This window comes from Bos grunniens, chromosome 5 (assembly GCF_055505025.1).
Source record: "Bos grunniens cultivar Pamir isolate PY7600 chromosome 5, Bosgru_T2T1.0, whole genome shotgun sequence".
Taxonomy (NCBI): Eukaryota; Metazoa; Chordata; class Mammalia; order Artiodactyla; family Bovidae; genus Bos; species Bos grunniens.
This window is the reverse complement of record NC_141169.1, coordinates 69,890,376-70,178,733: the sequence shown is the minus strand read 5'-3', so window position 1 is coordinate 70,178,733 and position 288,358 is coordinate 69,890,376. Positions and strand designations below refer to the sequence as shown.

The window sequence follows — 288,358 nt, the reverse complement described above, 5'->3', positions numbered from 1 at the left end:
CGAGAGTGGCTGTCTAAATGCCTAGGTGCCATGGGATCAGTGAGAGCCTCCAGGACAAAGGTAATAAGCTCCAGGAAAGTCTGATACCAAAATGTTTGTTTGTTGTTTTTTTTTTTCTTTCTAAAATATACACACATTGAGTGACAAATCAAATAACTACAGATTATCAAAGGGAAGAGAATAAAGATTACCCAGAGCATCATAATCCTAATATATCTCCTGCTAACCTTTTTTCACTTCTACAGGGTTGAAATCATGCTGTTCTTGTTAAAAAAAAAAAGGTGTAAAAGCTGTTGTTTTATTCCACTCAGGCCACACTGCCATTCCTTGAGATTCTCCAAATACTCCAGGCACATTTGCACCTCATGGCCTTTACACTTACTGTTCTTTCTCCATGGAATGTTCTTCCTCTGAAACTCCAATGACTCACTCCCTCACTTTTTTCAGTTCACTGCTCAAATGTCATCTCCTCCAAGAAGGCTTCTTGATCACACAGGCTGAAATAATTGCTTCACTTTGGCATTTTTCTATTCCTGTGTTCTGCTTTATTCTCCTTCAATATACTACAGGACCTGAGGTCCTATTACAGAGTAGTTAGTTTACTATGGGTGCCTTCCATTGCAACTGAAACTCCAAGAAGACAGTTTGTGGGATCAGGAAGTCTTCTTGGAGGAGGTGACACTTGAGCAGTAAACTGAAGAAGGCAAGGGAGCTAGTCATCAGAGTATCCAAAGGAAGAACATTGTTTTATTCACTACTGAATTTCTACAACCTGGAAGAATGCCTGCCCATAAGAGGTGCTCAACACATGTTTGTTAAATAAGTGAATGTTTTCTGGTATCTTGCATTTTTCCCCCTTTAATAATATTGTACAGAGCCCTCCAGGTCACTAAATATTCTTCAGCATACCACTTTTTAAGACTATATCATATTCATATTTTTATGAATGTATCATATTCGTATTTTTTAAAATATTCACATTTTTAAGAATATATCATATTTCACAGTATGGTTCTGTTATAATGGGTTTATCCAACCCTCTATGGTTGAGCATTTAGGTTAAGTGGTCCCCCTAAACCCTCCCCTCATTTTAAACCTATGTAGGGCATTGAATGTATTTAAATGATTTATCTATACTGGGCAAAATTTGACCTTTAAAACTTAGTTGGAGGCTTGAACTGGGAGAAACAGTCATTAGTAGGCCCTTGACCAAACAAGGAATTTAAATGTCTCTGATGGAAAAGGTGGAGAAGGCGTGGACACCTGTCTTACCAGCTGGATGGGTCACATCAGACTTGGAGGTCAGTGATTTGACAGTCACCTCACAAGTACTTAGGGCTTACAGAAAGGAAGTACATAGAGTGTGGAGGTGTAATGAGTTGAACTATGTCCCCCCCAAATGCATTCATTGAAGTCCTAACCCTCGGCACCTCAGAATGTGACTATATTTGGAGATAGGGTCTTTAAAGAAGTAATTAAGATAGAAAGAGGTCATTAGGGTGGTCCCTAATCAATCCAATCTGACTGGTGTCCTTGTAGGAAGAGGAAATTTGAACACAGAAAGAAACACCAGGGATTTACACAGAGGGAAGACCACATGAGGACACGGGGCAGGAGATGGCTGTCTACAAGCCAAGGAGAGAGGCTGCAGAAGAAACCAAAGCTGCTGAAAGCTTGACCTTGAACTTCTAGGCTCTAGAACTGTGAGAAAATAAGTTTCTGTTGGTTAAGCACCCAGTCTCTAGTATTTTGTTATAGCAGCCCTAGAAATTAAACACTAGATAAGTTCAGTGATGTTACAGTGCCCTTGAAAAGGTGTTTGGGCCTCCTACACATACATTCTATTGCCTATCACAGGTTAAATTTTTCTATGTAAACCTTTCTGAAATTAAAATAGTGGAGGGGGGTTCAGGATTAGGAACACGTGCATACCCGTGGTGGACTCATGTTGATGTATGGCAAAACCAATACAATATTGTAAAGTAATTAGCCTCCAATTAAAATAAATAAATTTAAATTAAAATAAATAAATAAATAAAAATAAATTAGAAGTCGTTAGGTGCATATGAATTAATAGTCAAACATCTCCTGTACATGAAACTTTTTCTTGGGTGTTCATCTTTAAAAATTAAACAACAAAAATTAATGTATAGTTTTCAAAGAAATGATGTGAATTTCAAAGGACTGGTCATTTCTGTGCCCCTCAAGGGTATATTTCATTTCCCATATTCTGTATCCACCTATTTAGTTCTTAAGTAATTTGACTAATATTTAGCAAGTGCTTTTGTGTGTGTTGTTTCAGTTGTGTCCGACTCTTTGCAACCCCATGAACTGCAGCCTGTCCATGGGGTTCCTCTCTCCATGGGATTCTCCAGGCAAAAATACTGGAATGGGTTGCCATGCCCTTCTCCAAGGCATCTTCCTGACCCAGGGGTCAAATTCACATCTCTTACATCTCCTGCATTAGCAGGTGGGTTCTTTACCACTAGCACCACCTGGGAAGTCCTTGCTGCAAAGCTGCTAAGTTGCTTCAGTCGTGTCCGACTCCGTGCGACCCCATAGACGGCAGCCCACCAGGCTCCCCGTCCCCGGGATTCTCCAGGCAAGAACACTGGAGTGGGTTGCCATTTCCTTCTCCAATGCAGGAAACTGAAAAGTGAAAGTGAAGTCACTCAGTCATGTCCGACTCTTCATGACCCCATGGACTGCAGCCCACCAGGCTCCTCTGTCCATGGGATTTTCCAGGCAAGAGTACTGGAGTGGGGTGCCGTTAGTATGGGCCAATTCCTGGGGATCTGACAGTGAGTAAGAGAGATGCCTCCCTGTTATCATGGAAATTAATCTATGGAGGGGAAGAGTTAACAAGCAATTTAAACAGGACACCTTCTACTGACAGAGCAGGCTTCATTTTCTAAATCAGAGGTAGGCAAACTTTTTCTGTGTAAGGCCAGAATGTAGATAGTTCCAGCTTTGTACAAATACAGCTTTGTACTGGCTGCTGGCTTGATCACTTGCAAGCCAACATAGAATACCTGGGTTGGGAAGACCCTCTGGAGTAGAAAATGACAACCCGCTCCAGTATTCTTCAGTGTTCTTGCCTGGAAAATTCCATGGACAGAGGAGTCTGGCAGGCTACAGTCCGTGTGGTCACAGAAAGTCAGATACAATTGAGCTACTAAACATATTGGGGCTGGTGCCCTGGGATGACCCAGAGGGATGGGGTGGGGAGAGGGGTGGGGAGAGATGTGGGAGAGGGGTTCAGGATGGAGAACACATGTACACCCATGGCTGATTCATGTCAATGTATGGCAAAACCAATACAATAAAGTAAATAAATAAATAAACATACACACATAGAACATCTAGGTATAAATGTCCTGTCAAGTGAAGAGTGTCCAGTAAAGTGTGGGTAGATCCCTAGGCATTGTATAAAGAGAACAAACAATGCTGTGTGAACTGTCCGAGACCCTTAAATACACAAAACATGAAATGACTTACCCCAGAGGACTCTGCTGAAAATACAGCATCTTTTCACCCAAGCTTAGGGTACAGCGCCTCCATCCCCGCATGTCTTGAGAACATGGGGCACCACCCTTTCATACAATTCAAGCAGCAATGCCTGGCAGTTGCATCTAATGTCTGGAGCTGGGCTGGCAGTCTCTGAGTATAACTGTCCTCCATTAGAGCTTATGCATGCTTCCTATCCAAGTTTCCAGAGCCTTCACTCTCCAAACAGTCCTTCTTAGAAACCATGATTTGTGGCCTAAACTGCACGTACCACACCCTGAGGTAAAGCTTCCAGGCTACAGTAAAACATGGGTGTGCCCAATTTCCAGAAATTTTTTTAGAGAGTTGACCCACCTGTGTACAGATGTGGCACAAGGCCTTCAATCTGGTAATTACAGGCTCTCTGAAACCCTCACATTCTGGTATAAAAACGAACACAGTTCAGGATCACAGGGAACTGGGTTATAATCATGAGTGAACTTATGAATATCATTCCACATAAAAAAACTACCAAACTAGAAGCAAGAACAAGGTATAAAATATAGAGGACAAATGGCTCTTCATGACTGAGGAAGACATTCAACAGATAGTTTTTCCACTGCTTGCTATGAGGCAGGCACTGCTCTAAGTGCCGAATGAGAAAAAAATCAGCAAAGGGATCAGCCATACATATACATGTATTCATTTTCCCCAAAACTTCCCTCCCATACAGCCTGCCACATAATATTGAGCAGAATTCCACGTGCTATACAGTAGGTCCTTGTTGGTTATCCATTTAAAATATAGCAGTATGTACAAGTCCATCCCAAACTCCCTAACTATCCCTTCCTCCTGGCAACCATAAGTTCCTTCTCATGGAGATGACAGTCTATATCCAGAAAAACTTCTCATAGAGACATTTGAGCTGGAAGGAGGCTCTGTACTGAACATTCACACCACAGTCTATGTCAACGGCACCCCCAGAGGCATGAAGTGGACAACCTGTGGAATCTTACATGGTGACCTTGACTTGAATCTTGAAGGACTAGGATTTGAGGAGGTACAGAAGAGGAAGGAGGGCGGTTCAAGTAGAGGGAAAGGGTATGTGTAAAGGTATCAAGAGTCATTTATTTAGTGTCTACTGTGTACAGGATTCTAAGCCCTTGGCATAACTAAGAGGTAAATCCCTGTGACTTGCATAATAAAACCACATCATTCCTTCAATCACAGAATTTTAAAAAATATTTAGCACTGGAGCACTTCCCACGATCCAGGCCCTGCCTCTAAAACATGGGGATGTTGCTGTGAACAAATCAGAAATGGTGCCCAACCTCATGAAATTCACAGTCCAAACACATGTTGAATAATTACAAGAATGATGAGCAGTGCAAAAGCAAGATGATGGATCTCAGGAGTGCTTATAACTGGGAGAACAAAGTGAGTTTGGGTAGTTAAAAGAGACTTTAGTGATGGGAGAGATATGACTGTTCTCTAGCTAATCCTGGATATTAGGACCCCATGGGAATGGGCCAGGGACGGGGTAAGGAGGGGCAGAGTTGACCTCAGTGTATATTCTGTGGACAGACTACCTATTTCCCTAAATGACAGTGTGGGCATTGGTATAAGAATTATTGTACACTAAGGAAACAGATCTGGGAAACAGTTGTCCATGACTTCACCCCCTGATGAACACAAACCGTTCCAGAGAGTCTGGCCTCATCTCTTGGAAACATCCCACCGACAACCCCTGTAAGGAGGAGAGGAGTGATCCATTGATAAACTGGGGCACTGGAGAGAGGACATGAAAGGCTAATGCAGAAATTATGGACTGGGGCTGATTTTTGAGGTCAGACTTTTCTGAAGATATCTGATATATGATCCAAAAACCAACAGAAGGCACCACATTTTATTTGTCTGGGCAAACTAGCCTCAAAGTACAGCATCCCTCAGAAGGATTGGGGAAAACAGTCTACAGTCAACACAAACACAGCAACAGTGGCTTGGGTTCAGAGCAGAAGTCCAAATATCTTACAGCAGTTCCCAAACCCCAGCGCCCTCCAGAATGGCCAGGAAGGCTTGTGAAAATCCAGGTTGCTGGACCCACCCACCCCCACCTCCGCCTTCGTCTCCTCCCCTCCACCTGAGCTGCTAAATCAGGAAGTCTGGGATGGAGGCTAAGAATTTACCTTTCGTCAAGTTCCCAGTTGCTGCTGATACTGCTGGACCACATAACCAGTTATGGTTATTTTCATAACCGGTCTTCCTCCATATATCGTGAGATTTTTCCGGATCTGGCCCCAAGTCTCTTGTTGACATTTCTTTGCCACAGTTGGGTTCCCCATCACACACTTGACCCCATCCAGAAAACTGAGATTGTTTTCCACTTGTACAGAACACAAATGAGATCTCTTCTATATATTTATTTCTTCTGTCCATTCAATCCTTAACTCCTCATCTCTGCCTCCTTGAAATCCTTTAAAGATTAGTATAAATACTGTTTTCTCCGTCAAGCCTTCTCTGACGTCTAAACAACAAAATTAAATTTTAAAATTCATCTAGTGTTCTGTGCGCTAACCTCTGTGGTTGACGATGATCTCCCTAAATAATACCTTGGCATTTAGGTGTTCATTCAGTAAATGTGTATGGGCCCACCTGGGGGCTAAGCTTTGTAACAGGGAAAGATGTCAATTCTGCACCTTCCAGGAGCTTGTTTCAGGAGGAAAAAGACAAGTAAGCTGATAATTACAATACAGAGTGATCCGTACTAAGTTAGTTATGGGACCACTTGGGAAAGACATTCAATCCAGACTTGATAGGTTAACAGAAAAGATTTTTCAGAAGAAATGATGCCTTTCTGACAAGTGAGGGATGGGTGGGATTTAATGACAAAAGGTATGGGAAAAGTAGGGAAAGAGGAAGGGTGATCCAGGCCAGAGACGAGAGAGGAGGGATGACTGAAGAATCAAACCTGAGAAGAGAAAGGATGAGAGAGGACGCTGAGGGAAAGTCTGGGGCTGGTTTATGAATCTTTAAATACCTTGGGTAGCAGTTTTGACCCAATCAGAAGATAGAAACCATGTAGGTAGGTTAAACAGGGGAAATTAGAGGCCATACGTTCATAACTGACATATCATGTCAGAAAATTTTAAATTTACCATATCACTTTCTCTTCTCAACACATGCCCAAGAAGTTCAGTAGCTCATTCCACAAATAATCACTTTTTAGAAAATTTGGCTGTGCCAGGTCTTAGTTGCCACAGGCAGGGTCTTCTACTCGCAGCAGGTGAGATCTTTACTTGCGGCACTTGAACTCTTCATTGCATCATGTGGGATCTAGTGACCTGTTGCTATTGTCACTGTTCAGCTGCTAGGTCGTGTCTGACTCTTTGTGACTCTCAGCACACTGACTCTCAGCACACTAGGCTTCCCTGTCCTTCGCTATTTCTCTGTTTGCTCAAACACATGTCCATTGAGTCAGTGATGCCATCCAACTATCTTATCCTCTGTCACCCCCTTCTCTTCTTGCCCTCAACCTTTCCCAGCACCAGGGTCTTTTTCAATGAGTTGGCTCTTCGCATCAGGGGGCCAAAGTATTGGAGCTTCAGCTTCAGCACCAGTCCTTCCTGACCAGGGATCAAACCCAGGGCCCCTGTATTGGGAACACAGAGTTTCAGCCACCAGACTGCCACGGAAGTCCTAATAATTGCTTTTTGATCTTCATTTTCTATTGAGTCTACTATTCACGACAAAAAGATACCACCACCAAAACTAGCACTGAGTTTAAAGCATATTTTCCACCTAAAGCCATATTCCAGATTCAGGATTAGGCAAAGAATGACTAGATGTTCCTCAAGCCAAGCCTCAGGGAAATTTGTCCAACATTCCCAATTGCAATGAAACCCCAAATCTAAAAAAGGCAATTTGTGCCGTGCCCATTATGGTTTTATTATGGAAGCTTCTGCACAGCTGTGGTCAGGTCCTCCCAGTGTTCATGAAGTGATGAGTCATAGAAAATGAGGGAGCATCCATTGTTCCAGGAGACCAACCATACGATGTATTTATACGTGATACTTCAGACTCTTCATAGTAAACATATATTAAATTTAGATGTATATGTATATATTTGTATAAGGAAGATTTTGTGGAGTGGTAAAGAATCTCTCATTGTGTATGCACTAAATACTTTAAAGAAAACAGAAATTAATTCTATTTTGCCCCTTTATAATACTTTCTTGGTTATAATAGGAACCTAGTGATTTTTACTTCTTTTTAATTTTTTGTATTTACTTAATTTTGCCCTCATTACTATATAAATAATTTTTATCAGAGTATAGGTGCTTTACAATATCGTGTTAGTTTCTACTGTACAGCAAAGTGAATTAGTTATATGTATACATACATCTCCTCTTTTTTGGATTTCCTTCCCATTTAGGTCACCACAGAACACTGAGTGGAGTTCCCTGTGTTATACAGTAGGTTCTCATTAGTTATCTATTTTACATTGGAATCTAGTGATTTTTAAAAATGAGATCAGAGACTTCAGCACATAGCTTGGTTGTATTATGTAGAACCAAAAGGGAGTGGAAAGTAAAAAGTTGAGAGTAGAGAGAATTAATCACAAAATGCTATGGTTAGAACCATTAAAGTATCTATAGGGCCTTTTGCTGATTGAGAGATGACCTATGACAACACTTTCTCTTGCCCTTTGGATCCTCCTCCAGCCTCCTGAGAGCTCTTCTCATTCCTCTTGTCCTGCACTCACTCTCTGGAGAGGGCATAGCCTAAAGTTTCAGCGTGGTCTTATCCTTCAATACCCTTGCATATGCTAAGGGTATTGGAAACACCTGGGGGCTTTAGCTACCAAATATGAATTTGCAGCTTTTGAATACCAATCCCATTTTGTCAGCTGTCCTGTTATTGTAACTGAGTTATCCTTTGCCATCTTTTACCTCCTCTCAGTTAAAGAATACACCTGCACCCTTTGCCATGTAACTATGCAGGACATCCCACTAGAGTGAGCAGAGTGCAATTCCCCAGCACTTTGATGTTTGGCTTTGCCACGTGACGGGATTTGGCCATTGCAATGTTATTAATAGTAGTCATGGAACTAGGAGAGGTTTTCAATGAACTTGCATGATTTGGCTTGGCCTCTTTTGCTTCTGCCATCACTAGGAGAGAAGTACATGTTACATGGCTGCTGATTCCAGAATGAGACATCTGGAGTGGACTTGAACTTTATCTACAGCCGGAGTCCAAGTGTGGCTGGAGGGAGAGATGGCAGAGATGCAAGAGAACTTTCGGTGGTGATAGATATGCTCATTACCTTGATTGTAATGGTGGTTTCACAGATACCTTCATATGTCCATACATCAAACTTTATAGTTTAAATACTTGTAGTTTATTGTATGTCAATTATATTGCAAAGAATTTTTAGACATATGTTCTGATTTTTAAATGATCAGTCATTCTATAAAATTTCAAAATTAGTAACAAGATTTTCTCCTATTAAAGTAGGATTCATTTGTAATTTTTCTTCATCTGTGGTAAGTTTCACATTCCATTGGTTTCTTTTCACTATTTAACTTAGAAAATTAGAATATGCTAAATAAATTTTTGTCCCTATCAATTTGGAGAGCTATCCATGATAAATTCTTGAGTAATAAAAAGCAAGCTGCAAAATAAAACATGGTAAAATGTCATAATTTTGCTAATAAAAAGAATGAGAAGGAAAAGAATGTACATCTATTAATTCATATATTAATTTACATGTTTGAACATTGAGGAAGGTGATCAGGGCTGGCAGCAAGCATTGAGTCATTTCAGATAATCTAGTTAATAAGGTTATCTTATCCAAACGTTGGGGCTTACCTGGTGGCTCAGTGGTAAAGAACTTGCCTACCAATGCAGGAGACACAGGTTCAATCCCTGATCTGGGAAGATTCCCTGGAAAAGGAAAGGGCAACCCACTCCAGTATTCTTGCCTGGAGAACCCCATGGACAGAGGAGCCTGATGGGCTACAGTTCATGGGATTGCAAAAAGTTGGACACAATTTAGCAAATGGAAACAACAAAACATTCAAATGTTGGAAATTACCTCTTTTAACTTGGGAGATCTTTATTGGTCAGTGAATTCCTAATACATCCATTTTGTTGCCTTCTGCTCTCAAAAGTCAGAGAAGGCAATGGCACCCCACTCCAGTACTCTTGCCTGGAAAATCCGTGGACAGAGGAGCCTGGTAGGCTACAGTCCATGGGGTCGTGAAGAGTCGGACACAACTGAGCGACTTCACTTTCACTTTTCACTTTCATGCATTGGAGAAGGAAATGGCAACCCACTCCAGTGTTCTTGCCTGGAGAATCCCAGGGATGGGGAAGCCTTGTGGGCTGCCATCCATTGGGTCGCACAGAGTTGGACACGACTGAAACGACTTAGCAGCAGCAGCAGCAGCAGCTCTCAAAAGTATTTCTTCTTGTATATTGGAATATTTGAATGTGGTTTTAAAATATGACCAGTAATATATCATCAATGATTATCTTCAGTAAGTGAAGAAAAACATCAAGCACTGAGAATGAATCAAATTCCCAGCAATGGAAATGTTTATACCAGTTTGCTTTTCTTAAGTAATCCTAATATCTTATCTAATCCTTGACTTTAAAAAACATGGCATTTTGGAACCAACATGGAGTTTGTGTTGAGATGGTCCACTTGAGTAAGCCACTTGAAACGATATTTTTAAAAGGATATTTTAGTGTCATGGAAAAAATGTGGTTTTTTCCTCATCCTTCATTTGAAAAAAAAATTTGAGAGCACATTCCCCCTCAAGAGCCAACATACACTAGAGCCAAAAAACAGAGGTTCACTGCTGAGTTAATTAACAAAGACCCAGAAAAGATTTATCCTCATTAGACGTGGTTTGCTAGGACTTGGAATTTTCTCCATTTCTTTCAACTCTGACTCAAGAATGGGTGGTATAGCACCCGGGCTACCTCGTTGCACAACTTTGGCGGGTAACACTGCCATTGTCTGCCTCGAGCACAATGTCAATACTGTTTCTTAGAGTTGTTTTCACCAGTTCTCTTTGAATGAAGCAGTATGTGAACCAGCATTGGGTGAGAGCTCCTTTGTTTGCAGAGCAGTGCCATCATTACTGATTCTAGCCACCTTCTGCAGCCTGCACGTGAATCACAAAATAACTGTTAACTGCATGGAAAACGTCTCCTCCTGTGGCAGGGAATTAAGCAATTAAATAGAACAAGATGTTGTCTCACACTTTCCCCTCGTATGTGCCTTGCAAAAGGCCTAAGAGCTCGTTCACACTCTGAATATCAATAGAGTCAACCAACAAAAAGGCAATAGCAACCTCTCTCTTTTGCGCACTATCATGAGTAAGAAATCCCAAAAGTGTTTCTGGATGAGGAAATCTTGCCCACGGCCTCTTCTGATTTCTTCCACGGCATACTTTTTAACTTGAAGCTAGTCTTATAATGGTCTTAGCCACAATGTAGCTAAGATGTTTTTCTTCAAGGGGTATGAATCTGGATGATATTTCAAGAGTTTAGTCTCTTCACTGCCTCAATTAAATTACCAATTTTGTATTGTAAAGCATTATTTTGTCCTTATTCTGGAGAAACTCAAGTGCTCGATATACCACTGCTGCTGCTGCTGCTGCTGCTGCTGCTGCTAAGTCGCTTCAGTCCAACTCTGTGCGACCCCAGAGACGGCAGCCCACCAGGCTCCCCCGTCCCTGGGATTCTCCAGGCAAGAACACTGGAGTGGGTTGCCATTTCCTTCTCCAATGCATGAAAGTGAAAAGTGAAAGTGAAGACGCTCAGTCGTATCCGATTCTTAGCAACCCCATGGACTGTAGCCCACCAGGCTCCTCCGTCCATGGGATTTTCCAGGCAAGAGTACTGGAGTGGGGTGCCATTTAAATGAGAATGCTGTTGATTTTATGTTCCTACTCTACAAAATTCCAAAATAGATAATATACTATGTATTGCAGAGTAATACAATCTAACTTTCATATATTCACTCATGCATTCATTCATTCATTTTGAAAATTAGGATTCTTTAGGTATAATTTGTTTATAGTAAAATGGACCCTCAGATATTCATTTTGATTCTTCCTGTGTATACATTTAGGTGAGAGGCTATCAAAAATCTGGCACATTGGCATGCATGGCCACTTGTCGCAACACATACATATTTACATATACATTTGAGTCCCATTCCTTTGTAACATTATTTTGAGCTAAAGTAACTACATACCTATTTTCATCACTAACTTTATGCTCAACAAATCAATTTTGAACCTCTGATCTCTTTATGAAAATTTTAGATACAGAGCCCATAATAATGATGGAAAAGAAGAACTTCAGCAAGCGGAAGTAGTAATACACAAATGAAATAAAAACATACTAGTCAAGTGAACATTCACAAAAACAATCTTTAAAAATATAATGGAATGTCTGTGAAAATCACAATTATTTTTACACTTCAAATTTGTGAAAAAATATGAACAAATTTAGATTGTTATTTTTTCCTTGGAAACTATTAAGACACTTCTGACTGCCAGCCAGATAACACTTTTGGAAACATAACCGTGAAATGTCCACCATCCTGTTGAAAGAATGAATGAATTGTATTGAATGACTTGGAGAAATAAGTTGCCAGATAAATTCATGTCATAGTCCCAGTGAATAAACACAATCTCTTTCAACCAAAGGAAAAGAATTTTCTACCCTAACAGAGGAGGCCATACCAAACTGATAAGAGGGCCAACGTGGACAAGTTGAGAGCTACCAGCAAGGATACAAATATGAGACATCAGAAACTCCTTATTCTGAGCTTAATTAGTCAGATTTTAAGAAACTCTTCTGGATCATTCTTTAAGATAGACTGAAACAGCAAAAAGAAAGACTACTCAGACAGGAATATATACATACTTCTTAAGTGACTGATGACAATCGCTGTGATTTGTCTATATCAGACCACAAAATTTTGATGCACTTCCTGAGCAATGATGCAGATCCTTTAAAATGTATGAACATCTCTTTGTGGACTATCAGGTTGCTTCCACTTCTCTGAGTTTTTCCTTTTAACTTGATTACAGTCTGTAGAGCAATGACTTAGACTTTTTACATAGCAACACTCAATGTCTGTGACTATTTGGGAGAGACAATAACAAAGATGGATATGTGTACCGAAGTTCACAATCCATTGCATTCCAACTTGGGACTTGAATACTGCCACCACTCTGCAAGGCTGGACCTCAGCACAAGTGAGGAGGGAACTGGCATTTCATCGCCAAAAGTCAAGTTTCTTCAGGTTGCCCCTGAAGCAGCTTCCTAGGTCCTTAGTCTTAACTTCAGAAGATTCAGACTGGCGTCATTTCAGGATGTGTCACCTGCAAATAATGGGAAACTGGATTCACTGCAGCCAAAAAAATGGAGGCTAGTTTTCTTGACATGGCAAAAAGTCCACAGGTAGGTGGTGACAGCACTTGGTTCAGTGGATCCACAGTGGGATTGAATGCCCTGTTTCTCTTGGCCTCAAGGTTACAACGTGGTTGCTGGCCCTCCAAACAAACATCAGGTTTAATGATGAATATAAGCAGATGCAGAATGGAAGAATGTTACTTGTACTTGTCCCCCCTTCAAAGAAATCAAGAGCTTTCCCAAGCCCCTACTTGTAGCCTCTCTGTTGACTTCCTCTTCTAATTCCTTGCTTCAAAATGAGTCACATGCCCATGCCTGGATGCAATGGATGCTGGGAAATGTGCTCAGCTTCCCAGTCTCCTAGGAAAGGAATGTCAGTGAGAAGGTGCCGGGGAAGGGTGTCTGAAGAGTCAAACCACAATGTCTACCATGATGTTGACATACTCCTGTTATGCTATTCTAAGGACAGAGGGAAGGGAAAGGAAGAAAAAAACGTGGGCTACAGATGGGCTGAAATTTAGTCCCATCTGCCACTTCCTAGCTATGGAAAGCTAGGACTTGGGAAAGTTATTTAGTGTATCTATGCCTCAGTTTTCTCATCTAAGAAGTGAAGATAATGATAATAACTATCTCACAGAGAAGTGGAGGAAATAAAATACGATTTATGCCAAGAGCTAAGCCCAACACTTGGCACACAGTAATCACTCAAGGTCACTACCACCACTCCACTGCTATCATTGCTACCAGTACTACTACTAATAATAATGATAATATTATTACTATAGATTAAAATGTTTCCACTTAGATAAGGCACTCTATAAATAATTCAATTTATAGAATTTTATAAATTCCCTTCCTCCTATCTCTTCCTTTTTAATCACTTAGCAACAGGATATTGTTGCAAACATTTAAAGAATTGTCTCTAGCCTTGAGATATGATTCATTCACTTGATCAACAAAGATTTACTGAACACCTGCCCTATGCCAGGCATTCTGCTGAATACTGAAAATATGATGGTGACTGTAATATGTGCAATCTAATTGGTGAGACAGACATTAAATAAAAATTCATAAACATGAAAGCATAATTAAAACTGTGGTCAAATATAAACACTGGGGTTTTCCCCCTTTTAAGAACATTAAAGCTTTGAAAAAGTCCAGAAGTTGAGTAGATTTTAGACATCTATAAAAGTCACTCCAAAACTCTGAAACAAGTTGAAACTCTCTGCCTGCTTTTGCATTAAGGGCATTTTGACGATTCATTCCTGTACCTTGTTAGGAATGTATTTCTTTGTGTGAGAACTATATTTCCTGCAACTGAAAATGGGTGTAAGACGTTGGCTGCCCTGGGATGGAACAACCGAGCGTATGAAATCATTCTGTGGTTTGAATCTTCATTATTAGCTGGAGGAATCTCCAGCTCCCCCCTCCCCCCGCCCCTCAGCCCCCAACCTTATGCCACTGCAAATAGCAATTAGCTCAAGGAGAAAAGATTACAGCCAGGTGCACTGTTTGAAGTTTGGGGCATTTTTTTCTCCTTTAGTTGTGGTAGGGGTGGAAGTACAGGGGGTGTCAGGGAGGAGAACCCTCTTTTGTTAAGTATTTGCAGTCTGTGGGCATCCTGGTAATTCAACAGGCATCTGTGGAATCTTGGGGCATTGGGACATTTTGTGTTTAACCGTCAAGCTCTAACCTCAAGGGCGTTTGCTGTGGGTTGAAATGGGAGTTGTGAGGCTTATTCACTGATGTGCAAAATGACATGATCCTCTTAAGAGTTAGAATGAGTTTCATTAGATGAAAGGCAAGGACACAGTTGAGCTTAGTGTCTTACAAAGGAATCCAAGAGATATTTATCAGAAATGGAATTATCTTTTTATAAACACACAAGATGTGCCAGATAAAGTCCAGATTACAGTATGTTTGCATGATGGCTCTTTTACACCCCTAAAAAGCAGATGAATACCTGGGTTTTGTTTTGAGAGTTCTTCAGAATTCTTGGTATAAAACTGAATACAACTTTGCAAATTGAAACTGAATTGAAAGAGATAAATTGAGAGGGTGATATTAGAGAGGTTTCTCTGTATTTCTAAAATTTCTCCAGGGTATTATTTATTATATTGGTTTCCCCCAAATTCCCCAGGCAGGACAGAGTGGCCCCAGATATTGAATCTTGAGTACAAATGAAAAGCAGTCAGTAGCCTTCAACTAGCTCTGCTCAGAGCTAACCCTGGGAGCTGCAGTCTTCTTACTAAATAATGGAAACACTGGCAGTCCTGCCTTGATCTTAGAGCATCACGAGGGTGAAACAGGACAAAGGAAGTACCGGCATTTCACTAAAGCTAAACTGCTGCTGCCCAGGCATGAAGAGCAGCAAAACATTCCCTCTGGTTGAAGAGATATCTTTAGGTTTCCATCTCTGGGCTAAAATCTTTGGGGACAAGGTCTTTCTGGCTTCTTGTCTGAACATAAATCCACCACATGAAACATGCTTAAAACAAGGTATAGGAAGAATAACCTAAAGAAATGCTTAGAAAAGTATAAAAATTCATAATTCACAAGTGGGTGGAAAAGCCTGAATTCATTTAAAACAAAAGATCATCTTCATATTATAGCAACATCTGGAACCAGACAGAACATGGGTTTCAAATCAACTTTGCCACCTCGGTTTCCTCGTCTGTAAAGTGGGCACTGTAATACCTAAACCCATAGATATATTGTGAAGGTTAATTGAAATAGTCTCTGTAAAACACCTAAACTCATTAGGAAGAAGTTTAGCTATCTATAACAGAAAATCCAAAATAGGAACATCTCTAATACACAAGGATTCATTTCCATATACAAAAGATATCAGAAGACAGATGACCACAACTAACATATTGGTCCTATGAAATCACAGGGAGCTAGAAGCCTGCTATCTCCTGGCTCTGGCATTTAAGATATAGAGTGAATCTTCAGGGTAAGCTCATGGCCCAAACTGGCCCCACTCCAAGTGTCAGGAATGAGGAAAAGGGCTTTCTACAAATGTCTGTCCACCTTTTAAGAAGCCCTTCTGGCAGTCACTTCCAACATCTTTGTTTCAGGTCATTGGCTAGAACTGGGTCATGTAGCCACACCCAAACCAAGAGAGACTGGAAAACATAGACTTACATCTCATCGCCTCAGTAAAATAGGAGTTCTGGTAGTGAGAAAGGAGAACTTGGGTGTTAGTAGGCACTGGCCATCTCTGCTGTAGGACCTGGTTCAAGCAAATGATCAGTTAAGGCAGTTGCTAATGCTGCTGTTATTGTTAGAGATGTGGCAACAAAACGGGTTTTTAAAATCCACTTCTGCTTTCCACTGGCTTCCCTGGTGGCTCAGTGGAAAACAGTCCAGCTGCCAATGCAGGAAACTCGAGTTCAATCCCTGGGTTCAATCCCCTGGAGAAGGAAACAGCAATGCACTCCAGTATTCTTGCTGGGGAAGTCCCATGGACACAGGAGCCTGGCAGGCTATAGTCTGTGGGGTCGCAAAAGAGTCAGACATGGCTTAGTGACTAAACAGTAGTAACAGCATTCTTCCATATGACCAATAGGATAATATACGTGATTTCAGACACCCACAGCACTCATATGTACCTGCCAAAGTTGTTACTGGCAGAGAATATAGAGCAACTGTTTTAATGCTGCTTTAAAAAAATTTAAAAAAAGTCATTTCAATCCTTAGAACTGGCTACTATTCAATTATTAAACAAATATGTATTCACACCTAAGCCTAATGCTAAGTGATGGAGATATAAAAACACATGTCTCAGGCTCCAATATTTTGGTCACCTGATGTGAAGAGCCAACTCATTGGAAAAGAACCTGATGCTGGGAAAGATTGAGGGCAGGAGGAGAAGGGGGCGGCATAAGATGAGATGGTTGGATGGCATTACCGACTCAATGGGCATGAGTTTAATCAAGCTCTGGGAGATAGTGAAGAACAGGGAAGCCTGGTGTGCTGCAGTCCATGGGGTCACAAAGAGTTGAACACAACTCAGTGACTGAACAACAGTTCTCTTAAGAGCTCACAGACAAGAGGTAGAAGCAGCTATTAATAATAGAGCATCAGAGCCAGTGAAGACAGAGATAGCAAATACCAGGGGTCCAAGAGCACACTGTGGGGGGCGGGGGGGCGGCAGGGACCACCTGTCCTTGCAGGGCAAAGGACGCATTCCAGGGGAAGAGAGCATTGAGCTGGTTCCCAAAGACAAGTTGTGAGAACCTAGGTGGGAGGGCGGAAGAAGCCCAGGAGAGAAGATGCCATCTCTCCAGAGACATAGACACCAGAGGGAGCCATGCCGTCTCAGGAGAAACATTAAGATGGTGGTTCCACTTGGCTTTCAAAGCCTGCAGCCCATTATCTTACTCATCCTCAATGGGAAAAAACTCCATCCTTTGCAGATTTGACTTTCTGAAGCAGTCAAAATCATTGGGAGCTAAGTCACATGAACAAATTGGGCAATTGAGATGGCATTTCTATCTTAAGGCAAAAATGAGGTGGGAGGGGGGCCAAAATAGTGGAACTTACATTCTTGTGCAATTCACAGCCTGACTTAAAAAATAACTTTCTTCTAAAAGAACAGAAGGTTTGCACCAACAGTGGGCAGAATCAAGACAATAAGTCTCTAAATGAACTCCCAAGGTGATCCCTTGCGAGGGAAACCTGTTGAAATGGATTGTCTGTTAAAATCTCACATTATTTGCTGATTGTTCTTATTCATGGTATACAGAGTCAATAAAAAGATCACTACAGCTCCAATCCTGGTATATACTGATATTTCAATTCTGGGTCCAATGTAAAAAGAAAGATCTCCTCGCTCTCTTTTAAACTGTTTATTTTTCTGTAGAAAAGTTTCTTAATGGTTCACTAATCTACATAGGGTGGCTCAGTGGTAGAGAACATGCCTGCCAATGCAGGAGACATGGGTTCAATCCCCAGATTGGGAAGATTCCCTGGAAAAGGAAATGTCAACCCATTCCACTATTCTTACCTGGGAAATCCCATGGACAGAGAACACTGGTGGACTACAGTTCATGGGGTCGCAAAAGAGTCAGACATGACTTAGCAACTCAACAATCTACATATACTGGTCCTTTAAGGAAATTTGGATTTGCTGAGATTTTTGTACCTCTTAGACTTCAGAGTATTCAGAAAAGGGTAACCATTTTAATATTCTGCTTCACCTCTAAAATCTAATAAGTTGCTATTTTTAACACTCCACCTCTAAATATTTCTCAAAGTAATCTCTCCTCTTTATCCTCCCTGCCATCATTTTGATCCAAACCTTCGTAATCCCTTTCCTACTCAGCAATGAACTTGCTGTTTTCCCTGATCCTCTCTCCCCTTTTCCATAATGTATCCAAGCACTGCCACAGGTAGAGGTCTTTCCAAAAGGAAATCTGAATGAGTTTTCTCCATTGCTTAAGAACAAAATAATGCCATTTGCAGGAACACGGATGGACCTGGAGACTGTCATACTGAATGAAGTTGGACACTGAAAGACAAATATCATATGATAGTGCCTATACGTGGCATCTTTTTTTTTTTTTTAAAGGGGGGGTACATAGGAACTCATTTACAAACCAGAAGTCGAGTCACAGATGTAGAAAACACATTTATGGTTACCTGGGAATAAGGGAGGAAGAATAAATTGGGAGATGAAAGAAAGTGAAAGTGGAGTCGCTCAGTCGTGTCTGACTCTTTGAGATCCCTTGGACTGTAGCCCACCAGGCTCCCCCGTCCCTGGGATTCTCCAGGCAAGAGTACTGGAGTGGGTTGCCATTTCCTTCTCCAAGGGATCTTCCCAACCCAGGGATCGAACCCAGGTCTCCCTCATTGCAGGCAGACGCTTTAACCTCTGAGCCACCAGGGAAGCCCTCTGAGCCACCAGGGAAGCCCAAAGGGACCAACATATACACTCTACTATGTATAAAATCAGTAACTAATAAGAACTTGTTGTATAGCACAGGGAACTCTACTCAATACTCTGTAATGGCCTATATGGGGAAAGAATCTTTTAAAAAGAGTGGATATAAATATATGTATAACTGATTCACTTTGCTGTACACCTAAAACTAATAAAACATTGTAAATCAGTGGCTCAGAGGGTAAAGAATCTGCCCGTGACGCAGGAGACCAGGATTTGATCCCTGGGTAGGGAAGATTCCCTGAAGAAAGAAATGTCAACCCACGCCAGTGTTCTTGTCTGGAGAATTCCACGGACAGAGAAGCCTGGCATCACATAGTTGGACACAACCGAGTGACTAACACACACAAATCGAATATATTCCAATTTAAAAAAATTTTTTTAAACTTCCCAAAGTACCCCATAGAAGATCCTTTAGGACCTGAAGTTCCACTAAACATGTTAAATCCTTCCACTGGCAGAAAAGTGAAGTCCTGCCCACTTCCCCAGCCTCATCTCTCCTCACCACCAGTTTTATATGCATGGTTCCACTAACATTAGCCTCTCTTGCTTCCCAGGCCAGCATCTAACCCATCAGCCAAACTTGCCCCTTGACCATCAGACCATTGCCTCCCTCCATTCACTTTTAGCCACTCGGCTGCTGCTGTCTTCCTCTAAGCCTCCATCACATTTACCCTGGATTACTGTGGGAGCATCTTCTCTGGTCTCTGAGCTTCTTTTTTGCCCCCTATCATCCAGGTTCCACACAGTTATAAATAAGATCACATCAGTTCTCGGATTTCCCATCTTATTAGGAAGCCAAAGTCTTTATGGGGCAACAGCGCCCCACACATTTTGTTCCCTGATTCTCTCTCCAAGCTTCTCTCCCACTTCTCTATGGTCAAATTGGTTTCGCTGATGGTCCTTTAACATGGCCTTTGTATGTCCTATTCCCCTTACCAAGAATCCTCTTCCTGCCTTTCCCACTAGAATGTAAGCATCAAAAAGGCACAGTTTATGTTCATCTCTTTACTTCTCATATATGGAACACTATCTTTATTGAGCACACAGTAGGTGCTCAATAAAGATCTGAAAAAGTAATGAGTGAGTTGAATGTTTTGCTGTTCTGTCTGATGCCTATATTCTACATGCCGTGGGAAAAGCTGAACCTGGTGAATCTGAATCCCCTACTGAATCCCCTACTGTCTTTAATGATGTGACCCTGGGTAACTCATTTCTGAGCCCTGTTTCTTTATTTGTAAAATGGTGAATCTGTAAAATACTCAGAATTTTTGCAAGATTAAATAATATGGTGTTAGTTTCTCCCTCTAGGAAACCTGAGCTGATGCAGACTGTCTGGTGATCCCTGTGGCAACATCCTGCAGTATTCTACACACTGAAATGTGACTTTTCGGTTGGGTCAGATGGAAACCTCCGGTTCTTAAAGCCATAGAGCTGGCTTCAAAAATGAGACAGTTGAGGTTTCTCATTCTTTAAGATGCAAAGAGGAATTGCATCTTAAAGGATGCAATTCTTGAGGAATACAAATATTTACTTTTAAATGAATTTTTTCTTCCAATTTATCCATACTTTGAAACAAAAATATATGATGAATGACATATTGATAGGAAAACTGTATATTTTAATGTTTTTCCCCATGTCTTTACCTGACCTTAGTCCCCATTTCTGATGCCCCTCAATGGAAAGGAAGGCCGCACTCAGAGACACTGTTTCTCTATCAAATGTATTTTACTCATTTACTCCCTTCTGACTGACACAAGCCCGGAAGTTTCTGCAAGGGGTTGGACCCTGGCCGCAGTGAACATGTTGTTCAGTCGATAAGTCATTGTCCGACTCTTTGCAACCCCATGGACTACAGCATGCCAGGCTTCCCTGTCCTTCACCATCTCCCAGAGTTTGCTCAAATTAATGTCCATTGAGTCAGTGATTCTATTTTAACCATCTCATCCTCTGCTGCCCACTTCTTTTCCCTTTAATATTTCCCAGCATCAAGGTCTTTTCCAACGAGTCAGTTCTTTGTATCAGGTGGCCAAAGTATTGGAGCTTTAGGTTCAGCATCAGCCTTCAGTGAATATTGAGGGTTGATTTCCTTTAGGATTGACTGGTTTGATCTCCTTACAGTCCAAGGGACTCTCAAGAGTCTTCTCCAGCATGACAATTAGAAATGAACATATGTCCCAGCTTACACCTGTTGTCCCATTGCAGTTATTTATAGTGGGCTTTTCATTCTCAAGCACATCCTGGTTTGGACAATAAATTATGTTGTCATCCTAATAGTTCATGTCTAAAAGCTCATTTTGACAAAAATAAACTTCTGAGATTCATTACATTTTTCATTTTTTTCTCTCTTGTCATCTTACTTGGATCTTACTATAGTCTTGAAAACATTCTGTATAATTGTTACTTTGCTTATATTGCAAACTTAAGTGTCTATTTATTTTTACAATACGTTATGCTCCCTATTCTGTGTCCTTCCAAATCCTTTCCCCAGTATAATTTTTCTGATTATCTTATCATGTACCTATAACAACATCAGATATAAATAGGCCTTATTCAGACAAATGTGTCTGAAATTTTACCACTCTGGGTAACCAAATCTGGATGCTTCAAATTCAGTGTGGTCCACTGGGACATGAACGATGCACAGAGAAATTCTTAGACTTTGAAGAGCTGACAAAGAGTGTGATAAACGTAGAAAGCATACCATCATGTGTCAGTTTACTATTAATACCTTCATTCCAATAAGAATATATAAAGTCAGCTTTAGAATGACACAGCACGCAGACTTCCCAAGCTGAAAGAAGTGTTGTCTATCAGCAGGTCCCATCTTAAAATCAGAGGGACAGAATGGCTACTTAAATACAAAGAGTTAGACTTTAAAAGGAGAGAGATTACAGAGTAGGATGGCATTTGGTGTTCTGCTGCTGCTAAGTCACTTCAGTCGTGTCCAACTCTGTGTGACCCCATAGACGGCAGCCCACCAGGTTCCCCAGTCCCTAGGATTCTCCAGGCAAGAACACTGGAGTGGGTGGCCATTTCCTTCTCCATATGGTGTTCTACTTGAGCACAATTCCATTCCGTTGGCTGCTTAGGTGATATATTGAAAGGAGTTGTGAGGCTGAGCTTGGGCTCAGTCAGGAAGAGGAGTGTGACTTACTAGTAACGCCTGCCTTGAGCACAGGAAGGATAAATGTCACATCAAAGTCCAAATTAGCGAACCATATTCTATGGCAAGGGGCTCAGCAGAGAGAGTAATGATATATTAATTGATACTAGAGCAATAGGAACAACTCTGCATTTTATCAGTGGCACAGATATGACCTCAAAAGAAGTAACTTTTGTAAGGTTATCCAGCTCAGGCAGTTATTGCTCTGCCATTAGTAGCCAAGGATCTGGTCTATTACATGTTGGTTCATTAAGAGAGTAAAGTGATGAAAGTGGACATGATAGGTTTTCAGTCGTGTCCAACTCTTTGTGACCCGTGGACTGCAGCCTGCCAGGCTCCTCTGTCCATGGAATTCTCCAGGCAAGAATACTGGAGTGGGTAGCCATTCCCTTCTCCAGGGAGGGATCAAACCTGGATCTCCTGCATTGGCAGCCAGATTCTTTATGACCTGAGCCACTAGGGAAGTCCTTAAAGAGTAAAACTAGGTACAAAGAGAAAGAGTGGTGAAAGCACACTTCCTCTCCTTCCCAGTTTTACTCAGGTTATCCTTATACACTAAAAAATCAAAACAAAACAAGGCAAAGCAACAGTCAGATTTTTAATGGGCCCTATAGATTTAAAAGTTCAGAAGCCATGGGCAGCAAATAGTCCCTTAACAAGGGCAGTTTAACTGAAACAGCTTGTGTGACAGCTTTGTCACTGAACGAAATCAAGTTTTTTCCCCAGGGATGAACACCTAAACCATACAAGTCAAGGCAGTATCTATCAGGGAATATGTTCTCTGTTTGGAATTTTATGGGAGGGGCTGGAATGAATTGTAACAGCTGTGAGTGGCTTTCAGAGAAGTCCCTGCGCTTATGCTGCTGAATTCAGTTGTGTGACCTGAGTCACTGAACTTATGTTAAAATCAGCTTGGTTCGAGCTTTGCCACTGAACGCAATTAGCTTCATTCATAAATTTATTTTTGCCCTATCTCCTGTTTCCTGGAAATAAACCAGCTTGGGTTACATGCGAACAATGGGGGTGGGAAGCAGGCAGGAACGAACACCTTCATCGTCACTCCTGCAACTATCACTGCATTGTCACTTCAGGTCTCACGTTTCCCAATGCCAATCATGACAAACACAGGTAGCCTAAGAAGAAAAGGGATCCTGAAAGCATTATGTACACAGCCTGACTCACAAGGGAACACCCCATGCCCCCTAAAGCCCATTTGAGACCCACACTTAACTGAAATTCAAGACTCATCTCTACCAAACTCAAACACAGATGTAACTTTTTAATCTAGCTCAGAAATCCACAGGGACTTAATCTCTAGACATCAACAAGCTGCTTATATCTGAAGCTGATCTTACTAGCTTCTGCATCTCTGAAAATCCCAATCCCATGGTACTTCATCCAAGGAAATTATACTTCAATGGTGAGATTTCAGAACCAATGAGATTTCCTTAGCTTTTTCTCATCACATCAGCTAATTGCTTATTCTGCCCTCATACAGCACAAATTACTCTTATTTATGAGTTTCCCAGGTGACTCATCAGTAAAGAATCTGCCTGTCAATGCAGGAGATGAGGGTTCGATCCCTGGGTTGGGAAGATTCCCTGGAGGAGGAAATGTCAACCCACTCCAGTATTCTTGCCTGGAGAATCCCATGGATAGAGGAGCCTGGAGGGCTACAGTCCATAGGGTCGCAGAGTCAGACACGACTTAGCTACTGAACAACAACAACTCCTGCTTACAGAGATGAGAAAAACGGTCCTCCCTCTCGTCATTAGGCATGATCTGAAGTAGTGTCTTAGACTGGAATGTACCCGTGCGTATAGACTCCCAAACACACAGGGGCTGGGAGATTAACAAAAATGTGTAACCAGGATGAGTATTAAGGCTAAAGGGATTAGTGGAGCCTGAGAAACTGGATGCTCCTCTAAAGGCATTTAAATCTGTTTTTGAAGATACTGATTAACAAGCAAAATACCTCAGTTTGCAATCTACAAACTTCAAGATCCAGCAATAAAGCTAAAGTTTATTAGGCATTTCCTAAATGCCAGGCATTCCCCTGAGGGGCTCACATATGTCAAGTTACTTAAGTGTTGCAAAAATCCCTAAAATAGTTATCATTATTATCTCAGAAAATGAAACTGAGATGCAGAAAATAAAACTAATCATGCAGTCCACAGGTGGCAGAGACAAGAGCTGAACCTGGTCTCTCTGGCTCCAGAGTTCATGTGTTTTAATTGAACAAGAACCAAAGCTCGTATTGTCACCTCTTGTCAAGAGATTTTGAATCTAAATGCAAATGTAATGATTCTTTGTAGGTCTTCTGTGCCCCACCTGGTAATATTAAATCTTAAAAGGGTTCCATTCTACTCACTTGCCAAGCCAGCATCCATCTGTGGATAGCGAATTCCAAACTAAAGTTCTATTTAAGTACTAGAGGTGCCTTTTCAATTATTCAGACAACATATGATGACTTTCCCCTCAATTAAGCTATTGTTTGAGTGGTGCATTGCTCTAGTGATGATATACCTGGTTCCAAGCATGGCAACAGATGCTACCTCTTGTCTTTTTAAAGACACACAGGACTGATGTATTTTTTTATAGGTCACCCCACAGTCGGAGAAACAGGTAGTCACAGGTAGTTATAGGAACCCACTTGCATTCAGTCCTTTGATTGGTCAGCCTTCTCTTGACCGTTTCCATCTAGATGCACCACAGACACCAAAAACTTAGCCTGGTTCAGACTCGTCATCTCTCCCTTATACCCACACCTGTTCTCCCTGGAATATTTTGTCTGAAGATTAGCAATTCAGCCATCTCACTAAGTTTACTGCACTTAAACAGTCTTAAGCTTCTCCTTTTCAAGTGCCACATCCAATCATCAAGTCTTGTTGTTTCCCCCTTCAGAAACAGTCCTCAGAATTAATGCCCCCTTTCTCTGGTATCACTTCCTTGTGTTGATCTGTTTTTTTCTCATTTGAGCTACTGAAGTTGTTTCTTCATTGTTTTCCCTAACTCCTCTCTCTGACCCTCTCATGATTTCTCACTCCAGGCTGACTGAACTTCAAACAACCTTAAATTCATTTTACCTATACTTCCATTGACTCTCTTCTTTCTGGTCTAATGCTCTTAGCAAGACCTTTCACCTCAACCTGCCACCCACTCATCATTATGTTCATTCTCCCTACCCACCGCTCCAGAACTCTATCTGTCTGTCACCCAGCTACTGCACACCATCAGGTATTTGCATATATTTTCTTTTTGTTTGGGATGTTTCTACATTTGGAAAGCTCCAATTTGTCTTTCAAGACACAGTTTAAACATTTCATTCTCTGTGAAGTCTCTATAAATTCCTCTGGGCAGATTTATTTGCCCTCTCCTTCGGATCCCAAGATCTACGGTCATCTTCGTGTTACACTCTTGACATTAGCTTTCAAGTGTGTTTTCTCCACTAGATGGTGGGATTCTAACTATAAAGGACAATATCTAACGTACAGTCACATGCCCAGTAAATGACACATTCAGTGTTGTTGAATAAATCTATCCAACATTTATCATTCAACAAATATTTATCGAATGCTTGTCGTTTGGCAAGTGCTGGACTAAATTCTTGGGACACGATGGTGAGCAAAACCAGATATTTCCTCTGTCCTCATGAAGAAACTGATATTCATCAAGATGCAGGGGTATCTGGGGAATGAGGCTTGACCTAGCTAGGGAAATCAGGCAAGCCTTTGACCTGAGTTATGTGCTGCAAATAGCCATTACTTGAATGAAGAAGTGAGGGAAAATCAAGCAGATGAAGTAGTGTGTGCAAAGAGCCTGTGGCAGAAGAGAGTCTGGGAAATACAACCCACTGAAAGAAGGCTAGGGCAGCTGGAGCAGAAAGAAGTGGGTGAGCTTATTGGAGGATGAGACTGGAGAAGTGGGCAGGGTCATCCCACACAGGGACCCTGTGGTTCACGCTGAGAAGCTTCATCTATTTTAAAAGCAACAGGAAATTATACAGCATATACTTTAAGCTCAGGAGAGATAAGATCACTTCGCATTTTGAGATCATTCTAGTCACAGTATGGAGAACAGATGGGATGTGGGAACACCAAGCAGGAAATTAGGACAAAAGCCTAAGTGAGAAAAGATGGTAATTTGGACAAACTAGATAAGTGGTAGTGGAGATGGAGAAAGGTGGATGGTTTTGTGAGATTTAAGGAGTTAAAAGTAACAGGATTTGTGATGGATTACATATATATATATACTTATATATATATGAAAAGACAAGAATCTCAGGCAGGATATGTTTGACTTGCTAACTGGGCAGTACAAATTCAAGATTTTCAACACCATGCTGTGAACTTGGAAACCATTTACATTTTTTACTGCAAATCTCAGGACTGTGGGAAGAAAAGGCGGGGAGGGAATTTGAAGTCTAATTCCAAGCAGTATCTCTGAGGTAGAGGTGGGGGGTAGGGGTGGGGAGAGAGTAGCCAAAAAGCAGTAAAGATTTGCTTGGCCTGTGTGAGGACTGGTTTGAAAGAGCTGCTAGATGCAAAGAAGATGAGATGTGGAAGATGGAAAGAGGAGGTGGGAATGGCTAGGGCGGGCTTCCACTGAGCCTGAGCTGAGCCCTGGAGGATGAACAGGTTTCAGACAAGAACAGAGGTGGAGAAAGGATTCCTGGCAGGAGAACATGTTCCCTGGGTGATGACAAGTGAAGGAAAAAGCTGTTGAAGTACCTCCTCTAATTCTCCTCCATTTCCTTTAAGCTGGGAGCAAGATAAGTGAGCTTGTTACAGATACTACTTAAGTGATCATTTAAAAATCTCTGGCTGAGGACATGAATTAGTGCAAAAACTGGCCTCTTTGGAGATCAGATGATGTTGACATTTTGTCTTCAGAGTTCGAGGTTGTGTGCTGAAGTCCCAAGATTTTAAATCACAGCCCAACCTTTGATTCCTTGAGATACGTGAATACAATGTGACAATCTCCTGCGTGGCAAGCAGTGCACTAAGTTCTGAAATTAGAAAGATGTTAAGGTGTGTCCTCCACCTGGTGTGTCTTACAGTCTATACAAGGTTATCAAATGAGTTCAACTATAATAGTAATAATACACCTAAGCCTTTGCGTATATAAAATAGTCAAAAACTGAACCATTCTAACTGGGAAAAAATGAATATATATGATATCAGTGTCATGAAGCACAATCTCCCTGGCCTAAAGGCATATGAATCACTATGGTGCGCCTGCTAAAATACAGATTTTTGGATCCAACTCAGATTATAGAATCAAACACTCTGAAGGGTGGTCTGAGAATCAACATTTTTAAACAAGTTCCCAGTGATTTTTAATGCCCAGTTAAAGCATCATTTTATTAAACTAGGAGTGAATCTGGATGTTAGAACAGTTAAGCCTTTCTTTTACTCTTTGGCTCTTTTTTGGAAAAATGCATAAATATTAAATGTAACCCAGACCAAAAAAAAAAAAACAAAACAACTTTGTGTATCCAGCTTCACAATTAGTATCCTAAATAGTCAATAAACCGGGAATCCAAAGGTTAAAATTCTTTCCTCCCTTCCTTGCCTGCACGTACATAGTCTGTGTTCTTCTTAGCCAATGCTAATGATGGGCCTTCAGATGCGATTATTTACATTGCCAAGTATAGCACATAAAATATGAGGCATAAATTACTCTATGTGTGGCTTCAGTCTGGAAGTATGTACATATCAGTCTGGAGTATGTACATTTCAATGTGATTCAATGTGAAATCAGCCTTGAAGTTGCTTTTATATGGCATCTGTTACATATATAATTTGTAAAGAAACCTGCCACTTTTGGCTAAGAGAAGACAACCACGTAATTTTGCTTTGTATTCATGTATGTCCTTTTTGCTTTTCACCTTAGCCACATTACACTGTTTAAAAAGGCGAATCGACTGCATAAGGAAAAGTGCACTCAAATTTTAAACGAAGAGAACCCAAATTAAACCTTGCACAGAGAACCTTGTCCTGTGGAACCTGTAATAGGGATGTGAAGAAGGAAGCCAGAGCTGGACTTTAATATGGAGAATTAAAAAGGTCCAAAGAAAAAGTAGTCAAAACCTTTCATACTTATCTGATCCGTATACTTCCTGCCTATATGATACATTATGGGTTAATTCCTGAGAGGTAGGAAAAAGACTCACCTTGCACTAAAGTTAAATCTTGTAGAGAATAAGTAAAATTTCAAACAAATCCCCAAAAATGTCCATAGAAAGAGCAGAGGTCCCCTAAAAATGACACCAACAGATGTGGGACTCTCAGAACCTTGGAGGTCAAAAGATCCAGAAAGGAAACTGCCTAGTACAGAGAAAGAGAAAAAGCCCCAGAGCAGCCCTCCCAAACCACCCCTACCCCAGGTAAGTCAGTGGCAGGACTGGTCCCCAAACTGCACCCCGGACTTCTGGCCCCCCAGTTGCTGATCCAAGCTTTAGAGGATTCTACCCACTATGTGGTCCCAACCAAACTCTTCATGTACAATGAGTGAGCCCAAAAAGAATTGTCTCATGTCGCTCCCCAACTAACCTGATGGCCTTAGCCTCACGAAGCAACAACGTCATATCCTGTATCTCCTAAGTATAGAAACCAGCCAGTCTCCAAGAGGACAGCAGATCACCTGGTCTGTTTCTTTCAGCTGGCCTTTCCAAGCTCAAGGCCTGGCCCTGGGGCAGGAAGGTGCCTGTGCCAGCATATGCATGTGTGCACGTGTGTGTCCCAGGGAGTGGGGATGAGGGCCAAGTCATTCCATGCACCTGGAACATGGCTTTGATCTGCATCTTCTACTGCTCAGTAAAACAACTTGTAATCAAGAGCACCTCTGGAACCCTGTCCCCTGATCCAGCAGGCACAGGCCTCTCTTTTCAGATAACCAAAGATCTTCCCAATGAGACCACTGCACTGCCCTGAGAGGGGGAGGTCCCCTTATCACTCACATGCTGTCATTCCCTTAGAGGGTGGCCAGGACACTCCAAGGAGCCTGAGCTGTAGGCTCTGATTGGGCCCTCAGCCTCTTGGCCAGGCTTTCCCAGTTCAAAAGGGGACAAATATTGTTTTTCCTTTATGTTTCTTATCATAGGCCTATGGGGAGGGAATAACAAGGACCCAGGAGCTTATGAAAAGCTTACACTGAAGGCAGGAAGGGGAGAAAAAACTGGAAAAGTGGGGAGTAAAATAATATCCAGTTTTTTATTCAGCTATTTCATAACAGGTTAAAACCAGACTTCTTCCAGATCTAAATGGGTCCTGCAGTCCCAGAATTAAATGGGGAAAACGAAGCCGTTTCATGCCTTTTGCTTGCTTTGATCGTTGTTATTTTTGTGACTAACGTGTAACTGGAGCCGCACTTTCTGGGGCGTGAGCCTCGCGGGGGCGGCTGTTGACAGAGCCTGGTGAGGCTGGCGTGGGTAGGAGCCTGCCCCACCCCCGAAAAAGCTGACCCCCAGAGATGAATCTGCACTGGCGAGCCTCCTCGTCTGCCTTTTCTTCTGGTGCGTTTTCCCATGCGCTCCTCCTCCTCGGGGACTCTCTGGGGGGACTGGTATTTTTTTCCCTTGAAGGGCAGGGATGGGGGCATATTAATGACAGTGCAGAAAACTGTCTCAATCACAAAGATGGTGACCTCTGAAGGCTCATTATTTTCATTTTCTCTCCTTATGGTTCCTTATCAATTTCTATTCCTCTTTACTCCCCACACCTCCGTGCGTGCAACACACACGCGCTGAGCATGAATGTGCATGCACACACCAGTGAAAATGCTGTGGATCTTTCTAGGCTAAGGAGGCTCAATCCCATTAAAAGGCAAAATCTACTCATTAGCACAACCTCTACCTCTTCCTTTGCTCTGAAATCGGCTCCTGGTGATTCTCTAGAGCGCCCTCAAGTGGCACTCTGTTGTAATACCATTCAAGACCGGAAGGCTCTAAGCGTTTGTCCGAGCAGTGTCACCACAATTCAAACTATCACTTTTCTCTTTCCACCTTTACTTCTTGGGTGCTCCTATGAAGCTGAGAACTACTGTGTGAGATCCTGACACAGCATAAGTCATTCCCCAAATGCAAGTCTGGACAGAACCAGTCGATCTCAAGGCTTAGGGCTGAATTCAAGTTCTGGTTTAGGGCCTTGAATGTTCCCTCCTCACCATGAGCTGAGAGCAAAACTCTAAATGGCACAGGAACCAGGGGGGATCAGCTGGGTACCTCTCCTCTATCTCCTTAGAGACCTGGCCAGCATTGCCTAAGTTCATCTTCCGGCCAAGAGTCTGATGAACTAATTAAAACCAGAGAGGTCATCTTAACATCGGGGCTTCCCAGGTGGCACTATTGGTAAAGAACCCACCTACCAGTGCAGGAGAATTAAGAGAGGTAAGTTTGATCCCTGGGTCGGAAAGATGCCCTGGAGAAGGGCATAGCAACCCACTCCAGTATCCTTGCCAGGAGAATCCCATGGACAGAGGAGCTTGGTGGGCTACAGTACATGGGGTTGCAAAGAGTCAGACACGACTGAATCGACTTAGCACATGTCTCTTAACACAGTGCTTCTCAAAGTGACGTTCAGAGAACTCCATCACAGAATCACCAGAAGTGTCTGTTAACATTCCAGATTTCCAGGCCCAATCTGCACCTGCTGAATCAGAACCTTTGCTACTGGGACCCAAGAGTCTGCATTTTCAATAAGTTTTCAAGTTGAGTTTTAGGCACAGTAAGGTTGGAGGAACCTCACTTATTATAACCTCACTTATTTCTTTCACACCCTCTCAGGTTAGAGACTTAAATTTGGACAAAGCCTTTAATTCCACAAACCAATGGGATAACTTTGGCTACTGTGGCAGGGCAGCAGCAGAAGTCCTTTGAAAGTGAATGGAATAAGAGGAGTTTTCAGTGCTTCTTGATTTTTCCTATCAGGCAGCTGCACATGCAGCTAAAACAAAGGCCAGCCTTCTCTATTTTACCCCTGTGAGTGCACCTCACAGATAGAGCACTTAGAGACTGGTAGGGACTGGATTCTGGGGTAAAGAACACTGCCTATAAACATGGGTGTTCAGTTGGATGGGAGAGTCAACGCACCTCCAGAGGGTGCCGAGCCAGACAAGCAGAGCGTGGACTTCCTGTCCTGCCGCATTGCTTACTAGCTGGGGCATCTTGTTCAAGTTGTGCCTCTGGGCCTTAGTTTTCTCAATGGAGAATGGGAACTAATATTTGCATCTGCCTTGATAAATTTATTTTTATTATTAATTTCTAAGGATGCTGAGATTGATGAGAAGAGCTTGTCCTCAGAGAAGGTATTGTGAGTAGTGGATATGAAGTTACACAAAAGTATTTCACACGATGGGTCTGCATAAGGGAAAAAACAATATCTCTGTTATTAAATATTTTAAAGTAAATTAAATATGTTAAATGAGCTCTGACCTCTCCTCTTCTCCATCTTAGCCTCCACCATCTTTTCCCTCTATTCCATCATATGAGGCTTCTTTCTGGATATTTCCCAGTCAGGAAGATGGTATGGACTTCCCTGGTAGTCAGACGGTAAAGCCTCTCCCTACAATGCGGAAGACATGCATTGTACAGGTCTCCATACAACCCATTCCAGTATTCTTGCCTGGAAAATCCCATGGAGGGAGGAGCCTGGAAGGCTACAGTTCATGGGGTCGCAAAGAGTCGGACGCGACTGAGCGACTTCGCTTCTTCACTTCACTTCCTTCCTCTGCTGTGGCACAGAGCATTGTATGGTCATTCTCTGCCATCCTTGACAAAGGCATGAGAAGGGGACCGGAGGGGTATGAATTGGCAGTGGGGGAAAAGGAGGTTTCCTTTTCAGCCGACGCACAAGAAGACCCAAAGGAAGCTGTGAGTGGTACAAAGACTTATTCGACTCTGGTCAGGCCTACTGGGCTTATACCCAACCCTGCGTGCGTGTGTACATGCTAAGTCACTTTAGTCCTGGCTGATTCTTTGCAACCCTGTGGATCGTTGCCCACCAGGCTCCTCTCTCCATGGGATTCTCCAGGCAAGTATACTAGAGTGCATTGCCATGCCCTCCTCCAGATATCCAACTCTGCTACTTACTAATTTTAAGACCTTATTTAATATTCTTAAACTCTAAGCCTCATTTTTTCATCTATAAAATGACTCAAGTAATAATACCTACTTCATAATTGTTATAAAGATGGACAGATATGAGGCATTAAAACAACTTCCCTGTGTCTGATGCACGTAAGTGCTCTTTCCATGTTAACTGTTGTGATTTGGTCTATGGATATTCCTTAGCCCATGGCTTTAAGCCCCGTGTAAGGCTCTCTCTTGTTTTATTTTATATTTTACCATTTATTCCATAACCTTGCTCTCACTCCCCTCCTTTCTCCTCTTTCCTGGAATTTCTTATATGTCTTTATATTTATATGTATCTTTGAAAAACATGTAGCTTTGATTAATGTGAATATTAAATTTTAATATCCTTAAGTAGTATTGTGTTATAAATCGCTTTCCACCTTTTGCACTCAACACTGAGATTTTTAGTGCTATCCATATTACAGTTTGCCAATGGCTCTCAACTTCACTGCATAACAGAATCACTTGGGGAGCTCTTGAAAAATACCAATATCTGGACCTTAATTCCAGTGATTTTGATTTAATTTGTCTAGAATGGGGGCCAAGCCTCAGGTCATTCTAAAGTGCAGCCAGGAGTGAGGACCACTGCTGAACATAAAGCTAGCTCTCGGGACCAGACTTATCACATGGTGAGAGGTACAGAGTCCCTCCTTTTTCTAGCCTAAGCAAGTCCCTGCAGCAAAATCAGGTTATAATGGTAAAAAGGAAAAAAGAGAATGGGCAACTTGCAGCCCAAAAGGCATGTAAGGAAGGGCAGAAATCAGTCCAGACTTTCCACCCTCTTTGTAAGAGTCATGGAGCAGTTTGCTATTGATTTGCCTATCTGCCCATTTAATCATCGGCACTTATCAAACACCTATGTGTGCCCTGCCAGGCGTTCTACCAGGTGTAGAGGACACAGCAGTGAATGGGAGACGTGTTATGAGCACTCAGTAGCTTTCAAACCTGTTAAGTGCAGCTTTCCAGGCCCCTCCCCCCCCATTCCCAGTGCTTCCGATCCGTCAGTACAGGGCTTGGCTCAGGAATCTGCATTTTGAACAATTGCAATCAGTGACACTGGTACCTAAGGGCTTGGTCATCCTTTGAAGAAAATTGGTTCAACCAGTTTATAAGGATCAGTTCATTTTAAGCACATTTGGTAAATTTAACCTATCCCCTGCCCTCTAAAAGTTTCTGAGAAAGCAGAACTTGCATCTGCCATATGTCTCAGCTATAGTTACAGCCTTGGCTGATGTATCAGAATCTTCCTCCTGCCAGACATCCCTGCAGGTAACGCTACCAACAATGCATTCATGGTACATCTGCATTATACAGTTGCTATAGAGATGTCAGTGCATTTAACCCTTACAAAAACTCTTAAGGAGTCTGAGTCTCACCTTTCATGTGAAAACAAATGGACTCATGTTGATGAAGTGACCTTTCCAAGGTCATGCATGTCTGGAATTTAATGCCATATTCCTCTGGTTGGAATAACCATCCACTGTTGGGCCTTCAAAGGGAAAATAGGTTGAGAGAAAACTGTCCTGGCATTCTAGGTGGGAACCATGTGCTACAGGACAGTGAGGAGTCCAGCTGTTGAGGTTCTGTGTTGCACATGGCCCCCTAAAACACCAGGACAGCCTTCACTTTTCCTGTTTTCTCACGGAAGGCCCAACAGCACCAACAGATGCTTATTCCAATCATGATCACTGAACCAGCTCTTTGCTGGGTGCTATGTTGTGTCCATAACAAAGTACACAGAAGATGCCCTCCTATTTGGCATTAATTGGCCCTCGTTATTAGTTGGCTCACTGGAAACATATGGCCAAAGCTGGGAATCATTGAAAGGTGATGGATACACACGTCAAACATTTTATTTTAACCTATAACATATGAATGTACGTTCATGAACTAGACTTCTGATGTAGAGCCAAGGTATTTTCTTTGACTTTAAATCCTCTGATTAGAAGGCTTCCCAGGTGGCGCTAGTGGTGAAGAATCCACCTGCCAATGCATGAGATGTAAGAGATGCGAGTTTGATCCCTGGAATTGGAGTTTTAATACTACCTCTAAATAAATTATACCCATAATATATATTTTAGGATTTGTAATTTCCATTTGCTTAAAGTAGGGCAGGACTTTATTGCCCTTCTAAAGAAGTCTAGGGGCAAAGCTCCTTTGAAAAAATGTATTACAGAACTTATTGAAATTTTAAATATATAGACAAGTTGAAAGAGTAGTATTATAAACACCAAAATATCTGCTGACTAAATTAAACAATGTGTACCTATTGCCATGTATGACTTATTCCTCGTAATATATAGAGACTTACATCTACATTCATCCACTTACCATCTATCTATACTTATGTTTGGAAAATATTTGAAAATAAGTTGCAGACCCCTTGCTGCTGCTGCTGCTGCTGCTAAGTCGCTTCAGTTGTGTCCGACTCTGTGCGACCCTGTAGATGGCAGCCCACCAGGCTGCCCCGTCCCTGGGATTCTCCAGGCAAGAACACTGGAGTGGGTTGCCATTTCCTTCTCCATACAGACCCCTTATGTTCCCCGAAATACACAGATGTACCTTTTGAGGATAAGAACATGCTTCTATATTTTTTCACACAATTACAAATAATAACTTCATAATAACATCTGGTATCTAACCTTCAGATTTTCACAGCTGTCACAAGATTGTCTTGTATAGATTTTTTTTTTCTTAATAAACATCCAGTACTGGTTCATGTATTGTATTAGGTGCTTTATTTGGGAACTCACCTTTGTTTTGTTTTATTTTTTCCTCCTTGACAGTGACTTTTTAAAGTGTTCAGGTCATTTTGTACAGCATCAAAAATTCTGGGTTTCCCTGAGTGTTTTATTGTAGTCATCATGGTTGCTCTTTACCCTGAATTCACTATAAACTGGATTTTAGGTTAAAAAGCTTAAATAGATTTGGGTTAAACATTGTGGACAAAATTTTTCACTGGCAAAGCTGTGTACTTCACATGGCATCACAACTTCTGCAGACATTTTTATGAACAGATGTAAGCATTTATCTTGGGTACATACCTCGAAGTGGAATTGCCAAGTAAGAACACAAAAGTTACTTTTCCAAGTGGTTGTGTCAGTCTACACTCCTGCTCACAATATATGAATTCCAACGGGGCCCACTTCACCAACATCTGAAACTGTCTTTCTAGTATGTTTGTAATAGACTGTCTAGTAATCTGTGTTAGTTTCAGATTGTGATTGTAAGTTGCCTTCTCCAGATGACCTTAAGTACATTTTTAAGTACTTAGTGATCCTTAAGAGATGTGAAATGTTTCATTCTTTTGCCTATTTTTAAGTTTGCTTATCTGTCTCTTTAAAAAATTGATTTGGAACAGTGGATATGGGTCTTTTGTTGGTTATATATGTTTAAAATAACTCCCACAGTGTGATTTGCATTTTAAGTCACTGAATGTTGTCCTTTGAGGAATGTGAATTCTTAATTTTAATATATTTCAGCTTATCAACCAATTCTATTATGTTTAGTAATTTTAGATCCTATTTCAAAGATTTTTGTTAACCCAAGATCATGAAGATATTCTCTGTATTATCTTCCAGAAATGTTACTGTTTTTTTTTTTCTCTCCTGTTGAGATAAGCATTCCATTTTTTAGCATGGTGTGAGACAGGAGTCAACAGCAATTTTACACATGACCAGAACATTTTATTGAAAAGACCATCCTCATACTATGCTCCCTCTGTCATAAGTGTTAATATATGCTTGGTTCTCTACTCGGACTTTATTTTGCTCCATTGGTTATTTGTTTATACTTATGCCAATAATACCATGCTGTTTCAATTACTATAGCTATACAACTCTTAATAGTCTGTAGTATATGAGGTCCAAACTTGTTCTTCCTCCTCAAGATTGCCTTTGTTACTGGGAAACTTTTTCATTTCTGTATAAATTTTAAAATCAACTTGAGAATTTCCAATAAAACTACATTAAAAATATTAAATTTGTAGATCAACATGGGGGGCAAACCATGGTATATTTCTCTTCTTCTTTAGATCTTTCTTAATTTATCTTAATAATATTTTATAGTTTTGCTAAAATTATTTACCAATTCTATTGTATTATTTGTAGATTATTTTTGGACTTTCTAGGTACACAATCATGTGGTACATAAATAATGGTAATGTCTACATTTCAATTATTATTCATTTTATTTCTTTGTCTTGCTATGCTATGCTAAATCACTTCAGTCGTGTCCGACTCTGTGTGACCCCATAGACGGCAGCCCACCAGGCTCCCCCATCCCTGGGATTCTCCAGGCAAGAACACTGGAGTGGGTTGCCATTTCCTTCTCCAATGCATGAAAGTGAAAAGTGAAAGTGAAGATGCTCGGTCGTGTCCAACTCTTAGCGACCCCATGGACTGCAGCCCACCAGGCTCCTCCATCCATGGGATTTTCCAGGCAAGAGTACTGGAGTGGGGTGCCATCACCTTCTCCGTCCTTTGTTCTTTGTCTTACCTTATTGCAAACTCTAGGCCCTCCAACGTACTGTTGAATAGCAACAATAAAAAAATGATGATATACAAAGACGAGTTCTACCATTTCTTCCTAAATTCCAATCTCAGAAGTTTTTAGTAGTTCATCATTAAATATAAAGTTTGCTATAACACTTTATAAATATTCATCAAATTAAGGAAGTTCTATTCATAGTTTGCCATGATTAGTGGCGCAGTGGTAAAGAATCCACCTGCCAATGCAGGAGGCGCAAGAGACATGGGTTCAATCTTTGGGTCAGGAAGATCTCCTGGAGAAGGAAAAGGCAACCCACTTCAGTATTCTTGCCTGGGAAATCCCATGGACAGAGGAGCCCAGTGGGCTACGTCCATGGGGTTGCAAAAAGTCAGACACAACTGAGCAACCAAACACACACACACACACACACACATACACACAAGATTATTTTAAGTCATGTATCAATGTTCAGTTCAGTTCAGTCGCTCAGTCGTGTCCAACTCTTTGTGACCCCATGAATCCCGAAACTCAGTCCATCGAGTCGGTGATGCCATCCGATGTTAAATTTTATCAAATATTTTTCTAAATCTATTAACATGACTACCTGGTTTCTCTTCTCTTTTCTTTTAATGTACCAAATAATAACAATGATTTTCTAATGTTAAATCAACTGTGTTTTTTTGGGGAAAAAAACCTGACTTGATAATGATGTGTACTTTTTTGTGTATCTTGTTTATATATATATATTTTGTTTAAAATATCATCATGTATATTCATGAAGAAGATTGAATTCTTTCTTATAATATCCTTGTCAGGTATCTTGCTGATCCAATAAAAGCTGAGAAGTAGCCTTTCTATTACTATTCTCTGAGAAAGCTTATCTAAGATTAGTGTTATTTCTTCCTTAAATGTTTGGAAGAATTCATTAGTGAAACCATCTGGACCTGGATTTTTCTTCATAGGGAGATTTAAATTATGAATTTACTGTTTTTAATAGATACAGAATTATTTAAATGTTTATATCTTCTTGTGTTTTTCTGGGAATTTATCCATTTTATCTCAGTTGACAAGTTTATTCATAAAAAATATTTATAATAACCTATAATTATCTCTTTAATGTCTGTCCTTTTGTTTATACTGGTTATTTGTGCTTTCTCTCTCTTTTTCTTTTAATTATTTTTCCTAAGGTTATCAATTTTATTAGTCTTTTCAAGGAAACAAATTTTGGTTTTGCTGATTATTTTCTTTCCAATGTTTATTTTTTATTTCACTAATTTCTGCCCTTATCTTTATTATTTCCTTCTTCTACTTTCTTTGGATTCAATTTTCTGTTCTTCTGCCAATATTTATGATAGATAGTTAACCATTGATTTTTGACCTTTCTTCTTTTATAATATATTATGTATTTAAGGCTCTGACTTTTCTTTCTTCTCTGCTTTAGTCGAATCCCACATTTGTTTTTCCTTAGCGAGAAGAATGAGGAGGAATGCTTTTTATGGTGGAAATGTTCTCAGAGCTCTGCTTCATGAAGCTTCATAGCCCCAAGTCCCTCCTTCAGAGTTCCCCCAGGCCTCTCTGTTCCTTTCCCGAAATTCCGAGGAAAGGGAGGTTCATGCAAAACTGTTTTCCGGATCCAGCTGGTTCAAGTCCTTTCCTGGGTTTAAGATTTCGCAAGTCAGTCAGGGAAACAACCACTCAACAAGGAGGGACAGGTAGACAGCCAATACATTGTTATTCAATTTAAAGCACTTTTAATTTTCAACCTGATTTTTAAAAAAATTTAACCCATGAATTATTTTGAAGTACACATAGGATTGATTTTCTGGGTACCTTTAAGTTTCTCTCTTAATTGTACTGTGGTCAGAAAATGGTCTCTGGATGATTGGAATTCTTTCAAATTTGTTAAGCCGTGCTTTATAGCTCAACAAATAAATAATATTTCATGCACATTTGAAAAGAAAATAGGTTCTTTGGTTTTGAAGTACAATATCCAATATGATGTTTGTTTTGTTGTTCAGTTGCTCAGTCATATATGACTTTTTGCAACCGCAGGGACTGCAGCACGCCAGGCTTCCTTGTCCTTCACCATCTCCTGGAGCTTGCTCAAACTCATGTCCATCACGTCAGTGATGCCATCCGACCATCTCATCCTCTGTCATCCCCTTCTCCTCCTGCCCTCAATCTTTCCCAGCATCAGGGTCTTTTTTTTTTTTAATTATTTTTTAAATTAAATTCATTTATTTTAATTAGAGGCTAATTACTTTACAATATTGTATTGGTTTTGCCATACATCAACATGAATCCACCATGGGTGTACACGTGTTCCCAATCTTGAACCCCCCTCGCACCTCCCTCCCCATACCATCCCTCTGGGTCATCCCAGTGCACCAGCCCCAAGTTTCCTGTATCCTGCATCGAACCTGGACTGGCGATTTGTTTCTTATATATTATACATGTTTCAATGCCATTCTCCCAAATCATCCCCCAGCCTCCCTCTCCCACAGAGTCCAAAAGACTGTTCTATATATCTGTGTCTCTTTTGCTGTCTCCCATACAGGATTATCGTTACCATCTTTCTAAATTCCATATATATGTGTTAGTATACTGTATTGGTGTTTTTCTTTTCTAATGAGTCGGCTCCTAGCATCAGGTGGCCAAAGTATTGGAGCTTCAGCTTTAGGATCAGTCCTTCCAATGAATATTCAGGGTTGATATCTTTTAGGATTGACTGGTTTGATCTCCTTGCAGTCCAAGGGACTCTCAAGAGTCTTCTCCAAAAGTTAGTCATGTTCAAATTTTCTGTTTCTTACTAATTCTTTTGTTTTCTTTTTTGGCCCTTACCATGAGAGATTTTAAAATTTCTAACTCTAATTGTAAATTGATCTATTTCTCCTTCTAGCTCTGACAAGTTTTATTTTTGATGCTCTGTTATTAAATATTATAAAGAAATATTGTATACTTCTGTGAAAATGAAACTTTCATTATTACAAAATATTCCTTTTTATACCCAGTAATGCTTTTTGCCTTAAGTTTGACTTTAGGTTTAGTATTCAGATGGTACATATTTTTCTGTCCTTTTACTTTCACACTTTCTGTAGTTTTACAGCATTCTGACAATTTCTTTGTATTTTAATTGGAGTAGTTTACTTACATCTTATGTGATGACTGATGTCATTTGACTTCTATTTCTCACACAATATATTTTTTTATCTTCTTTCTTGACTTCTTTTGTATTAACCAATTATGTGTTAATTATTGCAGTTTTCCTCTATTAACTTCTTCTTTTTAAGATTTTTCTATTTGAATTTACTTATCACTAATTATAATCTCAGCAAGAAACTACTGAGGATCAGCAGGGGTTTCTGGGGAGCAGTTCCTCGTCATTTTTTTTTTAACATATCCATCAGCTCACAAAGTTACCCTGTGTGTGTTAACATTTACTGTATTAGCAAATTTCAGGTATGCATTATTATTAACTACAGTAACTATGCTGTACTTTAGATGTCCAGAATTTAATAATCTTGTAACTAAAAGTTTGTACCTTTTGATCAATATATCCCTTTTCCCCCCAACTCCCAGCCTCCAATAACCATTATTCAACTCTGTGTTATTGTGAATTCAATTTTTTCCATTTTTTTCTCACACACATATAGGTGAGATCATGAAGTATTTGATTTTCTGTGTCTGGCTAATTTCAAGGCAATGGCACCCCACTCCAGTACTCTTGCCTGAAAAATCCCATGGACGGAGGAGCCTGCTAGGCTGCAGTCCATGGGGTCACTAAGAGTCGGGCACGACTGAGCGACTTCACTTTCACTTTTCAGTTTCCTGCATTGGAGAAGGAAATGGCAACCCACTCCAGTGTTCTTGCCTGGAGAATCCCAGGGATGGGGGAGCCTGGTGGGCTGCCGTCTGTGGGGTCGCACAGAGTCGAACACGACTGAAGCGACTTAGCAGCAGCAGCAGCAGCAATGTTCTCCAAGTTCATCCATGTTTTTGCAAATGGCAGGGTTTCCTTCTTTTATGGTTGCATAATATTCCCTTGGATTCAATAATAAACCATATTATCTTTATCCATTCATCTGTCAACATTTTAGGTTATTTCCATGTCTTGGCTACTGGGAATAATGCTGCAATGAACACTGGAGTTTTTAGTTCTTCAAGATAATGATTTTATTTCTTTTGAATATAGACCCAGAAGTAGAGTTGCTAGATTATATGGTAATTCTATTTTTAATTTTTTGAAGAACTTCCAGATTCATACTATTTTCCATTATGATTGTACCAACTGACGTACCTACCAACTGTGTCCAAGGGTTCTCTTTTCTCTGCATCTTTGCCATTCAGTTCAGTTCAGTTCAGTTCAGTCACTCAGTCGTGTTCGACTCTTTGCGACCCCATGAACCGCAGCACACCAGGCCTCCCTATTTTTTGATAATAGTCATCCTAAAAGTGTGAGGTGATATTTCATTGTGGTTTTGAATTATAGTTCTTCAATGATTAGTGATGTTAAGCATCTTTTCTTATATCTATTGGAATAGATACATCTTCTCTGGAAAAATATCCATTCAGATCCTTTGCTCATTTTTAATTGGATTATTCACTTTCATTGCTACTGAGTTGTACCAGTTCCCTATATATTCTGGACATTAACCTGTTACCAATCATATGATTTGCAAATATAGTCAGACCCCTGTATCCACAGGTTCTACATGCACAGAACCAACAGCCCATTGACAGTATATGGCTGCATCCTTTAAAGATCTTCAGTATTATTCTTCAGTAGTTCTGTGATAGACAACGTTTAATGAAATTTTGAATAGAAGTCAGTATTAAGGTTCTCAAGCTTTGGAATAATCAAGAATCATGTGGGAATCATGCAGAGTCATGTTTCCTTTCTTCAGAATTTCTGCTTAAAATTTGGGGAGGAATCCAGAAATCTCCATTTTAAAAATTATCCCACAAATTAATTCTAATTCAGTTGTTTCCCAGATTAGACTTTGAAAAATCTTCATGTAAGAGTTTGTAAATTCTGACAGGTAAAGCTTTAGTGAAAAAAGAGTTTTCACTGGTATTTAGCCCACACCGGTGGCTCAGATGGTAGAGTCTCCCTGCAATGTGGGAGACCTGGATTTGATCCCTGGGTTGGGAAGATCCCCTGAAAAAGAAAATGGCAACCCACTCCAGTATTCTTACCTGGAGGATCCCATGAACAGAGGAGTCTGGTGGGCTAGAGTCCATGGGGTCGCAAACAGTCAGACACGACTGAGTGACTAATACTTTAACTTAATTTTAGTCTTCCTAAGGCTATGTAATTGCTAATGTTCATTTTTATCATAGGTAATTGACTTGAACCTGTGCTTTTCACTGGAATGTGCATCTTTATTGTTTAGAGTTAGTTCAATTACAAGAAAGGGGAAAATCTGTTTTAGACACTGCCTAAGCCCAAAAGGCCTTACTTCTTTTGTAAATGTTCTGGATAAACTCTCCAGAGCTGGTATTGCAGTTTTGTGAATATATCAAAGACCCAAGTTTTTTCCACTTACTTTGAGATTCCTACTATGTAGTTCCTTATTCTAGATGGCTGCTGGAGCGCCAGTCATTATGTCCAAATTTCATTCAAAAGGAAAAAAGACAAAAGAAAGAAGAAAGTGATGCTCTTTTCTTTTGAGGAATACTCATAGGAAGGTGCACACTTCTCTTCTACTTACATCCTATTGTCCATGCTTAGTTAACAGACATTGGGAAATTTATTGTTTATTCTGAGTAGCTCAGCTTTAATATGAGACACATACTTCTTAGAAAAGCAGAGAGAATATATATTGGATGACAACTAGCAGTGTCTACTGATAATTTTCTTGTTAGAATAAAATCTTCTATCGGATCCCACAATAACAACTAATCCTGCCCTTGCTCCAGTGTTTTAGCATTTACACTTCATTACATCCTCAGATTTCTACAATAAATCTGGGAAGTATGAGAGATATTGGGATATCCACAGAAGAAAAAAGAGACTCAACTTCAGCACATTCAAGGAACTAATTGACTAATCCAGGATACAAGCGGTGTCTTCCATTGGTAGCACTTGCTCCATTACCCAACAACCCTTTATAAGCAGTAAGTAGCCCAGGTGTGCAAAGAAGAGACTGAGGATTAGAGTCTTGTACATGATCTAAAGCACAGAAGAAGTCTTCAGGAGATCTAAAACAGTTTGCCATGAGACAAGAAGGAAAGGCAGCTCACTGTAGAGTCAGTGCATATTGACCCCGAGAAACAATGCCAACAACTCACTCTACTGTTCCTGCCTTTAAGAAAATAGTGGGCTAGGTATAGCACCAGAAGACTTCCACCCAGTCTGTACCAAGATGTCTTAACATCTCCATCAGTGTAGTTTTAGTAAAGGCCAAATAGGAGGCCAAGATTTGTACCATTGCCAGCCACTCCTTCTCCCTTCTCCCCTTCAACGCAAGTGGGGTGTGGGGGTTGGGGGCGGAAATGAGCTTCTACTCATAGGGTTGGTATCAGAGGGGGCCTAGTGGAGAGTCAAGATTTTAACCATTGTTCAGGATTAATGAGCCAATAATTATATTAAATGTAAGTGGTCTAAATATACCAATTAAAAAATGGAGATTGAGAGAATGGATTAAAAAACATGACCTAATCATGTTTAGTCTACAAGAAACTTACTTCAAATATAATGATGAAGGTAGACTGAAAGTAAAAGAAGAAAAGATACACCATGAAAACACTAACCAAAAGAAAGTAGGAATGGCTATATGAATATCAGATAAAATAGACTTTGGAACAAAGAAAATGACCAGGGAAAGAGAGGCACAATACAAAATGATAAAAAGGGTTACTACACCAAGGCTAGCCTAAATGCGTATCCAGCCAACTGATTTTTGATAAAGGTACAAATCTATTCAATGGAGGAAGCATAGTCTTTTCAACATATGGTGCTAGAGCAATTGGCTATCCACAGGCCAAAAATGAAGCTTAACCTAAGCCTCACAGGTTAGAGAAAAATGAACTCAAAAAATGGATCATAGATTTAAATGTAAAACACAAAACTATAGAAATTTTAGAAAAATACATGGGAAAAAATCTTCAGGACTTATAGCCGGTGAAAAGATCTTAGACATGACACCAAAAGCATACTCTTTTAAAAAGTTGATAATACAGACTTCATCAAAATTTAAAACATTTGCTCCACGAAAGACTTCACAGAGCATGCTGAATAATACAGCACAGGCCCACAAAAATGAATCAACATGAAGTATAGATTAGTAATGGATGCTAATGGATCTCAGAAGACAATTACAGATAAAGAATGATGACTAATAAAGAGGATTCAGCCAGAGCCCAGGTTAGGTACCTCTTTAGCTGCCATGACCAGAAATTCATTCAGTCCTTAGTACATACTGATGTTAAGAAACAAAAGAATTAAAGAAAGTGAGAAAGGGAACTATACCATTGAATATCATTTCATTTCAAGAGTCCAAAGTGACTATAAGGTTTCAGGGTAGGAAAAAAGAAGCAGAAAATTCCATTTGGCTTTTGAAACTATAAGCACACACACACACACAAACATTCCTGTCCCCAAACTTCTGCCTATAATGTAGGGTCCTAGAAGGAACTGGGTCCTTACAGGATGTCTTAGATGAATCATATAAATAGAAACCTTTCAGAAGTCAACTCCGTTAAAACCAATTCAGAAGTTTGTTGAGAGAAAGTAAACATAGTTATAGTTAGCGATTCTGTAGAAACTCACTCTCCATTTTCTCTGTAAATATGGGTTGCCATATTTATACATTTGTAATTAAGTTACACTTTAATCTTAAACTCACTCACTGTACATGAACTATTTTACTAGACCACTTCTTCACACAAAACAAGTGTCCAGCAGAATGTATAAATGGATTTGAGCAAGGGGTGTGGACAGCAGAGAAACAAAGGGATAGATGGTTTGGAACAAGAAATATAAGATTGTGGAAGGGACTATGGTAACTCTAATTTTGAATCCCTCCCTCGTCCTCTACCTTTGATCCCTCCCTTTCTCTCTCCCTCCTTCCTTCCTGCCTTTCCTTCTTCAACTAAAATATCAGTTATTCAGGATATGAAAGTAATATTATATATTTCTTATCAAAAGAAAGTGAAACCCTTTCCATTCATTATTACCTATTCTAGAAAAAAATTGACTCCTATGGCCAAGAATAATAATCATCATTTGCTTAATATTTGTTGCAGGCCAGGTAAAGTCCTGGGCCCTTTCGTTTGATCATCCCATAGCATGCACAAGGTACAAATCATTCTCCCTGTTTTACAGAAGAAGCAACTCAGGAAGGCAAAGCAGACTACCCCGATTTTGAAACCTGGATCTTCCTGAATACAAAGCCTGTACAGTAAAGAGATCTGCCTTGAGCATTCTGCACCCCACTGCACCTAGCACAAGAGTGTCCCCCACAACAATAAAGGCCTCATAAAGCCCTACTCTAGTGAAATCTTTCTAATTTGATGAGTAAATAGGTTTTCTGAGTGATGGCCACTTCTCAAGGCCTTCATGGGCAAGTGCAACGAATCTCAGAGAGCAAAGGAGAGTCAGAGTGAGAGAAGCTGCCTAGTGGTCACCTCTCTAATCTCTAGGAACCATAATAGCTCATCTGTTGAGGCTGTCCATGCACCAGCTTGCTCAATTCTCCCAGGGAACAAGGGAACCAAGACCCAGAGGCCTTCACTAGCTTGCTGAGGGCACATAGCCTCAATATCAGAGCTTGGACTTAAACCCAAGGAGTTTGGGCCAGGCTTAATCTCTTAACCTGGTTTTAACATTTACTTCTCCTGTAACCATATGCACCAAGTATGGGGTGCAGCCCTTCACAGGTGTGATCTCATTTAATCCTGACAACAGGAAGGTGAAGCAATAAGCTGGAGGTGAAACAAAGAGCTGGATGTCCCACGCCAGCAAGTGGCAGAACAAGGATATGAGCCAGGTCTGTCTCCTGAGACTGGCATTCAAACTACTTGAACATCTTACTTCTCCCATGCATAGAGATTATTCTGGAGCCGGGTGTCACTCGAGTGCCTGAGACCTGGTTAATCTGCAAGGAACCAGAGATCATGGCATCTTCCTCGACATGCTTGTTAGTTGCTTGGTTGGTTGGTAGGATTCTGGTGTAGGCTGTAGAGTCTGGCTGTGTCCCAACAGTCAGGAAAGTGGGCCACTTGTTTGGCTCAACATAGCACATAATGCATGACCATTTCTTTTTCATTATGTTTAAAACATATGCACTGACCCTTTAATTAACCTGAAAGACAGTCTGGATTGGTGGAAAGTACACAGGATTTGGAGTCAGTCACTTGAAACTAAGAACAAGGCCATTTTTCTTTTACTTGCTGCTGTAGATCACAGTAGATGAACCCTTAGACTCTAGAGTTAGACTGCCTAGGTTCAAAGTCTACTTACACCTACCCCTCTGGCACTTTGCCTCTTTATGCCTCAGTCTCTTCATCTGTAAAAAGGGAATGATATCGATTGTGTGCTTATCTCCTGGCTGTGAAAATATAAGGAAATAATGTTTGCAAAACTCTTAGAACAGGGGAACGTTTGCACTGATTTGCACTCCAGCCTATGTACAGCACCTGAAAACAAGTACTGGCCCATTAGGTATTTCTGAAATGCGGGAATTAGGTAGAGCCTGTTTCTTCAACAAAAAAGAGCATCTGTGTCTAGCTATCTCCTGCCATCGACTTTTGAGGATTGCTTCAACTCACAAAAAGCGCCTGTTACCTTACCCAGCACATGGTGGTACCCAACAGGCAGTATTGTTACCCACTTCATGATTTGAGCCTCAGCTTACTTTTCAGCAAAACTGATAGCCTCTGGAAGCCCTGCTGGTATAACAATGCAGGTCACACTGCTCTGTGTGTGCATGCTAAGTCACTTCCGTCGTTTCTGAGTCTGTGCGACCCTGTGGACTGTAGCCCGCCAGACTCCTCCATCCATGGGATTCTCCAGGCAAGAATACTGGAGTGGATTGCCATGCCCGCCTCCAGGGGATCTTCCTGACCCAGGGATTGAACCCACATCTCTTACATCTCCCTGCATTGGCAGGTGGGTTCTTTACCATAGTGCCACCTGGGCAGCTTCCTTCGCAGCAAAATGGGTAGCCTCAGGAAGCCCTGCTGGTATAACAATATAGGTCACACTGCTCTGTAAGCAGTGAAATACTGTACAATAGTGAGTTGCTACTGTTGCTCATGCCCGCCTCCTTTATCAGCATCACTCCCCTCCCTGTGGGCTTCCTCGGCCTCCAGCCTCTCCCTCCCTCTCTTTCCTGTTGGGAAGCTGCCTCCTATTCCCCTCTGCTTCCTGGCTTCTCCCATCCCCTGCTATTTCCCAGCTGCCCCAGACCCTCTCCTTCCCCAGGCAGATCCTCTCCCTGAATACATCTGCCTCACCCTCCTGGCCCAACCAGCCTTCCTGCTCCCCCACCCCTGCCCACAGCCTGCTGGCAGGAAGCCCTTCCCTCCTCACTCCACCCTGTTCCCTTTGGTAACACCCTGTACACATGGGGATTATTTCTCTTGGCAAAAGATGTCCAGCTGTCAAAGAGACAGATCAGATATAGCCAAAGGAGGTGAGAAGGGAGATGGAGAAAGGGGATCTGAAAGGAAAAGGGCCCCACCAGAAACTCTAAGAAATGAGGCAGATGTGCATAGAAGCCTGGAAGCATGCAGGAAGCAAATCACAGACCTTCATCTGAGGATCCAGACTCTCCAGACCTGCTTCTTACCCAGAAAGGTGCCATCAAGCCCCTCTAAAGTTCGAGCAGGATGTGAGAAGGTGCTGAAGGAAGGGGCAAGGAGGATGCCAAAGTGAAAGGTCGCTTGCTCAGAAGATTCATTTCTAATCACTTTCGTGTTTGAATTCACCACCTCCACAATCTAGCATAGGACTGTTGTGAAGATTAAATATATATATATATAATATATATTAGCTGATTGTATTGTATATATATTGCTAATATTTATTAACTATTAATTAGTTAATTGCTAACATATATACATGTATACATATATATTAGCTAACTGTATTATCACAGGCTTCCCTGTGGCTCAGGGGTGAAGAATCCACCTGCCAATGCAGGAGACACGGGTTCGATCTCTGGGTCAGAAAGATCCCCTGGAGAAGGAAATGACAACCCACTCCAGTATTCTTGCCTAGGAAATCCCATGGACAGGAGAGCCTGGTAGGCTAAAGTCCATGGGAGGTCTCTAAAAGAGTTGGACACTACTGAGCAATTAAACAACAATCTTATTATCATCAACAATGATAAGAATGCATCAAAATTCCAGGAATGGTGAACATGGATTCTGGAGTCAGAGACCTGTTCTCAAATTCCACCTCGGTTCCTTCCTGACTATGAGACAACTTCTTTGAGCCTCAGCTCCCTAATGTGTGAAATGACAGCAGTATTGCCTCCCTTGCGGCTGTGGACTGAATTGTATTTCCCCCAGATTCATATGTTGACGTCCTAACCCCCAATATAACTATATTTGGAGACGATAGTGCTTTAGGAGATAATTAAAGTCATAAGACGTCATAAGGGTGAGGCCCTGATCCGATCGGACTGTGGCCTCTTAAGAAGATGAAGAGATAGATGATATCGAGAAAAGTCCAAATGAGAACATAGCAAGATGGCAGCAGGAAGGCTTCCTGCAAGCCAGGAAGACCTATGCCAGAACCCAACTTCCTGCCTCTAGAACTGGCAGAAAACAAATGTCTATTGCATAAACCGCCCAGCCTATGATATTTGATTATGGCAGCCTGAGCAAACTAATTCACTTGCCTTGCCTTGCATGGCAACTGAAAGGTATGTCCCCTCTCTATATTTCTAAGTTGAGACACAAAAACATGTGATGGAACCTTCTATAATGAGATTCTTTCCCATAATTCAGAGTTTATAAGAGCCTACAGTGGCTTCTGTGGCCCTAGTCATCTTTCTCCAGCAGAAGGAAGTGAGCAGAGAAAGAGGGTGGGCAGTCAGAGATGCAGGTAAAATAGTGGAAATGTTGCCACAGTTGCTGGGAAAACCACTAGTTTGGGAGTCAGTGTCTGGTTCAAATACAGACCTGCCATTTACCTGTTGTGAGACCTTGGGGCAAATTATTTTATCTCCTTGAGAATCTGCATTTGTGGAGGAATCAAAAGAGGAAGAATACAGAAGACTGGAGAAGCAGTCAAGACTATTGTGTTTCAAAAGCAGAGAACCAAACTCAGGGCAGAGCAAACCAAAGAAGGGAGCACACTGGAACCAGCAAGAGTCTGAGTTCCCGGGGCAGGCTCTGTCCCTCCACCTCTCAACTGCCTCTTTCCTCTTGGCTCTAACTTCTTTCCTTCTCTGACTACATTGAGTTCATTCTCCTCCAACCCCTTTTCCATTTCAGCCTTCGGCTGTTGCCTTTACAGAGTTTATTGGATTTCCTTTCACCTAAGCTCTGTTTACTTTTGAAAATGCATGTTTTCATTCCATTCCCCCCCACCCCATACACTTGTTTCCATGGAAAAGACAAACCGCAGAAATAAAAGCCTCATAAACCCCTTGACCAGAACTTTGACAGGCTTGCATAGAGGTTTTGAACCCTAACTTCCAGACATTTCTGAAGTTTATTCTTCCAGAAGGTCAAGCTACATATAGTGGATGCATATTTTGAGTCCAAATTCCTGAGGGCACCAGTGACTAACATTTAAACATCATCTATCTTCTTGAGAAGTTTCTGGAAAGAGAATCAGATCCAGGCTAAAAGCGCTGACGTTCCACTTCCGACCCCAAATTACACTCTGGAAACTCAATCTCCATCGCCCTGTTCACTTTTATTTCCCATCCCATGACTGACTCCACTCTCAACCCCAAACACACATTCATGCAAATAAACTGTGTTTACAGCTACACAGAGCTATTCTGGGTTCCCAGCCCCAATACCCCATGTACCTCTATCCTCTTCCCCAGGGGAAAACCCAGATTTATCCTTCATATCCTGGGTCAACCAGAGGGTGTCCAGGAAAGCTGTCCCTTTTCTCTCACATCTTGACACTTTGCCTTAACACGTTGTACTGTGGCCATTTGTTTAACCACCTGTTATTCTTTCTGATCCTGAATACTTCAAGGTCAGAAACTGTCTTAGTCACCTAGTTCCCCCAGCACATGGCACATAAATAGGTGTTCAACGAACGTGTGAAAAATGAAACAGTGGAAGGATCTGGGAGGTTGTACATATGAATGAGCCTCACACATCATTTAAAACCTCCTGCTGGGGCCACCTGATTCCATTTATCTACTGCTACATAACAAAAATCTTCAATACACAGTGGCTTAAAACAACAGTAATTACTGTAACACTCCTCACAATGTCTGTGTGTTAGGAATTCAGGAAATATTTGGCTGGTAAACTCTGGCTCAGGGTCTGTCACCTGCTTACAGTCGGATTGTCATTAAAGCTGGAAGAATGTGGGACTGGAGCAGCTGGGAACCAAGAAACTGGAGCATGGCTGGGTATCTTTCTCCATGCAGTCTCAGGGCCTCCCTTTGCAGTCTCTCTGTTGGCGGGGGGGCAGTTAGGCTTCCTCCCAACATGGCAACTCAGGGAAGTTGGACTGCTTATGTGGACGCTGGATGCGTTAAGATGAATCACTATCTATGACCTAGACTTGGAAAGCTATGTATTGTCACTGCCACTGTATTCTGTTGGCTAAAATATTTACCAAAACCTGTTTAGTTTTAAGACAAAGAGACATAGACCCCACTTTCCACAAGAAGACTGTCAAAAAATTTGCAAATGCATTTCAAAAACAGCACATTTTGCAATGTGGCTAGAAAAAGGACAGCAGTGGGAAAACTAGTGAAATTGAATAAAATTCAGTTTAGTTAATAGTAATATACCAATGCTAATTTCTTGGTTTTGACAGATGTAGCATTGCAACGTGAGGTATTGGGAGAAACTGGGTGATAAGTGTATAGATAAAGATTCTCTATACTATCTTTACAACTTTTCTATAAACCTAAAGTTATTCAAAAATTAAAAGTTGAATTAAACAGGAGTGCCACACAGCCCCTTCTCCCCGCTCTGAAAAATGATAGAGAGAAACTCTTAAACAAAGAAGGTCATGTGCATGCCATCACTATGTACTGATTCTGCTCAAGCAGGATTTGCCATGCCCTCTCCACCTGCACTATTCACAGTGTTCTATCATCATCCTCTACAGGCCCATCTCCCATATGGATACTACGCACCCTGAAGGACCTTTTCTTACTGTTCTTTTTATCCTCAGTGCCTGGCACAGTGTTAAAGTAATATAGCAGCTGGAACCATATGAAAATTCCAGTTTGTAGCTCAAAATCAGTTGAATAGTGGCAATTAATTTGCAAACAAAAACTGAATGACATGGACTCTCCTTATTATATTCCACTCTGTCGCTCAAAGGGAAGAACAGAGTCCAACATTCTTGAAGGAAGAACTCTTTCAGAAAAAGGAGTATTGACCCACAATTTTACACTGGGAGTTCCTCTAAGACCTTGGGATTCCTCACCCATCAGTTTCTTGAGCCCTCTCTAATTTCTTGTCTCCAGAGCCAACGCCTTTGCTGGGCTGAGAAAGTCTGTCTTGCTCTAGTAGGCCAGCAGCCAGAGGCCTAGAGACCTCCAGATGCAGACAGGAACGTGCAGGGTGGGGTCCAGATAGCGGAGTAGCCAGGGCCAGCTGGAAGGCAGCCATGGGCGCTGCTGGAGCAGGAGGCTGCAGGAAGTGGAGGAAGGAGGAAGCTCTCTCATTGGCAAGCCCCACCCCTCTTCCATTTCCCAGGAGGTCAAGCAGATGTCATCAGATGAATTTTTCCAGACTTGAATGGAAGTGCCTAATAGCATTCTAACAGGAGACAGTGGCGGGGGGGTGGGGGGGGGGGTGCCGGGGTGGGGGGAGTCACAGTTTTGCCACCATCTTTAGTCCTTTTTCTCTTTTTTAACCCAAATTTAGGAGCACCAGCTGCTGCCCTAGTTTCATGCTACCTTCTGCATCCATCTGCAAGGCCCATATCAGCAAGAAATGGTCACCAAAAGGACCAAGGCAAATTTGCCAAGCAGTTTTGAGCAATGTAGCATTGCAATGTGAGATATTGGGAGAAACTGGGTGATGAGTGTATAAAGATTATCTTGCCACTTGACTTAGGCCTGGATGGGACAGAGACATGGCTGCAGCCAATCTGAGGGAAGAAGGTAGGGAGTCCTGCTTAGTGGCCAACAGAGTTCTGCCCACAACATAGCTTCCAAGTAGTTGCTGAGCCAGATCCAAAAATGTGTTGCTGTTTCTGTGTTTATGAATTATCCTTCCCCGTACAGAACAGCTGGGGCATTTTGTTCTCCATTCTTTGACTCCAGGCTGGACTTTCCAATTTCTTGTTCTCCATAGTTTAACACACACAGCAATAAAACAGGGTCATTTTCTGTAGTATTCAGCTTACAGTGTAGGATGTGGCAGCCTCTCCTCCTTCACCAAAGCCATCCTTGGGAAAAGTTCTCATTCAAACACTCTAGGAGTTGTTTTTAACCAGCAAGTTCCAAGGCTTAGACATTTGTTGGGGGGCGTGGGGGAGGCAATCTGGTTCTTATTTTAGCTGAAAGTAGTTTATTTTCCTCAGAACAAAAGAATGCCAATAATCCAGCAGTTCTTTACACTCTACATCACCCGCCAGAGTCCTCCTGAGCTCTGAGGAATAGCCCAGTGTGGCTTCAGGAGATGAGAAATAGAAAGAGGACCTGCTGTTTGGGCAAAGTGTCTGGTTTTAATGGGTCTTTATTCTATGGGACCATGCAGCCAGGAGTGTGCTGAGACCCAGTGAACCTCTTGACCAAGAGGCTTTGGGGCCAGACATGACCACAAAGTTGCAAGTCACATTCCAGTGAGAATTGGCTGCAGGGGCAAGGGCTCATTTTTTGTTAAAGACCAAGAATGCTATACTGGATGGAGGCCTGCATCAAACTGAGTCTTCCTGCAGGACATCCTGACAGTCTATTTTTCTCCGATTAGAGGCACCAAAGGGGATTGGTAATACCACCGCTGCTGCTGCTGCTAAGTCGCTTCAGTCATGTCTGACTCTGTGCGACCCCCATAGATGGCAGCCCACCAGGCTCCTCCGTCCCTGGGATTCTCCAGGCAAGAATACTGGAGTGGGTTGCCATTTCATGTTGACCACCTATAAAAAAGCAGGAGCACCCCCACAGCTCCCAGATCCCATCACAAACCCAAGTATGCCTGCCCTTTATGATTATAACTCAGTTTTTGGAGGCTTTGGAAAGTCCGTATTTTTCTAGATGGAAGAATTTTAATTGTTTTATGATGACTCTACAGAAGACAACCCATGTGAGTCATTTTAGTTAGCTTCATTATAACACTCTTCAGCATTTTTCCTCCCCTCTTCTTCCCACCTTTCCTTTCTTCTTTCCCTCATTCAACTGGTCAACATGTAATCATTGAGAGTGTTTAGTCATGTGCCTGGTTGTCCTGGGGCACCAGAGGATATAGCATTATATCTGTCAGAACCGGCTCTGTTACGTTGCAGTAACAAACGATTCCAAAAACATAATGTTATAAAACAACAAAGGCTTATTATTCTCCTCTTGCTTTTCATTCATTGTGGATTGCAAAATGATATGTAAAAGCAGGAAAATAAAAAGGATGTATTGATTATCTGGGAGGGATTGGGGGCAGGAGGAAAAGGGAACGACAGAGGATGAGATGGCTGGATGACATCATGGACTCGATGGACGTGAGTCTGAGTGAACTCTGAGAGTTGGTGATGGACAGGGAGGCCTGGTGTGCTGCGATTCATGGGGTCGACAAGAGTCAGACCCAACTGAGCAACTGAACTGAACTGAACTGAACTGATTGATTATCTCCTCTATACCAATAAAGTAGCAGCTCATTTGCCCACAGTATTTTGTTTAATTTTTACAACAGCCATACAAGATGGGAAACAGCTTAGAGAAAAATTAGTAACTAACTCTTTAGTTGAGACCTGCCCCATATTAGGTGCTCTATAGACATTCAAATCAGTTCAGTTCAGTTCAGTCACTCAGTCGTGTCTGACTCTTTGCGACGCCATGAATCGCAGCACGCCAGGCCTCCCTGTCCATCACCAACTCCCAGAGTTCACTCAAACTCATGTCCATTGAGTCGGTGATGCCATCCAGCCATCTCATCCTCTGTAGTCCCCTTCTCCTCCCACCCTCAATCCCTCCCAGCATCAGGGTCTTTTCCAATGAGTCAACTCTTCACATGAGGTGGCCAAAGTATTGGAGTTTCAGCTTTAGCATCAGTCCTTCCAATGAACACCCAGGACTGATCTCCTTTAGAATGGAACTGGTTGGATCTGCTTCCAGTCCAAGGGACTCTCAAGAGTCTTCTCCAACACCACAGTTGATACTAGCTGCTATTATTATCATTGCTATTATTACTAGAGAAAAGGAGAGAAGGGATTGAGGGCAGTATATTCTACACAGAATTCCAGGTGGAAAGGTATGTTCAAAGTAGGGAGGGAAGCCCAAGCTAGGAGTTCTCTAAAACTAGGAACGAGATCCACTTGAGCAGAGAGACTTTGACTCTTGGCAGGTCTGATACCCCTTTGAGACACAAATGAAAATTATGGACCCGCTTCCCAGAAACATATACGTTCACACAAAGTTTGCATAAAAGCCCACCCATGGATTCCAGAATAATATAATAAATATTAACAGTAACCATATAATGCTGGCATAGTTGTGAGCCAGGCTCTAGTCTAAGCCTTTCACACAAATTATCTCATTTAATCCTTACAGCAACCCTAAGAGGTAGCTACATTTCCTCCTTTATAAACAAGAAAACTGAGAGTGGGGAGTTAAATAACTTGCCAGAGGTCACACTAAAGTGTGAGAGCGAGTGACATTGCTGAAATTCGAAGCAAGCTGGCTCTAGAGAAAGTACAACCACCTACCACACCCTTGTTGTTGTTGTTTAGTTGCTCAGTTGTGTCTCACTCTTTTGTGACCCCATGGACTACAGCCCACCAGGCTCCTCTGTCCATGGGATTCTCCAGGCAAGAATACTGGAATGGGTTGCCATTTCCTTCTCGAGGGGGATCTTCCTGACCCAGGGGTCGAACCCATGTCTCCTGTATTGGCAGGAAGATTCTTTACCACTGAGCCACCAGGGAAGCCCACCACACTCTGCCTCTAAAGAGCCTACTCCCTGGAGAGGCACTGAACTCCCCATCTGCATCCAAAGGAGGAAAGTTCTCTTTCAAGAGCAGACCCTTTGGGGGCTTTCCTGGTGCTCCAGTGGTTAACAATCCACCTTCCAAGACAGGGGACATGGGTGGGATACCTAGTTAGGCAACTAAGCCTGCACACCACAACTAGAGAGAAGTTTGTGTAGTGCAACGAAAGACCTCACATGCCGCAGTGAAGATCTCGTGTGCCATGACTAGGACCCAGTGCAGCCAAATATATGTGTATTTAAAGAGCAGCCCCTTTGACCAGTCAGTCAGGAGCAGGGGCCACTTGTTCCTCTATCTGACACCTGCAGACCAAGCCCTTTTCTCAGCACCAGCACCAGGGTAAAAACCATTGTTTCCACAGCCATCCTGGTTTAGCGATAACCAGTTCCAGAGGTGATACCGAGACCCAGGCAAACCCTATAAAACAATAAGCTGCCTCACTCAGGCAGAAACTCCCTCCCCACCTGTCTCCTCATCCCCTTTCCTGGGGAATATGCAAAAATTCCTTTCCCACCTCTGAGTATCAGCTGTATTGATGGATTAAGCACGTCCCCACACTACCCCTTCAGGGGTGCCACCAATCCTTCTCCATTAAGCCCAGCAGTGTCACAGGATAACAGAGACAAGAGGCCAAAAGCTGAGGGAAGGTCTCAACTAGCAGAGACAGGTAGCACACCCACAATTAATTACACACATGTATTGGAGAGCTGGTAAGCGAATCAATGTCACTGGTGATTTATTCTCTAATTTGCCTTGAGTATGCACCTCATAAATCAATAATAGAAAATGGCATTAAAGCATTGGTGTTAACTGTCAGCAAAAGGCAGTGTACCGATCCTTTTAATTAAAAGAGTGTGTGTGGTGAATACGTCCATGTGTTATATTAGATACGGTACATATTTAATTGCTTTTTCACATCAAAAGAAATGCTAGGAGTTTGGAAGAGGACACAGAACTGTAAATTCACAGTGAGTGTCCAAGAGTCCTGGCATTCCTGGGTAATGTGTGGTAGTTTGACATGGAGCCTCATCCACGAGCGTTCTGGAAATGGAGACAGTGTTCTCTGGTTCCAGGCCAGGCTAAATGAAGGCAGGAAAAGGGCCATTGCTGACACTCCATCAGGAAGACATGGAACACAGTGAGATGTGGAATTCTGTCCTTTAGGTACCAGGTCAAACTGATTCTATCTTTCCTAAGAAGGTATACACAGATTATGAAAATTGTTTATCCAAAATTAGGACAGTCAAGGTTAGTAATATTCTCCCCCTCCTCCAAAATTATGAGGCTCGCATAACATTTTTAGATAAGAAATCAATCAAACTTAATATTAAAAATCACACTGTTTGCCTGGGTGAAGAAAAGAAGAAGCCACAACACTATAGCATGAATTTCCATTTGTCTTGACTGAAAACACCGATTGTTACAGTGAATGGCACATGGAGGAAACATGCTTTTGCACTTGGTCTTAATCAAGTGGCCAAAAAGCAATAGGAAATGTACTTAAAGGAGAGGAAACTGTTCCTTGTGTACAGGAACACCTATGTCACAAGCAGAATATAGACTATTAGTCAATCAGTGATCCCAGCCTAAAAGCAATGAGGCTTCCACAAGGGAGAAGCTGTGTGAGAGGCATTGTGGGTGACTAGACAGGAGTATGCTATGCTGTGAGTCAGGAAGAAAGAGTTGAAATCCCGCCTCTACTAAATGCCTGCTGTGTGAGCTGGAGAAGAGGACTTCAGTCTCCTGGTGTGTCTATTTTTGCATCTATAAAAGGGGGAGAATAATTCCTATAACTTAGAGGTGGGTAATAGGATTACAAAAGATGATGCATGTAATCAAATGAGCAGAATCCCTTGGCCCATGGTAATGCTCCATAAGTGGTCAAGAACAGGGGAGTTCCCTGGTGGTCCAGGGGATAAGACTCCGAGCTCTCAATGTAGGGGGAGCGGCTTCAATCCCTGGTCAGGGAACTGGATGCCACAAGCCTCAACTAAAGATCCCATGTGCTGCAACTAAGACCTGGTGCAGCCAAATACATCAAGTGATTATATTTTTTAAATTCTTAAGAACAAAATAAAACACTGCAAAATAAACATACATAAACCAGAGATGGGGGCAGGGTAGGGAGAACAGATGCACAATACAAAGCCCACATGAATGGGTGCAGGTGCCTCAGGGTAGAGAAATTTATTAAAGCTATTGGGGTGGAATGGTCTTGATCACTGCCTCCTGTGCAATGTCACGAACCTCTGTCCACAGTTCTTCAGGCATTCTGTCTATCAGATCTAATCCCTTGAATCTATTTGTCACTTCCACTGTATAGTAGTAAGGGATTTGATTTAGGTCATACCTGAATGATCTAGTGGCTTTCCCTACTTTCTTCAATTTAAGTCTGAATTTGGCAATAAGGACTTCATGATCTGATCCACAGTCAGCTCCCAGTCTTGTTTTGCTTACTATATAGAGCTTCTCCATCTTTGGCTGCAAAGAATATAATCAATCCGATTTCAGTATTGACCATCTGGTGATGTCCATGTGTAGAGTCTTCTCTTGTTATTGGAAAAGGGTGTTTGCTATGACCAGTGCATTCTGTTGGCAAAACTCCTATAGCCTTTGCCCTGCTTCATTCTGCACTCCAAGCCCAAATTTGCCTGTTACTCCAGGTATTTCTTGACTTCTTACTTTTGCATTCCAGTCCCCTATAATGAAAAGGACATCTTTTGGGGGTGTTAGTTCTATTAGGTCATGTAGGTCTTCATAGAACCATTCAACTTCAGCTTCTTCAGCATTACTGGTCGGGGCATAGACTTGGATTACTGTGAAACTGAATGGTTTGCCTTGGAAAGGAACAGAGATCATTCTGTCGTTTTTGAGATTGCATCCAAGTACTGCATTTCGGATTCTTTTTTTGACTATGATGGCTACTCCATTTCTTCTAAAGGATTCTTGCCCACAGTAGTAGATATTATGGTCATCTGAGTTAAATTCACCCATTCCAGTCCATTTTAGTTCACTGATTCCTAAAATCAGCAGTGATCAAGACCATCCCCAAGAAAAAGAAATGGAAAAAGGCAAAATGATTGCCTGAGGAGGCCTTACAAATAGCTGTGAAAAGAAGAGAAGTGAAAGGCAAAGGAGAAAAGGAAAGATATACCCATTTGAATGCAGAGCTCCAAAAAATAGCAAGGAGAGATAAGAAAGCCTTCCCCAGTGATCAGTGCAAAGAAATAGAGGGAAACAATAGAATGGAAAAGACTAGAGATCTCTTCGGGAAGGAAATGGCAACCCACTCCAGTATTCTTGCCTAGAGAATCCTGTGGACAGAGGAGCTTGGAGGGCTGCTGTCCATAGGGTTGCACAGACTAGGATATGACTAAAGCAACTTAGCAGCAGCGGCGATCTCTTAAAGAAAATTAGAGATACCAAGAGAACTTTTCATGTAAAGATGGGCACAATAAAGGATAGAAATGGTAAGGACCTAACAAAAGCAGAAAATATTAAGAAGAGGTGGCAAGAATCCACAGAAGAACTATACAGAAAAGATCTTCACAACCCAGATAATCACAATGGTGTGATCACTCACCTGGAGCCAGACATCCTGGAACGTGAAGTCAAGTGGGCCTTAGAAAGCATCACTATGAACAAAGCCTAGTGGAGCTGGTGGAATTCCAGTTGAGCTATTTCAAATTCTACAAGATGATGCTATGAAAGTGCTGCACTCAATATGCCAGCAAATTTGGAAAACTTAGCAGTGGCCACAGGACTGGAAAAGGTCAGTTTTCATTTCAATCCAAATGAAAGACAATGCCAAAGAATGCTGAGACTACCACACAATTGCACTCATCTCACATGCTAGCAAAGTAATGCTTAAAATTCTCTAAGCCAGGCTTCAGCAATACGTGAACCATAAATTTCCAGATGTTTAAGCTGGATTTAGAAAAGGCAGAGGAACCAGAGATCAAATTGCCAACATCTGCTGGATCATCGAAAAAGCAAGAGAGTTCCAGAAAAACATCTATTTCTGCTTTATTGACTATGCCAAAGCCTTTGACTGTGTGGATCACAATAAACTGTGGAAAATTCTGAAAGAGATGGGAATACCAGACCACCTGACCTGCCTCCTGAGAAATCTGTATGCAGATAAAGAAGCAACAGTTAGAACTAGACATGGAACAACAGACTGGTTCCAAATAAGGAAAGGAGTACGTCAAGGCTGTATATTGTCACCCTGCTTATTTAACTTATATGCAGAGTATATCATGAGAAATGCTGGACTGGATGAAGCACAAGCTGGAATATAACCTCAGATATGCAGATGACACCACCCTTATGGCAGAAAGTGAAGAACTCAAGAGCCTCTTGATGAAAGTGAAAGAGGAGAGTGAAAAAGTTGGCTTAAAACTCAACATTCAGAAAACTAAGATCATGGCATCTGGTCCCATCACTTCATGGCAAATAGATGGAGAAACAGTGGCAACAGTGGCTGACTTTATTTTTCTGGGCTCCAAAATCACTACAGATGGTGATGGCAGCCATGAAATTAAAAGACACTTACTCCTTGGAAGGAAAGGTATGACCAACCTAGACAGCATATTAAAAAGCAGAGACATTACTTTGCAAACAAAGGTCCATCTAGTCAAGGCTATGGTTTTTCCAGTAGTCACATATGGATGTGAGAGTTGGACCATAAAGAAAGCTAAGCACTGAAGAATTGATGTTTTTGAACTGTGGTATTGGAGAAGACTCTTGAGAGTCCCTTGGACTGCAAGGAGATCCAACCAGTCCATCCTAAAGGAAATCAGTCCTGAATATTCATTGGAAGGACTGATGCTGAAGCTGAAACTCCAATACTTTGGCCACCTGATGCGAAGAACTGACTCATTGGAAAAGACCCTGATGCTGGGAAAGATTGAAGGCCGGAAGATGATGAGATGGTTGGAAGGTATCACCAACTCAATAGACATGAGTTTGAGTAAATTCCAGGAGTTAGTGATGGACGGGGAGCCTGGCATGCTGCAGTCCATGGGGTGCAAAGAGTCAGACACGACTGAGCGACTGAACTGAACTGAACTGATTGGGGTGGAAGAAGGGTCAAAGAGGCTGGGGAGGAAATAGAATTCCTGAGTAAAGGGCTTCATGGTTTGGTGATGGTCTTTTCCCGTCCTGCTTCAATTCCTGGGCAGTAAATGGGAGCTTCGGGCTGGATGATCTCTGGTTCCCGAGTCAAAATAGATGCCGCCTTTGGTTTCTTTGCTGCTCAGTGGTGGTAATGTGGAGACCCTGAGGACTATTAAACAACTAGCTGCTGTTCTGTGTGTGCCCACATGCTATTGAGAATCTCTGGAAGAACCAGGCAAGGCAGGAGAAAGGGCTGATGATGAGATCTTTAATACCCACCCTGACTCTGAAAGTGAAAGTCACTCAATCGTGTCAGACTCTTGGCAACCCCATGGACTATATAGTCCGTGGAATTCTCCAGGCCAGAATACCGGAGTGGGTTCCCTTCTCCAGGGATCTTCCAACCCAGGGATTGAACCCAGGTCTCCCACCTTGCAGTTGGATTCTTTACCAGCTGAGCCACAAAGAATACTGGAGTGGGTAGCCTATCCCTTCTCCATTGGATCTTCCCAACCCAGGAATCGAACCAGGGTCTCCTGCATGGCAGGCAGATTCTTTACCAGCTGAGCTATCAGGGAAGCCCCACCCTGCCTCTGCTGATCCCTTATTCTACACACTCTTATCTCTGCCTGCAGCACCCTTTTTACCTTTGATCTCTCTCTCCCTTCAGTAATTCTTCCATACTTATTTCAGGGTCCAAAGGAAAGGGCACCCTCCCTGGGAAATCATTTCTGTTTCGTTCAGATAGATGTCTCTCTCCCTAAAGACCCCTGCAGGCTGCTGTGCTCCTGTGCTGCCCTCACAATATTTTTCATTACTTACAACCCCTGCCCAGATGCCTCCTTGAGGGTCCAGTCTTATTCCAACTGCCTGCTCCACAGCAAACCTGGAGCTCATGGCCTTTCCCTACAGAGTAGAGTGGTTAAGAGCTCTGGTTAGAACAGCCTGGCTCCATCACACCTACCTGGGTGATCATGAGCAAGTTACTTAATTCCTCAGGTGGTTCTTCATTTGTAAAATGGAGATAAAAGTCCTCCTAATTTGGATCAGTTTGTCAATGCTCTCATGGCATCCTCTCCTTCTTTCCCTTGTTGCACATATCAACAGTGTACTTAGCCCATTGATTAGGTAATATATGCTTAAACATACACCTTCTCTGTTAGGATACAATCTTCACTGAGGCAGAGGTCACATCTGCACTAACCATTTCTTTATTTCAAGTTTCTAGAAGTTGGTTGAATGAGTGAAGGAATGAATAAACAAATGAACATATGTATGAACAAATTATATACTTGTCATATTCTTTGACTAGATGGTTCACCTCTTGAGGAAAGTTTGCATTCTTCTCAGCTTTATATCCCTCCCAGTGCCAAACACGACATAGGTATTGAACGCAAAGCAGAATTGAATTGAAGGGCCTGCTCCTTGGAGGGGCGTGTACACTCTGGGGAGCACTGAGAACTCTCCCCATAACGTCTCAGTGTCCTTCTGAAGCAGACCAGTTGTCTTCCTACTGCTTTTGTCTCGGCTTCTCCACCTGTGAAAGCAGAGTAATTGGCTTATGACATGCAAACACACATCCCCAGACCTCAGGCTGTCAGCTTGGAAACCAGGGCAACCTTGTCCAGTTCCCATGACCTCATCAAATAGTCATGGGTCAGGGTGGACCCCGCCCTCACTCTAACTCACTGGCATGAACACACAGTCAATAACAGGGAAGGTTCATCTTTGCTTATTCAGTGGAATTGAAAGTCTCAGCCATGCTCATGGGGTTCAATAAAAGATATTTGTGTTGACTTATACTATATGCTGTCGCTGGAAGTGACTCCATTTTAGACACACTGAATCTGAACTTAGAGTATATGGATATTTTTAAAAAATTTTTAAATTGTGAATCTGTGATACCCAAACATTTGCAAGTACATTGGTATTTATTATCCTCTCATATAGCTATGTAAAGCATGGAACCCAAGACCTGCAAAAATCTAAAAAATCATATAAATACAAAGCTATATATACATGCTTGTAGATACATTTCCATTAAGATATGCATACATTATCCACTCTATATCAAATATGGTGTGCTATGTGCATCAAGGAATACAAATACAAACATAAATATGAAACAGACCCAACTCCAGTAATGTTATTGGTAAGCAGTGGAAGTGGTAACAAATAATAACATATAAATTAAAGTGTCTTTGGATGCAAATAATAGGATATGCCAATTCACACTGACTTCAATAATTTGGAAAGGGAGCAACAAGTCCAAAGGTGGGTAGGTTTGAGAATTAGGTAGTAATCCTGAATTTGTGGCTGACAGCTGTATCAAGTGCCCAATTCCTTTCCATTTTTCCACTTTGCATTTTCAATATTGCCTTCTTCCTCAGTTTAGGAAGTTATTCAATTCCTCTGCGCCAGGTCCAGATGTGACACCTGGACATGACAGCTTCCAGAGGCAGAAATTAGGCTGTCTCTTCTCTTGTCTTCGTAGAAGCAAGGATACTTTTCCCACGAAACCTCTATCCCTTCTCACTGTCCAGCCCCAGGTCACATGACCATTCCTACCCCAACCTCTAACAAATAGATCTGGGACCACCATAGTGAGGATTTATTCCTGAGGCTATGGCTATGGTCAGTGATGCCAGAAATATAAAATATGTGGGAGGGATAGACACCAAGACATAACTGGGTCTCTGGAACTCAGGAGAAACAGAATAGATGCCAGGAAGGCAACCGACAACATCTACTAGAATAATGTTAACTTGCTAGTTAATGTCAACTTGGCATTGATGGTATTCAAATCCTTTTCATACTCAGTATCATTTTAATATAAACTCCATGAGCTCAGCAATCTTTTGTATGTTTTGTTCAAGGCCATATCGCAAACTCATGGACATGAATCTGAGCAAACTCCAAGAGATAGTGGAGGACAGAGAAGCCTGGCATGTTACAGTCTGTAGGATTGCAAAGAGTCAGATGCAACTTAGCAACTGAACAGCAACAACCTTAATATGTCAACATTTACTTTTAAGTTATAAAGTGCAATTGGAAAATGAAACAGTGGAAAGGGATAGAAACCCAGCATGGTAGGGGAAGAAGAGGATGCTTTTTTATGCACAACAGAGACAGCCTCTTAGCTAATGTGATACTTGAGCAGACTTGAGTGAAACAAGGGTGTGAACCCAGCAGTCATCAGGGTGAAGAACATTCCAGAACAAGAGACGAGGAAGTACAGAGTCCTTGAAATAGGGGGATTCTTAATGTGTTTTGAGGAACCATGAGGAGGTCAATTAGAGCAGAGTAAGAGGAGTGAGGGGTCAGAAAGGTAGCAGGACATAAGGTTAGAGGCCCCCAGAACCTGCTGATGAGGTTCACAGGCTCAGCAGGCATGGCCATGGCGGGGGAGGTGCCAGGACTGTGGCGCCTCCTCCAACTAGCCTCACTGAACTCCATCTGGGGAGAGACTATGCCAGCAAAGGGTCTTCCATGCTGGCTCAGAGAGTAGATAATCTGCCTGCAATGCGGGAGACACAGGTTTCATCCCTGGGTCAGGAAGATCCCCAGGAGTAGGAAATGACAAACCACTCCAGTATCCTTACCTGGAAAAATCCCATGGACAGAGGAACTTGGTGGGCTACAGTCCATGGGGTCACAAAGAGTTTGACACAACTGAGCGACTAACACTCTCTTTCACTTTTTCTTTTTTATGTCGGCAAAGGCCATCACATAACATTCACATGCACAGATGCTTGGCGTCGGAGAGAAGTCGTGTAACGTAGCAGTTACAAGGCTGAACTGGGGAGTCAAAAGAACTGTGATAGAACCAAGCTCTGTCAGGTACTTGCCATCACATAACTTTGTTCCTGGGCAAGTGATGTAAGCTCCCAGAGACTCAAATTTTTCATCTTGAGATGAGATGTCATTGTTGTTTATAGAGTTGGACATAGTCGTGTCCAACTCTTTGCAACCCCATGGACTGCAGCACGCCAGGCTTCTCTGTCCCTCACCATCTCCCAAAGTCTGCCCAAGTTCATGTTTATTGCATCAGTGATGCCATCTAGTTATTGCATACTCTGATGCCCTCTTCTCCTGCCCTCAATCTTTCCCAGCATCAGGGACCTTTCCAATGAGTCAGCTGTTCGCATCAGATGACCAAAATACTGGATTTACAGCTTCAGAATCAGTCCTTCCAATGAGTATTCAGGGTTGATTTGTTGTAACTACTACATATTGCTGTAAAGACTAAGAGAAATAATGCATGCAACGCAATTAAAACAGTGTCTGGCACATATCATGGGTTCAATTAAAGCTCACCTCTGCTATTACCATTGTTATTCCTGGTGCTGTTTACTGGTTTTCATTCGTTCGGCATGGCAGACATACTCACTAGGTCAGGCTCTTCCCTAGTCGTGCTAACTATTTAAAACTAAAAGGAAGCTTCCAGAAACAGCAGTGCTGTCCCTTAGTGAGGGTCTGGCAGCTTCACAAGGTGGCTGAGAAGCTGGCATCCCTCTGTGTGAATGAGCAGAGTACAGCCCCCCAAGGCTGGGGAGCCAGGTAGAAAGAACAAATCACCCTCTCTGATAGACCTACCATACTCCCTGGGATTCCACACTTAATAAGCTCTTCAGGGCGCTCTCTAAACTTCCCTGGCACAGATCTGACTCATTCAGACCACACACCTGGGCCTGTGGTTTGGGCTATGGCAGAGGGTGAGGGAGAGGGGAGCTACTGTAAGGCTGGGGATGCATGTGGGAGACCCCAAGGCTGCTTGCCTGCACAGCCTCACTTCCCTGCACCATCTCCAGTAAGATGAAGGGGCCCACTTGTCTTCCTTGAACTGGGTCCAAAGAGCTTCACCTGGAGTGGGGGAAGATGGCTATGTGCTGGAGTCACCAGAGTGTCAGGTGGGAGGGAAGGGAGGACAGGGCAGGCATGTAAGATACACAGGCATATTGAAGAGTGGCTGTTGTATGCTGGGGCAACGCAGAGACAGAGGATGCGTCTCCTTCTACTTCCTGGTCCCACACACTTCCTTTTTGACAAAAACAAGAGGAAGCAACATATCTTATTGCTGTTGCATGTTACAGTCTAAAAGCACAGCTCTTGGGCAGTTTTTAGTTAAAGCTTCATTGTCCTGAGCCAGGACTCCTTCTCTTGCTACAAAAAGGCTCAGCCCTGCCCTGGTCCCAAGCCAACCATGACTTCTGGTGCTTTCCTTTCAGTGCATTTAAACAAATACCTGAAGCCTCCTGGCACACGACTGGGCAGCAGAGTGCAATGTGCCGAAGACTGGACCTCTGCTTCCATATCTCACAGGCTACTCCCACCCTCATGTACAAATACCCACCCAGCCCCCTGACACACACTTGCCTCCAGGCCAGTGGGCTTCTTCTTAAGCTCTGGGTTCAGCCTCAGTGCTACGACTCACTGGCTGAGTAACTTTAGTCAGGAAGTGTATTCTCTTAGAAACCGCTTTCTCATTTGCAAAATAGGAATAAACACCCCAGGCCTGCCCAACTCAATACAGAAGCTATGAATCTTTGAGACAACAGTCACAACATATTTGGGAGAAATTAAGACGCAAACATCAAAAAGGACTTGAAATCCCTCAATTGGCATAAACAACAAATATGGGGGGAGTACTTTAGGCACAATACTATGCCCCCCAGAAGACATCAATGATAGGGTTCTATCAGCCTGCAGAGTTCTTATCAGCTTTCTTCTGATGGTGATTAAATTCCTTGGCCACATGAAAGGATCTAAAAGGCTATCCAGAACCAAAGCAAGTAGCCCCAAACACCTACGCAGCTTCCTTCCTTGTTCTCTTCAAGTGATTTGTTTTTACTGGAACATAGTTTCCTCTTCCTGTCTGGGAAACTCTGTTTACAAAATCTATCTCCATAAGGAAAGCAAAAAAGCAAGCTCTTTCCACCAACCAGCTTTGGAATTTCACCAGGTTACCCTTTTAACCCGAACCAAAATAGGCCATGACTCACCATTTGTGTCTGGGGGACCCCATTCCCCATTTATCTTACCAGGAGATCATATCCTGCATGATTATCAGTAAAAACCAAGCTGCAGGGATGCTCCCATAGGGAAAAAAAATTTAGGAAAAAATTCACTTTTGGAAACTGCATCCTCACAGCCCTTACTTACAATATCCAAGCTCCCCTGCAGGCAATTCTCTACCATATTAGCCTTGTCTAGCCCTGTAGCACTCTCCTGTCAACTGAAAAAGAATGCAAAATGTGAGAGTAGTGAGTTAAGTTTTATTTGGAGCAAAATGAGGACTATAGCCCGGGAGAAAGCATTTCAGATAGCACTGAGATACTGCTCCAAAGAGGAATGGGGGGAAGGTCAGTATATACACATGATGTTGGTGAAGGGGAATTCATGCAACCAAGCACATATTTTCTGCAGTTTTCTGCTAGTTTCATAAATGTTACTGCAGTCTCAAGGAGTAGACATCACCATGAAGGATTTTAGTGCTTTTCTAGATATGAAGAGATGTAAGAATTGGGCTCATAATATCTTTTCCTGAAAATATCTATCTGAAGACCTGTTTTGCCAGTTTGCCCAGAGCACAGAGGGCTGCATTCCTGATCTCCACTCTGGACTCCTTTCAGGGGGTGTCGATAGCAGCTGCAGCAGCTCATAATTTGATCCTTGTAAAGATAGATGGCAAGTATCAATCTGTAGGGACACTCCCCATTGCATCTGCTCATCCAAGTCAAAAGCTTACCCCTTCATCTGAAGTTGACAGATTCTTGGCTGTGTGACCTTAGACACAGCTCTTCAAATTTTAGTTTCCTGACCTGTAGCAATGGCAGTAATAGACTGTGTTGACAGAACCCTTTATATTTGTCACATATTAGTTCATTTCATCCTCCAAAGAAGCCCGTAAGGGGAAAGCTATTACTATCACCATTTTGCAAATGGTGTTGGTTTAGGTGCTAAGTCATGTCCAACTCTTACAACCTCATGGACTCTAAGCTGCCAGGCTCCTTTGTCCATGAGATTCTCCAAGCAAGAATACTGGAGTGGGTTGCCATTTCCTTCCCCAGGGGATCTTCCCAACCTAGGACTCACCAAAGCACCATAGCTGCTGCTGCTAAGTCGCTTCATTCGTGTCCGACTCTGTGCAACCCCACAGACGGCAGCCCACCAGGCTCCCCCGTCCCTGGGATTCTCCAGGCAAGAACACTGGAGTGGGGTGCCATTTCCTTCTCCAATGCATGAGAGTGAAAAGGGAAAGTTAAGTCTCTCAGTCGTGTCCGACTCTTAGCGACCCCATGGACTGCAGCCCACCAGGCTCCTCCATCCATGGGATTTTCCAGGCAAGAGTACTGGAGTGGGGTGCCATTGCCTTCTCCGAGCACCATAGCTACCTACCCAAATTCATCAGCATGTTTTGAGGGTTAGAAGAAATAACCGGAAAATGGTAGGCATCTAACAAAATATTGTTACATTATTGGATGAAAACATATGTCAAAGTACCTGTCTTAGTGCCTGATTCATAGCCAACCTTCCAATTATGCTAGTGCCCTTCCATTCCTCCATCTTCCAACACAACCTTCCTGACCATGATCTTCCCTGCAGGTAGCCCAGAATATGCCCTTTGAAGGTTACTCCTGAGAGAGTTATAGTGCTCAATACATTATTCCTGGAAATAGAGTCTTCTGAGTAATGGAGAAGGAAATGGCAACCCACTCCAGTATTCTTGCCTGGAGAATCCCAGGGACGGAGGAGCCTGTTGGGTGCCATCTATGGGGCCGCACGGAGTTGGACACAACTGACATGACTTAGCAGCAGCAGCAGAGTAATGTGAATCATTGAGGTGGGATCTGTCACTTTCTGGATGGTGTGTGTTCATGTATGCTCAGTCACTCAGTCATGTCCAACTCTTGTGACCCCATGGAAGAGCCCACCAGTCTCCTCTGTCCATGGGATTTCCCAGGCAAGAATTCCCAGGGCTGCCATTTCCTTCTCCAGGGTATCTTCCTGACCCAGGGATTGAACCCACATCTCCTGTGTCTCTTGCATTTGCAGGTGGATTCTTTACCCGCTGAGCCATCTTAGGAAGACCTTTCTGGATGATAATTTAGTTCAAAGTCATTCAACCATGGGCACCAGTGCCATGAGTACAACACAGAGATTCTATAACCTTTTTCAAGAAACTATGGCTCTCGGTAAGAAAGCAGAGTTGTTATTTTCCATGAGGGGACTCCACACAGAGTAACATCCCTGCCTTTCCCCAGCATGCTGTCCTGTCTCACTTCTCACCAAGGACAAGGACAGGTCTACCTAACAACGAGACTGAGAGAAGAAATGAGCATGCACCTGTCAGCCTCTTAGGATTCTCTTTTCTTTTTTTCTTATTTATTTACTTGGCTGTGCTGGGTCTCAGTTGCAGCATGCGTGATCTTCCATCTTCATTGTGGCATTCAGGGTCTTTAGCTGTGCATGTGAGTTTTACCTCCAGGAATTCTGTCAGGTCCTCCCAGTGAATATTGGGGGAAAAAAATTCATGCTTACATCAGGAGGAGAAAAAAAGAATCATTGCCACTGTGCCAGAACATTTGTTGTTTTTCATAAGGGCTGCCCTCAGGAAAAATTATTTACCAGCACCTCACCTACTACGGTTATAGCAAAGTCTAGCCTACCTACGGGCAAGAGAATATTCAACTCCAACCGCCTCGAGCCACCTAGTCCCACTTAAAAAGGAAAAAAACTAGGAAGCACTGGTAAGGCTCAGAGTCCAGGGGAATAAGCTCACCAAAGGACTGAGACTTCATCAGCGGACTATAGAAGAATTGCCCTCTCTCCTCTCCCCATGCCCCACCACTACAGCACTAAAGGCCTGTTTGTCATGGCTCCTTCCACCTAGTATACCATGCCTGCATTTCAACAGAAAATTGCAAGACATTCTAAAAGGCAAAACACACAGTTTAAAGACTAAACAAACATCAGAACCAGAGTCAAATATGTCATGGGTGTCAGAATTTTCAGGCCAGGAATTTAAAACAATTATGATTAATATGTTAAAAGGTCTAAGGGATAAAGTACCTGTTAATCCATCATGACCAGAAGTAGAAGTTCTATCATTGCTATTTCCAAGCCCCAATGTTACTTTCTTTGTCACACAATTAGCAGTTGGCCTTCCCTCTCCACAAACAGGCTACTTTTGGAGAGTCATAGCTATGAACCTCACAGGGACCCCGATTTCTCATGTTTCATCAACAATTCACATTTCACGTGTACTTGGACACCTGTGTCATGGGGAAAGCTGCAGGCCTAATGCACTGATAGTAAGATAACCTATAACAGCTAGAGGTTACAAAATAGTTTTAGCTTCTGACACTGTTTGCTCACCGCATGTATAGTTAGCCTTTGCTTCTCTTAAAGCAGTGGCTCCGTTTGTCTGGGTGTGTGTACTCATGCATGTTAGGGCTTTGAGGTGAATGGCAGGAAATCAATGCAACAATTTCCACACTACCTACCATTTTGTAACCTGCTTTGTGACATGTGCCAAATAACTTAAAGTACATCATGACTTCTAATCCTCACAACTACCATGAAAAATAAGCAATTAAATGAAACACAGTTCTCATGCTTCTTTTACAGAAACTGAGCTCCATGGCAAGTTCCTCAAGATCATGCAGTGGATCTGTGATGAAGCCAAGTTTGAGCACATATCTATCCATCTTCAAAGCTGCATGTACTTAACCACCTTGCTTTTCTGGCTTTTAATATTTTACTTCCTGTTCTGCTTGGAAAGATGGGCAACACATGACTGGGTCTTAATGAGCACTTTTGCATTCACTGAATCTTGAAATAGATTACTTTAAGGGTGATTTGTATCCTCAGCACTTACCTCAATCCCAGTGCCAAGCATTTAGTAAATGTTTCATAAATAATTTCTGCTTTAATAAGCATTTATTACATCTAAATAGGACATAGTGCTATAGTATGTGATGACTCACGTTTAATAAAGGTAGCATTTTATGTCTCTATTTGCAAGCCCTATTTGTCTATTTTCATATAGTGTGATGTTTTTATAAGGAAAGATAAAGCATAGCTGAAGAGAAAAGAATACTTCCCTTGACCAATTATTTCTTTTTAACCATAGAAGCTTAATTATTCATTCCAGGAGGCACTGACTTTAGTAATACATGATACCTTCTTGCAAATAGAACATACAAACAGCCTGCTGAGTGTTGATGAGCCCAGGGCAAGGAAGAAGGAGAATCTTATTTTTGCTACTCCACTATCCATTCCCTTTATCTCATTAAGAACATTTGGATTGTTTTATAGTGAACTAACCCTGCCCCATTCTGAGTCTACATATTCCTAAAGGTTTGCCCCATCCTCATGCATCACCACCCTCCAGATGCAGGAGTGGGCGTAAGACTTCCATATGACCTTCCGATCTACTACCCAGCTTGATGGCACAGTAATTTTTTCTGTACCTAATTTCTCCCATTTTATGTTTTATCAGAGCTAGAGCAGTGTGGCTTACAGCAGAAACATTAAGGAAAAAATTTTCTTTTCTGGACTAGAACCTTGTGGAGGAGAAGCCTGGAGGTGTGACAGTGATCTTGTCACATCAAGAGGGACTGAGAATGTTTCTGATGCAGAAGAAAGCTGTCACTTCTTTTTTAAAAAAAAAACATTTATTTATTTATTTAATTTTGGGCTTCATCGGGTCTTAGTTGCAGCATGCAGACTCTTCGTTGTGGCTTTCAGGCTCCAAGGCAAGCAGTCACAGTTCACCCATGGCACATCGGATCTTAGTTCCACAACTAGGAATCAAACCCATGTCCCCTGCATTGGAAGGATTCTTAACCACTGGACCACCAGCGAAGTCCCAAAGCTGTCAATTCTAGTCATAACATTTAGGCCTGTAGAACTAGCTTCTCTCGAACTAAACTACTAGCCTCTCTTGAACTAAAATCTATTCAAAATCATACAGGTAACCTAACAAATTCCCATCTGTGCTCAAGCCAGTTTGAGTTTCTATCATTTGCAACCAGGAGTCCTGGTTGCAAGAGGGAGGGAACCAAACAGTTATTGTGTCCCACTTGCCTGGGTAATATCACTTCATTTAATTGCAGGAAATACCCATTAGTTTTCCGCATGTGATAAATAGGCAAACTAAGACCCAGATAAGTTAAGAAACTAGGCACACATGACTAGGAGTAGTTAACTTGGATCCACTCCTATCTCTCCCTGACTCTAAAAACCTAGGTCCTTTCCACTACTGAATACAGCAAAAGCAAATTTCTATGAAAAATTACCCTTTCTGGATGGTTGTGCAGAAAACATACTAAGCAAGAGAGACAGATTCCTTTTTTTTTTTTTTTTTTGCCTGGCTCACCATACTTTTATTGTGACTTTGAGCAATTTTCCTCTTTAAATCTCAGGGAGTTTTTGTTTGTTTGTTTGTTTGGTTTTGTTTTCTGGTCTATGAAATCATGAGGTTTGAACTGGATACGCATGACCCAAGTTCTTTCCATCCCTTAAACTGTAAAATGTCAATTCTTGACTTTTCTTGAAATTTCCAAGTTAGGTGCTAGAAGAACCAGACATTGAAGCAAGCCAATAAATGAGGGTTCCCTCTGCAAACCCTCTCTCCTAATTTGGGCAAATGGATGAGGTATGTGTAATTAAAATTGCAGAAATAACAAGCTTCCCGCCAAGTCCTGCCCTCACTTAACCATACTCCTGGGGGTTGACTGGGGGGAGGGGAGCAGCGGATGTTGAACCCGGGGTGGAATTTGGCTTGATATGTGGATTCTTATAATTTCCAAGTGATGTCAGTGCACTTATTTGAGAGACTGAGAAAGTGCTGAGTTTAGTGTATTTACCTCCATAAAGAAAAACTGAAAACCGCTGGGCTAGGGCCAGTGTCGACCAGTGTTATAAAGCTAAGAACACTCTTGGCAGGGCAAAGTCATTCGGGGACGATCGTACCCAATTCATGTCGATTTATGGTTGTGGCCTTTCTTTCTGATTATAGTTTTTTCTGAGATAGGAAATAACAGCCCTGTTCTTGTCAACTGGCTCAGAGAAAATGGATCTGCTAAAAAGTTTCGTCATTCCTTGATCCCAGAACCACTGAGGTTATAGAAATTTGAACAGCAGCTAAGAGGGGCCAGAATTCAGTGCTCATTCAAAAGAAAGTCAGCAAGCAATTGAAAAAACATATCCGTCTAGTTAATGCAACTCAAAATAGAATTTTGGCTCTTATTAGCCAGATAATGTCTTTGCATTTATGTGTCCTTTTGCCTTTGAGTTGGCCTCAATTAGGAATTTAGGTGAATTTTTTATAATATTAAGATGGTATATGTCCAGGGGACACAAGAATTATAACATTCTATCTTGATCACGCTTTCCATCCCCCAGAGAGTTACTAACATAACAAAGCATGGTCGGAGTAGAGTGGGATGGATGAGGCAGGTGGCCTAGGCTTAAATCTTGCTCACTTGTCAGTGAGAAAGCCTTAGGCACTTTTGTCATCTAGAAAAAAAGGGAATAATAATAGTACTTTCTCACAGGATTGTTATGAAAATAAAATTAGTTATGTTACTCAAATCATTTGTTCTTTGGCACCTAGTAAAGCTGAAACTCCAGTACTTTGGCCACCTCATGCGAAGAGTTGACTCCTTGGAAAAGACTCTGTTGCTGGGAGGGAGTAGGGGCAGGAGGAGAAGGGGACGACAGAGGATGAGATGGCTGGATGGCATCACTGACTCAATGGACAAGAGTTTGGGTGAACTCTGGGAGTTGATGATGGACAGAGAGGCCTGGCGTGCTGTGATTCATGGGGTTGCAAAGAGTCGGACAAGACTGAGCGACTGAACTAGAACTAGAACTATGTACTCAGTAGGGGATTCCCAGGGGGCGCTAGTGGTAAAGAGCATGCCTGCCAAAGCAAAAGATGTAAGAGACCCTGGTTTAATAGCTAGGTTGGAAAGATTCCCTGGAGGAGGGCATGGTAACCCACTCCATGGGTTTTTTTTTTTTTTTTTGCCTGGAGAATCCCCATAATAAAGGAGCCTGACAGCTTACACTACATTGGGTCACGAAGAATTGGACACAACTGAAGCAACTTAGCACACAGGCACATATGCATTCAGTAAATGCTAGCAATTAGTCCTAAAGATACTATACACATAGGAAACAAGACCAAATGTATACAAGTTAAAACTTCACTTTTATAGGGATCGATGCCCTTTATTCCAATATGTGGCACTCTGGTAAGCAAACTAGTCTAATTGCCTCTAAAGGGCCCTACATCCCAGCTGCAATTCCTGGGTATTAATGACTTTCTGATTGGACCAGACCATCCAGAGAACCAGAGTTTTCATGACAACATTTAGGAAGGCATGCAAACAAAACAAAAGACAGGATAAATTCATCAGACACCGAGGGATCTTGACTTAGCATAGTGACGTCACATCAAAACAGCAGCAAGGAGCAGAAAAGAGGGGGAGAAAATACAACTGCTTGATGGCTGAACACCAAAGAATTGATGCTTTTGAACTGTGGTGTTGGAGAAAACTTTTGAGAGTCCCTTGGACTGCAAGGAGATCCAACCAGTCAATCATAAAGGAAATCAATCCTGAATATTCATTAGAAGGGTTGATGATGACTGAAGCTCCAATACTTTAGCCACCTGATGCAAAGAGCTGGCTCATTAGAAAAGTCCCTGATGCTGGGAAAGATTGAAGGCAGGAGGAGAAGGGGACAACAGAGGAATAGATGGTTGGATGGCATCACTGACTCAATGGACAAGAGTTTTGAGCAAGCTCTGGAAGATGGTGATGGACAAGGAAGCCTGGAGTGCTGCAGTCCATGGGTGGCAAAAAGTTGGACATGACTGAGCAACTGAACAACAACAAATCAGATCCATCAGTAAATAGAGCCTGCGAAGGTCACAAAATGTGGCCCATCAGATAAGCAGCTGCTCATCAGGGCAGGGGCGGGAGGCGACCAGGAAAGGAAACAGAAAGGGACTTGGATATCCTTTCCCCACACCCAAACACTCTAACTTCAGTGATTCTCAAAATGCAGTGGCTGAACCATCCCATCAGACTCACCTGAAAAGTGAACTTAAAAGGTTAGTCACTTAGTCGTGTCCAACTCTTTGCCATCCCATCATCTGTAGCTCACCAGGCTCCTCTGACCATGGAATTCTACAGGCAAGAATTCTGGAGTGGGTTGCCATTTCCTTCTCCAGGGGATCTTTCTGACCCAGAGATCGAACCCAGGTCTTTTACACTGCAGGCAGATTCTTTACCATCTGAGTTACCAGGGAAGCCCCTAGGAAGTTTGCTAAAATGCAGATTCCTGAACTCTAGGCAAACATACTGTGATGGTTAATTTTATATACCAACTTGACTGGGCCATGGGATGCCCAGATGAAACATTATTTCTGGGTGTGTCTGTGAGGATGTTTCTAGAAGAGGTTAGCATTTGAATCAACAGACTGAGTGAAGCTGATGACCCACCCCAATGAGGGGGACAGGCGCGCTCAGCCAATCCACTGAGTTCCTGAATTAAACAAAAAAGTAGAGGAAGGAAGAATTCTCTTGCTCTAGTGAGCTAAAACATCTCTCTGAGCTGGGGCACGAGGCTGGATGGACCCTCAGACTGGAACTTATATGCTTGGCACTCCTGGTTCACAGACCTTGGGAGTCAGACTGGAAGTACACCATCAACTTCCCATGGCTCCAGCTGGCTGATGGTAAAATGTGGGACCTCTCAGCCTCCATAATCACGTGAGCCATGTTCCTCATAATGTATCTCTTTATAGAGTGATAGATAAATAGATATATGAATCTTGCACATCATCTATCTACCTATCTCTACATCTATATCTTATCAGTTTTGTTTCTTTGCAGAACCTGACTAATAGACATACTAAAATCTTTGATCTTTGAGGGGTAATGATCAAATATCTGTATCTTACAAGCTTCCCAAGTGAATTGAAACATCTAATTCACTATGAAGTCATCAAAACATGGAGGTGATATTGTAGAATGCTTTTAAGTAGTCTTTGGGTTTTTTTTTTTTGGGTAGGATGAATACTTCATTATGAGGTCTCCTGAGTTGCTGTCACTCCCTACACTCAGGATGGAAACAGCACCAAGGCCAGCTGGTTTGGGTTCTGGTCTCATCACGGGCTCAGTCACTTGAGAATCTGGACACGTCAGAGGGCTTGCCTGTATCTCTCTTTCCTCCTTTGTCAACATAGGAAAGGAGCTATGCCTCGCTTTCTTCATAGGGTTCTTGTAAACATTGAAGGAGCTGATGTGTGAGAGGCTTTTAAAGCTTATATAACCCAAAGAATTATGTATTCCTGTGAACTCAGAAACAACCACGCTTCCCACTTCCCTGGCAGTTATGGGGAATCAGAGGTTTGTGTTTTTCCTCCACAAAGATCATGTTCACCAGATAATTACACACTTCATTTTATTCAACTTGTGGATTCAGTCACAGGATAGATGCCCATAACTAATGGGAAAGAACCCCACCATTTCAAGCAAAACCTTTCTTAAAAATCTATCTTTCATTAGTATCACTAAATAGATACAGCATTTAAACTCTGCTTCCCTGGTAGCTCAGACAGTAAAGAATCGGCCTGCCATGCAGGAGGCCCAGGTTCAATCCCTGGGTTAGGAAGATCCCCTGGAGCAGGAAATGGCACCTCACTCCAGTATTCTTGCCTGGAGAATTCAGTGGACAGAGGAGCCTGGTGTGCTACAGCCCATGGGGTCGCAAAGAGTCGCACACGACTGAGACACTAACACTTCCACACTTTGAACTCTATTGACTTCTCTCTTGAGCTACAGGCCTGGATGTCCAGCTGAGCCCTGGTTCTCTCCCTCTGAATATGCCTCTGCTAAACCCACAATGTCCCGTGTCTCAAACAGAAATTCTCACTTTCCATCCTGAATCAATTCCTCCTCTGGACTTCCTCCTTCCTGTTCATGGCTTCACTGTCCTAACACCTCCAACTGAAGAATCCAGGGCCCCTCCACTTCCCATCACTCTCCATCTGGAAAGAGTGTCTTGCTCACAGATTTCTTTCTTCTTGAAATCTGCCACCACTGCCCTCATTCTGGCCCCCATCTATCACCACTTTGTCTCAGACGCATGGCTGTGCAGTAGTAAAACTGTTGTAAAATAAAGCCTAGAGAGTCAGCCCAGAGCGGAGTCATTCTTAAATAAGTGATCACAACAATAAGGCAAAAGTCATCACTTATGTTGACACATATGTGCTCGCTGGTTGACAAGACCCAGGAGAAGATTTTGGAGGTTTTTCTCCCTATGGAACATCTGCTTTGGAACACACTTGGGGAAGCTTATAGCTGAAACTGAGAGCAGCATCTCTCTTGGGAACCCTAAGATACACAGAGTGATTCTGCTTGTTTATCTCACCATCATTGGATCCTTTCCTGAAAATAAACTACATTCCATGGAGATGGGGGGTTGTATTTTTGTCCCAGGACAACAATCCCCTAAGGATGCAGGGCAGGAAGCTAGAAAGAACTGCTCCACAATGGAATCCCTGAGCCACTATGATGGCCCTGGCCTGCCACCCTCTGGACCCCTACTTGTGTGAGATGAATAACTCCCTTCAAGCCATCACTGGTCAACTTATTTGTTGCTTGCGATCAAATGAACTCTTGACCGAGAGTGAAAAGACAGAGCTGAAACTCAAGCCCAAATCTGTCTGAGGTCAACACCTGTTCTCTTAAGTGCTACTCTACTGTGCTGTGGCTTATCTGAGGCAAGAGCTGTACAAATGGAGAAGAAATGAGATGTCCTAACATGGCCAGAGAAGGTTCAGCTGGCAGCTGGTACGCTGCTTTGAAATTCCAACCTGAATGACCATTCTGAGAGGTATCCTCCACAGCCAGCCAACTCCAACTTTAGAGCCATGTCGCGTGTGCTAGGAACAAGTTTGGTTGTGTCTTAGGGATGAGGCTGGACAGACACTGATTTGGTTTTCAAAACGTTGCCAGAGGCCTGTCCTTTCCTTTCACTGTTCCCCGGGCCTTTAAACCAGCACCTATGCCTCAGGAAATTTTATAAAATCAGAATCTCAAAAACTGAAGGCATGGTCTCCATCAACATTTGGATCAGATGCTCCTTCCACTCTGGGTGATAGAAAGGAATTCTCTTTGCCTCATGTCCTAGGAAACAAGAAACCCTCGTCTAATTTGGTCTGTATCTGAATCCTGCAGCCTGGCACCAAACGAGAGACATGGATGAAAATAAATCAAGGCAGGCAGTTTTGTACTAATCAGAACCTGGCTTCCAGAGCATGCCTAAGGAGTTAGAATAAAAGTGAATATCATGGCAGGAAAAAAAAGAGGCTGGGGGAGCTGGAGAGAGAGAGAGAGAGGAGGCAGCTGACTGATGGCAAAGGAATGCAATGTCAGTTTTTCTCAGGTTTGACATGGCATCTGTCCTCCACTGCACATCCCATCCTCCAGCGTTTACATTTGTCACATCTCTTTTCCTTCCAAACAAAAGATTCCTGATGGTCTGAACGGGTAATTTGTAAGGTGCCAGGGTTCCTCAGCCATCCGTGCACATGTATTTTTGGATGAGGAGAGGGCAAGTGGAGGGCAGCAGCTACATTTTGGAGACAATGAGGCCGCAATAGACCTAAACCTGCCTAGCACAAAAATAACCTATTGTGAGCCATTCTCTCTATCGCATAAAACTTAATTAACAACTCGATCACCCACTACACAGGTCACTGTACACCGAGTCCGAGACTTCAAAAATAAGGTGTAAAACAGATTTGCAGAAAAATTTAGTGATTTTGACTTTTTTGCCCAGACGAATGAACTTATTCATGTTTGCAAAACTCTCATTTCTGGTTTGGTTGTCCTGGCCTCACCTATAGCATGAAAAATTGGTTCACAATTCTCCCATCAGATGTTTGGAGTAATTAGGGATTTGCCACCATTTTCACAACAGGATTGAGAGGGGATGTGTGTGTGCAGTGTGAGCACAAGGTTCAAGCCTCCACTGAATCTTGCAGTCTTTTTTGTTTTTTAATTTTATTTATTTACTTTTTGGTTGTGCTGTGTCTTTATGCTGCTCAGGCTTTTCTCTGGTTGTGGAGAGCGAGGCTGCTCTCTCATTTCGGGCTTCTCACTGCAGTGGCTTCTCTTGTTGAGTATGGGTGGTAGGGTATGTGGTTTTCAGTAGTTGCAAGTCCTGGGCTCCGAGCACAGCTCACTAGTTGCAGCTCAGGCGCTTAGTTACTTCACGGCATGTGGGATCTTCCAGGATCAGGGATCGAATCCGTGTCTCCTGCATTGGCAGGCAGATTCTTTACCACTGAGCCACCACAGAAACCCAGAACCTGCAGTCTTGATTGGAGCTTTGGCCACAGTAGCTGGGCCTGATCCAATTTATTTCAGTTTTGCAAATAACCTCAAACGGTTGATCAGCTTCTTGTTGATTTTAATCACATCCATCATCAGAATACCAAACACCCTCAGCTCAGCCAATCAGCACGTTTACTGGAGTTATTGTTCTAAGCAAACACAAGACAGGACTGAGACAGGACCCAGGTCTTTAAGGGATGACAGTAGAGACAGGGGGGAAAACAGGAGTGCAGTTTTCTGTTTAAGTGCATGTATGAATTTTTCTTGGAAATGACTCTAACCCGCACCACATTCAAGGGATCTGGGATACAGTAAAACATAGGAGAGAGCACCACCTAGTAGGCTCTGGAGATAACTGAGTGGTTGGGCCAGGGACCCAAGGAACCTTGGTTTCCTCATTTGTGAAATGGAGATGACACCATGCACTTGGTAGGAGGTTTAACTACAGTATCATAGTTACAAGAAATATTGTAGAAATACAAGAGCATTTCGCAAGGTACCTGGCACATAGGAGGGCATTAACGCATGTTAGCGATCATGAGAACAAGGAGGAGGAGGAAGAGGAGGAGGGGAAGAGGAAGAAAAAGAAAGAGAAGAAGGAGAAAAAGAAGGGAAAAAGAAAACATTGGTATAGGGAATTTTCTAAAATGGTACCATGCTTTGTGAGCCCCAGGTGCTCTGGGGCTGGAGAAATCAAGGAAGCCTGTTTTTAAAAAGGAGGGTGGTATTTGACCCTTGAAGAGCAAAAATTATTCAAACTGAGAGAATTAGTGAGTGTTAGCGTTAGAGCTGGAGTACCGAAGAATTGATGCTTTTGAACTGTCGTTTGGGAGAGACTCTTAAGAGTCGCTTGGACTTCAAGGAGATCAAACCAGTCAATCCTAAAGGAAATCAGTCCTTGAATATTCATTGGAAGGATTGATGCTGAAGCTGAAGCTCCAATACTTTGGTCACCTGAGGCAAAGAACTGACTCATTGGAAAAGACCCTGTTCTGTTGCTGGGAAAGATTGAAGGCAGGAGGAGAAGGGGACGACAGAGGATAAGATGGTTAGATGGCATCACTGACTCGATGGACATGAATTTGAGCAAGCTCCAGGAGTTAGTGATGGACAGGGAAGCCTGGCATGCTGCAGTCCATGGGGTGGCAAAGAATCGGACACAACTGAGCGACTGAACTGAACTGAAAAAATAGAAATTGAGTTAAGGGTAAGCAGATGTACTATTTAGGCCTCATGAGGCTTAGAGTGGCCATTGAGACAGGAGGTCAGCCTGGGTGATGACTGAAGTGCTCTAGGCTGGGCTTTATGTGTGTGTTCATGGACGGACTGTAAGCCATCAGACTCCTCTGTCCATGGAATCTCCCAGGAAAGAATACTGGAGAGGGTTACCATTTCCTCCCTCAGGGGATCTTGCCAACCCAGGGATCAAACCCCCGTTTCCTGTGTCTCCTGAATTACAAGTGGATTCTTTACTGCTGTGCCACCTGGGAAGTCCAAGTTAAGGTTTAGTCCTTTTTTTTTCATTGGAATAGATTTGCTTTACAATGTTGTGATAGTTTCTGCTGTACGATGAAGTGAATCAACTCTATGTAGACATATATTCCCTCCTTCTTGGACCTCTCTCCCACCCTACCCCCTATCCCACTATCTACGTCATCACTGAGCACCATAGGAAGCTCAGCAAGGTTTAGTCTTAACACTGGGAGTCCCTTGAGCTGCAAGGAGATCAAACCAGTCAATTCAAAAGGAAATCAGTCCTGAACGTTCATTGGAAGGACTGATGCTGAAGCTGAAATTCCAATACTTCGGCCACTTGAAGCAAAGAGCTGACTCATTGGAAAAGACCCTGATGCTGGGAAAGATTGAAGGCAGGAGGGGAAGGGGATGACAGAGAATGAGATGGTTGGATGGCATTACCAACTCAATGGACATGAGTTTGAGCAAGCTTTGGGAGTTGGTAATGGACAGGGAAGCCTGGTGTGCTGCAGTCCGTGGTGTCACAAAGAGTCAGACACGACTGACTGAACTAAATATCTAGGTTGAGAAAACAGAAATATTGTAGCACAGAGAATTAGCCAAGTCCAGCCCAGGAGATGGTGGCAAGGAGAACTGGCCAGGCCAAGTGGCCCTTGTAGCCTGAAAGTGGTGACAAGTTAGACAGAGAGTCTTGTAGCAAAGCAAGCAGTTTCTTCAGAATGTTGTTACAACCACTTCATCAGCCCACCTGCCTTGTTATGTAGGTCTGCACGAGCCCATCCAGGGGGATGCCATGAGCTCATCAACAAGGGTCACTTTGCATTCATCTCAGGCTCCCCAGCTCTCAGCCCAGTTCTGCACACACAGCAGTCACCAATAAATACTTGCCCAAAGTCCAAGCTAAAAGAAAGTCTCTTAGAAACAGAAGAGGGGAGAAAAATGCCACTCCACAGGCATAGCCCTGCCAGCTCTCCTGCTTCTCTCATTTTCTGTTCTTCCTAACACCAGGTTCTCCATTGCCCTTTGTGATGTTGCTTTGTGATATTTTCACCCAGGGAAGAGAAAATGGGACATGGGTGTGCCTTCTCTTCTAAATCTTCCACTTCCGCTTCTAGAAACCACTTTTGAGACACAGGTTGATGTAGTCAAAGGAAGAAACAAATAAGGATTCTTCAAACACAACTGCTGCTATCTCTGCATACATGACTTATGGTTGTCTTTAAAACTCTCTTTGCCAGGGTTTCCTCATGGGTAAATGTAGTGTTAATGACGACTTTATCAGGCTGCAGTCAGTTTCAGACAGTTACTGTTTCTGGTGCTTTTCATGCGTTTCTAAAGACCCGCATCCTTTTCTTTCTGGGAATCCTTTTCCTTCAGACTGAAGAATTTCATTTTGTATTTCTCACAGTGCAGGTCTGGTGGCACAGTGACTTTCCTTCTGGGGGTGCATGCATTTGTGTTCAGTTGCTCAGTCGTGCCCAACTCTTTGAGACCCCATGGACTTTAGCCTGCCATGCTCCTCTGTCCATGGGGTCTGCCCTCTGTCCTCTTGCCTCTTGGCAAGAATACTGGGGTGGGTTGCCATTTCCTTTTCCAGGGGATCTTCCCAACCCAGGGACTGAACCAGCATCTCCTGCAACTCTTGCCTTGATAGGCAGATTCTTTTACCTCTGAGCCATCTATAATGCCCCTTTGCTTAGTGTATCTTTTTCTGAAGATGTCTGTATTCTGCCTACATTATTGAAGGATGTATTTGCTGCAGATAGAATTCTAAATTGACAGATCTCTTTTCTTTTAGCACTTCAAAAATGTTCTTGGACTGTCTTCTGGCTTCCATGGTTTCTCATGAGAAGGTGGCAGTCAGATGAAAGCTTTTCTCACCTATGGGAACATCTGCTTTTTTTCCTCTGATTTTAAGATTTCTTCTTTATCTTTGCTTTTCTATTGTTTGATGATGATTAATCTAGATGCAGTTTTCATTGGTTGTAATCCTGTTTCAGTTTGCTGAGCTTCTTCCCAAAACGTAAGGTGCATCAGGGCAGGGCTCTTGTCTCTTATCTCATTGTTGCATCTCTAGAGCCTAGAAAAGAGCTGACTCTGTGTCGAGAAACTCAGAGAGTGTATCCGTCCCATATCCTGCAGCCATCAGGTGTAGGCATCAGAATTTGAAGTCATTTCCCTTTGACTCCCTGCTTGTGTTTCTGCTGTACATGAAGACAAGTCACTGTCACACTGTGTTTTTCATATTAGTAGATGTGCCCTCTCTACAGGGGCTTCCCTGGTGGCTCAGTGGTAAAGAATCCACCTGCCAATGTATGAGATGCAGGTTTGATCCTTGAGTCGGCAAGATCCCCTGGAGGAGGGAGAAGCCAGGGATCCCCTGGCTACCCACTCCAGTATTCTTGCCTGGGAAATCCCACGGACAGAGGACCCCAGCAGGCTACAATCCGTGGGGTTGCAGAGTCAAACACGACTGAGGGACTAAGCACCAGCCTCTCTACAGCTATTTTCCACTTAGGAAGTATGCACCATTCTCTCCTTTAGCCTACTACACTTGGCAATAGGACCTGACTTCAAAGTATTTAATTTGCATTGAATTAGTAGCCTTAGGATGAGATGTGCTATCTTCTCTCTAAAGAAAATATTAGAGTCTGTAAAAGGGAACTAACATGAAAGAAATTTTATTCTAATGGAAATTTACTATGAAAATCAGCAGAGCAAAAAGTTTTACAACCATGTTAAAATTTCAATTACTACAAGGTAAAACAAACCTGTATAGTTATTTTATTTGCATCAGAATGCACTTAATAAACACCAATTTAAACACAATTTTCCAGATAAATCAAATGAGCCTACCTCTATGATCTTTCATGTGAAAATACCACAGAACAAAAAATGAAAGATGTAATTGAAACAAACTCATGGAATAATACATTTCTAAAACTCTGCACAAGTTTTCTAAATGCACTAACATGCATTGTTTCATTTGATCTTCTGACATTTTTGTGAGAAGTATATGATATTTATTATTATTATTATTAAATCCACTTTTTACATCTAAAACTTGGGGAAGTTGTTACTAATACATGAAAGAGCTAAGATTTAGATTCAGAGCAAATCCTATTTTCTTAGTGTTTACCAGGTTACTTGAATCAACTGTACACAGATAAGGTAAAATATTTACACTAGCTAAGACTAATGACTGCAGCCATGAAATTAAAAGATGCTTACTCCTTGGAAGGAAAGTTATGACCAACCTAGATAGCATATTCAAAAGCAGAGACATTACTTTGCCAACAAAGGTCCATCTAGTCAAGGCTATGGTTTTTCCAGTGGTCATGTATGGATGTGAGAGTTGGACTGTGAAGAAGGCTGAGTGCCGAAGAATTGATGCTTTTGACCTGTGGTGTTGGAGAAGACTCTTGAGAGTCCCTTGGACTGCAAGGAGATCCAACCAGTCCATTCTGAAGAAGATCAGCCCTGGGATTTCTTTGGAAGGAATGATGCTAAAGCTGAAACTCCAGTACTTTGGCCACCTCATGCAAAGAGTTGACTCATTGGAAAAGACTCTGATGCTGGGAGGGATTGGGGGCAGGAGGAGAAGGGGACAACAGAGGATGAGATGGCTGGATGGCATCACTGACTTGATGGACGTGAGTCTGGGTGGACTCTGGGAGTTGGTGATGGACAGGGAGGCCTGGCGTGCTGTGATTCATGGGGTTGCAAAGAGTCGGACATGACTGAGCAACTGAACTGAACTTGAGACTAAAGTGAATAATTTGAGTTTCATATAAGGGCAGTGCTATTTACATGAGATGAAATTGAATTGATTGTGTGTGTGTGTGCATGTAGTGTTTATATGACATGTATACACATACTGATGCATATATTTTCATATATGTACACATAGACATACATTCACATGTATGTATAATATATTGGAAGATATACATATATACACAAACATATATGCAGTTAGAAAAATCCTAAAATGAGCATGAAAATATCATAAACCAACTGAGTGGAGAAGAGCTAAGTGGAAAAATTTGAGGAGAAGAATCAGAGAGCAAATGGAAAGAATAGAAGAACAACAAAAAAAAAATGGTCCCTGCTGCCAGTCAGTCCATTCAACAAGGATATAAAGCATCCAGCACTCAAGTCACCATTATCTCCACACCCATGGCTGACCACACTCACTGATTATGGCATTCTTTCCACTGAGCTTGGATACAACCATGGTTCTCCCTGAAACTGTGCTCCAAGTAGCCATTGCCAATAAATCAGAGTTAGCACCAACGCTGTCTCAGGAAATATTTCCTGACTTCATACTCAGCAGTATTTTTAATTCAACACAGTAAACTACAAAGACCTCTCACTTAGATTCATCCATTCCATTAATCGCTGAGCAGTCAATACGCTCTCCTACAGCTAGTTCCTCCTTGTTGTGATCTTACCTTAGATGCCCATCCTCAGAGAAACTACCTCATGGAAGGAAGTTTTATAACTTCCTGTTTATATATAAATAATTCCTATATATAAATAACTTCCTAAATAGAAATAATCCCTATTTATAATATAGTAAAATATATAATGTAATACATTCCCATTTCTTTATCTCCCTGTTTGCTTCTTTCCTAGCGGTTATCATTTGGTCACTGAGCTTCACTGTGCTGTTTGTCTCCATCGTTAAACTGAAAAGGAGGGCACGTCTGCTGCATTCTGTCTTGTATTCCTATCTCTAGCACAGCGTACGTGTGAGACATACTGATTCACTTACTGCAAATGAACAAATGGATGACTACTTCCTGCCTGACTTCAGTGGGCTCACAGTCTAGGGCAGGAGACTCTAATACAGAGAAACTGTCACACTGTCAACAAACTCAAACACCACGTTGAACAAAGTGCCAGAAGAGCACAAAGGAAGTGTAACCAGGACACTCCTTGAGGGGAGGCTAGGGACTGCTAAAACACAGAAGCGAGAAGGGATATTCAAGTTCAAAGGATAGCATTGAGAACGAACGTGAGTTTGATTAAGGCTGACACCGAGGAAGGTTTTGGTGTGGGAGTGACCAGAGGGCACCACATCCACCAGAGTCCCCAGGGGCTGGCTTCTCCTCTCTTCTTCTTCTCTCCTCACTTCTCTGGTGGCTCAGCTGGTAAAGAATTCACCTGTAACCCAAGTCTGGGAAACCTGGGTTTGATTCCCTGGGTTGGGAGATTCCCTGGAGAAGGGAATGGCTACCCACGCCAGTATTCTGGCCTGGAGAATTCCATGAACTGTATAGTCCCTGAGGTCGCAAAGACTTGGACACAACTGAGCGACTTTCACTTTCCCTGCTCCCCACCCTCCTCCAGCTGCCTGGCCAGGAATCCTGTTCATTTTTACAATGAACGGACTTCTCTCTGGTAAACAGTCTCAGCCCAGAAATGGCAAAAGATTATCTTTGTGTTTATTTTAGTCTCACTTTAAGGATCTTATCTCTAGCAAATCCACTGTCATGGTTCACCACAGCAGGACGCAATAGGAAGAACCACTCTCCCCTCAAAAAGGGCAGTCATTTTCTCCAACCCCATCAAACTGTCAAGAGGTTATTCCTTATTTACAAATGCAGATACATTGCTTACAATACACAGGCCCCAAGCAAGGAGGGCAGAGATCAAGTCTGGAGGGCCACGGCAGTGTTGATGTCTGGACTTTGGGGAAAATCGTTCAAGGTTTTATGAAGAATTAGCTTTCACACTGAACTTTATTAAATTCTGTCCCGGAATTCTTTCCCCTTTGGAAGGACCTTTCAGTCTTTTAGCCTGGAGAAGAGCCCACATCAGATGAATTCCAAACAAAATGTAGCAGAAGGTATGGAATCATCTGAGCACATACAACAGAAGTCCCATTAAATGTGTTAAGAGACGCTCACAACAAAGATGCTTACATCCTATGAACAGAGAGACCGACTGGGGTGAGGCCTGGTCAGGGGTCTCATAGACAAGCACAAAGACAGCCCAAGAAGAAAGTAAACACCGTTCTCCCTCATGAAATTTTCTTTGGCCGATTGCTAAAGGAAAATCACCTGGAAACACCATTAGCCTCACTTCTTTCTGTCCATTCTAATTCCTTTTCCCTTATCTGTGACAGCTTAATCTCAACTCAAATACAAGGTCAAATTTTTAGAGGCTAAAAATGGCTTAAAAAAAGAAAAAGACTGAGTGAAACCATAGTCTGGACTCCAAGTATTTAATTTACCTTGATGTAATAACTGCATTGGTAATATCTTGAAAAAAAGAAAACCACATTCTTGGATGAAAAGAGCAGAGCTCCCCCATTTTCTCCCTTACACTCTTCCCAGAAAGCGGAAATAGTTAATCCTTAGCTGCCAGCAATAGAGAACAAAGATGTGAAGACTTTTGTTTGTTTGTTTTTGGGGTTGGGGGGGTGGGGGGCGGGGCACGGTGTTCCAATTTTCAACAAAAGTTTTTTCCCTTAAAGGATAGATAATGTTATACAGTGAAAACACAAGCCACTTGTTCTCTTTACAGGCCCAATCAGCTTGGACCATATATACTGTGTGAAGTTTGATTTTAGCACAAGAGTGATCTAGAAAGTCATGCACAGAGGGGCAGGATTACATGGTGGAGAGTTCCTTGGAGACAGAATGAAGCAAGAAAAGATTCTTCAGGTAAATCAGTACTGAGCCCTTTGTTGACAATAAATAGTACCTATTAGGATATGTCTTCAACTCTCAGACTTAAATTTTTTCACACTTCAATGTTTCTGCAATTACAATGTGTCTTACAATTAAAATGTTCATTTATTTAGTATAGTTGTGTTTCTTTTCTTCCTGAAATGCTATTACTAAATTGAAAGTGAATCTTATATAAACAACCCTTGAATATTGAATAAACTATTATTATTATTACTTAAGTGAAGAATTGACATAGAAAGATATCACATGGGAAGCTACTCTGATGGATTAGTAAATAGACAGACCATGCAGGCTCTTGAGAGCAATGCTTATGAATTTGTTAAGATTATGGTCTGACTATTCACAGGGCAGGAATAGAGACACAAACAGAGAGAACAGACTTGTGGGAACAGGGTGGCATGGAAGGAGAGGGTGAAACAAAATGAGAGAGTTGCACTGACATATATTACCGTCTTGTCAAGGCTATGGTTTTTCAAGTAGTCATGTATGGACATGAGAGTTGGACAATAAAGAAAGCTGAGAGCCAAAGAATTGATGCTTTTGAACTGTGGTGTTGGAGAAGATTCTTGAGAGTCCCTTGGACTGCGAGGAGATCCAACCAGTCAATCCTAAAGGAAGTCAGTCCTGAATATTCATTGGAAGAACTGATGCTGAAGCTGAAACTCCAATATTTGGCCATCTGACACAAAGAACTAACTCATTGGAAAAGATTCTTATGCTGGGGAAGATTGAAGGTAGGAGGAGAAAGGGAAGACAGAGGATGAGATGATTGGATGGCATCACCGACTCGATGGACATGAGTTTAAGCAATCTCCGGGAGTTGGTGATGGACAGGGAAGCCTGGTGTGCTGCAGTCCATGAGTTCACAAAGAGTTGGACATGACTGAGCAATTGAAGCAACTGAATGGACACTATTTGCTTAGTCCTATGGCTTCATGGCAAATAGAAGGGGAAAAAGTGGAAGCCGTGACAGATTTTATATTCTTGGGCTCCAAGATCACTGCAGATGGTGACTGCAGCCATGAAACTAAAAGACACTTACTCCTCAGAAGAAAATTTATGACAAAACTAGACCGTGTATTAAAGAGCAGAGACATCACTTTGCCAACAAATGTCCATATAGTCAAAGCTATGGTTTTTCCAGTTGTCATATATGGATGTGAAAGTTGGACCATAATGAAGTCTGAGGGCCAAAAAATTGATGCTTTCAAATTGTGGGTACTAGAGAAGACTCCTGAGTATGAGATTGTTGGATGGTATCACCAGCTCAGTGGACATGAGTTTGAGCAGGCTCTGGGAGTTGGTGATGGACAGCAAGGCCTGGTGTGCTGCAGTCCATGGGGTCACAAAGAGGTGGACACGATTGAGCAACTGAAGTGAACTGAACTGATATACACTACCATATGTAAAATAGATAGCTAGTGATAAACTGCTGTATAGTATAGGGTGCTCTCTGGTGACCTAGAGGGGTGGGACGGGGGTGGGGGGATGGGAGGAAGGCTCAACAGGGAGGAGATATGTGTGTGTGTGTGTGTGTGTGTGTGTGTGTGTGTGTGTACACACTCAGTCACGTCCGACTCTCTGCAGCCCCGTGGACTGTAGCCTGCCAGGTTCCTCTGTCCAAGGGATTTTCCAGGCACGAATACTGGAGAGGGTTGCCATTTCCTCCTCCTGGGGATCTTCCCAACTCAGGGATTGAACTCGAATCTCTTGTCTTTCCTGCATCCGCAGATGAATTCTTTACAACTAGCATCACCTGGGAAGCCCAGATATATGTATACATCTAGCAGCTTTTGGAGAAGGAAATGGCAACCCACTCCAGTACTTGTGCCTGGGAAATCCCAAGGACAGAGGAGCCTGGTAGGCTACAGTCCATGGGGTCGCAGAGAGTCGGACGCGACTGAAGTGACTGAGCACATAGCAGCTTTGGGCTTCCCTGATAGCTCGGCTGGTAAAGAATCCACCTGCAATGCAGGAAACCCCAGTTAGATTCCTGGGTTGGGAAGATCCCTTGGAGGAGGACATGGCAATCCACTCCAGTATTCTTGTCTGGAGAATCCCCATGGACAGAGGAGCCTGGTGGGCTACAGTCCATGGGGTTGCAAAGAGTTGGACACTACTGAATGACTAAGCACAGCACACAGACCTGATGCACGTTTGTTGTTGTACATCAGAAACTGGCAAAACACAGTAAAGCAATTATCACCCAATTAAAAATAAAACTTTTTAAAAAAGATTATGATCTGAAATACCTAATGTTTTGTGAGCCAAGGAATAGCATCCCTGATGATATTAATAACATGATACAGAGGGGGAGTAGGAGGAATGCAAGGCTAGAGGAAGGGTGAATAAAGACAAATGGATGGTGCTCTGGGACAACAGAGGGATGGGGGGTGGAGGGGCAGGGAGGTGGTAGGGGGATTCAGGATGGGGGACAAACGATGGATGGCAAAAACCATCACAATCTTGTAAGTGTCCCCCAATTAAAATTAATTATTTTTTTAAGAAAACACAACTGGAATATGCCGATGAGAGTCAAGAAAGCCTGAGCTAGAGGCACACAGTGTCCAGATGGAGAGAAATGGCAAGGTTTGAGAGATGTTCGGAATATAGACAATAGTGATGAATTATCACCATTTGGTCAACCCCTGATGGTAGACAACTTGCCTTGATTTCCACTTCACACAGACATGGATGTTGCATTTCCTCAATTAGCATGAAGACTTAAATGGAAAGATCCAATGAGGGCTCCAGGCCATGAATTCAGGACATCCTTTGGAACCCTAGTGCTCTGCAGCACACACTACATCTTTCAACAATTCAGCCTGGGACCCTAGAGAACAACAGGTGTGCCAACACAGGCGCACACAGGCATGCCAGCCCAGGAAGACAGGGAAAAATGGTTACCCATGCCGCAGGGACAAGTCTTAAAGGTAGCATTGTTTGTGTCTCAGGGAGAAGACATGTAGAATATCTAAACTTCACTAAGGGTGCCATAACGTTTGAAGTTCAAATGATTTTAGCTTTCAAGGATTTATATAGATCTAAACCATAGTAGAAAAACTGATCACTTAATTGATTATTATGCATTTCAAATAAAATTCAAATTCCTTAGCTCCATATCCAACCACCTATCTTCTACAGCTTTTTGTACTTGTTCCAATAACTGTTAATAACTATCACTTACTGAACATATACACATGCCAGGCATTTTGCTAAATACTGAACATTATTTCACTTAATCTTCAGACTAACTATATAAATTATTATTATCATCATCATCCTCATTTTATAGATAGGATGGTAAAAGTCCCAGAGATCAGTCAACCTGTTTCAAGTCAAGATGTTAGTAAGTGGCAGATTTGAGAATAAAATTCAAGTCTAGTCTATAATATAGCTATGTATCTTCTATAGGACCAACTCTCTCATAGAGTACAACTTAAAAACTCTGGGAAATTTTAAAAAAACAAATATTTGAAGGCAGTACAGAGTAACTGAAAACAAAAAGACACTGGATGGGAGAGGGTAACAAGGCTCTTTCAGAGCTGCATTAAATTTGAGAAAACTAAGCTGCAGAGGCTTACCAAGAAACTTGCTTAAAGTTATAGGGATGCCCCTGCTGGCCCAGATGGTAAAGAATGTGCCTGCCTTGCCAGAGACCTGGGTTCAATGCCGGGGTCAGGAAGATCCCCTGGAGGAGATAGCAACCCACTCTAGCATTCTTGCCGGGAGAATTACATGGACAGAGAAGCCTGGCAGGCTACAGTCCATGGGGTCACAAAGAATCAGACATGACTGAATGACTAATACTTAGGCTTCCCTGGTGGCTCAGAGGTTAAAGCGTCTGCCTACAATGCAGGAGACCCGAGTTCCATCCCTGGGTCAGGAATATCCCCTGGAGAAGGAAATGGTAACCCACTCCAGTATTCTTGCCTAGAGAATCCCATGGACGGAGAAGCCTGGTAGGCTACAGTCCATGGGGTCGCAAAGAGTCAGACACAACTGAGCGACTTCACTTTTCATTTTTTTTGCTCTTCAAGCTGCAGAGACTTACCAAGAAACTTACTCAAGGGTATAAAGCAAATGAGACACAGAGCCAGTCTACACTCCTGCCTCTCTGGTTTTAAAACCAAAGGTAGCCACTGACTTCACCAAGGTAGGTCTAAGGGCACATTTCTCCAGAATGAAGTGATACGCAAGGAACCTGAGCCCAAACCCATGTCATTGACTAAACACAAACAGTAGGCAAGAATGCACTGGTCCTTATCACCCACCTGGGAGCCTCAGGGCTAATTAATCATTCTGACAGCTCCCTGGATGCAGTAAGACAATTTTTTTTTTTTCCTTGAATGCTGCTAGTTTAACCTGAGGCAAGACTTCCCTTCACGACACCAGGATGAAGCCTTGTTGAACATGATGAATGCCTTTTGGAAAAGAATAACATTTTGATAAAGGCCCTTCCAATCAACCTCCAGGTTAGAATAGAGTGGTTTTCCATGCCTGTTTGCATAGTCATTGTACAAGAAAGCCAGCTTTATCTCTGGGCTCCAAATCAACTAACCTAGACAGGACTTTTATGATTAAAAATCAAATAAATAACTTGCCCTGGTCTCTGACTTTTCACCAGTAATTATGGCTGGAGCTGCCATTTAGATTCTAACCTTCTGCCAAAGCCCTGTGTGTATCTCATTATTTCAGTTTCTGACTCCCTAACAGCCCCTGAGGATCTTGATTCGGGTTTAAGCTATGAACAAGGCTTCCCCCTTGGCCAGGAAAGAGATGTTACACAAACTTTGGAGGCATTTTGCTGCATGTTGCTATTTTATCCTGCTTTTTTGGCATTAGATTGGACCTTTTTCTCATTCATCTAATTCTTTGTTTTCTTGTTTGAAAGACACTTCTGCATGAAGAGGAAGAAGAGGCAGAGGAAAAAGAAAGAAACAGCCATAGAGGGAAGGAAAAAGAAAGGTAAAGAAGCATTTGGAAACCTACTCATGGGAAGAGGAAGTTTCCTATTTTTTTTCTGCTGCTTGCAGTGGAGGGGCTGCCTACCCCGGAGTTGTGATCTTCCAGGGACCCCCAGTAGCCTAAATGCCCCTTAGTGAGGGTAGTTGGGAGGCGGGTAGGATGAAGCCCAGCTGGGAAGGTCCCAGGAAAGCCAACTTGGCAGAAAGCCAACCTCATCTTCAGCCCAAATTCTGGGCTCCTAACTGGCTGGCTAACTCTATTGCAAATGCAGATTCCAAGGTGAGAGAACCAAAACAGATGTCAGCAGCCAAGTATGGGATAGGGTTCTGCAAATCATCTAGGAAAGTAAGGATGAAGTGATGGGTCAAGACTGTGAAAGGAGCTGATCGTAGAACAGGGACTGCTGGTGTGTTTGTGTACATGAGGGAATCAGCAGCACTTATACTGTATATGCTCACAAGCACATGTGTGCATGCACACACACACAGACACTCATATACATAGGTATAGGTGATAGCGCCTAAAATTCAACAACCAGCTATAATATACACCATGTTTAACTAAGGACTGGATTGAGCCTCTTTTTTTAAAATTTACTTATTTTTAATTGAAGGATAATTGCTTTTCAATATTGTGTTGGTTTCTGCTATACATCAGCATGAATCAGCCATAGGTACACATATGTCCCCTCCCTCTTGAACCTCCCTCCCACCTCCCACCTTATCCCACCCCTCTAGATTGTCACAGAGCACTGATTTGAGCTAGCTGCGACATACAGCAAGTTCCCACTGGCTATCTATTTTACGTAAAGTAATGTATGTCTCAATGTCTCTCTCAATTCATCCCACCCTCTCCTTTCACCACTGTGTCCACAAGTCTGATCTCTAGGTCAGCGTCTCCATTGCTGCCCTGCAAATAGATTCATCAGTGTCATCATTCTAGATTCCATATATAACTTAATATATGATACATGTTTTTCTCTTTCTGACTTATTTCACCCGGAATAATAGTTAACCTCTATATTTTAGCTGTATCTGTCTCCTTTGCCACTTTGGTTTATGAACAATTCACTTATATCACAGACTATCGCTGCTGCTGCTGCTGCTAGTAAGTCGCTTCAGTCGTGTCCGACTCTGTGCAACCCCATAGATGGCAGCCCACCAGGCTCCTCCGTCCCTGGGATTCTCCAGGCAAGAACACTGGAGTGGGTTGCCATTTCCTTCTCCAATGCATGAAAGTGAAAAGGGAAAGGGAAGTCACTCAGTCGTATCTGACTCTTTGCGACCCCATGGACTGCAGCCTACCAGGCTCCTCCATCCATGGGATTTCCAGGCAAGAGAACTGGAGTGGGGTGCCATCAGACTATTACTACTAATCATTATTAGCACACCTAGATGCACCTTTTAAGCTTCAAAAGCTAAAAGGGAAATAAGGCCTTATCCCAATAATTCTACTTTCCACTAAAAATTTATACAAAGGATATAACTGAACATACCCGAAGATTTATCTACAAGAGTATTGGTAGAGACTAAATGTTTATGTTCTCTCAAAATTCTTCTATTGAAATCTAATCCCCAGTGTATGGTATTGGAGGCTGAGGTCTTTTGGGGTGATCAGGTCATGATGGTGGGGCCCTCCTGATGGGATTAGTCCTAGAAAAGAGGCCTGAGAAAGAGCCGGTCCCCTTCCACCATGTAAGGTTACAGGAGAAGTCAGAAATCTGCAACCCAGACTAGAGTTCTCATTAGAACTCAATCATACAGGCACCCTGATGAAGTTCCAACCTCCAGAATTAGGAGAAATAAATTTCTATTGTTTATAAGCCACTCAGTCTGTGGCATTCTGTTATAGTCATTCAAAGGGATTAAGACAAACATGAATAGCGAAGTAATTTTTAACAGAAATATCCAAAATACAGGATTAATTAAATCATGGTACATAATAAAAATCAAAGTTCAAACTGTTAAAAATGACACTGTTGGAAAATATTAATTCATTTAAGCAGATGAGAAATATTTATTTGGCACCAACAATATATGAAAAGGATAAAGTAGAAAAAAACAGGTTTTAAAACAGTAGTCATAATATTCTTACTTTTAAAAAAACTTTACAAATACATGTATAAAAATATCTGAAAGGCAGACAGCAAAATGTTAATCAATATTAGATTGGTGGGCTATAGATCACTTCAATATTTTTTTTAATTTACAATGAACATATATAATTATGTAGTCAGAAAAAAGTAATATCAATATGATTTTTTCAAGTTAATTGTTTTTTTAATTTGTTTTTTCTATGGAGGATAATTGCTTTACAGAATTTTGTTGTTTTCTGTCAAACCTCAACATGAATCAGCCATAGGTATACATATATCCCTCCAACAAGTTAATTGTTTTTTTACCAATACATAATAGATCTAATATGAAAGCCTATAAAGATCTGATACTTAATGCTAGTGTCCTCCAGACACTAGATTGTCCCAACTAGCCCACCTCCCCGTAACCTTAAACCTTGGGTATTATTATTTTTAATATCTGTTCCAATTTGATGGGAAGTAAATTAACAGTCATCCCAGTCTTTTAATCTGCCCTTCCTTGATTTTTTTTAACGAGATTCAACATGTTTTCATATGACTGTCGGCCATGTAGGGTTTCTTTTTCGTTTGCTACAGTTCTGCTCTTTCAGATTACAGAAGAAAAAGTTAGTTGCTCAGTCGTTTCCAACTTTTTGTGACCCCCATGGACTATAGCCCACCAGGCTCCTCTGTCCATGGGACTTCCCAGTCGAGAATCCCCTTCTTCAGGGGATCTCCCTGATCCAGGGATCAAACCCAGATCTAACCTGCATTGTAGGTGGACTCTTTACCATCTGAGCCACCAGGAAAGCCCTTGAGATTACTGAAATTCCCCCCAAATTCAAGCATGCTTCGATTCTGAACCACTGAGCCCAAGCATCCAGCCCTCCATTGCTTCCTCCCAGCTTCTCCCAGGCTTTCATTAACTCAATGATTCTCAACCTTGCCTATAGATCACAATGACCTGAGGAGCCTTAAAGATCCTGACACCTCCAGAGCTGTTGGTTTAACTGATATAGGGCTTCCCTGGTAGCTCAGATGGTAAAGAATTTGCCTGCAATGCAGGAGACCTGGGTTCGATCCTTGGGCCAGGAAGATCCCCTGAAAGAGGGCATGGCAACCCACTCTAGTACTCTTACCTGGAGAGTTCCATGGACAGAGGAGCCTGGCAGGCTACAGTCCATAGGGTGGCACAGAGTCAGACACCACTGAAGAAACTAAGCAGCAAGCAGCAGCAGGTGCAGCCTAGGAAACGGGAATTATTAAAGCTCCCCAAGTTACTCTTTTTTGTTGTTGTTGTTGAAGTGGAGTTGATTTACACTGTTGTGTTTCAGGTGTACAGAAAAGTGATTCAGTTATATGTATGTATGTGTGTGTATATATATATATATATATATACACTAACATATGCATACATTCTTTTTCAGATTTTTTTCCATTATAGGCAATTATAAGATATTGAATATAATTTCCCAGCTCATTCTAATGTGCATGATACTGAGAACCACAGCTTCAGAGAGTCTCTGCTAATGGCATCCTAATGAGCATCCTGAGATGCTGGAAAATGCCGCCCATTAGCATCTACATCTGCTACGAAGAGCAAGGCAATAAAGATGCACACAAAAGACAGAGATGAGGAGGGAAACAGATTGATCTCCAGTGTCATCTCATTCGTTTAACATATTGACTCAATAAATATTTGAGCATCTACTAGGACAATAATGGGCTTCCCTTGTGGCTCAGTGGGTAAAGAATTCACTTGCAATGCAGGAGAGCTGGGTTTGATCACTGGGCTGGGAAGATCCGCTGCAGAAGGGAAAGGCTACCCAGTACAGTATTGTGGCCTGGAGAATTCTGTGGACTTCTTGCAAAGCCCTGTAGACTATAGACTATAGCCCATGGGGTTGCAAAGAGTCAGACCTGACTGACTTTTACTTTCACTAGGACAATAATAATCGTGCACAATTATTGAACGTTTACTATAGGTCAGCCTCTCTTCTAAACCCTTTACACGTAGTCCTTATCTCATCTTATCTCCATTATATAGATGAGGAAACTGAGGCACAGAGAAGTTGAGTTATTTGCTTACAGTCACACAGCTATTAAGGAGTAGAGGCAGGATTCAAACACAAACAAGCTAGCTCTGGCGTTCATGTCGTAACACCACAGGCCAGTTGCTGCAAAGGCAGCTGGTACATCATAGTAAAAAAAACAAAACAGTTAACAGTTCCTGCTTCCATATGTTTTAAGGTTTGCGTGCTTGTCAAGTTGCCTCAGTCATGTCCAACTCTTTGCGACCCCATGGACTATAGCCTGCCAGGCTCCTCTGTCCATGATTCCCCAGGCAAGAATACTGGAGTGGGTTGCCATGCCCTCTTCCAGGGGATCTTCCTGACCCGGAGATCGAACCCATGTCTCCTGTGGCTCCTGCATTGCACAGATTCTTTATCACTGAGTCACCAGGGAAGCCCTGTTTTAAAGTTTACTGGAGAGCAAATGAATAAACACATGAGATATGAAGGAAAACACAAGACACTATAAAAGCACATAACCATATACACACATTCATAGCAACATTATTCGCAATAGCAAATGTAATATAAAAGATGGAAACCACCTAAGTGTCCATCCACAGATGAATGGATAAAGAAAATGTGGTATACACATACAAAGGCACATTATTCAGCCTTAAAAAGGAATGAAAATACTGCCTCATGCTACAACATAGATGAATCCTGCGGACATTATGCTAAGTGAAAAAAAAAAACAGTCACAAAAGAACAAATACAAATAATGTACGATTCAACTTCTCTGAGGAATAGAGTAGTCAAATAGTTAGAAACAGAAAGTATAATGGTGGTTATCTGGGGCTTGAAGAGAAGGGAATGGTGAGTTTCTATTTCATGAGCACAGAGATTGCACTTTGGAAGATGAAAACCAGTTCCAGAGTTGGGTGGTGACAAAAGTTGCTGTGAAATGTGAATATATTTAATGCCACTCAGCCATACACTTGAAGATAGTTCAGATTGTAAATGTTCGTGTTCTGCACCTTTTACCACAATTTTTTAAAATAGTTTTTAAAATTATAAAGAAAATAGCCAGAAATCTCAAATTAGGATGGGGAGAGAGTCAGGAAAGGTCTATTTCAGGAGGTGACATTTTATGGGAAACTCGGGGATCAAAGGCTTAGCAAGGTAAAGATTAGAGCAAGGCTATTCTGAATAGAAGGAACAGTGTGAACGAGACTCCAGCCATGGTCCCTGTACAACTCCTCCATCTCAGAGGCAAGAAACCGTGGCGTGGAGAAAGAAAACGACTCGTCCCAGGTCACATCATTTCCTACTGTCCAAACCATCCAGGCTCTTTCTAAATGCACTTGGAAAAAGTGACCCAGCAACCAACCCTGTTGGTAGCAGCTGGAAGTCGACCTCACACAAAAACCATGGCAACAGCTACAGAAGAGGAGGGAGGATTTTCCTAAGAGCTGAGCAGGCACTGGCCAAGCAAAAGGGAAGTGGGAGCAGCAGAGAGGTTACAGAGTGAGTTCCGGAGCTTTGCACTGTGTTCTGCTTTTAGGAAAAGAGGAACATTATGGTGGGAGACATCTGGGCTATAGTTGTGAAGATTGAGCTAATGCCCTGATTATCAGTCTGCCTACCACAGCATAGTTGCCCCATAAACAATAGGAAAGCCAGCGAAACTTTTCTCGAGTGTGGCTGAAAATATTTCTGAGTAACTCCTCATCAGGAAAAAAAATTTGATCGGGAGAATGTCGTTTGGGATATCTGAGACTCGGCTATAAAAGTGAGATTTTCATTCATTTCCGGGAAGGGGGTTGGGTGCAAGTAAGGGAGGGAGGGATCCAAGGAAGATAAAACATTTCTGCATCCCAGGCTGACACACTGAACCTTTTCAAGTATGAGAACAGTTGGAATTCAGCAGGGGCATTTTGACAGCACTGAAATTTATGCCTGCCTGGGAGGAGATAGTACCCCACGTTTTTAAACAGTTTTGGTCAGAGGAGAAAAATGTAAAATTGGTCCCGAGCTAATGAGGCCTGATCATCCTTTTATGGCGCTCTAGTATGCAATTAAGGTTAGCTTCATGTAAACTGCCAGCAGGCTCAGACTTTTAACAGCCTTATGTATGTCAGGAAGGAAAATAAATAGTCCGCTGTTTGTGCTTTATGTGGGGAAATTATTGAGATAAACAGTGTGAGCCTGACAGGTGTGACTTCTTGCAGCTTAATGTGATGGATTCGCCAGGGGCAGCTGGAGCTGATAGCACCAAACTGTTGATGGAGGAAAAGCATGGTGAAGATTCTGACAATTATAGAATTGCCAGAGCCAGCCTGGGTCTGCTGTTTGACTGTGAGGCATGCAGACTTTCAGGGTTTGGGAATGTGGATGGAGCCAGAAAGCAGAGATAGCTTCATTCTATAGAGTAGGTGGAATCCTCAAACTCCAGAGGAAATTAGAGATGGGGACAGGAAGACCTAGAAACGTCTAGTGACCATACAGCTGTTCAGAATTGGCCCCCAGGTCTCCCAGCCTATTCTGCTTCTGTTACCAAACTTGCATCACCTGCAAGCAGTGAAACCAACTTACTGACACCAGTTTGTGCTGAAGGAAAGTGCCGTGTCTATGGCAGGGCACCAAGCAAGGAGTCAGTCCAGACAGCTAGAGCTTAAAAGACCCCAACTCCAGATAGCTTTCAGGGAAAGGTTTTTAAAGATAAGGTGAGGGAAGGGGGTTGTGCGCTGCATGATCAGCTCAAGGACATTCTTCTGAATGGTGGGTGGTGAGGTAATCAGAGACATTACTTTGCCAACAAAGATCTGTATAGTCAAAGCTATGGTTTTTCCAATAGTCATGTATGGATGTGAGAGGTGGACCATAAAGAAAGCTAATGGCAGAAGAGTTGATGCTTTTGAACTGTGGTGTTGGAAAAGACTCTTGAGAGTCCCTTGGACAACAAGGAGATCAAACAAGTAAATCCTAAAGGAAATCAGTCCTGAATATTCATTGGAAGGATTGATGCTGAAGCTGAAGCTCCAATACTTTGGCCACCTGATGTGAAGAGCCAAATCATTAGAAAAGACCCTGATGCTGGGAAAGATTGAAGGCAGGAGAAGAAGGGCACGACAGAGGATGAGATGGTTGGATGACATCACCGATTCAATGGACATCAGTTTGAGAAAGCTCCAGGAGATGATGAAGGACAGGGAAGCCTGGCATGCTGAAGTCCATGGGGTCGCAAAGAGTCGGACACGACTGAGTGACTGAATGATGACAACAAGGTAATCAGGAGCCAACATCATCAACCTTTTGGTTCCAACCGTCTGGGGTCTACATGCTTGTGAGCAACTTATAGTTAACTCCTCCTACCTTGTGAGAGTTTCAGTTCAGTTCAGTTCAGTTGCTCAGTCGTGTCCGACTCTTTGCAACCCCATGAACCACAGCACGCCAGGCCTCCCTGTCCATCACCAACTTCTGGAGTCCACCCAAATCCATGTCCATTGAGTCGGTGATGCCATCCAACCATCTTATCCTCTGTTGTCCCCTTCTCCTCCTGCCCTCAGTCTTTCCCAGCATCAGGGTCTTTTCCAATGAGTCAGCTCTTCACATCAGGTGGCCAAAGTATTGGAGTTTCAGCCTCAGCGTCAGTCCTTCCAATGAACACTCAGGACTTATCTCCTTTAGAATGGACTGGTTGGATCTCCTTGCAGTCCAAGGGACTCTCAAGAGTCTTCTCCAACCACAGTTCAAAAGCATCAATTCTTTGGCACTCAGCTTTCTTTATAGTCACACCCATACATGACCACTGGAAAAATCGTAGCCTTGACTAGATGGACCTTTATTGGCAAAGCAATGTCTCTGCTTTTAAATATGCTATCTAGGTTGGTCATAACTTTCCTTCCAAGGAGGAAGCGTCTTTTAATTTCATGGCTGCAATCACCATCTGCAGTGATTTTGGAGCCCCCAAAAATAAAGTCAGCCACTGTTTCCACTGTTTTCCCATCTATCTGCCATGAAGTGATGGGACCAGATGCCATGATCTTAGTTTTCTGAATGTTGAGCTTTAAGCCAACTTTTTCACTCTCCTCTTTCACTTTCATCAAGAAGCTCTTTAGTTCTTCTTCACTTTCTGCCATAAGGGTGGTGTCATCTGCATATCTGAGGTTATTGATATTTCTCCCGACAATCTTAATTCCAGCTTGTGCTTCCTCCAGCCCAGCGTTTCTCATGATATACTCTGCATATAAGTTAAATAAGCAGGGTGACAATATACAGGCTTGATGTTCTCCTTTTCCTATTTGGAACCAGTCTGTTGTTCCATGTCCAGTTCTAACTGTTGCTTCATGACCTGAATACAGGTTTCTCAAGAGGCAGATCAGGTGGTCTGGTATTCCCATCTCTTTCAGAATTTTCCACAGTTTATTGTGATCCACACAGTCAAAGTCTTTGGCATAGTCAATAAAGTAGAAATAGATGTTTTTCTGGAACTCTCTTACTTTTTCCATGATCCAGCGGATGTTGGCAATTTGATCTCTGGTTCCTCTGCCTTTTCTAAAACCAGCTTGAACATCTGAAAATTCACGATTCATGTAAAGCTGAAGCCTGGCTTGGAGAATTTTGAGCATTACTTTACTAGCCTGTGAGATGAGTGCAATTGTGCGGAGTTTCAGTATCTGCAAAACAGCTCAAAGGACTAAGAATATATAGCTGAGAATATTATCTATAGACCTTGAGGAACTAAAAGTCCTTGACTTTGTTTAGTAGCTAAATTATTTTGTCTTTCTTGACTCTTTTCCTGTGTTTATGCACTTTCTCACTTCTCTGATTTAAATTTATTCATTGGAACTCTGGGAAGGCCTAGGAAGATAAAGTTTTACTACAAAGAAGAGGCAGACAGACATGGGGGAGGGGGGTAGTCTGCCCTGGGAAGGCCCCATAGGGTCCTGCTCGGTTCCATTTCCACTATTCTCAACTGTTAAGAACCCTGCAGCATAATGAATTGATGGACTCAGACATAAACTTGGGTTCGATCCTGCTTTTGCCACTGTCTCCTGGCCTCTGGTCACCCCCTCTGTCACCTCGTTGTAATTCATATCATTCAGCACCAGTGGAATTTCCTAAAATGCAAATCCGAGCCTGTCTCACCCTCTGTCCCCTGTTTAAAACCCTGTAAGAACTATTCTCTGCTGTCTGGATAAATCTGTAACATGGCTCACAAGGACTTTCACAAACCTGACCTGTGCTTTCATCTCCAGGTTCATAATCCCTGTTTCCACCCATCCAAACTCTATATGCCAGTCTTCCTGAATACTCTGCTCTCTCTACAAATGGTTTGTCAGATAAAATACACAGTGCTGAGTTAAGCATAAATTTCAGAGTGACAGAGTAATCTTTAGTGTAAGTATGTACCATGGAATATTTGGAATGTTATCTGACATTATCTGATGTTTTCTATCTGACATTCAAATTGACTGAGGGTTTATTTATCTGCTAAATCTGGCAGCTTTACTCAATTAGACCTTGATATTTCCTCACCTCTGGGCCTTTTAAAAATGCACCACGTTTGCTAGACCATCAAGCCTTTTCCCTATCATTGCTTAGCTAACTTACTAAGTCGGGGACACCAAAGCTTCATGTTCACCTTCCATAGTATAAAGTTATCACTGGTGGCTACAAACTCAGCAACTATATTTCTAAGCCCCCTGCATCTAGGTGGGGCCATATGACTAGATCTCACCAGTAGAATATGAGCAATGAGCATGCATGTCACTTCTGGGCCAAAGTGGTTAACAAGTAGGTATATCTTCTCCCCCCTATATCCTCATCTGACAACCATACATAAGGACCCCAGGTCTTAAGGGATGGTGGAACTGTAAGCTGGAAGGAATCTGGAACCCTGAATCACTGTAAGGAAGGCCACCCACAGACCAATCACATTGTCAGTTACATAAGGGAGAAGGAAACTTCTATCATGGCAGTGAAAGGTGAGGGTTTGCTTGTTACAGCAGCTAGCATTATTTTAGATAATATGTGCGTTCTTTGAGTCTTTGACATATCCTCCTCATAGAGAGTCCCTCAAATTGGGTTAGTGACCCCTCTTATGTGCTCCCATAACACACTCATTCTTTCTAATTTCAGTAACATCTACCATGCTGTTGTAATCGGCTCTTGTCTGACATTTTTTCCTACTGACAAAATGTTTCTTGGAGGTAGGGACTAGAATTTTCTTGGTCACAATTACATCTGCAAAGCATAGCACTGTTGAATAAATAACTAGAGTCTCTTCAACTCTGTTGTTCTGTTTCCTTGTTTTTTAAATTAAGGTGGCAATCAAGTGATTTCTAAGATCACTTTCATATCTATAATTCAGGAGTTATGAATGTAGTGAAGTGAAAACCTGTTGTTCGACTTCCCAGAACCACATTTTCCATGGGGAATGTAGCTTCTTCCATTGGCTATGGTTCTGATGATCATGGCACCCACCCCTCAACTTTCACCACCACAGAAATGGGGCAGGAGATCAGGTTAGACCCTACTGATTCACCCTCCTACAACAGTGATTGATCAGAGATAGGAAGAAGACCCATTCTAGATTTTCCCCTTTCCTTATATATGCATATTGAAACACAGAAGCTGTTTCCCCGCCCACTGGGGTTCTTACGGTAGAAGGATGTATATGGTAGCCTCTTAGTGGCAATCTAATAAGTGGCTCACTTATTAGAGTGTTTTAAAAAAATAAAACTAACACACACACACACATCAGAAGGAAATGAAGAAAAAAGATCTCCAATAATTTCTAAGTTTCTGGATCAAGCATTGCCTGAAGCCAACAACCTCTAACCTTTTCACTCACATGTGCCAACAAATCCTGATTTTGGCTTGAACCAAACCTTAGATTATGCACTTATATCCAAAAAAAGTTCTGAATAATGTAAAAATAGTAGCCTTCATGAGATAAAATATATCCAGGACCGCACACTATTTGGTATAGAATACATACAAAATAAACTTGATATTTAATTTTAATTGGTTAGGATGAGATAACAATAGATACAACCAGTGTATTAATATTTACCACAGAACATAAAGCACGTGCCTGTACTATTCACTATAAAAGTGGATGAATTTAGAAAAAATTTTTTTTAATTTTTGGCCATACTGTGCAGCATGCTGTGATCTTAGTTCTCTAATCAGGGATAAAACCCGCGTCCTCTGTGTTGGAAGCATGGAGTCTTAACCACTGGACTATCAGGGAAGTTCCTAGAAATGCTTTTTAAAATTCAGTTTCATTCTGTAAGTGCCAACCTAAAGAACAACTAAACAATATAATTTTAAAGATATGAAGAGTTCTTGTCAGTAGGTACCTGCTCTCATTTTCTCACACGTACTGGAGGAGGGTAGTTTCTAAACAAAATTTCTAATTTGCTATAGGGAAACCAAGTTGAAGCAGCTGCCAAGTTTTTGACCACACTTGCATGCATGCTAAGTCGTCGTGTCTCACTCTTTCCGACGCTAGAAACTATAGCTCTCCAGGCTCCTCTGTCCATGGGCTTCTCCAGGCAAGAATATTAGAATAGGTTGCCATGCCCTCCTCCAGGGGATCCTCCTGACCCAGGGATGGAAACCGTGTCTCTTAAGTCTCCTGCGTTGGCAGGCAGGTTCTTTACCACTAGCACCACCTGGGAAGCCCTTTTGACAACACCCCAACCACCAAATCTATACCACTCTTTATCCCCAGCACAGCCAACTGATCAAGGAAAAGTACCTTAAAAGCTGAAGCAATCAGCTTCTGTCCTACCTGAAATTTGAAGCTTGTACTGAGAGACAGACTGAAAATGAGGGCACTAGGTCACATGAAGAGCCCACCCAAATGAGAAGGAACCTAAACATCTGCTTCTGTATTTCAGGGAATGTGCTTGTTTCTGCTCTTTTAATTCTGGATTGTCTATTCCTCCAATCATAGGAGCAGCCCAACATCTTTTTCCAGAATGTTTTTCTTAATCACGTGGAGTCAGAGAAGCGGACATCTAAAAGTGGACATCTGATATCATTGCTCCTGAGGTCTATCACTCATGCCCTTCTGCCAGCATCCCACTGGATACTGGCGTGCTCCTCTGCCCTCCATCATGTTGAGAACCAGTCCACCTCCTGCAATCACCAGTGTCCTGAAATCCAAGTCCCCCAATTCCCCTCAGATATGTAATACTTTCCACAGCTGCAATTTGTTATATTATGCTACATTGTCATGCAGAGTAGTTGAGCTATTCTGTCTCAAATTTCTCCACTATAGACTAGGATTTTAATTTGACCATTGTGTACTGCAGTATGTTATGTTTTTCACAAAATAAAAGGCCAGCCTTACTCCAAAGATGAATTCTTCTTCTACCGTTACAGGGAAAATAACTGGTGACAGCTTTATTCCTTTTAAATTTCTTTCCAGTTTCTTTTTTTTAATTTCTCTTTGTATTTGGAATCACAAAATGAACAATTAACAATAAGCACACGATATATACATACATGGATATATTATATATATGCATGCATGCATGCTAGGTCATTTCAGTCATGTCCAACTCTGCCACCCTATGGACTGTAGCCCCTCAAGGCTCCTCTGTCCATGGGATTCTCCAGGCAAGAATACTGGAGTGGGTTGTCATCCCCTTCCCCAGGGGATCTTCCCGACCCAGGGATCGAACCCATGTCTCTTATATCTACCTGCATTGGCAGGTGGGTTCTCTAGCACGAGCACCACCTGGGAAGCCCCATATATATGCATAAATACATATATAGGCAGATATCTATCTAGAACAATAAATATACATATAAAATGCAGAAGCCTGTACAACAAACTATGCAAAGTTTGGCCCATGGACTGGCTAGTGGCAGCTTTATACTATTGGTTTGTTCTAGCTTCCAGCCTAAAGATTTCAGAGCTATTGGAAGTCAGACTAAGTACCCACTTTGCATGGAAAGGCCCGGTTCACCTCCTTTTCTTAGAACACCAAATGGCATCCAGGGAGACATACCTGAAATTCTTCAGTTCAGTCGCTCAGTCGTATCCGACTCTTCGCGACCTCATGGACCACAGTACGCCAGGCCTCCCTGTCCATCACCAACTTCCGGAGTCTACTCAAACTCATCTCCACTGAGTCGGTGGTGCCATCCAACCATCTCATCCTCTGTTATCCACTTCTCCTCCTGCCCCCAATCTTTCCCAGCATCAGGGTCTTTTCAAATGAATCAGCTCTTCACATCAGGTGGCCAAAGTACTGGAGCTTCAGCTTCAACATCAGTCCTTCCAATGAACACTCAGGACTGATCTCCTTTAGGATGGACTAGTTGGATCTCCTTGCTGTCCAAGGGACTCTCAAGAGTCTTCTCCAACACCACAGTTCAAAAGCATCAGTTCTTCTGTGCTCAGCTTTCTTTGTAGTACAACTCTCACATCCATAAATGACTCCTGGAAAAACCATAACTTTGACTAGATGGACATTTGTTGGCAAAGTAATGTCTCTGCTTTTTAATATGCTGTCTAGGTTGGTCATAACTTTTCTTCCAAGGAGTAAGTGTCTTTTTAAATTTTTTTTATTTTTTTTTTACAGATCGAAAGCTTTATGGTAGGAAGATTTCTTTTTTTTTTTTTGATGTGTTGATTCCACTCTTGTGGAATTGAGATCTTTATTTTATTATCTTCAAAACTCAACAATAACAGAAATATAAGAGTAGACAATCTCTTTAACAAGTGGTGCTGGGAAAACTGGTCAATCACTTGTAAAAGAATGAAACTAGAGCACTTTCTAACACCATACACAAAAATAAATTCAAAATGGATTAAAGATCTAAACGTAAGACCAGAAACTATAAAACTCCTAAAGGAGAACGTAGGCAAAACACTCTCCAACATACATCAATCACAGCAGGATCCTCTATGACCCACCTCCTAGAATATTGGAAATAAAAGCAAAAATAAACAAATGGGACCTAATTAAACTTAAAAGCTTCTGCACAACAAAGGAAACTATAAGCAAGGTGAAAAGACAGCCTTCAGAATGGGAGAAAATAATAGAAAATGAAGCAACAGACAAACAACTAATCTCAAAAATATACAAGTAACTCCTACAGCTCAATTCCAGAAAAATAAATGACCCAATCTTTTTTTTTAATTTTATTTTATTTTTTAACTTTACAGTATTGTATTGCTTTTGCCATATATCAACATGAATCCACCACAGGTATAATAATTTCATGGCTGCAGTCACCGTCTGCAGTGATTTTGGAACCCCCAAAAATAAAGTCTCTCACTGTTTCCACCGTTTCCCCATGTATCTGCCATGAAGTGATGGGACTGGATGCCATCATCTTAGTTTTCTGAATGTTGAGCTTTAAGCCAACTTTTTCACTCTCCGAGTTCTATCAGTAATCCAGAGCCAAGGGAAATAATCCAGGGGACAAACGCTTCTGTCTCCAGACTCCGTCCAGGCATCTGGTGATCCTCAGGCAGCTGAGGTGGACAGGCTGCACGGCGACAAGCAAATAGGAAACAGGCCTCTGTCCGGGTGGTCTGCCGCTCAGTGTCCATCACAAGCCAGGGAGCCATAAACAGCTGTCTGGCAAGGAGGCCAGCGCATGCCCAATGCAGACAGCGACGAGCCAGCCCTCCCCACCCTTCTGCCCCAGGCATCCCCCAGTGGGCTGCCAACAAGAAGGAGGGACAGTCTTTTTTTCACCGAGTAGGTCACATCGAGTTGACCAACAGAAACCACCCAAAGGCTGTGTCCACACATGGACAGTCATCATGGTAGAGGGGCCAATCAGTGTGTAAATAGGGAATCTCGCTCAGGCGTCCTGCAGTTTGGAGAAGAAAAGGAAGCCATGGATGTTTAATTGGCTGCCCGAGTGCCCGAGAGCCATTGTGTACAATGGGTGGAGACTACAGTTCCTCTGCTCCACCGAATGTGGGAAATCACTTCATATTTGAAGCTACTTTTCTGACTGTAAGTTGAGATGGTTGGACCAGACCTTGGAATCGCAGAATACTAGAGAATGACTGGTGAGCTAAACCAACCCCCTCATACGACAGCTGAGTAAATTGAGGCTGGTTTCATATAATAAGCACGTTTCTTGAGCTTAACTGAGTGTCAGGTGAAGTGTTAGATGCTAGAGATAAACTAGTGAGCAAAAAAATACACAGTCCCTTCCCTCGAGGTGCTTACAGTACAGTGGGGGTGGGGGGCAAGAGAGAGACATTGATTGAATAATCACAGGTATGAAAGCCTACCACAAGCTGAGCTCTGTGAAAAGGAACTCAGTATACTAAGAACACATTTCAGGCAGACCTGACCCAGTGACATTAGTCCTGTAGGGAAGTTCTTTTAGATCTGAGACCTGAAGGAATGATAGGCTTTGACTAGTTGAGGGAGTGGTGGGGAAGAAGAGACAAAGAAAAAGCATATGCAAAGGCCCTGAGGCCATAGAGAGCAGGGGGACTTTTAGGATTCTGAAAACTGCCAGGGGGTGAGGGGCTAGAACAGAGAAAGATAGGCAGAGAGTGGGGCAAGATGAGACCAGAGTGGGAGGCAGAGACACCCTCCAAGACGTAGTATGAAGGGGTTGTGTGGTGGGTAAAATTCTAAGATGGTTTGTAACACTTTAAGGCCCTCTTGTTCTTGATGTGCTCAGTTGTGTCCAACTCTTTGAGACCCCATGGACAGTAGCCCACCAGGCTCCTCTGTCCATGGGATTCTCCAGACAAGAATACTGGAGTGGGTTGCCATGCCTCCTCCAGGGGATCTTGGAAGAGGGATCAAACCTGCATCTACTGCACCTCCTGCACTGCACATTGCAAGAAGATTCGTTACCACTTATCCACAGGGGATGCCCCCAGTGTCCTGTAATCCCTCTCTTTTGAGTCTAGGTAGGCAGGACCTATGAATATGATGGAATGTTACTCCTAAAGTTATGCTACATTAAAGAGCAAAAGGGTTTTGTAGATGTAACTACAGCTAAGTCACTTCAGTCATGTTCGACTCTGTGCATCCCCATAGACGGAAGCCCACCAGGCTCCCCCCTCCCTGGGATTCTCCAGGCAAGAACACTGGAATGCATTGCCATTTCCTTCTCCAATGCGTGAAAGTGAAAAGTGAAAGGGAAGTCACTCAGTCGTGTCCGACTCTTAGCTACCCCATGGACTGGAGCCTACCAGGCTCCTCCGTCCATGGGATTTTCCAGGCAAGAGTACTGGAGTGGGGTGCCATTGCCTTCTCCAGATATAACTAAGGTTCCCAATAAATTGCCTTTGAGTAAAATTAAAGGATTGGAGTAGGCAATGGCATCCTACTCCAGTACTTTTGCCTGGAAAATCCCATGGACGGGGGAGCCTGGTGGGCTGCAGTCTATGGGGTCGCTAAAAGTCGGACACGACTGAGCGACTTCACTTTCACTTTTCATTTTCACACATTGGAGAAAGAAATGGCAACCCACTCCAGTGTTCTTGCCTGGAGAATCCCAGGGACGGGGGAGCCTGGTAGGCTGCTGTCTATGGGGTCGCACAGAGTCAGACATGACTGACGTGACTTAGCAGCAGCAGCAAAAAAATTAAAGGATAGTTATCATGGGAAGGCCTGATCTAATCAAGACCAGCAGCAGCAGCAGCAGCAGACACTCCTCTGATGACCTGGAAAAAAAGAACTGGCCATCTTTATGAGCTGCCTGTGGTGGGGGCTTGTGACTGTGTCCTGAGCGCAGCCTCTAGGAGCTGAGAGGAACCCCTGGGCAACAGCCAGCAAGAAAATGGGAACCTCTGTCCTGTGGAAACAAGCAAATGAAATCCGCCAACCACCTGATTCAGTCTAAGAGGATCCTGAGCCCCAGGTGAGAACACAGCCTCAGTCAACACCTAGATTTCAGCCTTGTGAGACTGAGCGGAGAACTTGGCCTGCTACACTCAGAATTCTGACCCATAGAAACTATGAGACAACAAATGGGTCTCTCAAAGTCCTTGAGTGTGTGTGTTTGATTGTTGTAATTGGTTGTGTTGTGACAGACACTAATACAGCTGTTTAAAGATGTTTGTATTTACCTTTAGAACATTAGGAAATCATTGGGGAATTTTAAAGAGGGGCTTGGAGGGGTTGACATAGTCTCCTTGGGTTTCTGAAGATTCCTTAGGTTCTTATAGGAAGAATGAATTTGAAAGCAAGAGTGCAATAAGATGCAAGAGATGGTAGTGGTTCTGATGGTGGATTTGGTCACAGAGACAGACAGAAAAAATAAACAGACAGTAACCAAGGAAAATTCTGACTCTTATCTTCAGAAATATATACTGAAATATTTGCTTCAGAACAATCCAAAAGGTAAGGAAGAGAATAGATGAGACAAAATTTGCCATGTTTTAATAATATTTCAAGCTAATAGAAGCATCAGGTTTATTATTATACTAGTATTTCTATTTTGTATGTATACAAGTATATTGATTTTTAGTTAAAATATATACACAGTGAAACATAAATCTCAAGAGTACAGACTGATAAATTTTGAAGAGAACACATACTTACATGACCCATTCTCCCTGCCATCCCAGAAATGCTCCCTCCATTCCCCACCCAGCTAATATCAGCTCTCTATCCAGAGGCAAAATTTACTAATAAATTCAATAAAGTTGCAGAATACAAAATCAACATATAAAAATCAGTTTCACTTCTTTACACTAATTAAAAACTATCCAAAAAAAGAAATTGAGGACAATTTCATTTACAATATCATTAAAAAGAGTAAAATACTTAGGAATAAACTTGACTAAAGAGGTAAAACTCATGTACATTGAACACTAAAAATGTTGAAAGAAATTAAAGGCACAAATGAATGGAAATACGTGTGTTTGTGGATTAGAAGATTTAACATTTAAAATGTGCATACTACCCAAAGTGTTGTACAGAATCAATGTAATCCCCATTATGTATCAAAATTTTAATTCATTTTATCTTTATCCTATAGTTCATTTTTATCCTATAAAAATAATCACAAAGCACATAAAGACGTATGATCATAACCATGTTTTAGAATGGAAAGAAATTAAAAACACTCTGTGTCCATCACAATGGTTCGGTGGAGTAGTGTGTAGTCATTAATGTGTTTATGAAGTTCTATATTAACATATTAAAATGTTCACAGTAAATTATTGGGTGAAACAGCAATTACAGAGCATAATGTACAGTACATCCCACTAAAGTAAGTTTGTGACTCTTTAGGAATATTTGCAGATCCATCCAATTCCTAAAAATCTGGGTGAGGGGATTTGTGATTCTTCTTTATAATTTTCCATGATTCTGTACTTTTTTGGGTAATGAACAAAAATGTTTTGTAATCGGATGGGAAAAAATGATTTTATTTTGGAGTGAGCAAGTGAGTAACAGGAAATGACACAGGCAAGAAACATAACTGGAATGTGATTTCCAATGAGAATGTTCCTGCAAAGCGATGGTGCACGAGCCTTGTCATGCTTGCTAAGGAGAGGACTGCTCGAGAGACTGGCCAGGCCTTGAATCTGCCTGTTCTCCAGCTCCCACCTACCTCTGCCCTAGTTCAGCCTCAGATTCCTCATCTGTTAAACAAAATTTTAGTAACTTGCCTGTAATTATGGAGTTGGGCTTCCCTGGTGGCTCAGTGGTAAAGAATCCACCTACAATGCAGGAGACTCGGGTTCGATCCCTGGGTCAGGAAGATCCCCTGGAGGAAGGGATGGCAACCTATTCTAGTATTCTTGCCTGGAGAAGCCCATGGACAGAGGAGCCTGGCAGGCTACATCCATGGAGTCGAAAAGAGTCGAACATGACTTAGTGACTAAATAACAACAACTCATGGAGATAACAGGTGAAAAACACCTGAACTTGAATCCAGACAACTGACCCAAAAGCTGTACATCATTGTCCCCCTGAACAACCCTGACTCTGGTCCAGAGAGCTGATCAGCCTTGGCTGTCTCCCTCCACCTCTTACAGATGTCCATCACAGCCCCCAAAGACTTGGCTACAACTCTTTCTTCATGATCCATCATTCAGTTTAGACTTGTGCTGTCACATGAGGCTGTTTACATTGAAACTAATCCAATTGAAATAGCATTTTAGAATTCGTTTCTTTAGTTGCACTTAGCACTTCTCAAGCACTCAGTAGCGCCACATAGCTAGTGGCTACCATGTTGGAGAACACAAATACAGGCTGTTTCCATCATCACAGGAGGTGCTGAAATGAGAGGCCAGGAATGGTGCACTGGGTTCTCAGTGACCAGCTGAGTATCTAGTACTCAAAAGCCTGCACTGAGTGAGTGAAGAATTAATGATTCAATCCATCAAATCCTAACAAACTGAGCCTGAGTGGGAAAGGTATTTTGCAGGAGCTAACATTTCAGCCAAGTGCCAAAAGGTAATTATATAAACGGGTGGGTCAAGAGGAGGGTAGAGTATTCCATATGGGAAAAGACATTGATTTAGTGAGTAATGTGAAGGGAATTGGCAATGTCGAGCTATTGTTCTCAAGCTCTTTTTCGCTGCCAATTAAAAATCTTCTTAGGTGGTGTTTTCTTATCAGACTTCCTCCCTGATTTGGTATTATTGTAAGGTCTGCACTGACTAATTGGGCTCTTGGCAGTTGAACAGTCAGGCAATTTTTTTAAGTCTTTTAATTTTGTTCATTTTTTTTTTTTTTTTTGATTGGCGGTGAAAGCATATACCCTAGAGAACTACAAGAAGTTTTCCAAGAGACTTTCAACCCAAATGCCCACTAGTTCAAGTGTTCATATAACCATCATCAAAAAGGATGTGTCCTAAATGGCCCTGGAGTGTAGCAGGGAGACAGTTGAATTCTGTGAAGGAGCTGTATTCAATCCCCAGGCAAGATATTTCAAGTCAGTTACTGCCGGAGACATAAAAGCAAGAGTTGTCCCAAACTAATTCTAAGAATCATCTTCTTTCTTTTATTCCAAATCTAATACTAGTCCAGACTACATGGGGTGGGGGTGTTAATCCAGTTGGCTTTACGACTTACTAGCTGTGTAGCATTTCTGAGCCTCAGTTCCTTCTTCTGTAAAATGGGGATAATAGAAGTGTTGTGCTGTGCTTAGTCGCTCAGGCATGTCCAACTCTTTGTGACTCCATGGACTGTAGCCCACCAGGCTCCTCTGTCTATGGGGACTCTCCAGGCAAGAATACTGGAGTGGGTTGCCATGCCTTCCTCCAGAGGATCTTCCTAACCCAGGGATCAAAGCCAGGTGTCCCACATTGCAGGAGGATTCTTTACCATCTGAGCCACCAGGGAAGCCCATAGAAGTGTTAGGACTAATAAATACACTAATGTATATGAAGTGCTTAGTGCAACGCCAGGTACATAGTAAATACCACATAGGAGTGAATATTAACTACATAATGGTAAAGAACCCGCCTTCCAATGAAGGAGACGTAGAAGACATGGGTTCGATCCCTGGGTCAGGAAGATCCCCTGGAGGAAGAAATGGCAACCCGCTCCAGTATTCTTACCTGGAAAATCTCATGGACAGAGGAGCCTGGTGAGCTACAGTCCATGGGGTTGCAAAGAGTTGGGCACGACTGAGTAACTAAACACACACACATAAACAATAAATAACTAAAAGATACATGCTTTGCCATAGCTCCAAATATGTTTTTGTAATTGACTAGTGTTAAGAATGAAAGTAATAACCCTTAAGTATATCATTTATAAAGCTTCTACTAAATACAAATCTTTATAGCAATCTGGAAACCTATCACCCTGCTTCACTACCACCCTGATCCAAACCACCATCACTCCATGCTGGCACTAGTACAATAGCCACTTACCTAGTCCCCCGGTATCCACTCTTATTCCTCATATGGCATTAAGGGTATCTTTTCTTAATGGTAAATCAAATTTCATCACCTCTCTATTTAACCCACCAGTGGCTACCCCTCTAACAGGGTAGCAGAGTGGAGTTTCAAATTTGTCATCAATGAAAATTTGTTTAGATATCCACTATGTCCAAACACCTTGTGTCTTATCCAGTTGACCAGAGAACAACAGGATTTGAATTGTGCAGGTCCACTTATAAGTGGATTTTTTTCCCCACTAGATAAATATTTCAGTACTACATGATCCACAGTTGGTTGAGTTGTGGATGGCATATGAAGGGCTTACTCTAAAGTTACACCCGGGTTTTCTATTGCACCTCTAACCTCTTAGTTGCTCAAAGGTCAACTGTACCATCATTGTCCTTTTAGCAGGGAAAGGAAACTGAGGTTCAAGAAGGTTCAGAGAGAATAAGGAACTTGCCAGAGGTTACCCAGCACGTTAATTGGGTGGGTGGGGGTTGTTGAATGCTGAATCCAAACCTCTTCCTCTTAATCTCAGTGATGGATGGCTGGCCTGTAATTGCTGAACTATAGAGTGTAAGAACTTATAACCCAGGTGCCCTCTGCCCATTCCCAGGCTGGGAGCCTGGGAAAGGTCGATGTTAATCTCTTGATTGCCTTGTCCTTGAAAATACCTTTCACAGAACAGAGAAGAGGTGTATGGGGTGTTCTCTTCTGTCACAGCCTCCTGTTCCTAAGACTCAGTCCCTGCAGAGTTCTTCTGCAAGCCCCCAGACCTTCTCAGCCTGACTTTTCCATGCCTTGATTTTGTGCTCCTTCTCCAAAATGTTCTTAGGCTTGACACAAAGGAAGTGCCTATGCCATGGCTAACATCTACCCAAAATATCTAACATTCCAGTAACTTTGCAGGAGGGGCCAGGAGACATGGGCACACCACTGATCTGTTTATATTGTCCTTGCAGACAGACCAACTTGAAATTAAACTATATCGACCTCCAATGTATGGTTTCTGCCATTTGGCATCCACTGAACATTGATTAGTAATTAACTTCTCGGGCTGATATTACATCTTCTTCATTCCTGAATACTACCAATAACTTCATTCCATTGTCTGCACAGTTGCACATGTATATAACCTTCTACTTAAATATTTATAGAGTCATATATAGTTTTATATATTGTCCTATCATATGTTTTCATGTCTATGCTTGTAACTTCAGTTACTAGCTACATGCTGACAACTCCCAAATTTATATCTTCATTCCAGACATTGCTTCTAAGTTCCAGACCCATATATCCAGCAGCCCACTCAACATCCCCACTTTCATGTCTCACAGATGCACAAGCTCAGCAAGCCCCAAACGAAACTCCTGATCTTCCTTCCAGAGCGTGTTCATCCTCCCATGCTCCTTATCTCAGGAAGTAGCAGGAACCATCCAACCATGTGTTCAAGCCAAAAACCCTGGAAGCCATCCTTAACACCATCTCTCCCTACCTACCAGATCCATTCTTTCCATGTCTGGACAGCTCTGCCTCTTAGTTATTCATTCATCAATCTACTCATCTATGTTACAATTCCTTATTCCACAGCACTCTATGAAAAATGGGTGATACCATGGTGAATAAGATGGTTATGGTCCTTCCTTCTCAGAATTCATAGTCATAAACCACAACTGCACATTTTGTTGAATGAGTGAATAATATGCATACAGAAAGATGGTTTATACAGGACAGAAAAGTTATATAATTTCACCAATGTGCAATTGCATATTTTCCACTAAATCTTGTCAAGGACCATCTATAGAGGGAGTGTAAGGGCTGAGGGCATGGACTTTAAAGTCACAGACAGAATTATTTGGTCAATCAGTTATTAAATACTTATGACACACCTATTTTCTTAGTCTGCTCAGGCTGCTATCACAAAATAGCTTGTTGTTGTTCAGTCAATAAGTTGTGTGCAACTCTTTGCAAGCCTGTGGACTGTAGTACACCAGGCTTCATCCTTCACTATCTCTCGGAGTTTGCTCAAATTCATGTCCATTGGGTTGGTGATGCTATCTAACCATCTCATCATCTGCTGCCCCTTCTCCTTTTGCCTTCAATCTTTCCCAGCATCAGGATCTTTTCCAATGAGTCAGCTCTTTGTATCAGATGGCCAAAATAGACTGAGTGGCTAAAACAACAGACTTTTCTTTCTCATAGTCATGGAAGTTTGAAAGTCCAAGATCAAGGTGCGGTTGATTCAGCTCCTGGTGAGAGCCCCCTTCTTGGTCTGCAAATGGTTGATGTCTTGCTATATCCTTACATGTTAGGGAAAGAGCAAGAGCCCTGGATCTCTTCCTCTTCAGTTCAGTCACTCAGCTGTGTCCAACTCTTTGCATCCCCATGGACTGCAGCATGCCAGGCTTCCCTGTCCATCACCAACTCCCAGAGCTTACTTAAACTCATGTCCATAGAGTCAGTGATGCCATCCAACCATCTCATCCTCTGTTGTCCCCTTCTCCTCCCACCTTCAATCTTTCCCAGCATCAGGGTCTTTTCCAATGAGTCTGTTCTTCACATCAGGTGGCCAAAGTATTGGAGTTTCAGCTTCAGCATCAGTCCTTCCAATGAATATTCAGGACTGATTTCCTTTAGGATGGACTAGTTGGATCTCCTTGCTGTCCAAGGGACTCTCAAGAGTCTTCTTCAACACCACAGTTCAAAAGCATCAATTCTTTGGCGCTCAGCTTTCTTTATAGTCCAGCTCTCAAATCTATACATGACTACTGGAAAAACCATAGCTTTGACTAGATAGACCTTTGTTGGCAAAGTAATGTCTCTGCTTTTTAATATTCTGTCTAGGTTGGTCATAGCTTTTCTTCCAAGGAGCAAGTGTCCTTTAATTTCATTGCTGCAGTCACCATCTGCAGTGATTTTGGAGTCCAAAAATCTCTTCCTTTTAGACAAGCACTGATCCCATTATGATTTCATCTATACCTATTTACCTCCCTGGGTCCTTTCAAAATGCCAGCACATTTGGGAATTAAGGCTTCAACCGAAGGCATTGTTTCTGTTGAGGACAGAAACGTTCAGTCCACAACACCTACTATGTGCTGAGCCCTGTCCTAGGAACTAGGAGTTTAGCTAAGAATGAGCAGTGCCTCTTCACCCCCAGCATCTTGGAACACTTCCTATGTCTGGGAGATAACTCATCTTGATGGGAAAAAGAAATTTCTTGTCTCTATAACACTTTTTTGAACTCCCTTGCAGCTAAGTTGCAGGCATTAACCTGGGCTCAGACTATCAGAAGCCTCTGTAAATTGTATGTTGCAAGGAAATTGGCACCAGGGAGAATCTGCTTAAAGAACAGTGCCAGATACATCCAGCTCCCAGAAGCAACAATAGGAGAAGTTCTGGCATGAGCAACCCAACTGTGACATTAGCAGGAAAAGCTGCTGAATGTAGAATGTTGTTCCATGCCTGCTTCTTTAGGGTCAGTCAATATCTTTTATGAAATCAACTTCTTGTTTAAACAAACCAATATTGAGTTCTGTTTCCAACTAAGCTGAGTATCTCTGGGCAAATTATCTAACTTCTTTCGGTTTGTTTTCTCATCTACAAAATGAAAGCCATTCAGTGCAATAGTTCATGGGCTTCTTGGGTAGATTGATTGTGATTTTCATCAGGGCTTTCCAGTTTTGATATCTCCATGTGCTCTTATGGAATAAGCATCATTGTAAGAACTCAAGGACTGGGCTTCCATTTCCCCTCCATCTATGGTTCCTCCCACTTCTTTCTTAGACGAGAATCTCCTTCCTGAGCTTTTAGTTAATTCATCCAGTTTTGGAAATTAAAACCAGGCCTCTTAGAAAGAAGGTAGAATTTAAAGACAGACAGGCAGGCATGCATGCATGCATGTGTGTGCAGTCGTGTCCGTTTCTTTGCGACCCCGTGGACTATAGCTCAACAGGCAAGAATACAAGAGTGGGTTACCATTTCCTTCTCCGAGGGATCTTCCCGACCCAGGGATTGAACCCATGTCTCCTGCATTGGCAGGTGGATTCTTTACCACTGAGCAACTTGGGAAGCCCACAGTCAGACAGATCTGGGTGTAAATCCTGTCTCTGCCCCTTATTAGTGTATAGCCTCAGAGAACTTGCTCCATATTTCCTGTTTTTGAGCTTTGGACACTTTAATTGTAGAATGAGATCTCTTATGCCCCTGGGCATATCACCACACTCCAGACAACAAATAGCCCATACTGTAGAGGTTGTTTGTAAGTGGTTTATCAGCTAACAGGGAAAAATAGTCAGATATATGCTCCTTTGATATAGTATTTAATAGTCTGCTATGTTGTTGATTCTCACAACAACCTTGAGATAGGTATGCAGGATAGTTATTTTAATTCCCATTCCATAAAAGAAGAAACTGAGAGGATCAGAGAAGTTGAATCTAAGTCAGTGCTTTTTCAGTTACACTCAAGTTTTAAGGATGGGCAGAGCATTTCGCTTAGGTTCTTTGTCTTTTGAACCAAAAGCTGTGACAGTAAGTTAAAGCTATCTAGTTTTCAAGCATGCCAGACATTCATCTTTAAACCACCTTCCTACTTTTAGAGAAACCCCGCTACTATGCGATCCCACAAGGAAAGCCAAAGAAGCCCCTCTGCCCTCTCTGGAACCAGGCACAGAATCTGGGATCAGTCATTGGGTTGTTCCAACTCAGGCCTGTGAATACTGAGCAAGCAATCCAATGACATGGAGATAGCTGAGGATTTTTATCCAGCTACACTGAGGTTCAGTGCCAAAAACCTCAGGGTGCAGGAGTAGCAGCAGTGGTGACATAGTGGCAGGGTGCTAACAAGAGGCTTCAGCTGTGGCCTAACCCCCCTGTTGTTGTTGTCCAGTCGCTAAATAATGTCCGACTCTTTCCAACCCCATGGACTGCAGCATGCCAGGTTTCCCTGTCCTTCACCGTCTCTTGAAGTTTGCTCAAACTCCTGTCCATTGAGTCAGTGATGCCATCCAACCATCTCATCCTCTTTAGCCCCCTTCTCCTGGAGAAGGGAAAGGCAAACCACTCCAGTGTTCTTGCTTCAATAACTTCCCTGGAATACACTTATTTCCTAAACTTGGTTCTCTGGTTTTCCACCAATTTTGGAAGCTACTCAATATCTCCTCAATACATGCATTTTATGTCCAAATCTATGGCTTACACCCCATAACCTTGAATGATACCCTAAGGGAAACATCTACAGGAAATACTGAGATGTTCTCTCTAACACACTTGGCCTCAAAGAAGGATTTATGGATAGACTGGCCCAGCTTGAGCTCTATCCAACTCAAAAATGGAAGGACAAAGGGACTTTGAGCCATCTACAGAGCAGGTCCATAACAAAAGTCACATGGGCTGGCCAGGTACATGCGCTGGCCAGGTTCCTGAGTTCTCTGTATTTCTGTACACATTATAAACCTCACGGCCACAAAAAGGCAACCTCAATACAACAGAAATGCATTACAGACCAGGGCCAGTGTAGTAAGTGAATTACTGAAAAGATCCTGTGAGAGAGTGTTTTACAAAATGACCTTAGTGAGAAGCTACCACCAAGAAGAAAACAGGCACTGACTTGGAGCAAAAAGAAAGGTTAACTTATTAGAAATCCTAATGAAGACTATTTAAGAACTTCCTTCTGTAGAGCAAATGCTGCCTGATTTGTGTTATTTCAGGGTATTCAAGAGGAAGAGACCCATAAAACTCTGCAATTAGCCTACAATGCAATCTTCCCCAAATGTCAAAATCTATCTACCATGTGTCTTGCAGGCATGCTTCCACGCATCAACTTGCTTACCTTTTCCAAATAATTCTGTAAGATGACTATTATCCTCTTTGCACTGTTTATTTTACAAATGAGGAAACCAAAAGTCAAGGAGGTTAAGTGATTCGCCCAGGGTTACCCAAGTATTAAGTGGTAGAGCTGGAGGAGAGCCCAGGGTCTGCCTGGCTCCAAAAGTCACATTCTTTCCACTAGCCCCCCACACCGTTTTCCTTCCCAAGGTGATTGTCAAGCTCCTTTGCCAAAAAGGCTAACAACTAATGTCTCTGGCAGTGGAATAGATAGGAAGTCTCTTGGTGGCCCTGGTGACACACAGGAGTAGCTGCCCATGAGATATGAGTTTGTTGGGATGGGCTGGGCTGTCAGAGAGGCGAAGTGATTTCTGACTTGGCTGTTTGTCTCAGGATGTCCTAGTGGGGTTATTAATTCAGGAAGGGTAAGGAAGAAAGAGGTTGAGGGGTAGGGAAGGAGAAAAAAGAGGGGACAGGGAAAAGGAGAGAAAGAAAGAGGGGCTTTGCTGTCATGCATAGCCACATTTCTGCCTTGCATGGAGTTCATACCCCTCAAATCCAAGACAGCAGCTCCTCTCCAGAAGCAGTCAGTGCCCCTTCAATAAGCCCCTCACAGTACCAACTCTCTCTCCCACCTCAGAGGCTCTGTGTCAAGGCTCCATCCTGACAGATTCCTTCATCAGTCTTGCTTCTCCACTGGACAAGAACCTCTTTGGAGCTGTATTTGAAGCTGTACTAGATGGAATTTGGGACAAGAAGTAAGAAAGGGAGTATTTTTTAGTGATTTAATTCACATGAGTTGCTTCAACTCAGAAATTTCTGAGAGTCAAGTTGACCCTGCCCCCAGCAACCTAAACAGAACACCAGAGGAGCAGAGACCATATGGGAAGAGCAGCCCCTTGAAGCGGGAGTTGAAAGGATTCAGCTCCCATGAGGAGACAGCAGCACCCTACCCTGACTATGGCTATGTCTCGAGTAGTCTCAGCCTGCAGCAGCTTGGAGCAGGGCCTGGGTTCCCAATCAGAGACTGGGCTGGGTCGTGGCAGTGAGAGCACCAGATCCTAGCTACTAGACCAGTGGTCAGTGACAAGGGGCCTGGCCCTTGCAGAAAAGAATTTCCACAAAGACAGAAAGTAGTGAAGCAAGTTAAGTATTTATTAGGAGGAAAAAGAGTACAATACAGTACATCTGGAGAGACACACGGGCAGGCTCAGAAGGAGAGTCCCTGAGTTGCTAGGTTGAGCCCTCATGACAGTTTGAATTACTTTTATGGGATGTTTCTTCCGAGTCTCCTTTGGCCAATCATTCTAATTTGCCTGGTTCACAGGCCATATTTAATATATCTCCAGATCCTCCCGTGTGTGCACACGCATCTCTTAGCCAAGACGGATCCTACCGAAAAGGTGTCTGAGTAGAACATCCCTTGATATGACTCCCCTTTGGCCTCCAAGGCGCCTTTTCTGCACCTGTGTGGTTGAGGAGGTCTCTTGACTTTGTGGGTCTGTGCAGGGTCCAGCCTCATCCCTTAATTGTCCTGCTATTCTTGTCTTGGAGTTTTGATCAGTAGAGAATAAATTTCCAACTGTTTTACTCTGGGGGGCCCACCTGCCTCCTGCCTCAGGTTGACTATGACAAAAACGGGGGAGCATTCAGAGGAGACATGTTTTCCCCACTCTGTGTGTTCACTGTGGTGAGAGGGGTTCCCCTGACCACACCTGGCCTCTTGTTCCACCTCTCATTATTCCCTGGGGAGACCATGAGTTAGTTGGTGGGCAAACGAGAGCCCTCTGTCTGTTCCTTAAATGGGTGGTGCTGGTGTGTCAAAGACTAGCAAAGATTAGTTGGTCTCTCTTCTGCGTCCTCTTCACCCTAACAGAATGTGCTGTTTGCAGACCCCAGTGTGCTCGCAGGTTGGTTCCTCCAAAGTCCAGTCTGGGTTTGGGGAGTCAACAAGCCCATGTGGGCGGTCACTCAAAAGTGCTCCAGTCATAACAGTGACGGTTCAGCCCCATCCACCTCATGCCTTTGCCTTGGCTCTGAACCCAAAGGGAAAGAAGAGATATTAATTTTGCCCCCTCAAAACCCCAGCTAGCAAAAATGAGAGCTGTGATGATTAATATTATCATTTCCTTGTTTCTGAGGCAAATTTATCAACAACAAAAACTTGGGATTTCCTTCTCCACTGGTTTATTCAGACACATCCCAGTATCCCTGCAAACGGCCTCAAGCTCAGCACTCATGCCCTCACAGCAACCCCTCTGTACTCCTCACCCACAAACACCCCATCCATCACTCCGCACCCACATAGTTTCCTGTCTTCTTAGCACATAAACTCTTCGCTCAGTAACAGGGCACTTACAATCCAAGGTCACTTACCATGCAAAAGAGGCCGCCAGAAAGAATGTTGAGATCCCCATTGTCCCACTGTCTTGGATGAGGCCCTTGTTAAATCAGTTTTGCAAAAGCCTGCCAAGCATTTAGGAGGAGGAAGGGTCTTACCCGTGGGCCTGTGCAGTCCCTGGAGGGTTTGCAGACATTCCTATCCACTGATGTAAGGGGACTGGACAGCAATACAGTGCCACAGGGTGTATGGGATTGTGTGTGCATGCACACAAGTGCCTGTGTGTTGGCAGGAACCCAGGCATCTGAGTCTGTCTGTGCCCAGGCCTCTGACAAGCCCAGTGTCCTTCAGTTTCTAACTAAGAACCAACAGTTGGCAACTTGTAAATTAGCAAAGAAAGGGAGGGAGGAAGTGCTTGCTACAGAATGGCTTACATTGTGCTTGGTAGACAAACTGGGGATTGGGGGACTTGAGAATGTGTTTATTTAACACTTTATTTCACATTAAGGAAGAGGTGACTGGGGACTTCTCTGGTGGTCAAGTGGCTAAGACTCTGCACTCCCAAAGCAGGGAGCCTGGGTTCAATCCCTGGTCTAGGTTTAATCCCTGGAACTAGATCCCATATGCTGCAACTAAGATTTCACATGCTGCAACTAAAGATCCCATGTGCCCCAGCTAAGACCTGGCACAGCCAAATAAATAAATAAAAATATTTAAAAAGGAAGAGGTGACTGTACAAAGAATCGGGGTGCTGATGGAGATTATGGGGGAAACCTCAAGCTTCCCCATTGAGAAAATATTTCCTGCCATGTCAGTAAACAAGGATGTCACAGTTATCAGCGATTACAGCTCAGCACAAGCTGGAATTAAGATTGCCGGGAGAAATACCAATAACCTCAGATATGCAGATGACACCACCCTTATGGCAGAAAGTGAAGAGGAACTAAAAGCCTCTTGATGAAAGTGAAAGAGGAGAGTGAAAAAGTTGGCTTAAAGCTCAACATTCAGAAAACGAAGATCATGGCATCCGGTCCCATCACTTCATGGGAAATAGATGGGGAAACAGTGTCAGACTTTATTTTTGGGGGCTCCAAAATCACTGCAGATGGTGATGGCAGCCATGAAATTAAAAGACACTTACTCCTTGGAAGGAAAGTTATGACCAACCTAGATAGCATATTATAAAAGTAGAGACATTACTTTGCCAACAAAGGTCCGTCTAGTCAAGGCTATGGTTTTTCCAGTGGTCATGTATGGATGTGAGTTGGACTGTGAAGAAAGCTGAGCGCCAAAGAATTGATGCTTTTGAACTGTGGTGTTGGAGAACACTCTTGAGAGTCCCTTGGACTACAAGGAGATCCAACCAGTCCATTCTAAAAGAGATCAGTCCTGGGTATTCATTGGAAGGACTGATGCTAAAGCTGAAACTCCAATACTTTGGCCACCTCGTGCAAAGAGTGGACTCATTGGAAAAGACTCTGATGCTGGGAGGGATTGGGGGCAGGAGGAGAAGGGGACAACAGAGGATGAGATGGCTGGATGGCATCACCGACTCAATGGACATGAGTTTAAGTGAACCCCAGAAGTTAGTGATGGACAGGGAGGCCTGGCGTGCTGCGATTCATGGGGTCGCAAAGAGTCAGACACGATTGAGCAACTGAACTGAACTGAACTGAATGTGAGCCCTAAGGGAACTCAAGAAGGAGAAGAATACCTGTCCTCCAGCAACCATCAGACTATAGCCACTCCCTACAGTGAGCCCTGAGAAGCTCAGGGTATGAAAAATACAGGATACAGGCCCCAAATAGCTGAGGTATATATCAAAGGAATGATTTCAGTGAGCCCAGACTCTTGCATCTTCCCATACATAGAAAAGCGCTAAATCCTTTGACTTGGGTTATCTGGTTTTCTTTAATTAACAATAATCTTTTGATGTTCAGGCTACCTGCCCTTTGTTGCAAAACTTCTATATAACACAGATCCTCTTTTCACCTCTTCAGAGTGGTTCTCTCAGAGTTACTTGAGATGCTGTCTCCCAGACTTGAAGTCCTAAGAATTTCTGCCGAATAAAATATAACTCAACTTTTAGGTTGTGTGTACTTTTTAAGTTGACATTATGCTACGGTATCACCCCTGCCAGGGGAACTTTATTCAAGGCAATTACATCCTGTCATTCAGTTTGTCTGAGTACATGGGAACCACCATTCTTGCCCATTTCTGTTTATTGCATGTGTCTCTGTGCTCTCTCCTTTGTCTCAAGTTTTGCTATTTTCTTTGTGCCATACCTATGGAATTTAGGGACTGGTAAGACTTTCAAGGGCAGGGATAGAACTGAATCACTTTGTATCCCAGCACCCAGGACAGGCTAGCATGGGACAGGTGCTCGGGGAGTGTTGATTGCCTAAGAGAAGCATCTTTCTATCTACAATGTGCAGATTCTCGCCTAGTCAACAACACAACATTTCAGACTCTCCCAACTGGCTCCACTGTGAATAATCTGATAAACGGCTCCTATTGAAAGCCTGGCTGAACTATCAATGCTCCAGAGAGAGAAAACCATTAGCCAGGATTTTCCCAAGGTTCCCACCATAACAAAGAAGAAAGGAGGTAAAATGGTATTCCATTCCAGAGTTTTCAGATATAGTTTTCTTTAAAAAAAGCAGTCCCTAACACTCTTGACCCCCACCCCTGCTAGATTCATTGCTTGAAGACTCTAGAAGAGTTGACATCTCATTTCACCCCTGGCTTTGTTGAGAGCCAATAAAACAACCAATAATGTGTGGAATGTCTCCATGTTAAAAGAAATAATTGCTATTGTGGACATCATCCATTATGATGTCCAGTGTCCCTTTTCTTTTGCTTTAGGCAAACTCATAAAGAGATGAAGTGAATCCACATGGTGTGGAATGGGAGAGAGACCCAAGTCTTTAGCTGAGCAGAAGACAAGAGGTGCCTGTTGATGGCAGAGGATGCTCTCAATAGCCAGGGAAGATTTCAAGTAAATAAGCAGTGACAAAACATATTCAGAAAGGGATAGGTGGCTACAAAAACATGAGAGGACCACCCACTCAGACAACAGGAAGGAGGGCTTCCTGGAGAAAGTGAGAGCTGAGTGAAGAAGATCATGTAGGAGTTGAAAAGGGTAGGGGTACGGAAAAAGTTCCTTAACAAAGGAAACAGCATGAAAAAAGACAAGAACACTTCGTTTGGAGAAAAAGAAGGCAGTTCACTATGTCTGGAATAGATGAGGCAAAAGATGAGAACATAAATGTTAGCAGGAGTTCTGAGAATGATCAGAAACATATATTTCTTAATATTTATTTACTTGGCTGTGCTGGGGCTCCGTTGTGGCATATGGGATCTAGTTCTGTGACCAGGGATCAAACCGGGGCCCCTGCATTAGGAGCATGGAGTCTTAGCCACTGGACCACCAGAAAAGTCACCAATCAAAAACATTTTGAACTTTATTTCCCCCCCACCAAAAGGTAATATGGTGACATTGAAGAGTTTCAGTAGGGGAATTAACCAATGGAAATTTCCTGGGCTCAATGTGGACACGGATGCATGGATGATGGGTGGGGTGGAGGGGATGTGGGGGGATGTAGAAAGATGCAGTTGCTGTACTGGAAGTGGGGTGACAGTGACCTGGACTAGGAAGGTGGCTCACGGGATTAGGAGAAGCGATGGATCCGAACGATATTTTAGAAGTAGAATCAATGGGACTTGGTAACTAGTTGGGTGGTGATGATTTAGTACCAGATTGAAATAGAAAGGATTCAAGGTCAGCTCCCAGCTTGTGACACTGGGGGTGAGACATTCCCTGGGCCATGATTTCCTGTGGGCAGGGCCACCACTTCTGCTCAAGGACAATGTTGATGACAGACAGGTTCTCCAGCACTGCCTACATGCTAGAGCAAGCCTCAGTGCATCTCATGCACTCTGCTCCAGCATCAGCGTGTCTGCCACTGGATAGACACACAAACGTACTATTGACAGATCTACCCTGACTTTGGGTGGAGGCAATAGGAAGCTTGCTTAAGCTTCCAGGCCTCAGCCTTGTACCCCAACACAGAAAGCCCTTCTATAGCTATTGCCAGGGATGGGGGTACAGTATATGGAGGAAGGGGGTATCAGGTACTTGCCCAACTATTACTAGAGGAGGATTTTTTTTTTCCTTCCAGTGTTTGTCCCCAAGGAGTTCCAATCTCTTCATGGGGAAACTAACAGGCACAAATGAGAGGATGGTGAGGTTCAGGTACCTAAGTCTTACTCCAAAATCCCATCATTATTCATCTTTGTAAGCCTAACACAGGCACTAGAAGGAGCAACCCAGGGAGTGGGGAGGGGGTAAGGAAAGGGGATAAGTAAATAAAGGGACCCTCTATCCATAGCAGCAAGGTCTCCCTCCATTTCCCCACCCACTCCTAAAAGGTCCCCACCCAGGCCCTTAGGAGCAGAGTCCTCCTTCCAGCCTTGCAGTGACCATCTGACTCCCCTGTGTCTGTCTCCACAGCAGAATTCCTGATGAAATCCGCTCCCCATCCCCACCCCCCTCGCCCAGAGTGCATTCCTTGGATCCAGTCCTAGCTCTTAAGGAAATTGGCACTTTAGTCCAAGTACTTAAAAATGAGGAAGACAGAGAGAGAGGAGTATAAAGAAGAGTCGACAGCTGTGCTGTGTGCTTCTCAAGGGCACCATGGACGTTGTATCTTTGTCAGCTGAGAACTTGGAGTTATGTGGACTGCCACCCAGCTTGGGAGTCAAGAAACCCAGTCCCATTCCTGCATGGCTGACCTGTGGGCATTACTATCCCAACCCATCCCACTGCACATACCACAAAGCCTCAAGCCTTGCCTCTAAGAGTCCAGGTATTGGGTTCCTACCACAGGTCCCATGGACCCCTACAACTCCATGCCTCAAATGCAACAGTGTTTCCCAAGGCATTAAATTCACTATACTTACTTGTAATAAGACAAAAAATCCAAAAGGGGAAAAAAATGTCAAAACTGAAGAGCCCAGGTTTGACAAAGGAGCAGGGAAAACCAGCCCAATGGCTGAGGGGAAACTTCCCTGAGCCACAAGAGCACTCTGCTCTCTACCACTTGGTTGTGAACTCTGCCAGACTCAGGGCTGGGACAGCTCACCCCAACCCTCCCATCGTCTAATGAATGTATCCTCTGCTGAGCCTGCCAGCCCTCCACTCTCCCCACCACCAGGGCTCCTTAGGGGCTGCGTTGTTGACATTTCTCTCCGGGCCCACTCAATGACATGATTATAGGAGAAACAAAGGAAGCATATTTGTAATAAATCCTGAACCAAAAAAAGAAGTTATTAAAAAATTGGGTTTCTCCCCAGTGCCTTTGGCAGAAGAGAGCAAAGAGAAAGAGAGATTTGCTCATTGGTTTCAGTATCTTTAGTTTGCTCTCCACTTTTCCTCCCTGCTATGGACTCTTTGTGTCCTCAAAACTCACAAGTTGAAGCCTAACCCCCAATATGAGAGTATTTGGAGGTGGGGCCTTTGGGAGGTCATCAGGTCATGAGGGTGGAGCTTCATGAATGGGATCCCTAAAAGAAAAGACAAGCAAGCAGTTCTCTCTGTGGTATGTGAGGACATAAAGTCAGGCTTTTACCATTTACTGAATCTGGAGCCCCTTCACCTTGGACTTCCCAACTTCTAGAACTGTGAGAAATAAATGTTTGCTGTTTAAGCCACCCAGGCTATGGTATTTTGTCATAGCTGCTTGCTAGCCCATGGGCCTAAAGCCTGCCCACTTCTCCCAGACGCCCAGGAGTTCTAGCTGAAGGACTCTAAGGCAATGGAATTTTGATGCAACATGCAGGCGACAGTGAATAAGGAAGGGGATCTAAAGAAAAGGCTGGAGTGAAGATGCTGCATAGCTTCTAGGGGCCAGTTAACAGGGCTGGGCACCAGTAGATGTTATCTCCTCAACAGGATGTTCACTCTGAGAGGTACGCAGGCATGCTAAGTCACTTCAGTCATGTCCAACTCTACAATCCTATGTACTATAGCCCACCAGGCTCCTCTATCTATGGGATTCTCCAGGCAAGACTACTGGAGTGGGTTGTCATGCCCTCCTCCAAGGGATCTTCCCGACCCAGGGATAGAACCCGGGTCTCTCATGTCTCCTGCATTGGCAGGTGGGTTCTTTACCACTAGTGCTACCTGAGAGGAAGAGAACCCATTTGCTATCTCATTCCCTGTAAAACTCTATAGTCCAAATCATTGTCTAGTACATAGTAGTTGTTTAATAACTATTTGTTAGATGAATAAGTTAATGAATCTCTTTCAGTCTGTACAGAAACCCTATGGGGGATTATCATACAGATTTGACAGATGAGAAAGCTGACTCTAATAGTCAAATACCCTATCCCATGGATGATGTTTCAGACTTTGAACACAGATGGACACACAGAGAACATGCAGATAGTTGATATGAACCCAAGGTCCTGATCCATCAAATAGGAAGCTCTTCCTCTCTAAAATGCTCAGAAGGCCACCTTGAGCTTGCTTTGTCTATATGACACTTCAAATATCTACTCCATTCTATTTATGGCAACATACATCTATCCCTGCTTTCTTTGTCCCACCATAACACATGAGATGTGGCACAATCATGGCACTTATTATTCATGACGGCAATTGTTTTCTAACAGTTCATTAGACCATGACTTCCTTGACAGCATCTTGCTTACTGGATGCTGGGGATGCTGAGATAGTCTTCACAAAGATTCATGGCATAAATGAATAATTGAATGAACGACTTCATATGAACCCTCCATTTCAAAAAATACTTTTGGTTACATTATTTCATGCAATCTTCATGTGACTTAGTGAGTTATTACTTTTAGTAACCTCAAGTACAAAACTTCCACTTGGAGGTGTAACAGTCGTATGGGAAAACACTTCAAGATGGTGGAGGTAGGTGAGAATCACAGGGCCAGAGATGTTGACCCAGACAACAGAGAAGAACAAAGAATCTTGACTTTGGGTAAGATGTAAGGCAGTGAATATGCTAAGATCAATTAAGAGAAGAGAAAACAGATGATATAAAGAAAAGACTCAGAGAGAAAAGTAAAAGTGTTAGTTGCTCAGTCGCATCCAATTCTTTTGCAAGCTCATGGACTGTAGCTTGCCAGGATCCTCTGTCCATGGGATTTTCCAGGCAAGACTACTGGAGTGGGTTGCCACTCTCTTCTCCAGAGCAAAGAGAGGGAAGGACTTAATTAAACGATGAGTGATGCAAGGAGCCAGTGAGACCCTTTCATGCGGGGAGGGTGGCTGAGGGACATTTTAGGGATGGTGTAATGCGTACCACCCTTTTGAAGCTGATCAGATTTCTACCATGCAAACCCTCATGTCTTTTTCCCCTGCCAAAACCAAGATGAAAAAAAAAAAAAAAAACCAGCAACAAGACACTGTGGTCAATGTTACTCCTCTTATTCTTGCTGCTCTGCAAGCAGGCTGTTCTGGAACTTCCCAGAAGGACCAGGCTCCATACTGGGTCCACATGACACAGAACAGAGACCACATATAAGGAAGCTGGAGCCCAGAATTCAGACATTCAGGAGATTTTTATGAGCTGTGGTAGGAGAGGGGAGAGGTATGTGAAAGTGTTAATCACTTAGTCATGTCTGATTCTTTGTAACCCCATGGACTGTAGTCCACCAGGCTCCTCTGTCTATGGAATTCCCCAGACAAGAATACTGGAATGAGTTGCCATTTCCTTCTCCAGGGGATCTTCCCAACCCAGTGATCTATCTCGGATCTCCCACATAGCGGGGAAGGTTCTTTACCATCTGAGCCACCAGGGAAGTATCTCCTTTTCCACTTTCTTTCTGACAGAATGTCCCTAAGTTTCTAGCTTGGTCTTTTCTGTGAAGAAACCGAGGCCCAGAGAGGTTAAGGACCTTGTCCAAAGTCACACAGGTAGCAGTTGGCAGAAAAAGATTCTAAACTCAAGCTATACACTTGACCTTAAATCCCTTGCTTCCCTTGCATATCGAGGTTCCTGCACAAAGAACACCGTTAGCACTGACAGGAGGAAGATGGGCCTGAGCCTGACTTTTGGACTGCGCGGGCCAGAACAAATGACCACTCACCATCCCCCCCACCACAGGAGACACCACTATGGTTTGCCCTGGCTGTTAACACAAACTCTGGAGGACTTCAGTAAATGCCCCCACACACACACATTCCCTCGGTACAAGCTCCTGCTCCACAGAGATCTCCTGCTGTAGCTCTCTTGTGTCTGTTTTTGGAGATGGGAAGAAGGGGTGCAGGAGGGCTTGTCCTGGAGCTCTGCAGACAACCCTCCCCCCACCTCCACCCAACAGGCCAGAGCAGCCAGAGGAGCCAACTTGGCAAGCAGAGGCCCCATTATATCTGTCACCGGCCCTCACACACACTCAGGCTTTATTAGGAACAGGCCCAGGCATGAGCAGGCAGGACACTATAGTGGAACGTTCACCCGCCCATCTGCCTGTCCTCTCAACACCCCAGCCTCACACCAGGCAAGGCACTGGCCATGTCTCAGGAGTGGCCAAGCCACTGCAAATGCCCACCTACCTCCCACTAGCCGTCATCACCATGGCAATGGCCATCCGGGTAGGCCTGGGAGGCCTGAATGCCTGATGCTCAGCCCAGATTCCAGCAGGGTCTTCCCAGAGCTCCCCTGGCTCCAGCACTGCACCAGGAGAAGCCATGCTCAGCCATTTCTTTGAAATACTGTTCCATGAATGAGTCTGTCCAGCTCCAACCAGGAGTGACTTGAAGAATGCTCACTCTCTCCCACCCAATCCTCTTTCTCCAACACATGATGAAATGCTACAAATCCTCATTAAAGCTTAAATATCTCCTAACTGGGGAAACACTTAAAAGTTTTTTTTATTCAAATGACATTTAATATTTATTAGGCACCTACCATGTTCCAAACACGTTATATACATCTTGTTTAATCCTCACTATAGCCTCACAAAGCAGGTACTATAAACGCAGCCACCAAGGCTCAGAGTGTTGGTCATGCAGCTAATAAACTGGGAGGGAAGTACTTGAACCAGTGGACCTTCTGGCCCCCACGCCCGTGTTTGGCCTACCATACTGTGTAGCCACTAAGGGCAGGTTTTAATGTGGGCTAAAAGGAGGGAGTCTGGGTTTGCTGTGGGCTTGCAGGGTGACAGGTGCTGGGCTGTGGGGCAAGGGGCTTTGGGGTGGGACCAGCAAGAAAGGAAAAAGATGAAGAACTAGACTCCAGAGAAAGGTCATGAATTTTCAGAGGATCTGTGGACAGAGTTCAGGGGGCCCATGAACTTGTGGGAACTTTTCATCTTTTTTCTACTAATTGAAACTGAAATGTATTCAGTTATGAATGTGGACCACAAACCACAGGAGCATAAGCAGTTCCTGTGACTTTGCATGAATAGAAATCACAGATTTTTTAATCGCTTTATAGTTCTCACAGTTTTTCAAGATATGATTTTAGACTCATCACCGCCTTGAAATTATAGTAGCTATCAGCCCCGCTGCTAATTCTTAAACATAATAGGTTATTAATAAGGAACCACTTATAGTACTAATTTTAGAAGTTTGGTATTTTTTAATTGTCTTATTGTATATTTCAATATATTTGGCTTCCTCTGTAACCCTATGTATTTTGCTTTAGTCATTTAGGAAGTAGCAATATATACTATTTTGAGGAGGGTCTATGGGCTTCAACAAATTGCCAAAGATCAATGGCAAGAAAAATCAAGAACTCCTAGTTGGGGAGGTCTAAGATATGGTTTTCCTACTTTAAAACTTTATCCACTCCACCCCTTCCCACCTATGTTTCATTAAATGAACTCTGGCCATGAATTAATTACCTAGGAGGTTTGTTAAAATGTAGATTTCCAGGACACACATCCAAAGTACAAAAACAGAATCTGAAAATTGGAAACTGGGAATCTGCTTCAACCCATTCACCAGTAGAGGTGCTTCCCAGTTGGCTCAGTGGTAAAAACAACAGCAACAAAAACAAAACAAAACAAAAACAAATCTGCCAGTCAATGCAGATGTGGGTTTGATGCCTGGATTGGGAAGATCCTCCAGAGAAGAGAATGGCAACCCACTCTAGTATTCATGCCTGGAAAATTTCATGGACAGAGGAGCCTGGCAGACTACAATCCAGCGGGCTGCAAAGAGTCAGAGATGACTGGGCACCCATGCACACACAGGATAGGTGCCCTGTATGATGCCCCTTCATGGATGTGGTCCCTTGGGGTGGGCTGGACACCCACCCCCAACCTTGTGCAAGTAGGAAAAGTCTACAGGGCTTCACCTGGGGATCTTATCCTCCAGGTGATTTCCAGTACTCACTAAAGTATCTCAGTGAGGAAGAAAGGATAAGTCATTGCTTTTTGTGTTGGTTTGTGGGGTTTTTTGGCACTGGCTTTTTTTTGAGGGGGTGGGTTGTGGGGTTGGTTTTTATTTTTTGCCTTTTTTCTTGCATTTTAGGGGATTTTTGTTTCTCGGGGCTGCCATAAGACATTATCACAAACTAAGATGGCTTAAAACAATAGAAATGTATTTATTCTCTCACAGTTCTGGAGGCGCAAGTCCAAAATCGAGGTGTCTGCAGGATTGGTGCCTACTAAAGTTTCTGAAGGAGAGCCTGTTCCATGCTTCTCTGCTAGTTTCTGGTGGTTGCTGGAAATCCTTGGTCTTCCTTAGCTGGTAGATAGATCACTCCACGGAGAAGGCAATGGCACCCCACTCTAGTACTTTTGCCTAGAAAATCCCATGGATGGAGGAGCCTGCTAGGCTGCAGTCCATGGGGTCGCTAGAGTCAGACACAACTGAGCGACTTCATTTTCACTTTTCACTTTCATGCATTGGAGAAGGAAATGGAAACCCACTCCAGTGTTCTTGCCTGGAGAATCCCAGGGACGGGGGAGCCTGGTGGGCTGCTGTCTATGGGGTCACACAGAGTCGGACACGACTGAAGCGACTTAGCAGCAGTAGCAGCAGCATATCACTCCAGCCTCTCTCTTCATCTTCACTGGCATTCTCCCCTGTGTGTCTCTGTCTTTGTGTCAATAAATCTAAGTTGTCCTGTTCTTAGGACACTAGCCATAATGAATGTAGGGCCCTCCCTAATCTAGTATGACATCTTAACTTGATTACACCTGTGAAGACCCTACTTCTAAACAACATTGCATTCACAGGCTACAGATAGACATGAATTAGCAAGGGGCACTGTTCAATCTAGTATGGCTGTGTGATGTTTTGTTTGTTTCAAATACCTACATCTAACCTTCCTCCCATCCAGGGGGAAACTATTAACCTAAAACAATGGTTCTCAGGGCTAACCTGGTGGTCCAGTGGTTAAGAAACCACCTTGCAGTGCAAGGGACACCAGTTCAATCCCTGGTCTAGGAGGCTCCCACACTCCAAGGTGCAGCTGAGCCTGTGTGCCACAACTACTGCAGCCCGCTTGCCTACAGCCGATTCTCCAAGAGCAAGAGAAGCTACTGCAATGAGAAGCCCACACACACAACCAAGAGTAGCCCCAGCTCACCACTAGAGAAAGTCCCCGTGCAGTAACAAAGACCCACTACAGCCAAACCATAAAATAAATAAATAAATAAACCTTTAAATTAGAAAACAGAACAATGGTTCTCAAAGCATGGTATCCAGAATTTACCTTGTCTGCGACCATATTACAAATGCTATTATCCGGCCTCTAGAATCAGAACTCTGAGGTGGGGCCCAGTGATCTGTGCTCTAACAAGTCCTCTGAGAAATTTGGATGCCTTTTCAAGCTTGAGAACCTTTGCTCTCTGAGCAGGGGCATCTGGGTGAATCTTCCCTTCAGGCTGAATCATCCATTTATTTCACAAACACTTAGATGACAGTGTTAGCTACTGGGGATGCCCCCAGGTGCAAATCCCAGTCTCTACACACTGGGAGCTCTCATTCTAATGGTAGATGGATGCACAAGACCAGATATCTGACATGTACTGGGCTGCAGCATGTGTAATGGTCAGCAATCATCTGTGACCACAAAACGGGCAGTTCCACATGGCTCATCGCTAAAAAGCGATGAGTTTCCAGGGTGCCGCAGAAGTCTCTCAAGAGACATGAACACACAGCCTAGGGCTGGAGAAATGACTTGAGGAAGTCCTCACGAACAAAGGAGGGGAGGAATGTGCAGACAGGAAACCGCACACGCAGAATGGAGGCTTCCACAATCTTCCAGGCTGACCCTCCCCACCTGCTGTCTTTGCCACAGGCCACTCCACAGTCATCTGGGTCTCAATAAACAAAGCTGCATCTAGATACCAGGCATCAACACACTGGAACCTCCACTGGGAATGGAGGAAGCAACTGTCAAAGAAGGAAGGTATAGATAAGAGTGGAGAGAAGAGGTTCAGAAACCCTGGGGGATTCTCAGAAACAGGGCCAACCTAACTCATCAGTTTACCATAGGTCAAATGAGACACCACCAACACACAGGTTCTCAGGGTTCCAAAAGGAAGACCTAAGGGAGGAAGAATGCAGAGTTGAAGCTATAGCTGTAAAACTGCAAAGAAGATGGGAGACAAGGTAGGCCTACCCCTACATGAGGGTCACCTGGTTCGTAAGAGAATGACTACATCTCAGGATTGATACTGCAGGAGATGAGGGTGAGTGGGGAGTGCAGAAATGGAAAGGACCAAAACTGGGTCAAGAAAAGGGAGGCACTGGAGTCTCTGGGCCATGCTCAGAAGTACGGTGCCCACAGACAATAGGCCACCATGGAAGTGAGCATCCCGTGTGGACAGGACAGAGGAGCCACCTTAGCTACTGTGTCAGTGTGGGGCCTACAAGTCATCTATTGATCACCCAGGAGAAAGTCACTTGTCTGTGACCTCAGATTTACCTGAGCCCCAAACTTTCCTTGTAGCATACTCCTATTTTTTTAACAAGCTGGCTCACATGTAAACCCCACTGAAGCCAAGAGTAGGTAGGGTAGAAAAGTCCCAGAAGTAAACCTTAGGGAAAGATGGGCAACGGGGAAAGATGTGCTCAGTCACTCAGCCATGTCTGACTGTGGCCCCATGGACTGTAGCCTATCAGGCTCCTCCATCCATGGGATTTTCCAGGCAAGAATACTGGAGTGAGTTGCCATTTCCTACTCTAGGGGATCTTCCTGACCCAAGAATCAAACCCGAGTCTCTTTTGTCTCATTGGTAGGGGGGTTCTTTACCACTCACCACCTGGGAAGCCCAACTCTCCTCCAGACTCTACCCTAAATTCTTGACTTATGTCATGTCATCCTCACAACATCCCTGCTACAAGGGGCCATATATCCCACCTTTAAAGGAGAAAGTCACCCTCAGAGACTGTAGGTAACCCAAGATCACAGAGCTAAAGTGATGACAAATTCAGAGAAGTGGTTCCATCTTGTTCTTGCTAGAAGACTCAAAGAATGAAAAGCTCATTTTTCTCTTTTTCTGAACAACCAACCAAGGGGAAAAAAAATCTAACATAATTTTTGTTTACTTTGGTTTTCTGCTTTTCTGGCTGATTGGTTGGTTTGTTTGGCTTTTAAGAAAGGCTTAAAGAACTTAGTTACCAAAAGGGAAAGGTGGAGAGGGATAAATTCAAAGGTTGGGATTAACACATTCACGTTGCTATATTTAAAATAGATAATCAACAAGGACCTACTGTACAGCACATGGAACCCTACTCAATATTTTATAATAACCCCTGTATAGGAAAAGAATCTGAGAAAGAATGAATATATGTATGTATACCTGAATCAGTTTGCTGTACACTGGAAAACCAACACAACATTGTGAATCAACTATAGTCCAATATAAAATTAAAAAATTTTAAATTTTAATTAAAAAAAAAAGGCTTAAAGAGATGAGAAAACTGTGCTGAGGGAACCTGTTTTAATAAGGGTAGGAAGACAGACGAGAGGTGACTCAGCATAAGGGGTTACATGTCTTCCCTGAGACTGAGACGGGACAGGATCAGTAGTTTGCATGCCCCTGAGGGTGGAGACCTTCAGCCTGGAATGGTGGGGGGTGAGAATGACTGAGAGGTGTGCCCGGGAAAATGTCAGCCCACTTGCCTCCGGAGAGCCCTGCCAAGACCCCAGACCAGGCTTGTGATGGAGCAACATGGTGGCTACCTTCAAAATGGTGCAGACCACGAGCCAGAATTTCTCAGCCATGGACCCAACACCTCAAACTTGCCCCTGTCTTGCTGAGTTCCCTAATTCCCAGGGTTTCCTATGTTCCCAAGAATGAGAGAAAGCACCCTTAGCACCACACCTCCCCAAAACACATTAACTAAGAATAAGTTTCCTGCCAGCCGTGGCAGGTGGGGGACGAAGCCCGATTTAAATGCTTTAGAAAAATAAAGAAAACGTGTGGCCGCTCACACCCAAGTGTTTCAGAGCAAATCCTCCTGGGTTCCAGCTGGTGAGCAGCCGTATTAAGCATCCAACCTTCCCCATCGTCCCTCAAAAGAATCAGGGGCATACGGAGCCCCTGCCCCCATAAAGAAGCGATCCTTTCCATACTCAAGCCATCACTTCTGGCTCAGGGCTCGGAAGGCACTGCAGCTGGTGAACGTGCAGCAATGAGGTCGAGCGCGCCTGAAAGATGATAACAATAATTTCTATTTCTCCACCACCCTCCATCCCCTCATGAGTTTTGCAGATTTTACAGCCATGACTCACCTCCGCTACTGCGGCGGGGTTGCTCAAGGGAGCGCACGCTCACAGCACGCTAAATCTAGGCAGAACATGAAAAGAAAGAAAGAAAGAAAAACCGCACACCCTGGCTAATTACAAGAGAAACGCTCCCCGTCACGCGCCGTCCAGCTGACTTCATGCCTGGGCGGCAGAAATGCGATAAAACTCCCAAGTTGGTCCTTAGAATTTCAAGAGTCAGATGGTTCAGCCATGATCTCACAGCCGGTGGCCCTGAGCCAGGCTTTGAAATATGACCTAAGAGGGGGCTGGTGACCGAGGGGCCTTTTCTGGCAGGGATCATCCTAAATCAATTTTCCTATGAGGTTGCATCCTTCTCTGGCTGCCCAGCAAGGCCTCCCCACTTGCAGCTGCTGGCATGACCGGGTGGTGGGAGCCACCTAACAGCCCAATGGTTTCACAGAGGGTCCAGATTTCTCTATTCCTATGGTGATGCTCTCTGTACTGGGCACTTGGCCCTCAGCCCGACGCACTCAGGTGGTGCTATTCAACGCCATTCAATCAGCAAACATCTGCTTGGAGGCATGAGAGCATGGTGCCTGTGAGTTTGGATTAAGAAATACTATGGATTTGTATTCTGCCTCTCTCCAACTGCATGAATGCAGGCAGGTGATTTCACCTGAGCCTCATTTGTCATTGGAGGAACCTCACATATCAGATGTGGGCCATTATATAGTGCCTGACAGTAGGGACGATTATACCCCACCAATAATACTGTTTCCTCTCTAGCAGCAAAGTGCACCAATTCCAGGAGCAGCAGCAGGTTAGGAATGTTCTATGAAAGGTGTGAATATGCATGGCGAGGGTGAGTTCCCCACCAGTCGTGGCATCAGGGGCAATGTCTAAACCCGGCTTTGAAGGACGGGGCCAATGTGGTGACCTTACAGTGGGAGCAGCAGGAAGAGATGCTCAGGGGAAATACAGGGGAAACACAGCATTTGTTCAGGGAGCAGCAGGCTGGCTCTTGGGGTATCGAGATGGGGAAGCAGAGCAGAGTCACGCGGGGGAGCCTCCAAATTCCAATATAAGGGGTAGGAACTCCTCTTCTTTTAGGTCTCCAAGTGTGATTCATGGGCTGTTGTAAGCAGAAGCAGGGGTGGGAGATGCCCATGAGGAAGTTACACCAGCCACCAGAAATTTGAAAGGAGGATCCGGGGCTGGAAGCAGGGACAGGGCAAAGGAAATGAAATGATGAGGGTTGGAGAAAATGAACCACAGGATGTGGGAGATTCACATTCTAAGTAGAGGAGCAGGATGAGAGAAAGAAAACAAACCAAGACGAAACTGGGATTTCAAGCCTAAGGAAGGAGCGACAGAAGACCAGCTGGAGCATATCAGTTTAAGGACAAAAAAGATGCACTCTGAGTCTGGGGCAGTGGGAAGGCTAGGGGAGACCCCTTCTCCTGCCTCTTTCCTCTCCCATCCCTAAAAACCTATTCTCAGGACCTCAATCAAACACAAAAGCAATGGCCAAGACTACCTTGAAGCCATCCAGGTTGCAAGAACCTTGGGTCCTGAGTTCTTTCTGGCTCCTCTTGAGGCTGGTCCCACCAGTGATGCTGAATGAGGACTTGACCCATCACCCAACACCTTCCCTTGAGGGAGCATTTCATGTAGATGGTCTCATTCCACCCTCCATAACACTATGAAGTGGGCACACTCACCTCCCCTGTCTCACACAGAAGGAACTGAGTCTGTGAGCATCCAGACGTGTAGGTCCCACACCAGCAAGCAGCTTGAGGCTCCAATGCAGGCCCTTGGAGGCCACATCTGCTCCACTGCACACAGATCACACAGAGGAGAAAACCCAAGGGTGAGAAGATTGAAACCCAAGTCTGTCCAAAGGCCAAAAGCTCAAGTACAATCATTGTCCTGAAATGAACATGGTGGTGGTGGCTCCTTATAGTGAGTGAGACACTGGGTCCAGCATCTTGGAGGAAGCAAAGTGTCAGTTGAGACCTCCTCCCTCAAACACCTGCAGCTTCATGAAGCAGACAAGACTCCCAGCCAAAACAAACATGCTAGCAGAATGAGTAAATGAGCTTCTCCTTGTGTTTACTTCACGGCACTTACCTCTAACTGAATTTACCCTTCTTAGCTAACTGTGTGTTTACTGAGTGTCTTCCTGCATTGGCAATGACCAACAGCAGCTGTTTCTGGTGACTCCCCAGTGTCTAGAAAAGTGCCTGAAACCTAGCTGGCACTTTGTAAATATTAATATTTGTTAAATGAACACCAAGCATGTGGCCAGGCAGGAAAGTGGAAGTGAAGCTGAGAGGAGCAAAAGATGGTCTTAAGACTTCACTGATGCTGGGAAAGATTGAAGGCCGGATGAGAAGCAGGCGACAGAGGATGAGATGCTTGGATGGTATTGTCGACTCAGTGGACATGAGTTTGAGCAAAATCTGGGAGATCGTGGAGGATGGAGGAACCTGGTGTGCTGCTGTCAATGTGGTTGCGAACAATCAGACACAACTGAGTGAACAACAGAGACTTCACAGTAAGGAAGAGTAAGAAGGATTTGAAGTTCAGGATGTAAGCGAGAAGAGAGAAAGATGTAGGTAAATATAGATATTGAGGAGGAGAGCATCATTACTCTTCACCTTTCCCCTTCTCATCCTAGCACACCTGCCCCTGTCCCTTCTCACCAACCCCAGATCCATTCCCTCCTTTATCTCCAAAACAGATGAAACAGCTAACACCAAAAAAGATGTCCTTTCCATCATAGGGGATTGGAATACAAAAGTAGGAAATCAAGAGATACCTGGAAAAGATTGAAGGAAAAAGGAGACAGGAGCAGCACAGGATGAGATGGTTGCATGGCATCACCGACTCAGTGGACATCAGGTCAGCTAAGTCGTGTCTGACTCTTTGTGACCCCATGGACTGCAGCATGCAAGGCCTCCCTGTCCATCACCAACTCCCAGAGTTTTACTCAAACTCATGTCCATTGAGTCAGTGATGCCATCCAACCATCTCATCTTCTGTCATCCACTTCTCCTCCTGCCTTCAATCTTTCCCAGCATGAGGGTCAGCATGAGTCAGTTCTTCTCATCAGGTGGCCAAAGTATTGGAGTTTCAGCTTCAACATGAGTACTTCTGATGAATATTCAGGACTGCTTTCCTTTAGGATGGATTGGTTGGATCTCCTTGCAGTCCAAGGGACTTTCAAGAGTCTTCTCCAATACCACAGTTCAAAAGCACCAATTCTTCAGTGCTCAGCTTTCTTTATAGTCCAACTCTCACATCCATACATGACCACTGGAAAAACCATACCTTTGACTAACAGACCTTTGTTGGCAAAGTAATGTCTCTGCCTTTTAATGTGCTGTCTAGGTTAGTCATAACTTTCCTTCCAAGGAGTAAGCATCTTTTAATTTCATGGCTGCAATCACCATCTGCAGTGATTTTGGAGCCCCCAAAATTAAATTCTGTCACTGTTTCCACTGTTTCCCCATCTATTTGCCATGAAGTGATGGGACCATATGCCATGATCTTAGTTTTCTGAATGTTGAGCTTTAAGCCAACTTTTTCACTCTCCTCTTTCACTTTCATCAAGAAGCTCTTTAGTCCTTCTTCACTTTCTGTCATAAGGGTGGTGTCATCTGCATATCTGATGTTATTGATATTTCTCCTGGAAATCTTGATTCCAACTTGTGCTTCATCCAGCCCAGCATTTCTCATGGTGTACTCTGCATGTAAGTTAAATAAGCAGGGTGACAATATACAGCCTTGATGTACTCCTTTGCCTATTTGGAACCAGTCTGTTGTTCCATGTCCAGTTCTAACTGTTGCTTCCTGACCTGCATACAGGTTTCTCAAGAGGCAGGTCAGGTGGTCTGGTATTCCCATCTCTTTCAGAATTTTCACAGTTTATTGTGACCCACACAGTCAAAGGCTTTGGCATAGTCAATAAGTCAGAAATAGATGTTTTTCTGGAACTCTAGTCCTTTTTTAATAGTCTAACAGATGTTGCCAATTTGATCTCTGTTTCCTCTGCCTTTTCTAAAACCAGATTGAACATCTGGAAGTTCATGGTACCGTTGAAGCCTGGCTTGGAGAATTTTGAGTATTACTTTACTAGCATGTCTGACAAAATGTGGTCCACTGGAGAAGGGAATGGCAAACCACTTCAGTATTCTTGCCTTGAGAACCCCATGAACAGTATGAAAAGGCAAAAAGATAGGACACTGAAAGATGAAATCCCCAGGTCAGTAGGTGCCCAATATGCTACTGGAGATCAGTGGAGAAATAATTCCAGAAAGAATGAAGGGATGGAGCAAAAGCAAAAACAACACCCAGTTGTGGATGTGACTGGTAATAGAAGCAAGGTCCGACGCTGTAAAGAGCAATATTGCATAGGAACCTGGAATGTTAGGTCCATGAATCAAGGCAAATTGGAAGTGGTCAAACAGAAGATATCAAGAGTGAACGTCAACATTCTAGGAATCAGAGAACGAAAATGGACTGGAATGGGTGAATTTAACTCAGATGACCATTATATCTACTACTGTGGGCAGGAATCCCTTGGAAGAATTGGAATAGCCATCATAGTCAACAAGAGTCCAAAATGCAGTACTTGGATGCAATCTCAAAAACGACAGAATGATCTCTGTTTCCAAGGCAAACCATTCAGTATCACGATAATCCAAGTCTGTGTCTCGACCAGTAACACTGAAGAAGCTGAAGTTGAACGGTTCTATGAAGACCTACAAGACCTTTTAGAATTAACACTCCAAAAAGATGTCCTTTTCATTATAGGAGACTGGAATGCAAAAGTAGGAAGTCAATCCACCAGAAAATTACTAGAGCTAATCAGTGAATATAGTAAAGTTGCAGGATATAAAATTAACACTCAGAAATCTCTTGCATTCCTATACACTCACAATGAAAAAACAGAAATTAAGGAAACAATTGCATTGACCATTGCAACGAAAAGAATAAAATACTTAGGAATATATCTACCTAAAGAAACAAAAGACCTATATATAGAAAACTATAAAACACTGGTGAAAGAAATCAAAGATGACACTAGTACATGGAGAAATATACCATGTTCATGGATTGGAAGAATAAATAGAGTGAAAATGAGTATACTACCCAAAGCAATCTATAGATTCAACGCAATCCCTATCAAGCTAATAATGGTATTTTTCACAGAGTTAGGACAAATAATTTCACAATCTATATGGAAATACTAAAAACCTTGAATAGCCAAAGCAGTCTTGAGAAAGAACAATGGAACTGGAGGAATCAACCTGCCTGACTTCAGGCTCTACTACAAAGCCACAGTCATCAAGACAGTATGGTACTGGCACAAAGACAGAAATATAGATCAATGGAACAAAGTAGAAACCCCAGAGATAAATCCACGTACCTATGGACACCTTTATCTTTGACAAAGGAGGCAAGAATATACAATGGAGAAAGACAATCTCTTTAACAAGTGGTGCTGGGAAAACTGGTCAACCACCTGTAAAAGAATGAAACTAGAACACTTTCTAACACCATACACAAAAATAAACTCAAAATGGATTAAAGATCTAAATGTAAGACCAGAAACTATAAAACTCCTAGAGGAGAACATAGGCAAAACACTCTCCAACATAAATCACAGCAGGATCCTCCATGACCCACCTTCCAGAATATTGGAAATAAAAGCAAAAATAAACAAATGGTACCTAATTAAAATTAAGAGATTCTGCACAACAAAGGAAACTATAAGCATCGTGAAAAGACAGCCTTCAGAATGGGAGAAAATAATAGCAAATGAAGCAACTGACAAAGAATTAATCTCAAAAATATACAAGTAACTCCTGCAGCTCAATTCCAGAAAAATAAACGACCCAATCAAAAAATGGGCCAGAGAACTAAACAGACATTTCTCCAAAGAAGACATATAGATGGCTAACAAACACATGAAAAGATGCTCAACATCACTCATTATCAGAGAAATGCAAATCAAAACCACAATGAGGTACCATTTCACGCCAGTCAGAATGGCTGCGATCCAAAAGTCTACAAGCAATAAATGCTGGAGAGGGTGTGGAGAAAAGGGAACCCTCTTACACTGTTGGTGGGAATGAAAACTAGTACAGCCACTGTGGAGAACAGTGTGGAGATTCCTTTAAAAACTGGAAATAGAACTGCCATACGATCCAACAATCCCACTGCTGGGCACACGCACTGAGGAAACCAGAATCTAAAGAGACACGTGTACCCCAGTGTTCATTGCGGCACTGTTTATAATAGCCAGGACATGGAAGCAACCTAGATGTCCATCAGCAGATGAATGGATAAGAAAGCTGTGGTACACATACTCAATGGAGTATTACTCAGCCATTAAAAACAATACATTTGAATCAGTTCTAATGAGATGGATGAAACTGGAGCCTATTATACAGAGTGAAGTAAGCCAGAAAGAAAAACATCAATACATAATATGTATGATAACACATATATATGGAATTTAGAAAGATGGTAACAATAACCCTTGAGAAACCTATATGCAGGTCAGGAAGCAACAGTTAGAACTGGACATGGAACAACAGACTGGTTCCAAATAGGCAAAGGAGTACATCAAGGCTGTATATTGTCATCCTACTTATTTAACTTACATTCAAAGTACATTATGAGAAATGCTGGGCTGGATGAAGCACAAGCTGGAATCAAGATTCCCAGGAGAAATATCAATAACCTCAGAAATGCAGATGACACCACCCTTAAGGCAGAAAGTGAAGAGGAACTAAAAGGCCTCTTGATGAAAAGTGAAAGAGGAGAGCAAAAAAGTTGGCTTAAAGCTCAACATTCCAAAAATTAAGATCATGGCATATGGTCCCATCACTTCATGGCAGATAGATGGGAAAACAGTGGAAATAGTGGCTGGCTTTATTTTTCTGGGCTCCAAAATCACTGCAGATGATGATTGCAGCCATGCAATTAAAAGACGCTTCCTCCTTGGAAGGAAAGTTATGACCAACCTAGACAGCATATTAAAAAGCAGAGACATTACTTTGCCAACAAAGGTCTGTCTAGTCAAGGCTATGGTTTTTCCAGTGGTCATGTATGGATGCGAAAGTTAGACTGTGAAGAGGGCTGAGCGCCAAAGAATTGATGCTTTTGAACTGTGGTGTTGGAGAAGACTCTTGAGAGTCCCTTAGACTGCAAGGAGATCCAACCAGTACATTCTAAAGGAGATCAGTCCTGGGTGTTCATTGGAAGGACTGATGCTAAAGCTGAAACTCCAGTACTTTGGCCACCTCATGCGAAGAGTTGACTCATTGGGAAAGACTCTGATCCTGGGAGGGATTGAGGGCAGGACAAGAAGGGGACGACAGAGGATGAAGATGGCTGGATGGCATCACCGACTCAATGGACATGAGTTTGAGTGAACTCCGGGAGTTGGTGATGAACAGGGAGGCCTGAGGTGCTGCAGTTCATGGGGTTGCAAAGAGTTGGACACAACTGAGTGACTGAACTGAACTGAGCTGAACGATAACCCTGTATGCGAGACAGCAAAAGAGACATAGATGTACAGAAGTCTTTTGGAGTCTGTGGGAGAGGGCAAGAGTGGGATGATTTGGGAGAATGGCATTGAAACATGTATATTATCATATGTGAAATGAATTGCCAGTCCAGGTTTGATGCATCATACAGGATGCTTGGGGCTGGTACACTGGGATGACCCAGAGGGAGAGTATGGGGAGGGAGGTGAGAGGGGGGTTCAGGATGGAGAACACATGTACACCTGTGGCAGATTCATGTCAATGTATGGCAAAACCAATACAATATTGTAAAGTAATTAGTCTCCAATTAAATAAATAAACATATTTTTAAAAAGTAGAAAGTCAAGAAACACCTGGAATAACAGGGAAATTTGGCCTTGGAGTACAGAATGAAGCAGGGCGAAGGCTAATAGGGTTTTGGCAAGAGAACACACTGGTCATAGCAAACACCCTCATCCAACAATACAAGAGAAGACTCTACACATGGATATCACCAGATGGCCAACACTGAAATCAGATTGATTATATTCTTTGCAGCCAAAGATGAAGAAGCTCTATACAGTCAGAAAAAACAAGACCGGGAGCTGACTGTGGCTCAGATCATGAACTCCTTATTGCCAAATTCAGACTTAAATTGAAGAAAGTAGGGAAAACCACTCGACCATTCAGATATGACCTAAATCAAATCCCTTATGATTATACAGTGGAAGTGAGAAATAGCTTCAAGGGATTAGATCTGATAGAGTGACTGATGACTATGGATGGAGGTTTGGAACACTGTACAGGAGACAGGGATCAAGACCATCCCCAAGAAAAAGAAATGCAAAAAAGCAAAATGGCTATCTGAGGAGGCCTTACAAATAGATGTGACAAGGAGAGAGGTGAAAAGCAAAGGAGAAAAGGAAAGATATATCCATTTGAATGCAGAGTTCCAAAGAATAGCATGCAGAGATAAGAAAGCCTTCCTCAGTGATCAGTGCAAGCCTTTCCTCAGTGTTTACAGGAAAACAATAGAATGGGAAAGACCAGAGGTCTCTTCAAGAAAATTAGAGATAGCAAGGGAACATTTCATGCAAAGATGGGCTCAATAAAGGACAGAAATGGTATGGACCTAACAGAAGCAGAAGATATTAAGAAGAGGTGGCAAGAATACACAGAAGAACTGTACAAAAAAGATCTTCATGACCCAGATAATTAGGCTGGTGTGATCACTCACCCAGAGCCAGACATCCTGGAATGTGAAGTCAAGTGGGCCTTAGGAAGCATCACTATGAACAAAGCTAGACGAGGTGATGGGATTCCAGTTGAGCTATTTCAAATCCTGAAAGATGATGCTGTGAAAGTGCTGCACTCAATATGCCAGCAAACTTGGAAAACTCAGCAGTGGCCACAGGACTGGAAAAGGTCAGTTTTCATTCCAATCCTGAAGAAAGGGAATGCCAAAGAATGCTCAAACTACGACACAATTGCACTTACCTCACACGCTAATAAAGTAATGCTCAGAATTCTGCAAGCCAGTCTTCAGCAATATGTAAACTGTGAACTTCCAGATGTTCAAGCTTGTTTTAGGAAAGGCAGAGGAACCAGAGTTCAAATTGCCACCATCCTCTGGATCATCGGAAAAGCAAGAGAGGTCCAGAAAAACATCTATTTCTGACTTATTGACTATGCCAAAGCCTTTGACTGTGTGGGTCACAATAAACTGGAAAATTCTGAAAGAGATGGGCATACCAGACCACCTGACCTGCCTGTTGAGAAATCTGTATGCAGATAAGGAAACAATAGTTAGAACTGGACATGGAACAACAGACTGGTTCCAAATAGGCAAAGGAGTACATCAAGGCTGTGTATTGTCACCCTGCTTACTTAACATCTATGCAGAGTACATCATGAGAAACGCTGGGCTGGATGAAGCACAAGCTGGAATCAAGATTGCCAGGAGAAATATCAATAACCTCAGATATGCAAATGACACCACCCTTATGGCAGAAAATGAAGAAGAACTAAAGGGCCTCTTGATGAAAGTGAAAGAGGAGAGTGAAAAAGTTGGCTTAAAGCTCAACATTCCGAAAACTAAGATCATGGTATATGATCCCATCACTTCATGGGAAATAGATGGGGAAACAGTGGAAATAGTGCCTGACATTATTTTTCTGGGCTCCAAAATCACTGCAGATGATGATTGCAGCCATGAAATTAAAAGACACTTACTCCTTGGAAGGAAAGTCATGACCAACCTAGATAGCATATTAAAAAGCAGAGACATTACTTTGTCAACAAAGGTCCATCTAGTCAAGGCTATGTATGGTTTTTCCAGTGGTCATGTATGGATGTGAGAGTTGGACTATAAAGAAAGCAGAGTACCTAAGAATTGATGCTTTTGAACTGTGGTGTTGGAGAAGACTCTTGAGAGTCCCTTGGACAGAAAGGAGATCCAACCACTCCATCCTAAAGGAGATCAGTCCTGGGTGTTCACTGGAAGGACTGATGTTGAAGCTGAAACTCCAGTACTTTGGCCACCTGGTGTGAAGAGCTGACTCATTTGAAGAGACCCTGATGCTGGGAAAGATTGAGGGCAGGATGAGAAGGGGACGACAGAGGATGAGATCGTTGGATGGCATCACTGACTCCATGGACATGAGTTTGGGAGTTGGTAATGGACAAGGAGGCCTGGCATGCTGCAGTCTATGGGTCACAAAGAGTCAGACATGACTGAGCAACTGAACTTAACTGAACTTACTAGCGTGTGAGATGAGTACAATTGTGCGGTAGTTTGAGCATTCTTTGGCATTGCCTTTCTTTGGGATTGGAATGAAAACTGACCTTTTCCAGTCCTGTGGCCACTGCTGAGTTTTCCAAGTTTGCTGGCATATTGAGTGCAGCACTTTCACAGCATCATCTTCAGGATTTGAAATAGCTCAACTGGAATCCCATCACCTCGTCTAGCTTTGTTCATAGTGATGCTTCCTAAGGCCCACTTGACTTCACATTCCAGGATGTCTGGCTCTGGGTGAGTGATCACATCATCCTGATTATCTGGGTCATGAAGATCTTCTTTGTACAGTTCTTCTGTGTATTCTTGCCACCTCTTCTTAATATCTTCTGCTTCTGTTAGGTCCATACCATTTCTGTCCTTTATTGAGCCCATCTTTGCATGAATGTTCCCTTGCTATCTCTAATTTTCTTGAAGAGACCTCTGGTCTTTCCCATTCTATTGTTTTCCTGTAAACACTGAGGAAAGGCTTGCACTGATCACTGAGGAAGGCTTTCTTATCTCTGCATGCTATTCTTTGGAACTCTGCATTCAAATGGATATATCTTTCCTTTTCTCCTTTGCTTTTCACCTCTCTCCTTGTCACATCTATTTGTAAGGCCTCCTCAGATAGCCATTTTGCTTTTTTGCATTTCTTTTTCTTGGGGATGGTCTTGATCCCTGTCTCCTGTACAGTGTTCCAAACCTCCATCCATAGTCATCAGTCACTCTATCAGATCTAATCCCTTGAAGCTATTTCTCACTTCCACTGTATAATCATAAGGGATTTGATTTAGGTCATATCTGAATGGTCGAGTGGTTTTCCCTACTTTCTTCAATTTAAGTCTGAATTTGGCAATAAGGAGTTCATGATCTGAGCCACAGTCAGCTCCCGGTCTTGTTTTTTCTGACTGTATAGAGCTTCTTCATCTTTGGCTGCAAAGAATATAATCAATCTGATTTCAGTGTTGGCCATCTGGTGATGTCCATGTTGTTGGACGAGGGTGTTTGCTCTGACCAGTGTGTTCCCTTGTCAAAACTCTTTTAGCTTTTGCCCTGCTTCATTCTGTACTCCAAGGCCAAATTTGCCTGTTATTCAATGGACATGAATTTGAGCATACTCTGGGAGATAGTGGAGGACAGAGGAACCTGGTGTGCTGCAGTCCATGGGGTCACAAAGAGTCGGACATGACTTAGGGACTGAGCAACAATGAAAGACCACTGCGCTCCATCTCTCAGCAGCCGGTTAGGAACCTGAAGCCCAACCACCCTCAGAGAGAGCCATCTCTTTCTCTTGGATACTCTGTATCCTATTTGGGAAACTTTCTCTCTTGATCCTGTCAGTGGGGACAATGTAGGCCTGCCGCTCCCTCCACTGTCACTTGATTTAAGCCTGAATCAAGCCATCTAGACTGGTTCTGCTCTGGCACCGGAATAAGAATATGCAATGTGGTCTCCCCACTTCTCCCTGTGAGTATGACCATCCCTCTCCCCAACATGGTAAGACCCCGATTCAGGTGTGGGTCCTGATGGGGTAAATCCTTTTGCTGACTTGGCATGCTTATCTGTTTTACATCTGGTTCTTTGGAAGCAGAGCCTGAGACAAGGATTTGGGCACATGTGTCTTACTAAGGAAGTGAGCAAAGCCAGGATAGGGTCTCAGCTTGGATCTGTCTGAAGCCTGATGCCCACAGGGAGCTCTGGAGCATGAACTGTATGTCAGAGTTGATCCCCCTTTGAAACAGGGGCTCATCTCATATAACCCCTATTGGTTACTCATTGGATGCAGGTTGAAGAAGACAAATGGGGGAGCTTGCATTCTCCCAAGTAAAGAGGCTCCAAGGATGGAGGCAAACCTCTAGAGAAGGGGCAGTTGTGAAGTTTTAGCAGGCAGCGCACAGAGCAGCTGGGATCTGGGGGCACCAGACTGGTAACAGGGATGGGGTGGGAATATGAACAGCAACCCCTCAAGACTCCTTGGTGCCACTTTTTAAAAATATAATTGAAGTATAGTTGATTTACAATGTTGTTTTAATTTCTTCGTGTTTCAATATAAATATAATTTCTTTTTCATGTTCTTTTCCATTATAGTTTGTCAGAGGATATTGAATATAGTCCCCATGCTATAGAGTAAAACCTTGTTGTTTATCCAACCTATTTACAGTAGTTTGCCTCTACTAATCCCAAACTCTTTCTTTCCCACCCTCTTCCCCGACCCTTGGCCACCACAAGTCTGTTCTCTATGTCTGTGAGTCTGTTCTTGTTTTGTAAATATGTTGATTTGTGTCATATTTTAGATTCCATACTTGGTGCCACTTAAGAAAAAGAAGTCTTCATAAGATGGAGCCTGGGTCTACTGAAGTTTGTAACTAGGTTTGGAGTCAGGGTCTTAACAAATAATTCAGGGTTGCTTTGCCTTGTTCTGTTCCCATTTCTTTCCATTGAAACCTATCCTGGAAGGGGTTGGTACAGGTGAGCCTTAGTCTCATGCCCACCTGTGGAAGCACTCAATGGTGATGTCATTTCTCTGGGAGAGTACCTTAAGGGAGACAAAAGAACAAGATCTGGGACTTCCCTGTTGGTCCAGTGGTTAAGACTTCGTTCTTCCAATGCAGCAGGCACAGGTTCAATCCCTGGTCAGGGAACTAAGATCCCACACGCCCTGTGGTGTGGCAAAAAAACAGAAATAGAACAATACCTCCTGTCCACTCCATAAAATCAGTGTTCATAAGACCTGAACAGAAGCCGTGCTCAGTCCACAGGAATTCCTAAGGAAACCCTCTCCAGAGCAGTCTCTCTGCACAGAGGCATGTGGAGACTTGCCTACTATATAAAAAAGTGCCAAAAATTTTTTCATTTGGGGAGGTTGATTTTTAAGTGGAAAATTCTTAACCTTTCAGCTAAATGACATAAATTGATTGCAAATGCCCCATTCAGAAAAGAAAGCAAAGAAAATCTGTGGAAAACTAAGTACATATTTCTACCCCCAATATTCTGCTCCAGCCACCCTGTCAGGTCACATTGGACCAAATAAGGAGAAAATGACACACAATCTCTTTGAAGAGAAAGCTGAGAAGGCGATGGGGGGCTGGGAGAAACAGCTGAGGTGGAGGGAGAAAACTGGGGGAGATTGGAAGTGACAGAAGTTTCCAAAGAAAGAGATTAAGATCACAGAAGTCCACACCAGGGTTGGTGTGACAGAGAAAGAGGGGACAGGAGGAGGTGGCAAAGCTGATAAGCTGGAAACAGAGCTCTGGGCCAGGAGAAAGGGCCCCTCCTGGAGGAAGGACCCCCTGATAAAGGGAACCCTACTGCCCCAACAATGATGATGAATAAATGGCAAGATATGAAGAGCAAGTCAGGGAAAATGAAGCACTGGGGACTCTGTTTTGTGTTTCATACCCAGGGTGGAAGGTATATCTGGAACCATGGTGACCAGATGTATGAGAGACTGTGAAATCCCCACCAAGATAGGGGAAGTTGAATGTCAGCCTCGCTTGGCCACGCTTTTCCCTAATCTGTGAGTCAGATTTCTAGAGAGGGCAGAGATACGTTTATCCCACCCCTGAAAGGGTGGGGCTTTGTCCCCTTGGCCATCTGGAAGGCCAATCTGCAGATCCCCTGGCAATCTAGAACAAAATCAGAGACCACCCCATGGGGATGGAGGTGGCCAAGTGGACAAGCCAAGAACACCAAGCTGATGTTGGCTCCTGGGCCAGCAGGGCCAGTTCCAGAGCCCACTTGCTAGGCACTTGGCCTAGCCTGGCAGGAGATCAAGCAAGCCGTCCCCTGGGCCAGCCCCTGAGTTGGGAGAAAGATCTACAATGCCCCACGGACTCCCCCATCAATACCATACTTCTCAACCTATGATTCTCAAATGTCGCCTTCTTCACTCAACCATTCACTTTATTCATTCAACAAATAGAGCTGAACCTAGTCCACATTTCAGGCTCCAGAACCAGGGAAAGCCGGGTATGCCCTGAAGTCTCCCTGCATCCTAGCTGTGTGTCCCAGGTCAGTTGTGCAACCCTCTCAGCCTATTTTCTCAATTGCCCTTCTTCCTCACTGAAAGCTATTTCTTCCACATGGGGGAGGTCCCACTTCATTCCTGTTTCTCTCTGTTTCACTGGCTCTCAGGGGAGAATGATTTTTTTTTTTTTAATTGGGGTATAGTTGCTTTACAACGTGGTGTTAGTTTCTGCTGCACACAGAAGTGAATCAGCTCTAAGTATACAGATATCCTCTCCCTCTAGGACCTCCCTCCCACCCCCTACATCCCAGGCCTCTAGGTCATCATAGAGCACCGAGCTGAGCTCCCTGTGCTATATGGCAGCTTCCTATCAGCTGTCTGTTTCACACATGGTAGTATATATGTGTCAATCCCAATCTCCCAATTCTTCCCCCCTTCCCCACCATTTCCACACGTCTATTTCCTACATCTGGGTCTCTATTTCAGCTCTACAAATATGTACATCTTGACTACTTTTCTAGACCCCACATACATGAGTTAATAAACAATATTTGTTTTTCTCTTCTGACATAATTTTACTCTGTGTGACAGACTCTAGGTCCATCCACATCTCTACAAATGACCCAATTTCATCCCTTTTTATGGCTGAGTAAAATTCCATTGTATGTATGAGCCACATTTTCTGTACCCATCGCTCTGTCAATGAACATTTAGGTTGTTTCCATGTCCTCACACTGAACAGAATGGCCATCATCAAAAAATCTACAAACAGTAAGAGAGGGTGTGGAGAAAAGGAATGCTCTTGCATTGTTAGTGAGAATGTAGATTAATACAGCCACTATGGAGAACAGTATGGAAGTGCCTTAAAACACTAAAAGTAGAACTACCATATGACCCAGCAAAGAGTGATATTTTTATTCTAAGTTTGAAGAGAGGAGTTAGGAATGTACAGCCCATCCCTTTCTTTACATTTTCTCTTGGGAGAGAGCCTGTCTGCCAGAGCATGCTCTGGTACAAAAGGGCATGCTCTGCCCTTTGTATGGTGTTTCCAAGGGCCTGTCCAGAGCTGCTCTGCCTGAGGGAGTTAAGTCTTTTTAGGTTGGGGACTCAGTAGCAAGAAATCTACCCGTCCCCTAGAACACACAGGTATAAGCTTACATTTCCCACTTCATCAGTAACAAAAATGGTGCTGTATTTCAATCTCCAGCGGCCAAGACTTTTGTTTTAGTCCTCAACCAGTTCATAACTCTGGTGAAAAAGAAAGGTGCTATTTATGGGGTGAACCTCAAATCCCAACAATTAGAAATAATTATTTGCACACGCATAACTGAGATTCAACCGCATCAGTTCAATGAAACAGTTCAAAGGGAACAATGAATTCAAATCCTCAGACTATTTTTTCCCCTTGAATCCCACGGGCATCCCCATCAACATTCCAGACATTTGATGACCCTGTGATTTCTAACAGAAATTTACAGTTTCATTATATGAAAGACGAAAATAAGGCTCCTTGCCCATTTACTCTTTTTAACCCGGTTCCATCCTGGAGCCAAGATTCGCAGTTTTCATGACCACCACTTACTTTTTGTTTAGATCGTCCTTCCCTGCTGAATTCCAGATCCTTATCCAGGACCTGTGCAGGAGAGGACTTCTTTCATGTGGTTTTTCTTTATGAGCGTCTAGGGCTGAGCTACCTTCGGTAACTAAGAGCATCTTTGGCTCCCTGGTGACCACAAGGGTTTCATTTGTGGAGGCTGACTCTTGTTTGGAAATGGTGATTACACAAAGCAGAGAGATGCTGAGATTAGGCTAGACGGAGCATTCCAGCTCAATAAATCAATCCCTTTTTAATTGTGTCCTTGTCAGTCAACATTCTTCTAGAGACTGGAGGTCGAGGAGCTTGTTTAGCTGAGCGATTCCTCACCGCCCTTTGTGTGCTAACCTGACTGTCAATCACATTAAGCCAGAGGGAGCAGAGGCCGTGCAGGGGCTACTGGGCCTGTCACAGTCACTAGAAAAAATTCAAATAGATCATCCACACGCTTGGCTCTGATTTGGAGCTTCTGAGCAATTTAAACCTGAATTGTCATCTCTGGGGGGTAGACAACCTTGTTCTGACCCCATTTGGCAAAACCAACCAGCTCCCTTTGCGTATTTCTAATGTCTTTACCTTAAAGATTATTAAATTATCAGCTACATTTTCCAAGTAGCTTCCAAAAGCTGTTAGACAATACAGCTCCTATTCGGCGTCTAAGTGTATCTTTCCTCACAGGCGTTTCTGCCTCTTACTCTATCAGCCGCACGCCAACAGTTTACATCCACCTGCAAAGTGAATAAAACATTAGCCGTATGATGATTTGCTATCTTACAAAAGCTGAACATTTCAGGATATTGAACAGTGTTTGGATCTCTGTCTTGTTTTACTTCTCAAATTTTAATATGAATGAGAGTTACTTCAGAGGCTTAGGAAAATGTAGATTCTTTTTTTCTTTGTCTCCATCACTTTATTGGGCTATAATTTACATACCAAAAAGCAGTCTTCTTAAGTGTACGGTTTGACTTTAGACAAACCTATTATCCACCACATAAAACAGGGAAAATGTAGGTTCTAATTCAGTAGGTTGGAGTAGTGTTAAGATTAGAGTTAGGAGCTGACATTGTGTATTTTGAAGGAGCTCCCAGTTGATCCCACGGCTTTTGGGCCATGGACCAGACGTTGAGTAATAAGGATCTAGACTTATACTTTCATCTGGATCTCATTCTAAAATCCTTGACATGATCTCCTTTATCTAAGATTTGCAGTCTGGCAGACCTGGACAGGTTATTTAAACCCAGTGAGTCCCCTTTCCTCACTGGTATCTCAGGAGACAGAGCATGAAGCTACTTTGAACAGCCTAGCAAAGATGATGCATTTAATAAACAGTACTGTTTATCAGCATCTACATCAAGGTGGGGCAAACCACAGCCACAGCCAAATCTGTCCTGCCACCTGCTTTTAGAAATAGCTTGATCAAAACACAGCCATGCTCATTTATTTCTACATAGTCTATGGCCACTTTTGTGCTACAATAGACAGTTGAGAAGTTAGAACTTAAAACCCAACATAGTTTGTGTTTAAACGCAAAACCCAAGATAGCTGCTATGGGGCCCTCACAGAAAAGGTCAGTCAACCTCTGATCTATATCACTTATTCAACAATAAAAACATACCAAGCACCTATTCTGTACCAGGAGGTAGGCAGGATAAAGAAAAGTTTTTTCTCCTGAAAGTTCTCAATACCTAAGAAATATTTAATGAATCCCTGTGACATCCCAGACAAACATTCCCCTTCAGTCCCTCATCTTCAAAATGGAGATTATAACAGCATCAACTTCAGACTATTTGCCTTGCGGACCTACTGAGTTAATGCACGTTAAAGTCTTAGAACAGGCTTCCCTGGTGGCTCAGGCGTAAAAATCTGCCTGTTAGTGCAGATTCCATCCCCGGGTTTGGAAGATACCCTGGAGGAGGAAATGGCAACTCACTCCAGTATTCTTGCCTGGGAAATCTCATGGACAGAGGAGACGGGCGGGCTACAGTCCATGTGGTCACAAAAAAGTCAGACACGACTTGGCGACTAAACAACAAACAAGAAAGTCTCAGAACACTGCCTACAACATATTAAAGGTTTATAAATTTTTGTCATTATTATCTTTACCCTTGTAGGTATTTTCATTTAAATTTCACACCCAAGAGAGAGGATTGCCATTGCTATTTTATAGATGTAGGAAGTGTGAGCAGTCAGGATCCTTGGTCTTAAATGTTTAAAGCCTCCAATGCAGTTGACACAATGTCCTCCCCATCATCCTATTCCCAGGCCTCTCTCTCCTACAGTCTGGCCCAGGACAGCCCTCGTTTAGATACAATAATGATGATAAAAATATTACCAATAGCTAACACATACTGAGAGCACTTTACAGGCACCACTTCACGTGCATGATGACAATCAAGCACAACTAGTGTGACACAGGCCACTTCTGTTTTCCCCACACGCAGAAACAGTGAAAGAGGCCTCAAAAGGCTTTGTCTCCCAGCTAATAAGTGATAGAGTCAGGATTTGACCCCATTTTTCTCTGACTCCAGGAGCCAAAAATAACTCCACTGCAAGCATCAAATAATTAGTGGGCAAGCCATAAATATCTGAAGTATCCTTGTAAACGGAACATAGCATTCCAATGCCGAGCAACAAGCATCACACCTCTCAAATCAGCAAAAACCTTCTGGCGCCTTTATTTTGCTGGTAACAGATGAGTCAGTCACACGACTGTATTGATCTCTGCTCCCAAGATAATAAACCAGAAAGCAAAGGCAGAGGATGGCCAAGCTATTCAATAGGCCATGTGGCCTGAGGTGAGAAGCGGCTGAGGATTTGGATTTCAGTCCTGGTTGATAAACATGCCTTTACCTAAAGCCTTAGCCCTGGGCCTGGGTCTTGTGAACATGCGATTCATGGCAGCTATGTATGTTACATGTAAGACTATATAATATAGAGCTTTGAAATCAAGGAGAAAAAACGATTGAAATCTGAGCTCCAGTCATTTCCAGCGGTGGTTTCTCAGGCAGGTGCTCATCTTGAGACCTCGGTTCCTCTTCTGTACTATGGGTCCACGGCAGAGCCAGCCCTGGAGGGTCACTGTGAGGATGGAAAGAATGTCCCGTGTAACTGGAATGCTTCCACCCAGTAAACCTACAATGGGTGCCTGCTCATCTGTGTCCAACTCTTTGCAACTCTGTGGACATCGCCCGCCAGGCTCCTCTGTCCATATGATTTCCCAGGCAAGAATACTGGAGTGGGTTGCCATTTCCTTCTCCTGGGGATCTTCCCAACCCAGGGATCAAACCTGCGTCTCCTGCTCGGCAGGTGGATTCTTTACCCCTGAGCCACATGGTGCCACCCTGTAAATCCACAATAAGTGTCTTTATTTCATGACTCCAGCACAGCCTGGGCCTTTTGTAAGTGTCCACCATATGTCATGTCCCTTCCCTCTAATTTCCCTGATGGAGACCTGATTGGAGACGTGTGCTCTAAGGCCTTCCCATCCTGAATCAAGCCTTCATATCTTTTAACAAGTTTTTCCTCTAAGTCTAGTTTTATCAGAAGAGAACATAGCTTTCTTCTAAGAGCCGATGGATTTAAAATGTTGCATGGAGCATAATTACCTGACTCTCCACTTCTCCACGGACTTACCATTTTCATTTAGACATGTTCTACTTTTGTTGCTGATGTTTTTTCAAATTAGTGAATCTTTATTGAGCACCTGTGAAGTGCCTGGCACTATTCTCAGTGCAGAGGATAAAGCAGACAGCAGGCTTCTCCCATGGAGTTGACATTCTTGTGGGGATAAACAGAGAATGAACATGTGAATATGTACATGTAACTTCACATTCATGCTCTGAGGAAAATAAAGCAGGATTGTGTGACAGCAACTGGGGTAGGAGACAAATTGGCTCCAGATTTCATGGTCACTCGGACTCTGAATAAGGGGAGAGCAAGACGTGGCAAAATGGGAGAAAGCATTTAAGGTCAGCGGAATGGCCAGTGCAAAGACTGTGGGATGGGGAAGAGCTCCATCTGTTCCAGCAACACACAGACATAATGGAGGAGCAGAAAAGAGGGCTATAGTTGAGAGGTGGGGACCTGGGTTCAAGAACCACTGAAGCTACAGGACGGGGTGGGGAATCTTTTTCCAAGAGTAATGAGAAGCCATGTGAAGGTTTTAAAGTTGGAGAGGGCTATGATCTGATTTCAATCTTAGTGCAGTCTCTTTGGTTACTAGCAAAGGATGGGCTGGGAGGGGCTGGATCAAGCAGGAAGACCCGTTAGGTGGCTACTGCAGCTGCAGCGGAAGGGAGATGGTGGTATGGACCAGAGTGGAAGTAGTGACAACACAGAGAAGCAGACAGGGTTGGGATATATTTTACAAGTCATTACAATTCCAGTATAGCCCCCCTCTCTTCCAATCAGCTCTAGTCAGGCTCCTCTCCATAGCTCACACTGGTCTTCACAGCCAAGAACTGTAGTTATTAGTTTGTCAAGTTTCCACCCCAACCTGGAGATCATCTCCCATCCCTCTGGAAACTCCCTTTCATTCATGGAAAACTTTGGTCCAAGGTGCTGAGGCCTTCATCTCCCTAAGCCCTCCTGGTAACTGTCCCATGGATAATCTATTCCATCCCTTGATTTTCATCCCCACCTACCACCACTGCATTCCTGCTCCAATCACACGTTCCTGTGGCCACACCTGAACTCAGGCTTCAGAAGGATGGCTCCATAGCTGAAATCCAAAAATCAGACAACTCACTTTCTGCCCAAAGCCTCATATTTCAGAAATTAAACAAGGGTGGTACGCAGACCATTCAAATGAGAACTTCTTGGGATGCTTGTTACACATATAAATCCCAGACCTCAACTCATACCTATTGGTTCAGAATCACTAAGAGACATACTCAGAAATCCATACTTTTTACACATTCTCTAGATGATACTCATGCACAGAGGAGTTTAAGAACCACTACCAATCAACCCAGTGCTGGCTTTACTCTCACCACACCTGTCCTTCAAATCCACAGAGCCCTCTGGTCCTTGGTTCCTCTGTGTTCAATCTACCAGCCTTTCTGCCTTCACTTTCTTCCTGTCCAGCACACACTCCCTCATCAACCACTTCAGCCCTCTTGGCAATTTCAGTTTCCTTGTCCAGAGAGGCTAGTTTTGTCCAGCAAAACCGTGGCCCTAGAACAATTCATCTACTCATCTTTTCTACCAGGACTCATTGATTCATTTATCCTTTCAATAAAATTTTGCTCAATGCCCCAAATATTCCAGCCACTATATAAGAGTTTGTTTTACTTTGTTTTTTAATCCATGATCCTTTGCCCTTGAGGGATTGTGGGAGAGCCATAAAAGGATAAGTTCAGTGAAAGAAGTAAGCACAAGACACTATAACTACAGGAAGGAGAAGATCCCAACCCAGTCTGGGGTAGGAGAAGATTAGGAAAACCTTCTTGGAGGAGATATTGAAGAACAGTGAAAAGGAAGTAGATGGACAAAGAGGAGCGGCAAGCGTTCCCAGCAGACGGCCCTGAATGAGCAAAGGCAGGGAAGTAGACCCACAGAGCAGGTGTGGGATGTGGGAAGCCAGTAAGGGCTGCTGAAGCATGAAGTTCATGGCATGGAGGGCTGATGATATTTTCCAAACAAAAACTCAGGATATACGGCCCCAATGAGGTGGAATGTTCCGAATCAGGAATGTCTCAGAAAATACGAGAGATGATGTCACCAATATGCTGGGTGGTTGGGGCTCTATCTACCACCTCTGCTCTATACTCTGGCTCTGACATGCAGCTTCATTCCTTACTCAAGACCACCAGAAAATACAACTCGCCTTGCAAGATTCTTAGAGACCCTTTTCACATCAACCCTAGTAGTATGTACAAGAGTGAAAAATAAAAACTAATCTCACCACCCATCAACAGGAGATAGTTTAAATCAATTATGGCACATTCAAATATATCATGCCATCATATTAGACTTTTTTTGGAATAACATAATTATTTTAAATAAAGACAGTCATATTCAATGTATTCAGAGTGATTTCTATTTTTTTCTTTTTGACTCTATACATGTGTGGTAATTCATAATGCCATCAGAGAACAAGTAAATAGAAATAACAGTTAGGTTCCATTTTTTTTTTCTAATCCTACTCCAAACTATTCTTCATGCATAGTCACACTGATATTCCTTAAAATGCAAATCTTGAAACTCCCCTGGTGGTCCAGTGGTTAACTGCAGTTCCAATGCAAGGGGCCTGGGTTTGGTCCCTGGTCAGGAAACTAGATCCCACGTGCTGCAGCTAAGAGTTCCCGTGCCACAGCTCAAGATTTCACATGCACAACGAAGACTGAGGATCCCAAGTGCTGCAACTAAGACCAAGTGCAGTCAAAGAAAGAAAGAAGTGCAAATCTTATCCTGACTAAAACCCTTCAAAGCCCAAACTTCATTATCCTGGAGCCCAGAACCAATGTCATCTGGCCCCTTTCCAACCCCTGCCCTTACTTGCCATTGCTCACCTCCAGGCCTTTGCACATGCTGTTCCTTCTCCTTAGATGCCCTTCCCATTTCCTTTGCTCGCCTGACTAACTCTGCTCTTTCTTCAAGACACAACTTAGATGTTGCTGGCTGTAGGCCCCTCCCACAATGGCCATCAGCCTCAAACCACATCCAGCTCTCCCATATACTCCTATCCCATCCTAGGCTTTTATAGCACTTTTCACTCTGCAATGTAGTTGTTAGCTTTCTCATTTCTATGCCCCACTAGCAGCATATTAAAAAGCAGAGACATTACTTTGCCAACAAAGGTCTGTCTAGTCAAGGCTATGGTTTTTCCAGTGGTCATGTATGGATGTGAGAGTTGGACTATAAAGAAAGCTGAGTGCCAAAGAATTGATGCTTTTGAACTGTGGTGTTGGAGAAGACTCTTGAGAATCCCTTGGACTGCAAGGAGATCCAACCAGTCCATCCTAAAGGAGATCAGTCCTGAGTGTTCATTGGAAGGACTGATGTTGAAGCTGAAACTCCAGTACTTTGGCCACCTGATGTGAAGAGCTGACTCATTTGAAAAGACCCTGATGCTGGGAAAGATTGAAGGCGGGAGGAGAAGGGAACAACAGAGGATGAGATGGTTGGATTGTATCACCGACTCAATGGACATGGGGTTTGGGTGGACTCCAGGAGTTGGTGATGGACAGGGAGACCTGGCGTGCTGCGGTTCGTGTGGTTGCAAAGAGTCAGATACAACTGAGTGACTGAAGTGAACTGAACTGCACTAGAACTTAACCTCCATGATGGCAGAAACCATGTCTGCCTTGAAGATAGAAAAAAAAAAAAAAAAAATCCATGTTAGTTATCAGTACATATCAAGTGAAAGTGTAAGTGTTAGTTGCTCAGTCGTGTTCGATTCTTTGCAATCCCATGGACTGTAGGCCACAAGGCTCCTCTGTCCATGGGATTCTCCAGGCAAGAATACTGGAGTGGGTTGCCATTCCCTTTTTCAGGGGATCTTCCTGACCCAGGGATCAAACTCAGTTTTCCCTCATTGCAGGCAGATTCGTTACCACCTGAGCCACCAGGGAAGCCCTGTACATATCAAATTATTGCCAAAACTTGGTGGCTTAACACAGCCAATATTCATCATCTGGCACAGTTTCTGAGAATCAGGAAACAGGGAATATGTTAACTATGAGATTCTTCCTCAGGGTCTCTCATGAGGTTACGGTCCAGATGCAGGCATGGGCTGGAGTCATCTGAAGGCTTGCCTGGGGCTCAAGGACCTACCTCCAGGTTGGTTCACTTCAATGGCCATTGGCAGAAAGCTCAGATTTTCTACCACATTGCATGTGTTCATTAGGATGCTTGAGTACCTTCATGGCATGTCAGCTAGCTTCTCCCAGGGAGGGCAAATGGGAAGAGAAAGCATGGACTTAAGACAGAGTCAAGATCTGTCTTAATCCCCATTTTCCATTTAAGGAAGCAGAGAGAGGCCAGGTAAATGTGTCCAGACCTCATAGCTAATTGGGATTAGAGGTAAGGTTCAAACCATGCAGCTTGAGAGCACTTGAGAGCACTTTCTCCTAACCATCATGCTACCCTACCTCTTTAGAGCAATCAGTACATATTTGCTGGATGCACACATTGCCCCCAATAAAAACCCCAAGATTCTGGGGTATTCATGGCTTGGAAGGGAAGCCAAAATCCTTTGGCCTCAGAAAGCTGGTCTCATAATCCAGTTCTAAGGGCCAGGTTTCTCTGGAAGGTCATGTGAGCTAAGTAACCTCAGGCCTCTTGGGCCAGGAGGCCCAGCATCACTGCTGCTGACTGAGGCAGCCGTCTTGTCCTTCAATACCTCCACCCCAGGAGATGAGCCTGGGACCTGAGTGTGCAGGTTGAGGCTGATAGCTGCCATTTGGGCCTGATGATTTCACCAGAGAACCATTCTACAGCTGCCTTCCCCGGACTGCAAGAAATCTTGGAGGGAGACGGCCCAGATGTGAAATCACCAGTGAGGCGCCAGGTACAATGGCACCCTTGTAGGATACAGCTTGTGATCTCATGGGTCCAGAAAAACAGAGCCAGTATCCCTGCCTCAGCCCAGCCCCACCCAGGTGCAGCACAGGGCAGTCTGCACTGTCCATGAGCTGGTATTAATCTCCTCCAAATCAAGGCTTAGAATAAATAAGAAGAAACCAGCAATATTCCCTGGAGAAGAAAATTTTCAACTCTCTCCTCAGGTTTAATATCAATAAGAGGAGAACCTGAATGTCCTTCCACTGAATTATTATTCACCCTAGTCTGGATACAGAGATTATTCATATTTAAATGAAACATGTATACTAAAGGATGATTCTTACACATCTTACACATCTCTTACACAGAGATGATTTAAGACTTTTGCATATACAACGCAGCAAGAAGACACAGATTATGTCAGCAAAAGAAGAGAAATCAAGATTAGAACAATAAATGGCACTAGGACCAAGGAAAATACAGAAAAAAATGTATATAGTGGAGTCCTTTATATTTGGTATGGAAGGTTGTACTTTGGCTCTGAGATTCCTAGCAACCACAGTGAAGAAGGAAACCTGATCAAATTCAAAAATCAGTGTTTCACATATTTTTGCCATCATATTTTACTTCAATATTGTTTCTTACAAATCATAGTGTTCCTAAGATTAAAACCAGCCAATTACTAAAGAAAAACACAGCTACTAGAAAGAAATTCATTCTAAGATTTATCACAAAAAGAATGTTAAATGAAATAGTGAATAATATTTTTATATACAAAAAAAAACTCTTGGTGAAGACCACCAATATTACTGTAAAAATCAGAGTAATTCAATTCATGAGCCAAACTTGGCCTTCACCTTGTTTTTGTAAATAAATTTTATTGGAACATAGGTGTGCTCATTTGTTTACATATTGTATATGGATGCTTCTGTACTATAAAGGCAGAGTTTAATAGATGTTACAAAGTCAAGACACCCAAAGACATTGCCCCTCAATGAGTCATCCTTGTAGAGTCCCCTCCCCTTGAATGTGGGTAGAACCTGTGATTTGCTTCCAGACCAATCAATTACAGCAAAGGTGATGGGATGCTGCTCCCTTGATTGATTACATTATAAGGCCAAGGTGACAGGATATTGCTCCCTTGGTTATGTTACTCTGTGTAAAGCTCTGTCTAAACAGAATGGAGAAAGAGAGACACTTAGACTCTTACTGGTCTTGAAAAAACAACAATGATGTGAATTGCCTATTGCAAGGGCCACATGTCAGGGAACTGCAGGTGATCTTAGGAGCTGAGAGCCTTAGTCCTACAGCCACAAGGAACTTAACTCTGCCAAAAACCATGTGAACTTGAGTGTAGCTTCTTTCCAAGTTTAACTCCCAGATAAGAATGAAGCCCAGTCATTCACCTGACTGCAGTCTTATGAGACCCTCAGCAGAGGTCCCAACTAAGCCATGCCCAGGTCCTGGTCAACTGAAACTGGGAGATAATAAATATGTGTTGTTTAAAGCTAATACATTTGTGATAAGCTATTACTCAGCATAGAAAGCTAAAACATCATTCAGCTCTCCCAGACTCAAATACATAATATCTGGCCCTTTGCAGAAAAATTTTGCTAATCCTTGCACTAAAGCACAATTCAAAAAAAAAAAAAAATCCTATGAGGAGTGTATGGAGTTTTTCAAAACATGTGGAGAGAAGTAATAAGAATGTTTAGAGGCCCTGCTCTGGGTCAGCATTTTCAGAACCATTGACCTTGGCACCAGGAAATATATGAACAGGGCCTAAGAGGGCAACTGAAGTAATCAGAGGTCATTGGTGGCAAGCAATAGGAGCTGACTATGGCTAAGCTTACACAAGAAAGGAAGTTCTTAAAGCTTATCAGATAATTCACAGAATCAAAGGAAAACCTGGCAATTTATTCTCAATCATAGTAACCAGGGGAGTTCTATGGGTTTAAATAGCAGAAAGGGTTCACAGCATCAGCAGGACTCTGCCACTGGCATAAAGGCTACCCAACTGCTGGGTTATATTTTTTGCATCACTGGGTTCAAAATTCAAAGTCCCAAGAGAGGGAGGAAATGAGTGGCTGAGGAGGGGCAGGCACTTTGGTTTAATTCACCATGATTGCACAAGGGTGGAAAGAGATTCCTCCCCTAAAGGGAAGCAGGATGCTAGACTGGAAAATGAATAAAAAGTGCTGAGCAACCATAACTAGCCACAACTTCTGTCTCCTCTGCATTCCGGCATCCCCTGCATTACCTCCATCACCTGATCCCCCTGCACTCACCCCACCCACCCAAACCCTCCTGGGAGCATTCTCACATTTATCTTTACATAGTGATGTCTATCTGGATGGAGTGTAAGCTGCAAGGGGCAGGGATGATGTTCACCTTGTTCTCCATGGTAACAGGAATGCTTAGCATGTGCCCAGCACACAGTGAGTACACAAGAAAGATGTGTCAGGGACCTATGTACACCTACAGCTAATACATGTGGATGTATGGCAGAAATGGAACCAATGTGTAAAGCAATTATCCTTCAATTAAAAATAAACAATTAAAAAACCAAAGAAGAGTAAAGAGTGGGGGGCATTATTCATGAATTCCTCATCTCCTCTTCACTAAAAATTTAAATGGATAAATACCGATAAAGTAATAAGTGAAAAATCATTATGTTAAATAAACTGCTACTTGATGCACAATGAATCTAGCTGGTACTGATTTTCTATAAATATGAAAATGTAGTGATTGTCCCTGAGCTAGTCATTAAACTTCAAAGTCAATGAAAAAAAAAAAAGAAAGATAAGGCAAGTGGATGGATGAGAGAATGAATGAACAAAGGTTCAGACACACTAATCTCTGGACAGACTTGTTTCCTTCCCCGTTTCCCCTGCCACCCACTCTTCCCCAACTGCCTTTCCTCCCCTTTGCAAGATGGGAGAAGCACCTTGCATCTCTCTCTTCCTCAAATCTTTCTCAGCAGCCTTATCCTTTCCTCAGCTGCAGAGGTGCCCAACAGACGAGCCCTTTCCACGACTAGCCCCTTATAGTGGTGTTAGGGAAACAAATGTCCACAGTAGAGATATGGCTATGTGCTTCTCCCTGTGAAATGGTCAGTGAAATGCTATAAACATCACTGCACTATTTCTTGCTGCTTCCAACAGGTGATGCTTTGAGGCCAGGGGGATGGAAGGGAGGAGCAGCTGCTACAAGAGGGCCCTTTTGGGCATTAAGTATTTCTTGTGTTTCCAGAAAGTCAGGAGCCTTGCTCTGGCCAATGACAAACACAGAAATCTTGGCTCAGTGAGAAACCAAGCCTCAGACAGAGACTTGGAAAGCCATTCTGAATTCAGCACCATATTCATTCCTTCATGCATGCATTCATCCATTGCATATTTATTTAACTCTGTGTGTTCACCATGCATCATTCTGAGGTGCTGGGAATACCACAGTGAAGCAGCTAGTGATGGTCTCTGCTCACAGAGCTCGAGGTTAATGGTAAACACGACCAGCAGCCAGATGGTTATAGTCCAACAAGGTTAAGTGCAAGAGGAGAGGACACCTACAGGAGCACAGAAGCAGGCGATTTTGTTGGACTCAGGTAACCAAGGAAGGCTTCCTGGAAGATACGACAATAACGCTTTGACTTAGAGAAAGAGACTGAGTGAAAACAGATGTTCTGTAGCTCACAATAAACTCATGGAGGATTGGGTATCAGTGGCAAACACACATGCCATACATACTGCCCCTGCCCTTCTTGCCCACACAACAGACATAACAAATCAATCACAGACCTCTTTGCCACATGGCCTCAGAATCCTTAACACAGAACTCTAGGAAGCCACTGCCAATCACTCAGAAATGGCATGGGAAAGCCAACCAGCAAGGCCTTGCTTGGTGTAGAGGAGAGAGAGCTGAATCTAGAGTTACAGGACCATGACTATAGGTGGGGAGCTGCAGCCCATGAGAGCTACACCCAGGGGTTCCCTGGCGGGGAGGGGGGCAGTGGGGGAAGGGCAGGGCAGGTGGGGAGAAAGCAGGGAGGAAGGAAAATGCTCGATCAGGGCTCAGACATAAGGCTATGATCAGGGGTTCTGTCATTACACTAGTCTGACTTAACAGCAGCTTTGAGGGGAGGTGTAGGGTCAACCTCTTGGTATAAAGAAACCATGTCAGACAAGAGAGCCAGCTCTCCCTCAAGTCAGCTGTGTGACCTTGAGAAAGTTACTTCCCTTCTTTGAGCCTCAGGTGTCTCACCCATAAAATGACGGAAACAATCTACCTCATCAGGCTGCAGTGAGAACCAATCAACACAAGATTTTAACTGTGATATGCTGCAGAAACAATATCATAATTATTGACCTGCTGTGGAACCCTGGGAAAGTTCCTTAACCTCTCGGCACCTCAGTTATTTAATAATTCATCTTAAAAATGGGAGTGATAATACCAACACTTAACTGCATGCTTTATGCATCAGGCATAAGACTTTCATGAACTAACTCATTTATTCCTCGTAACAACACTCTGAGGTAGATGCTCTCATTATCCATAGGGCACAGAGGCACAGAGAGGGGAAGTAAATTGCAAAAGATTATACAGCCAAGACATGGACAGAGTCAGGACTCAAGTGCAGAACATGTGACTCAGGGCCTGCATGGACAATCTCCCTATGACATGGGCACTCGTATGGCTGCTGTGCAGGACAAACGTGTTCATGGACAGAAAGCACTTGAAACAATGCCTGGCACAGGACAAGAGGCAATAACGCTGGCTGATAGCAGTATTACTAACTAGAAAGTAAAAGACACGCTTTATTTTGGGGATGGGCTGTCATCATGGGGCTTTTGGCAGAGTTTCTGGAAATGAGGTATTTTGGGAAGCTTGACCCATTGGAGGAAGGTGAGGGAAGGTGAGACTGGTCTTTCAGGAGGAAGACAGGTGAGCCAGGTGGCCCTGCGGCTCTTGGCTGGGCACAACCGTGAGTCCGTGCTCAGCTGTGGTTACAGGAAGCTCTGCTGCTGATCTGGGATCGACTCTTCTTGTGTCCAGGATTGGCTGGCTGTTAACTGGTCTAGAACAGCTTCAGCTTGAACAGCTGAGCTCTTCTCCACTTGGACTCTCATCCTCTAGCAGATTAGGCCTTGGTGTGATTAGGCTTGTTCACACCCAACAAGTGGAGCTCTAAGAAAGAAGAGAGCTGTACACACAGCCTCATGACAGGCACAGCCTCTCTCAACTCCTCACCTTCTATTGGCCAAAGCAAACTGCAAGGTCAGCCCAGATCCAAGCAAGCAGGCTCCGCCTCTTGATGGCAGCATTGCAAAGTCATTGCTATGACCTTAATTTTGTGTCCTCCCCACCAAATTCACATGTTGAAACCAAGCCCCCAAGGCAACGGTTTTAGGAGATGGGGTTTAGGCTCTGCTCTCATAAGATTCGTGCTCTTATAGAAAGAGGTCCCACAGACCTCCCAGCTGCTTCCAACCCTGAACTTAACCAGACACCCAACCTTGCGGCTCTGTGACCCTGGTCTTCCAGCTTTCAGAACTGAAATGTTTATTGTTTACAAGCCACTCCAGTCATGGAACTTCTGTTACCGCAGCCTGAACAGGCTGAGATGGTCATTTGTAAAGGGCACAGGCTCAGAGAAATTAGGAATTGGGTCCATGGAAGCAGGGACCAGTCCTGGCCACCAGGGCCCCTCCCAGCGCCTAGCCCGCTGTTCACTCCCTGGGAACCCACTCCTGTGAGGCTGTGAGCTCCCACGTGGAGAGACCTTGCCAGCTGTGCCCCCTGTTCTTTCTCTCTCACACACACCTGGCACACACTGGGGCTGGAGGTTTGAGCATGTTCATCCATTAAAGCAGACAGCGATGGGAAGAAAGTGTGTCCCTCTCCTCCAACTAAGTCTCTACGAGAATCGTGTACTGCAGGGTGGTTCGCAGAGGCTTCTGCAGGACGATGATTAGAAAAATTCCTCGAACTTAATACCACCATCGATTCTGGAATCTGAAAGACTCTCCCCACCCCCCAAGAGGAGAAAGAGCCTCTCACCACCAGCAAAGCCCCCACCTTTGTTGCTGGAGTGGTGATGCCTGCCGAGTGAAGCAGACGGAGCATTTCACCTTTCTTTCCATGACATAGAGTGTCTAAGAATGCGCGGCTGCCCCAGCCTGGGTGACGCATGAGCTGAGCTCCCGGCTGGGATCTCAGCCCCCGGCACCCGTTGCTTGGGCTGCAGCAGGGGCTGCAGTTGGGGGTGGGGGGGTGGTTTCCCACATGCACAAAGAGAGGAGCTTTTAAGGCTTTCCACCAACTGAGAGTGTGAGTCAGCTAGGATGTCTGGAGATGGACAAGCACCTTGCCATGGTCTCCAAATACATATGTATACTCACACACACACACTGCCTGGGATCCACAAGCTGGCAATGCCATCAGACCACCCCCACTGTGTCCCCTCTTTCGTGATCCCAGTCCATATTCCTTCAGTCAGGAGATACTGCTGACACTTTGGCCAGTGAGTGCCCAGCCCGAAGAACCCATGGGACTCCATGTTGGACGCTGAGTTTTCCTTTGCTCTCTGGTTTTGCACCCACCGCTACTTATCCCCTATCCACACCCAGCTCTGGTTCATCCCGTTTCCCCTCTAGACTCCAGTCTCAGTCATCCCAGGGACTTAGTTATCTCGGGGACCCGCCACTCCATCCTCAACTGGCCCTCACCCAGTGCTTCCCGTCTAGAAGAGAACTGTCCTCGTAGTCAGACATTCAGTACCCACCAGTGTGGTCATCTTAGGGACATTTGCACTGTTTAAGGCAGAGCCTTCTGCAGGCTGGGGGAGGGGACTGTCTGTGCTGAGACCCCAGGGTACTTTTCAGGGAGAAGGAAATGCTCTGTATTTCATTTATGGTGGTGGTTATACAACTGTCCTAATGTATCATCCTATAGGTCTGAAAAGGGTACATTTTACTGAATATAAAGTATGCTTCAAGAGATCAGACTTAAAATTTTAATTATTAAATCTCCAATGTTCATTATTTGACTCTCCTACCACTCCAACCAATCCTCAAGCATGATGGAGGAGTGTTTTGGAAGATAATGAATTCAAGCAGTGCTTTAGGGGCATCCATCTGCTTGAACAGGAGCTCCGCCAGTCTTTATCTTGTGTCCTCTTGGAAGCAGTGAGAGCCTGGGGGATAGGTCCTTACCAACTGAGATGGTTCATTTTATGTCTGTACTTGACTGAGTCTGGGATGCCCAGATAGCTGATAAAATTATTCTTCCCAGTGTTTCTACAAGAATATTTCTGGAGGAGGTTAAGCATTTGGATCTGTAGATGGAATAACAAGATCTACCCTCAGCAATGAGGTGCCAGCCAAGCTCCCTGCCATCTGCTCACAGCGCCCCTCAGGGTTCTGCTTGCAGCCACATTACAGATGCCCTAGGGAAGCCAGGAAGCCATCAGCACAGCTAGACAAAGCCTCACATGGGATCTGGGGAGATAAAGGTGGGGCTGAGGGGTCAGCAGCAGGAAGGGAACATGATGCTCCATGCTGGACTGACTTGGTTCCCCTTGAGTCCATCTGCCCCCCTCCCAAGTGCTGTCCAATTGACCTCTGACTCCCTTCAAATCCATCCCTTCTGCCTCTTCCCCCTCCCTGGCTCAGTGGCCCCCCCTCATCTGGACCATCTCTCAGCAGCCTCCTGAATGAGCTGAGTTCTCATCCCAGGAGGTGGTCACCATGCAGGCACTTGTGTGGACCCCAAGCTTTGGACTCATCACTGACCCCTTTCTACATCCAATCCCTCAGCAAATCCCATCCACCCTGCTTAAACATCTACCCAGAGTCCATCACTTTTAACCCCTCCCTCCACGGCTGCTCATCCCTCAGCTGGACCACTGCAGGGGCTTTCATCCTGGCTTCTGAGCAATTAGGATCTACACACTCTGGTGCTAGTGACACCTTTGCAGCCAGGGTTGGTGTGATAGCAGGGCTGCAGCTTAATGAAAGAGAAGAGAAGTCAGAGTGGAGTTTGTCACTGTCCCACCAAAGGGGGACATAGCTCTTTCTGCCACTACTCAAATCCTAATTCTGAATCAGGCCAGTGACCCTGCTAGCCCTCAATCATACATAACAATCAGCCCCCTGTGAATGAGTCTCTCACCTTCTAACCCTGCTGATCTGAGTGCAGCAGGATCTGGGGAGAACCTTCAGTCCTGGGAGACAAATGATGGAGAGGTTTGCAAACTCATCTGTGGAACCTATTCCCTCCAGAATACGAGGACAGGCAGAAAGGCAGGGGGCCAAGAAGAAGATGAAAAGGAGTGGACAGTGGGAGCAGGCTGGACAGGTCCCAGCCCAGAAGACTCTCTGGGGCTGAGATCAGCCCTTCTCAGTGCCCTGCCAGCAAAGAACCCTTGCACCTCTGGATACCCTTCTCCCTGTAAATTCCTTCCACGCTCTGTGACAGCCAATTTGTATCCATCTATCTTTGTGAATCTTTGCAGTCCATAAACACTTAGTGAAAAAGAGACTAAAGTCAAGCTGGGAACTCTGGCAGACTCCTCATCAGAAATAGAGGAAAGGGCTCCTCCTATACTATGTAAATTCTTGAATTTTTTCCTTAATTTGGCAACGATGGACTTGACAAAACATATGACAAACGTATGAGAAAACATATGTTTTGTCAAATCCATCGTTGCCAAATTGTTGCAGTGACCGAAATTGCACTCCTGGTTACATACCCAGGAGAAATCAGTGCATATGTCTGCCAGAGGACAGGCCAAAGAATGCTCATAGCAGCACTGTCATACCCTGAACAGTCAACAACCCAGCTGTCTATCAATAGCACAATGGCTAAGTAAATTTTGGTATATTCAGACAATAGACTGTGATATAATAAGGAAAAAGGTCTCTAGGACACATGCGACATAGATACATCTCTCACTCATACTTTTGACCAAAAGAAGCCACATTTAAGAGTACGTGCATGCACAAGTCACTTCAGTCGTGTCTGACTCTTTACGATGGGCCCTGTGGACTGTAGGCCACCAGGCTCCTCTGTCCATGGGATTCTCCAGGCAAGAGTACTGGAGTGATTTGACATGCCCTCCTCCAGGGGACCTTTTTGGCCCAGGGATCAAACTCACGACTCTTACATCCCTTGCATTGGCAGGCAGGTTCTTTACAACTAGCACCACCTAGGAAGCCCAGATTTAAGAGTGCATGTCATCAGCTTCAGTTATACAAAGCTCAAAAACAGGCAAAGTTAATGCACAACGAAGAGTGCAAAGAATAATTGTCTTAAGGGAGTGACCAGAAAGAGCAGAAGAGAAACTACTGGGTATTCAGAATGCTCTGCTTCTTGATCTGGGTGCTGGCAACATGAGACCATCTATTTGTAAAAATGTATTAATTTATGAACTTTATGTATATTTCATTTTAATAAATACACATGTTATATCCATCTATGGCTGTCCATCTACAAATACAAGTGAATACAGATACATAGAAAGAGAGAGAGCCAGATATCAGGGATTTAACATTTTTAAAAATTGGGGGGGAAAATTGCACTATCCTCGGCCCTTACGGAACTTAAGAGAGAGTGGAGGGAGAGACGTAAGCAAATGATCACCCAAAGGAAGAAAGAATAACAAAGTGGGATCAGAGCAATAAAAAGAAAAGTGGAGGGGAGAGGGGCCTATAACATGAGCTCTGACTGAAATCTGGTGTCAGAGAAGATTTCTCTAAAGAAATGACATTTCAACCAATTCTGCAGAAGTTAGCCTCCTTCCCGCAGAGCGAGGAGTAGAGCAAAGGTTCTGATTAAGATGGACTTCACCTAGAGAGGGATTGACAGATGGGAAAGGAGCGCAAGTGGGCAGCACAGGTGCACAGAACAGAAAGGTGGCACATGAGGGGAGATTCTGTGGACTAGGTGAAGGATTTGGGGTTTTCTTCTGAGAGTAGCAGGTACCCTTTGGATGATTTCCCTCAGAGAGCAACGTAATCCAATTTTCATCCATCAGGGACATCTGTCAAAGGCCAAAGCCAAAAGAAGAGCTAAGAGGTGACTCTAAGAGACCCAATATGGACTAATGGTCAGTTAATGGAGAATGGTTTACAGATTTCAGTTATTGATATTGTAATTGGACATCAGCCCTGGTGGGAAAAAAGACACACTGCATTAAGCGTAAGCAAAATACAATAACAAGGAAAACGTCAGTGGCCGACAACAGCACGCATTCACTCATACACTTCAATACTCCTTGCTCCATCAATATCACCTTCAAAATGAGTCCCAGAAGCCTCTTTAAACTCAAAATCTAAACATTTTTCTGAATTATTTTTGGCCGTGGATAGTCAGGCACGACATCGGATGTAATATCGGGAATAATGTGCTATTTATCCTGATAGCTAACATCCTGGAACACTTGCCATTTGTCAAACATTCTTTCTAGTGTTCATGTTGACTAAACTCATTTACTCCTCATGGCAACTCTGTTAGGTCAGGGCTGTTATTATCCCCATGTACAGCTGAGAACGTAGAGGCAGAGAGAAGTACCCCCAATCCCCTAGATACTGAAAGGCAGAGCAAAGGTTTAAACCTAGGCAGTGTGGGCTGGATCTACATTTTAACAAATAGGCTGTAAGTTCTCACGATCAAATCTTTGATCTTGACCTCTCGGGAAAACTTTCGATGAACAGAGTAATTTCCCGGCATATCAAATTACACTGAAGTTTGTTTGCATTTCCGGATTTGGTTAAATGAATGGCTCTGTTTTTTCCTCTATTGCGGTTTACCTTCCTGGAAGTTCAATAGCCACTCTTGAAAGTCAGCCAGAAGCGTTTGACAAGCTAGACACTGTGTGCTTGGTGTCCTTCAGGACACAGCAGTCAGTCATATCAACTGCTGTTGGCTTTGAAGAGTTTATTCTGCATTCCAAAATATTTGGTAATCTCATCTCTTGAATGGCGTTGTCCGACATATGGTGGAAAACCTGTGAATTCAGCAAGTTCAGGTTTCAATACTTAATCCTAATGTAACTTTTATTGGAGGAGCTTCATGAAGTAGGCAACATAAAACCATAGTCGGCCCTGTAAGGTGCTACCAAAACCAATAAGTCAGCTGAAGTGACAGTAGAAGAAAGTTACACACACGCTAAAGATGACAGCTCTGTTAGAGCTGATTCCAGTGCTGGGGAGTTGGCAAGTTTCTGGTAACATCTATTATAAGATGCAACCCCTTTTCACAAGAACATAAAACTTATGAAATACCAAATTTCAGACTGAGGAAAATAGGGTATTTTGAAACTAGAATCTCCCTTTTCTCTAGGCAGTAAGTCAGTTCCCATGCCCCATGGCAGAAGCCTGCCCCTTCACCCCTCTAGTCTGGTTCCCAGCATCCAATTCCAGAAGTCCAACCAGTTTCACCTGCTTCAGTTATGCTCATATCCCTCTAATCCAAATGCATAAACTATAAGGTAAATATGTTCTATCTTTTGAAGATTAGCATGGCCCTAGTATCAGGTAGCATTGTCCCACATTTTATTGTGATCATTCACTAGCCTTGTGAGTATAAGCAGGTTACTCTGAGTTCAGTTTTCTGTTCCAAAACAATGAGGATAGTAACACTTACCTCCAGAGCTCTTGGGGGAATAAAATGAGAGAGCACATAGAAATAATTTAATATAGAGTCTTACACCTAGTGACTTATCAGTGGATGTTAAGCTATTATTACCATTAACATCATCACCATAGTAGTAGATCTCTTATTAACCCAAGTCCTTAATTAACTGATTAAATAAAAAGTCAGACAAGTGAGAAGTTAATAATAAAAAGCTACTTCAATTGTTTGATTCTACTTATATTGAGAAGTATATCCTTAGCTTGCAGGAGACCAACTTTTATGCCAAGAAAAAGTAGAAAAACCCATTAAAATACAAAAATAAATCTGTTTGAAGGCATCAGAGAGTTACTGAAGCAGCCAGAACATGATAAATCAAGATCCTGGAGAGAGAGGGGCCCCAGGGAAGTGAGCCAACATTTCTGCTCCTTTTTCCCCTAGTGGCATCTGCAGGTATCCAGGCAGAGGACAATTGTTAAGGGTGGAGGTGCCAGGAAAGCTTTCAAGAATCTCACAGAGCTGGGGGGATAAAAATTATAGTTTAGGGCTTCCAAGGCAGCCAAGAATTGAAGGATCAAGATCCCTTAGAGGAGAGAGGCATGGAGGGGGAATCCAGCACTCTTTTCCCCTCGAAGCATTTGCCCAGAGCAAAAGGTAAAGAATCCACACAGGAAAGTGCTCAAGATTTTAACCCTAGAAGGACATGTCTCTTGACTGTTTTGGATTCTAATACTAAAGCTGAATAAACAAGAATTATTTTGTTGTTGTTTGCATTTACAACTCATTTTTAAAGAGGATCAAAAGAGTGCCAGAGTTCAAATTCTTGATCACTAAGCTGTATGGTCTAAGGTGACCTATGCATTCATCTTGATTTCTTTAGTGCATTTTTATTTAACTGTGTATTTTCAAGAATATCAACAAATCCTGGAGTTTGTCTGAAATAGTGCCAATTTTAAGTATATCTAATTTAAATCTGTTATCTAAAACCTTCCCAAAGAAGTTTCCAGCCCAGATGACTTTACTGATGAATTCGTCTAAATATTTAAAGAAGAAATAACACTAATCTTAAACAATCTCTTCCAAATGGAAGCAAAAGAGAAAACACTTCCCAACTTATAACACCAACATAACTTTGAAAACTAAACCTGATGAAGAAGCTATAAGAATTGAAAATTACAGGTCACTCTCTCTGCAAACAGGTGGAAAAATGGTAACCAAATATTACCTAACCATTTATAAAAAGAATAATCACAACAACCAAGTTGGTTTTATTCTAGTAATGCGAGGTTAGTTTTACATTCAAACTCAATCAGTCAATGTAATTCACCACATCAGTATAATATAGAACACCCATTTGTGGTTTTTTTAAAAAGTCTTAGCAGACTAGGCTTGAAAGGGAACTTTTCAAATCTGATGAGTATATATATTTTAAAAGCTACAACAAATGCTTAACAAATGGAAAGTTTAGTTTCCACCTGAGATTAAAAATGAGAGAAGGATGTCTACTATCACCATGTTAGTCAATATTGTACTGGAAGTCACAGACAGTGTAAAAAGGAAAGAGAAATAAATAAAAGGTATAGGCACTGAAAAGAAAGAAAAAACATTGCCCTTGTTGACAAAATAACACAATTGTGTACACAGAAAAGGCAAAAGATTCTCCAAATAATTAAATTAATAAGGGAAGCTAGAAATAGTAGATATAACATCAATATATTTTTAAAATAATACTTTAATACATTATGAGTAAACAATTATAAATTAAAGTGTTACAGTTACCTCAGTTCAGTTCAGTCACTCAGTCGTGTCTGACTCTTTGCAACCCCACAAACTGCAGCATGCCAGGCCTCCCTGTCCATCACCAACTCCTGGAGTTCACTCAAACTCATGTCCATCAAGTCGGTGATGTCATCCAGCCATTTCATCCTCTGTCTTCCCCTTCTCTTCCTGCCCCCAATCCCTCCCAGCATCAGAGTCTTTTCAGAGACTCTGAATCAGAGTTCCAATGAGTCAACTCTTTACATGAGGTGGCCAAAGTACTGGAGTTTCAGCTTTAGCATCATTCCTTCCAAAGAAATCCCAGGACTGATCTCCTTTAGAATGGACTGGTGAATCTATACAATATCAAAAATATTGGCTGCTTAAATTGAAACAAAATACGCATAAGGCTTTGACACAAAAACTAAAAAATTCCTAGGAATAAAAAATCTCCCAAGATTGACTCAAGAAGACATAGAAAATATGAATAGACCAATCACTAGTAATGGAACAGAATCAGGAATAATACAACTCCCCCAAAACAAGGAAATGGCAACCCACTCCAATAATCTTGCCTGGAAAATTCCATGGACAAAGGAGCCTGGTGGGCTATAGTCCGTGGTGTCACCAAGAGTCAGACATGACTGAATGACTAAACAACCAACAAAAGTCCAGAATCAAAAGGTTTCACAGGTTAATTATGTCAAACATTTAAAGAAGACTTTATACCTATCCTCCTTAAACTATTACAAAACATTGTAGAGGAAAGAGCGCTTCTAAACTCATTCTACAAGGCCAGCATCACAGGAATGCCAAAATCAAAGACACTATAAAAAAAAAAAAAGAAAATGACAGGCCACAGTCACTGCTGAACATGGATGCAAACATTCTTAACAAAATATTAGCAAGCTGAATTCAATGATACACTAAAAAGATCATATACTACCGTCAAATAGGATTCATCCCAGGAATGCAAGGATGCTTCAATATTCACAAGTTAGTTAATGTCATACAAAATGTAAACAAATTGAAGAAGGAAAAATCATATGATCATGTCAATAAATGCAGAAAAATCTTTTGATGGAAGTCAATATCCATTTATGATAAAGTGGGTATAGAGGGAATACACTTCAGTCCAATAAACACCATCCATATATGACAAACCTACAGCCAATATCATACTCAATGGCGAAAAACTGAAAGCATCTCCTCTAAGATCAGGAACAAAACAAGAATGCCCACTCTCACCACTTTACTCAACACAGTACTGAAAGTCCTAACCACAGCAATCAGACAAGAAAAAGAAACAAAAGGAATCTAAATTTCAAGGAATAGGTAAAACTGTCACTGTTTGCAGACAACATGAGACTATACAGAAAATTCCAAAGATGCCACCAAAAGCTATTAGAACTTCCAGATAAATTCAGTAAAGTTTTAAGATACAAAATTAATATACAGAAAGCTCTTGTGTCACTATACACTTACAATGACCTCTCAGAAAGAGAAGATAAGCAAACTATCCCATTTAAAACCACATCAAAAAGAATAAAATACCTAGGAATATATCTACAGAGATAAAAGGCCTGTACTCAGAAAACTTTAAGATACTGATAAAAGAAATTGAAAACAACACAAGCAAGTTGAAAGGTAAATCATGTTCAAGTATTGGAAGAATTAATACTGTTAAAATCACCAGTGTAAGATAGTACACTCTTTGACTTACAAAAAAAAAAAAAATATTGATTGCTATATCTCCCCAGGCAAGTGAAACAAAAGCAAAATTAAATGAATAGGACTACATCAAACCTGAAAATTTTTTGCACAGTGAAGGGCAGTGCCAAAGAATGTTCAAACTACCACAGAATTGTGCTCATTTCGCATGCTAGCAAGGTAATGCTCAAAATCCTTCAAGCTAGGCCTCACTACAACTTCCAGGTGTACATGATGGATTTTAAAAGGCAGAGGAATCAGAGATCAAATTGCCAACATCCACTGGATCATAGAAAAAGCAAGGGAATTCCAGAAAAACATCTACTTCTTCCTCATTTACTAGGCTAAAGACTTTGACTGTGTGGATCACAACAAACTGTGGAAAGTTCTTCAAGAGGTGGGAGTAACGGACCATCTTACCTGCCTCCTGAGAAACCTGTCTGCAGGTCAGGAAGCAACAGTTAGAACTGTACGTGGAACAATGGACTGGTTTCAAATTGGGAAAGCAGTACATCAAGGATGTATATTGTCATCCTGCTTATTTAACTTACATGCAGAGTACATCATGCAAAATGCTTGGATGAAGGGCTGGATGAAACACAAGTTGGAATCAAGATTACCAGGAGAAATACCAGTAACCTCAGATATGCAGATGACAATAACCTCAGATATGCCATGAAATTTAAAGACTCTTGCTCCTTGGAAGAAAAGCTATGACAAACCTAGACAGCATATTAAAAAGCAGAGACATTACTTTACCAACAAAGGTCCATGTAATCAAAGTTATGGCCTTTCCAGTAGTCATGTGTGGATATGAGAGTTGGACCATAAAGAAAGCTGAGTGCTGAACAATTGATGCTTTTGAACTGTGGTGTTGGAGAAGACTCTTGAGAGTCCTTTGGACTTCAAGGAGATCCAACCAGTCCATCCTAAAGGAAATCAGTCCTGAATATTCATTGGAAGGACTGATGCTGAAGCTGAAACCCCAATCCTTTGGCCACCTGGTGTGAAGAACTAACTCCTTGGAAGAGATCCTGATGCTGGGAAAGATTGAAGGCAGGAGGAGAAGGGGACAACAGAGGATGAAATGGTTGGATGGCATCACTGACTTGATGGACATGAGTTTGAGCAAGCTCTAGGAGTTGGTGATGGACAAGGAAGCCTGGCGTGCTACAGTCCATGGGGTTGCAAACAGTCGGATACGACTGAGCGACTGAACTGAACTGAACTGAATGCAGATGATCCCACCCTAATGGCAGAAAGTGAAGAGGAACTAAAGAGCTTCTTGATAAAGATGAAGAGAAGAGCGGAAAAGCTGGCTTAAAACTCAACATTCAGAAAACTAAGATCATTGCATCTGGTCCCATCAGTTTATGGCAAATAGATGGAAGAAAAAATGGAAACAGTGAGAGACTTTAATTTCTTGGGCTCCAAAATCACTGCAGATGGTGACTGCAGCCATGAAATTAAGACGCTTGCTCCTTGGAAGAAAAACTATGACCAACCTAGATAGCGTATTAAAAAGCAGAGACATCACTTTGCTGACAAAGGTCCATATAGTCAAAGCTGTGGTTTTCCCAGTAGTCGTGTATGGATGTGAGAGTTGGACCATAAAGAAGGCTGAACACCGAAGAATTGATGCTTTCAGACTGTGATGCTGGAGAAGGCTCTTGAGAGTCCCTTGGACTGCAAGGAGATCAAACCAGTCAATCCTAAAGAAAATCAACTCTGAATATTCATTGGAAGGACTGATGCTGAAACTGAAGCTCCAATACTTTGACTACCTGACGCGAAGAGCCAATTCACTGGAAAAGACCCTGATGCTGGGAAAGATTGAGGGCATGAGGAGAAGGGGGAAACAGAGGATAAAATGGTTGGATGACATCACCAACTCAATGGACATGAAGTTGCTGAAGCCCATGGGGTTGAAAAGATTCAGACATGACTCAGCAACTGAATAACAACAGCGAAGGAAACTATCAACAAAACGAAAAGGCCACCTACTGAATGAGAGAAGATACTTGCCAACAACATGTCTGATAAGGGGTTTACATTAAAAATATGCAAATAATTCATACAAGTTGAATTCCAAAAAAACAAACAGCCCAATTAAAAGATGGGCCTAGGACTTGAACAGACATTTTTTCAAAGCATCATTTGACCTCAGATGATCAACAGCTGTTCAGGTGTTTCTATTTTGCTAGAATTCACTTATATCTCTTTTTGGCTGCCATTTTTGAGCACCTAATGTGTACCACTACGTAGCTCATAGGACATTATACAATGAGACTGACCAAATGACTGCTACATTAAGCAACATAGATGGATATCACAAGCATAATGCCAAACAAAAGAAATCTACCCCAAAACAGAAAACAAAAACAGTCTGCTTGATTTATATAACAGGCACAAGTAATCAATGCTTATAGAAGTCAGGGCAGTGGTCCCATTTGAGGTGGGAGGATGTAATGATCTGGGAAAAGGCATGAGGAAAGATTTTAGGGTACTGGAAAATTCCATTTCCTGATCTGGTTGCTGGATACCCTGGGTGTTCACTTTGTAAAAATACATCCCACTGACTCCTAGATCTGTGCACTTTTCTCTATGTATGTTATGCTTCAGTAAAAAACGTTTCTTAAAGCTAAAAAATGATACATAATACTTCAAACCTGTTTAATTTTAACTTAAAACATATAAATGCACATTCATTCACCATTCTTTTGATCTGGGGCCAAAGCTTTTCTTTGCGAATGGGGTCGGCTCACTGGAGCTTCTTGTCATCTTTCTTACATAAACCACACCCATAATGCATCATCTACAGTTCCCAACGTCAGTTTCTTTGAAGTAGAGAGAGATCTTAAAGACCCTTGTAAAGCAGTCTGAGTGTAGAATCTTGCTAGAATTTTATGATTTTTCCAATCTTTTCATTGTCTCAACCACACCCTATTCCACAGCAATTGTTTTTGTTGTTTTCTTTTTTTTTTTTTTTTAGCAGTCCTCCTAAGTATTTTCAAAGCTTTAAACCCAGCATTCAGAGAAACATTTCTCTTTTTACACACTTTTGGGAGGAGGGGAGGGGTGGCGCTAATGTTTCATTAAGTAATTAACAGCCGGCATAACCAGTCCATTCTGAAGGAGATCAGCCCTGGGATTTCTTTGGAAGGAATGATGCTAAAGCTGAAACTCCAGTACTTTGGCCACCTCATGCTAAGAGTTGACTCACTGGAAAAGACTCTGATGCTGGGAGGGATTAGGGGCAAGAGGAGAAGGGGACGACAGAGGATGAGATGGCTGGATGGCATCACTGACTCAATGGACGTGAGTCTCAGTGAACTCCGGGAGTTGGTGATGGACAGGGAGGCCTGGCGTGCTGCGATTCATGGGGTCGTAAAGAGTCGGACACGACTGAGCGACTGATCTGATCTGATAAGTAGATTTGGTACCGAATATAAATGATCCTTGACTGACACACAATTGAGCTAATGGGAACACACATGAGTGGGTGTCCTGGTCTGTAGCAAGCATTTCCCATGATGCAGAAGTGCCTTCATCAATGTGTTTTGCAGACTGTGTTTGTCAAGTGAAGAGGTCTTTCATGTTGTTATGTATGCCCCTAAACTCCCAGCTGCTACCACAGGTCATATGGGAATCATCTTTCACCTGGGCCACTACGGAGGTCCTTTAATAATTTTCTATACAGGTACCTTTTCCTTTTCTGAAATACAAAGCATCCCCCTGTGTGCTGCTTAAAGGTTTTAAAATAGAGTGCCTGGTGTCATGTAGGTGCTTGATAAACAGGTTGAATGAGTGAATAACTAAACAAATGGATACACAAGTTTTCAATTCCTCCAGGACTAAGCTCCAGCTCTTTGGTCTGTCCTGCAAGGCCCTTCCTAGTCAGATCCTTCTCACCTTCCCATCATCTTGTCTTATATATCCTCAGTACACCCTGCACTGCAGCCCCACCAAGTGACCTGTGATCACTAGCCGTGCAGGGTCACACACACTGGTCCTCTGCTGGAAGCCCATGTTCCCCATTGTCATCCATGGAGGCACCGCATAAGACTCAATCGTCCTTTTCTCAGCTTTCCCGGATGCAGCCAGTGGTGTTCATCAATAGCTCTGGTCTCCTGTCCTTATCATTCCTGGTCATATGCCTATTCCTCCCATACACAGTACAACCCAGAGACTTGACGATTGGGCTTCAGGCCCTTTATTTGGTTTCAGTCCCAACGTCTAGCTCGGCCTTGGCAGACAGTTGACTCTCAACACCACTGTGAAGGCAGGAGTTGGCTGGCCTGAGTTCAGATCTCCACCCTGCCACTTGATAGCTATGGAGCCATAGGCAAATTCTGTCTTCAACATTCAGCTTCCTGTCAAATAGGAGCAATGATACCTATCTCTCCACATTCCTATAAAGACTGAATGAGATCTAGGTAAAGGACCTGGCACCCAAAGAACCATCTGAAAACTCAAGGAAGGGCCCACTTTCAAGATCTATACAGCTGTCCACCTATGTCTTCCCAGAGCAAACGAAAGACCAATGTGACGTGAACCCCAGTAACTGCACACAGTAAATACTCAATGGATATTCGTTGAAGGAATGAATGATACCCTCTGCCCATGGTTCACTCCCCTGTCCTACTCTCCTCTTTGCTCTTACCATCATTCCCCACATCCAGGCCCCACCAGTCCTGTGGGTAATTTGAAATTAAAATCCCAAAGTTATTTTTCATAAGCAAGAACAATCATTCTTGGGTCTGCTGGCACCGCATCCTGACAGGGGCTGGCAACAGCCAGTTCACAGCGAGCCCTGCCAGGGGGCTGTGCATATACTTCTAAGAATAACTCAGTGTCCAAGAATTCCGCCTGTTCTATCGCAAGCTGGGGCCGGCCAGCAGCTGGTTTGCATTAGCGTCTAGAGTGATGGGATTCCGCTTTACTGTACTGAGGCTGACGCACCTCCTCCCCTTCCTCTGCTCTCACTCTGGGCTCCCACTGAGCAAGTCGAGTCTTTGTTTAACAGTCTTGAAAGCACCAGGAAGGGATCTGGTTAGAGGTACACTATGGAGTAGATGAAGTCCGCCTCCTGTGTCCTTTCATCTCACGCCTGGGTCATACCTCACACTTCCACCTGGGTACCATTCTGAGTACCCCCTGTGATCTCTGTACTCCAAGGCCACAGGAACATCCCATTCAAACCTGCCCTCAAAACAGCAGCCAATATTTGGGATTCCTGACCTTCTTTCCTTTGTATTTACATTCATTCATTCATTTCTACATGGAATTGTTGAACAATGAAGCTAAAGGGACCACGGAGATCACTTACGGAATCAGCTTGGTCTAGAGTGGCTCTTAGAAAAGAGGGGGCTGCACGTACACTGTCTTAAGGACATTTGAAATGTCTGAGCGCACTTATCTTTGGGCGTCGCAAAGAGAAAGAGCACTACTGGCATTTACTGGGCAAGAACTAAGGACACAGAATATCTTGCAATACACAGAACATTCCCACATAATGAAGAATTATCCAGCCCAAAAATGTTCCTGGCGTCCCTCCTGAGAAACCCCACTGGAGCCGAGTGTGTCATCTTGTACACTCACAGCACACTGGCTATGAGCACAGGCCTCCTCACTCCTGGCCTTGACATATCTTGTCTTCAAACATTTGAAGTACATTTGCTTTATGATGGAGGAAAAAAGGTCATGGACTATGAAGTCAAAAAGACCAGGACAAAGTTCTGTTGCTGCCACTCCACCTGCAGACACTTGAGCCGAGCTCATGATTCTTAGAACCCAGACTCCTCCTCGTCTGTTGTAACAGTGCTCATAATGTCTATGTTGATTATGAGCATGGCTGCCATATTTCACAATTCCCGAAACTGAGTAAAAATATCCAGCATGCATGTGCTAAGTTATATCAGTCATGTCCAACTCTTTGTAGCCCTATGAACTGTAGGCCACCAGGCTCCTCTGTCCATGGGATTCTCCAGGCAAGAATACTGGAGTGGGTTACCATGCCTTCCCCCAGGGGGATCTTCCTGACTCAGGGATCAAACCAGAGTCTCTTACTTCTCCTGCATTGGCAGGCAGGTTCTTTAGCACTAGCACCACTGGGAAGCCCTAACAAGGTCCAGCAGTGAGAATTAAGTTAGAGAATTTACATAGAATACTGGGTGCATAGTAGGCATTGCGGAGAAGGCAATGGCACCCCACTCCAGTGCTCTTGCCTGGAAAATCCAATGGACAGAGGAGCCTGGTAGGCTGCAGTCCAAGGGGTCGCTAAGAGTCAGACGTGACTGAGCGACTTCCCTTTCACTTTTCACTTTCATGCATTGGAGAAGGAAATGGCAACCCACTCCAGTTTTCTTGCCTGGAGAATCCCAGGGACGGGGGAGCCTGGTGGGCTGCCGTCTATGGGGTTGCACAGAGTCGGACACGACTGAAGCGACTTAGCAGCAGTAGCAGCAGTAGGCATTGAGAATACTGTAGATGTTACACATGAAGTGCCTTGTACTATGCCTGGCATATAATAGAGGCTCTTCAAATGTCAATTCCGTTCCCTCCCTCCTCCTCCCATAGATGTCCTGTGACTCATTGAAGGTCATCCAGGATTCCTTGAAGGCATGCTCTGTTGCTTTAAGTCATGTCCTACTCTTTGCGACCATATGGACTGTGGTCTGCCAGGCTCCTCTGTTCATAGGATTTCCCAGGCAATAATACTGGAGTGGGTTGCCATTTCCTTCTCCAGGGGACCTTCCTAGGTCAGGGATCAAACCCACGTCTCCAGCATTGGCAGGCAGATTCTTTACCATAGAGCCACCTGGCTCATTAGAGCAATGTGGTCTCTATTCTCACAAAATTTAAAAATTAAGAGGTCTGATAACTCTTAACTGAAGTCTACTTCTTCTGTACTCTACTTCTCACTATCTTCAAAAGAATGATCTTTCAATCATTTTGTTCATGTTTTTGTCATGCTGATAACAAGAGCAGACAGATGGATGATAGAAGCCTAATTGCTTTTACAAGACAGGATGAGGCCAAAGCGGGAGGGAAAAGGGAGGAGACATTACAGAAAGTGAGGAAGAATGGCGGGTGGGGGGTGTGGTGGCAGGAAATAAGTAGGTTTCTAAAGAAGAAGAACCTAAGGACAAGAGGTGGTTTGGGGGTGATCAAGTTGCTGGGATGTTTCACTATACAGAGGCTGTCATCAGGGGAGTCCCACTGTAGGCACTTGAGATATGGTTTTGACCAGTTAGAGCTCCCAATTCTTCCCAAAGATTTCTACAGTCATTGTGTAGTCACTGGGTCCAGTTTCTTGCTCTCTTTTGTCAATATATTCAGCTTCACACATCAACCCAAATATAAAACTCAACTCTTTCTTCTATTTCTTCCCAAATCTTGCCCACTCAAAGCACTTATAAGAATGGCAGACTTTTCTAAAGATGTGGAGGAAGCCAAGGAAAGGGATTACAACAATACAGCACAGAAGACATTGGGAGGAGCACAAGATACAATTCTTTCTAAAAAGGCCTAATCACCCACCACAAGAATCTGCTCTTCACCTCTCGAAGGTGCCACCTTGATGTTGTCATGGTTCCTCTCTCTCTTCCCCATTCCTTCCCACCACCTCTCTTCTCTTCTCTAACCCCACCTCCTTTTAGAGGCAGGAAACAAATGCCTCTCTTTTCTCTCAGGCACAGCTTCTGAGAGAAGCTTTCTATCTGTCCATGAGCCCTCCAAAACCCATGCCTTTGGGGCTTGCCAATTCCCTTAATGGACATATCAAGGTGTTTTTAGCCAAAGCTGTTCCCTCTCGAAAAGAATGAAGTTAGATCATAGAGGTTTCACCTCATTTTTCCTGTCTGCGATTTAGATAACAAATTCAAATTGTTGAGAGAAACAAAGCATTGTGGAAATCCAGTGGGCTGGTCTGGAAGGATTTCTTTGACTTTAAGTAAACCCTTGAAGGATAGATTGTATTTGGAGAGAAACGAAGAAGGAATCCAGTGGTATCACAACATAAATAAAAATGCAGAGACTGAATTGGCACAGAATATGCAAGGGATAGGGGAGAACTTGTTCAAGCTGAAGCCAACAATACATTGGCTAGCAGTGAAGGAGAAAAATGTAAGCATTAGGTGGAATCATCAGTGGAGGACTCTGAATGTGTTGGATTACAAATATGCCCAAAATCTGATCTCTCCTTTGGGATTGGCTAATCTATTTTTAGGGGGTGGGGAGTTTGTGGTTTCTTTTCTTTTTTTTTTTTTTTTTAGAAAGCTGTATCAATGATCCTTTTAGATATGCAAGAGTAAAGCAAGAACATCTTGGAGAAACATGGGAATCTGATAAATACATCTAACTTAGACATGTGAGTTGAAGAGTTTGCTTGCTTATGCCCAGAGCCTCCAAGAGCAAAATCTCTGTGAATGCTATTGCTTTTTGGGGTAGAAAGGTTTATCTCCTATATGGACATGTCTACCATATAGCTGAACATGCTTCTATTCTTTCTAGGTTGGGAGTTTTTTCCTTCAAACAGTTGTTTGCAGTAGGATCAGAATTCAAATGGACAAGTACTTGGAAGGAACAGGCAGATGTGCCCTTCTGTCTTTTTAAAAAGCCCTGATCACCCACCACAAGGAATCTACTCTTTACCTCACAGAGAACTAGCAACAGCAAAAAAGGATTTGGATTGCGTTTGGTGACACTCAAGATAGATCTCACATGAGGTTCTTCAAAACGTTGTTCTCAGGAGAAGGTGGAATAAGTTGAGAGAGTAGCACTGACGTGTGTACACTACCATGTGTAAAATAGCCAGCTAGTAGGAAGTTACCGTATAACACAGGGAGCTCAGCTCTGTGCTCTGTGATGACCTAGAGGGGTAGGATGTTGAGCTGGGAGGGAGTATATGTATACGTATATATACATATACCTGATTCACAGTGTTGTACAGCAGAAACTAACACACTGTAAAGCAATAATACTCCAAAGAAAAAAAAGTTGTTTTCACAACTGTGCTTACTGTGATGATGTTGACCTTACAAAACAAATTCAACTTAAGAAAATACTGCTGAATTCATTGATTGTAATATGTGAAGTATCCTTATAAAAATTGTTTTATTACGTTTTTGATAAAAAGAGTCCTATAGTCTGAAACTACGATTTTCCCCTGTGCAGTATTCATTCTCTCTGATTCTAGAGCTAGCACTCTAGTTTCTCCTGGGACGCTGGCTCCCTCTCTCTCCCTCTCCTCTCAGGTACTTGGTTTGAATGGAATACTGCCCTGCCTTTATGACACAGGGATCAACGCTGTACTACCAATCAGGTGCCAGCTGACAATGGTGATTGGGTGAGTGGTGGCCACATCTACTTCACCCAATCTGAAGCAGAAGCCCAATCACTTTCCAGCATATCTTCCTTCCTATTTTATTTTTCTGCACAGCCCTCATCTGATGTCTTTTCTTATCATTTATTCACTTTTCTGTTGGGGGGGGTATATGTGTGCGTATCTCCTACATCTGGAATGAATGCAGGGATCTTCTATGTCTTTTTAATGTGATGTCCCCAGTAACCTAAAATGCTGCTACCACATGGAAAGCAGTCAGTCAATGTATTTTGGTTGAAAGGTTTACAACAAACCTTTAACAAACACCAAACCAAAGAAATGGCTCAACAGTGGAAGTGAAACACAAGTGTGTCCCATCAAAGCTAATCCTTGAAATGTTGCTGGCATGATCAAGGAAGAGTCATTCAATTATGAATCTATAAATCTAGAGCTGCCATGAGGTTATCACATGAGTAAAGCCCCCTATGTTGAGAAAGAAGTCAATACCAAGAAAGAGAGAGATGGAGAGAAGTCACTTCATGATAAAACCACATCTGCACTGGCTCCAGCTATGCCTGAACTCAATAGCTGAACTTTTCAGTACTGGATGTGCATCGTGAGGACTCTTGGCTTTCAGACTGTAGGCGTGCTTGCTGACCTCTGCAATGTAGCCAGAATCAGCTCTACAGAACACTACAGACCTGAGCCTGGGGAGACAGTCTCCCTCTAGGAAGGACAGTGTTGTACTGTTCCCACTTTTCCTAAAAAGAAGAAAACATAGCAGGAAACATTAACATATACATTGTTTCCTGTGGGACTGAGACAATGGCTCAAAGCTCATGGAACAAGTATAGGCATGACAGGCGCCATGGCCCTGTGCCCACAGTCTATCCCACTTCCCTCCACAGGAAAACTGCCTGAAGAAGGAAACCAGACACCACCTTGTATAAAGACTGCAGGGCACTTCTTCAGTATTCTCTCTCATGGCCCAGCATAGGTGGGAAGGGCACTGATCATATCGCCAAAGATCTGGGTCCTCATTCCTGCTGTCTTGCTCTCTGGACTAAGACTACAGAACTTTTGGATCGTTCAATCATCATGTAGCGAGCCTCATCCTGGGATTCTTCTTGTTGAAGAACCAGTGACTAGAGTTCAGGTGAATTAGTTTAAGCCAACAAGTGTATTTATGGACTCTGGGAACATCAGGAAGAGTTTCAGGAAGTCCAAATTGAGTTAAGTCCAAGATTGGCATAGTGAGGGGAGTGCAGGGTGCTCAAGTCATTTCCTAAAAGTCTACAGTGCCTCAGAGAATGAGGCTTCACTAGCTGTGGCTTTAAACATCAAGAGATGAACAGCTCTTAATATGACAGCGTATTTTATTGCCCAAAGCCCTCTTATCTACTTCTTTCTTCTGTGTCATGGGTTTCATTGTCTCTGTAGGCTGGACTGTGAAGGAAATGGACAGAGGCCTATTTGAACATAATGTACCCCACAAGCTGTGGCTCAACCTACCATAGAAAATAAGCTTGGAATACAATGTTGGAGTAAGATTTTTAAGGAAATTTGCACTCATCCTATTGAAAATGGGTAATTATTTAATACAGACAGCACTCATTTCTTCTAAAAATACAATATTTATTAAGCCAATATTATATACAAGGCCCTATAATAAAGAAATAATAAATAAGACACAGTCTCGGATCTCAAGAGAAATGCCAGTAGAAAGAAGACTTTAGAAACATCTAGAACAGCATTAGATGTGCTCATATAATGTGGCTCAGATAATGAACTCCTCATGGCCAAATTTAGACTGAAATTTAAGAAAGTAGGGAAAACCACTAGACCATTCAGGTATGACCTAAATCAAATCCCTTATGATTATACAGTGGAAGTGACAAATAGAGTCAAGGGATTAGATCTGATAGAGTGCCTGAAGAACTATGGACAGAGTTTTATGACTTTGTATAGGTGGCAGTGATCAAGACCATCTCCAAGAAAAAGAAAGGCAAAAAGGCAAAATGGTTGTCTGCAGAGGCCTTACAAATAGCTGAGAAAAGAAGAGAAGCTAAAGGCAAAGAATAAAAGGAAAGATATACCCATTTGAATGCAGAGTTCCAAAGAATAGCATGGAGAGATAAGAAAACCTTCCTCAGTGATCAATGCAAAGAAATAGAGGAAAACAACAGAATGGAAAAGACTAGAAATCTCTTCAAGAAAATTAGAGATACCAAGGGAATATTTCATGCAAAGATGGGCACAATAAAGGACAGAAATGGTATGGACCTAACAGAGGCAGAATATATTAAGAGGTGGCAAGAATACACAGAAGAACTATACAAAAAAGATCTTCATGACCAAGATAAACACAATGGTGTGATCACTCACCTAGAGCCAGACATCCTGCAATGCAAAGTCAAGTGGGCCTTAGAAAGCATCACTATGAACAAAGCTAGTGGAGGTGATGGAATTCCAGTTGAGCTATCTCAAATCCTGAAAGATGATGCTGTGAAAGTGCTGCACTCAATATGTCAGCAAATTTGGAAAACTCAGCAGTGGCCATAGGACTGGAAAAGGTCGGTTTTCATTCCAATCCCAAAGAAAGACAATGCCAAAGAATGCTCAAACTACTGCACAATTGCACTCATCTCACACACTAGCAAAGTAATGCTCAAATATCTCTAAGCCAGGCTACAACAGTACATGAACTGAGAACTTCCAGATGTTCAAGCTGGTTTTAGAAAAGGCAGAGGAACCAGAGATCAAATTACCAATATCCACTGGATCATCAAAAAAGCAAGAGAGTTCCAGAAAAACATCTACTTTTGCTTTATTGACTACACCAAAGCCTTTGACTGTGGAAAATTGTTCAAGAGATGGGAATACCAGACCACCTAACCTGCCTCCTGAGAAATCTGTATGCAGGTTAAAAAGCAACAGTTAGAACTGGACATGGAACAATAGACTGGTTCCAAATCAGCAAAGGAGTACGTCAAGGCTGTATATTGTCACCCTGATAACTTAACTTAAATGCAGAGTACATCATGTGATATGCCAGACTGGATGAAGCACAAGCTGGAATCAAGATTGCCAGGAGAAATATCAATAACCTCAGATATGCAGATGACACCACCCTTATGGCAGAAAGTGAAGAAGAACTAAAGAGTCTCTTGATGAAAGTAAAAGAGGAGAGTGAAAAGGATGGCTTAAAACTCAACATTCAGAAAACGAAGATCATGGCATTTGGTCCCATCACTTCATGGCAAATAGATGGGGAAATAATAGAAACAGTGAGAGACTTTATTTTTGGGAGTTCCAAAATCACTGCAGATGGTGACTGCAGTATGAAATTGAAAGATGATTGCTCCTTGGAAGAAAAGCTATGACCAACCTAGACAGCATATTCAAAAGCAGAGACATTACTTTGCCAACAAAAGTTCATCTAGTCAAGGCTATGATTTTTCCAGTAGTCATGTATGGATGTGAGAGTTGGACTACAAAGAAAGCTGAGCACTGAAGAATTGATGCTTTTGAACTGTGGTGTTGGAGAAGACTCTTGAGAGTCCCTTGGACTGCAAGGTGATCAAACCAGTCCATCCTAAAGGAAATCAGTCCTGAATATTCATTGGAAGGACTGATGTTGAAGCTGAAATTCCAATACTCTGGCCACCTGATGCGAGGAACTGATTCTCTGGAAAAGATCCTGATGCTGGGAAAGATTGAAGGCAGGAGGAGAAGGGGACAACTGAGAATGAGACAGTTGGATGGCATCACCAACTCGATGGACATGAGTTTGAGTAAGCTATGGACAAGGAAGCTGTCCGATGGACAAGGAAGCCTGGCGTGCTGCAGTCCATGGGGTCGCAAAGAGTGAGACATGACTGAGTGACTGAACTGAACTGAGAACAGCACTGTCCAGTAGAAATATAATGTGAGCCTCAAAATGTAACTTTAAGTCTTCTAGTAGCCACATTGCAAAAATAAAAATAAATCAGTGAATATCATCTTAATGATATATTTTCTTTAATCCAGTATATTTAAAATTATTTCAACATGTAAACAACATATGGAAATTATCTTTTTATCCAGTCTTTGTTTTCCTTTTTTTTTTTCTTGGCCATGCCATGTGGTATGTGGAATCTTAGTTCCCCAACCAGGGCTCAAACCCTCACCCCCTACTGGGGAAGTGTGGAGTCTTAATCACTGGACCACCAGAGAAGTCCCTAAGGAAGTTATTAAGGAGATAGTCTTTTTCCTGATAGTGCAGTTGGTAAAGAATCCACATGCAATGCAAGAGACCCTGGTTCGATTCCTGGGTTGGGAAGATCCACTGGAAAAGGGATAGGCTACCCACTCCAGTATTCTTGAGCTTTCTTTGTGATTCAGCTGGTAAAGAATCTGCCTGTAATGTAGGAGACCTGGGTTTGATCCCTGGGTTGGGAAGATCCCCTGGAGAAAGGAAAGTTTACCCAGTACAGTATTCTGACCTGGAGAATTCCATGGACTGTATAGTCCATGGGGTCGCAAAGAGTACGACATGACTGAGCAACTTTCACTTTTACTTTCCTATTCTTTTTTTCTAATTAAGTCTTTAAAACTCAATGTATATTTTATACCTCAATTTAAACTCACTCCATCTAGGCTGTAACTATATTTGATTCAAAATGATGCCATTTCCCTCAATGGCATTTGTGGGAAAATAATCACAATTCTTATACTTCTACTGAAGGGAAGTAAAGTGAACATTTGTCTCTTCCGTTTTAATTATTTTTCTTGAATGATACCCTGATAGTCCTCTCTATAGCCACCTGTCCCCACATGCATGTGTGTGTGCTTACATGTCCAACTCTGTGACCCCATGGACTGTAGCCTGCCAGACTCCTCTGTCCATGGAATTCTCCAGGCAAGAATACTGGAGTGAGTAGGTTGCCATTCCCTTCTCCAGGGGATCTTCCCAATTCAGAGATCAAAACCAGGTCTCCTGCATTGAAAGCAAATTCTTAACCATCTGAGTCACCAGGGAAGCCCTGTTCCCTACTTAGCTCATAAACATTTAGAATGGAGTTGATGCCATGCCAGATCCAGAGGTGGCTACTCAGGTCATTATATGGCTCTAGGCACAGTGATTCATTCAGGCATAGATGTATAACCTAATCAGAATCTTTGAAATTCAATAATTCTCTTATTAGGACTTCCCAAAAGAGAAACACCTACTCTTTTCTGCAGGACTTAAGTCTGGGAGTACGTGAGCTTAGAGCATCAAAGGATCCCTTGAAGAACCTGAGATTGAAGCCATCTTGTTGAAAGTAGAGCTATGAAGAGAAAGTCAATTCTCGTGGCATCAGCCAAGTTCCTAGAGAACCTTGAGCTTTCTCAGTTATGTGGGCCCATAAACTCTGTATTCAAGACAGTCTGAGTATGGAGATTTCCTAAAAAGCATTTTGAAATGAGGGAACTTCTATTCCACTCCCCAGGAGAAGGTATTAGGTTGGTGCAAAAGAAATTGCAGTTTTTGCATTGTTGAAATTTGCCTTTAATATTGGAATACATTCTTTAAAAAAATGTGGTTATCTTATACATCATTTTAACACACATTTCTCATTTTATGTTTTTTTGCTAATGGCTTATTACTTGCTGCTTATTTTATATTTATTTTAGACTATAGAAATTATGTTAAACGAAAACCAAATTTGACCGATTTTATTATTTGAGTTCAAAAACGGGTCGTAAAGCAGAGGAGACGACTCACAACAACAACACATTTGGCCTAGGATCTACTAATGAACGTACAGTGCAATGGTGGTTCAAGAAGTTTTGCAAAGGAGACAAGAGTCTTGAAGATGAGGAGCATAGTGGCCAGCCATTCGAAGTTGACAATGACCAGTTGAGAGGATCACTGAAGCTCCTACAACTACGCAAGAAGTTGTCCAAGAATTCAACATCAACCATTATATGGTCATTCAGCATTTGAAGCAAATTGGAAAGCTGAAAAGGCTCAATAAGTGAGTGCCTCATGAGCTGACCAAAAATCAAAAAAATCTTCATTTTGAAGTGCGGTCTTTTCTTATTTTGCACAACAATAACAAACTGTCTCTCAATCAGATTGTGATGTGTGACAAAAGTGGATTTTATACATCAACCAGCAATGACCAGTTCAGTGGTTGGACCAAGAAGAAGCTCCAAACCACTTCCGAAAGCCAGTTCAGTTTAGTCACTCAGTCGTGTCTGACTCTCAAGAGTCCCAAAGCCAAACTTGCACCAAAAATAGGTCCTGGTCACTGTTAGGTGCTCTGCTGACCATCTGACCCACTACAACTTTCTGAATCCTGGTGAAACCATTACATCTGAGACGTATGCTCAACAAATCATTGAGATGTACTGAAAACTGCAACACCTGCAGCTAGCATCAGTCAACAGAAAGGGCCTAATTCTTCACGACAATGCCCGACTGCATGTCGCACGTCCAACTCTTCAAAAGTTGGATGAATTAGGCTACAAAGTTTTGCCTCACCAACCAATTACCACTTCTTCAAGCATTTTGACAACTTTTTTCAGGAAAAACACAGCCAGCAGGATGCAGGAAATGCTTTCCAAGAATTCATCCAATCCCAAAACATGGATTTTTATGCTATAGGAATAAACAAACTTATTTCTCATTGGCAAAAATGAGTTGATTGTAATGGTTCCTATTTTGATTAATAAAAATATGTTGGAGCCTAGTTATAATGAAATTCATGGTCTGAAACCATAATACATTTGCACCAACCTAATAGTATACAGTGATTTCATCCAGTTTCCCTCTCCACTCCTGTATAGTCTACCTAAAAAAGAAGTAACATACGCGGCGACACCAGTGAATCTTAACATCCATTGGGCTACATGTATCAGGAGACAATATCACCATACTGAAATAGAAATAAGGTTTGTCTCTCATTTCCACTTGTCTCTTGCTCTCCTGGACAGACCTAGCCAGGGATCTGTCCTCTCTGTTCCAGATTCTACCCTGTAATTGAGTTACTTGAGTCAGTTTAGTTCTGGAGCGGTTGGAATTTTTTTATTCTTACCTCTATGGTGGTGCCTGCTTTATACTAGCAACATGTTTACAATTATGGGGTATTGACTCAGTTTCCCCAATATGATTATGCATTAGTGGTAAGAAATGCATTTTTATTAAAAGGAGATTAAGTAAATGTCAGATATATGTATATGTATGGCTGAGTCCCTTTCCTGTACACCTGAAACTTGTTTATCAGTTACACTCCAACACAAAATAAAAGATTTTTTTTAGAGATACAAATGAACTTATTTATAAAACAGAAGCAGACTTGGTCATGGATAAGAAAATTTTCTATCCTTAAGGGAAAATTCTCAACAAGTTTAATTAAATTATACAATCCTTAAATTTCACCATTTATTCATCAAATATTAAGAGCATACCTACAAGGCATGATAATAGCCACTAAGGGTACAAAGATGAATGTGTCACTGAACTCAAGGAGACAATGTCAATTGTATTTGCATGTTTTACAAGTGTAATGAGAGACAAGAACAGGGAGGAAACATTGAGAAATGACACTTTAAAAGGCCAGGAGTAGTACTTACATTGAATTTATAAGGACAACAGAATCCAATAAAAAGTCAGAGGCTGGCAAAATGTATGAGAGAAAAATCATCTAACTATATGCTGCAAAAAGAGACATAATTTATATTTAACAATGCAAATAGGTTGATGGAAAATGATAGAAAAATAAATACCAAGCAAACAGCATCCAAAAGAACTGGAGTATTTCTGTTCTGTCAGACAAAATAGACTTGAAGACAAAAATTGTTACTTGGGACAAAGAGAAATATTTTATAATTATTAAAGGAACAATCCTTTAGGAATTTGTAACAATTATAAAAATACATGTATCTAACAAGAGAACCTCAAAATCCATGAAGCAAAAACAGATTTAAGGGGAGAAATAGACAATTCAACAATAACTAAAGACTTTCAATATCCTCCTCTTTCTATAAAAGATAAGATATCCATTTTTGATAGATTCAATAATGAGCAGAACACTAACAAAGAAATAGAAGACTTGAACAACACTTAAAAATCAACTAGCTCTAATAGACATCTATTGAATACTAGCCACTAGCAAAATGCATATTCTTTTCAGTGCATAGAATGTTCCCCAGGATAGACTACATGTTAGGTCATAAAACAAGCCTCAAAAAACTTTAAACATTTGAAATTATATAAAATATACTGTCTAACCACAACATATAGAAATTAGAAATCAAAAACAGAAGTAAATTTGGGAAACTGACAAATATGTGGTCGTGGAACAAAGCATTCCTAGCCCAAAAAAATTGGCTCAAAGAAAAAATCAAGGAGAAATTTGAAAATTCTCTGAGACAAATGAAAACAAAAAACACAATATACCAAAATTTATGGAATCCAGCCAAAACAATGCTGAGAAGGAAATGAATAGTTGTAAATGCCTATGTTTACAAAGAAGTGGAAAGATCTGAAATCAATAACCTAACTTTCTACCTTGGGAAACTGGAAAAGGAAAGCCAACTAGACCCAAAACAAGCAGAAGAAAAAAAATAATAAAGATTAGAGTGGAAATGAATGAAATAGACAACAGAAAACAATAAAGAAAACCAGTAAAACTAAAAGTTGTTTCTTTGAAAAGATCAACAAGATGACAGACAATGAAGAATGACGAAGACAAAGAGGGAACAGTCAAATTACTAAAATCAGGAATGAAATAGGAGATATCATGACCTACCTTACAGAAATAGATTCTAAGGTGATCACATAATTGTTTGCCAGCAAATTAAATAATATAAATTAAATGAAAGAATTCCTAAGTCTAAATCTAAGTGGAAGTCGCTGTCATGTCCGACTCTTTGCGACCCCATGGACTGTACAGTCCATGGAATTCTCGAGGCCAGAATACTGGAGTGGGTAGCCTTTCCCTTCTCCAGGGGATCTTCCCAACCCAGGGATCGAACTCAGGTCTCCCTCATTGCAAATGGATTCTTTACCAGCTGAGCTACAAGGGAAGCCCAAGAATACTGGAGTGGGTAGCCTACTCCTTCTCCAGCAGATCTTCCCAACCCAGGAATCGAACCAGGGTCTCCTGTGTTGCAGGCGGATTCTTTACCAACTGAGCTATGAGAAAGACACAGCTACGAAAACTGACTCAAGAAGAAAATTGAAAACCTGAACTGTAGCAGGAGATTACACTAACCATCAAAAGTCCTACAATAAAAAGCCCAGGCTCCAAAAAAATCACAGGGGAATTCCACGAAACATGTGGGGAATTAATACCATTTCTTCACACACTCTTTCAAAAAATAGAAGAGAATATGTTTTCAATCACAATTCAACAATAAAAAGACTACTCAATTTAAAACTGGGCAAAGAATTTGAAGAGGCATTTCTCCAAGGAACATATACAAATGACCAACAAGCCTACAAAAAGAAGCTCAAAATTATTAGTCTTCAGGGAGATGTAAATCAAAACCACAATGAGATATCACTTCATACACACTAAAATGGATATAACAAAGATAATAACCAATATTGGCAAATATGTGGAAAAATTGGAACTCTTAAGTTGCTGGCAGGAATATATAGTGCAGCCACTTTGGAAAACAGTTTGGCAGTTCCTCAGTAAGTTAAACATTGAGTCATCATAAGACCTAGCAACTCCACTCCTGGGTAGATGTCCAAAAGGAACTGAAACTATTTCCACACAAAAACTAGGACATGAATGTGCACAGACAGATTATTCATAAAAACCAAAAAACAGAAACACCCCCGAATGTCCAACTGATGAATGAATAATCAAAATGTGGTATATCCATAGAATGGAATGTTATTCAGTCATGAAAAGGAATAAGGTACTACTACCTGGATAAACCTTGAAAACATGACAAAGAAACCAGTCACAAAAGACCACACACTATATGATTCCATTTATATGAAATAGCCACAACAGGTCAATCTATAAAGACAGAAATAAAGTGGTGGCTGCTTTGACCGACAAGGAGAAGGAGAAGGCATGGAGAAGTTAGTGGTAATGGGTATAGGGTTTCTATTTGGGCTGATGAAATGTTTCAGAATTAGAGAGTGGTGATGGATGTACAACTCTGCGAATGTACTGGAAACCACTGAATTTTACACTTTGAAAGGGCAAATTTTATGGGATGTGAATTATATCTTAAACTGTTATTTTTTTTAAAAGACTTAAAGAGCTCAAGGACTACTTCCCAAAAATGACACCCTAAAATTGATCTTAAAAAAGAGAAAACATTTATTAGAAACAACCAAGGCACATTTAGTAAGGAATTTTAAATGTTTAACTTTACAAAGTACTAAAATTATACATTAGAGAAATCCCCCAAATTAATATATACACACTCTGAATGTCTGCTCAGTCACTTCAGTCGTGTCCTACTTTTTGTGATTCACTGGACTGTAGCCTGCCAGGCTCCTCTGACCATGGGGATTCTCCAGACAAGAATACTGGAAGGGATTGCCATGCCCTCCTCCAGAGGATCTTCCCAAACCAGAGATCTACTGTGTCTCCTGCATTGCAAGCAGATTCTTTGCTGCTGAGCCACCAATGAAGCCCATATACATTCTAGAAGCTTACAATCTACCTGAAGATACACTGGCAGGAAATATGAAAGTGTGTATTACTTCAGATCAGATCAGTCGCTCAGTTGTGTCTGACTCTTTGCGACCCCATGAATCGCAGTACACCAGGCCTCCCTGTCCATCACCAACTCCTGGAGTTCACTGAGACTCACGTCCATCGAGTCAGTGATGCCATCCAGCTCCTATGTTATTGGGCTCTTTCACCTACATATTTTCTTTTTGCTTATATCTCACAACAATCTATTTTTGAAACCTAAAATTAATGAAACTAAGAAAGACTGGTTGGCTATACTTGGCCACACCCTTGCACAAATGACTTACTTCTTAAATATAGCTGTTTGCTCTTGTAGAGCTACAACTTTGGTGTTTCCATCAGAGGCGTCATGCCTTTGGATCCTCATTCCATTTTAACTGTGAGTCAAGGGATCCCGGTTGGTGTTCAGTATACCAAACGGTAACCAACATAAATATCCTGGAAGCCAGAACCCTAAGGTTGCCTCCCACTCTGGAGGTTGTGAGTTTCCGTTGTCAGTGTATGTTTCCCTTTCAAGACAAGGCAAGCTATGTATGTGCTAAGTAGGAGTGTTATATGATCCACCTCCTCACCGGTGCTAAAAGGAAAATAACGGGTCGAGTAGAAGAGAGGAAAATGGCGCCAGAAAGAAAGAAGAGCCAAACTAAATTTGGCATTTCACCTTTCATTTCCCCCCAAACGCTGCCTACCCACAAACCCGACTCAGTGTCAGATGTTTCAAATGTTTTCATTGTTCCTTCCCCCAGCCCAGCTCCAAATCCCAGAAAGTGGGAAGAAAAAAAAAAATCAATGCCATACAGATGTGTTTATCCCCTCTTGCCTGGATAAAAGACTTCTTTCAAGTACAGTGCATATCTTCCAGGCCGAATCTCTGCACGCTTAGGAATGCCACATGGCAGTCAGGTCAGGGCTGTTCTTTTGCTGTCCTTTTCATGTCAAACCCAAGCTTTTGTTCTCTGATGTTAAGGTTGACAGATGTGTTCTCAGGCAGCCAGCACACTGAAAACACGTGGCAGACTGAAGCCCCTGGTCTCCTTGGCCAAAGCACGGCCAATGACATGAGCAAAATGATTCCACAGTTTCCCGAGGGGCTCCTCCACTGGGGTGAAGGTTGGGTGAGATGAGAATGATGTAGACAGGACCATGCTCAGGGGAGTGGTGATGCAGGAAGAACTGCAGTGAGTCCTCACTTCTTCCTGGGACCTAGAGGTGTTACCATTAGAGCTGGTCTACTGGGGAGAGGGTTAGTTTTCCATCTTAAGTGATAGTCGAGGCTTGCAGCACCTTGTTCACTCAATTCTCTGCACACACAGGTAATCGCACCTCTCTCCCTTCCTTCCCTCTTTCCTTCCTTCCATTGTTTTCTCTTTCCTTCTCTTTCCCTGCCTCTCTTTTTCTTTCCTTCCTCCCTTCTTTCTTCCATCTATCTTTCTATTCTCTCCAAACACCCCTTTTAGCATCATACTCATACTTTCCTCTCTCATACTCACTTTCCCATCTTTGTTTCTGCTTTCCCTCCCTCAGATGATAAAGAATCTGCCTGCAATGCAGGAGACCTGAGTTAGATCTCTGGGGTCAGGAAGATGCCCGGGATCAGGAAATGGCAACTCACTCCAGTATTCTTGCCTTGGAAGTCCCATGGACAGAGGAGCCTGGCATTGAGTTGGGCTTCCCAGGTAAAAAATCTGCCTGCCAATGCAGGAGACTCAGATCCAATCCCTGAATCTCCAGGGAAGATTTCTTGGAGAAGCAAATGGCTACCCACTCCAATATTCTTGCCTGGAAAATCCCACGGACAGAGGAACAAGGGGTTGCAAAGAGTCAGATGCAACTGAGCAACTAACACTTTTCTCTCCCCGTGTCTACCTTTTAATGCTTCCCCTTCAACACATTTCTCCCTCCGTTTTCCCCTATACATACACACACAGACACACCTCTCTCTCACTCTCATGTCCTAATCAAGTCTCAGTGACCCAAACATATTGAAGGCTCCACATTTCTGCCCTTTGTTAACTCTGGGTCCAGCTCCTCTTTGTATGGCTTTTTGCAGAATCCTGGGCTGCTGTTTTAGGCCACTGGGACTGCTCTGACTGCCTGCTAAATTTAGAACTATCTACCCATCTTAGCAGCAAATCATTTTATATTTACAGAATAGAGGGAGTTTCTACAAATGTCTGATCTTCCCAGAAGTTCTTGTCCTTGTCTCTCAGCGCTGTACAAACTCACTTCTCCCTGTGGCCTTGGCAGTGGGCAGTATGGTGCTTTGGCATGCTCCAAGCACAGACAAGGGTTTCCTCGACAGGAGGGGCCCAGCCAGACAGAAGGCATTTGTATTACCACTGCCCTGGTTCTCTCCCCCCACTTTATTCTCATCCACTCTCTGTCTGTACTCCTGCCAACTTGTCTGAGACTGGAACTTGCCAGCTGCTACCCCTTGTGACCAGAATTCTTCAGGAAATTTTATTAAGAACCTAAGAGAAATGTAATCTAAGTTTGTGGTGCTATGGAGAGAACATAGGTTGGAGGGGGGCAATGCATCTCTATTTGAACATTACAGGAAAAGTATGCTGCTATCTTAGCGTGACAAAACCTGCTGGGTGTCCCTGTAGATGCATTCTCCCTTTATTCCTGTATGATAGAACCACCCAAATAGAACCTGGCTGGGTACATAGCCACCAGAAGAAATACTACAGTCCCCCAAGGCCTCCCATAACTAGATACAAATATACACCAAATTTTAGTCAATGGGATTATAAGTGAATATGACTTGTGTGATCCTTATGTATGTAAATTCTTATATGTATAAATTATACATGTATAATACAACTCGAATAACTTCCATCATGTATATAAGTGTAATGTCTGTGTCATTCTTTTTCCTTTTCCTTTTCCCAGAGGTCTGGATTAAAGCTGTGATAGCTGGAGCTGGAGCAGCCATCTTGGGCCACAAAGTAGAAGTCTTGTATTAAGAATGAGAAAGCAAAAAGCTTGAAGGAGAATAGTTTCACTAGCCTACAAGCCTGGGCTACTGATACCTTATGTGAGAACAAACTAACTTCTATCTTATTTAAACTACTGTTTTTTGGTAGGGGAGAGGGATCTCTCAAAGGAGGAGGTGAGACTATATGATCATCTAGTCTGTTCCAAATCTGAAATACCAATGGATCCAGTTAAAAGTCATGGATGCATTTACAGAGCTCAAATTTCTAAGTGTAACTTCAAACTAAGCAATAGGGCAGAAGGAATGGCACAGCTTAAAAGAAACCCAGAGCTTTGATTTCTTTTCTCCCCATCACTCTGTCTACTTAGTGACCATGAATCCCAGTGATAGGAAGACTAGAACTGAAACAGAAGTTAAAAACAGCTACATTTATTGGGCTTTTGCCACTGGGCATCATTTAACCGTCACATCAACCCTAGTAGGCAAGTACTACTATTATCCTTTTTTATGGTTGAGAAAACTGATTCCTAGGGATGTAGCATCCTTACCAAGGGTCTCCCAGATGTGTATGACAGAGCCACCTTCCAACTCAACTTCCTGATTCCTGTCTTGCACCAACTAGCTGTTTTTATGTTGAAAGAAGACTGCAAAAACCAGTGGTTCAGCCTGTGAGTTCTGGAAGCCGACTGTCTCAGGCACAGATCTCAGCCACGTTACCTCTAAGGCAAGTAACATTACGTAGTTTCTTTGGATTTATGTGTGCGTTCTTAGTCGTGTCCGACTCTTTTTCTACTCTATGGACTGTAGCCTGCCAGGCTTCTGTATCCATGGGATTCTCCAGGCTAGAGTACTGCAGTGGGTTGCCTTTCCCTCTTCCAGGGGATCTTCCCAACCTAAGGATCGAGCCAGTGTCTCTTACATCTCCTGCATTGGCAGGCATGTTCTTTACCACTAGCACCACCTGGGAAGCCCCAGGTTTCTTTAACCTCCCTCTATCCTACTCTCTTTATGTACTGCTGCTGCTGCTAAGTCGCGTCAGTCGTGTCCGACTCTGTGCGACCCCATAGATGGCAGCCCACCAGGCTCCTCTGTCCCTGGGATTCTCCAGGCAAGAATACTGGAGTGGGTTGCCGTTTCCTTCTCTAGTGCATGAAAGTGAAAAGTGAAAGTGAAGTCGCTCAGTCTTGGCTGACTCTTTGCAACCCCATGGACTGAAGCCTACCAGGCTCCCCCGTCCATGGGATTTCCCAGGCAAGAGTATTGGAGTGGAGTGCCATTGCCTTCTCCACTCTTTATGTGCACTTGGAGATAACAATAGTCCCTGTTATGATGAGCAAAGGAGGTGATGCAGGTACAGCAATCAGCATGGTCCTGACACACGGGGACTCCCCATGGTCTCAATAACATCTGAGCATAAGCCAGTAACCTGCAATGGACCTGTCTCAAACAAGGGAGATCAAGGCATCGGGGAAGAGGGATAAAATTTAAATAAGCAAAGCAAGCATGAGCATTTTCCCCTATCTCAAGCTGACAGTGATAAATAGAACCTGCAGATCATACCCTATCTCAGAGAAAGAATTCTAAACAAGGAGACATGGAGCACAGGGCACGGAGCCTCCCACCGCTGGGCTCACTTTCTTATCTGCAGAGGCATCATTTAGCATGTGTCTTCACACATCCCCCAGAAGGGTAATAATCAAGTTCCAGTCTTCTCTTCTAAGTGAGAAATTCCTCATCCCAAAAGCGCAGGATTTCCAGGGATTAGTGTGAAAGGCACTTAAGCATCTAAATCCCTTGGAATGAAGAGTGGGAAAGTCCCACTGTTTCCCCCACCCAGGCCCCCTTTCCCCCATCCCCTCAAGACCTCACCCTCAGCATTCTCCCCCTTCCCCCTACCTTGAGCCTCTCCAGCAGCTGGTCACTGCTTAGCAGGCAGGAGGGGGCACAGTAAGGAGGGAGGAGAGAGACTGTGAAAGGCAACCACAAACCCCACAAGTCATAGGGATGGCTGCATACGTCTCACACAAGCTTGAGGACAAATCCTAAGCACCCCAACATTTACAGATTTCAGATTGCTTACAGTTCTTGTATAAGCTGAGTAGGGGCTTCTGTTTTATATTTCCTCCCTGGTAGGACTGCAAGGCTTATGGGATCTTAGTTCCCCGACTAGGGATCGAACCTGGGCCTCAGCAAAGAGAGCGCAAGTCCTAACCACTGGACCACCAAGGGATCCCCTGAGGCTTCAGTTTTTAAAGAGTTAGGATCAGCCTCAGTTTGTTTTCTGTCTGTAATACCCACTGCTGCTGGGTGCTAGAAAGTTAAGCTCCCAAATTGCAGCTCTTGAAATATAAGGTCTTTGTGCTAGCCTTTTCAGCAACCCCCTGCTCCCCCCACCACCTTTTTTGCTGGCTTTACAGAGTGAGGGACTGAGAATACAAGGCAGTGAGACAAGCACAGGTATTGTAGTTAGAGAGGCTGTGGGTTCAAACCTGGCTCCCTAGTCCCTGGCAGGGTGGCCTTCAGGTCATCCGCAGGACTTCTGGCCTACCAAATAACAGCAAGCTTTTTTTCTGAAGGAAGTTACACTGTGTAACTAGGTTTTCTCTTTCCAAATGGTTGCTAGAAAGTTAAGCTCACAAATTGCAGCCCTTGAAATATAAGGTCTTTGTGCTAGCCTTTTCAGCAACACCTCCCCCCCTTTTTTGCTGGCTTCATTTTAACCTACATTCTTATTTGCTTTGTACCTAGTTTTTATTTTAAACTTTTATTTATTTATTTGGCTGCTCTGGGTCTTAGTTGCAGCATGCAGGCTCTTTCAGTTACAGCATGTGAGATCTAGTTCCCTTACTAGGGAACAATCCCAGACCCCCTGCTTTGGGAGCACAGAGTCTTAGCCACTGGACTACCAGTGAAGTCCCTTGTTTTGTGTGTAATGCTGTTCTTTGTAACACAAATACACTCATGAACCTTCTGAGTAAATCCTTCTGAATCATGGTGAAAATTGTTTTTAGACTTATCAGTAATGTATCAGAGCTGTCTGGATTTATTACTGAGTAGATGCTAAACAAATAGTCATCATTAATATTCCTGTGACCTTTCACATACATTATTGTGTTTATTCTGTGTAACCATCCCAAGGTGGTTGAGAACAGATTAAACACAAAGAAACAGAAACACAGAGGTTCGACAAGGGGGCCGATCCCCAAATACATTCTCCCAAAGTGACAGCTTTCCAATCATTTTTTCAAGTAATGTATGACCCTTATGGCAGAAAGTGAAGAGGAACTAAAGAGCCTTTTGATGAAAGTGAAACAGGAGAGTGAAAAAGTTGGCTTAAAGCTCAACATTCAGAAAACGAAGATCATGGCATCCGGTCCCATCACTTCATGGTAAATAGATGGGGAAACAGTGGAAACAGTGGCTGACTTTATTTTTTGGGGCTCCAAAATCACTGCAGATGGTGATTGCAGCCATGAAATGAAAAGACGCTTACTCCTTGGAAGGAAAGTTATGACCAACCTAGACAGCATATTGAAAAGCAGAGACATTACTTTGTCAACAAAGGTCTGTCTAGTCAAGGCTATGGTTTTTCCAGTGGTCATGTATGGATGTGAGAGTTGGACTATAAAGAAAGCTGAGTGCAGAAGAATTGATGCTTTTGAACTGTGGTGTTGGAGAAGACTCTTGAGAGTCCCTTGGACTGCAAGGAGATCCAACCAGTCCATCCTAAAGGAAAACACTCCTGGGTGTTCATTGGAAGGACTGATGTTGAAGCTGAAACTCCAATATTTTGGCCACCTGATGTGAAGAGCTGACTCATTCAAAAAGACCCTGATGTTGGGAAAGATTGAGGGCGCGAGGAGAAGGAGACGACAGAGGATGAGATGGTTGGATTTCATTACCGACTCAATGGACATGAGTTTGGGTAAACTCTGGAAGTTGGTGATGGACAGGGAGGACTGGCCTGCTGCGGTTAATGGGGCCGCAAAGAGTCGGACATGACTGAGCGACTGAACTGATGAACATGACTGAGTGTCATTAATGGCATAATTAGTAACTACAGATGATCACTGAGAGTATGACTCGAAGTGATGTAGTTTGAAATCAAGATCCTGAAATCCATAGCAAAGGCAAATAAAGGTTGAAGTTTGATACCCCACTAATCAATAATCAGCTGGACCTCTACCACAAGCCAGTCTCCATCATACCTTCATCACTTCCATCAGCATTAGCACCATTCTGGCCTGGTTACACATCCTCACTCCCACTGATGATAAAAAGTGTAACTATCCCATTAAATACAGCCAAAATGGAAAAAAGCACTTTTGGTAAAACAGAAGATGACCCAGCAACTCTTTTAGTATACTATCACCATAAATTATATAAATGCCCATCAAATGCTCTGTTTGTAAAGGCTTTGCTCGGCATTTCATACCTTGGCACAGAACTTCTTGCACTAACATCATCAAAAGCCTTTAATTCTATTTAGCTTATTAGAGGGAAAGGCTTTGCTAACAGCACCAAGTCCTGTGGCTCCCTTTCCTCCTGTGGTGCCTCCAGTCTGTCCAGGCAGCTTCCTCAGTTGGGTGGGGAGGAGGGCATGGCAGATAAGTGATGTAGAAAATCGTGTGAGACTCTTTGCTCTCATCTAGGTAAGCAGCTAGCAACCTGGTGAGAATTTCTTTCATCAGGCAGGACAGATCTTACAGCACAGCCAGGCAGTCTGAGATCACCTCCCAGATCAGCTGTTTACTACTATGTGACCTTGGGCGAGTGAATTCCCCTCTCTGCACTGTGGTTCAACTTTTGTAAATAGAGGCAAACATGGCACCTACTTTATAGGATTGCAAAGATTTAAGACTCCGTATTAGCTAAGTGTTCAGACTCCTGCCTGGCACGCTTCTCTGAGCTATTTCCTGTTTTCTGTTTCTCTTCATTTAAATGGTGCAAAAAACACTTATTGAGGTACTCTGTTGAGGACTGAGGGCTGGGGGGAGCAGACCGAGTCCCTGCCCTTGGGAGGCATGCAAATTAAGAAGGAACTACCACCCAGGGGGATGAGAGCAGAGACGGGGAGCAGGACTCTCTAGGGGCTCACAGAAGAACCAGCTGACAAAAGACAAAGCTGATCGTTTTACTCTGCTGCTTTATATTCTGCACTGGCTCCCAAACACCCTCAGGTCCATCCAAACTCCCTAAATTGGATCATACATCCTCTGTGGTGGGGCCTGTTCTCTCCCTCTCCCCTCATTTGCTGCCACAATCCCCTCTGCTCAGGTCCTGCTCTCCCTTTGCTGTACTTTTTTTTCACTTCCCAGGGCAAGTTCTGCTTGGTCTAAAGTCAGCATTTTGCACATGCTCCCCTAGTTCCTTTGTCATTGAGATCACATCTTCAATATCACTATCTCCAAGAAAGTTTCCCCCACCTTTCAGATCTTGGCAGGTGTCCTTAGCACCTATGCTTCTCCCATTTTGGCATTTATCGCCCTGTTTTCTAATTGTCAGTTGGTTTATTTGTTTTTCTCCACTAACCTTTATCTCCTTAACCCCAAGGACCAGATCTGTCTCACTTGCTCCCGTTACTGAAGCATCTTGCAGGAGCCCCATTCATATTTGGAAAAATGAATCATTTGGCTATGAAACTCCCAGAGAGCATCTATAAGTATTGCCCAGGCTTTCAGGATGATCTAGCTCACTCCTTAAAGTGTTAGTCACTCTGTCATGTCTGGTTCTTTGCAACCCCATGGAGTGTAGCCCACCAGTCTCTGTCCATGAAATTCTCCAGGCAAGAACACTGAAGTGGATAGCCATTCCCTTCTTCAGGGGATCTTTCCAGTGCAGGGATCAAACCCTAGTCTCCTGCATTGTTGGCAGGTTCTTTACCATCTGAGCTACCAGGGAAGCCCACTCCTAAAATAGACCAATTCTGTATTTCCCATCTTAAATATTTTAAAAATAATAGAACTCAATATAGAGTTTGACAGGGGTGGCTTCCTGAGCAGAAGGAAACAATATCTTTTGAGAGAAATAATCCACAGTTTTCAGTAGCATAGGCCAAGGGCTCATGTAATCTGACTAAGAACCCTCAGAGATGCTGCTGGACATTTATACAGGAAGGAAACAGTGTCCAAAGAGTTGAACAACTGCCCAGACTCAACTGCTAGCCCAAAAGATAAGCTTTCCATTTTCATGCCTCTGTCTTGGAGGACATGGCCATGTCCACAAGATACCCTTGCCTGCGGAAGAGTAGCCTCAGAGAAGTAGCATCCTTGGTGTCTGGTCCCTTAAAACAATTTCAAGATGATTTCCCTCCATCCTTTCTTTAGGGAAGGGAAAGAAAGCACAGAGCAAATTGAAGAGTGGCAACGGGGGCTCTGAAAGTCAAATTTCTGCCATTCCTGCTTTAGGGTTTGTACAATCCCTGGAGGCCTATACCAGATCGCACGCATTCCATCGTGTATGTAATGAAAACAGCCTGGTCTCTAGATGCCGGTCTGCATGAGCGCCGGGCTCTCTCAAAAGTCAAGAGTTATGTTATTTCTCAGCCCCTCACATAAAGGCAAGTCAGGCTGCCTCCGGAAAAAGCCAGGGGCCACCATGGAGGGCGTCTTCCTTCTGGGCCAGACTCCCATCCCACGAAACTCCATGTGAGATACTCTTGGGAGTCACTCACTGTTTGGAATTTAAACATCTCCTATTTTTCCTAGATGCACAGGAAGTATTTTCCAGGGATGCCAAGAATTAACCAGTGAGGGCATCCGTTTAATTGTATTTGAAACAGAAGCTAATGTTATTAACACACCGACCACATTTACTGAGAGCAAGAAGAGGAGAAGGGCAGCTGCAGAAATTATTAAAAATAGGTGAGACTAGAGCCAGCTTTGAGGAGCTCTAGGGAGAAAATGGCTAAAAGTGTGCAAACGGTCATTGTTTCACTGAATTCATCTTTTCATTAGTAAAGAAAGAAACCCACGGTTCTGTCTACATTCATTGTGTTGTTGCGACATCTTTGATCTTTCAAATCAGCAAGAATCCCAAAGGGAAGCTCGCAGTGTTTTTGATTATTATCTTTAAAGTCTAAAATTCCTTAGGTGAAATTCAGTATGAAACGCATCCATGCAATGGGGAAGGTGAGTGACTCTGTCAACATCTGGGCCTTATTAAGGCGCAGCTATTTTCACGAGGCAGTGAACTGAAGAAACCAAATTCCTTGATAAAGCTCGAAATTTCCAGGAACTGCTTGTAAAAGGCATTTCTTCTGTCTGGTTATTTTGCATGACACACAGCACTGTGAGTTCCTGCCCCGCCAAGCCGTGGGGATAAAAGGCATTATCTGTTTGTCGAATTGTCTCTAAAGCTTTAATGCTCTGGTTCACTGTTTGGTTTTGACCTTTGTAGAACACTGTGCAATTTACAACGCCTTCCATAGACCCCCTGCCTTTTGATCTGTACAGCAGCTCTGAGAGGGAGAAGACACAGATGGGAGCCTCATTTTACAGCTGGAGAAATTGAGGCTGAGAAGACTCCTGTGGGATCTTCTTTGGGCCCAGGTGACAAAACAGTGATTTGATGTCACCCAACGAGCAGGCGAATTATCTAGAGATGAGCTTCCCAGGTGGCGCTAATGGTAAAGAACCCACCTGCCAATGCAGAAGACAAGAGACAAGGGTTCGCTCCCTGGGTTGGGAAGATCCCCTGGAGCTGGGCATGGAAACCCACTCCAGTTTTCTTGCCTGGAGAATTGCTAGGACAGAAGAGGCTGGTGGGCTACAGTCCATAGCGCCGCAAAGAGTTGGACACGATCAAAGAGAGTAAACACACACGCAGGTAAAATAAGGATTCTGATCCAGGAGGTCTAGGGCAGAGCCCTCATGCTGCGTTTTGCTCAGCTCCCAGGTGATCCTGATGTTGCTGGTTCACGGACCACACTTGGAGTAACCAAGAGATCAGAGGCAGATTTGGGACTCAAAGAGAGTCTTAAGTTTTCAAGTCTAAGATTACTGCACTAAATCATGTTCCTTTAATAGGGGGCAAAAGCACAAGTTCCAGAGCCTGATTCTGGGGGTTCCAATCCCACCTGACACCTGGTAGCCTTGCACCACCTTCTTCTTCTCACCATGCATCCATTTTATCATCAGCGAATGGGGATTAAGTGGTACCAACATTCACAGGATTGTTTTTTAGCATTAAAGGAAATGACACATTGAAAAATCTAAAAGAGTTCCTGCCACCTAGTAGGTACTTGGGAAATATGGGATCTTTTTATTACTTATTGAACAGGTGGGACTCAAGCCCTCATGGCAGAGTCCCCCTTGGAGCCTACAGGTTACTAATCTACAAAGTGGGAACAACAAAAGATAACTACAAGGGTTGTTGTGAAGAACAAAAGAGATAATAAATGAGTTACACCACCAAAGGCAAGAAAATGATTATTTTTCTTGAGCCTGCTCAAGTAGCCCAGGGACCCTCAGATGCTGCTTGAGGCCAGGTTGGTGAGGTTCACTGAAATTGCTAGTTTTTTGGCAATTTCATGGCCTGTTGGCCCCTACCCTAAAGACCTGCAGTTCCTATAAGTGTCTTCTTTCTGTCTCTTTCAACTATCATGCTTAGCATACTTTGAGTGTGGAGTAGGGGCTCAATGAAAGTGTTCTCTTTGATTGATTTAAAATAGTCGCCTATATATATATATATATATATATATATATATATATGCATTAATATATGATCTTTTCTTTCCTCTTTCTGACTTACTTCACTTTGTGTGACAGACTCTAGGTTATTTGCATGGCAGGAATAGACAGGCAGACAACAGAGAACAAACTTATCGACACAGCGTGGGAAAGAAAGGTGGGCCCAATTGAGAGTAGTATTGACCACCATGTGTAAAATAGATGGCTAGTGGGAAGCTGTGCAGAGCACAGGGAGCTCAACTCTGTGCTCTGTGATGACCTAGAGGGGTGGAATGGGGGTGGGTGGGAGGGAGGTCCAAGAAGGGGCTATATGTATACATATGGCTGATTCACATAGTTGTACAGCAGTAACTAACACAACATTGTAAAGCAGTTATCCTACAGTTTAAAAAAAAAATTTTTTTTTAAACAGTTGCCCATTTACACACATCTACCACTGGGGCTGGGGAAGAAGCTTTCATTTAGTCAATCCTATTGACAACAAAAAAATAGCTTTAAGACTTTATTCTTTAAGGCTAAATAAAGTCCTTTGGATTCTTTTATGAAAGATTACCAACCCAACCAAAGATCCTCCAGACACGACTGGGAAGGGAACTTTCCTACTGCCCTGCTGAAGGCACTTTCTCTCTTCGCCTCCATCAGCACTTTTGATGTGGCCTCGAGGGACATTAAACAACCTGCTAACCTTGGGTTTTCTCCAAGTGGAAACCTCAGAATGAAAAAAGGGATAGGAAGAATGATTCCCAACCAAGTGGAATAGACATGCCATCAAAATACTAAAACCAGCAGGATCCCTCAGCAGATTAGCCCTTTGTGAAATGAGGAGGACCACGACACAAAGATACAGAGATTTGAGATCTGCTTGCAAAGCTGACTTCCTGACACATATTTCAGTTCAGTTCAGTTCAGTCACTCAGTCGTGTCTGACTCTGCAACCCCATGAATCGCAGCACGCCAGGCCTCCCTGTCCAACACCAACTCCTGGAGTTCACTCAAACTCACGTCCATTGAGTTGGTGATGCCATCCAGCCATCTCATCCTCTGTCATTTCCTTTTCCTCCTGCCCCAATCCCTCCCGTCATCAGAGTCTTTTCCAATGAGTCAACTCTTCACATGAGGTGGCCAAAATACTGGAGTTTCAGCTTTAGCATCATTCCTTCCAAAAAACACCCAGGAATGATCTCCTTTAGAATGGACTGGTTGGACCTCCTTGCAGTTCAAGGGACTCTCAAGAGTCTTCTCCAACACCACAGTTGAAAACCATCAATTCTTTGGCACTCAGCTTTCTTCACAGTCCAACTCTCACATCCATATACGACCACTGGAAAAATCATAGCCTTGACTAGATGGACCTTTGTTGGCAAGGAATGTCTCTGCTTTTGAATATGCTGTCTAGGTTGGTCACAACTTTCCTTCCAAGGAGTAAGCGTCTTTTAATTTCATGGCTGCAATCACCATCTGCAGTGATTCTGGAGCTCCCCAAAATAAAGTCTGACACAGTTTCCACTGTTTCCCCATCTATTTGCCATGAAGTGATGGGACCAGATGCCATAATCTTCCTTTTCTGAATGTTGAGCTTTAAGCCAACTTTTTTACTCTCCTCTTTCACTTTCATCAAGAAGCTTTTTTGTTCCTCTTCACTTTGTGCCATAAGGGTGGTGTCATCTGCATATCTGAGGTTATTGATATTTCTCCCAGCAATCTTGATTCCAGCTTGTGCTTCTTCCAGCCCAGCGTTTCTCATTATGTACTCTGCATATAAGTTCAATAAGCAGGGTGACAATATACAGCCTTGACGTCCTCCTTTGCCTATTTGGAACCAGTCTGTTGTTCCATGTCCAGTTCTAACTGTTGCTTCCTGACCTGCATACAAATTTCTCAAGAGGCAGGTCAGGTGGTCTGATATTCCCATCTCTTTCAGAATTTTCCACAGTTTATTGTGATCCACACAGTCAAAGGCTTTGGCATAGTCAATAAAGCAGAAATAGATGTTTTTCTGGAACTTTCTTGCCTTTTCGATGATCCAGCGGATGTTGGCAATTTGATCTTTGGTTTCTCTGCCTTTTCTAAAACCAGCTTGAACATCTGAAAGTTCACAGCTCATGTATTGCTGAAGCCTGGCTTGGAGAATTTTGAGCATTACTTTACTAGCATGTGAGATGAGTGCAATTGTGTGGTAGTTTGAGCACAACTGAGCTGAAGTTTGATCACAGTTGATCATAGTTTGAGCTGAAGTTGAACGGTTCTATGAAGATCTACAAGACCTTTTAGAACTAACACCCAAAAAAGATATCCTTTTCATTATAGGGGACTGGAATGCAAAAGTAGGAAGTCAAGAAACACCTGGGGTAACAGGCAAATTTGGCCCTGGAACACGAAATGAAGCAGGGCTAAGGCTAATAGAGTTCTGCCAAGAGAATGCACTGGTCATAACAAACACCCTCTTCTGACAACACAAGAGAAGACTCTACACATGGACATCACCAGATGGTCAACACTGAAGTCAGATTGATTATATTCTTTGCAGCCAAAGATGGAGAAGCTGTATACAGTCAGCAAAAACAAGACCGGGAGCTGACTGTGGCTCAGATCATGAACTCCTTATTGCCAAATTCAGACTTAAATTGAAGAAAGTAGGGAAAACCACTAGACCATTCAGGTATGACCTAAATCAAATCCCTTAGGATTATACGGTGGAAGTGAGAAATAGATTTAAGGGACAAGATCTGATAGATAGAGTGCCTGATGAACTATGGACGTAGGTTCGTGACATTGTACAGGAGACAGGGATCAAGACCATCCCCATGGAAAAGAAATGCAAAAAAAGCAAAATGGCTGTAGAGGAGGCCTTACAAATAGCTGTGAAAAGAAGAGAAGCAAAAAGCAAAGGAGAAAAGGAAAGGTATAAGCATCTGAATGCCAAGTTCCAAAGAATAGCAAGAAGAGATAAGAAAGCCTTCTTCAGTGATCAATGCAAAGAAATAGAGGAAAACAACAGAATGGGAAAGACTAGAGATCTCTTGAAGAAAATTAGAGATACCAAGGGAACATTTCATGCAAAGATGGGCTCGATAAAGGACAGAAATGGTATGGACCTAACAGAAGTAGAAGACATTAAGAAGAGGTGGCAAGAATACACAGAAGAACTACACAAAAAAGAGCTTCACAACCAAGATAATCACGTTAGTGTGATCACTCACCTAGAGACAGACATCCTGGAATGTGAAGTCAAGTGGGCCTTAGAAAGCATCACTACAAACAAAGCTAGTGGAGGTGATGGAATTCCAGTTGAGCTCTTTCAAATCCTGAAAGATGATGCTGTGAAATGCTGCACTCAATATGTCAGCAAATTTGGAGAACTCAGCAGTGGCCACAGGACTGGAAAAGGTCAGTTTTCATTCCAATCCCAAAGAAAGGCAATGCCAAAAAATGACACATATTTAGGAGTAGGTGTAAAATAAGAGATCTTGGCATATGTAAAACTCAGTATTAATCTTTTGTCATATCAGAGGAATCATGGTCAATTCATTCATGCATCATTCATTTGACAATTATTAAATGAACAGCACACTAAATGAACAAGATAAATTCATGCCTGAACTCTCAAGATTTATAGTCTATGGGAGAAATTGACACAAATTAAGCCATTATAATATACTGTGTTAAGCATTACAATAAGGAAGGGCAGACTTCTAAGTCAGATGAACCCCATGTGATATAATAATACTAAACTTGTATACATTTAATATGATAACCTCATTTTATCTTTTCACTTCAGCAGCAAAGAGAATACTAGGGGAATCATACTAGGGGAACCTTCAAAATTTTGAAGATTCTGCAAAATCTTCGGAATGTGGACTGTTACTCTTTCAGCCCAGCATCGCCAAGGACCCGGTCAGGCAGCTTACCTCCTCCCAGCTGGACTGTATCTGTCTGAACTTGACCTCCTTAAGACATATCCCCAGTTCTCAAGGGAACTCTAGGTTAAAGTGTCATGGTTTGTGTTCATTCCTAATGAGCTTCCTATCTTAGAAGGGGAAAACAAAGGCTATCTAATAAACACAGCTGACTGGCAACGCCCAAAATATCCCAAATTCCTAAGAGAGGAAAGCCAATTGTGTGCAAGGGTGTATAAACTCACACGGGGCAGTATAATTGAAGGAAACTCTCAAGGAGTAGGCATATTTCTGAGGCATGCATCACCTGCCACAAAGTTGGGCTCCTGTCCCACCTACCTCAGCAGTCGCCCTAACACTGGCCTTGGTTTAGCTGTGGGAAACCCACTGCCAGAGAACGGGATGTGACAGTCAGTGGTGACCCATTCAAAACATCCTCTCTTCAATCCAGGCGCTGCTAAAGAGGGTGTGTGTGTGGTGTGCTTCTACGAGAAGCACCTAACTTCTTAGGAAATCGCAAGTCCTTTAAGCCAATTAATGTTATCACGTCCCCACAATGACCTGGCCCACCAGCCTGACTTTGCTTCCTGACCAGGAATTCATAGAAGGTCAAGTTCCTTAGTGCTCTCCCTGCTCAACAACTCTAGTATTGCCAGCAGGCTACAAAAGCCACAACCAAGAGCATCTTTGTGTTTGATAGCCTTTATCAAGAGTTCATTGTGTCCCATGCACGACACTGTTTTCCCACATCATCTCAGCTGCTACTTATGACAACTCAAATCAGCTAGGTAGCATTTGCAATCCCATTTTATAGACAAGTAACCAAAGCTGAATGACTAAGCATTCCAGCAGAGGTCATATGTCATCAGTGGTGGAACCTAGATTCCAGCCCAGCCCTCTAGACTCCAGAGATGGTCTTAACCATGGGCTACACTGCCTCCTCAAAGACTAATCAATCCTAGGTTAATCTTCAAATGAGACCTTTTTAAGGGAGAGCTCTAGGCACACTTCCCTGCTTCCCTGGTGGCTCAGATGGTAAAGCGTCTGCCTGCAATGTGGGAGACCTGGGTTCAATCCCTGGGTTGGGAAGATCCCCTGGAGAAGGAAATGGCAACCCACTCCAGTATTCTTGCCTGGAAAATTCCATGGACTAAGGAGCCTGGTGGCCTACAGTCCATGGGGTCGCAAAGAGTCGGACACAACTGAGCGACTTCTCTTTCACTTTCACTTTCTAGGCACACAAGAAAGGGAACTCTGGAGGCCTCTGCTGCTCTGATTGGAGCAGGAAAGCACACACACATTAAACAGAGGTGCAAACTTTACAAGTAGCTCCTATGTATTTCGTGAAAGGTTGCTCTGTGTGTGTGGCAGTTCTCCTCAGGGAGCTGTAAGCACTGTAAGGGCAGAAACTGTGTGTGATACTTTTTTGTGTGTCTCCCACAGCTAGCAAGCTGAAGCTCCAATACTTTGGCCACCTGTTGCAAAGAGCTGACTCATTGGAAAAGACCCGGATGCTGGGAAAGATTGAGGGCAGGAGGAGAAGGGGACAAGAGAGAATGAGATGGGTGGATGGCATCACCAATTCAATGGACAAGAGTCTGAGCAAACTCCAGGAGATGGTGAAGGACAGGGAAGCCTGGCCTGCTGCAGTTTATGAGATCGCAAGGAGTCAGCCACAACTGAAGGACTGATCAACAACAACACACCTAGCGAAGTGCCTGGCCTCTAGCAGGTGATGTGGAAGTGCATTCCAAAGAGGGCAGTGAGGGTGCTGATCATAAGGATACTGCAGTCTGGGTGCAATTAAGTTTTCCAGGCTGACCTTCTCTCCCAGTCCCCAAGACACCCCAGGATTTTCACACCTCTGTGCCTTTGCTGACAATGTGGTCCACACCTGCAGTGCTGTCTGTTGTTCTCCCATGCTTCCCTCAAGTCCCTTCTTAAATGCCCTCTCCCCAGGGAAGCCTCTTTGGGTACCCTTCTCAGTTAGAAATCATCTCCCCTCCCTCTGAACTCCCTTCTTTCCTGCCAATTCCTTCCCTCCCTCCCTCTCCTGCATCTCAGAGGCTGGATATAATGTTGAAGTGAGACAATGTTCTAGAAAACTCTTTGTCAGCCAGGAGGCACTGTCCAGACATGAGGGCTTATAAAAGCTCCAAGCTCATCAAGAAGGAATAAGACTGTCTCTGACTTCGGATTCAACATTGCCCAGTCCAGAAATTCCCACACCCAAGGCACAAGGAGCATTTGCTGAAAACCTGTCTGCAGACTCCTTCCTTCTCTCCCTCTTCCTTGGAGCCATGGCTATGCCCTTCCAATGAGGTTGAGAGGACTTCCATCAAGTCAAAGTCAATTCTTGTTAGGAATGGATTGGAAAACCATGGGAAAGGAAAAACTGGGAGTGTCCACTGAACACCTCCTGCTAAGGACTAGTACATACCATAACAGTTCTCAACTCTGTACTGTCTGTCCTGTCCAAAGTCCTCTTTTAGTAACAAATATTTTGTAACTTTCCCTTTCCAATCAATAATGAAATCCACAGGTAATGTAGATGGCAGTGACTGGCTACCTGCTAACCACACAAGTCCTGCCTCCTCCTGGCAGCACTGACTGGATTTCCCAGCCTCCTGGGCAATGAGGTGTTACCACATGACTGAGCTTCAGCCAGTGGATTAGGAGCACCACGTCCAGACCTGGGCCCATGTAACCACCCACTAGCAAAATCTAGGGCTTTTTGATGTTCTTAGAAGCCATAGTTTAAAGCTGACTGAATCCAACTGTGTGGATTCCAGTTGCTGAAAGGACTTAACTGGAGGGAGAGATCAAATTCTACTGTTTAAACTACAGAGACTTGGCAGTTTATTCCTTATGGCCACTAACATTGCCCTGGCTAATACACTCTAACACATTCCCATATATCTATGGCTCCCAATCCTGAATAGATTCTGTTTTTAGAGGATTTCAGTAGAAGTCTGGGCCTGGGATCAGTAGACTTGGGTTCTAATCTGGACTCTGCCACTAAATAACCGAGTGATAGGAGTCAAGTTCATTTGCCCTCTTTGGGCATCTGTTTCTATGACTGTGAAATAAAGGATTGAAAAGATTACCTTTAAGGTTCCATCCAGCTCTAGGATTCTAAGACTCCACTGTCAGCTCAATGACGCCAGGGGCCACGTCTGCCTTGGGGATCTTAGAGTCCCACTTTTGACTCTACATTGAATACAGTGCCTGGGACATGTTTTCATTGTTATTCAGTCGCTAAACTGGATCCAAATCTACATAACTGCATGGACTACAGCAAGCCAGGCTCTGTCCTTGGGGATTACAGGTACTCAAAAAACACTTCTTGAATGAGAGAATAATGCTATTCGTGAGAGAATAATTCATGACCTTGTACTTTACCCACTTGCAATTGCCAAATAGCACATTATTGACCACAAGGGTTTTGCAGAAACTAAAGCCTGTGACTGGCCATTTGTTAATGTAAGTGAATATTGAAACGTCTCCAGTCAATAACATTTGGGTAACAAAAGACATAGGCTTCCCTGGTGGCTCAGATGATAAAGAATCCAGCTGCAATGCGGGAGACCAGGGTTCAATCCTCGGGTTGGGAAGACACTCTGGAGAAGGGAATGGTAACGCACTCCAGCATTCTTGCCTGGAGAATTCCATGGACAGAGGAGCCTAGTGGGCTGCAGTCCACAGGGTCACAAAGAGTTGGACACGACTGAGCAACTAACACTTTAACAAAAGACGTATTAATACATTTTCAGTCAATAATTTGATAGCAACAAATTGCATGAACTGTTAAATACTTTCTTCTTGTGTAATAGGGATCATTGATGGTTTCCTCCTCTCTGCCTCTCCCCCTCTCTTCAGCACACCCCCTTCAACACACACACACCCCCTCCCACTAAATAGACCCCAGACCTAGGACCTCCCGCAAACTTCCACTTTTCTGCCCTTGCACACTCTGCTCCTCTGCCCTTTGGTCCCCACAAGCCATCAACCTCTGTGAGTCCCCAAGCCCCACCCCATCGTTCCTCTCTTCAAGAACTAAAATGCTAAGTATTTTTATTTTAAGATGGAAGAAAATTAAAGCCTACAATTAGCACATTTTTTCAACACATTGCCTAAACCACTGCTGTTTAGTGGAGCCAAGAACAAGTGCTAGTAAAGTTAACACGATTTATTAAATAGGAGAAGCCATCCAGAGCTGAGCTAATAGAGCAACCATATGTAAGGTCCACCTCCTCACGGGGTTAGCTCCATCAAGCAGGCTTTAATGAGGAAAGGCACTCGCCTCCCAAAGTCAAACTATGGATCGCAGCAAGGAGGGCAGAGAGCCGGATTTCAGCTATAAGACCTATGTGCTGTGTGACCCTGACTTAGTCAAACAACCTCTCTGAGTCTCAGTTTCCCAACCACAAAATAATGACAACCTCTGATATACCTCACGGGACAGTTAAGATCACACCAACATACACATGTTATATGTATATACGATAGTGTATATCATGTACACGCACTAATATGTGTAAAAACGTTTTCTAAATCAGAAAAGCTCTATGCTTTTAGTTTATTGCTTGCCATTTTTGTCCATCCATCTTTCTTTCTCCCTTTTTTTTTCTTTCTTCCTTCCTTCCTTTCCTTAGTTTGTAGAAGAAGACAAAACCCTGTTCTAACCCCTGTGGGTAGAAGAATGAACAGTGTGTGGTCCCTTCCTCACAAGCTCAGAGTCCAGCTGGGGACACCAGCATTATACACAGCTACAGGGTCATGGGCCACTACATAATGCTGTGCAGATGGGGGGAGGGTGTCCTGGTGACTCTCATGCACTCCTGTCACCAAGCCCTTGATGTAGGATTGTGTTGGCTGAGTAGCAGGGGAGCCTTTGTCTAACTGAACAAAAGTGATGCTGGTCTATACGTCAGCCTTTTAAGCACAGTTAATGTGAGTCAGCTCTTGAAAGTCACTCCTGAGCTGATAAATCAAGTCTCTGAATCTACAGAACTGAAGGCCATAGAGCAGAATGCAGCAAATCCACAAAGGGGATTGCTTCCTATGATGCCTGTAGTAGAGAAGTAACTGGCTTCTCTGGCAAGAGCCCTCCACCACCAAGTACTGTGTATGTAATCTAGCGCAAGTGTTCCTAGGCTGCCTTACAGGGCAGCTCCCACCGAAATGGGTTCGTGAACATTCTTTCCTGAAATACTTGTAAATAACAACAACAACAAAAAAGTAACTTTCAAACCCAAAATGTATCCTTAAAATAGTAGTTTCCTGAGTTCTTCATATATACCAGTGTTTCTTACAAATTTGAAAAAAAAAAAAATGGCTCATCTGTCAAAATGGAAAACACTCCGGGAATTTCTGCTCTAGAATAACCTATCGCATCTCAATTCAGATCCCCGAGAACTATGATGGCGCCAGTGGGATAGAGCTATCATGTTATGTGTCTGTCATATAACAGGGGGCTCAAACCACCTTGCCAAGGGTTCTCTTCTTCCTTTTGAACCAAGCATAGCACAGAAAGAGCCTTTCCTCACATTGTGAAAGGGGCACTGTTGGGCCTAGAATTTTATAAGCTCACAAGTTAGCATGTTCCTGGATGCTAGAAGATGACACAAGACTCCTGGATCAGAGACAAAGGATGTCACTGCTCCCAGCACAGCAAGCAGCATGAGCAGCAGCATGTCTGCATCTGTTTCTCTGGCCTCCAGTTTCCACGTGACAGTATAATAAGCCCAGATGGAGGCTTTACATCCAGTAAGTCCAAATTGCAGCTGAGGGACACTGAGCCTTGGGGAATCCACTACTTTTATAGCAAGAGGTAAGCCCGCCTGCCCTTTGTCCTTGAGGGAGATGTTACTTCATCCCTCAAGGGTGCTCACTGCAGACACAGCTCTGAGATGTGTCCCAAGTAAAGAGGTCAGTCTTGCATTCTCAGCATACAGAAGTGTAATGATTCCCAGATATTTTTGTCCAGAGAAACAAACAGCATGGAGTTTAGAAAATGCATTGAAAGTTGTTCTTGAAATCAAAAAGTCAGTTTCTCTTAGATGTCACCCCACACTCCCAGCTTGGTTTGACTCTGCCTTCTCAGAGAAGAGAACACTTTATCTCCTGCCTGAGCCATGACATAGTCCATATATGTGCCCTTTTTCGGCACCCCCTACCCACTACACACTCAGCACCATGAGGGGACGGGCCATGTCTTTGAAGCTGCTGTGCTTCAGAGCACCTCACATAGTATCAGGGCTCTACTGTGTGCCTACTGTCTGTTGAAAGAATTCGTAATTTAGAATATCTTATTTGAAGAGAGGATCCTGAGCCTAAGCAAACCCTACTCCTTCAATTATACCAGGGTTTGGCAATGACCATTGCTGCCACACCTGCACAGATCTACAAGGAGACCAGGGCTGGAAAGACGCAGATGCAGCCTGAGGCCACTTGAAGGCTTTTCCACCCTCCCCCCAAAAGCTATCCCCACTTCCTGAGTGCACACTCTCAGCCAGCACACACCATCCAGTCTGCTGATCTCTGCCGACTGTGCCAGATTTAAAAGATGATTGGAAACAAGGGACGATATCCTGGACAGAAAGGAAGACCAGCTACTGAATCCTTGTCTCCAACACTGGACATTTCCAATGGACCTAGGAATTGGAAGTCTACTTGGAGGATCTGGCTTTTTATCCATATAAAAGATCACATGGGGAGACTTCTCTGGTGGTCCAGTGGTTAAGACTTCACTTTCCAATGCAAAAGGTGCAGTAGGTTCGATCCCTGGTCTGGGACCTAAGATCCCACATGCCTCACTGCCAAAAAAAAACAGAACCCAAAAAACAACAGAAGCCATAATTGTAACAGATTCAACAAAGATTTTTAAATGGCCCACATTAAAAAAAAAAAAAAAAAAAGGTCATTTGGTATTTTTCCAGAAGGGAAAAAGGAGATTATGAGCTGGAATAAAGGATCTCATTTCCAGCAGAGTCACTATGTAACTATACCATTTCAGCCTTTGGAATCCTATGTTATCAAATGCCCAGAGAAAGATTCTGGAGAAAGAGGATTGTTTTAAACTGGCCCTCTTGGCCTTCCACAGCTAATCATTCTCCCAGGACGTTACCCACAGCCCTTTCCCCTCCCAGCTATATCTGCCCCTCCAATCTCACTAGGAAATCCAGGCCAGCTGGTGATTTCAAGCTCCTTTATCTACTGTGATAAGGAGTATCCCAGCATGCCGTGGGGCCCCAATGCCAACTCCTAGGTCACAATGCCAAGTGAAATCATAAAAAGTTGCCATGTGGGCCTGTCCCAACACCCTCAAAAAGGAAGAGCAAACAATGGCTTACCAACAATACTCATGTGCATTCACTTGAGATGTCTCATTCCCAGGCCAGGCTCCCAGATACACACAATTCCCACTCCTTTCAAAAGGAGATGACGTTAGATGAATGGTTTTCAGGCCAAGCCTTTAATTGTTTATTTGCTATCAGTATTTTATTTTTATAGTTCTGATGAATCTGATGTCAACTCTTGATAGGAGGGGACTGACTAGCTAGAAAATAAAAAGCATGGATTTAGAATCAAAAGGCAATGAGTCTCGATCTCCTTTTCCATTCCTACTATTACAGTTGAGGTGCTTTGACCAATAATGTTTCTGAGTTTCAGTTTAATTATTGTAAAATGGTATCAACAACACGTATTATCAGTCTATTGTGGAAATTAAAATGAATAACCCATAAAAATAATAAATAAATGTTTGTTCCATTATCTAATGTTCTGTGACTTGACAAGGACCCCCACATGCCACATGGTGTGGCCAAAAAATAAATAAATTTATTTTTAAAAAACCAAGTGATTGGAAAAAGAAAAATGTCAGGTATGACTCCTCTGCTCAGAGCCCAGCAATGGCCAAAGACAATGTCCTCATGGCAGTGTCAGAAGGTAGTACCTAGCTTTCAGGAGCCCTCCCGTGACCTCCTCTCCTCCATGCTCCTGCTCACTCCCTCCCTCCCTCCACACCAGCTCCCTGATGGTCCTCAGACACTCTGGGGGCAGGGGCCTCCTCTCAAAGCCCTATGGCTCACTCTTTCCCTGGTTCCAGGTCCTTGCATAAATATCTTCTCACTGAGAACTTCCTTGACCACCTGTTTAGACTTAAACTCTAGCATCCCTCCTCCTTTCCTGCTTTGTTTTTCTTCCTTTTGCTTGGTATCATCCATCACTCCCTATAATTTACAGATTTACTTTATTATCTGCCTCCCCCTTTAGCACAGAACCCCCATGACAGCAGGTAGTTCCATGAGGTCTTGTCCATTGCTGTACCCGCAGCACCTAGAACACTGTCTGGCACAGAGTGAGTGTTCAAGATATCTTTGTTGAATGGATCAATGAATGGATGATACTTTGCCTCAAAGGTAGTGATTGCAACATTTAAGGGCCAGGCAGAGATGAAAGAACCAGTCAAACTGAGAAGAGTTGTGTCAAGGGTGAGAGTAGAGGAGAGGGTGATATTCTAGAAGGCAAGTGGTCATGAGGTTCAAATGCCACAGAGAAAGGGATGATACAAGAGGAGGAATGAAAAGCGAGGCTGGAAAGATGCATGCAAGAATATGGCTTGAAGACTTACCTGCGAAAACTTGTACAAAAATATTAAGTGACATTTTTGTTGTCATAACCATTTATCACAGTCTGATGAATTTTTCCATGAGGAAATGAACAATCTTTTGATCATAATAGCAATGAGAAGTGGTATCCTTGTCTAATTTTTTTCATGCTTCTATAAAAAGTTGCAGAATGCCTAACTTTATGGTGATGCCAGGAAGTAGGCAAATCTTACAGCACTCTGTAAATATTTCTCTATTATGAATGCTGCTACGTGGGGCTTCTTTGGTGGCTCAGATGGTAAAGAACCCGCCTGCAATGCAGGAGATCTGGGTCTAATCCCTGGGTTGGGAAGATCCTCTGGAGAAGGGAATGGCAACTCCAGTATTCTTGCCTGGAGAAATCCATGGACAGAGGAGACTTGCGGGCTACCGTCCATGGGGTCACAGAGAGTAGGACAGGGCTGAGTGACTAACACTAACTAATGTGGGGCTGGTGACATTGAGAAGTATTATTAGTTGTTTAGACCCTTTTGAGTTCCTACAGGGGCATAATATCATGATTTAGGAAAGAGTTAACCCATAGTCATAAAGCACATTGGTTAAAAAAATCCCCTACTAATGACTGGGAGGCTCTTGTGCGTCAAGCACTTGTCCACCCCCTTTCAGCTTTCACACAATAGATACTCTTCAGAACAAGCCAGTGAGGAAATACCATCCTTCTAATATACAACAAGAGCTGGGGTCCTCAAGTCACATAGCCTGGCTTTTCATTCCTGTCCTGCTACTTACCAGCCATGTGGCCGTGGGCATACTTTTTGACCTCTCTGAGCCCTGTACTAACTGCAACTATCTCATGGGAACAGAGTGAGGATTAAAACAAAATAATATATGGAAAGTTCCCAACAGATTAAGTAGCTCACAATAAGCTCTCAGAAAATATTTTGTTATAACAATGAATGAGAATTGAACCTGAGAAAGCCCAGGTAAGTAATGTCCCCAAGGTATTCCAACCAGTAAGTGAGAGAGTCAAGATTTAAACCCAGGTCTTCTGTGCCCTGATATAATTCTTTTTCCTTGTCATCATAGATATCTCACCACAATTCCTAGCAACAGGGATGCATCCTTGTTGAATGTAAGAGCTAAGCAAGTCGGGAGGATCTTCTAAAACTCAAGGTGATATCAGATGGGGCTGTAATCCTTCAGGACTTCTATTGGTTTGGTACATTCAAAGGGCTCACCTACGTGTCTGGGGACTTGACAGGGAGAGCAGAATACTGGGCTTACAAGAGATTCTGGGACAGCTACAAAATACAGCACCAAGGCACCCACAGCTGACTCTTCGGGTACATGCATTTCCACCACCTTCACATGTGCTTTATGACAATCACCTAAGGTGTCAGTTCCTTGAAATTGAGAACTAATCTGCCTGGTTCATTGCTGGACCTGAAAAACTGTGCCTGGGATGTGGCACATGCTTAATAAATATTTGTAGATAAAGTTTATGGAAGGGAGAGAGGATAGAAGGCAAGAACGAGTGGAGGGAAGAGAAGGCAGGAAATGAGAAAAGTTCTCCCACTCAGGGTATGTTAATTAAAATTAAAGAATTAGAAGGAGGTGTTGCTTTGGGGCTGTGGAAGCCTGCCTCATGAAAACACAACCCAGAGACCACCTCCTTCCTCACCCACCCCAGAGAAGAGTAAAGACGGTATCTCCCATTTGACTCACAGAAACTGCGCTCTCCTTCACACCACCACCATTTTTCCTATTTATCAGTCAAATCAGATGAGCCCCAGAGGCCAGCCAATCATCCAACCTGAACTTGTCTATCCCTGTGGGTGTCCCCACTAGAGTCAGACTCAATTGCTTCAGAATTTCTGGGGATGGAGCCAAGCATCAGAACTTCTTAAAGTTCATCCGTTAACTCCAATGTACAGCCAAGAAGCCAAGATTGAGAATGAGAGCCCTTTATCCAGAGAACTGAGAGCTTTTGGCAAATACACACACACACACACACACACACACACACACACACACACACACCTGTAAGTCTAGTTCTTAAAGCCTTTAGTGAAGATTGTAGTTCCTCATAATCTACACTCCTCTTAGCATCTCTTAGCTGTCTGTCTTCTCCACATTTAATTTTCATTAGGTTTGTACTTGTCATCTCTTCTGTCTGGGTGTAAATTCCTGGAGGAAAGGATTCACGCTTCCTCCACTTCGCAGGCTCCCAGAGCACCTGGCATGCATCAACACTCCATCTGCTCCTGACAGCACAGCAAGCTCCCAGGCAACAGGCCTTCAAATAGGTGCATTGACCAGAGGAGCTGGTCTTGGAGGAAATCCTGTGAGTATGTTTCCTATGGGGCTTCTGCTTCTCTCCTCTGACTCCTTCTTTTCCTCTGTTCTGATTCTGGATGTTCTCAGCTCCCTAGCAGAGTGAGGGAATCCTGGCTCAGAACCCAATTTCTCAGCACTGGGCTGTGTCCACCCCGCAGAGAGGCTGCTGCTCTAAATACATGCATCTGGGCATTTCAGCCTTGACCTACAGACCCACCTTGATCCTTGGGATGGCTTCAGGCCATTTGAACTGGCTCAAGAGGGAACCTGGAGGCTCAGACTCCCACGGTGAGGCAGCTAATAAGATGAAAGGAAGGAAGATTGTCTCACCAAATGGGGGCAACAGGGATCCTGGCCAAAATTCCCCATCGAAAACAGAAAAATCAATTTTGAATGGATTTGGACAGACAGTCCTGCCAGGACATCCCAGCAGCGGGTCTAAATACCAGCAGCAGACAAAGAGAATACATGTGGTTCTGTGGGATCACCATGGGCTACCAGAGCTGCCAGGGAACTGCACCCCTCCAGCTCAGCCCGCTCAACCCCAGCCTCTGACCCCCTCCTTCTCTACTGGGACCCTCTGGATGCCTGCATCCTTGTAACGTATCACCTACTCCTTCCTTCCCAAGGAGCAGATGTGCCACTACCCTAAGTGGAGTTACTTCTTGCACCGTGTGTTTCCTACTCAGCAGAAAAGAATGGATATATCCCAGACAGGCCCAAAACGGGTAAAGCTTTTGAACCAGGTAAAACTTTTGACCTTAAAGCTAAATTTACATGCAATCTCAGAAAACAGCTCTTTTTATATATTCCTTCCCAGCTTCCAGGTCTCGTTAGCTGTGGGCCACTGAAGAATTCCTCCTCTTCCCACCCTCCTTTGTGAACACAAAATCATTGCTATGCAAAGGATGGCAAATGGGTTTGCTCTCCAAGGCCAACTCCAACAGATTTATAATGTCTGCTGAGGTGCAGCCCTCCCCAAGGCTCAGTGGAAAATCACAGTTGATTAGTGATGTCTGCCACTTGCCTGGAAAGGAGACATGCAGAGTGTTCACCTTGCTTTTATCAACTCAAGGAGAAGATTAAGGCTCCCCACTAGGGGAGAAGGAAGTCTCATCCAGATTAAATACACAATGATGGACACTGGGGCTACTGAAGTAAGTGTAGTGTGGCTTGGGTGGGAGGTCAAAGCAGAAATGACTCTGATTCTCTTCCATGGGATGGGCTCTTCCTCTTTTTCCTTAGTGACTAAGGAAATGAGATAACCCCCTTAGTGGAGGGCATCCTGCATCTCAGAGGACAAAGATAGGAGGAGAAAGAGGACAGGCATAGGTGGCTCTGGGAAAATGAGCAAAGGGAATTCTCTAGAGTCACATCTCAGCTGCCTGGTTAGAAAGAAGCCAGAGAAGAACAAGGGCCAGAGCTCTGGCCTTGTCACACTTTATCCTGCACAGATATCCCTAAATTTCTCAGTGGGATGGGGCCAGGGCCATTGGATTGTGAGAACTGCCATCCATACCACATAGCATGCAGGATCTTAGTTCCCTGACCAGGGATTGAACCCATATCCCCTGTAGTGGAAGCTCAGAGTCTTAAGCACTAGACTACCTGGGAAGTCCCTGGAAGGGCCTTACTGCAAAGGAGATGGAAAGAAATGGGCATCTTATCTGTGTTGGTGGGGAAGGGAGAATATTTTAAATACATTTTTCTCATCTATGCAAATCACCTAGAAAAATGGAGTGCACAATCTACAGGCCAGAGAAATCCTTGTTATGTAAGAGTCCAATGGGGGAAAAGAATTTCAGAGCCACAACAAACCATAAGCTGGACCTGAGTTTGCAAAACAACTTCTGTTTTGTTGGTTGGCTTGTCCTCTTTTAAAGCAAAAACAATAACAAGAAGGCTGGACTGCTGCTAACTTTGATGCTATCTAAGAGCATTGGCTCTGCTCCTCCAAGTTCCCCACTTGTCTGTGTCTGAGTAAAAATAAAATGAGAATACGTTATCTGGGGTAGGAAACGAGGCATGACTTCCCATTATCACATGAGCAGATTAGCTAGACTCCAAAAGCAGGCTCCAAGGAAACAGAAACAGGATGTCCACATGTCAACAGGGAGGAAAGAGGGTCCAAAAGGTCCTAAGTGGGAAGAAGGAGTCAGATACCTTGGTGTCAGGGCTTCTCCTAAAAAGGGTCACCAGGGGACAATGGAGGATACGCTGGCCCAGGAAGCAGTAAAACTGGCCAAGAGATACAAAAGGGGACATCCAAACATGCCAATCAGGGGGCATGTTTGCCTTCATCTTACTTAGAAGCAGCCCTAAAAGCCCATTCCTCACCATGTCACTGCACATCCCCATGAAGTCTACTAGTATTGAAAGGAACCACTCTTGGGGTGACCTATTTAAAGATGCTAACTTACTGTCTATTCATCAGAAATACAATGTTGTTGTTGTTCGGTCACTCATTCATGTCCAGCTCTCTGTGACCCCATGGACTGCAGCACACCAGGCTTCCCTGTCCTTCAGGGGTATATGTGTATGTATGACTGAATCACTTTGCTATTTACCTGAAACTAACACAACATTGTAAGTCAACTTGTTATTCAGTCGCCAAGTTATGTCTGACTCTTTAAGACCCCATGAATGCAGCACACCAGGTTTTCCTGTCCTTCACCATCTCCCAGAGTTTGCCCAAGTTCCTGTTCACTGAGTCAGTGATGCCATCCAACCATCTCATCCTCTGTCACCCGCTTCTCCACCTGCCTTCAATCTTTCCCAGCATCAGCGTCTTTTCCAATGAGTTGGCTCTTCAAATCAGGTGACCAAAGTATTGGAGCTTCAGCTTCAACATCAGTCCTTCCAATGAATATTCAGGGTTGATTTCCTGTAAGAGTGACTGGTTTGTATTCCTTGATTTCCAAGGGACTTTCAGGTGTCTTCTCCAGCAACACAGTTCAAAAGTATCATTTCTTCAGCACTCTGTCTTCTTTACTGTCCACTATACTCAATATACAAGCAATTTTTTTTTAAAGAATAAGAAGGGTTAATAAGGTTATCCATATAAAGTGCTTAGCACTTTTTGGCACAGAGTAGGTGCTTAAATTTGGTTCAAAATTGGGAAAGGAGTATGTCAAGGCTGTATACTGCACCCTGCATATTTAACTTCTAGATAGGGTACACCATGCAAAATGCTGCACATGCTAGAATCAAGATTGCTGGAAGAAACATCAGTAACCTCAGATATGCAGATGACACCATCCTTATGGCAGAAAGCCAATAGGAACTAAAGAGCCTCTGATGAAGGTGAAAGAGGACAGTGAAAAAGCTGGCTTACAACTCAACATTCAGAAAATGAAGATCATGGCATATGGTCCCATCATTCATGGCAAATAGATGGGGAAACAATGGAAACAGTGACAGACTTTTTATTTTCTTGGGCTCCAAAATCACTGCAGGTGGTGACTACAGCCATGAAATTAAAAGACGCTTGCTCCTTGGAAGAAAAGCAATGACAAACCTACACAGTGTATTAAAAAGCAGAGACATCACTTTGCCAACAAAAGTCTGTATAGTCAAAGCTATGATTTTTCCAGTAGTCATGTATGGATGTGAGAGTTGGACCCTAAAGACTGAGTACTGAAGAATTGATGCTTTCAACCTGTGATGCTGGAGAAGACTCTTGAGAGTCCCTTGGAAAGCCAGCAGATCAAACTAGTCAATCCTAAAGGAACTCAACCCTGACTATTCTTTGGAAGGATTGATGCTAAAGCTGACGTTCCAATGTTTTGGTCACCTGATGTGAGGAGCCAACTCATTGGAAAAACCCTGATGCTGGGAAAGATTGATGGCAGGTGGAGAGGGGGATGACAGAGGGTGAGATGGTTGAATGGCACCACCAATTCAATGGATATGAGTTTGAGCAAGCTCCAGGAGATGGTGAAGGACAGGGAAGCCTGGCATGCTGCAGTCCATGAGGTCGCAAAGAGTCAGACACAACCAAGCGACTGAACAACAAGGTGCTTAATAAATATTAACTATGAGGCTTAAAAATCTTAAGTGAAGAATGGGACGCCATGGCAGGCTGTCAGGATGAACTTTGGTACAGAGCCCCTTTCAACCACCACCAAATTATCCTGAGCAGGGAGCTTTCATTAGAATCCATTATCAGAAAAATTATCTGATTGCCGGAAATAGACAAAAGAGGTTGCTGAGCACATTTTCAGGGCAGTACTGGTCTTTAGTTTTTATTTCCCGGGCTATTTTACAACCCTGTAAGGGCAAAGGTTCACTTGCAGAATTTTGTCTGGTAGAGACGCAAACAATTTAAGACTGGGGAAGTAGATACCCCATAAGCTGTGATGTATGACCCTGTTGGACTTAAACCCAGCAATCTTTTAAATTACATGTACATACAATTACACATAATACATAATTATTATATAATACATATAGCTATACAATTGCATATTTGTATATAATTATATATAATTATAAACATATATAATTAATATTATATATTCTATTATTATATATTATCTATAATTAATGCATGTGTGTATATTCCTAGTTTTTCAAACACTCTTGGACAGGTTTCAGCTTATTACTGGTTCTCTGATTAACGAATGAATGATGAGTTTTTTTCAATTTTAGAATCATGCTTGTTTAACCTTTTGAAAATTACACTTTTACACTATGCAGAGAAATAAGTCTTTCTCTGGGAGCCCAAATGAAGTCACGTGATTCCTGGCTGCCCAGAAACACCATTCAACCTTGAGTTGCCCACTGAGCAGCCCTGACCTGGCCACTGCCTCCAGCGCAGGCAACATGGGAGCTTCAGGACTTTAACTTCAGTGAGGGAAGTGGGACCACTGACAATATTCCCTCCCTGCTTCCAAACAGGGCTCCAGGTCAGAGCAGGAGCAAGACCAGCCTCACATAAAACTGACCGTCATGGAGATGATACCTAGGTTCTTAGTTTGTACTGTGCTGTGCTTAGTTGCTCAGTTGCGTCTGACTCTTTTCAACCCCTAGTGGACTGTAGCCCACCAGGCTCCTCCGTCCATGGGGATTCTCCAGGCAAGAATACTGGAGTGGGTTGCCATGCCCTCCTCCAGGGAGTCTACCCAACCCAGCGATCAAACCCAGGTCTCCCGCATTGCAGGTGGATTCTTTACCAACTGAGCCACCAGTTCTTAATTTAGGTAAGTAACTATTAATAGATGTAAGATATTATCATTTACTGAGATGAAGAAGACTAGGAGAAATAAATTTGGAGGTAGAAGATTCAAAGAGAGAGTAGCTAATCTCCCAGTTCCTGATACATTTGGAAGCCTTTGGTACAACAGGGCTAGAATTACACAGAGGGGAAGTTTGATTCATCTTATCAGCCCAGTTTTCTGTAGTGGACTTCTTTCATCTACTAAAATCTTTGCATTTTGGAAGGTGCATTTGCCTTGTGCTCACCTTACAGACAGCTGAATGCCTGAGTCAAGAGACCATGGGGTGAGTTTTGCCATTGTTCAGTGAGTACCTGTTTGATCAACTTCTCCTCTCAGAATCCTGGTGCTTTGCTCATTTATATGGAGTACAATCTTGTGCCTTATGCCTGGTGATATCAACCTCTTCAGAGAGGGCAGTGTAACTCTTTGCTTTCATCGGTTTGTTTGTTCTGTCACTACCACTCTGTTTATTTGTTTGCACTAAAGTTTGAATTGCTTAAAATTTTAGCATCATCTTTGCAATTCAAGAGAAAAATCTTCATGTCTTCACTGTGCTCTGTGTAATGGATTAATGAAAACAAGTACACAGCCATACTATGCAGAGGAAGATGTGAAGGGCAATGCTTTTTAGGCTAACTTAACAAATGAAGCAGTTTTGTCCATTTTGATGTGATTTGCAGGTTGTCTTATTTTTTGTCTTTTTTTTTTTAGCAGGATGGAAGTCAATTTGAGGACTGGAATTAATGGTGTTTTTCAATTTCAGAGGATTCCCCCTATGGTGAGGGATTTTAAGAAAAGAATTGCGCTTATAGAGTAGAGAACCATTTTGGCTGTCAGAGGGTGTCAGTAAAGGCAGTCCCCAGGTCAGGTCCCAGAGGTTTGTCCCACACCTCCTGGCGGGGCTAGGACCAGATGCTGTGCCCACGTCATACTGAAGATGTCAGGTGAAATCCCAAAACATTGAGCCTCATGACAACTGTGCCTTGTTAGCATTGGTTCCAACTTCCTCCCTAGACTGTCAGTTCCCAGGAACTTAGTGACAAGAAGTAGGGCTCCTGACAGTGGGCCTTTGTAAGCACTTAGCACAGTGTTAGTTAAGGCTAGCTGTTTTCATTCAAAAGGAGAGGAAAAGTTACATATTTAGATGCAGATGTAAATACGGATGACACAACATTCACAAATGGAAAAAAAATACTAGCGGAAGTAGAAACAAAGCATTGGCAAAAGTTACCTCTGGGGACTTCCCTGGTGGTCCAGCAGCTAAGAACCCACTTAGCAATGCAGGGGACACGGGTTTGGGGAGCTGGGATCCCACGCGCTGCAGAGCAACCAAGCCCATGTACCACAACTGGGGAGTCTGTGTGCCCCAGTGAAAACCCCACGTACTGCAACTGACACCCGACACAGCTAAATACATGCATAAAAAGAATAGCTCTGTGTAATAGCACAGCAGTTAATTTTCTCTTTTATTTTTGCTTTTAACTATTTTCTGTGATGAACCATGTGTTCATTCCTTAGAACTAGAACCCAGCGAGAGTGATAGAAGTCATTCCAAAGATTAGATAAGGTCTAACATCTTGCCCACAATCACTCTGACTCTTTTCATTTGCTCTCTTAGATGAAGCAAGTTGTCATGTTGGAAGCTGACCTATAGAAAGACCCATTTGGCAGGAAACTCCAGCCAGCAAGGAACCGAGGCCCTGAGTCCAGCAGCCACAGAAGCTGAATCCAACCAACAGCTGGGTAACTTAGCTGGGAAGTGAGTCCTCCCCCAGTCTAACTCTGAGACCACTCTAGCCTGACCCCTGGATTGCAAACTTACCAGAGACCCTGCACCCAAGGACCAGTTAATTTACACCTAGATGCTTGATCCGTGAAAACTGGGAAAGAAATACTGGTTGCTTGAAACCACTACATTTTTGCTACACAATAATAGGAAACTAAAAATATATATATAAACTAGTGATGATGGGAGGATTGCAAGGGTTATTACAATATTAAATTAGTCCCATAAAGTGTTTAGAACAGGTCCTGTCATATAATAAGCATTATATACACTTTGCTCTGAGATATTATAAAGCACTGATGCCCTTGGTACCTACAGAAGGTTCTAACTGCTTTCTCCATCACCAAATGGTCCTAGCCTCCTCTGCATCCTGAAAGGTTCCCTCTCCACCTTCCTGTCACTTAACTGCCTTTCCTAGTTGGTGTCAATGTGTCTGCTTCTGGCCGTTCCTCCTCTCTCTGATAAAATAACTTTTCAAAAAGCTGCTTTTAATCTTCCATAGGTTTTAAATTAATAAATAAACTTGTTATGAAGTAACTAAACTCAAAATAACTGGGCTGTGATTTAGGGTCTGGGGAGCTCTCTAATAAGCACACTGCAAGGCTGTTTCTCTTTGCTTTAATACCATCCTTTTTGAGGCTCAGAGGCCCTTGCTGCTTCTAGTTTCTCGGCTCTGTTGTAGTCAGTTGAGGCCACTAGATTTAGGAGACATCTCCGACTTTCTACCTCAAGATGCATACATTCTACATCCACTAGGTCATGGATCGCAGCTCTGATTTTACTCATCCCCAAGCTTGGTGCCTCCTAGCCCGATCCAGAGTTTATTTATTTCAGCCAAAAAAATATCTTTTGTTTTTAATGCCTCAGTTTAATCAAATTTAACTTCTGTCATTGGCTAACAAGAGTCCTCAGGGATTAAGGAGTACACAGGGATTAAGGGAGACTTGCTGTAGGAAGAGAAGATTAAAAGGAGATCCAGGGGATAAGTTGACTGTAAATGAGTGCAGGAGAAAAGGGATTGGAAGGTGGTTTACAGCAAAAGGAACAACTCCTGTGAATTCCCCGAGGTGGGAGAGAGCAAAGCAAGTTTGAGAAATAGAAGTAAAGTCAGTGTGGCTGGAACTCAACACATGAGGGAGGAGGGCACTTGAAGTGGTAGGGCCAGGGCATGCTGGCTTTGACACGCCGGGTACGAGTTTGGGTTTCAATCTAAGGGCACAGGCCAAAGAATAAAGGGTTTTAAGCTAGGGGTTAGCCAACAACGGCCCTGAGCCACGTCTGGCTCCCAGCCTGTTTTGGTAAATACATTTTTATTGGAACATAGCCATGGCCATTCATTTACATATTTTCTATGGCTCTTTTCACACCATGATGGCAGAGTTGAGTGGTTGTAACAGACATCACAGAGCCTGCAATGTTGAACATATTTACTACATGACCTTTTACAGAAAAAGTTGCTGGCCTTTGTTTCAAGCTTGTGGGTTCTATGATCGGATCTGCATTCTACACAGATTCTGGCAGCCAGTTGAGAACCTTGATGTAGGGATGGATTTGTTACCACTTCCCCTTCCGTTCCAGCCCAGATGAGGCTACAGCATGGTGAACTATGTTGATGTGAGAAAGAGCAGGAGGAAGACAGAGGAGAGGCGCGTGGTGTGGATGATAAACACACAAGTGAACTGGACCCTACATTTTTAATAAGCGAAGAGCATTTTGGAGAGTAAGAGAGATAAATAGAGTTCTTTTTTTCCCTTTCATTGATATCACAGAAAATGTGCGTGTGTGCATGCTCAGTTACTCTGTGGTTTCTGACTCTTTGCAACCCCCTAGACTGTAGCCCTCCAGGCTCCTCTGTTCATGGGGTTTTCCAGGCAAGAATACTGGAGTGGGTTGCCATGCCCTTCTCCAGATCTTTCCAACTCAAGGATCAAACCCAAGTCTCCTGTGTCTCCTGCATTGGCAGGCAGGTTCTTTACCACTGACCTACCTGGGAAGCATCAAAAATGGGGTGGCACGTTAAGTACAAAAAACCTAAACTGAGTTAGTAGCTCAAATGCACAACAGGGACTTCCCTGGAAGTCCAGTGGTTAAGACTCTGAGCTTATAGAGAAGAGATTTGTGGACACAACGAGGGGAAAGAGAACGTAAGACAAGTTGAGAGAGTAGCACTGACGCTTATACACTAATGTGTAAAATAGATGGCTAGCGGGAAGTACTATATAACACAGGGAGCTCAGCGCGGTGCCCTGTGATGACCTAGATGGGTGGGATGGAGGGTTGGTGGGAGGGAGGCTCAAGAAGGAGAGAATATATGTATACATGCATATGGCTGATTCACACTGTTGTACAGCAGAAACTAACAACGTTGTACAGCAGTAATCCTCCAGTTTAAAAATAAACTAATTAATTAGAAAGAGACCCCAGCTTCTAGTGCAGGGGGTACAGGTTTGACCCCTGGTCAAGGAACTAAGATCCCACATGCCACATGGCACAGTCAAAAAGAAAAGAAAAATCTATTCCTCCAGGCCTGATGTCTATGTGTACAAGGACCCACTTGCCCTGGACAATCTCCAAGCTGCTACCAATCTAAGGGTGCTGAGCTTCTGTGATCAAAGGGAGAAAAGTCACAAAGGTATTAAAAAGATGACACTGGCTTAGGTCTTTCTTAGGTTTCCTTAGGAGCAGTCATTTGCTAGGAAAACAATTATTATCCTCTAATTTTGGTTAGGAGCGGTGGGGGTGAGAGAGAAAATGTGAAGCCAAGGGGAGTTGTTCCTTTAGGACAGCTGGCTGAGAACCAAAGCACAAAGTTGTCCACAAACTTCTCGAATCAGTGTGAGACTTGAAAGAGAGCAATGTGCTGGCAGCGTGGGCCGGTCTGCCTTGCCAGAGTGGAATTGAAACCATCCGTCCACCTCCTGCAGACATCACCCACTGGAAGGATGTTCTTATAAATCCTCTCCTCCACAACCCCCTCCCTCTTCCCCTTCTCCTTCACTCCCCAAACCAGAGGAACTTAACAAAAACAGAAGGAACTCATCTCTCCCCAGAGCTGGAAGAAGAAGGGAAACAAAAATACACCAAGGATGCAAATGAGCCCTCTGGTCACTACTGCTCAAGCTCCTATGGACTCTACCTTTGTGGTCTATTTGATCCAGGTCACCCTGAGTGGTACAAAATCCATGGATGCTGGGGTAAACTCCACGGTGCCCATAACAACAGGAGATCCCCGATCAGGCTGCCCTTTACCTGAGCTACTCCACCCACTCCCCAGCCAAAGAATTCCAGGTTGATTTATGAAAATCTGACTTCAATCTAGAGCACCTCCCAAATGAGCCCAGAGAAAAGATAAAAAGTTCCATCCTGGGTTGAAAACCAAGGCTAAATCACAGCTACAGAAGTGGAGCGGGGAGTTCTTATTCTGGACAGATCCCACTGTTTCCACGGAGAGGTCCTGGCCTTGATAGTCAAGATTCTCCACAATTTGACCCAACTCTCCCAACTTTGTCCTTTTCAGTCCCAACACAAACACTGTCAGATTTCGTCCCTCATCCATGCCATCAATATCCCAGCTCCCATCATTGCTCCAATTAGAAAGTACTTCACCCTCACGGGTCCCTCCCTATTCAGGAAAAAGTTTACACCTGTAAAGAGAAAGAGTCTCAAAAAGCTCAGAAACATTTCAATCCTCTAGGCAAACAAATTTCATTAGGTTAATAGAACAGTATGCATGCTCAGTCACTCAGTCGTGTCCAACTCTTTATGAACTCCTAAACTGTAGCCCAACAGGTTTCTCTGTCCATGGGATTCTCCAGGCAAAAATACTGGAGTGGGTTACCATTTCCTCCTCCAGGGGACCTTCTTGACCTAGGGATTGAACCCGAGTCTCCTGCATCTCCTACACTACAAGCAGATGCTTTACCACTGAGCATACTATACCTCAGTTAAAAAAAAAAGTCTGAACTAGGTCCATATATTAAAAAGATATCCATGTAAATATTACCATTGTGGATAATTTTTTCTTTGGGGAGGAAGACAAGGAGACTGTCCTTGACTGTTTCTTGAGATAGGTCAACATTTAACAACTGATAGAGGTGAACAAAGGCTTCCCAGGTGGCGCTAGTGGTAAAGAACTGCCTGCCAATGCAGAAGACACAGGAGTTGTAGGTTCAATCCCTGGATCAGGAAGATCCCCTGGAGCAGGGCGTGGCAACCCACTCCAGTGTTCTTGCCCATGGACAGAGGAGCCTGGAGGCCTACAGTCCATAGGGTTGCAAAGAGTTGGACACAACTGAAGCAACTTAGCACTCAGAGGTGAATGATGGGGCTGGTGCAATGGGACGACCCAGAGGGAGGGTATGGGGAGGGAGGAGGGAGGAGGGTTCAGGATGGGGAACACAGGTATACCTGTGGCGGATTCATTTTGATATTTGGCAAAATGAATACAATATTGTAAAGTTTAAAAATAAAATAAAATTAAAAAAAAAAAGAGGTGAATGAGTCTTTAAAAAACAAGAAATTTGAGAGAAATTTTTTAAAAGAGATGACTTAGTGGAAGCAATGGAAAGTGTTTCAGAAAGGAATTAGCACTTGGCTCTAACAAACATTGAATGAAGCACAAGATGACAATATTTTCAAACACCGTTGAATTTAAAAATACAAAGGCCATTGATGACTTAGAGGTCACTGATGACTTTGGCAAGAAGTATTTCTGTTGTATGTAATAGGCTACCAACTACACTGAAGCTGAAGAAATAGCTAATTACCAACAAATATATAATATTCAGATCTATAGAGGAGAGCTGTATGTGAACAGATACTTGGGTGGCTAAATCACACTTTGGGAACTATACCTTGTGAAACAAGTATTTGTCATAAAAAAATACTTCTATAATTTAAAAATTCACTTATAACTACATTCTCCAACTTTGAATATTTTTGAAATATATGTATTATAATATTGCATCCCAAAAATAAATAAGTTGGTAGCACCTGTAGTAAACTGAATCAGTTCAGTTCAGTTCAGTCGCTCAGTCGTGTCCGACTCTTTGCGATCCCATGAATAGCAGCACTCCAGGCCTCCCTGTCTATCACCAACTCCAGGAGTTCACTCAGACTCATGTCCATCGAGTCAGTAACGCCATCCAGCCATCTCATCCTCTGTCGTCCCCTTCTCCTCCTGCCCCCAATCCCTCCCAGCATCAGAGTCTTTTCCAATGAGTCAACTCTTCGCATGAGGTGGCCAAAGTACTGGAGTTTCAGCTTTAGCATCATTACTTCCAAAGAAATCCCAGGGCTGATCTCCTTCAGAATGGACTGGTTGAATCTCCTTGCAATCCAGGGGACTCTCAAGAGTCTTCTCCAACACCACAATTCAAAAGCATCAATTCTTCAGTGCTCAGCTTTCTTTACAGTCCAACTCTCACATCTATACATGACCACTGTAAAAATCATAGCCTTGACTAGATGGACCTTTGTTGACAAGGAATGTCTCTGCTTTTGAATATGCTGTCTAGGTTGGTCATAACTTTCCTTCCAAGGAGTAAGCGTCTTTTCATTTCATGGCTGTAGTCACCATCTGCAGTGATTTTGGAGCACAGAAAAATAAAGTCTGACACTGTTTCCACTGTTTCCCCATCTATTTCCCATGAAGTGATGAGCTTTAAGTCAACCTTTTCACTCTCCTCTTTCACTTTCATCAAGAGGCTTTTTAGTGCCTCTTCACTTTGTGCCATAAGGGTGGTGTCATATGCATATCTGAGGTGATTGATATTTTTCCTGGCAGTCTTGATTCCAGCTTGTGCTTCTTCCAGCCCAGCGTTTCTCATGATATACTCTGCATATAAGTTCAATAAGCAGGGTGACAATATACAGCCTTGACGAACTCCTTTTCCTATTTGGAACCAGTCTGTTGTTCCATGTCCAGTCCTAACTGTTGCTTCCTGACCTGCATACAAATTTCTCAAGAGGCAGGTCAGGTGGTCTGGTATTCCCATCTCTTTCAGAATTGTCCACAGTTTCTTGTGATCCACACAGTCAAAGGCTTTGGCATAGTCAATAAAGCAGAAATAGATGCTTTTCTGGAACTCTCTTGCTTTTTCGATGATCCAGCAGATGTTGGCAATTTGATCTCTGGTTCCTCTGCCTTTTCTAAAACCAGCTTGAACATCTGAAAGTTCACAGTTCACGTACTGCTGAAGCCTGGCTTGGAGAATTTTGAGCATTACTTTACTAGCATGTGAGATGAGTGCAATTGCGCAGTAGTTTGAGCATTCTTTGTCATTGCCTTTCTTTAGGATTAGAATGAAAACTGACCTTTTCCAGTCCTGTGGCCACTGCTGAGTTTTCCAAACTTGCTGGCATATTGAGTGCAGCACTTTCACAGCAACATCTTTTAGGATTTGAAATAGCTCAACTGGAATTCCATCACCTCCACTAGCTTTGTTCATAGTGATGCTTTCTAAGGCCCACTTGACTTCACATTCCAGGATGTCTGGCTCTAGGTGAGTGATCATACCATCGTGATCATTGCAGCGGGCAGCTGCAACGGCGCACAAGCGTGGCCGAGAGGAGCTACCCCACGTCCAAGGTCAGGGGCAGCAGCCAAGAGTGCCAGGCTGCGACAATGCAGGAATGGCTGAGAGGAGCTACCCCTCGCCCAAGGCCAGGGGCGGCAGCCGAGAGGAGCTACCCCGCATCCAAGGAGCGGTGGCTGTGCGGGCGCAGGAGGGCCTAAAGGAGCTATTCCACGTTCAAGGTCAGGAGGGGCGGCAGTGAGGAGATACCCCTTGTCCAAGGTAAGGAGCAGTGGCTGCGCTTTGCTGGAGCAGCCTTGAAGAGATACCCCATGTCCAAGGTAAGAGAAATCCAAGTAAGATGGTAGGTGTTGCAAGAGGGCATCAGAGGGCAGACACACTGAAACCATAATCACAGAAAACTAGCCAATCTGATCGCATGGACCACAGCCTTGTCTAACTCAATGAAACTAAACCATGCCCGTGGGGCCACCCAAGATGGGCGGGTCATGGTGGAGAGGTCTGACAGAATGTGGTCCACTGGAGAAGGGAATGGCAAACCACTTCAGTATTCTTGCCTTGAGAACCCCATGAACAGTATGAAAAGGCAAGTAAACTGAATAGTGGTCTCCAAAAGACACATTCGAGGCCTACCCGGTACTTGTGAACATCAACTTATTTGGATGGAAATAGGCCCTTTGCAGCTGTAATCACGTTACGGATCTCCAAAGGAGATCATCCCACGTTTCAGTAGGACTCTAAAAAAATCCAATGGAGAGTGACCTTCCAAGAGAAGAGAAGACACAGACACACACAGAAGGAAAGGCCACGTGAAGACAGAGACTAGAGTTAGGCAGACTCAAGCCAAGAATTGCCAGCAGCTGCCAGTCCATGGGGTCACAAAGAGTTGGACATGACTGAGAACACACACACAGACACACACACACACGCACACACACACCAGAAGCCAGAAGAGAGGCATGACTCCTCCCTTGGAACTTCTGCTGCTGCTAAGTCACTTCAGTCGTGTCCGACTCTGTATGACCCCATAGACTAGAGGGAACTAACCCTGCTGACACCTCAATTCTGGACTTCTTGACTCCAGAACTGAGAGAGAATAGATTTCTGTTGTTTAAGCTGCCAAGTTCATGCTAATCTGACCACCCTCAAAAATTATCACAATACCCAAATATGTGTCTGAACTCTCTGGCCTCTCTCTGAGTTCCAGACTAATATCTGAAACTGCCAACTTTACATCTCACCTAAACTCAACATGTCCATGATTTAATTAAACATTTTATCCACCTGCATCGGTCAGCTTTCTCCAGAAAAACCGAACCAATAAGATAAATAGAGAGACATATTAGAGGACATGTATCATGGGAACTGGCTTATGCAGTTTTAGAGTCCAGGAAGCCCCAGAAGCTGCTCTCTGAAAGCTGGAAAATGAAGAAAACTGATGGAACCATTTAGTCCAAATCCAGAGCCCTGAGAACAGAGAATCCACTGGTGTAAGTGCCAGATCTGAAGCCCTGAGAACCAAGAGCTCTGATGTCCAAGGACAGGCAAAGATGGAGATTCCAGCTCAAGAAGAGAGAGAGAGTTTGCCCTTCCTTCACCTTTTTGTTCCATTCAGACCACTAACAGGTTGCATGATGCCCACCCAACTGGTGAGGACAGATCTCTTTATTCAGTCTACTGAATCAAATGCCAGTCTCTTCCAGAAACACAGAAACACCCAGAAAGAATGTTCTACCAGCTAGCTGGGCACCCCTTAGCTCAATCAAGTTGATACATAAAGGCTTCCCTGTTGGCTCAGATGGTAAAGAATCTGCCTGCAATGAGGCAGACCTGGGTTTGATCCCTGAGTCAAAAACAGCCCTTGGAAAAGGGGATGGCAATCCACTCCAGTATTCTTGCCTGGAGAATCCCATGGACAGAGAAGCCTGATGGCCTACAGTCCAGGGGTCTCAAAGAGCCAGACACGACTGAGCAACTAAAAATCTGCCCCTTGTCAACTTGACACCTATGTGCATCTCCCTAAACCATACTTAATCTCCAAATAAAGACATTAACAAGGTCATAATTCCACCTAATGACTGAAAATGCACTAACCCCTTTCCCAGAAGGGAAATTACCATCGTCCATAACTAAGGTTGATGGAAAACGATGGAAAAAAGTCCAAGTATTGTTAACTTTATATCATAGTCTTTAAGTTATAGGAGATTAAAGAGTGATTTTCTCTCTTTAAGAGACACCTACAGAGATCCCCTGTATTTCAGATATACTCTTCCTCCTCTTCATTGTGGAGTTGCAGTCCAATGGCCCCCTGATCATCAGGACCCATCACCCTCATCAACACAGTAACTCCCTTCCTTATCTGTTGATTAAAGAGGCATGAAGAGCCCAAATTAGCTTGGCGGCCGTCTCAACTTCCAGTTCAATGAATCATTGTTGTGTCTCCTGTTGGAAGCATTCCTCCTCATGGAACTATGACCTCTAGGCCAGTAGGGGCCTAAAGTTGCAAGAACAGGAAGCTAATTTTTGCTTAGCAGGTCACTAGGGGTAATAGTGAGAGGAGCCACTCCCATCTTGATTCCCAAATCTGTGGATCCTGGCTATCACAGAAACAGTACCATATTTGGGATGCAGATTCAGAGCATACACAGATTTCTGGAGATACTTATCCCAGCCCTGCAAGGTTTTGCCACCTATCTGGTGCTGTAACTGGGTCTTCAAAAGACCATTCCACTGTCCAATCAGGCCAGCTGCTTCATGATGGTGGGGAACATGGTGAGACCAGTGAATTCCATGAGCAGGGGCCCTGCTTCTTTCACTGTGAAATGAGTTTTTGATCCAAAGCAACACTGTGTGGAATATGAAGATGGTGGATAAGTCATTCTTCAAGTCCACAGATGGCAGTTCTGGCAGCAGCTTTATGTGCAGGGAAGAAAATTTTGTAAACAGAAGGTCTATTGCAGTATGGACAAATGCAGCCCCCTCCATGATGGAAGAAGTCCAATGTAACCAACTTGCCACCACGTAGCTGGCTGATCACATAGGGCGCTGATGCCATACTAGGGCTCAGTGTCAGTTTCTACTTTCAGCAGGCTTGTCTAACAATCAAGGACCCTGACAATAAAATGGCAATAATGTCATGATCTCCCTGATGGCAATGACTGTGGGTTTTCTTTCCATATCCTCAATATCTAGTTTATAGCCAGTCTCATAGACACTGCTCAATGAGTGTTTATTGGTAGAATGATTAGATGTTTTTAGATACCAATTAGCAACACAGCTGTTCTGAAGAGTCCTCAGAAAGTACTGCCACTTGACAAGGATTTTAAACTTAGGGCCTTGGGCAACATATAATTACTATTCCTGTGTGCTGGTTTGGGCTTCCAATAGCTAGATTTCCTCTTTTTCCTCTAGGGAGTGTCACCATCCCCCACCCCCCACCCCCACCTCATTCTTTGTGCTTTGGGTGGGACACAGAGTGAATATCCACCCCTGATTGGACATGTGACATAAACCTGACCAATCAAAATAACACACCCTCCTGGTCACAGTAACCAGCATGATGATCAGAGATGGGCCTGTGACCCAATCGTGGAAATTAAATGATCAGAGCTAATCCTGAGCCTTTGGTTTGAGCAATCAGAGAAGAGTTGATGAAAGCCATACTGTCTTCCTCTGGTCTTGGGGAAATGAGGTTGCAAACCAGGAGTGGCCAGATGCCATCAAGAGGGGAAGGCTTCTGACAGTAAAATGAACCCAGAGGAAGAAGAACCAAGAGAAAAAGGGAAACCAGGTCTTAATGACATTTTTTAAGCCACCAGATCTAGCTATGGGCTTCCCAGGTAGCTCAGTGGTAAAAGAATCTGCCTGCCAATGCAGGAGATGCAAGAGACTCAGGTTCGATCCCCTGAAGGAGGGGGACCAAGATGATCTCCTGAAGGAGGAAATGGCAACCTACTGCAGTTTTCTTGCCTGGAGAATTCCAAGGACAGAGGAGCCTGGTGGGCTGCAGTCCATGGGATCACGAAGAGTCAGACACAACTGAGCAACTTCGCTTTCACTTTTCACTTTCATGCACTGGAGAAGGAAATGGCAACCCACTCCAGCGTTCTTGCCTAAACAAACATAAGTTGGGTTTTCCAGAAAACTTGAGGGCCATAAGTGAGGTTTTCCATCATTTGCAGCAAAGAGGGCCATTAACTGCAACTCTATCTTCTGAATACATCTGAATTTGTTGATGCTTTGGACTTGAGAATTCCAACTTCAATACATTATACCAAGTAATTAATGATGCAAGTCTAAGGACACCAAAGCAGGGATCCCAAGTATACAAAGACCCCTTGGGTGACATATGAGATAGGTCAGAGAACTAGGGTGATGGCTGTGAAACTTCCAAGGACTCAAACGCTTAGTTAATTGTATCTGAAATTCAAACATCTTCGGGAAGAAGTCACATTTACCTGGCTCAGATGGTGAAGAATCTGCCTGCAAGGCAGGAGACCCCGGTTAGATCCCTGAGTTGGGAAGATTCCCCTGGAGAAAGGAGTGGCTACTCACTCCACTATTCTTGCCTGGAGAATTTTATGGACAGAAGAGCCTGGCAGGCTACAGCCCACAGGGTCGCAAAGAGCTGGATGCAACTGAGTGGCTAACACGTTCAGTTTTTCACTTTTCAGAATCCATACAGTCACTCCTGTTTCCATGATAACACCCAGTGAGTCCCCATTAATTGGCCCCTATTTATCCTCAATCACTGGCTGCTGTGAGATATTTATGCTGGCGTTTTAGTCAGGAAGACATTAGCTGGGCCTAATTGCGCAGACTGTGTTTAACAGACTGCCTGCGCTATCAGATAGCTCAGGAAAGAAAACAATAGAAGGCTTACAGTGCGGCTCTAGGAATGTCAGGTATGTAGTCATAAAATCTAATAATTTCAGAGCAAGGAGAGCCTTAGATGAGCCGCTAATCTCCCCTATGGCCTGAAACACTAAGTGACCCAAGCTGACTAATGAAAGGCTGAACTCCTTTCCAAATGTTAAAAGATAGTTTCTGAAAAGCTAGCAATCACGATTCTCGTGCAAATATAAAATAAACACACGTCAAGGATTCTATTCTATTCATCAAGTAATGAGGGCACCCTAAGGTGTTCAATTGGTTCAAAGGAGACGTCAAAGAGCAGACACACATGTAGGCAATCAGAAGTGCTGATTGCATTTCAGAAAAGCTAGAGCGCATTTGTTACGAGATGCAAGACCGGCTTCCTCCACCAGACGTTCATTTGCATTGAATGTGGACAAGAATCTTTTACATTATTATGGGGTCTTTTTCAACTTACAGACTTATGAAACAGCTCAGAGACAATGAAAGGTGCAATCCCTATACATAAAATTTTAAAACTCATAGAACTGGAGACCACCCAGCATTTCTTTTATTTTTTAAATTAATTTTTGTTGAAGTATAGTTGCTTTACAATGTTGTGTTAGTTTTTACTGTTCAGCAAAATGAATCAGTCATATGTATACTTATCTCGTGTTCCTGCTCAGTCACTAAGTCATATCCAGTGCTTTGAGACCCTGTGGACTCTAGCCCGCCAGGATCCTCTGCCCATGAGATTTTCCAGGCAAGAATACTTGAGTGGGTTGCCATTTCCTCTTCCAGGGGATCTTCCCAATCCAGGAATCAAACCCACATCTCCAGCATGTCCTGCGTTGGCAGGCGGATTCTTTACCCCTGAACACCTGGGAAGCCTCAGGTGTTTATATCCCCCTCCCTTTTGGATTTCCCATTCAGGTCACCACAGTGCATCAAGTAGAGTTCCCTTTTCTCTACAGTATGTTCTCATTAACTATCTATTTTATACATAGTATCAATAGCATTTCTTTTAATCCCCAGTAATCCCTTTGTCTCCACCATTCAAAGATTTGTGCAATTTTTCCTCTCACTATGTACGTGTTCACTAACCGAATATATGTTGCCCATATTATTTTACCATTTTTGTGGTTTCTGAAAAACCTCACTGAGCCTCAGTTTCCTCACTTACAAAAAAGGAAATTACAGTATTCATTCTGTAGGATGTGCTGAAGATTAAAGCCAAGCTGTTTGGGAAATGGCCGAGAACCGTCCTAGACACCCAACACCTAGTCTCTTAGGGAAGAATTCCTGCTTCAGGAGAAAACTATGCATTGTCTAGAGCACATCCTTCCGGGGCATCTGATTTTGATTCTATGGGAGATCTGCTGCTTTCATTGCCTTTGAGGTTTTTTTTTATAGCTCTGTAAATTGTAGATAACTGATTGCAATGCAAGTAATTTCTGTCTATAGACATGCAAATATATTCTGTCTGGTGGAGGGATAACCAGCCCCCTCTCTTTTTTTTTTTTTTTTAAGGCAGTTTTGCAGTCATTTGCAAATTCATTTACTTCCAATCTGTAAAAGTCTCTGCACTTTGACACCGCCTTGAAAATAACTATAACATCCATCAGAAGCTGCCTCCACAAATACCACCAACACAACCTCTTGATAAGACAAAGCCGAGTTTGTTGCTTGCTGAGGGAAGAGAGTGTGTGAATGCGTAGTTGCTTCAGTCATGTCCGACCCTTTGTGACCCCATTGACGCTGGCCTGCCAGGCTCCTCTGTCCATGGGATTCTCCAGGCAAGAATACTGGAATGGGTTGCCATTTCCTCCTCCAAGGAAGAATGCCACCTTACAAATGGTGGCAGTGTCTCCGAGGAAGAAAGGGAAAGTCAAAATGTATTAAGAATTGGAAGTTTGATGTCAGGCGGGTTTTCAAAACAGGGCTTGATTAGGCATTGAGTAAAGATCACAGTTCTACAGTCCAGAGTTGGAAGACCTCAAAGCAAAGGATTCAAGGAATCTTCATGAAGAACAATGAAACCATTTGCCTGGGCAGCAGGCCCTTGGAAGAATCAGGTCATGCTAATGAAGAGAGAGGAAGAATGCAGAATCACATGGATGTGCAGTGAGGTGCAGATTAGTTCTCAGTGCTGTAAGTGTGAAGATAAACACTTTTTTTATTTTGCTTTGGCCAAAGAATCCCTTAAGAATGTGACTTTGAAATCCGAATTTTCTCTATGCCAATTAAGAAATGAAGACCAATGGAAGTTTGAAGCGTTCTCCTTTTTTGAACTTTCTTAGTCTTCAGGGCCAGTTTGAGGAAAGGGCTTATTTCAGGACCTACGCCTCTTCCCTACAAATTTCATCCTATGGATGGACAACAAAAGTGACAAAGACAAGGAGACAAACAGATTTTCACCAAGGATATAAACTTTTTTTTTTCAAATTTGGACACTGAGAAAGGGTTTCTTATTTTTAGGAAAGGAAATAAAGTCAGCATCTAGGAGCTCAGTGAAAGAGATCAAAGTTCTAATCGATGCAAGTTCTCTTTATCAATACCTGCCCTGTCTTGGGAAAAGGCAATGGCACCCCACTCCAGTACTCTTGTCTGGAAAATCCCAAGGATGGAGGAGCCTGGTAGACTGCAGTCCATGGGGTCGCTAAGAGTCGGACATGACTGAGCGACTTCAGTTTCACTGTTCACTTTCATGCATTGGAGAAGGAAATGGCAACCCACTCCAGTTTTCTTGCCTGGAGAATCCCAGGGACGGGGGAGCCTGGTGGGCTGCCATCTATGGGGTCGCACAGAGTCGGACACGACTGAAGCGACTTAGAAGGAGCAGCAGCAGCCCTGTCTTCATAGGCAGAAAGTCCCCAAGGAGAAGGCTCAGTGCCCTGAGAGGGCATTCGGTTTTGTATTCCAACACACTGGCCATGGCAATAATACCCAACTGCATCTCAGTGGGAACCCCAAATCTGGCTCCCCAAATATCACCAACACAGCCTCTTGATCTGTCGAGGCTGTTAACTGCTCACTGCATTAACACAGCACCATCTCTCAAAGCTTTGGAAGTGCCTCAAAGAGGCAAAGGTAAGGTTGGAATTTATTGTGATTTGAACACATACAAAAGTAGGAAGTCAATAAAAACCTGGAGTAACAGGCAAATTTGGCCTTGGAACACGAAATGAAGCAGGGCTAAGGCTAATAGAGTTTTGCCAAGAGAATGCACTGGTCATAGCAAACACTCTCTTCCAACAACACAAGAGAAGACTCTACACATGGACATCACCAGATGGTCAACACTGAAATCAGATTGATTATATTCTTTGCAGCCAAAGATGGAGAAGCTCTATACAGTCAGCAAAAACAAGACCAGGAGCTGATTGTGACTCAGACCATGAACTCCTTATTGCCAAATTCAGACTTAAATTGAAGAAAGTAGGGAAAAACCACTAGACCACTCAGGTATGACCTAAATCAAATCCCTTATGATTATAAGTGGAAGTGAGAAATAGATTCAAGGGACTAGATCTGATAGACAGACTGCCTGATGAACTATGGACGGAGGTTCGTGACATTGTACTGGAGACAGGAATCAAGACCATCCCCATGGAAAAGAAATGCAAAAAAGCAAAATGGCTGTCTGGGGAGACCTTACAAATAGCTGTGAAAAGAAGAGAAGCAAAAAGCAAAGGAGAAAAGGAAAGGTATAAGCATCTGAATACAGAGTTCCAAAGAATAGCAAGGAGAGATAAGAAAGCCTTCCTCAGTGATCAATGCAAAGAAATAGAGGAAAACAACAGAATGGGAAAGACTAGAGATCTCTTGAAGAAAATTAGAGATACCAAGGGTACATTTCATGCAAAGATGAGCAAAAGGACAGAAATGGTATGGACCTAACAGAAATAGAAGATATTAAGAAGAGGTGGCAAGAATACACAGAACTGTACAAAAAAGATCTTCACGACCCAGATAATGACAATGGTGTGATCACTCACACCAGACATTGGTGTGTCATAGAGCCAGACATCCTGGAATGTGAAGTCAAGTAGGCCTTAGGAAGAATCACTAGGAACAAAGCTAGTGGAGGTGATGGAATTCCAGTTGAGCTATTTCAAATCCTGAAAGATGATGCTGTGAAAGTGCTGCACTCATTATGCCAGCAAATTCGGAAAACTCAGCAGTGGCCACAGGACTGGAAAAGGTCAGTTTTCATTCCAATCCCAAAGAAAGGCAATGACAAAGAATGCTCAAACTACCACACAATTGCACTCATCTCACATGCTAGTAAAGTAATGCTCAAAATTCTCCAAGCCAGGCTTCAGCAATACATGAACCGTGAACTTCCAGATGTTCAAGCTGGTTTTAGAAAAGGCAGAGGAACCAGAAATCAAATTGCCAACATCTGCTGGATCATGGAAAAAGCAAGAGAGTTCCAGAAAAACATCTATTTCTGCTTTATTGACTATGCCAAAGCCTTTGACTGTGTGGATCACAAGAAACTGTGGACAATTCTGAAAGAGATGGGAATACCAGACCACCTGACCTGCCTCTTGAGAAATTTGTATGCAGGTCAGGAAGCAACAGTTAGGACTGGACATGGAACAACAGACTGATTCCAAATAGGAAAAGGAGTTCGTCAAGGCTGTATATTGTCACCCTGCTTATTGAACTTATATGCAGAGTATATCATGAGAAACGCTGGGCTGGAAGAAGCACAAGCTGGAATCAAGATTGCTGGGAGAAATATCAATCACCTCAGATATGCATATGACACCACCCTTATGGCACAAAGTGAAGAGGAACTAAAAAGCCTCTTGATGAAAGTGAAAGAGGAGAGTGGAAAAGTTGGGTTAAAGCTCAACATTCAGAAAACGAAGATCATGGTATCTGGTCCCATCACTTCATGGGAAATAGATGGGGAAACAGTGGAAACAATGTCAGAGTTTATTTTGGGGAGCTCCAAAATCACTGCAGATGGTGATTGCAGCCATGAAATTAAAAGACGCTTACTCCTTGGAAGGAAATTTATGACCAACCTAGATAGCATATTCAAAAGCAGAGACATTACTTTGCCAACAAAGGTCTGTCTAGTCAAGGCTATGGTTTTTCCAGTGGTCATGTATGGATGTAAGAGTTGGACTGTGAAGACATCTGAGCACTGAAGAATTGATGCTTTTGAACTGTGGTGTTGGAGAAGACTCTTGAGAGTCCCTTGGACTGCAAGGAGATCCAACCAGTCCATCCTAAAGGAGATCAGTCCTGGGTGTTCATTGGTAGGACTGATGCAAAGCTGAAACTCCAATACTTTGGCCACCTCATGTGAAGAGTTGACTCACTGGAAAAGACCCTGATGCTGGGAGGGATTGGGGGCAGGAGGAGAAGGGGACAACAGAGGATGAGATGGCTGGAATGCATCACCGACGCGATGGACATGAGTTTGAGCGAGCTCTGGGAGATGGTGATGGACGGGGAGGCCTAGCGTGCTGCGGTTCATGGGGTCGCAGAGAGTCAGACACGACTGAGCGACTGAACTGAACTGAACTGAACACTGCATTCAAGGCAGATCTTTCTAATGTTCAGTTGTTGTTCAGTCACTAAGTGGTGTACAACTTTATGTGACTCACAGACTGCAGCACACCAGCCCTCCCTGTCCCTCACCATCTCTCAGGGTTTGCCCAAGTTCATGTCCATTGAATTGGAGATACTATCCAACCATCTCATCGTCTTGGTTAGGATTGGGTAAAAATCATGATACAACAGTCCAAGATTGGTAGAAAAAGCAAGGCGGGTATTTAAAAGCAAGGGATGCCAGGAATCCTAGGGTGGCTTTTAAGTAAGTTCTTGTAATGACCAATCCAAGCATTTGCTTGGGCAGCAGACTCCTGAAAGAATCAGGTCATGCTAATGAAGAAAGAATAATAGCACAGAGTCCTGTTACTAAAACCAGTGACCCATGGCTTTGGTTTTCAGTGTCCAATCTAATTATAAGGGTAGAGAGTCTGCATGCTCCCATCCTTTCTGTTATTCTCATTTAATTTAGGAGTTAAATAAAATCCTCATCATGCCTTTATTTTATATCTGAATAAGAATTTTAATTTTACCCTTTCAGAAAATTTTCTTTAACAGTATATACTCATTAATGGTAATTTGAATTGTTTTCATTATTTATATGAAGCCATAGCAACAAGAGGGCACAATTTATTATGTCTTTCTGAACATACAGGTCCAATCATTGCCCATGTCTGTGATGTTCTTATCCTTTATAAACCTCTCACTTGGTTGAGTATAAAAACTGCATCCTTTTTGGCTTTCAAGAAAAATATTACATTCTCAGTCTATCTTATGGAGCCTCCCTGGTGGCTCAGAGATAAAGAATCAGCCTGCCACTGCAGGAGACACGGGTGGGAAAGGTCCCCTGGGTGGGGAAGATCCCCTGGAAAAGGAAATGGCAACCCACTCCAGTATTTTCACCTGGGAAATCCCATGGACAGAAGTAGTCTGGGGGCTACACTCCAAGGGGTCACCAAGGGTCAGACATGACTTAGTGACGGAACAACAGCCACAAGCAGACTTGGAGGTGGGGAGCGGTGAAACATAATTTTTCCAACAGTTGATTTGAAATCCAAACCCAGAATATTGATTTGCAATAAAAACGGTTATGTTCTGTGATCAGGACAGCTTTGATATAAAAAGAGAAAGCTCCCAGAAGGCTGGTTTAACAGAGTCATTGGCCCTCTATACCCCAAACCCATACCCCAAGTCAAAGTCAGAATCTTACAAAGCCCTCTGATACCCCAAGAACTAGGATTCCCAGCAGGATTCTGACTGGTAACATAGTCCCCCTTTTCGGTGGTTTTGCTTTCTGTGGTTTCTGTTACGTGAGGTCAACTGTTTCAGCTTTTAATATCTGAAGATATTAAACGGAAAATTCCAGAAATAAATAATTCATAAGTTTTAAATTGGGTGCCATTCTGATTGAATCTCTAGCCATCTCAATCTGTCCCACTCAAGATGCGAATTACCATTTTTCCAGTGTACTTACATTATTTACACTGACCACCACCCATTAATCATTTAGTAGCCTCTAGGTTATCAGTTGATCCTCCTCCTGACTATGGTCCGAAGGTCAATAGTAGTTTAATGCTATGTCACACTGCTTACATCCTTCACCTCACTTCATCTCATCATGTAGGCATTGTATCACCTTATATCATCACAAGAAGAAGGGTGAAAAGTGAAAGTCGCTCAGTTGTGTCCAACTCTTTGCAACCCCATGGACTACACAGTCCATGGAATTCTCCAGGCCAGAATACTGGAGTGGGTAGCCTTTCCCTTCTCCAGGAGTTCTTCCCAACCCAGGTCTCCCGCACTGCGGGTGGATCCTTTACAGCTGAGCCACAAGGGAAGCCCAAGAATACTGGAGTGGGTAGCCTATCCCTTCTCCAGGGGATCTTCCCTACCCAGAAATTGAACCACGGTCTCTGGGGTCTCCTGCATTGCAGGTGGATTCTTTACCAACTGAGCTATCAGGGTAGCCCCAGAAGAAGGGTGAGTACAGAGCAATAAGATATTTTGAGAGAGAGAGAGAAAAACCACATTAATATAACATTTATTACAGTGTTATTGTTGTTTAGTCACTAAGTCGTGTCTGACTGTATGCAATACCATAGACTGTTGCCCAATAAACTCCTCTGTCCATGGGATTTCCCAGGCAATAATACTGGAGTGAGTTGCCATTTCCTTCTCCAGGGCATCTTCCTAGACCAGGGATCAAACCTGTGTCTCCTGCACTGGCAGGCAGATCCTTTACCTCTGAGCCACCAGGGAAGCCCCTTTATTACAGTACTTTGTCATAATTGTTCTATTACTAGTTATTGCTGCTAATCTCTCATTGTGCCTAATTTATAATTTAAATTTTATCATAGGTATGTATGTTAGGAAAAAACAGTATACAGGGTTCAGCATCATCTGCAGTTTCAGGCATCCACTGGAGGTCTTAGAAAGTATCACCCCACAGATTCAGGGAACTACTGTATTTCCCAGCTCCATCTTCCCATCAGTAATTCATGAACCTTATTGACTGCACTGTAGTATTTTCAAAAATAGCCTCTTTTTCCCAGCAAAGAGAATAGTGTAAAAATTATTCCCGGCAAAGAGAATGGGGGGCCGGGGAGGAGATTTGCCAAAGAATTTCAAAAAGCCAAGAATCTATTGTGTGGTATCATTTAATCTTTGGGTGGTCTCCCCCTCCCTACCCAACTTCTGGCTTCCTGGCCCTAAGTACTCTTGACTTAAGATATCTTGAAGATCACCAGAAACAGAGTCCTGTAGATCATGCATGAAGCCTTATCTTTCCTGGTTATGCTTTTATTTCAGAGGTCACCCATTCACGGCGCTCCAGGAGGCTCACGGCATTAATGAATCCCTTGCTGAATTTACAGTAGCAGCTTTCAGCCCACACATTAGTGCCACTTAGACACAGATCAAATTTCCTTTTTAAGCAAAAACTTCAATAGCTCACAGATCAGCCAGCTGAGCTCTCTCTCCCCAACTTCCAATGTGAATAGTGGGGGGTCTCAGGGAGCAGAGAATAAAAACCAAATTCCAACACAATGCTTCTCATTTTAAAACTTTCCCACAGCTGTTTTTCAAAATCATTTCTGCTAGCTTTATGAGGAAATGGGAAGTCTTTGCTCTGGATAAAACAAAGAATGCTTCTAAGGACAGTCCCAAAAGTGTTTGATCAGTTATTTACAATTAAATAATCATTCACTAGCCAAGATACCTGAAGAATTCATTTCTCTGAACATCAATTTCTTCATCTGTAGAAAGGAACTAAAAATATATGGTCTGGCTACCACTCAGGATTGCTGTAAAGATCAAATGAGATAACAACACATGTGAATGTACTATTGGTGCTAACGGTTGTGTTTGAGACGCAGATGAACTAATTTGTTGGACAAACTTAAGACCATGAGAATTGATGCTTTTGAACTGCCGTGCTGGAGAAGACTCTTGAGAGTCCCTTGGACTGCAAGAAGATCAAACCAGTCAATCCTAAAGGAAATCAACCCCGAATATTCATTGTGTATGTGCTGTTTGTATGGGCTTCCCTGGTGGCTCAGAGGTTAAAACGTCTGCCTGCAATGTGGGAGACCCAGGTTCGATCCCTGGGTCGGGAAGATCCCCTGGAGAAGGAAATGGCAACCCACTCCAGTATTCTTACCTGGAGAATCCCATGGATGGAAGAGCCTGGAAGACTACAGTCCACGGGGTTGCAAAGAGTTGGACACGACTGAGCGACTTCACTTCACTTCACTTCATGTCCTGCTTGGAGGAGGGAGGTCCCAACAAGTACCAGCTGAATGGTCAGAAGAAGGAAAGAATCGAGGCTACAGCTCACACCGGTGTAGAGAGTTCCAGCAACAACACCACACTGGGGCACCCAGGACCACCCTGGGTGAGAATCAAGACTCAGCCAGCGTAGCCACACCTCACTCTTCCCCAGACTGAAGAAAACTGGGACTTTTGGTGGGCCAGAGATAAGTGCTTTGTAATTTACAGTAATTATTGCTCTGGTATACACCTGGGTAGGTAGGTCTCTTTCTTTTCACCCAGGTGGTCTCTGGTTTCAACCAGAGAAACTCCAGCCCTCACAACTGTTTTCAATTCCATGCAATTTTTATTGAGGGTTTATTTATGTTAAGCATGGTATTTAGAGCTGAGGCTCCAAAGATAATGATGGTAATAACAAATGCCATCTTATCACGTTCATTCTACAGAGGAGGAAACTGAAACTCAGAGAGGTGATTTCCACAGCGGCTGCAAAGGAATAAATGGCAGAAGTGGAATTTAGAGAAGGGCTGTGTGACCCCAAGAGCTCACATTCATGACACCACTGCATGATAGTCCTACCCTCCCAGTCTCATTCTCAGATCTACAGGGTGCATCGATCACTACAGCCTCTATATGCACCCTGAGGCAGCAGCATCACCCCCAAAGTTGTCTGTCCCATTGTCCAAGGACCACCTGCCCTGCCCCCTCTTCTCTGCCTTCCATTCTAGTCCTCTTTGAGAGATGGTGAGGTTGCCCCAACCCCAATCTCAGCTACCGCACTGGATTTCAGCCAGCTTCCGGCTAAGAGCTCAGACCACTGCTCCCCCCGGAACTCAGTCCCTCTACCCCACACTGAGGCAGCCCGGAGCAGTCACAGGAGTGCTTCCACCTGGGGTCCCTTCTTTGAGGCTGTTTCCTTATCTATGAGATGAGGTATGATCTCCCACTAAGATCAGATGAAATCATCTATGTACAATGCTCAGTGCAGGCTTGATTCCTGGGGCTCCCATCTGCCTGAGACTCTCAAGATCATGCCCGGCCAAGAAGGTGAACCCACCCTCCCCACATAGCATTAAGGGAACTTCACTTGAGTTTGTTCATTTCTGGGATGCTATGCACTGCCAGGTCCAAGGCCTACCTCTGAAGCCCAGCCAGTTTCCCCAGCCCATCTTGTACTAGCCAATGGGGCAGGGCTCTGCTTACCCCTCCACTGCACCCCCACCCCCAGCAGCCTTGAGTGAGGTCCCAGCATGTCCGCTTCTGTTGCCACACTTCACAGCAGTGCTTTTCACCAGAATTTTCTGGGGTGATGGAACTGATCTGTATCTGTGCTGTCCAAAATGGAAGCCAGAAGTCCTTTCAAGGGGCTGTTGAGGACTTGAGATGGTTAGTGTGGCTAAGGAATGAGCATTTTAATTAATTTTATTATAAATCACCATTCTAGGCTGAGGTTGCTGTCAATCTTATAGGACGGCCTAGGTGTGACGCACACTCACTCAGGTGTGTTCCTTGTCTCTCTGCTCCTGGTCATGACTTCACCCCAAGTGGGTTTGAGTAGCCATAGCCACTTACAGTCAAGTCCAGCCCCACCAGTAACATACCAGGAGCTCACTGGCTCCTACAGACGAGCCTGTGATTATATCTAGTGCATTCACCTCTGCCGGAGACGTTCACCTTCCAGGTAACAACTCTTTTAGGGGTCACTGGAAGGTAAGGAGGAAACAGACAAGCCATCCAGCAGTGCGTCTGCAGCAGCCAGAGCTGAGAAGGGGTGTATATAATTACAGATCCCAGGACTGGAAAGGATTAGACGTGCTACAGAAGTGAATGTCAGGCAACATGATATTCCACAGGTGTGAAAGGAGCATTTCTATAGGGTTGGCCAACACTCTCTAAATCAAAAATATCTGCAGCCAGAAAAAAAAAAAAAAAAAAGAATTTTACTAGAGTAAAATGGAATAGGAGAGACCATACAGGGTTGTCAAACCAGCAGACCATACCTGCAAACCTGAGTGCCCACTCACGGACCTAAAGACTAGATCTTTTATCAAAGGGACATATGATTTAAATGGAAGATTGTTGTAGTTGTTCAGTCACTGAGTCATGTCCAACTCTTTGCGACCACATGGACTGAAGCACACCGGGCTTCCCTGTCCTTCACTGTCTCCCGGAGTATGCACAAATTCATGTCCATTGAGTCAGTGATGCAATCCAACCATCTCATCTTCTGCCACCCCCTTTTCCTTTCCCAGCATCAGTCTTTTCCAATGAGTCAGCTCTTCGCATCAGGCAACCAAAGTATTGGTGTTTCACATTCAGCATGAGTACTTCAGTGAATATTCGGGGTTGATTTCCTTTAGGATTAACTTGTTTGATCCCCTTGCAGTTTAAGGGACTCTCAAGAGTCTTCTCTAGCATCACAGTTCAAAAATATCAATTCTTTGGCACTCAGCCTTCTTTATGGTCCAACTCTCACATCTCTACATGACTACTGGAAAGACCATAGCTTTGACTATGTGGACTTGGTTGGCAAAGTGACGTCTTTGCTTTCTAATACACTAATCAGGGTTGGGGAATTAGGAACTAGTCATAGTATCATTTTACCCCTGAGAAAACCAAATCATAAGAGGTTAAATGACTTGCTCAAGTTCACATAAATTGTGCAGAGTTGAATTAGGGTTTGAATGCAACATCTAGCTCTTGCCTGCTGGGCTAACCAGCCTCTCAAGTCCATCAGTTCATGACAGAGAACCTACTTGGCATCTGCGAACTGTAATAAAGAGAGTGTTAGAAAGAGACAGGAATGTAAATAGGCACAGCCTTTGGAAGCAACTTGGCAGTATCTGTCAAAATTGTAAACGCTCACCCCCTGTAACCTGGCAACTCCATTTTTAGGCATTTATCCTAAATATTTGCAGATATGGACAACAAGACACACAGTATGATCTTGCAGTTTTGGGGGGGGGGGGTTGAAAAGGGGAAAATTGGAAAGAGTCTAAATGTCCATCGATCTGGCATTTCTAAATTAACTCTGGCAAATCCATACAATGAATTACCATCAGGTTGTCATAAAGAACAAGGTCAGTTTTGACATGTGGCATTGGAAATTCTCTAAGGTACGCGGTTAAGTGAAAAAGGCGAACCGTGGAATGCTAGGTACAGAATGGGCCAGGGATTTAAGCACTTAGGTTGAAAACAGCATAAAACTGAACTGTGTTTCTGTACATGGAGCAAAGCTCCATGGCAGATAGGAGTAGGGATTTCTGTGTTTAATGATGGTCATGGCATCGGGTCCCATCTGCTGCTGCTGCTGCTGCTAAGTCACTTCAGTTGTGTCCGACTCTGTGTGACCCCATAGATAGCAGCCCACCAGGCTCCCCCATCCCTGGGATTCTCCAGGCAAGAACACTGGAGTGGGTTGCCATTTCCTTCTCCAATACATGAAAGTGAAAAGTGAAGGTGAAGTCGCTCAGTTGTGTTTGACTCTTCACGACCCCATGGACTACAGCCCACCAGGCTCCTCTGTCCATGGGATTCTCCAGGCAAGAGTACTGGAGTGGGGTGCCATCACCTTCTCCCAGATCCCATCACTTCATGGCAAATAGATGGGGAAACAACAGAAACCGTGACAGACTTTATTTTCTTGGGCTCCAAAATCACTGTGGACAGTGATTGCAGCCATGAAATTAAAAGACACTTGCTCCTTGAAAGAAAAGCAATGACAAACCTAGACAGCATATTAAAAAGCAGAGATATTACTTTGCCTACAAAGGTCTATAGAGTCAAAGCTGTGGTTTTTCCAGTAGTCATGTACAGATGGGAGAGCTGGACTGTAAAAAAGGCTGAGCGCTGAAGAACTGATGCCTTTGAACTGTGGTGCTGGAGAAGACTCTTGAGAGTCCTTGGACTGCAAGGAGATCAAACCAGTCAATCTTAAAGGTAATTAACCCTGAATATTCACTGGAAGGACTGATGTTGAAGCTGAAGCTCCAATATTTTGGCCACCTGTTGCAAAGAGCTGACTCATTTGAAAAGACCCTGATGCTGGGAAAGATTGAGGGCAGGAGGAGGAAGGGGAAAACAGAGGATGAGATGGTTGGATGGCATCACGGACTCAATGGACATGAGTTTGAGCAGGCTCTGGGAGTTGGTGAAGGACAGGGAAGCCTAGTGTGCCACAGTCCATGGGGTTACAAAGAGGTGGACATGACCAAATGACTGAACAACAACAACAAATGCTATTTTGGAGAGACTCCTAAGAGGCCAGATAGTAAAGGTTACAATTAGTCACAAGCATGCTGGGAGGGTAAGAAAATGTCCCCTTGTATCCAAGATACTAGAGAAACCAGAAGAATGTCCTGCAGAATGTAAAAGAGTTATGTCATGTCCGACTCTTTGTGACCCCAAGGGCTGTAGTCCACCAGGCTCCTCTGTCCATGGAATTCTCCAGGCAAGAATACTGGAGTAGGTAGCCATTCCCTTCTCCACAGGGCTTTCCCAACCCAGAAATCGAACCCAGGTCTCTCCTGCATTTCAGACAGATTCTTTACCATCTGAGCCACCAGGGAAAGCCAGAAGAATGTCCTGCAGGGTAACACAGGGCAAATCAAGAACTTCGAGGGGATATTTCAGGGACTATGGAATAATGATAATCCTCACCCTGGTCCTTCACTCTAGACTCTTCAGAAGGCTGTCTGCCTCCCACAGAAAGATGTCCCAGTGGTTGCTTAAAGCCACCCAGCTACTCAGGAACTGCCCTGGCATCAGATAGCAGATGTCCTGTAAGTCCAAAGCTGCTCCACTTTAAAGCAATCAACTCTAGATTGTCGATCCTTAAATTGCATTCCAAGTGTTTTCAAAGAATGTCTTACTCTCTGGCACAAATTATAAAAACAAACTAGAACCCAGGTCACCAGACTCCAGAGGCCCTCAAGACACATTCAAGGAGAGCAAATATGTCCTTTTCGATAAGGTTTTGTTTTGCATGCTCAATCAGTGTGAGAGGAACTGACGTTCAATTCTTGGCATTTTGCTTGATTCTGTTTCATTGCAACCATCCACCAATAAATACTTTTTTTTAAAAAAAAGTTTTGTCCAGGCTCCTGGGCCATTGCATTTCTCCTGGTACAGCCTGTCATTTGGTCACCCTGCTGCACTTTGTAGATCTTGGGTTTTTTCCGCCCTGAACTTCAAAGACCCAATTACATCAGCCCAGAGCTGAGTTAGATTACTGCAGCAATGCTGCCCTCTGCTGGCCACTGCCAAGCATGGCCCTTTAAGAGGGACGCCTGTCTAGAATTCAGGCACTTAACAGCTATTATGTTCTTACTCCTTTACATGGATTATGTCATTGAATTCGCACAACTGCCCTATGACATTAAAAATTATTTTCTACATTTTCAGAAGAGAAATCTGAATCCCAGAGTAGTTAGATAACTTGTCCAAGATCACACAGCTAACAAGTAGCATAAACGGTATTTGAACCCAGGTGTATTGGACGGAGGAGCCTGGTAGGCTGCAGTCCATGGGGTCGCGAAGAGTCGGACACGACTGAGCGACTTCCCTTTCACTTTTCACGTTCATGCATTGGAGAAGGAAATGACAACCCACTCCAGTGTTCTTGCCTGGAGAATCCCAGGGATGGGGGAGCCTGGTGGGCTGCCATCTATGGGGTCACACAGAGTTGGACACAACTGAAGTGACTTAGCAGCAGCAGCAGTATCTACCCTGCTAGCCATTATTTAACCCTCCCAGAAGGGAAGATGGCTAACAAATTTTGAGCAACTGAAAGGTTAGTTAATTAACGTGAAAAAAACTTACGTGTTTACCTGTGGCCATGTGACCAATAAAGCAGATGTTTCTGGGCCCAAAGCATTGGCTTCATCTCTGTCATTCATGCAGATGCATTGTCTCCAGGAGACCACTGGCAGGGAGTCCGTGGGCTGACAGCCTCCAACCACTGTGCCTTCAGCGCAAGCACCAAGGCTACGCTCTCCCTGAATTCACGCCACAGATGGCTGAGCACGAGGAGCAGACCAGAGCGTGGCCATTTCTGCCCGGTGCAGGACCTCTAAGACCACTGCTGCTGGACACTCCCTGTCGGCCTGCCCTGCAGTCTGAGGCTCTTTCCTCCCCTGTCCCGCTCTGTCTTGCCCTCGTGTCACAGGTGGCACACCTACACTGTGCTCTGAGGGTCTCCTACCCACTCTTGCTCTGTCCCCCTTTGTTCTTCACAGCTGTCACTCTCTGAAAATTCCTCGTACATTTCATGTCTGTTTCTCAGGAAACCCAAACAGAGCCTATCAAAGGGCACGTTTCTCCTTCAGTGGAACCATCAGTACTTATTATTGTTAATTCTCATACACTCTAAAAGAGCAACCAAGAAACCATCAAAGTCCCGTGCAAATGCCAGATCTCTCAATGTGCACCCCAGCAGCTAGTGACGGGCTCTCAGATTACCCCATGCCCAGATCAGTCACTCACGGTTGGGAGTGGCCACTGTCGGTGGAAGTCCCCATCAACCACCATCCCACATGAGAGGGTCTTGGCAAAACTATGAAGAGAGAAGAGTTAGTTTTCACAGTCTGCCTACCTTACCTGCCACGAGCTCAATGCCTTATGCAGGTCCCTCCTGATCAGGTGGAATGTGGAATCCCAAATGGGTATGTCCACCTGACATAGGAATTTATCCTCCAAGATGTTCTCACCTCCCTTCCTATCAGTAGATCTCATGTCCTCCATTCAACTACCCATGTAACATGGATCAGAAGCCCCAGTGGTCACGCATCAGTTGTGGCAATTTGGGGATCCAACCAGGTGAATCCAATACTAATCTTACCTGCACATTGCTTGAACCAGGTGGAGGAATTTAGTTGTGAACATTTAGTTGATGACTATCCAGCAGGATAAACCACCATGAGAAGCAGCAGTATAGAGGGAGAAGTCTAGGATTTGTAACAAGAAGGCCTGGGCCAGAGTCCTGCATCTGCCTCTTGGGCAAGTTTCCCATCCTCACCCAGCCTCATTTCCAAGTCTATAAGAAGAGACCAGAGAAGAGTATGTCCTCACCATGAGCCACATGTTCTGGTGGATTAGAAGACTCTGAGGTCAGGCAGACCTGTGTTTGACTCCTGGCTGGATAAACTTGAGCAAGGGACCTGGCGTCTCTGCTCCTCAATTCTTGTCTGTATGATAGGCACACTAACACACATCTCGCAATGTTGCTGTGACCATTAAGAATAACATGTATGTAAAGAATCTGTTCATAATAAATATGAGATACGGACTTCCCTGGTGGTCCAGTGGTTGAGAATTTGCCTGCCAATGCAAGGGACATGGATTCGATCCCTGGTCCAGGAAGATTCCACACACCTTGGGGCAAATAAGCCCATGCCCTATAGCTACTGAGCCCTCACTCTACAGCCTTCAAGCCACAGCTACTGAAGCCTGCACCCTAGAGTCCATGCTCCACAACAAGAGAAACCACTGCAATGAGAAGCCTGTGCACTGCAACTGGAGAAGAGCCCCTGCTTGTTGCAACTAGAGAAAGCAACTAGGACCTAGTGCAGCCATCAGTAAATAGTTTTCTTTTTTTAATGAGATACATGGCAGCTATTCACCAAAATATTTTGGTTAGAAGAAAATAAAAATCATAAGGTTTTTTTTCTTCTCAACAGACAGAGGTTGGTTGTCGCTATTATTTTAAATGCCCTAGAGGGAATGGAATTAAGGGGTCTGAAATCCAAGGAGAGGGGTCGTAGCTGAAGTAGGGAGAGGAGAATCAGGCTTTGGACAGGCAGAGGGAGAGGGGACATCAGGCCAGGTGTGGAGACCAGCAAAGACAAGAAAGCTCAAGCGAACCTGCTGCTGGTAAGTCGCTTCAGTCGTATCTGACTCTGCCACCCTATAGACGGCAGCCCACCAGGCTCCCCCGTCTCTGGGATTCTCCAGGCAAGAACACTGGAGTGGGTCAAGGGAACCTGCATAGAGCCAATTCCCTGGGCCCTTTAGGTGAGTATAAAAGAACCTGAGAAAGGAAGCCAGGACAGTGCCTTCGTGAGAGGAGAGTATGGAGGAGGCAGGAAAGGTGCCTCAGAGATCTCAGGCTTCTGGCAGCTTCCGAGGAGTTTACAATCCCCCTGGGAAACCACACATGCTGTGGACACAGAGAAGTAATATCCAAGACACTGGGAAGAAGGGGAAGATGGTAACGTGGCTCCCAGAACTCCAAAGTCATCTTCCTGAGGTCAGGGGAATGAAGAGAAGGTTCTATCAGACAAGAGGGAGAAGGCAGTGACCTGGGCCCAGATGCCAAAGGCCGGGAGACGGCAGAGACACGACCAGGCTGCTCTTCACATTTACATCACACTTGCCAGACCTTCTGAAACACCAGGGAAGGGGGCAGGAATTTCTAAGAACTGGGCCGCCACCCAGTTTTTGGCCTTTTATGGTCGGCTTCAGAACTGTCATGGCACTGGTGAGCCTGTGTGTCGTTTACCAAATGCTGACCATAAAGGCCAAGCGCTGAAGAATTGATGCTTTAGAACTCTGGCGCTGGAGAAGACTCCTGAGAGCCCCTAGGACTGCAAGGAGATCCAATCAGTCCATCCTAAAGGAAATCAACCCTGAATATTCATTGGAAGGACTGATGCGGAAGCTGAAACTCCAGTACTTTGGCCACCTGATGCGAAGAGCCAACTCATTGAAAAAGACCCTGATGCTGGGAAAGATTGAGAGCAGGAGGAGAAAGGGACAACAGAGGATGAGATGGTTGGATGGCATCACTGACTCCATGAACATGAGTTTAAGCAAACTCTGGGAGATAGTGAAGGACAGGCAAGCCTGGCATACTGCAGTCCATGGGGTTGCAAAGAGTAGGACACAACTGAGCGACTGAAAAACAAGCCTGACCACCATGGGGCTGAGGTGGGACTAAATGACAGCCACCCCTCAGCTGGTTCACCCAACCCTCCCACCCCTTCCCCACCAGCCTGGGTGAGGCTGCGTGGCTGAGATGGGGTTTAAAGGTAGCATGTCTCCTGACACAGTGTTTCAGTTGGAAGCCATAGGGAAGGGCAATTTCATGCTGAGCCCACAGTCAGCATGTTTTCCACAAGTCCACACTCCTGACTACGACACAGACAAATAAATGCTCATAACCACCTCACTCCCTCTAGGGCTGACTCTTGCTGGAGCAAGCTTTGCACCTGGAAAGTAGTCACGTTTGGGATAAATGAATAAATAAAGAAATAAATGACAAAGTATCCCTAGGTCCAGTTGGTCAGGAAATGAACTTCAACCAGTTATCACGACCAAGTCTTAAGGAAATTCTACTTATATTTGCAAAATGTTTGGTGTGAGGGAATCTCTTTTGAAAGCTAAGAGTGGGGGAGAGTTGGGAGGGGGCTGTGTTTAGTCTCATGGAGGTGACAAGTGAAAGAGAGACAGTAAATTTGGGCGCAAAACACAAGAGTTTATGTCCTCAAAACTGGTGAAAATCTTAATAATAGCTGCCTGTTTTCACAGATTGCTAAGGGGGCTGAGGCACAGGTGGGACGATGGGGATGGGGTAAGAGAGCAAGTGGTAAAATACAGTGCGAGCTCAGAGCAGCAAGAGGGCCTAAGCTACCTGGGACTCCTTTTTCAGGAAAGCCATACTCTCCACAACTCCTTAGTTTCTCTGCAGCCTGACCTAGTAAAGCCAAATGGTCCCAAAGAGCTGGGGCCCAAGACCCTAGGAGAGGCAGGAACCACTTGGCAGCTGACAGGCTCAGCTGCTGGCAGAGCGCTAAGAGGGCCCCACTCTTTGGGAAGATGGCATGCACCGCAGGGGCCCTTTTAGTCTAGTGAGGAAGGACACGGGCAGTGAAGTCAGGGAAACTCAGGGGTCCTGGCAACGATGTAGGTGCTTGGCACTCCAGTGGGTTGAACTCAGTGGGGTTTAAGGCACTAGAGACAGCACCGGGACCATGCTTAGCCGAGGAGATGCTGAACCCTACCTGTTCTAACCGGGGCACTTTAATATGGAAAGTTCTTCCTGAGGCTTTGGAGGGACTGTGCTGTGATAGTCAGTTTCCTAAGGAAGACTATGAGGCCCAGAGCAAGCCAGGAGTGTGTTGTTGGTTATGTGAAGTGGAGCAGATCCCAAGGGCTCAATTCCTGGTCATGGGTTGGACCTCTCTAGTCAAACACTAGTCTAGATGTTGCTGAAAAGGTATTTGCAGCTGTGATTAACACTTACAGTCAACTGACTTTAAGAAGGTTACCTTTGATGGTGTGGGTTCAGTTCAGTTCAGTCACTCAGCCATGTCCAATTCTTTGCGACCCCATGGACACCAGGCTTCCCTGTCCATCACCAACTCCCGGAGCTTGCTCAAACTCATGCCCATCAAGTCAGTGATGCCATCCAACCATCTCATCCTCTGTCGTCCCCTTCTCCTCTGGCCTTCAATCTTTCCCAGCATCAGGTTCTTTTCAAATGAAGTTCTTCACATCAAGTGGCCAAAGTATTAGAGTTTCAGCTTCAGCATCAGTTCTTCCAATGAGTATTCAGGACTGATTTCCTTTAGGATGGACTGGTGTGGGTCTCATCTAATCAGTTGAAGGCTCAAACACAAAAAAATGAGGTTCCTTGAAAAAAAGAATTCTGCCTCAAGACTCTAACATAGAAATCCTGCTTGAGTTTTCAGCTTGCCAAGCTCCCCATGGACTTCGGATTTGCCGACTTCACAAACATGTGAACAAATTCCTTAAAATAACCTTAGATTCCCCAAAATGTCTTAGCATACACAGACATATGTTCTGTTGATTCCCTTTCTCTGGAGATCCTTGTCTGATACCCAGGATATTTACCAACATCTAGGGTATGAGGTGGGAGAAGGCAATGGCAACCCACTCCAATACTCTTGCCTGGAAGATCCCATGGGCGGAGGAACCTGGTGGGCCGCAGTCCATGGGGTCGCTAGGAGTAGGGCATAATGGAGCAACTTCACTTTCACTCTTCACTTTCATGCATTGGAGAAGGACATGGCAACCCACTCCAGTGTTCTTGCCTGGAGAATCCCAGGGACAGGGGAGCCTGGTGGGCTGCTGTCTATGGCGTCGCATTGAGTCAGACACGACTGAAGCACCCTAGCAGCAGCAGCAGCAGCAGCAGGGTGTAAGGTGAGCAGAGCAGCAGGTGTCAGATAAAAGGGCACAGCCAAGAATATGATGCTGTCACACAAGTGCCCTGGGTGCTGGGTTAAGGCTGGTATTAGCCCATTTTACAGATGAGCAAACTGACACTTGTCAGCCATTTGTCCCAAATTTCACATCTTACTGATGGTAGAGCAGAAACCTAAATCCTAGTCTTCCTTCTCCTAATGCCTTGTGCTCTTCCTGCTATATCTCAGAACCACTAATAACCAGCTGTCTCTTAGTTCCACCGTCTCCACTCAGAGCATGCCCTCGAGCCCCCTTGCACAGTGGAACACAGTCACAGGCACCATCCATCAGCCAAGCTTCAGGGCCGGCTCTAAGTATAATACTCATTCACCGTCTCCATGTCAACCTTATGTCAGTTCCCCTGTACTGAATCGCAAGGATACTAGGCCATCTTTTACTTCATCTTTTTCTCACTCCCTACATCTAATCTCTTAAGTTTTAGAGAATCAGCCTCAAAGATGTTTCATAAATCTGCCCTCTTTTTGAATCTTCCCATTGGGACCGTGGGCTTTCCAGGTGGTACAGTGGTAAAGAATCTGCCTGCCATTGAAGGAATTTTTACACAGGAGATGTGAGTTCGATCCCTGGATCAGGAAGATCCCCTGGAGGAGGAAATGGCAACCCACTCCAGCATTCTTGCCTGAAAAATTCCACGGACAGAGGAGCCTGGCAAGTTGCAGTCCTTGGGGTCGCAAAGAGTCAGACGTGACTGAGCAACTGAGCACGCACACACAGACACACAGAGACCAGACGTGCTCACGCCCTGGGTCGCTTCTCACCCATGAGCTGAGCACTGAAAACAGATTTTGAGAACAATTGAGCCCTTGTGGGATGGAAGAAACCAGTGGAAGAAATTCCAGATGGTGATTTTTGTGACCAAAATCTTGGACTCCTTGGACATCTTTAAATGCCTTTGTGCCAACAATTCTCCTTCTTACTGTGAAGCAACCAAAGGTCACTTACTTACAATGTTTTATACCCTAGGTGGGCTTGCTAGACATTTTGTAATGGGGACCATATTTCACTCCCTGGAGAGTATTTAGGGAATCTGTAGGGGCATTTTTTGGTCACAATGTTGGGGGTTTGGGGGAATTTGCTGCTGGAAATTAGCAGGTGAGGCATAGGACAGTGCTGCACAATAAAAAATGTTCCCCATCCCACACACCTTTCAAATGTCCTGCTAGAAAAATATGTAGATAAAAAGCTTGTTCATAAAGTTCTGAGTATAATTTTGTCTCACATATAAATATCAAGGTACTTGTACACATCTTTAATATATATCCATTGTATGTTGTACACAAGGAATGCAACAAGTCAGATGGAGATGGCATTGATTTGTTTGTGGAAAATCACCGATATCAACACACTCAGGAACAGCACGGGTTTCATCACACCTGCACAGTAGCCTGTGCTCGTGGATAAGAGGTAGGTGTCTAACCAGTGTGTTGTGTATCCCTGCAGTCCAACCTCAGTGTTATGTTCTGAAACACAACATACCACTTAATTGCAAGTTACTAGCCTATTTTTCCTCCTTTGTGAAACAGTTACGCCAGGATTGGGGAAGGGAGGGGAGGTGGTAAAATGGTGCATCTGCTATGGAAAATGGTATGGAGGGTCCTCAGAACATTCAGCATAGAATGACCAGGGATTTAGCAATTCCACTTCTAGGCAGATACCCCAAAGAACTGAAAGTGGGACTCAACCAAGTCTTTGCACATCCGTGTTCACTGCAGCATGATTAACAGTAGCTGAATGGTGGGAGCAACCCAGGTGCCATCCACAGATGAATGGATGAACAAAATGTTGTCTAGAAAACATACCACAGGGTAACATTTAGCCTTAAAAAGGAAGGAAATTATGGCACTGGCTACAACATGCATAAAATTTGAAGACTTTATGCTAAGTGAACTAAGTCAGTCACAAAAGACAAATACTGTAAGATCCCACTAATATGGGGTCTCTGTATGTGCGCGTGCTAAGTTGCTTCAGTCGTGTCCGGCTCTTTGTGACCCTATGGACTGTAGCCCACCAGATTCCTCTGTCCGTGGGATTCTTCAGGCAAGAATACTGGAGTGGGTTGCCATGCCTTCCTCCAGGGGATGTTCCCGACCCAGGGATCAAACCCACATCTCTTATGTCTCCTGCATTGGCAGGCAGGTTCTTTACCACTAGTGCTACCTGAGAAGCTCCATATGAAGTCACTAGAGGAGTCAAATTTAGAGACAGAAAAGTAGACAGTGGTTGCCATGGGCTGGGGAGCAGAGAGAGTGGGGAGTTAGTGTTTAATGGGTACAGAGTCACAGTTTGGGAAGACAGAAAAAGGTCTGGAGCTGGTTGATGCTGATGGCTACAGAACAATGTGATTGTACTTAATGCCACTGAACTGAATACCTCAAAATGGTGAAAATGGTAAATTTTACATGATGTACGCTTTACTACAACTTTTTTTAAAACAGAGTTATGCATTTTATTGGGTTTTTTTTTTTGCCTGTATCAGCAGGATAGTCAGAGGGCATTTCAAAATATTTGTTTTGAAAAGGAAACATTACATGGAAAACAAGGTGTCTAGAGTTTTATGCCCTTAGCGGTTTACAGCACACTTTATTTCGTCTGGAGACTTTCTGGCACCCCTTTGAAATCTGTGGAGACACCTAGGCATCGCTAATGAAGGGCTGGGGATTGTTGGAGCACAGAGTGGAAGACCCCAGGGGACTAAGAAAATATGTATTTGAGCTTATGAGGATTAGGGCTGAGAGAAGAGCTACTCAGAGTCCCTTTAAGCTGGATGTGAGCTAGCACGTCTGGGACTACAAACATTTTATAATATATTTATGGAGCTTCTCACGCTTTATGACACAAAAGCTCTGTACATGTAGAGTCCATTAACAGAGGTGGCTATGGCAGAGTGCAAGTCAGGGCTGCCCTGGCCATGTTAGAATTGTCCATGTGATTTAGGACAAATGTCTTAACTTCTTTGAGTCCCATTTGCCACAATCTGTAGGACAAGAATATTATTTACCCAACTTCTTATGAATACCTCCTATTTATAGATACCTACTATGGGTCAGGTTCTTGGCGGACATTGCATCATTTCATCATTAATCATTTAATTTTCACAGCTGCCCCTTGAATTAACATAGGAAACCCAAGCAGATGTAGTCAGTCCCCCAGCCAGTCCCCCCTGGCTCATTGGAGGGCATCAATGTGACTTCCTGTGTCTCTCTGGCTGCTGAGTTTCCTCTGCCCAAATACAAGCTACCGGGAAGGCCCATGGAGTTGAAACCGCAGGAGCAACCCTCAGCCAACAAGGGATGGGAGCCAGTGGATAAGCAGTCCAGCACCTCACCCAGTGGCAGAACAATCCAGGGTTGTTCCCCACACAGTCTCCCAGAGGTCCCTGTAGGACCGAGATCTGCTATTGGTTTTACTCACTCCCTACACTCACCATGCTATGCTTCCTGGAACCAGCTCCCAAGTAAACCACTTCACTCAAATACTTGTCTCAGGATCCACTTGTGGGGTTACCCAAAGGAAGACAGCAGGGAGGTTCAGAGAGTGAAGTTCCTTGATGGAGATGCCACAGTTAAAAAGCTCAGCTGAGCCCCACTCCTGAATACAAAGTCTATCTGCCTTCAACTATCCCTGGGTTTTGGGACTGAGTGAGATGAAGCCAATGAAGAAGAGATGTCCGTGCACAGTAAGTGATTATCACGTTTTCACCTGATCTTCGTTCTAGCCCCAGGAGGTAGATCAGCAGGCTCGTTTTATGCCCACTTTACAGGAAATGGAGACTCGTTGAACAGAGTGACTGGCTCTTCAATGACAAATGGCAAGGTGATTCTGTTCCTCCTGGCCCGTTTTCTCCCTTTCTCTGCCTCTCTCTGTGACCAGGAGGCCACACACTGGACTTCATCCTTCGGGCCCCTCAACCTCTGGCTTCCAGCTGGGGTCAGCCAAGAGAAGGCACTGGCAGTAAGAGAGAGAAGGGATGTGTGACCACCCCCAGCCCCCTTCGAGAGGGTATAATTTTAACAGTGGCTGCATTTCTCTGTTGGAGTCACAACTCCTTTCCAACCACTTTAATTAAAAAAAAAAAAAAAACACTTAGATTTTCCCAGCTTTTATTAAGAAAGAGGGAAGGAAATGGTGAGAGTTTGCTAAGACCCCAGGACCCTTTCCAAGGGCCAGTCTGCCCTGATCCTGTATCACGGCTACAGCGCTCAAGCCCTTGACTTGCCCATCAGCAAAGGCTTCTGGCTCTTGCTGATCCCAGGACATTTCTCAGCCCTGCCCACACCTCCATCAATCTCAACAGGAGTCTCAAACCTCCTCTAATGCCTGATGATGTGAAGTGGAGTTGATGTAATAATAATAGGAATAAAGTGTACAATAAATGTGCTTGAATCTTCTCAAAACCATCCTTCCTCCCTAGGTCTGTGGAAAAATCTTCCATGCAACCAGTCTTGGGTGCTAAAAAGGTTGGAGACCACTGCTATACATCATCTTCATTACACCCTCTTCAATGAACCTCTTTGAGGTACCATTCTTTTGCTTGCTGGGACTTGAACCCGAAGAGTTTAGCAACTAATAAGGGGCAGGGCAGGGGGAGGGCAGGGAATAAAATCCCTATGGAGCAAATACCATTTTCCAGGCCCAAATGACCCTTTTCATTCATGACCCTCATGAGAAGGTGGTGAGGTGGGTAGAATTATGATTCCCATTCCACAGATGAACAAACTGAGGCTCAGTCATACTACATGGACCAAAGTCCAGGTCAGTTAGAATTGACAGCCCATTTTCTCTCCCCTTTCCCACAAAGACCACACTGTTCTCTAGCTTTACTTGCCTTTACTGTAGATAACTGTCGGGACCACAGCCCTCCAACCTGGCCCTGGGCATGTCAGGAAACCCGGGACACCCTGCCTGTGGCTAGGGTGTAGCATCTTTGTGGCCAGTGAGCATTCCATGAATGGAAACAGCCTTTCCCTTCTGTGAGGAAAGGCAGGATTTCATGTGAATGTGTGATGGCTGGCAGAGGGCCAAGAATAAGAGCAGGAAATGGAAGCCCAAGTGAGATAACTGCCACGAACATTGAGGGGAGGGGGCAGGATAAACAGAGGACTTTCAATTTTGCAAAGCATTGGAGAGCTCGTTGGATTAAGGAACGACCCTTGGGGAGAACCCGGGGAATATTAGGAAAAGGGGGAGACGGCCTTGGCAGGCAGCAGAGACTAAGTGCTGGTGGAGCAATTAAAGGGTGGGGTGAATGACTGGGAAACCACAGAATAATGCAAAACCCAAAAGCAGGCATCTGAAATGTGCAGAAGGAAAAAAAAATCAATTATAAGGCAAAACATAACCAACTGGAGTTTATGCTTAGTAGCTGAAAATATTCAAAACAACATTTTGGAATGAGAAACACATGGAATAAAAAGCAACTGTCATTTGATTTAGCAGCTTAAGAAATGTGACTTCTCCCCACAAGGGTTTGGAAGAAGGACTAGTCAGAAAGACGGAATTCAGAACTCTAAATAAAGATGTGGGGCTGAATGGGTCCGGAGGGGTTGCCCAACACTTGACAATTATGAATAAAATCAGAAATACCAGATTTCACAGAGTTTATTAGAATATACAAATTTTCTTTCTCCCTACCTCTACAGCAGTCTGCAACATACCCATTATATAATAATGTCCAGCTATTTAGCACCTATGTTGCAGACACTTTACATACATTTTTCCTAATTCTCCCTACAACCCTACAAGTAGTAGTATTGTCCCATTACACAGATTTGGGAACTGAGGCACAGAGTGTTTGAATAACTTGACCCAGGTCACATGAAAGGTTGCTGAGAGTCTGAAGAAAGAAGAAAATCCCGATCATTTTCCCCAGGTACATTCCATTATCACATGGAGAATCCCCAAACCTAGGTTTTCTAAATGGTCCAAATCTCTGTTTTCAGAAGGAAAATTCAAGGAACAGAGAGGAGACAAACATATTTATGGAAATGGCAGCCCTAGAATTTGAGTGGAGATCTATGAGGTCTGGGAAGTGAAATCTTAAGATCACTGAGCCCAACGCCTCTATTTTATGCCAAGGTAATCCCTCCAAGAGCTTGAAGCAGGGGCAAGAGGAAAGTTCATTTCTCACACATGGTAGTACATCCTACTATCCATGTATTCATTTAACAAACCTTTTCAAGTGGCAGCAAGTGTGTGCTATGAAAAGTATGAAAATATTTTTCTGATAAGCAACTGGAAGGTGCTTGATGTACATTTTATTTTGATTTGATCTTTCTTTTTCATTTGAGCACATTTCCACTTCATTCACTGCATCAGTTCCTCAAATGCTCCTCCAAAAACTGTATTCAGTGAACAATCAACAGACTGCTATCTTTAGAACATTTATCATCAAATAGCAGTCCTTGGTTTTTTTCCAGTCGTGACTGTGTTTTCTGTTCTGCAACACTGGCAGCTCTGAAAGCATGCTTTTTTCTTAGCATATATGAATGGTAAAGGCCTCTTCTATTCCCTTGTCCGAGCTGAGAAGGGTAATTGAAAGGGTGCTTTGTAAAGGCTCTGAAAAGCATATGGATTTGGCTAGAGTTTTATTAGAAATCTAGAAACCTGGGAAAGGGAAATAAAACCATATATGTTTGCCAAATCCCAAAACATTTTCCCCATTTGGTCAGATCAAGTGCCAGGTTCCTGCTACCCTAGTCATCAGTAAATTCTTTGCTGTGTAACAAATGACCCCTACAACTGAATGCCTGCAAGTAATAAACACTTATCATTTTCCCTGATCCTGTGGGTCTGTGAGGTGGTTCATGTGGGCCTCTGGCCTGGCCTGGATGGGCTAGGATGTCACATGTCTGGGACTCACCTGGGTTGAATAGGGCCTCTCTCCTCTCAGGGGCGCTGGCCTGGGCTTCTCCACATGCCAATGGAAGGGCCCCCAGCAGCCAAAGAAGAACAAGCCCCAGTGGGCAAGCACTTTCAAGACTCTTGTATCACATGTGATTCTGGCCCCATTGACCAAAGCTTGTCACGAGGCCAAGCCAAATTCAAGGGGTGGAAAACAGACTCCACTTCTTAATGGGCGTATCTCTAAAAATATTGTGGCCATTTTTTTTCATATTCCCTCCACTGCTGGGCATTTTGCTGGCTGAGGTCTCTCAGCTATCAGCCCTCTCAGAAAGCGCTCCTTTTTTCCTAAAGAAAACCATCTCACTGAAGGACGATGCTCATTCCCAGGGGCAGCAGCCTGCTGTGGTAACTGGTTGCTGTGGGAATACAAAGGTTTAGTCTCTTGCCCACATTTGAGACCTGAAGTCTGACCAGTCATCCCAGCTTCTCAGGTTCTTCAATGGTCAGCTGAGGCCTTTGTTGAAGCTGTTGTTGTTGTTCAGTCACTAAGTCGTGTCCAACTCTTTGTGACCCCATGGACTGTAGCACGCCAGGCTTCCCTGTCCTTCACAATCTCCCAGGGTTTGCTCAGACTCATGTCCATTTAGTCAGTGATGCCATCCAACCACTTCATTCTCTGTCGAACTCCTCTCTCTGCTCAGTTCTGTGCCTTTCTTTCCACCACAGGTGTCCCTCCTGAGCACGTCCCCCAGTAGGCCTAACACAATCTAATCTCTGTGCCACAAGCTGCCCCCTGTGGACAGATAATGCCAGGAGTAATCTGAGAAAACAGATGCTAAAATGGACTCGAGGGCTGTATCACCTGCCAGCTGACAGGCAATGAGAACCCCATTACTGTTGATGTTGTGGTGGTTGTTCTTTAGTCTCCAAGTCGTGTCTGACTCTTTGCAACCCCATGGACTCTAGCCTACCAGGCTCCTCTGTCCATGGGATTTTCCAGGCAAGAACACTGGAGTGGGTTACCCCAGGATTTCCTTCTCCAGGGGATCTTTCCGACCCAGGGATCGAACCTGTGTCTCCTGCATTGGTAGGCAGATTCTTTACCACTGAGCCACCTGGGCAGTCCACTGCGGTTGATACACAGAGCTAATTCAGCCCCATATGGAAGATGGCAGTGAAACTGGTCAAACTTCCACCAGTAGTGAAATAGAATGGGATACTGGTGGAAGAAATGGTCCTAGAGTATGTGACATATTGGGCTTTTGCCAAAGATGGAGGAAAGAGTCATTAGGGACAATGGAATTGAATGGCTGTTATTGGAGAACAATGTATGCTTTGGGGGAAAAAAAAAAGATAATGAAAGATTGCAATGACTATTAGTCAATAAAGAAAACCAAGTAGAAAAGTACAAGGGCTTCCTTAGCCCCTCCTTAGCCCCATAGAAAGGAATTCTCGTCTCCTGTAATCAGAGACCAAATTCTCAATCAAAACATGGAAGGAGCTGGACTCCTAACGGCCTTGTGAAGCAGAGCCACTGTCATGAGCTCAGATGCTTACATGAGAGAGAAATCAATTTCTACCTAATTTAATATTATCATTATTTAGGGTCTATTTCATATCTAGTCCAAGTTATACCCTGCTATAGGCTGAATATCTGTGTCCCCTAAAATTCACATGTTGAAGCCAAATCACCAGTGTGATGGTATTAGAAGGTGGGACTTCAGAGAGGTGGTTAGACCATGAGGATAAAGCCGTCAGTAATGGAAGTAGTGCCCTTAAAAGAAGCCCCAGAGAGCTCCTTCCTTCCTTCCTTCCACCTTGTAAGGTCACAGTGAGTCTGCAACTCCGAAGCAGGGCCTTCAGTCTTAATGTTCCATCAGCACGTCCCCACTGGGAGGTTCTCCAGAACAGACATCCCAATTTCTTTAAGAAATAAAAGGGAAACTAGAAAAGGAGACAAAAATCTGGTGATTTTATCAACAAATCACAATATGTTAACCTTATTTGAATGTTGACTCAAAAACTGTTAATTAAAAAAAAACACTTAAAACATGTGTGAGACAACTGGAAATATAAACACTGACTGGATTATTTGATGATATAAAGAAATCATTGTTAATATATTTAAGCAAGTTAATAGGCTTGTGATTATGTTAAAAACAAACCTAATATTTCAGAGATGTGAACTGAACTATTTATAGAAGCAGTGATAACGATCTGAAATTTGGTACAAAATAATACTGAGGCAGATTAGGTGGAAGTATAAATAAAACAAGCTTGGCCATGATTTAATCGTTGAAACCAGGTGATGGGCAACATGAAGATTTATCATATGAGGCTGTATGTTTTTGTGAATGTCTGAAATTTTCTACAGTGAAAGTTAAAAGAAAAACATGCAAAGGGACCTGATTTGTTGGGTAGGTAGGTGGATAGATGGATGTGTGGCAGCACAGGGAGTCTGTGATTCAGAGCCTTATGTTTAAATTAGGACAGGATTTCAGCTAGTAGTTGGGGGTCCAGGGAGTGGGGAGGAACTGGTGGGATGATCTGGGTTATTAAAGTACCATCCCAAGAACCAAGCAGGAATATCAACAGAAAGACCAAGCAAAAAGTGGGGGGGAAACCAGCATGGTAGACACATGGACATTAGCTGCTTATCACTGCCAAATTAATTTCCAGATCCCACCCACTGGCAGACACAGGGCACTCAATGTACTGCCAACACCATGTAGATTGATTCCAGGGCTGGGTGGGACTGGGCTTGCCAGTGAATGGCCCCAGCGCCTACGGCCCAGATCAGCAGGAAAAAGGCATACAGTAATACCTACAGTGACTTAATCCTCCAGAGGGAACATTGAGACAATTTTAGGACTAAAACATGAGTGTATAACAGAAGGGTTTGATATCCTACCTTCCCTTTCTGAGAAACATTCCGTCTCTGTGGTCTAGACTGCCATGTTGGAACCACATGACCCCACCCCCCTGGCCACAGCCGACTGATCCAACAATGCACACCTAACCTAAGGGGAAAATATCCATAGACTGAGAGTAGTCCATCACGTTTCTCCTCAAGAATGTGAACTAGTAAATCAAGAAACCAAGTTTAAGAACTGTAAACCACATCATCAAAGAGTGGAGGCACTGGATTTAGAAGGTCATTGCCATGAACTGAAGTTTTGCATCTCCCCTCTCCCCGCAAAAAGTATGTATGTTGAAACTTAATCCCTAATGTGATGGTGTTTGGAGGTGGAGTCTCTTGGAGGTAATTAGGTCATGAGGGTGGAGCCTCATGAATGTGATTAGTGCCTGATAAGAGAGACCCCAGAGAGTTCCCTAACATCTTTCTGCCATATGAGGATATGATGGTAAGTTGGCAGTCTGCAATCTGGATCCTGACCATCCTGGCGCCCTGATCTGACTTTCATCCCCTAAAACTGTGAGAAATAAACTTCTGTTGTTTATAAGCCACCCAGTCAGTGGTAATCTGACATAGCAGCCCCAAGAGACTAAGACAGTCATGTATTCCCACAATATGAGTGCCGGTTTGACTCCAACTTACCTGTGTGACTTGGGGTGAGTTACTTGCTCTCCTCAAACCTCACTTCCCTTATCTATAATGGGAAGATAATAAAGATATAAGTATATATAAAGTATAAATTAATAAATATAATATATAATAAAAATAAGTATAAATAAATAAGCATAAATAACATATAAATAAAGGCAACTATTTCAATTTGATTTGAGGATACAATGAAAATACATATGAAATACTTACATAGTAAAAGTTCAATAACTATGAGCTAGTCTGATTATTATTAGCAGGGTTACTGCTATCCTTGGCTGTTGTTAATGTACCCTTGGCCACATGAGAGCAAAGGAAGCCAGTCACAAGAGACAACCACACTAACCTAGGCTGAGCACTGCCCAGCACCAGGTGCTGTGCTAAGTACTTGACAAGTGATAACCTACTGAAACCTCCAATGCTCACTTAACCAGCAAGGAAACATGGACACACTGATTTGCTAAAAGTTTAGGAGGTAGGAAAGTTATGACAAACCATGGCACCCCACTCCAGTACTCTTGCCTGGAAAATCTCACGGGCAGAGGAGCCTGGTGGGCTGCAGTCCATGGGGTCGCTAAGAGTCGGACACGACTGAGTGACTTTACTTTGACTTTTCACTTTCATGCATTGGAGAAGGAAACGGCAACCCACTCCAGTATTCTTGCCTGGAGAATCCCAGGGATGGGGGAGCCTGGTGGGCCGCCGTCTGTGGGGTTGCACAGAGTTGGACACGACTGAAGCGACTTAGCAGCAGCAGCAGCAGACAGCATATTAAAAAGCAGAGACATTACTTTGTCAACAAAGGTCCGTCTAGTCAAGGCTATGGTTTTTCCAGTGGTAGTGTATGGATGTCAGAGTTGGACTATGAAGAAAGCTGAGCGCCGAAGAATTGATGCTTTTGAACTGTGGTGTTGGAGAAGACTCTTGAGAGTCCCTTGGACTGCAAGGAGATCCAACCAGTCCATCCCAAAGGAGATTAATCCTGGTGTTCATTGAAGGGACTGATGTTGAAACTGAAACTCCAATACTTTGGCCACCTGATGCAGAGAGCTGACTCATTTGAAAAGACCCTAATGCTGGGAAAGATTGAGGGCAGGAGGGGAAGGGGACAACAGAGGATGAGATGGTTGGATGTCATCACCGACTCAATGGATGTGAGTTTGGGTGGACTCCGGGAGTTGGTAATGGACAGGGAGGCCTGGCGTGCTGTGGTTCAAGGGGTTGCAAAGAGTCAGACACAACTGAGCGACTGAACTGAACTAAACTGAACTAAATGGTAGGGATGAACATCCAGCTTCTGCTTCCTGACCTATTCCCTCAACCATTCTGGGATTCTTGGACAGATGAGGAAAAAGAGGCTCAAAGGAGATCAGGAAGCCCCAAGAAATTGGAGGAAAAGGGAACCCCTGAGCTGAAAGCCTGAAAGAATGACTTGTGTCCCACAAGTCTAGTACCTGGGTCCTCTGAGGACCCAGCACCTTTGTTTTCCAGTGAAATAACAGTTGGAGCCCTTGAATGAGCCCCTCATTTTTTTTCCATTAACTAAAATCTACACTTTATTCCAATTTCCTTTGTTTTTATGTAATGTCCTTTTTCTATTCCTGGATCCCATCCAGAATACCACATACTTTTAGTTATCACGTCTCCTTAGTCTCCTCTTGGCTGTGATGGTCTCTCTGACTTGTACGGATTTGGATCATCTTTACAATTATGAGTACTAACCAGATATTTGCAGAATGCCTGTCCATTGGGATCTGCCTGGTGTTTCTCTAGGTTAAACTGGGGTTATGGTGGGGAGAAAGATCACAAGATAAAGTGCCATTTCATCACATCATATCAAGGTTACATGCTATTGATGGGATCTATGATCATTGATGTTGACCTTGATATGCTGCTTTTATTTATTATTTAATGTTGTTCTAGGTGTTTCCCAGGTGTCCCAGTGGTAAAGAATCTTCCTGCTAGTGCAGGACATGCAGGAGACTCTGGTTCGATCCCTGGGTCAGGAAGATCCCCTGGAGGAGGAAATGGCAGCCCACTGCAGGATTCTTGCCTAGAGAATCCCAAGGACAGAGGAGCCTGGTGGCCTACAGTTCATGTGGTTGCAAAGAGCCGGACAGGACTGAGCAACTGAACACACACACAATGCTGTTCTAACTAAAACTGAACATTTTAACTACTAGCATAAATTATACAGTTCCATCTTTATACTGTACAATATGTTTTAACTGCAAATATAAGAGCACTTGACTCACATGCAGAATCAGAAAAACTGCATAACTCATACTTTGTAACTCATGCATGCATATGTATTTATTTCTTACCAGAACAGTAGAAATGCTGCTCAAAACTGACTCAACTGTTTATATTTTATTTCTTGGTACATGCACACACGGACATTCTTCACGTGCAGAATGGAACTGCAACTGTGGCTTGTTCTATCTTTCCATCTTTGTCATCATTTTCAACATTAAGTTGTTGGCAAATACAGGGAAGGAACACATGTCAGAAAGGATATGATTGGCTTTCTTGGTCGTTTGTGTTTCTTGGAATGTGACGATGTGTGGGAAGTAAGTTCTGAGTGGAACCAAAGGCTGGCCTCTCCTGAGCCCCCCTCATCTGAGCAAACTTTCGTGTTCTTTGTTCTGACTAAAACAACGGGAATTTTGATGTCTTTCAGTCACCCACAGTAGAATCCTCTGTATAAATCTACCGCTTAAGTGGTGTTGGTGCCAGGAAAAATATTGCGTTGTGGGTATGACCGCTCAAATGTCTAGTTATTCTAAGGAAAGTTCATTCCGTCCCTACCCTATCTAACTGCTGCTTCTACATGGCATCCCTGTTCTCCAGAATAAACCTCCGCTGCCCCGCACAGAGAGGGCTTTGACTGAGAGAGGGGGTGGTGCAACATGGAGTCAGAACAAGATGTAGTGTGGAGAATTCTCTTTTGAGAACACATCCCCTCAGGCACGAGTCACAAAATAAACAGAGACAGGGCAAAACCACTAACAAGAGAGAATTTGGAAAGCCAGAACGTTGAGGACAGGGCAAAGAGAGCTCTTTTAATGAGACCAGACTCAAAAATAGAAAGACTTTCTCCTTTGCCCTGGCTGTTTTTCCACCCATCACCTCCAGCTCTCCAATTTTATAAAACTCATTTTTTAAAAACTATAAAATTTTCCATCTGAGGCAAAAGTTACTAAAGGAAGACAGAAAATAACGGTAGAGAATACCAGCTGTCAAATATCTGAAGCCGATGGGTAAAACTTAGCCATCTCCAGTTTCATCTGAAGAGAAGCTGCCAGCCCCACAGCCATCCCTAACAATCAGCAGTGGGGAAACTATATAACTGCCCATAAAACTTGAAAAGCCAACATGGATTTTTAAAGACAAAAGAAAAGTGGATGATCCTCTTTCAATAAGGCTAAGAGTGACAAAGGCAGGCTGGTTGTGTGTAGAGAGAGAAACCACAGCAACTCCAAAATGCGAGTGCTTTGGGGCCAGATCTGGACATGGCCACCAAGCAACTAGTGATCTTGAGTACATCCTTAGCCACTCAGCACCTCAGCCTCTCCATCTGTGTAAGGAGGATGATAAATATAGACCCTACCTCAAGAGACTCTCTGGAGAAGGAACCAGCAACCCACTCCAGGGTTCTTGCCTGAAGAATCCCATGGACAGAGGAGCCTGGTGGACTAGAGTCCATGGGGTCACACAGAGTCGGCCACGACTGAGTGACTAACACTTCCACTTTCAAGAGACTACGGTGAATATTCATGCACAGTGCCATAGTGGACACATGCCACAGATATCTGTTATAGTAAGTGTAATTATAAAAAGAATGAAATAATGCCATTTGCAGCAACATGGATGAACCTAGAGATTATCATACTAAGTGAAGTATAAGTCAAAGACAAATATCATATGATATCACTTATATGTGGAATCTTAAAAAATGATACAAGTGAACTTATTTACAAAAAATAAATAGACTCACAGACCTAGAAAACAAATTTATGGTTACCAAAGAGGATAGCAGGGGGAAGGAAAAATTAGCAATTTGGGATTAACAAATACACACTACTGTATATAAAATAAACAACAAGGACCTACTGCATAGCACAGGGAACTATACTCAATATCTTGTAATAAACTATAATGGAAAAGAATCTGAAAAAAGAATATATATGTCAAACCAGCCCTAAAGGAAATTAATCCTGAATATTCATCAGAAGGACTGACACTGAAGCCAAAGCTCCAATATTTGGCAACTTGATGAGAAGAGCCGACTCATTGGAAAAGACCCTGATGCTGGGAAAGATTGAAGGCAGGAGGAGAAGGAAGCAACAAAGGATAAAATGGTTGGATGGCATCACTGACTCAATGGACATGAGTTTAAGCAAACTCCGGGAGATAGTGAAGGACAGGGAAGCCTGGCGTGCTGCAATCTATGGTGTCGCAGAGTCAGACATGACTAAGTGCCTGAACAATGGCAAAAAAATAAAAATTAAAAAAATGTATATATATATATATATACTGAAAGTAATACAAAATTGTAAGTCAACTATACTTGAATTTTTCAAAATGTATAATTATACAATTTTTGTGATTATTATGACATAATTATAAGTAAGGAAAACCAAAGTTATTTTCAAAGCTTATGCAGCATATGTGACCACAGGAAATCTGAAACTGAAATGAGGGTGACTCCCAGGTCCCCAAATTCCAGAATCATGGGCATCATGAAGATGAGGGTGTGGGGCTTCTGCTACAGCTTCTCTGGGTGCTGTGGGGTGCACTCCATGTCAAAGGCACTGAATAGAAGAAAAGTGAAGGAGAATTAGGACAGAGGGCAAGAGTTGAACTGGTCAAGCACTGCCTTGGGCCCAGGCACTGGACTGAGCTACACACACACACACACACACACACACACACAAACCTTGTCTAAATCCTCTCAGTGACTCCACCAGGAGGCAGGCACTACTATCATCCCTACCATTTTACAGGAAAGGAAGTCAAGATTTAGAGACAGCCCATGACTTGCTCAGGGTCACAGAGCGAGTACATGAAGGCATTGGGGTTTGAACCTGAGTCGGCTTCCTGACCACCCTGCACTGTCTTCCCATAACACACCACCATCTCCCTTCTCTGGGCCTCAGTTTTCCTTGTCTGTAAAATGAACTTTTCACCACAGGCCTGTGTAGCACTTATGTTCCATGGTTCCCAAGATTGTGAAAACCTCTTTCAGCCAGGATCACCACTTTCCAGGAGATGGGCAGGAGATGTTCCCTGAAATCTTCCACAGGCATGATTTTGTCTCTTGGGCTCACTACAAGTGAAACTGAAGGGCAGATGACAATGTCGCCCCCACAATGCAGGGGCCCCACAAGGGGTCATGTCAATATCACATATTGGGCTTCGGAAGCCAGGAGCTGAGTGGGGAGGGTGGGGTTCTCACCAGGAGTATGAAGGGATGTTGAGCACACTAAGTCCTTGTTGCTGAACCGACCCTGAAACCTGTGAACAAAGAAGAGGAAATCAGAGACACCTGTGAAACAGCACGTAAACCACTGACCAGCTTAATAGGTGGAGTCTGAGAAAACTGGTATAGACAAACTTATTTACAAAGCAGAAGTAGAGACACAGACATACAGCACTGGTATCCCCACAAGTGTGGATGGATACCAAAGGCAGAAAGGGGGTGTGGGGTGAATTGGGAGATTGGGATTGACACATGTACACTCTTGATACTATGCATAAAATGGATAACTAACGAGAACCTACTGTATAGCACAGAGAACTCTACTCAATGTTCTGTGGTGAACTAAAATGGGAAGGAAATTTTAAAAAGAGCAGATATAGGTATATGTATAGCTGATTCATTTTGCCATGCAGTAGAAACTAACACAATTTTGTAAAGCAACTGTACTCCAATAAAAACTTTTTTAATTAAAGGAAAGTAAAACATTTTTTAATTAAAAATGAAATACACATAACATTAAAAAAAAAAAACAAAAAACCCAGACTAACCAGCTTAAATGAGTCTTGCCTCCTTAAATAGGTGGATTGACCCTAAGTTATTTACAGGGACAGGACTGCACACGTGCCACACGGGAGTTCAGATCTCCAGAATGACTCAGAACCCAGAATCTTCAGTCTACGGAGTTCAAAGAATAGAAATGCAGCCACTGACTTTGCTAAGTGAGGAAGGCTGCAATAAGGAAAATCTTGCCTCCCCACACAGCCCAGGGTAGCTAATACGGACTGACTGTGAGATTAGCCAATCAGTTGATTGGAGACTAGCCAATCAGCTTCCACGTTTGAAATTTCCCGACCACGTTAAATTTTGCCCTTGACCCTGGATCAGAAAGATAGGTTTGTAGGCTTTGCCTCCTGTCTCTTGCCAGTCCATCTCACAATACAGCTCTTTCTTTTCTCAAAAGCGATACCATGATGTTGGTTTCTCTGACTGTCAGGCTCTGTGCCCTTGCTAGTAACACCCAGGCTCAACTGAGGCCCCAGCCTGTCCACAGCCAATGAAAACCAAGAGCCCCAAGGAACCAGAGTTGCTGGAACATAGTCTCTCTGACTTCAAGATATGATAAAGAAATTAAGATGTTGAATTCAGGAAATTTTAGCCTCTTTTTCCTAGATGATGGTATCTACTGGTGCTCATTTACAGCATCTCGGTTACTTCTCCCAGCTAGCAACAGGATGGGTACCATGATCTTCCTTTCAAAGATGGGGAAGCAAAAGTTCAAAGAGGTTAACCAACATGCCTGAGGACACACAGGGAGCAGGGAGTCAAGCCAAGAGAGCAACCATGGGCAGTCTCATCCATAGCCCCTTGCTGAGCACTACACCTTCCTGGCTCGGGAAGAGGGGTGTTCACACTCTCAAAAGGTTGGGTAACTGCTAGAAGAGCTCAGAAGAGGCATAGATATGAGGGGGTCCCCCTCAACGCTCTAAGAGAGTGCTGTGGAGAGTGAAGGTATTGGCAGCATCCAATGGGTGTGGCTGGAGTATCCAGGATATAGAGCACTGTCACAGGTAGAATAGGGTACCTGAATGTGTCGGGGGGAGGGCTGGAAGGGAGGAGACATGGCTGGGATACTGAGTCAAGGCCTCATCTATGCACCCTCACAACCAGACACACACACACACACACACATACACACACTAAGAGGATGCAGTGCATCAAGCCTTCTCAACATGGACTTCCCTGGAGGAAGATGGAATCTGCTGAACGACCTTTGTTGTTGACATTGTAGTCATGGGTATAGTGATCGGTGTTTAAGTTCTTCCAGGTGGGAAAGCCATCCTGGCATCAGGTGACCTGCTAAACCACAAGTCCCAACAATCTGGATGGGGAGTTGGGCCAGCAGGTGATCTCTACTCTGTCGCCCTGCTTTCCAGATGCCATCCTGGCAAAAGGCTTCCTGGAATGGCAGGGGCAGCCTCCTGGTGCTGTGTCAGGCAAACCAGCTGTGGAATCTCACTGGACTGGTGTCAATTCCCCCTCCTACCCCCACCACACACTGACTAACTAACCACATGACCTCGAACAAATCATGGCACCTGTCAGAGCGTCAGCTGCCCCCTGTACTGCTCAGTGTGGCCCTCGCCACACAACTTTGTGGTGGGTTCAATGAGATAATATAAACACACCGCTGATCATAGGGCCTGAATCGAGTGACCACTAAGAATGATTCTTATTTTTATTGGAAGACACAAGAGGGTTTTAGCACAGAAAACAGTCAAGCCCATCACAATCCCCTAAAACAAGAGACTTTGAGATCAGTTGGAGATTAGAACCTGCACTCTGTTCAAATTTTTTGAAAAAGCCCAGGGGGCAGTCCTAAGATGGTGGAGGAATAGGACGGGGAGACCACTTTCTCCTCCACAAATTCATCAAAAGAACATTTGAACGCTGAATAAATTCCACAAAATAATTTCTGAATGCTGGCAGAGGACATCAGGCACCCAGAAAAGCAGCTCATTGTCTTCAAAAGGAGACTAAGTGCCCAACAGTAACTCCCAGCAGAGAAGCAGCGCAGACGCCCGCATCCTCCACTAGCAAGCGGGGGCTGGGCAGGGAGGTCCGGGCTGCATTGCTTAGAGTAAGGACCGGGCCTGAATGCCCCGAGGGCAATCTGAGGGAACTAACTTGAGATAGCAACCCAGACTGTGGGACAGCTATCCAGCGAAAAGCCCTAACCTAAGACACCGCCAGGCCGGCTCACAGAACAAAGGACTGAGCAGAGCTAGCCAGCTGCAGACCGGCCCATTCCCTGCTGGAGACAGGCAGGTGAGGGCAGCCAGAACCAGAAGGGGGCAATCACAGCCCCAGAGAGGCATCATCTGCCAAACTGCAAGCAGGCTTCCTTGCTAACCAAGACTTCTTGGTATTCTGGATGGTCAACAGCCGCCAGGAGGGTTGCAGCCAGAGATCAGCTCCCCAGAAGAGACACACGGCACACCTGAGAAGGTGCGCCAGTTGTACATCCAGAAAACCAAGCGGCAGGATGGGGGAGGCGATAAGTTGCAGCAACCGCACTTGCCAAGCACCTGGTCACCTGAGCTGCTCGGACCTGGGAAGGGCACAAAACACAGGCCAAACCGAGTCTGCGCCTCTGAGGAGTACCCAAGAACCTGAACCTGAGTGGCTTAGACCTGTAAAGTGCATACAACCCAGAGCTCGCCTTAGACAGTTCCCAGCAGAGCAATCTAGAGCCTAAGCAACGTAGACAGGGAAAGCACACACGCCGTGAGCAGGGGCAAACCCAGTGTGGCCAAGACACTGCGAGCACTCCCCACATATGCCAGTGTTATTTGTTTGTGGGGACTCCCTCCCCACAGCACTACTGAACAAGTGAGCCTAAAAAAGTGTCCACCACCGCCCCCTTGTGTCAGGGTGGAAATTAGACACTGAAGAGACCAGCAAACAGAAGAAGCTAAAACAAACAGAGGGAACCGCCTTGGAAGTGACGGGCACAATAGATTAAAACCCTGTAGTTAGTATCAGCTACATAGGAAGGGGCCTATATATCTTGAGAAGTATAAGCCGGATCAAGGAACTATCTGAAAATGAACTGACCCCATACTGTCCACAACACCAGAGAAAGTCCTAGATATATTTTTACTATTATCATTTTTTTAATTAAAAAAAATTTTTTTCTATTTTTAAGTCCTCTATAACCTAGATAGCATATTAAAAACCAGAGACATTACTTTGCCAACAAAGGTCCATCTAGTCAAGGCTATGGTTTTTCCAGTGGTCATGTATGGATGTGAGAGTTGGACTGTGAAGAAGGCTGAGCGCCGAAGAATTGATGCTTTTGAACTGTGGTGTTGGAGAAGACTCTCAAGAGTCCCTTCAACTGCAAGGACATCAAACCAGTTCATTCTAAAGGAGATCAGTCCTGGGTGTTCATTGGAAGGACTGATGCTGAAGCTGAAACTCCAGTACTTTGGCCACCTCATGCAAAGAGTTGACTCATTGGAAAAGACCTTGATGCTGGGAGGGATTGAGGGCAGGAGGAGAAGGGGACAACAGAGGATGAGATGGCTGGATGGCATCACCAACTCGATGGACGTGAGTTTGCGTAAGCTCCGGGAGTTGGTGATGGACAGGGAGGCCTGGCGTGCTGCGATTCATCAGGTTGCAGAGTCGGACACGACTGAGCAACTGAACTGAACTGAACTGATTACTCTTTTAATTTTCATTTTCATAACCTACTATTACTTTGCAAAAAAAAAGAAAAAAAAAACCCTATTTTTTAAAGCAAACTTCGTATATATATATATATATATATCTTACAATTTTGTGACTTTGTTTTTTTCTTTGATATTGTATTTTTGAGAATCCAACCTCTACTCTAGATTTTTAATCTTTGCTCTTTGGTATTTGTTATCAATTTTGTACTTTTAAGAACCCAATCTTCAGTACCCATTTTAACCTGGGAGCAAGATTACTGGCTTGACTGCTCTCTTCCACTTTGGACTCTCCTTTTTCTCCACCAGGTCACCTCTATCTCCTCCCTCCCCCTTCTCTTCTCTACCCAAATCTGTGAATCTCTTTGTGTGTTCCAGATTGTGGAGAACACTTAGGGAACTGATTACTGGCTGGATCTGTCTCTCTCTTTTTGATTCCCCCCTTTATCCTCCTGGTCACCTCTGTCTCCCTCCTCCCTCCCCTCTTCTCTTTATAACTACATGTACATCTCTGAGCGGTCCAGACTGCAGAGAGCACATACGGAAGTGATTACTGGCTAGCTTGCTCTCTCCTCTTTTGATTTCCCCTCTTCTCTTCTCCATGTAACTCTGTGAACCTCTCTAGGTGTCCTTCACTGTGGAGAAACTTTTCATCTTTAACCTAGATGTTTTATCATTGGTGCTGTATAGATGGAGAAGTCTTGAGGCTACTGTAAGAATAAGACTGAAAACCAGAGGCAGGAGTCTTCAGTCCAAATCCTGAGAACACCAGAGAACTCCTGATTCCAAGGAACATTAATCGATAGGAGCTCATCAAATGCCTCCATACCTACACTGAAACCAAGCACCACCCAAGGGCCAACAAGTTCCAGAGCAAGACATACCATGCAAATTTTCCAGCAACACAAGAACATAGCCCTGAGCTTCAATATACAGGCTGCCCAAAGTCACACCCCATTGACATCTCATAAGTCATTACTGGATACTCCATTGCACTGCAGAGAGAAGAAATCCAGCTCCACCCACCAGAACACCAACACAAGCTTCCCTAACCAGGAAACCTTGACAAGCCACCCCTCCAACCCCACCCACAGCAAGGAAACTCCACAATAAAGAGAACTCCACAAACTGCCAGAATACTGAAAGGCCACCAAACACAGCAATACAAATAAGATGAAAAGGCAGAGAAACACCCAGAAGGTAAAGGAACAGGATAAATACCCACCAAACCAAACAAAAAAGGAAGAGAATCTACCTGATAAAGAATTCCAAATAATGATAGTGAAAATGATCCAAAATCTTGAAAACAAAATGGAGTTACAGATAAATAGCCTGGAGACAAGGATGGAGAAGATGCAAGAAAGGTTTAACAAGGACCTAGAAGAAATAAAAAAGAGTCAATATATAATGAATAATGCAATAAATGAGATCAAAAACACTCTGGAGGGAACCAACAGTAGAATAACGGAGGCAGAAGATAGGATAAGTGAGGTAGAAGATAGAATGGTAGAAATAAATGAAACAGAGAGGGGGAAAAAAAACGAATTAAAAGAAATGAGGACAATCCAGGAGACCTCTGGGACAATGTTAAATGCCCCAACATTCGAATCATAGGAGTCCCAGAAGAAGAAGACCAAAAAAAAAAGACCATGAGAAAATACTTGAGGAGACAATCATTGAAAACTTCCCTAAAATGGGGAAGGAAATAATCACCCAAGTCCAAGAAACCCAGAGAGTCCCAAACAGGATAAACACAAGGCAAAACACCCCAAGACACATATTAATCAAATTAACAAAGATCAAACACAAAGAACAAATATTAAAAGCAGCAAGGGAAAAACAACAAATAACACACAAGGGAATTCCCATAAGGATAACAGCTGATCTTTCAATAGAAACTCTTCAAGCCAGGAGGGAATGGCAACACATACTTAAAGTGATGAAAGAAAATAACCTACAGCCCAGATTATTGTACCCAGCAAGAATCTCGTTCAAATATGAAGGAAAAATCAAAAGCTTTACAGACAAGCAAAAGCTGAGAGAATTCAGCACCACCAAACCAGCTCTCCAACAAATACTAAAGGATATTCTCTAGATAGGAAACATAAAAAGGGTGTATAAATCCGAACCCAAAACAATAAATTAAATGGCAATGGGATCATACTTATCAATAATTACCTTAAACGTAAATGGGTTGAATGCCCCAACCAAAAGACAAAGACTGGCTGAATGAATACAAAAACAAGACCCTTATATATGTTGTCTACAGGAGACCCACCTCAAAACAGGGGACACATACAGACTAAAAGTGAAGGGTTGGAAAAAGATTTTCCATGCAAATAGAGACCAAAAGAAAGCAGGAGTTGCAATACTCATATCAGATAAAATAGACTTTAAAACAAAGGCTGTGAAGAGAGAGAGAGAAGGTCACTACATAATGATCAAAGGATCAATCCAAGAAGATATAACAATTATAAATATATATGCACCCAACCTAGGGGCACCGCAATATGTAAGACAAATGCTAACAAGTATGAAAGGGGAAATTAACAATAACACAATAATAGTGGGAGACTTTAATACCCCACTCACACCTATGGATAGATCAACTAAATAGAAAATTAACAAGGAAACACAAACTTTAAATGATACAATAGACCAGTTAGACCTAATTGATATCTATAGGACATTTCACCCCAAAACAATGAATTTCACCTTTTTCTCAAGCCCACACGGAACCTTCTCCAGGATAGAGCACATCCTGGGCCATAAATCTAGCCTTGGTAAATTCAAAAAAATTGAAATCATTCCAAGCATCTTTTCTGACCACAATGCAGTAAGATTAGATCTCATTTACAGGAGAAAAACTATTTAAAATTCAAACATATGGAGGCTGAACAACACGCTGCTGAATAACCAACAAATCACAGAAGAAATCAAAAAAGAAATCAAAATATGCATAGAAATGAATGAAAATGAAAACACAACAACCCAAAACCTGTGGGACACTGTAAAAGCAGTCCTAAGGGGAAAGTTCATAGCCATACAGGCATACCTCAAGAAACAAGAAAAAAGTCAAATAAATAACCTAACTCTATACCTAAAGCAACTAGAAAAGGAAGAAATGAAGAATCCCAGGGTTAGTAGAAGGAAAGAAATCTTAAAAATTAGGGCAGAAATAAATGCAAAAGAAACAAAAGAGACCATAGCAAATCAACAAAGCCAAAAGCTGGTTCTTTGAAAGGATAAATAAAATTGACAAACCATTAGCCAGACTCATCAAGAAACAAATGGAGAAAAATCAAATCAATAAAAGTAGAAATGAAAATGGAGAGATCACAACAGACAACACAGAAATACAAAGGATCATAAGAGACTGCCATCAGCAACTATATGCCAATAAAATGGACAACGTGGAAGAAATGGACAAATTCTTAGAAAAGTACAACTTTCCAAAACTGGACCAGGGAGAAATAGAAAATCTTAACAGACCCATCACAAGCACGGAAATTGAAACTGTAATCGGAAATCTTCTAGCAAACAAAAGCCGAGGACCAGACGGCTTCACAGCTGAATTCTACCAAAAATTGAGAGAAGAGCTAACACCTATCCTACTCAAACTCTTCCAGAAAATTGCAGAGGAAGGTAAACTTCCAAACTCATTCTATGAGGCCACCATCACCCTAATACCAAAACCTGACAAAGATGCCACAAAAAAAGAAAACTACAGGCCAATATCACTGATGAACATAGATGCAAAAATCCTTAACAAAATTCTAGCAATCAGAATCCAACAACACATTAAAAAGATCATACATCATGCCCAAGTGGGCTTTATCGCAGGGATGCAAGGATTCTTCGATATCTGCAAATCAATCAATGTAATACACCACATTAACAAATTGAAAAATAAAAACCATATGATTATCTCAATAGATGCAGAGAAAGCCTTTGACAAAATTCAATATCCATTTATGGTTAAAAAAAAAAAAGCGCCTCCAGAAAGCAGGAATAGAAGGAACATACCTCAACATAATAAAAGCTATATATGACAAACCCACAGCAAACATTATCCTCATTGCTGAAAAATTGAAAGCATTTCCCCTAAAGTCAGGAACAAGACAAGGGTGCCCACTCTCACCACTACTATTCAACATAATTTTGGAAGTTTTGGCCACAGCAATCAGAGCAGAAAAAGAAATAAAAGGAATCCAAATTGGAAAAGAAGAAGTAAAACTCTCATTGTTTGTAGATGACATGATCCTCTACATAGAAAACCCTAAAGACCCCACCAGAAAATTACTAGAGCTAATCAATGAATATAGTAAAGTTGCAGGATATAAAATCAACACACAGAAATCCCTTGTATTCCTATACACAAATAATGAGAAAATAGAAAGAGAAATTAAAGAAACAATTCCATTCACCATTGCAACAAAAAGAATAAAATACTTAGAAATATATCTACCTAAAGAAACAAAAGACCTATATATAGAAAACTGTAAAACACTGGTGAAAGAAATCGAAGAGGACACTAATAGATGGAGAAATATACCGTGTTCGTGGATCGAAAGAATCAATATAGTGAAAATGAGTATACTACCCAAAGCAATGTATAGATTCAATGCAATCTCTATCAAGCTACCAACGGTATTCTTCACAGAGCTAGAACAAATAATTTCATAATTTGTATGGAAATACAAAAACCTCGAATAGCCAAAGCAATCTTGAGAAAGAAAAATGGAACTGGAGGAATCAACCTGCCTGACTTCAGACTCTACTACAAAGCCACAGTCATCAAGACAGTATGGTACTGGCACAAAGACAGAAATATAGATCAATGGAACAAAATAGAAAGCCCAGAGATAAACCCATGCACCTATGGACACCTTATCTTTGACAAAGGAGGCAAGAATATACAACGGAGAAAAAACAATCTCTTAAACAAGTGATGCTGGGAAAACTGGTCAACCACTTGTAAAAGAATGAAACTAGAACACTTTCTAACACCATACACAAAAATAAACTCAAAATGGATTAAAGATCTAAACAAAGACAAGAAACTTTATAAAACTCCTAGAGGAGAACATAGGCAAAACACTCTCCGACACAAATCATAGCAAGATCGTCTATGACCCACCTCCCAGAATATTGGAAATAAAAGCAAAAATAAACAAATGGTACCTAATTAAAATTAAGAGCTTCTGCACAACAAAGGAAACTATAAGCAAGGTGAAAAGCCTTCAGAATGGGAGAAAATAATAACAAATGAAGCAACTGACAAAGAACTAATCTCAAAAATATACAAGAAACTCCTGCAGCTCAATTCCAAAAAACAAATGACCCAATCAAAAAATGGGCCAAAGAACTAAACTGACATTTCTCCAAAGAAGACATACAGATGGCTAACAAACACATGAAAAGATGCTCAACATCACTCATTATCAGAGAAATGCAAATCAAAACCACTATGAGGTACCATTTCACACCAGTCAGAATGGCTGCGATCCAAAAGTCTACAGGCAATAAATGCTGGAGAGGGTGTGGAGAAAAGGGAACCCTCTTACACTGTTGGTGGGAATGCAAACTAGTACAGCCACTATGGAGAACAGTGTGGAGATTCCTTTAAAAACTGGAAATAGAACTGCCATACAACCCAGCAATCCCACTGCTGGGCATACCCACCGAGGAAACCAGAATTGAAATAGACACGTGTACCCCAATGTTCATCGCAGCACTGTTTATAATAGCCAGGACATGGAAGCAACCTAGATGTCCATCAGCAGATGAATGGATAAGAAAGCTATGGTACATATACACAATGGAGTATTACTCAGCCATTAAAAAGAATACATTTGAATCAGTTCTAATGAGGTGGCTGAAACTGGAGCCTATTATACAGAGTGAAGTAAGCCAGAAAGAAAAACACTAATACAGTATACTAACGCATATTCATGGAATTTAGAAAGATGGTAACGATAACCCTGTATAAGAGACAGCAAAAGAGACACAGATGTATACAAGTCTTTTGGACTCTGTGGGAGAGGGCAAGGGTGGGATGATTTGGGAGAATGGCATTGAAACATGTATATTATCATATGTGAAAAGAATCTCCAGTCCAGGTTTGATGCATGATACAGGATGCTCCGGGCTGGTGCACTGGGATGACCCAGAGGGATGGGATGGGGAGGGAGGTGGGAGGGGGGTTCAGGATAGAGAACACATGTACACCCGTGGCAGATTCATGTCAATGTATGGCAAAACCAATACAATATTGTAAAGTAATTAGCCTCCAATTAAAATAAATAAAAATTTAAAAAAATTAAAAAGCCCAAATGTTGAGGGCAGGGCGGGACAAAAATGCTGATCCTAATCAACATAATATTCCCAACTCTCAAAAGGGAAATACTTAGGCAAACATTTCTGGGTGTCCAGTAGAATTCAACAGGGGACAACCAAAAATTCAAGAGGAAGGACACAAGTTCATTAGAATGTCATCAAGTTGCCAAAATGCCTCTTCCAACACCTTGATGTTCAACCACACATCCTTAGTCAAAAGAACATCATTTAAAAAGCCATCTGAGAAGGTACAGGGCAGGAAAGGAACATCATTGTCCGTGGATCAGCTGAGAAGAATCTCCTCTCTACAGCCAAAGCCTCCCCACTACTCCTTTCCCCAATTAGCGAAAATACTTTGATCTCAAAACCAAAAGAAGCTACTTCCATTCACATGACTTTCACCGGTGACTGACCAGCACCTGAGTCCCCTCCCAAGGGAGGCCTCCTGGGAGGCAAAGTAATAAGAATATGGAGTCCAATACCAGCTGCACTGCTTGTTAGCTATGCAATCTTGAGCAAGACACTCAGCCTCTCTAAGCTTTCACATCTCCATATTAAATGAGAATTTATTTATTCAACAAGTAGGAGAGTCCAGTCCTGTGTTAGCTTCAGCATCTAATTTTTGTTATTGCGGTTGCACATTTCCAAGAAGAGCTTGATTTTCACAGGTAGACAATTTGCCAGTCATTATAATTACAATTCACCAGTTATCTTTATGTTCTGCATGAGGGAAACTCAACTCAGGTTAGTGAAGTTGCTCAGTCATGTCTGACTCTTTGCGACCCCATGGACTTGTAGCCTACCAGGCTTCTCCATCCATGGGATTTTCCAGGCAAGAATATTGGAGTGGGCTGCCATTTCCTTCTCCAGGGGATCTTCCCAACCCAGGGATTGATCCCATGTCTCCCGCAATGCAAGCAGACGCTTTACCCTCTGAGCCACCAGGGAAGCCAGAGGGAGCATTTATCCGTTCCCATAAGGAAGAGCCAAGGACTTAAACAGCTTCAGCCATGGCAACCTTTCCATCCCCCCCTCCTCCATCTCTCAGCCCTGCTCTCCCTCAAAGTGGCTTTATTCCTAGAGAGCCTCCCTGTATTGGAAGGAAAGATGACCTCAGTAGCTGTAGGCTTACATCATAGTTAAAGCTGTGATCATACAGGTGGAGCTAGTGGTAAAGAATTTGGCGGCCAATGCAGGAGACATAAGAGATGTGGGTTTGATCCCTGGGTCGGGACGATCCCCTGGAGAAGGGTATGGCAACCCACTCCAGCATTCCTGCCTGGAGAACCCCATGGACAAAGGAGTCTGGTGGGTTACAGTCTACAGGGTTACAAAGAGTCAGACACGACTGAGTTGAATTTAGCACACATGCATAAATCATAGAGGGAAAATTTTCTCCCTAAAGTTCTGGAGAAAATTTCTGGCCAGATGCTGATCAGATATCTTAGGTCACATGCTCTTCTCAGAAAGATGACTATAGGTAATGAAAATAGGAAATTTTTGA

The 288,358-nt window shown here is 43.3% G+C and overlaps 2 long non-coding RNA genes across 5 annotated transcripts; one reads left to right on the top strand and one right to left on the bottom strand.

Moving 5' to 3' along the window:
* Window positions 1-61,270: 61,270 nt before the first annotated feature.
* LOC147372364 (uncharacterized) lies at window positions 61,271-249,404 on the bottom strand. 4 transcript variants are annotated; one of them, XR_015164026.1, is made up of 4 exons: window positions 249,058-249,404; window positions 137,184-137,297; window positions 135,487-136,594; window positions 119,551-120,452 (listed from the first exon to the last, which is right to left on the bottom strand). It is a non-coding gene; the product is annotated as an uncharacterized LOC147372364 (long non-coding RNA). The 4 variants fall into 4 exon arrangements; XR_015164025.1 differs by lacking the exon at window positions 249,058-249,404 and adding an exon at window positions 217,840-218,048; XR_015164028.1 differs by lacking the exons at window positions 119,551-120,452; window positions 135,487-136,594; window positions 249,058-249,404 and adding exons at window positions 61,271-61,619; window positions 217,840-218,048.
* LOC147372365 (uncharacterized) lies at window positions 97,125-104,109 on the top strand. The gene is made up of 2 exons (XR_015164024.1): window positions 97,125-97,527; window positions 103,705-104,109. It is a non-coding gene; the product is annotated as an uncharacterized LOC147372365 (long non-coding RNA).
* Window positions 249,405-288,358: the final 38,954 nt, after the last annotated feature.